General features: G+C 47.8%; 1 protein-coding gene across 6 annotated transcripts; it reads right to left on the minus strand.

The window, feature by feature from the left end:
- Window positions 1-6,704: 6,704 nt before the first annotated feature.
- Window positions 6,705-155,105, minus strand: LRFN5 (leucine rich repeat and fibronectin type III domain containing 5). Of its 6 annotated transcripts, XR_006291732.1 has the most exons (6): window positions 154,550-154,854; window positions 18,385-19,792; window positions 16,876-17,588; window positions 14,033-14,534; window positions 9,736-9,789; window positions 7,049-7,114 (listed from the first exon to the last, which is right to left on the minus strand). XR_006291732.1 is itself a non-coding variant. In XM_037901418.2 (5 exons), the coding sequence occupies exons 2-4, from the start codon at window positions 19,770-19,772 to the stop codon at window positions 9,776-9,778; spliced, it is 2,115 nt and encodes a 704-aa protein (XP_037757346.1). In that variant the 5' UTR covers window positions 19,773-19,792; window positions 154,550-154,848; the 3' UTR covers window positions 6,705-7,114; window positions 9,736-9,775. The 6 variants fall into 6 exon arrangements, 4 of the variants coding, with proteins under 4 accessions (XP_037757346.1, XP_043405340.1, XP_037757344.1 ...); XM_037901418.2 differs by lacking the exon at window positions 14,033-14,534 and having other exon boundaries at window positions 6,705-7,114; window positions 154,550-154,848; XR_006291731.1 differs by lacking the exon at window positions 154,550-154,854 and adding an exon at window positions 154,119-154,432 and having other exon boundaries at window positions 7,034-7,114; window positions 14,033-17,588.
- Window positions 155,106-288,358: the final 133,253 nt, after the last annotated feature.

Consider the following 288,358-nt stretch of genomic DNA (forward strand, 5'->3'; position numbering starts at 1 on the left):
CTTCCTCTTTGTGGCGCCTCTGACCGGGAGGTTGCCGATTGCCCGCGTCCACATTTGCAGTCGGGACAGAGTTGGAACCTTCCCCTCTCCTGTGGACACCAGTCTGTGTGACAATACTTCCGACAGAACTGGCTCTCGCTTCCTCTGGTTTGCCTGCCCACTTGCCTGGCAGGCTGAATGCTGGAACCAAACGGCTCTGCGATCGGCAAGCGATGGCTAGCTCTGGTATAATCCCAGAGGCCAGTTGAATAAGCGGTTGGGGCCAGTCTGGCAGCAGTACAAACCAGGGTCCGGTGGAGCAGAGGGTGGCCCTGCTGCCCTTACAAAATACACAAACGCAGAGACGGTGCATGTCGGGCCACCACAAAATAAACCTGTGGCCCTCTCTAGCCACAGTGGCTTGTGACTGGCCTTCCAGAAGGGACTCTGTGAAGGCGGGTGAACCTCGAGGGGTCCAGGGCCTTGGCACATAGGAGAGAGCTGGAGGCCTTGCAGTGAACCTCTGTCTGCTAGTGCCTCACAGCTGCCAGGATTACTGAGCTGAATGGAGGCCTGGCACTGAAACCCTTTCCTACAGGCACACGGGTCAGTGCTCCCAAGTGACAGACGGCATGGAAATCGCCCAGCCCGTTATGGATTACGGCTGTCCTAGCACTGAGCAAAGGGCCAGGCACCACAGCCCACTGCCCCTCCCCAAAGCTAAACACGCAGGCCTGCTCCTGGGCCTCCCTTTGGGAGCTTGGAGCTCAGGATCATTGGCGGGAAGTGGCCCTGGGTGGGGGGCCCAGCAGGAGATCTGAGCTCCAGCAGCCCTGGGCAGAGGACACTCAATGACGAGATTCTGCCCCCACATTCTTAGAAGGATTTTCACACCCTTTCCCTCAGACACACACACACACAGAGCCACTCTCGCCCTTGGGCACACACAAGGACATGCATGCACCCCCCACACACACATATGGACATGCATGTGCACAGACACACACACAGATCTACACACACACAGAGCCATGCACACACACACAGACCTACACGCGGTCATGCACACACACACAGAGCCATGCACACACACACACACACACACACACACACACACACACAGACCTACACGCGGACATGCGCACACACACACACCTACACACACATGCGGACATGCGCACACACACACACAGACCTACACACACATGCGGACATGCGCACACACACACACACACACAGAGACCTACACACACATGCGGACATGCGCACACATATTTCATTGCAAATCAGAGGTCAACCAGCTGGCACTCAGGAAGAAGGATCGCAGAGCAGCCTTTGGCGTGCGTGGCACCAGTGTGATCCCTCACTCCCAGGGCGTGAGCTTTGACTCTCCCCTTCCCCAGACCATGCTGCCTAGGAGTCTGGACAGCTGAGCCTCCCCTGCCCAAACCTGCTTGTCCCTCAGGCCTGCATTGGTTTAAATTAGTCTCTCCTCCCCTTTCCCTTCATCCCATTTCTGGTCCACCTTATCCAGTTCCCAGCACCCCCGCCCCCTTGTACCCCAGCTCACTGGGCTCTCCCTTGGCTGTACGTGATGTGCGCCCGCCATGCAGAGAGCCTGACGCAGCAAGTTGTGCATGCCACGAGGCTGCATCGGGCGCCCCCGGGGGGAAGCCCTGAGAGGCAGGCCCGTGTGGCTGGGGGCACAGGCTCGTGGGGCCATGGGATCAGTGCTCTTGTGACGGGAGAGTGCCCCCAGGCTGTAGCGTGAACACACACCCGCCCAGGGTGCAGCTGCTCGAGAGTGCTCTGGTGGCTGAGCGTGCCAGTATCACCCTGGGCACCTCCAGCCCACAGAGACACCAGGGAACAGGAGGCGAGAGGCTGGCCCCTCACACAGGTGAGTCATGTCACATCCACCCCCACGCTCTCCCCCACACAGCGAGGCAGCCCGAGCCCTGAACCGCTGCAGGGGGAACCCAAACTGGCACCTGCAGGGACGCTCCACTCTGCGTGGTGCGGCTCTGGGCACGGACATAGCCGCAGGTCGGCCTGTGTTCCTGGGCCCTGGGGAAGCAGCGCAGGGACTGTCTGCAAAGCTTGGAGCTGCAACGGTGCCCCCATAGTCTGAGCCAGAGCCAGCGAAGGCGCTGCCAGGGCGTTCACTGCTCCCGGTGTAAAAAGGGTGGGGCTGTGTGCTCCCCTCCCGCCCCCAAGAGCCGCCCCAAGAGGCCCCCAAGAGGCGAGATCGCTGGAGGCAAAGCCCAGCTGAGAGGCAGCTCCCCATTCCAGCACGCGTGACTCCTTCGTAGGAAGGACACAGCTTCCCTTAAGACACTCGATTTTGCAGGTGCGCCAGAGCCGGACTTGTCTGGTTTGTTGATGGCTGGAAAGCCGCCTGCCCTGCCCGCTGCAGGGCTCCATCATGCGGCTCTGGTTTTCCCAGAGCTCGTTCGCTGCTCAGTGGTCACTGCTGGGGCCATCAGCACCGGGGTGCCAAACGCCCCGGGCTGCAAGGTCCCGGCCGGGGTGCAGCTGGCTCGGCGCAGGCCCACACCGGGCTGAGCGCACGGCCGCTCGGTTTCTGTGGGTGCCGCACGCTGGGTGGTCGTGTCTGCTCCCGGGACTCTGTGCGCCGTGGGAAAGGGGCTGGCTCTTCACTCGCCCCGTGTAGCGCTGAGCTCACCACTGGCATCTGATCCGCACCACCACGGCAACGCCCTGTCCCGTCACCGAGCAGACAACGTTTGGAGCAGTGACTCACCGGGAGCACTTGCGTGCCGTCCTTTCCGTCCATGAACACTAACTCCCCGGCTTGTCCCTTACCCGTCTTACTAATGATCTCCGCTAGTTCTTCTGACCCCTCGCCCGCTGCTGACGAAAGTGCCTTCCCGTTACTTCGCTGGGGGCATCTGAGTGTTGCTGGCGTGGCTTGCACAATAGCCAGGCCCATACAATGGAGCTGGTTTCACTCCGCCACGCATAAAGGAACCCAGCCTAGTGTGCAGATAGCTATAGACACAAATTGGAGCCCTGTCCTGCTCCTCAGTTACTCTGTGGCAAAGCTTCCAAGGGTGTGAGATCAGATGTTTCTCTGAAAGCTGGTGAATGTTTGGGGATTGACTGACTCACATGGGGCAGGTGGGGCGAATCCAGCACGGGTGATTGACTCAGCCCCAGTGAAGGGTGCTGTAGCTCCCGTTGAATCCAGGGAGCTGTGATGACTCTCACAGGCCTGGGTCTTTGCTCCTACCACGTGATGTAATTTGCAAGGTTTGCCAATAAATATGCCACTAAAGGATTACAATCCACAACAGTGGAGTTGTTCTGTGGTGATCTGAGGAGTGGGAAGATGAGGCCCTGAAACATAAACCCTTGTATCAGAGGCCCGGTATGAGGCCTAAAGCAATGGTCAAGACTTTACTGACATAAAGCACAGTTAAACTGTGAGCCAGAGGCAGGCCCTGCTCACAGACGAAGGCAAGGAAAGGGCTGATGTTGCAAAAATACACATACCTGAAAGGTCCTGGACACTCCGATACTTGCACATTCCACACACATAACAAGGGACAGGCCGACCCATCCCAAAGACGGGGCAAAAGGGTACTCTGATGGATAGAGCTGATTTGTTCGAACCAACCTGTACAAGGTGTGAGGCGGCACCTTGCTACGTAGAGGGATTGCACCTTGTTACGTAGAAAGAACAGGAGGACTTGTGGCGCCTTAGAGACTAACCAATTTATCTGAGCATAAGCTTTCGTGAGCTACAGCTCACTTCATCGGATGCATTCAGTGGAAAATACAGTAGGGAGATTTATATACATAGAGAACATGAAACAATGTCCCCACTGTATTTTCCACTGAATGCATCCGATGAAGTGAGCTGTAGCTCACGAAAGCTTATGCTCAAATAAATTGGTTAGTCTCTAAGGCGCCACAAGTCCTCCTGTTCTTTTTGCGAATACAGACTAACACGGCAGCTACTCTGAAACTTGTTACGTAGAGGGGTTGCACCTTCATATGTCAGGAGTGAGGTGTAACCTGTTTGTACCTGTGTATAAGAATCCATCCCTGGAGCGGTGTCTTTGTCTGGCCTAGGGGGCAGTGGAGATTCCCGCCACGGACTGAGCCGGTCCATTGTCAGGGGGCACATATTCGTAGTATGTCCTGTAGAGTCTGCTGGAAACTATTACTGTGCTTCGTTTGGCAATAAACCTGTCCGGGTGCCTTCGTACCTTATCGGAGTCTGTGGTCATTGGGGTTCTCTCGGGGTCTGTTGTGTCAGCGATCTGCGCAGAGCCGGGGCAGCACTCAGAGGGAACACACGCACCCAGGTGACTGTTATCAACATTGAACAGAGCAGAGCACCACACTGGTGACATCTGACAACATGAGGATGCAGCCCTAAACTGAAACAAGTGCCCAATGTGTAGACGTGCTTTGAGCCCATTCTAAACAGCAGCTGTCCAGGGTCACCAATACAGCAGCAAACTTGCTAATTATTATTTGCCATCGGAATGCGGTCCTCAAAAAAGTGCTTCACGTTTCTCCTTGCAAATCCTGATTCATGACTCCAGGAAAGCCTGCCGCTACGGAAGGTGGCTTGCTAAGTAATACCGAGCTGATGGGCGAGACTTACGTTGACAATTAATTAAACGGCTCTAAAGAGGAATCAGCAAGTGAAAAGAAATGCTGCTAGGTGCATGCACGCTTGAAATTGAAGCTGTGGAACAAGGGAGTAACGTGATATTAATGTGAAATGAAGCCCTGAGGGCTGAGGTGGCCCGTGCCTGGAGATCTGGGAGCTAGGGTTTTGCTTGAGTAGAACTTTCAGCAGCTGCATAGTCTTGGGGGCTGACAGAGAATTTCAAAGGGAGGAAATCCAGGTCTGATCCTTTCTCTAGAAATCAGGGCTTTGGAGCAGAGCCCAGAGCTGGAGCACGGAGCAGCTCCGGAGCTGTGGAGCTGCAGGTTTTTGCCTGGAGCTGGAGCGGAGCCGGAGCACAGCTCCAAAGCCCTGCTAGAAATTGTGGGTTTTGGCTCATAGATTCACATCTTATTTAGTGATGCATTTGTCTTGGAGGCTTGAATGGCACTCGTCTCTTTGGCGAAAGGTCCTGTGCCCTGCGGCTCCTGCAGTCGTCTCCAATAAGAGAGGTGGTGATGTGTGGGCACCAGTTTCTACATTATACAAATTAAATACTTTTCTTGGCAAAATTAACATACTCCCTTTTCAGACTGGAGACAAGCACACCCAGGCAGTACGGCATCAAACCCATGGACACTTTCTGGTATTTCCCAAGGAACAGGTAAATACCATTATTACAATCCATGTGAAAACGCAGTGTGGGCCATGACACTGATTGCAAGTGTGAGGGTGGTAGGTTCAATTCCAGACCCAAACTGTAATTACATGTTGCTTCTCTAAATTCCTCTTGAAATGTCAAGCGAATATGGTATTTTTCTGCTCCTCCTCTCCTAAAGGCCAGCCCTTTACACTGCTCACTCTTTGGGACAGGGACTATATTGTCAATATGTTTGTACAGCAGCAAGTACAACGGGCCCTGCCCTAGGCATGGCCCGGAGGCGTTAGTGCGACACAAACAGGAATAGTACTAGTTACTCAGAGCGGTTACACAGATGCTCCCCTGAGCTGTCTGCTTTCCTGTGGCTTGTGCAGACACTGTAATGATGGCGTCAATAAGGTTGTTTGAGATTCTTGACGGGAAAGGCGCATGCATCCCGAAACCCACTATTTGAAAAGTAATCCGCCCCTCGAACCACTCAGTGTCTCAGGGCAGCCGCAGCCTGAGCTCCTGGCCTGGCACGCGTGGAATGCAGGAGGGCCTGCCCCCTAGCCGGCTGGCAGGCTGCGTCTCCGCGCAGGAGGCTGTATAATAGGCTCACAAGACACCGGGGCATTGGGACGGGTTCTTAGCTAAGCATTTGTGTGGAACGTTCAGCAGGTCACGTACACCGCGTGAGCTCGTGGTCTCTGTTGTCAGAGGTGCCACCATTTGGCTGAGATGTAACCCACAGGACGGACCATGCCGAGAGCAGCAGTGTTAGCCCTGGTGCCCAGGCCACAAGGCAACCTTATTTAGTGCACAGTCAGTGGCTTCCTCACTACCTACATTTCCCCTGCAGGATCGATGGGATGCAGTGCTCTGAGCCTTTGCAAAGGGAAGGGAGGAGGACTCGGGGCACACCCTGTGCTGGGAAAACAGATGGAAAATACATGACCCCCCCAGTGCCACCCAGAGCACCAAACAGCACAACAAATGAGCTCTTCTGCAGGCTCTTCATGAGCCAAGGAGAAGAGCTGCTCCTGGCACAGGTGGCTCAGTACTGCCCAGAGAGGGAGGAAGGGATCCGCTTGCTACTGAGCGATTCTACCGGAATGAGCACAGCGTAAATGGTGGACAGATGCTGTAGGGAGATAGGCTGAATTCCAGGGGAGCCAGGCGAAATCCTGCTAGTGCCTCTTTAAATGCAAACACAGGATACGCTTCTTCTCTCTACCTTAAGCCCTGCTGTTGTGTTGCACAAACAGCTGCCACGTGCCAGCCCCAGAGGGGGAAGCATATTATTGGGGGGAGGGGGTGAATTGATTTCTGTTTGTGAAGTGTGTAGGGCTCCTTTGGGAGGAATGGCATCACAGACCTGTGACAGTCAGTTAGCGTTTACCAAGCCCTGCCTTTATAAATCAGTCAGTATGCAAACTCTGCCATAGTAAAATGTTTATTTGTTAAGGTGATATAAGTTACTGAGCGTTTTACAGTCTGTGAATTCACCACTGGCAACATTTAACACGAGTTCATATGGAAGCTGTTGCCACCATATTATTTATTTAAAAAATCTTGAAGGCCAGAAAAGATATTTATAATGAATGTCGAAGTTGGGGGGTGGGGAATCCAGGAACCGGGAAAGCATGTTTATCCAAGGGAGCCAGTCTCCATGTCCTGTTGGCGTAGGCTGTAGATGTCAAATGAGAGTTTCTGCTGGGGTGAGAATTGGTTCAACAGCTTAATCTTCAGTGACTTGGATCATGTTGTTTTTTTCTGAGTGAAAACATCAATGGCAACACTTTCTGGAGGTGGCAGAGGGCAGGCGTTCTTCAGCTCAATTCCTGCGCCTGTGAAAAGAACCAAAACAAAGGCAATAAGGAGATAAGGGGGTATGGCTTAGCCTGTCAGTTAATCACATGTCCTACAAATGCAGGGCCAATGGGAGGGTGCAGAAACACTTTTCTGACTGGTATAGTCCAACTACCATTGCATAACCCGCCCCCCACACTCCATGCCTGCCACTTAGCCAGCCACAGCTGGCCAGCGCTTTTCAGCACAAGGAGAGGTTGAAAAGAATCCCTCCTGCACTACTATAGGGTGGCTGTTTGCAAACACAAATGCCAACACTTGGCAAGCAAAGCCAGGTGAATAATGAAGAAAAAACAATTAATGGAATAAGTTATCCCCCCCCCAGCTGCAACATTAATTGACTACAGTATTTAACTAACCCCTCATATTCAACCAGCAGTAACTGAAAGGCAGAAGCCACAGAGTGGTGGAGCCCACTGCAGTGCCAATTACTAGGACAAAACACATTGCTCTGCAATCCATCTTACGTTTGCAAATTCTAGGGCTGGTCCTTGGCTCATTCAAGCCAAAGACAGAACAGTCACTTGGTTCTGTGGAGGGATTCCCACGTTTCACGTGCTTTGACTGATTTGTACCGAATGCCCCCCTCCCCCCCCGCACACACTGTTCCAACAACAAAACTTCAAATGACCCCTTCCTTTGTGGGTGTCACATGGATTTTAAAAAAATCACTTTACAGTCGTGTACACAGTTTACAGCTTACCCAGGCCAGCACGTGCCGATCCTTGGACCTACCCTGATAAGCTGTTTGAAATGCACGGTGGCACACTTGAAATAGATCCGTATTTTTCTGAAAGCTGCTAGTGAGCTCATCTAGCGCCCCGTTGGGTGGGGAAGAGGAAGGAATTTTTTAGACACTCGTCTAATGACTGACATTTCAAAATGCCATGTTGTACGTGTGGCAGTTTAACAGGGCCTAGCGTGTATTTTAAAACTGCTTCCTAGTTTGCTGAGGTTTTCAGAGGCCTTCAGCCTGCTCCCTAAGATCAATTATTCCAGGTCCAGCTGTCCCGTCCAGCGGGCACAGTCTGCAGAAGGCTGAAGCTGGGCTGTGTTACCCAGTCCAGTGGGAATAGGATGGGATACAGTGACAAAATGCCACCAGCTTTCTACCCACTGCTCCATCTGGGGTGGGATTTGCCCTTGCAGGGCAGGCTGTGAGGTCCATATACAACTCCCCCCCCACCACCAGCACCCAGGATCCTGAGGGGTTGGGGGATTCCAGGGGATTCCCATGGCTCCACCAGAGCTCCAGCTCTCCATTGCTCCCCCAGTCCTGCCCCGCACCCTCACCGATGGTTCACAATGGGTGTGAATCCCAGGGCTTCTAGGTCTGGGGGGAAATGTCATGAAGCTTGCTGGAAATGAGGGCTAGGAGCATGACTGGGCCAAAGGCACCCTATGCAAATGGGGAAGGGGTGAATTTTCAAATGCCCTCCTGGTTCTGACATGGAGTAGGTGACATTTCCATGGAGGGATCATTGTTACAGCCACTGTTTGTTTGTCTTGCTGTAGCACTCAGTGGCCCCAACGAAGGGCAGGGCCCCATTGGGTCAGGCCCTAGATACGCACAGGGAAAGGAAAGATGGTCCTGCCCTAGGGTGACCAGACAGCCAGTCTGACAAATTGGGACAGGGTGCGGGGTAATAGGCACCTCTATAAGACCAGGACTGCCCCTATAAAATGGGGACGTCTGGTCACCCTGTCCTGCTCCAAAGAGCTGAGTCTAAGGCAAGTGACAATGGCACGTGATAAATGCACATCACTGCAAAGATGGGGCAAGAGTGCTTCAGGCAGGGAAAACAATCTCCTCTTCTCAGCAACATGGCGGGTGCACGGCGTCCCTAGCGTCCGAAAACCGGCTGCTGCTCTGCTAGTGGCAGGGGGCTTGTGCGGGGTGCAGTTTGATTCCGCGTTCTTGAAGGCAGGCGAATGGAAACACAGAAATTAAGTGGTATTTTCACAGGAAGCCGGCAGTCCGAAAGAAGCAAATGAGCGTGCAGCCAGCTAGCTGTGTTATCTTGGTCCTAAGTGCTGGCTTTATCGGGAAACAACCTGTCCCTAAAGTGCAACAGTAAGATACAGAGCTCTTAAAAATCTCCTTATGCAACACAGCTTGTCTCAGCGGGTTCCGTGCTTGTGTGGCAGCGCGTTCTCCAGGAGCAGTCAGTCATCGTCGCTGCAGATTAAGCTTTCTCCTTTTTTATGACATCACCCTGGCACCTGACTCTTGGGAGTTGGCCAGTTGCATCCAAAGCCTCCTGTGAGTAAGGTGAGCAGGATTCAAACTCTATCCACTCTGCTAGTGTCGCTCAGATGTATTTACCTAGGCAGGATGACCAGATGTCCTGATTTTATAGGGACAGTCCCAATATTTGGGGGTTTCTCTTATACAGGTGCTTTTACCCCCCACCCCGTCCCGATTTTTCACCCTTGCTGTCTGGTCACCCTATATAGGTCCTCCTGTAACCGAAATGCCCTGCATGCCCCATTTCCCCACTGCGAGCAATGATGGATTTGGGTCCCTCAGGAAAGCAAAATCAGACCCACACCGGACTGTAAAAGGGAGAATATGTAACTGGTACAAATTGTTACTTACAGTATTGATTTACTCTGACCGTCGAAATCTAATGGCTAATTTATCTTCCTAGCCCTGTATAGAAAAAAGAAAGAATAACGGTATCACTCTTCGCAGGTGTCCCAGTTCGACAGGCTGCAGAAAACAAAGTGAGGCTAGAATGTTGTGAGTGCCAGAGCCACATGATCTGAGGTGGCACTTACATCGTGAAAGGCGAGAATAAGAAGGATACGAACTCTACAGGCAGGGCTATAGGCGGAATCAAAGTAGAGCAACATCAGGAGAAACCACTTACCCACGGCATACCCCAGCACTGGTCTGGAACTGCAAGCAAGCGCCATGATGCAGGGAGTGTGCAGAAGCAGAACCCAGACATTTGTAAGTGCAGGCAATGTAATGCATTTTTATGTCTCTTACTTGAATGAACATAAATCTGACATCAGGAATCACAACATTCAAAAACCGGTAGGAGAACACTTCAACCTCTCTGGCCACTCAGTAAAAGACTTAAGGGTGGCAATTCTGCAACAGAAAAGCTTCAAAAACAGACTTCAACGAGAAAATGCTGAGCTTGAATTAATATGCAAACTAGATACCATTAACTTGGGTTTGAATAGAGACTGGGACTGGCTGGGTCATTACACAAATTGAATCTATTGCCCCGTGTTAAGTATCCTCCCACCTTCTTGTCAACTGTCTAAATGGGCCATCTTGATTACCACTACAAAAGTTTTTTTCTCCTGCTGATAATAGCTCATCTTAATTAATTAGCCTCTCACAGTTTGTATGGCAACTTCCACCTTCTCTGTATGTATGTATATATCTTCTTACTGTATGTTCCATTCTATGCATCCGATGAAGTGAGCTGTAGCCCACGAAAGCTTGTGCTCTAATAAATGTGTTAGTCTCTAAGGTGCCACAAGTCCTCCTGTTCCTTCACTCTGCTTATAGAACAGAGTTAAGTTCTATCCGTCAACACCTCTGGCACAAGGGGCGACAATGGTCCCTGGAGACAATTTCCTAAAAAGTTCGATGATACACAGTAAAGCACAGCATAGCTAGGAAAAGACAACACAGTCATGTATGTGACTCCAGGAAAACAGACGATGACCCAACCGGAAACTAATGAACGAGGTGGCACAGGGGGCTGCCTCACTCACTGAGAGCTTCTCTAGCAAACTCTTTAGTGTAAATGATGCTGCACCTGTCACACCCAGCGGTACCCTAAAAGGCCTGTAGGCGCCTGTGTGCAAATGGAAAGCACTGGAGAGAGGGTCATAGTAAATGGGACACTGCCAACTGGCTGGTTTGGTTTTTAACCAAAAGCCTGTTCTGCCTTAAATTTAGCCACAAATAATTAAATCTGTTTGCCTGGGGCAAGTAACTTTTTGTATAGAGGGGTTCAAAGAATGGATTTCACACTTGGCATGGTAACAGAGAAGGAGCAGACTTTGCAACTGAGCCAGTAAGTTTTGATACAAATTTCGTGAGGCTGCAAACTGCAGGAATTCTGCTGAACAGCAACTTCTAGAGTCGACGTTTGCTTTTAATAAGTACAAGGCAATGGGAAATAATAACAGGGACAAACACAAATACTGTATTATGAGAAGGCCCTGTGTATAGACTCCCCTTCTGCTGTTTGTTGCATTAATTAATTAGGAAAAAACAGTTTCTCCCTCCTCTGCATGGTGCACGTTGCTGCTATTGTCCTCAGAGGTGCTGCTGGTGAAACAGACAGGGAATTCCCCAGAAGGATTCCCATTGACTTTGCAACATCAGGGACATAGGAAAATGCAGCACAGTGTTTGCTCCATGCAAAAGCAAGCGTAAGCATAATATTCTGGGTCAGAGCCTCAGCTTGTGTAAATGGGAGTAGCTCCATTGACATGCCGATTTACACCATTTGAGGATCTGATTCGTAACGTGGTTCTCAGCCTTCTGAAAGGTGATTGCCTAAACAATGGACAATCAGAGCATGACAAACAGTTGTCAGTTCTTTTGAATGTTCCTTGGGCAATAAGACCATGTTTTCATTAGCAGCAAAGCTAAGCCTTCTTACAGCTTTGCAAAGAGAGAGCAGGCTCAAAGGCCTCCCTCTTCCCAGCTGGTTTAGCAGATTGTTACAGCTCTTCTACTCTGGAAACACACGTTATGCACCAATCAAAAGGCAAGATCCCAATTTTGATTTCAAACCTCGCACACAAAAGCTTAATGCTGGTGAGAGCAGCGCTCTGTGAATAGAGCCCTTTGGGGCTCCATTTTCTGCTCAGTTTAGAGGGGTCCGTGGCGCCTGCAGTTTTCACTGAGGTATAATACAGCATCGAAGGAGCTGCTTTGAATGAACATGCTAGCAAAGCTTCTATGATTTGGCATCCTATATTTACCAGGCACGCTCTCAGGTCATACGGGGGAGCTATGTTCAGTTTACAGGGGAAAAGGGTTGATCTAGACTTGGCTGATTTTTACGAGTTGGCATAAACGAAAGAGGTTTGCAAAACCAGTCAGCGACCAAGAACGTTCGTCTGGTAGGCACACTGAGAAAGTGGCTTTCTACCTAAAAGTGGGTGACACTCACGATGCACCTGGCCACTGCAAAAGAGGTGGGTCAAAGGGTTTCTGAACTGTCACAGTGACCTCACCTGGGTATTATGGACAGACTAGGCAACAAAACATCAGGGAGCTGAGTTTTCCATGGGATGGACAAGATTGGCTGATTTAGGAACAGTGCTTAATAATGGGGTAACCATATGCATCCTTGAGAGGCTGAACCTTCTCCAGTACCCTTGGCTACTAACACACCCAGCGGCATCTACCGCCTGCTTTCCCAGCTACACAATTCTGCATGCAGACCATGCTTCACTGGTGGGCCCTTGTCTCTATTTTCTGCGTTCCCTGAGGGGCGGGGCAGAGAGCCAGAATTTGGGCTAAAGGACAACATGGAGCTGAATGGAAGCGCGACAGGCTGGCAGCTGGGACTCCATCTTTTCCTGGAGGGGGTGGGGCTGGGACACATTGTTCTAGCTGACGGTTCTATTGTTGCTCTTTTGCATAGGAGCGTGAGGAAAATGGAGCGTTTTCAAGCCAATAAAAATACAATGGCACAAGTCAAGCCACATCTGCCCCAAGAACTGAACTATCCCATATTCAGCCCAGAGCAAGGAACCCCCCAAAGCACAACCAGAAAGGCAGCACAGAGAACCTCTAACACAGCAAACCCGCTCTGCGCCCAGCACTGTTTCTCCTTCCAAACCATGACAGCAACCCCAGGGCCTGTTCTTTCAGCAGAACAGTTAATTTCAGAAGGGGTGGGAGAGGAGGTACATGCCAGCAATTTTTAGAACCAATAACACGCTTGTGAATTTCCCCCCCTCTGGTGATTATAAGGGAAGATCCCATTTCACGCGGAGCTCTTAGCATCGGAATCCGGCTCGCATTGCCCCTTTGGAACAGGGTCTGTATTTTACAAGCCACAGGCACCTGAGGTGATTCGTTGCGGAAAGTCCTCTGCTGGCTAAGTGCTAAGCACAATCCCTAGTGTGGTCTCAGTGGGTGAAAGGCACCCATGCAGGGAGCCCGCACATGAGATAGGTGCCATTAAGTTCCAAGAATTTAGTGGTACCTAGTTCTTATGCTGGCCTCCTTGCACAGGGGGGATTTCACCAGCCCTTGCTAACCATCTCTCTTCTTTTCTGAAAGGTTTCCAGTAGTTCACACTGAGTATGTGTGTGTAAGTTTTGTTCTTCTGAATAATGAATGCCTTTGTCTGAGCACACGCTGCCCCCAAGCAATTGACACAGTTGGCTTTGCAGAATTGGAAGAATACGGATTCTCCTCCATCCTAGGGTGTTCCACACTTTGGAGGAGTCAAGCCCATGGAAAACCTGAATAAAATGAAAGGTCCTGTTGCACATTTATTACAGTGGAATGGCAGACATTTTATGCCCAATGCATATACACTGCATATATTTCAGATGAAGGGAGAGAGAGCCATGTGAATAACCTTCTCTGATATCCAATCTAAATATTCCTGTAATGTTACCATAGAATTAAACCAAATTGTGCCATCTAGTCCCCGAAAGCTTCTGATAGAAATGCACAGTGGATGGATTTTTTAGCTTTAGTGTTTACAAAACTGACTCTTTAGTGTAAAAAAGAAAAACCCAAGAAGCTATTAATATTTTGGCACTTGCACAGCACATTAGACACACGTTAATTCCAATTTCAGACAACATATATAGCATTGTAGTTTGTTACTTTTAAACTGCGCATGATTGAAACAAACAGATCAGCAGAAAACCCTGTAAAGCTACCTTCTCACCTACGCACAGGTTCAATACACTGGCTCCATAGTTTTTTATTCCCTCAGTACAGACCACATGGTATTTTCTCTTAACCATGTCTGACAACACCTTCGCTTTAAGACTACGGGAATTAGAATAAATAGGTGGGGATGCTTTGTGACACAACGTTTTAGCAGTATCAGTGTGTGCCCCTGCCGAAAGGGAACTATAATGCATGGATGGCAGAGAAACCCAGAGGTTTTTAACTTGCTCATTGGGAATTGAATATCATCATTTTGGGCTTAGGTTTTCGTGTGGGTCTCTGCAGTTGCATGGGAAAAAAATGTTTTTTTTTTTAGAAAGAGGGTTTCTCTCCTTCCAGCACAGAGTCAAAACACGGTCTATCTTCTAGTAGACTCTGATGGGGCCCTTTCTGGGCCCAATCCTGCAATGCCTTTGCAGATGCAATCCAGTGATGGCAATAGCAACATTGCAGGATCGGCCTGACGAGGGGCTAAGCTGATGCAAAACAGGGCTGTCCTGTAACAGATCATTGAGAATTATTTGGTTTCAAGCACCAAACTACTGGGTATAAAATACCATTTTGACCAGAGAGCAAAATCTCTCACTTGGTTACTGTAATCCTCAAAACACCAATAGTGCTAAGGAAAAAGGGCCTATTACCTTAACTACTGGATAGGTATGATTTGTTGCCAAAGTGAGGCTAAAACTATTGAATTACATTGAGTAGCATATTACAATTGTCACGCCATTAAAATATCTCTGATTTAGACACAGAGAACAAATGAGCTGAGGTGAAGGGAAGAGTGGAATGTACTGGGAGGGGAACGGACCCAACAGAGCAATAGAAACACTTGTTTTCCTTGCGAAAATGACTGTTTCAATAGTTAGGCATCTATTTCCGCACATTTATGTCTTATGCAACAGACTGGAGTGGCTCTCTGAGCAGTTCTATCCCACCACTCCTTCACAGCATCGCTCTTCTCTCTTTGTTTCGAATCGTATCATTGAAAAACGAGATTTAAATCCCAAGGCACAACAATCGGATAACAGGCGAGTTCATGGCTGGGACTGCCTTCCATGCCCCTTATCATACCCAGACAGCGGAGAAATCTCCAAACAGTATGCGAACGCACAGAAATGACAACCATAAGAAGCACCAGGGCTGGGAAAGGATTGTATTAATTATTAATTATTAGTTAATATTATTAATTTGCCAGAAGATGATACACCTGCCTAGTCCTGCCCTGCAGCCTCAGAGAGATTTATCTTAACATGAAAAGGAGAGTGCCTTCCTTTTAGCCATCACTAATCTTCACGCTATGCACTCATGTCTAATCTAAGGCACTGGGCCTGTACTGGGGACTGTGTTTTGGCAGATCTACTGTTTCCCATGCATGAGAAGCAGTAGGTTGTCACGATGCAGGGTCATGGAAGGGTTCCAGCACCCAGGACCCAGGCCGCTCGTTTCAGATGGCTAAACTAAGCGCTGGTGTTGCCTGGCTCTACAGTGTTTGGCTGGGGTACTGTGTCCAGGCCGCCATCCTGACAGGTCCTTGCTAAAGTGGGGATGAAGACTGGGCAAGTTTCCTGCTAGCGAGGCTGGCTGCAGATTTCTGAGCCCGACACTCCTGCGCTTGCACCCATAACCCCCCACTGCAATCACCACGTGTCTTTACTGATTAGGGACGGCAGCTGTGGGCCCTGCATTATTGTTTTTCTCCATTTATTTTGAAACTAACAAACCTGTCATGCTCAGACCCTTTGCTGCCCCCACCCCCAACACACATCAAAGCCCTGAATGCAGACATACCGGCATTTGGGATTAGGGCTCTGAGCCAGGTCCTCTGTGGGTGTACAGACATTGTCACTGGCTGGGGTGGAGCAACACCCATCTCCACCAGCTGAGGCTCTGGCCCTGGGTCTTCATTCCCGCACACTCAGACAGAGCCGTTACTCGCACCAGACTGCTGAGGGCATCGCCTTTCCCCTCCCCTCCCTGCACCAGCTGGGTAACATCAATACCAGGGAACCCCTAAGGCACCTACACCAAGAATGCTGCTTCAAAGGGGACTTCCTTTAACACTGGCTGGGTATACTTATTGAGTATTTTATTTTACACAACATAACAACACAGAGTTGTTGTTTCTGTACAGCATTTGCCTAAAAACAAAGGCAACACCATGGTCACTGAAAAGAAACATACAGTCTGATCATTTTAAAAAATATCATTTTACTGATTGATCCATAAGTTGTCTTTTGTTAGCTTGGAGGAAAGAGCATTTCCTTTAGAAAAGGCTTTTTCTGTGAAACTCTTTTGTTTTCTGCTACTGCAGAACCAGGAAGCCAGTCCTAGAGTAGGGGAAGGCACTGGTGCTGTTTCATGCTTTTTTCCTTTAATCATTTTATCTTTGAATGTTGCCTTCGGTTGTTATATTAAATAAAATAAAATAAACATAACAAACCCTGTGTGCCCTGGGCAGCTCACACACAACCCTGCATGGACAAGCCAGAACTCAGCGAGACAGGAGTGGGATTCCAAATCCCCATCTCCCAGCAGGGAGGTCTCAGACAATGTTTGCGGTTTTGTTTTTCATGGCAATAAAATAAAATACACTTTAAAAAGCAGGTCACACAGTGCTTTCCAATATCCACTCAGAACTTGAGAAAGTTGCTTTTCCACTATCCACATCAGAATTGTCTGACTGAATTAGCATCCCATTCATAGACATGCTCCTTTTAGACCATAATCCACCTGTGTTCTGGGAGTTACCATAACAATGGTATTCCATTAATTCTCCATTCAGGGAGTACCTGCGCTTTGCTCTGGATGTTTCAGCTGGCAAAGTGAGAAACTTACTTGGCTTTGATTGTGCTCTTTTGTAGGTGGGGGGCCCTTTGGCAGAGGCCGGGGGACGACTAGCTAGCTGCAGCGCAGTGGAGTTATTTCGGTTAGTGTTCTGGGACTCGATATTTGTGAGAGCTTCGCTCGGTGGCTCGTTGCTTGGCTTTGGCCCAGGCTTTCTCTTCTGCTTTTGGGAGGCAGAAGCGCTGGAAGTCCACGTGTGAGGCAGGGCAGAGGTAGTGGTAGTGGGGTCCTGGCTCGAGCAAGTGTCTGAGGACTGAGTCACACTGTCCTTGGAGACTCTGGAGCACTGGACGCTCTCCTCATGCCCGACGGCCTGTTTGGACACCGATGGGGGCATCGCACCACTGCAGCCTTGTATCTGAGCCCCGTTGGTCTGAGAATAAACATTGCTGACCTTGGTCGCCTTGTGCTGCCCACTGTTGTTACACACCTTGTAACGGATCATGAGGATGATGATGAAGACAAGCACGGAGGCCACGATAATCCCACCAATGATGATAATCATGGTGCCGCCCAGGAACTGGGATTGCATGAAATGGCAACGGACATAATCCTGCTCGGTAGTAAACTGTATGCACCCGACAACCCTGGTGGCCGTGAGGGAGGTGATGCCGTCGTCATAGATTGCCAAGACACACAAGTCGTAGACAGTCCCAGCGGCCAGGTTGTTGACCAGGAAGGTTTTGCTCGTGGGAGGTATCATTCTGGGGGACAAGGGAACTGGTGTTATTAAACAAGGCACTCACAGTCATCTCCCATCCCCAGCTCTCAAGTCACCTGTGAAGGCGATCGCCCCGAAGAGGCCAATCCCTTTGGCGCTAACACACGGCACCCGGGCAGCCTAACGTTATACGGAGCCAATTCAAATGGCTCTGAGCCAGCAGTGGATGTGGCCCTGCATTAGCAGCGCTGCCTCTCCCATGGGCAAGCCCCCTAATTGCCTTGCTCGCAGCACAGAGCTCCTTAGAACAGCCACTGCTAAATAACAAAAATCATTTATGACAAATTGGTTTTGAAAGGTGGGACTGTTACAGTAGCTGACTTGGAAACAAATCCACTTAGCACATAAGACACCTCTGCGGGCACTGCACCAGGCTGCGCGGCAGAGAGATTGAGGATAGCATTCGAGGGCCCTAGCGGACACACATTATGGACATCTTTCTCCCAGGTTTTCAAAACCTGAGGGTGTAAGAACCATTTAACTCATCTAACTTTACAATCCTTCTGCTGATCAGATTACCGCAGGGGATAAAGGTCAGATTGGATTATCCAAAAATAACACTATTCCAAGTAATTTTCCTATTTGTTAGTTGAAAATTGCATTAGTCTTTCAAAAGCCCTGCGCCATATGCTTCCAAGGACCGTATTCTGATCAGGCGAAGTGGTATTGTAACCACTCCTCAGTAATGGACTGCAATGGAACAGTGCATTAATAAATCAATAGGAAACAATTTGATGGAAAGCTAAGTGCAGATACAGATGTGGTTGGATCTGTCTTACCTGTAAACAAGTGAATCATCATAAGTACCATTGTACTGGATTTGAAACATACGTATTCCAGGTATATTTCTTTGAAAATTAAATTTGAGTAGCACAGTGGATGACGTTGCTTCTGCTACTACAACTTTCTTATCCTGGCTGACTTTAGTCTCCCCATTATTACTGCTTGCATTGGACCCTGACTTGGTGGAGGTTGAGATGTCCGAGGAGCCAGGGTCAGGCTCGTGAATGTGGTTTGTACTGTTTAGCAAATGAGGAAGTTTGATTATGTGAAGATCCACCATTTGAGTGGCTTCTCCTGCAGGGTTCGATGCTATGCAGGTGAAGGAGCCTGTATCCTTCACAGTTGTTATAAGTATGTCTAGCGTTCCATTGTCGTACACCAGCGACCTTGTTGCATTTGAAATAAGTTTGCCTTCTGGTGAAATCCAGTGAATGGCTGGCTCTGGATCGCCCCGGGCCTTACATCTCAGAGTTGCCCGTTGACCCTCCAGCACTCTGAGCTCATGGGTATGTCTAGTAATGAGAGGGGGTTCACACAGGAACTCTTCCTCTGGGATTGACCAAAAATACCGACCAGATAACAGTGGAGGAGAAGCGCAAGTCTCTAGGTCATCCTCTCTGGAAAGACGCCTCAGCCACAGGAGTTCACAGTTGCAATGCAAAGGGTTTCCACCGAAGCTTAATGCAAAAGTAGAGGGGCTGATGATTCCTGAGGTTGCTAATACCTGAGCTCGTTGAAAGAGAGGATCAGGTGGCAGCTTCTGCAATTTATTTGATGTGACATCTAACCTGGTCATCTTGTGGAGGTGGGAGAAAGTCCCCTTAGGAATGTGATCAATCATATTGTGGTCTAAACTGAGTGTGTGCAAGCTAACCATCTTCTCCACAGCATCCCAAGGGATAGTTTCTAGATTGTTATAGGACAAATCCAGTTCCTCAAGAGCTAAAACATCATCAAACGCTGTGGAAGAAATTAAAGTCAGCTGATTGTTGTTAAGTATCAAATGGTGCAGGTTGGAAAGCCCACTGAACATGTCATTGGTGATCTTTGTCAACCTGTTGCTGTTCAAATGCAAAGCTCGCAAATTGCGCAAATCAGAAAATGCATGAGGTGTAATAAAACTTATTGTATTCCTGGATAGCGTCAGGTCCACGAGGCTGGTCATGTTGGCAAAATCTTTCCTTTTGATATTTGTAACAAAATTGTCTGCCAGTCGCAGTTCCACAGTCCTTCTGTCAATGTTTGGGGGAACAAATAAAAGCCCTTTCTTGGCACAAAGGGTTGCAAGGTTTGGAGACAAAATCTGACAGACACAGCGCTTGGGGCAGATCTGGGCTCTCACTGCTACGCCAATGAACAGCAGATACAAAAGCAGTTTTTCCATTGTAGATCAGGTTTCAGAGCCTGCAAGAGAGTGCAAAGCACATTGTTAATATCTCCCATGTGGAACACAACCCATGTGACAAGGAGGCAAAGGAAGGAAGGATGGGCTAGTGGTTACAGCACTGGGCTGTGGCTCAAGGGATCGGGATGCTGGGGGAGTGGCTGTCTCTCAATACATGTCTGTACGCCGAGAAGCACAATGAGGCCATAGTCTCGGTGCTACCACAGGAAAAATGATGACACCAACAGGAGATGGTCACATTAGGCTGAGAAGAACCCCAATACAATGAATACATGATAACTATGATGGGCAGTCATAAGCTGTGGGTTTACTTTTTAATGGTGACAGGTGTCATCCATTAGCAAACAGCAGACGGGCACAGGATTCTTCGGTGGTTTATATGTGATTTGTTCGGTCTTATGGAAAGAGCAGGTGGATAACAGAGGCGCAGAATTTTACGTACTATCAGCAGCGCATTTTGAAGACCCTGCCAACGCAACTCATTCTCGGACCTGCACCACCCGGTTATGCCTCTCCTTGGCCTCTCCTGAGCAGACATTGTCGACTCCTCCATTTTGGTGTGTCTTTGTGATACTGCTAAGTAGTCATCTGGGTGGGAACGGAGCCTTGCACCTGTTTGTACAGACCTCGCAGCTGTTCAGCCAGTCTCCCTAAAAACGATAAGTGGAACACCCAGGTCTACCCAACCCCTAAGCCCTTAGTGTTATGTGCAGAACAAACTCAAAGGAGTTTGTTGTCTACCATTCATAAATTGTTAACCGTTTTGTTGGTGGAGAGCTAGATAAGTAGGGAACACAACCAAATTGTAGATGATTATCACTTTCTCCAACTCCCTGGGCAACAACACTGTATTCCCCTCACCCCCAGAAAATTCTGCCAGTACAATTACAGTCTTCGTCTTAGAGCTGGGTCCTAGCACGTCTCCGCGCACCAGAATTACACAACCACTTCACCAGCCCCATAAATACACTACCATAAAGACAGTACATTTTAAATGGCCATAAACACACAGAGACCGGGGGGGAGTGAGCTAATAGCTTTTACTGAACCAGTTGTTGTTGGTGAGAGAGACAGAACTTGGTCCAGTAACAAAGAGCACGTCACCCACCTTGTCTCTCTAATAACCAGGGACGGACATGGCTCCCGCGCCCCTGCATATGCAAACAGACAAGACGTTTCACAGCTGTCCCAGGCTCAAAGCTTGTGAGCGTTTTTAGGCAAGCCCTGGGAACTTTGAATGGGGAACAGTTATCCCGTCTGTCCATGCACTGGGAAATTACATGGAATAAGAGTCTGTAAGATGCGAAGACAAGCAGTAAGACAATATCAAGCCCCTAAGTGCTGTTCTCAGAAGCGCTGAGCACCCACAAGTCGTTCTGAAGCTAACGTACGTGGGAGCTGTTCCAAACCTCTGACTCAGACCGCCAAGTCCCTCAGACAAGAGGGCTTCTTCACCTGACAAATTACCGTTTAAAAAATGTGCACAGCCTTGAGGGTGAGGTTGATGATTCTTAGTGCTGATGACCATCTTCAACACGTGATAAACTCCTGTAGACGGTTTATTTCTAACAAACAGTCCTATACTGAGCTATCTGGTTATGATCTTGAATTAAAAAGTTCTTACTCAACATAAACTGTTGCTAAATCATTTGTTACCCAGACAGTATTTGCACTTCTATGCAGGTGCTGAGGTTTTCCCCTCTAGCAAATTCCTTTTAGGCAGGTTGTATTTTTAAACAGAGAAGAGCATATCACCCGGGGACTAGAAAATGGTCCTTCATCACTGAATCAATCTCTCAGCCAATGGCTCTCCCATAATACATGTGCTAGAGAATCAGTATTTATCTGACAACTGGAAAAGGATATAAAAACAAATTTATTTTTTATAGCCAGCTGAGAGTGTAATTCTTTCTCTATAGAATCCAATGTTACACCAATTTATACTGGGCTCCTTCAGACACAACTGGCCATTCTTGGACTATAAATGCACCAATTAAATTAGTTCCCTTTTCTGCTAGCCTTAAACTCATATGAAGCAGTCTGTTCCTGTCAACACCAGTAAAATTTTAGACTAAAACCTTTTGTAGCTCCATGGAGAATCGTTTTTGCATTAATTTTGACAGCAAGCAAACTTCAAGGGTGATGTTTAAATACATTAAATATATTAAATTTCAGGCCTTTTTATGCAAGTAATATATGTTGGAAAGATTGTACTCCTGTAAATGGAATCAACGCGGTGGGAATTCACATACTGAACAGAGAATAAATGAACACCATAACAATAACCTTTTTAGACAACAACTTAGAAGCTTAATTCACGATGAGCCTTGTTTGCACCTGTTTAGTACATTTCATGTTATTTACTATGCAGCATGATTTAGTGTCCATAAATCTTTCCTCTGTTATTGTTGTGTTGAGGCCAATAGCTATTAGAGCATGTCTGCATGTTTTCAACTAACATGCATCCAGGCACTTGGTTTTCATCCTGCATCCTAAATATTCTCATCATTGTTCGTGTGTCTAAGCATGCTATTATTTATATAATAAAGCAATGATAACAATGTGCTAGGCATGTACAGATACCCAGCACACACTGCACAGTGACACCTGGAGCACACGGCACAAACACACCCAGGGGCACACTGCACAGAGACACCCGGGGCGCATTGCACGGACACACCCAGGAGCACACTGCACAGAGACACCCAGGGCACACTGCACAGAAACACCTGGGCACACTGCACAGAGACACCCAGGGCACACTGCACAGAGACACCCGGGGCGCACTGCACGGACACACCCAGGAGCGCACTGCATGGACACGCACAGGGGCACACTGCACAGAGACACCCAGGGCACACTGCACAAAAACACCTGGGCACACTGCACAGAGACACCCAGGGCACACTGCACAGAGACACCCGGGGCGCACTGCACGGACACACCCAGGAGCACACTGCATGGAAACGCACAGGGGCACACTGCACAGAGACAACCAGGACACACTGCACAGAAACACCTGGGTCACACTGCACAGACACACCCAGGGCACACGACACAGACACAGCCTGGGGCACACTGCACAGACACACCCAGGGCACACTGCAAAGACACAGCCTGGGGCACACTGCACAGAGACACCCGGGGCGCACTGCACAGAGACACCCGGGGCGCACTGCACAGAATCACCTGGGGCACACTGCACAGAGACACCCAGCACACACTGCACAGAGACACCCGGGGCACACTGCACAGAGACACCCAGGACACACTGCTCAGAAACACCTGGGTCACACTGCACAGACACACCCAGGGCACACTGCACAGACACAGCCTGGGGCACACTGCACAGAGACACCCAGGGCACACTGCACAGAAACTCCTGGGTGCACTGCACAGACACACCCAGGGCACACGGCACAGACACACCCAGGGCACACTGCACAGACACACCCAGGGCACATTGCACAAACACACCCAGGGCACACGGCACAGAGACACCTGGGGCGCACTGCACGGACACACCCAGGAGCGCACTGCATGGACACGCACAGGGGCACACTGCACAGAGACACCCAGGACACACTGCACAGACACAGCCTGGGGCACACTGCACAGAGACACCCAGGGCACACTGCACAGAAACACCTGGGGCACACTGCACAGGGGCACGCTGCACAGCCACACCCAGGGCACACTGCACAGACACAGCCTGGGGCATGCTGCACAGAGACACCCAGGGCACACTGCACAGAATCACCTGGGGCACACTGCACAGGGGCACGCTGCACAGAGACACCCAGGGCACACTGCACAGGGGCACGCTGCACAGACACACCCAGGGCACACTGCACAGACACAGCCTGGGCACACTGCACAGACACACCCGGGGCGCATGATCCCGGCTCCAAATACCCAGCACTAGAGCGGCTCTCAAGAGGAGCAGGAGTGCGCAGGTGCTGGCGGCTGCCATCCCCAGTCCCAGCATCCCCGCGGGTGAGGAAGGGCTGCCTTGGCAGAAGGCAGTGCAGGTGGCGAGCAGGGGAGAATTGCAGCTGAGCGGAGTTCTGTCCCGATGCAGGCCCTGCAGCCTGTGCATGGGCCGTATGCAAAGCAGTGACCACCCAGCGTCTGCAGCGGCCCCAGTGCCGTCCCAGCCGTTCTCACCAGTGTCTGTGTAATGTGCTGACTGGACAGAATTGAACTCTCCCCTGGCACACGTCAAAGCCGTCAACACGTTCAATGGAAAGTGGGCTGGGCTGTGGGCGCTGCCTGCCCGCCCTGCCTGCCAGCTCCCCTGCCCGGTGGCCAGGCAGCTGGGTGCTGAAACGGATGGTTCCATTTGGCAGGAAATCCCGCAATGTCAACGCAGAACAAAGAAAATGAAACAAACTGTCAACGTCCCAGAATTCCCATGAACCAGAGCTTCCCTTTCCTGGCCAGCTCCCGCTGCCACCACACGGGATATGCCTACGTGGGCGCTGGGGCTGGGATTCAAAGTGGCAAACCCGCACTAGATCTGCTCTCATTAGCACGCTCAAAACAGAGTGTAGCCAAGGCTGCGTATGGGGTAAGCTGCCCCCTGTATGTACCTAGCGTCCCAGACAGGATTGTTCTCGGGGTGGCTCTCCCCTCCCACCACTCACAGTTACATTGCTCGTTCTAATGACTAGCTTGATTAGAGAGAGTGCAGGCAATTCTCCTCCAGCCGGAATGCACACCGCCGCCGGGGGAAGTGCAGACGCAATCGGGGACTGGACTGGAAGGAGACTCTGTATTGCTATAAAAACCAAGGGATGGGGCTGCTGCTCCTCACCCAGAAAACGCGGATATTGCTGAGGCCAGTTTGCAAGTCAGAGGGAAGATTCTGTGTTAAACCTCTCTCATAGGTATGTGTAACGTTTCCCACTGGCAAGCTCGAAGCCAGAAGAACCTCTTGCCCCAAACTCCTCAGATACGCCCCCGCTTGCCCTCGGCCATGCACGAGCACCCCAAGGGCCGGGGCAGTGATGTGAACACAAACCCAGCCAAGGGGGTGACAGCACTGCTGTCTGCACCCACAGGCCGGGGTCTCGGGCCTCCTCCCACACTGCTGTGGCCTGATGGCCAAAAGCAACTGTGACTGGCTCGTTCTCTGCAATGATTTGCTACCAGACTGTTTAATAACATTTTTAAAAATCCCAGTCTCTTGAGTGTTCTGTTATTTCTCTTCCTTTCCTGGCCCTTTCCCGCCATCCATCTCTCGTTCAGTATTCCTAATAATGATCATTTCTTCCCCACTTTCATATGCCCAGGCCCCCTTCCCCATTGCCACTGCTTCCAACTCACCACAACTCCTGGCCCTCGGGAAAACAGCAACCCTTTGCACTGGTAATGTGCCGTACCTATTCTGAGCCCTGTGCAGACATACAGATACATACAGATATGAGTGATGTCACTGCTGGGAGACCTGAGGCAGAGAGTGAAGTGACTTTCCCAAGGCCACATGGCACCTCAGTGGCAGAGGCAGGGTTTGAACTCAGAAGTGCCTGACTCCCAACCCGGTGCTCACTCCCCAGAGCACAGTAACTCTGTTGCTAGCTGGGGGCTGGGGCATGGGAAGGGTGCCTATCAGGAAAGACTGGCAATCATCCCCTCTGACCCCTGTCTTCTCCTCGCATGGTCCCTTCCCCATGCCCATGACTCCCTCCCCATTTCCTACTTCTGGCCCCTCCTTTCTACTCCCCTCCTCGTACTCCTGCTCCAGGCTTTCTCCTCCTATCTAAGTTGCCATTCCCAGCTGGCCTCTGTTTCCTCCCCCTCACTCTGGGAGGCTAAGCAGGAGAATATGGTCACCACATTAAACATCCAATCTTGAGTTAAAAATGGCCAGAGATGGAGAATCCACCATGACTCCTGGTCAATTGATCCAATGGCTAATTCCTCTCACTGGTATAAAATGTATCCTTTACGTCCAGTCTGATTTTGTCTAGCTTTAGTCTCCAGTCATCGGATCGTATTACACCGTTCTCTGCCAGATTGAAGAGCCCACTACCAAATATTTGTTCCCTGTGCAGATACTTGCAGATTTTGATTAAGTCACCACTTCACCTTCTCCTTTGGCATCAGCATCAGCATCACACCCAGAGCTCGTGTTTGGCTGATTATCCACCATGACCCCCAAACTTTTTCAGAGTCGCTGCTTCCCAGGATAGAGTCCCCCGTCCTGTAAGAACAGCCCACATTCTATGTTCCTACATGTATACACTTATATTCAGCCAAATTAAATCACAGTTTGTTTGCTTCTGCCCAGTTTACCAAGTGATCCAGAACACTCTGAACCAGTGAGGTGTCATCTTCATTAGTTCGCACACCCCCCAGTTTTTTGTTATCTGCAAACTTTATCAGTGATGATTTCATGTTTTCTTCCACATTATTGATTAAGATGTTAAATGGCATAGGGCCAAGACCCAGTCCTTAAGAACATAAGAACGGCCACACTGGGTCAGACCAAAGGTCCATCCAGCCCAGTATCCTGTCTGCAGACAGTGGCCAAAGCCAGGTGCCCCAGAGGGAGTGAACCTAACAGGTAAGGATCCAGTGATCTCTCTCCTGCCATCCAGCTCCACCCTCGGACAAACAGAGGCTAGGGACACCCTTCCTTACCCATCCTGGCTAATAGCCATTCATGGACTTAGCCTCCGTGAATTTATCCAGTTCTCTTTTAAACCCTGTTATAGTCCTAGCCGTCACAACCTCCTCAGGCAAGGAGTTCCACAGGTTGACTGCGCTGTGTGAAGAAGAACTTCCTTTTATTTGTTTTAAACCTGCTACCCATTAATTTCATTTGGTGGCCCCTAGTTCTTATTTTATGGGAACACGTAAATAACTTTTCCTTATTCACTTTCTCCACACCACTCATGATTTTATAGACCTGTCTCCAGTGATGAGCTGCCAAAATCTTAACAAGGGGTTCCCTCCTCACTCCACGAGGGGGTCGTTGCCCACCCCCACCCCCCGGGACTCCTGCCCCATCCAACCCCCCTGCGTTCCTTGATGCCCCCCCCCCAGGACCCCTGCCCCATCCACCCCCGTCCCCTCTCCCCTGACTGCCCCCAGAACCGGGCAGGAGAGTCTCGTGGGCCACCGTAGTGGGTACCCACCCTGCCCCTAAGAGCCAGAGGCACCTGCTGGGGGGCGAGGTGGGGAGTCCCGGCGGTGCTTACCTGGGGCGGCTCCCAGGAAGCAGCCGGCAGGTCCCTCTGGCTCCTAGGGGTGGGGGAGCATAGCTGGGGGGGAGCAGGGGGAGCGGCCGCTCCCCCCACTGATCACATCAAAAGTGGCACCTTAGGCGCCGACTCCCTGGTTGCTCCGGGGCTGGAGCCCCCACGGGGAAAATTGGTGGGTGCAGAGCCCCCACCTGCAGCTCCCTGCCCCGCGCCCGGCCCCAGCTCACCTCCGCTCCGCCTCCGCCTCCTCCCCTGAACCCACCGCCCCGCTCTGCTTCTCCATGCCCCCCCCCCACCCCCCGGCTTCCCGTGGGTTGGCTGTTCGGCGGGAAGCCGGGGAGGGCTGAGAAGCAGGCCGTGGCCTCCCGCTCAGGCCGAGGGTGGTGGAGATGAGCTGGGGCGGGGAGCGGTTCCCCTGCACCCCCCCCGGGTTACCTGCTGCGGCGCGGGCGGCCCTCCTCGCCCCTCCCCCCCCCCCGCCCGAGCTCACCTCCACCTCCCTGGGCCTGAGCCCGAAGCCGCCACCTGCTTCTCAGCCCCCCGGCTTCCCGCGCCAATCAGCTGATTCGCGGGGAGCCGGGGGGGGGGGGGGGGGCGGGGAGAAGCGGGGGGGGGGCGGCGCGTTCAGGGGAGGAGGCGAAGGCGGAGCGAAGGTGAATTGGGTCCGGGGGTGGGGCGGGAGCTGCCGGTGGGGGCTCTGCACCCACCAAATTTTCCCCGTGGGTGCTCCAGGGCTGGAGCACCCGTGGAGTCGGCGCCTAAGGCGCCACTTTCGGCCGGTTAAATTTAGAAGCCCTTTTAGAGCCGGCTCTCCCTCGCGGAACAACCGGCTCTAAAAGGGCTTCTAAATTTAACAACCGGTTCTAGCGAACCGGTGCGAACCGGCTCCAGCTCACCACTGCCTCTCTCATCTCCCCCCTTCGTCTCCTCTTCTCCTCGCCTCTTTAATCTCTCCTCAAATGGGACCCGTTCCAAACCCCCAATCATTTTAGTGACCCTTTTCTGAACCTTTTCTAATGCCAGTCTATCGTTTTTGAGATGAGGGAGCCACATCTGTACGCAGTATTCAAGAGGCGGGCGTACCATGGATTTACATAAGGGCAATAAGATATTCTCCATCTTATTCTCTATTCCTTTTTTAATGATTCCTGACATCCCGTTTGCTGTTTTGACTGCCGCTGCACACTGCATGGACGTCTTCAGAGAACTATCCACGATGACTCCAAGATCTTTCTCCTGATTAGTTGTAGCTAAATTTGAAACGCACCGCGCAATGACAATTCCTCATTTACAATTACATATTGAAACCTACCTATTAGCCAGCCTTTAATCCACTTACCATGCGCCACGCTGAATGTACAGAGTTCTAGCTTTTTAATCAAAATGTCATGAGGTGGCAAGTTAAATATCTCACAGCCGGTCTAAATGTCTCTCTCACATCAGCACGCTTGCCTTTCTCAACCAAACTTGTCATCTCATCAAAAAAAAAAAAAAATCAAGTTAGTTTAACAGGATCTATTTTCCAAAGCCCCTTTTGATTTGCATTAATTACATTATTCTTCTTTAGTTCACTATTAATTGAGTCCTGTATCCCTTATTTTGCCCAGGATCAATGCCAGGCTGACAGGCCAATAATTCCCTGAGTCATCGCATTTACCCTTTTTAACTATTGTCGCAGCATTCGCTTCCTTCCAGTCTTCTGGAACTTCCCCAGTGCTCCAAGACATACTGAAAATCAACACTAACAGTCCAGTAAACTCATCAGCCAGCTCTTTTAAAACTCTTGGATAAAAGGTATCTGTGTCTGATGATTTTAAAATGTCTAACTTTAGTTACTTCTGTTTACCATGCTCCTGAGATATTAGTGGAATGGATTGAATGTTATGACCATACCATGAGACTGCATCATCTGTTTTATTCCCAATTACAGAAGAGAAATATTTATTGCACATATCTGCCTTTTCTGCATTATTATTGATAATTCTTCCATGTCCTTCTTGTAACAGTCCAGTACCAGTGTCAGGATTCCTTCACACCCCCCCCCCCCACACGCAATATATTTTTAAAAGTTCCTTCTTATTGTCCTTAACTCTGATGACCATAGATTTCTCCTTGTGTCCCTGTTTCCCTCATCAATTTTCTACATCTAATAACTTTTGATTTACATTCATTACCATCAACTTCCCCTTTCTGCCATTTGTTATATATTATTTTTATTCATTTATTTTTTACAGTTACCTTCACTTCCCTTCTAAACCAGGTCGGTTTTTTAGCCAGCACATCCTCCTTCCTCAATTGTAGAACTATGGCTTTGGGGGCATCTAACAGGGTGTTCTTAAAAGATTCTTAATGATCATTCACATTTTTCTGATTAGATTCTTCCTCCCAGCTGATGTGGTTCATAATTGTTTTTAGTGTTGTGAAATTGGCCCTATTAAAGCATCACATAGACAGCTCATTGGTCTGGACTATATTCTTTTTGCACATTATAAATGTGACGAGATCATGATGGTTTGTACCAAAGTTACCATTAATGTTCAGAGTTGTGACCAGTTCACAGATCAGAGCTCCCAGCATGGCAGGAGGTGAGGGAGGAGCACACTGCCCTCTCTCCTAAATGCCTGCCCACTGTTTGGTTTCACAACGGAGGTGGGATGTCTCCAGCTCTGCGGCAGGCAGACCAACTTGCAGCGACACCGTGCTCTGCCCTGCACACGCGGGAAGAGCAGGCACTCCCTGAGCTCCAGGGCCGTGACTGGGCAGGGCTAGCAGGGCTCGACTCACGACACGGGCAGAGCTGGCTAGGCACAGGCTGGCTGGGTGTGCAGCACCAAAAGCAGCGTAGTAACTTACTCCCCACCCCGCAAAGAGGAACTGACTCTCCGCTCTGCTCCTGGAATGGTCCAGCGAGGCACTGCCCCCTCCTCTGGGCACATCACAGCAGGAGGAGCTAGCCCATTGACTCCCAAGAAGTGACCACTGGGAAACGACACGAAGGGAGTTTCAGTTGGCGACTCCAGTACGAGGACTATACGTATCCAGCATGTGCCTTTTGCCTTTGACTTAACCCCCTCCTGTCTAACACCTGAGACCGAGCCAGAGACCTCCAGCGCTGGAAGCAGGAGTCAGGCTCTGTAGCTGGGCGGTAACAGAATCACATCCTCTGGGAACTGGGCCCAAAGCGAGACGCAGAACATGCTCTGACCTGTTGGCGACACCTTCACTTGTCTACCCAAGCCATAAAGAGTTGGAAGCCAGGATGTCTGCGGTCTACCCCTGGAGTCTCCTCAGACTAGGAAGGCTGCTGAAAAGCAGGTCCCTGTGGACTCCTCACTGAGCTATGGCAGCTGCAGTATTGTTCTGGAGGATTCACAATGATTGCTTAAAAAATATCCTACACTGTAATATGAGTGCAAGCAATGCTTGAAATGAAACCAAGTATTTACACAACTCCATGCCTGTGGTTTACAATCTGTAGATCCGGCAAAGATTTGCTAACATGTATAACAAGAGATCTTTGCTTTCTTCAGCTAAAACACATATCTTTGCCAGACAACCATCACAGTCAGGAGCCTGTGACTAGCTCGATCTGCCCATGGCATCATTTCTTGGCTGTAGGAACCGAAGCAAAAACCTTCAGCTTGCTGAAAGAGAGCAGAGGATTTTCTAATAGGAATTTTCTAGTAATGATGAAGAAAGGAAGAGATTCCAAACTGTGTCTGAAGTAATGGCTCAGATGAGCTATGGGGGAGTAAAACTGCAATAATGATTCAGAGCTGAAACTTCTGTACCAAAAACTGAACAAGCTTGGCCCAGGTCCCCAAGTGAGGCAGCTGTAAACTCTGATACACATTCTCCAGTTTGTTTCTCTCCTCTTCACTTCCAGTCCTCCTCATGCCCCTTGTTGTCACTGATAACTCACAGATGCAGCATCAATGCAAAGCAAAGAACCATTTCAGAAAAGAGCTCATGGGTCAAAGCAAATCATGGCTTTACTGTTGCTATCCGCTTTGTAAACAATACATTTAAAAACCAAGGTTCTCCTAATTTAAGGAGACACACTGCTTTCATTGGCACTCACATTGGCAGCCACACAAAAGGTCTGAGAATCTCAAATTCCTGAACTGATATTTGTAATTCCAACGAAGAGGCCATGCAAATGAAATGGATTTTTAAAAATCAGCTTCGAGATGCCATCTGATACTTGAAGCCATTCACTCTGTGTATTAAACCCTGAACTGCGGCCACATTTACACGGCCTTCTTGAACAGTCCTCCTCAGAAGCAGCATGATCAAATGAACCAAAAGCCACTGGTTTGCCTTTTACTTAGCTGGACGTGAGAGTTTTAAATAGCCAATGTGCTGCCAAATTCTGCCAAATTCGCAGATTAAAAAAAATAGTCGTGATTAATTTCAGTTTTAATCATGCTGTTAAACAATAATAAAATACCAATTTAAATTTATTATAAATACTTTGGTTGTTTTTCTGCATTTTCAAATATATTGATTTCAAATTTCAATTACAACACAGAATAGAAAGTGCACAGTGCTCACGTTATATTATTATTCTTATTACAAATATTTGCACTGCAAAAAAGATTAGTCGAGGCAAGTCAAAGCATGAAGGGGCGCATGAATGTTTAGCACACCTGGCACAGAAATGCCTCGCGACACCAGCTACAACAAAGCCATGCGAACGCCTGTCCTCACTTTCAGGTGACATTGTAAATAAGAAGCCGGCAGCTTTGTCTCCCGTACATGTAAACAAACTGGTTTGGCTGAGCGATTGGCTGAACAAGTAGGACTGAGCGGACTTGTAGGTTCTAAAGTTTTGTTTTTGAGTGCAGTTATGTGAAAAAAAATCTACATTTCTAAGTTCCACTTTCATGACAGAGATTGCTCTACGGTACTTGTATGAGGTGAATGGAAAAATACTACTTCTTTTCTTTATCTTTTTTACAGTGCAAATATTTGTAATCAAAAATAATAATGTAAAGCGAGCGCTGTGCACTTTGTGTTCTGTGTTGTAATGGAAATCAATATATTTGAAAATGTAGAAAAACATCCAAAAATATTTATAATAAATTTAAGTTGGTATTTTATTGTTGTTTAACAGGGCAATTAAAACTGTGATTAATTATGACTTTTTTTTAATCTAGTTAATTTGTTTTGCATTAATCACTTGAGTTAAGTGCGATTGACAGCCCTAATATATATAAACTATAAGATTGCCAAAGTTGCAAAATCAAGCTCTTAGAAGTCAGAAAATGCCAGAATGACAGTGGTCTGCTCAACCTTAATTCAGCCCCATTGTACACTTGCATTATGTCACAGTCTATAACTACATGATCTCATGACTGGAGCACTGTCATGGATGCGTATAAACTGTTCAGGAAGGACAGGTACGGAGGGAAAGGTGGACGAGTTGCGCTGTATTTAAGAGAGCGGTATGATTGCTCAGAGCTCCAATATGAAACTGGACAAAAGCCTGTTGAAAGTCTCTGGGTTAAGTTTAGAGGCGAGACCAACAAGGGTGATGTCGTGGTGGGCGTCTGCTATAGACCACCGGATCAGAAGGATGAGGCAGAAGGGGCTTTCTTCGGACAACTAACTGAAGTTTCCAGATCACAGGCCCTGGTTCTAATAGGGGACTTCAACCACCCTGATCTCTGCTGGGAGAGCAATACAGAAATGCACAGACAATCCAGGAAGTTTTTGGAGAATGTTGGGGACAACTTCCTGGTGCAACTACTGAAGGAACCAACCAGGGGCCGTTCTCTTCTTGACCTGCTGCTCACAAACAGGGAAGAATGGATAAGGGAAGTAGAAGTGGGTGGCAACCTGGGCAGCAGTGACCATGAAATGGTCGAGTTCAGGATCCTGACAAAAGGAAGAAAGGAGAGCAGCAAAATATGGACCCCGGACTTCAGAAAAGCAGATTTTGACTCCCTCAGGAAACTGATGGGCAGGATCCCCTGGGTGGCTAATGTGAGGGGGAAAGGAGTCCAGGAGAACTGGCTGTATTTTAAAGAAGCCTTATTGAGGGCACAGGAACAAACCATCCCAATGTGTAGAAAGAATAGTAAATATGGCAGGTGTCCAGCTCAGCTTAACAGTAAATCTTCGGTGAGCTTAAACTCAAAAAGAAAGCTTACAAGAAGTAGAAATTTGGACAGAAGACTAGGGAGGAGTATAAAAATATTGCTAGAGCATGCAGGGGTGTAATCAGGAAGGCCAAGGCACAATTGGAGTTGCAGCTAGCAAGGGATGTGAAGGGTAACAAGAAGGGCTTCTACAGGTATGTTAGCAACAGGGAAAAGGTCAGGGAAAGTGTGGGACCCTTATTGAATGGGGGAGGGAACACAGTGACAGAGGATGTGGAAAAAGCTGAAGTACTCAATGCTTTTTTTTGCCTTGGTCTTCACAGACAAGGTCAGCTCCCAGACTACTGCACTGGGCAGCACAGCATGGGGAAGAGGTGAACAGCCCTCAGTGGTGAAAGAACAGGTTAAGGACTATTTAGAAAAGCTGGACATGCACAAGTCCATGGGTCCAGATCTAATGCATCTGAAGGGGGTGTGGGAGTTGGCGGATGTGATTGCAGAACCATTGGCTATTAACTTTGAAAACTCATGACCATCGGGGGAGCTCCCGGACGACTGGAAAAAGGCTAATGTAGTGCCCATCTTTAAAAAAGGAAAGAAAGAGAACCCAGGGAACTACAGACCGGTCAGCCTCACTTTAGTCCCTGGAAAAATCATGGAGCAGGTCCTCAAGGAATCCATTGTGAAGCACTTGGAGGAGAGGAAGGTGATCAGGAACAGTAAACATGGATTCACCAAGAGCAAGTCATGCCTGACCAACCTGATTGCCTTCTATGATGAGAAAACTGGCTCTGTGGATACGGGAAAGTGGTGGATGGGATCTATCTTGACATTAGCAAAGCTTCTGATACGGTCTCCCACAGTATTCTTGCCAGCAAGTTAAAAAAGTATGGGCTGGATGAATGGACTATAAGGTGGATAGATTAATAATTTTGCCACTCCCTAGGCCCTGAAATAATTGCCGCCCCCATATAAACTTGTGAACGGCACTAACTGATACAACAAAGGAATCTATTTTGTGCATTTTTGCTATCATTTCATTTTCCCTTTCTTTCTTTCATAGAATCATAGAATATCAGGGTTGGAAGGGACCTCAGGAGGTCATCTAGTCCAACCCCCTGCTCAAAGCTTTCTTTTCTTTTTCTTTCTTTCTTTCTTTCTTTCTTTCTTTCTTTCTTTCTTTCTTTCTTTCTTTCTTTCTTTCTTTCTTGTAGCATTTTTTTTAAACTGAGAACCACTTAATTTCTTCCTTCCAGTCATATTATTAACATTTAGGATTGTCGCACATTAGTTGACTTCATGGTGTCGCACTATCATTGGTGGTTTCATTACGCTCTATGACTGGTAGAACTGCGGCATCACAGATGCTTCAGTTTGCTGAGCAGTTACAATACGAACAAACGACGATACAGGCATCCAACAGACAGTGGGCTTGTGCAAAAATGTCGTGATTACAAAAATGTTGTTATTATAAATTTGCTGCCCTAGGCCTAGGCCTTATCGGCCTAGGCTAATACGCCATCGATTGCACCCTCAGCAAGTTTGCAGATGACACTAAGCTGGGGGGAGAGGTAGATACGCTGGAGGACAGGGATAGGATACAGAGGGACCTCGACAAATGAGAGGCTTGGGCCAAAAGAAATCTGATGAGGTTCAACAAGGACAAGTGCAGAGTCCTGCACTTAGGACGGAAGAATCCCATGCACCGCTACAGACTAGGGACCGAATGGCTCAGCAGCAGTTCTGCAGAAAAGGACCTAGGGGTGACAGTGGACGAGAAGCCGGATGTGAGTCAACAGTGTGCCCTTGTTGCCAAGAAGGCCAATGGCAAATTGGGCTGTATATTAGGAGCATTGCCAGCAGATCGAGGGAAGTGATTATTCCCCCCTATTCGGCACTGGTGAGGCCACATCTGGAGTATTGCATCCAGTTTGGGCCCCCCCCCCCCCCACTACAGAAGGGATGTGGACAAATTGGAGAGCGTCCAGCAGAGGGAAATGAAAATGATTAGGGGACAGGGACATATGACTTATGATTCTATTCTATATTACTTTTTTCCAGAGGACACTGCCTTAGTCAGTGCACAAGATGGAGAGTGCTCACTGACTGGGTAGCTATTCAATATATTTTAATTCTGCACAGTCAATGTGTGGCCCCAGATCCGCTGGCAATGCTACTACTAATGCAGCCCAATATGCCGCTAGCCTTCTTGGCAACAAGGGCACACTGCTGACTCATATCCAGCTCCTCGTCCACTGTCACCCCTAGGTCCTTCTCTGCTGCCGAGCCATTCGGTCCCTAGTCTGTAGCGCTGCATGGGATTCTTCCGTCCTAAGTGCAGGACTCTGCACTTGTCCTTGTTGAACCTCATCAGATTTCTTTTGGCCCAACCCTCCAATTTGTCTAGGTCACTCTGTATCCTATCCCTACCCTCCAGCGTATCTACCTCTCCTCCCAGTTTAGTGTCATCTGCAAACTTGCTGCGGGTGCAATCCACACCATCCTGCAGATCATTAATGAAGATAATGAACAAAACCGGCCCCAGGACTGACCTTTGGGGCACTCCACTTGACACCGGCTGCCAGCTAGACATGGAGCCATTGATCACTACCCGTTGAGCCCGACAATCCAGCCAGCTTTCTATCCACCTTATCGTCCATTCATCCAGCCCATACTTCTTTAAGTTACCAGCAAGAATACTGTGGGAGACCGTGTCAAAAGCTTTGGCTATGGGGTGACGAGAATTGCATGCAGTATTAAAGTGAGTATACCATGGATTTACATAATGGCATTATGATATTTTCTGTCTTATCATTTATCCCTTTCCTAATGGTTCCTAACATTGTTACCTTTTTTTTTTTTTTTAATTCCTGCTGCACATTGAACAGATATTTTTTGAGGGAACTATCGGTGGTAATGGCTAACTTACATCTGCACATGGTGAATGCATAGTAGGAATTCTGTTTTCCAACATGAGTTACTTTGCACTTCTTACTATTGAATTTCATCTGTCATTTTGTTGCCCAGTCACCTAGTTGTGTGAGATCCCTTTGCAACTCTTGGCAGTCGGCTTTGGACTTAGCTGTCTTGAGAAATTTTGCACAGTCTGAAAACTATGTCTTACTGTCTCGCATGGTCTTTTTATACTGCTAAAATGGAAATTGATGCCAAATTCCCCCTAAAACCTAATGATGGCTGAGAACGAGTCCATGGAGCCAGGTGGCTTTGATGCTGATGAGGTTACGCTGTGGCTCCATCGCAGCACAGACCAAAGGGCTCCCTGTAAGCAGCGTGCTATAGGAATGAATGACGAGCTGCTGCCCTAATAACAAACTGAGGTCATATGAAAAGCTAATGAAATTGACATTATGGTCTGGAATCAGTTCAGCGAGCAGGGGAATGAACTATCCCGAACACCACCGAGAAGTGATGCTCTTTGTCTCTGTGCCGCTTACCTCTCCTATTACTTCGTTTCCCCCGCCCCCAGCCTCCCAGCTTTTATCAGAACAAACTGACTTCACTTGATGCAGCAGCAGCTGCCACGTCTCTGTGTTGGGAAGTTTAACCCGTTTTCATTTTGTGCTTCATAACCGAGGGAGTCAAAGGGAAATAGCTTGTTAGAAGCCAACCTAGAAAATTAACAAAACAAGCCCAAGTCCTTTACAGCCAACATTTCAGGTAGCTGATGTGATCCGAGCACAGGGAGGGTCTCCCCACATTGGAGACACGTTGCAGAAGCCGGTGTTCAGTAGGAATGAAACACAACAAACCCTAGTGGCCACTGCTATTGCATCTGATCCAAATATTATCTGTGAGCACAGAGGTCAAGTCAGAAGGCTGTTGAGCACATCTCCTGCCCCTCCAGTCCTTGAGAGAAGTCATGATCATCCAGGTCTTCACAAATGGGTGGAAGAGAACAAAAGAAAGGCCGGGACACTCCCTCCACTAGGAAGGGAGGGCAGGAGAGGGGAGGGGAGGGGAATTTTGTGGGCTTCCCTGGGGGACTTTCCCTCAGATTCTTTGAGCAGAGTTTTTCTCTCCTCACCAGAAGCAGGAGGGCATCACGCCTGCAGAACCAATGATCTACACTCTGCTGTAGGCCGGTGCCATCCATGGGATGGTCGTGCGCCTCTGCACTGTCCCTGGGGGCACTCGCATCCATTCATGGTTCCCTGAAGGCATGATGATAATGAATCTGCACTTCCAGGTGCTCCCAAACCGCACCCCTCCACCCCCTTAGAGAGAAATCCCACAAAGGGGGACTGCGAAGAGATAACTCAGTCTGAGGGCTGGGGGATGGAGGGCGTTTCACTTAGCCCCACCCCAGGACTCAATCCCTGCTCCTGGATGCCTGGCCCCACACAGGTTCCTCTGTGGTGTGAAGGAAAGGGGAAAGAACGGTGCCCCTCCCTTCCGTGCCAGGGCAAGATCAGGGTGTAGGGGGCATCCCTGGGAGCACAGTGCAGCCCCAAAGGCCACACTCACTGGCATGCTCTGGGTACCGCAGGCTGCTCCACTGATGCACAGCAGCTGTACGTGGTGCTCAGGTGGCCAGTGAGGCTGGGGGTACGTGCGGCTATGAAGGGCAGCACAAGGTAGCCAGGGAGCTATGGCAGTGTCACCAGGGAGCTGCTGTCCTGCTAACACACCTCACAGGAATCCGTCTCCCGCGCAAGAGAAGCAGCTGAGCAACGGTTGTCTCCTGCACCCCACCACCAAACAGGGTCTGAACTCTGCTCACCAGGGACGTGTACCTTCAAAGCCTGCTTGGTGCCCTGCGGTGATGAGGGTGAGGATGGGACCCTCATGCTTCTCTAGCACTGATGAGAAGAAGATCGGAAAGTGGTGCTCCTGCGCTCATTGAATCCACTCTTACAGCAGACTCATGAGGGTACTTTAGGTCAACTATTTTTGCCATAAAGAACAGGAGGACTCGTGGCCCCTTAGAGACTAACCAATTTATTTGAGCATAAGCTCTCATGGGCTACAGCTCACTTCATCGGATGCTGTAGCTCACGAAAGCTTATGCTCAAATAAATTGGTTAGTCTGTAAGGGGCCACAAGTCCTCCTGTTCCGTTTGCGGATACAGACTCAAACGGCGGCTCCTCTGACACCTGTCTTTGCCATGTTACAGGATGTGCAATGGAAACAAAGCAATTATGTGACCAGCCTGACATTACCCAGGTTACCAGCGGCGCTGGAAGAGAATTCAGGTCTCTGACCTGCTGGGCCTGTGCTCTAATCTCTAGACCAAATTGACTCCCACGTGTTTTTGCCCATTCTGCACAGACCAGGAAAGATATCCTCAAACCATGTTAAAACAGGTTTGTCATAAATATAAAGGGAAGGGTAAACCCCTTTAAAATCCCTCCTGGCCAGAGGAAAAATCCTCTCACCTGTAAAGGGTTAAGAAGCTAAAGGTAACCTCGCTGGCACCTGACCAAAATGACCAATGAGGAGACAAGATACTTTCAAAAGCTGGGAGGAGGGAGAGAAACAAAGGGTCTGGGTCTGTCTGTATGCTGCTTTTGCCGGGGATAGAACAGGAATGGAGTCTTAGAACTTTTAGTAAGTAATCTAGCTAGGTATGTGTTAGATTATGATTTCTTTAAATGGCTGAGAAAGGAACTGTGCTGAATAGAATGACTATTCCTGTCTGTGTGTCTTTTTTGTAACTTAAGGTTTTGCCTAGAGGGATTCTCTATGTTTTGAATCGAATTACCCTATAAGGTATCTACCATCCTGGTTTTACAGAGGTGATTCCTTTACTTCTATTAAAAGTCTTCTTGTAAGAAAACTGAATGCTTTTTCATTGTTCTAAGATCCAAGGGTTTGGGTCTGTGGTCACCTATGCAAATTGGTGAGGATTTTTACCAAACCTTCCCCAGGAAGTGGGGTAAAAGGGTTGGGAGGATTTTGGGGGGAAAGATGTGTCCAAACTACGTTTCCCAGTAAACCCAGTTCAAGTTTGGTGGTGGTAGTGGAAATTCCAAGGGCAAAGGGTAAAATTAATTTGTACCTTGGGGAAGTTTTAACCTAAGCTGGTAAAAGTAAGCTTAGGAGGTTTTCATGCAGGACCCCACATCTGTACCCTAGAGTTCAGAGTGGGGGAGGAACCTTGACAAGGTTCAGCTAAACAAGCTTATTTTTGCAATGGAAATGGGGCCTTTAATGCTACCATTATTTAACATGGGCAATTGGAGGCCTCAGGTCAGCAAATCACTTGAACACATGATTGAATTTCATCAAAGGCAATGGTACTTAAGCACGTGGTAGGTGTTTTGCAGAATCAGAACCTAAGAAACAAATCACAGCTGAAGCTAAATCACTTTTAAAGTGTTGTTGTTGCTGTTTTTGCATTAGGCCAGGCTGTTTTTTGATAGGTAGGGTGTTTTGGGGGAGGAACCATGGCTTGGACATTTCCAAACAACAACAAGAGCAACTTTCAGCAGTTAAAATTAGAACCAAGTGCCCAGATCACCAGCTGGCGTAAGCTGGCTGAGATCCACTGATGTCTCCTGCACCACACTGATTCACACCTTATCAGTATCTGGCCTAAGATGCACAAAAGGATTTGAGACCCACAACTAGAACTTTCAAATCAATACCAGGTCTTCAACATGGAAACTTTGGAGATATCTCTCAATATTGAGAAGGTCCAAGGGAATGGAGAGGTGTAGGGGGCATGTGTGGATGGCCGCTTGGCCCAACCTGTAGGAAAACCAAGCTTACCCACAAAGTTCTCCAACCATCCACGGAAGACATATGATTCTTGTTGGAGATTCAATACTTAGAAGAAGCGAAAGAACATTCTCCCAGGGACAGGCGGACAAGAGGACAGTGTCCTGACTTCCCAGAGGCACGGCATAAAACATCACTCTAAGATTGCATAGGCTTTTGAAGTCTACGGGCATGCATAAACTGGTGATGGTTCATGTCAGTACTAATGACACTTGTTATGAGATATCTTGCAGATAGCAGATGGCTTCAGGGAACTCAGAAGCACGCCGAAGAAGAATGTCCAAGCAATCTTCTCTAAGATTCTTCCTGTCCCATAAGCAAAGGAAGGCCGAAGGCAGAAGATTCTGGAAGCGAACTGCTGGCTAGAGAAGAGGTGTAGGGTGGAGGATTTGGGTTTTGTGGAACTCTGGTCCACCTGCTATAGGGAGAGCGAGCTGGATAGTTTGGATGGCCTCCACTCACTAGAAGAGGGACCAATCTCCTTGGGGACAGACTGGCTTCAGTAGTTAGGAGTGGCTTAAACTAATAGCAAAAGAAGAAGGTAAAAAGAAGGAAGATATGAGCACTCAGCACAAAATCAAGATGTTGAGAAAAAACTAATCAAGAAACAAAAGAACATGAACAGAAGAAATTCTTGAATTGCCTATATGTCAGTGGTAGGAGCTAATATAGCAACACAGGAGAAACAGGAAATGTTCATTAATTAGCATAAATTCAATCTTGTTAGCATTACTGAAACCTGGTGGAATGATTCACAATATTGGAATGTTGAAGTCAATGGTTATAATCTATTTAGAAAGCACTGAGTGGGCAAAAGGGGAGGAGGAATGCACCCTATGTGAAAAAAAAATGGCATTTTCTGTTTCTGAGTCACTGATAACTCAGAAGAAAATTATCCTGAATGCTTATAGATTTCTTTCCTAACAGATAAAGCACAAGATGGGGTTGTGATGTTGCACTCCATATGTTTTATGGAAATATGCATATGAGTGTGAATATGATGTAACTGGTTTATGCAAAAGGTCTTTTGTAAGATATCATAACAAAGGTTATAACCTACTGAATATATTCCTCCTATTTGTATGCATGTATCATTTTTGTATCTGAAGCTAGGAATATGAAGTGTAACTCTGAGGTTCTATTGTAATTATGCAAAGTGTGGGCCATTAATGGTAGTTTAGAATCTTGATGGCTCCCATTGGCTAAAACAATTGGTTGTAAATGGCTCTGTTTACTTGCAAAACTTCCTGTGTATGTGTGGACCAGTCTTGGAAGAATGGAGGCTGGGGTCTCACAGGACATGTGACCATGTCACATGATACTGGAATCCATCTCACATCTGGTACTTTTCCATTTAGGAAGGGTGGGGACCCAGGGAGACAAAAGATTCCCACCTTATGCCAAAGCTATAAAAGAGCGTGGAACAGGACAAGAGTTTTTTCCAGTCATGAGAAAACCCCTGCTTTCCACCTAAGATGTCTGCTGGAACTAACAAGGACTATACCAGGGGAAAGGATTGGGCCCAGACTAGGAAGGATTCTAGTCTGTGAAAGAAGCTTATTGGAACATCTCTGAGGTTGAGATATTACCTGTAATCAGTTTCTTAATGTATTAGGCTTAGACTTGCATGTTTTTGCTTTATTTTGTTTGGTAACTTACTTTCTTCTGTCTGTTATTACTTGGAACCACTTTTTATACTTAATAAAATCACTTTTGTTTATTAGTAAACCAGAGTAAGTGATTAATACCTGGGGGAGCAAACAGCTGTGCATATCTCTCTATCAGTGATACAGAGGACGGGCAATTTATGAGTTTACCCTGTATAAGATTTATACAGAGTAAAACAGATTTATTTGGGGCTTGGATCCCACTGGAAGTGGGGTATCTGGGTGCTGGAGACAGGTAACCTGCTGAGCTATTTTCACTTAAAGCCTGTAGCTTTGGGGGAGTGGACCAGACTCTGAGTCTGTGTTGCAGCAGGCTAGTGTGTCTGACTCAACAAGGCAGGGTTCTGGAGTCCCAAGCTGGCAGGGAAAATGAGCTCAGAGATCATTTCAGCACGTCAGGTGACAGTCCCAAAGGCGTCTAAAACTAATGTTAACTTTTAGTTCTGTGATCAGTTCTTCTTCATCTGGTAGAACAAAGTCTAATATAGAACTTCCCTGTGTTGTCTGCAACACTTTCTGAGTTAGGAAATTGTCATCTGTAACATTTAGAAATTCCAAACTTGTTTTATTACTGGCAACATGTGAGCATATGTCACTCAAATTGAAGTCCCCAATTATCACATATAGATAGGTGTCATCCTGTTCCCTAGTATGATTTGGGGGTCTCTAGCAGTCACCAAGTAATACCCCTGTGACGGGTTCGGTCACAGAGATCATGCCTTGATTGCATTTATAATGTGCAAGCAGAATAAAGGCCAGACCAGTAGTATATATCCTGGTGCTTTAATAGAGCCAGTTACAGAAAGATGAAAACAAGTATGAGCCAAATCAGCTGGGAGGAAGAATTTAATCAGAGAAATGTGAACAATCATTGGAAATCATTTAAGAAGACCTTACTAGATGCCCCCAAAGCCACAAGTCCAAGGAGGAAGCCTGTGCCGGTTAAAAAAGCAACCTAGTTTAGATGGGAAGTGAAGGCAGCCCTGAATATATATATATGGGAAGTAGATAGTGAATATAAATCAGAACTTAAGAACTGTAGAAAACTGACAAGAGAAACCTATGGACACAAGGAGAAATTGATGGCTGGAAGAGTTAAGGACAATAAGAAGTAATTTTTAAAAAATACATGATGAAAACAATTTTTTTTATTATAATATTGGTCTGTTACAAGACGGAGATGGTAGAATTATCAACAGTAACACAGAAAAGGCAGAGGTGTTCAATACATATTTCTATTCTGTAACTGGGGATAAAACAGATGATGCAGTCTCATCATATGGTGATGATAACACTATTTCCATTCCACTAGTATCTCTGGAGGATGTTACCCAGATGTTACTAAAGTCAGACATTTTAAAATCAGCAGGTCCAGATAATTTGCATCCAAGAGTTTTAACAGAGTTGGCAAAGGAGCTGATTGGAGTGTTCATGTTGTTTTTCAATGTCTTGAAACACTGGGGTAGTTCCAGAAGACCTAATGTTGTGCCAATATTTAAAAAGGTAAACTGGATGATGCAGGTAATTTATGATGCAGCCTGACATTGATCCTGGGTGAGATAATGGAGTGGCTGATACGAGACTCAATTAATAGTGAACTAAAGGAAGATAACATAATTAATGCAAATAAATATGGGTTTATGGAAAATAGATCCTGTCAAACTGACTTGATATCTTTCTTTATGAGATTTCAAGTTTGGTTGATAAAGTTAACATTGTTGATATATTTCAGCGTAGCAGCCGTGTTAGTCTGTATCCGCTAAAAGAAAAGGAGTACTTGTGGCACCTTAGAGACTAACCAATTTATTTGAGCATAAGCTTATGCTCAAATAAATTTGTTAGTCTCTAAGGTGCCACAAGTACTCCTTTTCTTTTTATTGTTGATATAATACACTAGACTTTTGTAAGGCATTTGCCATGGTGCTGCATATTTTGATTAAAAAAATAGAATGATATAAAATTACCATGGCACACACTAAATGGATTAAAAACTGGCTAACTGATAGGTCTCAAAATGTAACTGTAAACAAAGAACCATCATTGAGCAGGTCTGTTTTGGGGGGGGAGGGTTCTACAGAGTTCAATTCTTGGCCCTGTGCTGTCTCACATTTTTATCAATGACCTGGAACAAAACATAAAATCGTCAGTGATAAAATTTACAGACGATAAAAAAAAAAAAAAAAACGGACGGAGTGCTAGATAATGAAAAGGGCCAGTCATTGATACAAAGTGATCTGGATCTCTTGGTAAACTGGATATAAGCAAACAATATGCATTTGAATGCATCTAAATGTAATCTTGGTAGAAAGAATGTAAACCTTGCTTACCAAATGGAAGACTCTATCTACAGATACAATGACTGAAAAAGATTTGGGGTTGTGATGGATAATCAGCTGAACATGAGCTCCCAGTGTGACGCTGTGACCAAAAGAACTAGTGCAAGGGTGGGATGTATAAACGGGATTCTCGAGTAGGAGCAGAGAGGTTATTTTACCTCTGGATTTGGCCCTCGTGCAGCTGCTGCTAAAATCCTGTGTCCTGTTCTGGTGCCCACAATCCAAGAAGGATATTGATACATTGGAAAGGGTTCAGAGAAGAGCCATGAGAATGAGTAAGGATTAGAAAACCTGCTTTATAAGACTGGAGGTGAGCAATCTATTTAACTTAACAAAGAGGAGGCTAAGGGGTGATTTGATTACAGTCTATAATTACCAACATGGGAAACAAGCCAGCAGAGGAAATTGTGACACAATCCAACAGCTGGAAGTTGAAACTAGTCAAATTCAAACTGAAAATAAGGCACATGTTTTTTAATGGTGAAAGTACTTGATCAATGGAACCATTTCCCAAGGGTTGTGGTGGACTCTCCATCACAGTCAGTGTTTTAAATCAAGATTGGATGTTTTTCTGCACGCTCTGCTCCAGGAATTATTTTGGGGAATTTCTCTGGCCTGTGCTATGCAGAAGGTCAGACTAGATCAGGGGTCGGCAACACGAGCCAAAGATGGCACGGGAGCTGATGTTTAATGGCTCGCTGCTGCCTGCCGGGTCCGGCCGCCGGCCCCGCTCAACCCGCTGCCGAACCCAGGCCGGGCCCCCGGCAGGCAGCAGTGGACCCTGCCCGCTCCGGCCCGCTCTTCTCCGCCCCGCCCCCACCTGCCCCCCCTTCCCCGGGGCAGGGTGAAGAAGCTTGGTCCTGCCGGCTGCTGCTGCAGGGCAGGCAAGGTCCCCCCTCCCCCACCTCTTCCCCCAGCCTGCTGGGTCCTGCCCCTCCCCCTCTTCCCCTCCCCCACCTCTTCCCCCAGCCTGCTGGGTCCTGCCCCTCCCCCTCTCCCCCCTGCCCCGCCTCTTCCCCCAGCCTGCTGGGTCCTGCCCCTCCCCCTCTCCCCCCTCCCCCGCCTCTTCCCCCAGCCTGCTGAGTCCTGCCCCTCCCCCCTCCCCCACCTCTTCCCCCAGCCTGCTGGGTCCTGCCCCTCCTCCTCTCCCCCTCCCCCGCCTCTTCCTCCAGCCTGCTGGGTCCTGCCCCTCCCCCTCTCCCCCCTCCCCCGCCTCTTCCCCCAGCGTGCTGGGTCCTGCCCCTCCCCCTCTCCCCCCTCCCCCGCCTCTTCCCCCAGCCTGATGGGTCCTGCCCCTCCCCCTCTCCCCCCTCCCCCGCCTCTTCCCCCAGCCTGCTGGGTCCTGCCCTCCCCCTCTCCCCCCTCCCCCACCTCTTCCCCCAGCCTGCTGGGTCCTGCCCTCCCCCTCTCCCCCCTCCCCCACCTCTTCCCCCAGCCTGCTGGATCCTGCCCCTCCCCCTCTCCCCCCTCCCCCACCTCTTCCCCCAGCCTGCTGGGTCCTGCCCCTCCCCCCTCCCCCACCTCTTCCCCCAGCCTGCTGGGTCCCTGCCCCTCCTCTCTCCCCTCCCTGCCCCCGATCAGCTGATGGCCCTTGCGAGGGAGGGGGAGAAGTGGAGCCGCAGGGCGCTTGCTGCTCCGGGGAGGAGGCAGAGACGAGGTGGGGATGGGGCTTTGGGGACAGGGGGTGGAATCAGGGCATATCCCCTCCAGCCCCCTGCCGTGAGCCGCTCTGGGCAGGGGGCTGGGAGCACCCCGATGGCCCCAGCCCACACCCCCAACCCTCTGCCCTGACCCCCCCCCACACACCCCAGCCCTCTGCCCTGACCTCTGCACACCCCACGACCCCAACCCTGACTCCAGCACCCCCCACACATACCCAGCCCCCCCACACCCCATGCCCTGACTCCTGCACCATCCTCACACACACCCTGCCCTGACTCCTGCACCCCCCCAACATTCCCACCTGCACCCCTCGCACCAAACGGGAGTGGCTCAGGTAAGCACTCCACACCCAAACCTCCTGCCCCAACCCTGAGCCCCCCCACCCTCATTCTAGCTCCTGGCCAGACCCTGCACCCCACCCCCCAGCCCTGTGCTCGGTGCACTCCCACCCTCAGCTCAGAGCAGCGAGAGAGGAAGAGAAGGGGCTAGAACCAGGGAGAAGGTAGGTACCCGCTCTACGTGGGCCGGGATCCCAGACCGGCAGCGGGCTGAGCAGGGTCTGGGGTCCCGGCCGCCGGCCCCGCTCAGCCCGCTGCCAGTCTGGGGTCCCGGCTGCCGGCCCCGATCAGCCCGCTGCCAGTCTAGGTGAACGGAAGCCCAGGCTGGCAGCGGGCTGAGCAGGCCAGCGGTGTAACATCAGCATTTTAATTTAATTTTAAATGAAGCTTCTTAAACATTTTGAAACCCTTGTTTACTTTACATACGACAATAGTTTAGTTACATAATATAGAGACTTACCGAGAGAGACCTTCTAAAAAAACATTAACATGTATCCCGGGCACGCAAAACCTTCAATTAAAGTGAATCAATGAAGTCTCGGCTCACCGCTTCTGACAGGTTGCCGGCCCCTGGACTAGAAGATCACAGTGGTCCCTTCTGGCCTTAGAATCTATGAATCTATGAGCCATAACTGATTCTCATATTTTATTAGTAGTAACACATATTAGCTCACGAAAGCTTGTGCTCAAATACATTCGTTAGTCTCTAAGGTGCCACAAGTCCTCCTGTTCTTTTTACATATTAATAGGCTCTGCTGAGTGGCTACATGAAACTTTAGGGCTGTCATTTGAAAAACTCTAACGTTACTTTTTAATCTCATCTTCACAGACATTTTGTGCTATCAGGATTGTCCATCACATTTGCAGTACACACCTTTTGCACAGGAACAGGTATCTTGATGTTTAATAACTGCTTCTGAACTCACTTCAATCCACATTGGATTATGATCCTGCATACTGGCATTGTACGCACTTCACACTGTGTGTTTCCAAGTCATATGAAAAGGCAGAAGTTTCAATAGTTTCTGACTCAGACTCTTTGTACCCAGTATAGTACAGAGCTTACTAAAATCTTTTTGTTTGAATGAGAAATAATTATGCCCAAGGTAATTTGAGTATGCGTAAGAACTGGTGATCAGTTGCAATGATATAGCTTGGGGTTTTCTTTAATCCATGCAGAATATGCCATGAGCTTTCATCACCACAATGCATATTATTGAGGCCAACCATTTAACAAGATTTTTAACAGAGATATGAATAGAACAACACTCAAGCCAACCTTAACTGAATTAAAAAGTTACAAGAGATAAAATTCTCATGCTTCAGGGCATCCCTGTCTGTGTGTGCCCCATGTCACAGCTGCAGATTGCACAGCTGATCAGGTTCATGGTGGGGGGTTGGATCCTGTGGTAAATAATGAAATATAAGCCATTGCTGGAGGCAGGATAATGAGGCAGTCTGTCTAATGGTCTGTTCCAATGTAGCGATTCTCATGTTACTACAACCTTAGTGCCACAAATGATGCACATTCAAAACAAAACAAAAAAAGTGCATTTGAAAGCAGCCCGTGAGACAGAAATTTCTCCCAGTATCTAGATCTAAGCTAGCAACATTAAGATGAATGATAATAATACATTAAAACTATAGCTAGAAACAGGACAAACATCAATAAGGCCTGCAACGAAGTATACACACGGCCGCAGACTGACAATGTACTATTGCTCACTTCACGTCACCCAATGGTGCGCTGGCCATCGCACAAAGCTATGAGACCAAGCCGCTCTGGTCCCAGGGCGTCCACAGTCCAATGACAACAACATGAGACAGATTAGAGAAGCCATCCAGAGTGGCGACAGTTACTGCAGTGCTTATTATGGCCTATTCCATCTGGTTTGACTATTCCAGAATGGAACATGGTGAATGCTGAAGCCCGTGTTTGCTGATCACTTTTGGAAGTTTAAGCGGGTGCTTAAGTCTCATTGGAGTGAATGAGGTTTCCCCATGTGGTGAAATGTTTTGCTGAGCTGGGTTGCTAGTCCTGCATGGAGCACCAGGTGCAGCCCATCAGACAGCACGCCGGCCGGGGCAGCAGCTTTGCAGAGAGCTGGGTCTAATTGACTTCTATGACGAGATAACTGGCTCTGTGGATGAAGGGAAAGCAGTGGACGTGTTGTTCCTTGACTTTAGCAAAGCTTTTGACACTGTCTCCCACAGTATTCTTGCCAGCAAGTTAAAGGCTGGATGAATGGACGATAAGGTGGATAGAAAGCTGGCTAGATTGTCGGGCTCAGTGGGTAGTGATCAATGGCTCCATGTCTAGTTGGCAGCCGGTATCAAGTGGAGTGTGCCAAGGGTCGGTCCTCGGGCCGGTTTTGTTCAATATCTTCATAAATGATCTGGAGGATGGGGTGGATTGCACTCTCAGCAAATTTGCAGATGACACTAAACTGGGAGGAGAGGTAGATACGCTGGAGGGTAGGGATAGGATACAGAGGGAACTAGACAAATTGGAGGATTGGGCCAAAAGAAATCTGATGAGGTTCAACAAGGACAAGTGCAGAGTCCTGCACTTAGGACGGAAGAATCCCAGGCACCGCTACAGACGAGGGACCAACTGGCTAAGCAGCAAGTCTGCAGAAAAGGACCTGGGGATTGCAGCGGATAAGAAGCTGGATATGAGTCAACAGCGTGCCCTTTTTGCCAAGAAGGCTAATGGCATTTGGGGATGTATAAGTAGGGGCACTTCCAGCAGATCGAGGGACGTGATCGTTCCCCTCTATTCGACACTGGTGAGGCCTCATCTGGAGTACTGTGTCCAGTTTTGGGCCCCACACTACAAGACGGATGTGGAAAAATTGGAAAACCTCCAGTGGAGGGCAACAAAAATGATTAGGGGACTGGAACACATGACTTATGAGGAGAGGCTGAGGGACCTGGGATTGTTTAGTCTGCGGAAGAGAAGAATGAGGGGGGATTTGATAGCTGCTTTCAACTACCTGAAAGGGGGTTCCAAAGAGGATGGATCTAGCCTGTTCTCAGTGGTAGCAGATGACAGAACAAGGAGTAATGGTCTCAAGTTGCAGTGGGGGAGGTTTAGGTTGGATATTAGGAAAAACTTTTTCACTAGGAGGGTGGTGAAACACTGGAATGCGTTACCTAGGGAGGTGGTAGAATCTCCTTCCTTGGAAGTTTTTAAGGTCAGGCTTGACAAAGCCCTGGCTGGGATGATTTAGTTGCGGATTGGTCCTGCTTTGAGCAGGGGTGGGACTAGATGACCTCCTGAGGTCCCTTCCAACCCTGATATTCTATGCTTCTATGAATCACCTTTGCTCAGGAGGGAACCCCTGTGTGCATGAGAAGGCACATACCAAACCACTCAGACCGTGGCCTCTGCAGGGCCGGCCAGCCATGCAGCCCACTAGTCCCACATGGCACAGGGGTCTGTGACATGGAAATGGGCTGACGCCACCAATGGACTCACACAGACAGACGCCAACCCCCCGCTAGCTGGTAATAGCGGGCCTGTGTCCGGCGCAAACCCGTGACCCAAGAGCCATCTGCCTCCCAGGAGCAATGCTCTGACCCGTCCCCTGGAAGCCTGTTTTCCAGGGCTAGTTTGCATCTAGGTTCTACAGAGGTGTGTGGGGCCCTGGAGGGCACAGGGACCTAACCCCACCCCGGCCACGTGGCCCATGGAACAGCAATGCATGACTGCATTTCCCGTGCTCAGGGGGGCAGAGACATGCTAACAAGGTAGCCATGATGCCCAATGATCTTCCTAGGGTGACCACCCATCCCGAAGTGTGCGGGACAGTTCCGAAATGCAGAGTTCAAGTCCCGGTCCTGGACTGAATGACTCCGGGACAGCATTTGTCCCAGATTCCCTGCAGGGCCTCTCGATGCTTGCCCGAGGCTCAGGGACAACACCAGACTCTTCCCAGTGGGGGGGAGGGGGCTGAGATGGGCCTTAGCCCCCCCTCATCACAAGCCTCCCCCGCTGGCCAGGCCAGAAGCCGGAGCCGGGCAGTAGTAAGGATGCTATGGGGAGTCCTGGACCCGCCACCTGTTGTGGGGACGTAGGGGCAAGAGTCCAAGCCGGGGCTGGGGGCTCAGGGGAAGAAAATGGGAAGGGGCGGGGCCACAGAGGGGGCGGGGCTCTTGCAAGTGTCTTGCTTTTGCCTTTTAAAAAGGTGGTCGACCTAGGCCTGCCCTATTGCCCAAGGGTGTGTGTCACGGAGTGTGGGGGAGTCCGGGCCCTGCACCCCTCTTCCTGGGATTCACCGTGACTCTCAGCCAGCCAGTAAAACGGAAGGTTTATTGGACAATAGGAACACAGTCCCAAACAGAGCTTGTGGGTACAACCAGGACCCCTCAGTCAAGTCCTTCTGGGGGGCAGTGAGCTTAGACCCCACCCCTGGGGTTCCCTGCGTTCGACCACCCAGCCCAAAAACTGAAACCAAAAACCCCCTCCCCCAGTCTCACTCCTCCTCCCCCCGGCTCCTCCTGCAGCCTGTGTCCAGGGTCCCGGGCAAAGGTGTCACCTGGGTCCAACTCCTCCCCCCCCAGCTCAGGTGACAGGCTCAGGTCTCCTCGCTCCAGTGGAGTCACCCCCTCTCTCCCACCCCCCCGCAGACAGTCCCAGCAGAACTAGACGCCATCCCCCGGTCAGTCCGCCCCACAGACACACACACTCTGGGGGTGGAGGCAGGGCCTGTTACCCCCCTGCACACACAGAGGGGCGAGTGCTGCACTGGCCCAGGGCAAGGGCAGAGCTGAGCCCCTGGAGGGGCCCGTGAAGCTCATGATCCAGATGCAGCAGGCACAGGATTAAGATCTAAGCGGGACTTTCACACAGCGAGAACCGGGCAAGGGGAGCAGTGAGGTGCGGGCCCATTGTCCCTGATGCTTTCCAGAGCAGCCTGAAGCCAGGAGCCCGGCGTGCTGCGTGGGCCTGAGGGAATCAGGTCTCAGATGGAGGGGAGCAGCCGTGCGATAGGCCCGGCAGGAAAGTGCGGATCCTGGGGAGAAAAACAAGCCCTTCCTGAAGGAGAATGTTGAACCCAAACGTCTTGTGGCTTAGTCCCCCAGAGGCACGGCCCAAGGAAACCAGCCCTCAGGCTGTGTGCAGAGGGTCTTAGGGGCATGGATGGCCGGAGAGGGGCGAGGAGCCGGCACAAACTGAGGACAGAATTTCCTAGGGTAAGGAGGTCACTGAGGCTCTATGCCAGCAGCCCCTGCTGAATATCCCTGGACCACAGAGGAGGGCCCATTAGGGAGGCACCCAGGCCCTCAGTCAGACCCCCTGCCCCCCCACATTGCTCCTCAAACCAGGCCAGATGATTCATTTCCATCCCCTGTGTCCAGGCGCAGAGCGGGAGGAGGTTGGGTGGCTTACGGGAGTCACAGCAGCTCCCTGTGAATAATTTATGAAATGAATAATCTGGATCGAGAGCCCAGAGAATAGGGACCTCGCGGTGCCGTCACGGAGGCTCCATAAAGAGCAGGCTGCTGCAGTGTGCAGGGGCATTCGGCTCCCGGGAACACCGTTACCAACACTTCCTATAAACAACCAGGGAACCTCAGAAAACAAATGCGATTTTTTCAGAGCAGCTTTTCTCCCTCCCACAGCACCCTCCATGGCAGCCAATTAACTGGCATTTGCAGAGAAGGAATAAGGAAAACAATAGCAGAGGGGCATGAAAAGCTAAGCCACAAATCCGGAGCTGTGTACAGTCAATGCAGACATCTACACTGGTAAGGAAACACAAGCACTGAGAGGAAAGCAGCATCGAGAATGAGAAGAGATAAGGCAGAGTAAAGAAGAGGAATACTTGACAGTTAAAGTTAATGGGGCTGCTGGACTCGTAAAGGGTTTATTTCGGCTGCAGCGGTAGCTGCGTGCCTGTCTCCAAGTGCATAATGGAACTGGATTGTGCTGCATGGACAGAAGAGCGGCGTAAGCACCTTCCCAGCCACGCAGTCCAGCTCTGCATCAAGCTGGCCAGTCCTGAGGCCCGGACAGCCCCGTGGAGTGGGGGGACTGAGGAGCTCTCCCCCGTACTCATCTGGAGCAATGGAGCAGCAGGAACAGAAGCCTCATGCAGACGGGCTTTCCACCCACTCTAGCAGCCCTTGCAGGATCCCAGGTCCTTTCTCTCCTGTGCTCGCCCCACTTGGGTACAGCTGCCAGGGGAGAAGAGATAATGGGATTGGACCAGGCCCCTTATACAGCAAAACATTAGAAAGGCCTTGACAGGGGCAGGTAGTGAGAAGGCTGGGTTATTTCCAATGGGCCCTGGCTCCTCTCCTGCCTATCCGCTCTCTTTCAAGTATAATGAATAAGGATGGTCCTGCTGCAGTCCAGAAGGGGAGGAGCGCAGACTGGGAAGGCTTCATCAGCCAGACTACAGAGACTCATCATACAGCTTGCTGCAGTTCTAACGAAATGTAATTTATTTCTGCACACAGGGACACAAGGCGCTAGAAAGATAGAGCCGGAGTTGGGGAGATAATTCATCCATGAGCACCATCCCTGGCAGATTTATTTTGCCCTCTATCTTAGCAATCTTGATTTGGTTTATTCTGTCTGATCAGCTCTTGCTTGGGCAAGTTATTCAGAAGTGTGTCATATGGGATGGCGGGAGCTGAGCTCAAAGACTCCAAAGACTCTGAGAATGCAAAACTCGTAATGTAGGGGCACAGAGCGGGGTGCATGTTCCAGACAGAGACTCTGCTATTTCACCACATGCCATAAATTGGGTTTGAGGAGAATGTTCTAGAGATTAGACACACAAAGCCAGGCATTAACCCAAATCTCCTCCTTTATAGATTAAAACAAAGGCCACTGTGTGTCCTGTAAAAAGAAAAGGAGGACTTGTGGCACCTTAGAGACTAACCAATTTATTTGAGCATGAGCTTTCGTGAGCAACAGCTCACTTCATCGGATGCATTCAGTGGAAAAGTGGATGAAGTGAGCTGTAGCTCACGAAAGCTTATGCTCAAATAAATTGGTTAGTCTCTAAGGTGCCACAAGTCCTCCTGTTCTTTTTGCGGATACAGACTAACACGGCTGCTCCTCTGAAACCCGTGTGTCCTGTCTTATTGCCAAACCCTGAACGCAGCCTTGAGGGGGCTGGGTCCCCGTTCACTGTGCAGCTTCAGCCCCGCAGCTCCTATTAATGCCACTGGGAGCGGGGTCTTGGAGCTCCGTTTCTCAGAATATGGTAACTGACTACTTCAGGCTACTGCAGTAACCTCACTAATTGTGAATGAATAAATCTGAAGACTGAACATCCATGTTTCTAAAGGAGGCTCTCATGAGTCAGTGGCATCTCAGGTAACCAACCCTCATCTCTCTGTGCCTGCCCCTACTCCCACCACTTCTCTTGCAGGCGACCCTGATGTGTCGTGTGTCTCAGATTAGGGTTGCGCTGTGCAGATGGTTACAACGAAACATAGCAGGACAAAGTGCCAAGCTGGTCAGGACATAAACCGGAGATGGCATCGCTGCATTCGTGTGGATTAGGATTGCCAGGTATCCGGTTTTCAATGGGAACACCCGGTCGAAAAGGGACCCTCCCGAGCCCCGTGAAAATGAGCATGTGCGTGAGAGTGCTAGGGAAGATACGGAAAAGCTAATTCACATGGCCTCACACTAGCTTCCCTGGCTGGGGTCTTGGCTAGATGGTGGAGGGGTTTTCCCACCTCTCTCTCTAATCTGTTTCTCCTCTCTTCAGCTCCTGAGGTTTCTGTTTGCACAGTGCAGCTTCTGGAGTTGTCACAGATCAAGCTTCTTTTTTCCTCTTCATTTTGAGACTGTTCCTGCAAGAAACTGCCCCACGAGATCACACACCCAGCAATGGAGCTGGTGGGAACTGGAAATTTGGGAATAGTTCTGTAACTCTTCCCCTTCATTTCTGCCTTTTCCAAACTTCCCCAGCGGCTCCAGAGATCAGATTTAATAGATGCTTTTGGAGTTATTTTTTCTTAGTGTTTCCTCATAATTTCTTGCTGTACATTATTTCTCAGCTCTCTCCCTCTCAGCCATGAACATCTATGCTAATGTCAGCTCCAGGGGATCTCCCACATGACAGAGGCGAAACTGCTCTCCAGCCACAGCAGCTGCGAAAAGCAGAATGGAGCAGATCGCTTTGTGCAGTATCTCATCATATCGCTTCCGTCTGAGCCCTGGCGGCATTTCTGGTCTCAAGTCAGTTTCTTACATTCCTTGTAACAAGAGCACCATTGATATTCTCTCCTCTCCTGCAAACGGGTGACCCGCACGCTGGACCTGCTGTAGTCCCAGACAAAAGCCTTTATTGTGAGGCATGGGTAGCTATTGTCTGCTGCTTTGCTGACCCACAGGGGAACCCACACTGACTCTGTCCTGTGCCTTCAGGCTTGTCTACACAGGGCGGCTGTGTGCACCGGAGGGCTGTAAACTGTAGAGCGGTGTCAAGTATTGCATGCTAGCTGTAGACCCTGCTGACAGCCTCTGAAAGGTGCCTCGCCCCCGCTGATGCTGCCCCAGAACGACAGCAACGCACCCGAGGTACCTTTTGGAGCCTGTTGAGAGCACCACACTTCCATAAGCTCTACGACTGCCGTCCCTCCAGGGTGCACCGCTTGGGAAACCATGTCTTAGCGCCTTCACCTTCATTCCCTATCCCCATCCCACCCATCTGACCACCACACATCTTCTCTGCCTCTAGTTTTTGTCTTTCATAGAATCATAGAATATCAGGGTTGGAAGGGACCTCAGGAGGTCATCTAGTCCAACCCCCCAGATCCTTAAATGGCCCCCTCAAGGATTGAACTCACAACCCTGGGTTTAGCAGGCCAATGCTCAAACCGCTGAGCTATCCCCCCGTCCCCCGCTTTCTTAGCCTGGAAGCTCTTTGGAGTAAGGGCTTTGTTTTGTAAAGGGCCATGCCTATCCATGGTGCTACTTAACTAGTAGTTATTAACAAGAATGAACATAGGAAATGGTCTGAATGTGCCGCATGCACTGTACTTGAAATTGAAAGTATTGTTTTGAAAATAAGATAAATGGTCTTTGCTATGAATTTCTGGACAAACTTTTTTCATAATGGCTGAAAGTATAGAATTATATTCAAATAATGCAAAATCACATGCTCACACGTTTACCTTAACATAAAAATCTGGAACCACAAGGTGAGGTTAAGGCTTCGATTCCCAAATATTGCACATTACAGTCAAATCCTTTTATTCTTATCATCACCGTCAGTGTTTCCCTGCAGGACACTATTGTTATGGGAGGTATTCGGGATTCTCTTCCGTGGGTGCTTACCAACTTCCTAAGATACACTTCGCAATGAAATCTTACTTTTAAAAAGGGGTTGCCTTCACATAATTAAAAAAACGCAGTCCTGACTTGCCAAAGCAGTTGTGCTGGGTTATTCCTATTTGACTTGCTCAATAGCTGGCAACACTGAGAGGAGAATCCGTCTGGACCATTTGTCTGGCAGATCTGAATGACAATTCAGAAAGGAATGGGCCTTTACATGGAAACAGGAACATCCAGACCAGACTAGTAAATCTGAAACAAAACAAATGAGCATTTGTAAGGGCTGCAAACCCTCCTGCTTCAGGACCTGAGCTGCCCTCTAACCGCTGAAGATCAGCTGGGAACTTCCTGCAGGGCAGGTTAACCCACAAGAGCAGCTGTGGGGTTTCTTGCACCTTGCTCTGCGGCATCTGATACCGGCCACTATCAGAGAAATTATCCTGGACCAGACGGACCTCGGGTCTGAGCCAGTCTGGGAACGTGTATGTTTCTACATACAGCAATCGCATTCTAATCGATCCCAGAGATGGTACTATAGTACTCATCTGAACAACAGAAATTCAGCAAGTAAGGCCATAACATTCATATCACAGCTCTTGAATATCAGCCCAGCACATGTAAACCCCCAGCACCGTCCTATGGCACTGGGCCATGGCTTTCCCCTCTTGCCTTTATCTCAGCTGAAATTGATAATCTACTTTATTGATTTATAGGACAAGGAAGCTGGCCTTCAATTGTCCTTCCGACTGGCTGTAGCTCTATGATTGGACTAGATTTCCCTCTCTTGTGTTGTGGCTGGCTATGGTCTCAGAGTGACATGGACCACTTACGCATTAAAGTACATCCCTACCTTGAACTTCAATTCAGAGCTGCTGCAAGGAGAAAGGGAGCAGTCAGTGATATCTTAATTTGTGCTGTAAATAGGTGGTCTACGAACCAATATATTTTATTTTATTCTTTTAAGTCTCCTAATTAAATGAGATACATGGATTCAGATGGTTGCCAGCAAATTTCAGGCCACACAAACACAGCACACATTTTTTATACTGAACTGCTCAAGTGTTGCATGTTTTCATTTACAAATGTGCACACGGCATTACAGTTGTGCACTTGCTCTCCCAAAATGAGCCTTTCAATTTATTTTCTTATTGTTTGTAATGGTACAGTAAGTTTTGCTCACTTTCTAGGCTTTATTGTTTCAACTCATGTAGCCCATCTAAAACTAATTTAGATGTTTCACTTAAACATTAGTTTTCTCCACGTTTCAAGGCAATCACAAGGAAATGACTTATGAGTGTACATGATCATGGAAAAGCCATTTCCCAGCATGGAGACAAAGCTTCACAAGGAAAATTAAGTTATGCGCAGGACTGGGAGGATAAGGTTACAGTTCACATCCTGACTCCTGCATCTAGCCAGGGGGTCACTCCTGTTCCTACTGGACCCTGATCTGCCCACAATGGTCCATACATCTATAGCCCACAGCGTCAAGTCCTGCAATCCCTACCCTGGGGAAGGAAACCCGATGGCCTGAGGAAGGCATCAGCTCCCCAGCTCCCATTCACCACTCCCTGCACTGGCTGGTTACAGAGTCCACTTCAAGGTCACTTCGTTGATTTTCAAAGCCCTGCAAGGTACTGGCCCCAGAGATGCCTCTCCTTCTACAACAGTGATCTTTTATGACAGCTTCCTCCCACAGCAACGACAGGAGAAGATGCATATTGACAAGACGCAGATGCATTCCCACAGCATCCCGCTGTATGGAACCCAGGGCTGGCTGCCATAGGACCAATCACTAACCCAGCTGCACCGAGAGCTGGATGCAAAGTCACAGCTCTCCTGCAATACCCCGCTCTCACACAGATCAGCGGCCACCCACTGTGTGAGGGTGAGCAGATGCCCCCATATTAGAGGCTTTGTCTTATGTAGGCCCCCGGTCCTGATTTGTCACACTTGCTATTTGGTCACCCTAAGCTGTGTGCGCGTACACACACCCACGCCCACCAATGGAATGAATCCCAACAATAATTTTAAGCTTGCTCGTGCCATCGGGATAGTATCACCACCAAATAGGGGGCACGAGTGAGACGTTACCGCATACTGGATGCAGTTCCGGGGTCCACACTTCACAAGGATGTTGACAGGCTGAAAGAGATTCATAAAAGAGCTACAAGAATGACCTGAGGTCTGGAAACCAGGCTTTAGAGTGAGACACTAAAGAAGCGTGATCTATTCAGTTTATCCAAGAGAAGGTTAGAGGTGACATGACTGTGGTCCATAAGAACATACATGGAAGGGATTTCTGATACTGGAGAGTCCTTGATTCTACGAGAAAAAGGCAAAAAAGGGAGCCAGTTGGTGAGAGTTGAAGATGAAACTCAGAACAGAAATAAGACACAAATGTTTATCAGTGAGGCTAATTAAGCATTAGAAAAGCTTCCCAAAGTACATGGTGGATTTGCCATAACTTGAAGTTTCTCAGTCGAGACTGCAGGTCATCGTAAAAGATCTGCTCTGGCTCAAGTACAAGGTCTGGGCCGGACTCAGGAGTCTCCAGGTGGAATTCTCTGGCCTGTGCTACACGGAGGTCAAACCAGATGATCCCAACGGCCCCTTCTGATCTGTGAATCGATGAATAGTTTCAAACCAGGCGCTGATTCTACTCTCACTTACATTGGTGCAAATCAGGATTAACTCCACCAAAGCCAAGTGAGTTACACTCATGTCTAATTGTTATGAGGAAAGGGGATGTGTCCCTGAGACGGGTAAGCCTTTTTATAGGGTTCTTTGGTTTCACTGTGGAACACAATACACATACCTGGCTCTCCCATGCGGTTTCAGCCGTCTCACCACCGCAGCCGCTAGCGCACTCATTCTCTCTCACATCCAAGCACTCTTACCTGCAGCTACCTTGAAAGAGCCTAGCGGTTGTCTACTCCCTCCCAGGTAGCTCCCGCTGGGCAGCTACCTGGCCAGCTCCTTCCTCCTCGGGGGGAGTTGGCTGGTTCACTTCCCACCTCCTGCTTCTTGACGGGGAAGGACTCTGGTACCCTGCCTGCCAAGCACTGCACCAGTGGGACTGAGTTTATGCTCCAGAGCATTTCCTTGTTTTTCATTCACAGTTGTTATAGACCCTACACTGATGCATTTCCATAAATATTCTCCACAAACTCAGCCTGAGAGTTTCTAATGCAGATTTTGGGTGTCTTTTCAGGTCACCTTCTTAGGCAACAGATTAAGAAGAGGGCTCTATATTGGATTGTTCTAATGGCAGCTTATTACGTCTGAGCATCCCTTCCGCACAACTCTCAGCTGTCACTCTATCTGGGAGAAGATGTGCCGGAGCGGGAGGGGGTGTGGCGTTGCAGCAGTTGATTTCTCTTTTCACAGTTCATCTGCTTCATGAGAAACTCAATTTCCCTAATTTATTTGTAACCCGCAGTGTAATTTGCAAGTTTAAACTCCTGCTACTTGTGCATCTTTTGTCTGCTAATTTTGCTGTAACCCAAAACATACACACGCATGCACTCAATGTGGGGTGAGCCTCACTTTGATGATATTATCCAAGGCAGACCCGGTGGGTTTTTATTGACAGGCACACAAATATTTATGGCCTAAGCCATATGGGGAAGAGAGACCACAACTTCCCCACTTCCCTGCGGCAATGAGCTCTAAGAGCAGTGCGAGCGCTTCCCCCGCTGTCACCCACCCCTTCGTCACCCCCTAGCCTGGCTGGCAAAGCGCCTTGTTGGGGAACTTTCCTCCCACACAGGGAAGGAGAGCAGGCTCTGCGTGCTTCGTTCTGAAGAGCAGAACGAGTGTGTGTATTGTTCAGTGATCCTGAGCTGTTTGTACTACTAAGAGGCAAATTGGCTTGGTGAGGCCAGTAACTTCTCTCTCTCTCACTGTAGACCAAGGAAAACGCCCCCCTAATGCAGCTTCATTAATGCAAAGTTAAGGCTGAGGATTTAAACACCGTGAGTAAGCTGAGCTCTGGCCTGGTTTTCATAAGAGTGACAGAAGCTGGTCCAGTTCTCAGCTCAGATCCCCAAGACATTTTCCCTCTAGCCATGATGCCCCTATATTACAACAGCGTCTTGCTGGTCAGAATCGCATGCGCTAGATCATTTACAACAGGGCACATACTGCGGCGGCATGGGGCACCAGCAAGGGGGTAACTTACTGCTCCCTTGGAGCATCGCTGGGCTGCAGTCCTGGGCCATGCTCCCCACACACTCCCACGCCCGGCCATTCCTCTCCTTGGCAATCTTCCCAACCCAGTCGCCACCCCCTTAAGCCACAGGAGCAAGAATGACGACATGAGAGTCAGAATATCGTTCCCAGCTCAGCCCGTGGGCGGAGCGCCCCAAACAGGATGCTATGAGGGTATCGGAGGAGCTGATGGGGCTGACAGTGTTGAGAGGGGTGCTCTGTGGAGGGGGCTCCCCCCACTCTCTGTGACTGCAAAAACCTTCCTCCAGAGAGCCCTTGCCCTTCCCCTACCAGCATAAGTGTGAGCGCCGGGAGATAGGGGCAGGCTGCTGCTGGCCCTGCTGAATGTTACGGGGCCTCCCTGGTGTGAGGCATGGTCCCTGGAAAGCCTTGCAGCTGGCGAGGTTTCCATGCTGTGCTACGTGCCTTGAGATGCTATTGCCATAAAGAGAAGAGCTGAAGCCATGGGCCTGGCTCCATCTGCACAAAGCAGGGTGGGTGGTACCTGAACCAGCCCCTGGGCTCCATGGCTTGGGAGACTGGCAGAGCTCAGAGAAGGTTGATATTTGAAGCAAACTGGTTCAGGGAATCCTACCTGAACGGTGAGCATAGGGCAGGAGCAGACTGGGGTGGGAGCCTACATGCAGAGAGACCTAAATGAATTCAGTGTTTAAAACTCAGTCTTCACTTTCCAACACCAGGTATTTCCTTGAGCAGAGACCACACACCCAGCACAACTTCAGTTCCAGTCATCCCCTCAGGGGCTCCTGCAGGAGCCCCCTTATTCTCGTCTCTCACACACGTGCTCACTTCTGGCCAAGCTGTCCTGCTGGCTCTGGGAGCTTAGACATGGCTCGCCCTGCACGCTGGTAACACGGACTCCCGGTCAGTGAGAAGGGTAATACTGGGACCTGCCTCCCGTCTCAGAGAGGGAGGGTTCTGCAGGGATAGAGGAATTCAGAAAACGAGAGTATGGTGCCCCTGAGTAACTCAGAGTCTGTGACTGGGCTGCTTTAACTGGTCCATATAGATAAGTGCTGACCCAAGCCTCCTTCCCACCCCAAACCTTTATCCTCCCAGCAGCCCCCGGGGACAGAGTATTCTTCATCGATTACCTCTCCCCAAGGAGCCACCCAACACCAGAGCACAGACAATACACGTCTTGGTCACTTGTACTGGCCGCACTAGGCACATAAGCCGGGGAAGAGAGGGGGAAGGTTGATAATCAAAACGCTACAGTCATGGTGAGGTATCTTCCTTGTGATCACCCCAGTCAAACATTTGGCTCTGCTTCGACACTATGCACCCCCGATTTATCAGCTGAAAAGCAGCGCTTACTCTGAAAGAGCAGAACAGATTGTGGAGGGAGGAAATCATCCTGATTTGCATCTGCTTACTCCTCTGATTGCAGTAATGGTGACTGATACTCACTGATACCAGTAACCCGGGAAAATAGGATTTGCTGTACAAGATCAGATCACTGGGCCATCTAATCCAGCATCCCACTTCTAGCAGCGGCCAATATGTGATGACGAAGTGGAAGGAAACCAACACAAATAACATGAACATGCACATAACCATTTCTCCCAACGAGGGAATACACCTTCCAGATCCCTCTAACTCATCGCGTATGCCCTGAAACATGGGCTAGGATTACCCCACTTCAGCTTGAACTGATAGTAATGGTGATAAATTTACCCATCCCTTGCAGAAACCCTGCCTCCGCTTGGCCTCTCAGCCCTCCTGCAGCAGTGAATTCCACAGGGTGACCATACAGCACAAGGAGAAATCTTTGTACTTGTCTTAAAATTTAGCAGCCATTAAATACCTGATAGGTTTTCACGACATCCTTCATAATTCTCAACACCACAGTCAAACCCCTGTGCATGCTGGTATTTCCCACTTCTCTTCTGCTTCAGTCTCGCCCACCACGCTCCCAGCCACCGATGGCATTCATCCGCGTCCACGCTCTCTACCACTTCCGTCTGCACCCCTACAACACACTCACTTCACAGGTCCGTAGAGCTTGGTAATCCCCAGTGCAGCTTCCTACGCAGAATGCTCACTTCCGTCACTGCTCTTCCTCACATGGATGTGGAAATAGTCAAAGTAAGTCGTGTTAAAGAGAGAACCCTTGATTGTCCCACATACCATTCTCTTACGGCACCCCTAGTTATCCTAGGTTTGGACCAGGTGCTGAACCCCCACAATAGCAGATGTCTCAACCCTCATTCCTTGGACGGACCCTACTGAAATCCCCTGGAGTTTGGCCATGGGACTGGGTCTAGTGACTTCAGAGGGTGCTCTCGTCACCCAGCGGGAGCACTAACAGCTCACCATCTCGTCTCCTTCCAGCTGGAGAGGGTAGGGGGGCAAACTGAACATCTCCCTGGCCTGGCCTCAGAGCCTCTGCCCCTACCCCTGTGCACCGGGGGCATGCACGCTACCACAAAGAGCCATGTTTCGGCCAGCAGGTTTCCCAGGCGTGCACACTTCTGGGAATATTTTAAAATGTCTGTGTTAATTTCCGTACCGCTTTGTCCACAGAGTCTTTTCAACAACGCAGCAAATGAACACAAGTGCTCAGGGAGCTGGCCTGCCACCCATCACTCCAGCCTTTCAATAAATCCTGTGAGGACTTCCTAGTCCCATTCAGTGGATCACTGTGATGGGCACTGTACACAATCCACATCCATCTTAATCCCAGCATTGTACCAAAGCTTGTGGGAATTTTTCTAGAATCCAAAAAAATCAAAGGCCTTTTACTTCTGCAGCTCATGTGCAAATCATATGAATTCCTCCTTGTGTAGCACAGGACTTGAAACACTGTTAATGAGGGGTAGCAGTCACTGTAAACAGCACAGCATACCTCTCGACCTGCCAGGCCCCAACAGGAGATGCAAGGCCTGATAAAAGCCCAGGATGGTGGACACAAAAAGAGAGTTCCTAACTGTCACAATTTTATTATACATCTTACAACATTTGGTGTTTTCCTGAGGCTATGTCTACCCTAGAAATTCTATAGCGGGACAGCAGCAACGGAAGGCATAAATCCACCTCTCCAAGAATTGGTACCTAGGTTGATGGAAGAATCATGGTGCTTACACTGGTGCTTAGGTCAGCTTAATCACATCACACAGGGCATGCAATTTTTCACAGCCCTGAGCAATGTAGTCAAGCCAACCTAACTTTGCAGTGTAGACCAGCCCTTAAAGCCCCAGCTTCTTGAGTCATGTGATTACATGAAAAAAAAGTCAGCTTTCATTTAAAATACTATTTTTAGCCCTCATGTTTGCAGAGAAAAGCTTAAAACCGTAACTTGAGTGTCCCCCTGAAGCCACAGAAACCAGAAGGCAAATACAAATGAGCTCCAAACTTAGTTATTTGTTAAATGTCATTATTTTGTAGGTCTAGTTATGATTTTTCAATGCTTGTGGTTAACAATACCACGTAAGCATCACTACTGCAGGGAAGTTAACATGCTGCGGGATACCTTCCCTTAGTGCAAATAACACTCTGTGTAACCTCAGATTCATGGTTCATTATGTCTTGTGTAAATAATTTTCACCAATAAAAGTGAAGAGGTATACACTTTGGGTAGAATGTCATTAATGTGGGAATTAAAATGGATGATGTCCCCCAAAACGAGGGCCAGAGGAGAAGTATGCTGCATGTCAAGTGACTTGGAAGGGCATTGCTCTTTGTTCTGTTCAGCTGTTGGGAGATCTTGAAATGTTTTCTATTTGTCCCAAAATAAATCAATGGGAGGCAACACCATTAGGGAAATGAATCCTGTTGTCAGAATTACACCAGCATGTCTTTATCTGTTTGTCCATTGATGAAAAACCGGTAGCCATGACAAAAAAGAACAAAAAGGACACTTTTAGTCACGGAGAGACTACTTACTTCTTTCAACTTTTGTTTCCAGAAGAAATGTCCTTTTGACATGACAGACAGAGCTCGTGATGAGGCACTTTATTTTGTTCAAAGATTCATAGTTTTCAAGGCTGGAAGGGACCACTGTGATCATCTAATACATCCCCTGTATAACACAGGCCAGAGAACTTCCCCAAAATAATTCCTAGAGCAGATCTTTAAAAAAAGAAGAAGAAACGAAATACAGACAATATAAATATAGACTTTTACAAATTGTGACAAAGTTCCTGCTCTACCTTGGTGGGTCTTGCGCTTATTGGTGGATTTCCTCGCCTTGGAGCTTCACAGCAGCCCTTAGCTTGGCCGTTTTTCTGAATTCACAGTCCAGGTTGACTCCTTCTGTGTCTGACCAGGAGTTGGGAGGTTTGGGGGGAACCCGGGCCCGCCCTCTACTCCGGGTTCCAGCCCAGGGCCCTGTGGAATGCAGCTGTCTAGAGTGCCTCCTGGAACAGCTGTGCGGCAGCTACAACTCCCTGGGCTACTTCCCCATGGCCTCCTCCCAACACCTTCTTTATCCTCACCATAGGACCTTCCTCCTGGTGTCTGATAATGCTTGTACTCCTCAGTCCTCCAACAGTCGGCATTCTCACTCTCAGCTCCTAGCGCCTCTTGCTCCCAGCTCCTCACACGCACACCACAAACTGAAGTGAGCTCCTTTTTCAACCCAGGTGCCCTGATTAGCCTGCCTCAATTGATTCTAACAGCTTCTTGATTGGCTGCAGTCGTTCTAATCAGCCTGTCTGTCTTGTCTCCAGAAGGTTCCTGATTGTTCTGGAACCTTCCCTGTTACCTCCCAGGGAAAAGGGACCTACTTAACCTGGGGCTAATATATCTGCCTTCTATTACTCTCCTGAAGCCATCTGGCCTGACCCTGTCACAATATAAATATAGAATGTCATAGAGAAAGAGAAGGTCCTTGCAATCTAGTTCAGGCACAATGGGTTGGATTATCCAGTGTTCAGACCAACTCTGCTTCCTTCCTTTACTACAGACTTCAATGGAAGTTGAGTCAGGCCAATGCTGAGTGCTCTAGAGAGCCCCTCTTCCCTCCCCGCACTGACATACCTAGCATGGGCCAGATTGGTGATAACATGAACAGTCAGCTGAAGAAGTAGAGATGCGGTGTTTTCAATTATTTCAATTTGGTTTTGGTTCTCCTTCCCTCTCTACACCACTTATGTCCATAAACAAACAGCAGAAACCCCCTACATTTTTCTCACCATTAACCCCCTGCCTGGTCTCCATTAGTGGTGGGCATGTGATAGAGAATATCATGATAATTCATCCTCGCCAGGAAACGAAGCCTTCTGCAATGTCTGGAACATGTCTGACGTGGTCATTGTCAGAACACCCCACTTTGAGACAAAGTTAATATACATCAAAAGAACTGCACACAATACTGTACCACTTCCCTGCTAATAATGAGCTAAAATTAATACAATTGAAATGTAATAACCCAAATATAGAGCAATGCACAGAGGAAGGAATATTCATCTGCACAAATCTAAAATGCAGGCAACTCATTAAGCAGTAGCATCACAGAAAATGAGCTCAGAGATATACATTGAATGAGTCATGGCAATAGTCTAGGAACAAGACAAAAGCTATGTTGGGTTGCAGTTTATTAATAGTGGTATCATAAGCAAACCAACCAAGGTAATCACTCCTCTCTCCCTCTTTACAAGACGTCTGACTGGTAGGGGAACCATTCAGATACTGCAATTAGTTTGCGGAAATGCAATTTTAAAAAGATGCAGACAAATTGGAACTGTTTCAGAGAACAACAAAAGTGACAAATGTCTTGAAAAGAGAGATCTACACAATGATGAAAAATAAAGAGATCTGGCCATGTTCATTCCAGACAAAAAGGCTGACTGAAAGACAGGAGACACAAACAAGTGTCACAAAAAGGGCAGGAACTGGTTAGTTTTGTTGGATGTTCAGGACAGAATAAAGAATAATGGGCTTAAGATGCAACTAGGGAAATTGTGGTTGAATCTAATGAACAGCTGTATCAGTGCAAGAACAGTTGGGAGACAGAGTACGCTGCCAAGAGGGGCTATGGAGCTGCTTTAAATTGAGATAATCAAGGACCCTGGGTGGTTTACGGCCAAAGAAATCACTTGCCATAATGCAATTGGAGGATACATGGCCCACTGGACAGCCATCCAATCTAACCCTAATATGTTAGGGAGGACAGTTATGCAGAAGCTAATATTGGCATAAAGAGCCTCTGTCTTACAGGTGTCCAAAGAAAAAGCATTTAGCCAGCCCTTACCACTTTGGGCCAGGACTATCTTGGCCCCCTTCCTTCTCATGTCTCTGCTCCATAGGGAGTGGCCAAAGACAAAGGAACCAGACTAAAACCTGATGCTGCAGAACAGGGAGTGTCCGCCATATGAGACCAGTCTCTGAGAAAGAGAGATCTGCCCTCCTTCCCTTTCTCTACAAAGGGCAGGTCTGGTTAAGCAAAGCAGGTATCTGTTATTTCACTCTATTTCTCTCATGAAGGTTCTTAATTGAATAATAACTTTACAACCTATGTGATACTACAGATCATTAGGCCCAGAAGGTTTGGCTGTATAGCTGGACCTCTCATGGCTTATCCTAACCAAGCCTTTCTTAGTTTGCCAGTTGCTCGTGCTTATTACATTTCTCAAAACTACCCAGAAAATTTCAAATTGTTATTAACATCTGCATCACTCATTATTTCACAGCAGTGCTACATCAGCTCTTACCATCCACATCCTGCCCCCAGATTTATAAATAAGCAGGTCGATTATCATTTGGAATGCTCCCTTTTGTTATTCTGCTACATTGAAATACACTTTGCTTTGAGAAAGTATTTGGTCTCTCAAGTACATCTGTGCCTCCCCACCCAGGACCTGAGCACCAAGACTCGGTGTTTCTCGCCATGCTGACTCTGGAAGAAACTGCCCGTTTCATCCTTCACATTTTAAAGAGGAAGGGTCAAATTCTAATTGCAAAGCCAACTCCATGGACTTTCGTGGCGTGGATTCAGATGATGGTGAATCTGGTCCCTGGCGCTCATGATGGTTTTCCCCAGCTCCTGAAATAGCACGCCCCAGTGATTCATTGGTGCTGCTAGAGAAGCAGTGGTCTCAGCAACCAAAGGAATTTCCAGAACAAGTCTAAGACGTTTTAGAACAACAATTATCCACCAAGGAATGACCATATCAATAAATTAGACAGTTCCAGTGCACGTGATTGTATATCTAGAAGAAGGCAACCATGGCTCTTTGGACTAGGAACCGTGAAGACACTGCACAGGCAGAATACAAAACGTGGAGTTCAAGGGTTGTAATGGGGAAGGAACTGACCTGGGTTACATAAATCGAAAACAGGGGATTTACAGCTCCTTCTTTTCTGAAACTCTCTCAAAAGCTCAACGATGCCTTTCTAGAGAACACAGAGGACCTAGACTCAGTTGCATCATAGAGTGAAGATGAATCTTGCCCAATTTGTTTTTGCTCAATACTGAGGAAAATTGTTCAAGTGGACACCAAGTGCGAAGAAGACTGGGGCTCTGTGAATTTAAGGAATACCCTTGGCATAGAACTAACTGAGCAAGTGCCAAGCTGCGAGCAGAAAAGATCTGTTGTACCTGTTTCTGTTCATGTTGTCCTTAATCATCGTCTTAGGGAGAAGATTTTTGAAGATTGTGAAGGTTGTGTTATAGATGTGCCAGGCCAGCAGCATCATGACTGTGTGAATTGGTCTTCAGAGGATATAAACTGCAGGCTTCAGATCCTGCGTGCTGATCCATGTTTAGAAAGCTTATTAAATGTGGATATTGCAATAGGCTATGCAATGTATGATCTGTGCTTAACCCAGGAAAATGCTGTGCAAAGCTTTTACAACCCTAACAGTGTTTTAAAACAAAATTACCGAATCAAAGGACACCCACTTCATATATTATATTGATCACCTGATCTGCACAAAAAGTAACAGAACCCTGCTGAGGAAAACCTTATTGACTAATTTATATTTATACGAAATCTAAAATGATTAAGTTAGAGACTGGTGAGGGGACAAACAGGAGATAAAATATAATAAAACTTGATGTCTGTTAGTAAAAATACCTATTGAAAAGCTTTTGTGAATATCTGTTTCTGTAATTTATAAGGTCTGTGTGGTCCTTAAATAAAATGAAGGGTTTGAAGTGACATCTTGCTTTGTTTTCAAGGGCTGTATGTCTTTTAAATAAAATACTTTTGTGACCCCTGCTATTGGGAAAAAATGGGCAATTTACAGCAAAAAGCTGAAATGTAGGTAGGAGAAAATAAAAAAAAGTGTTAAAAATAAATCAAAAGCTTTATAAAACATGGAGATTTGAGACACCTACTTGAGTACAATCAAGATGACTCAACCCCACTGAACTGAACTGGTTTAGCTGCAACCTATTGAAAAAGGGGTGTTGTGTGGAGCTATTGCCTCCACACGCAATCACCCACCTGGGGCCCCCTTACCATCTCGTCAACGTTAAGGATACCGTGCCTCATGCAGGCGGCAACTTTCCCACGACAGAAGTTTGATGAATGCTCAGCTTGAGCACCCCCAAAGGTGGAGGGAGGTGCACGGAGACGTATCAAACATGTCGGGTTTTGTAAAAGGCTGTGACTCATTCTTCTCAGGAACTTGGAAAGACATGAAAAGTTTAAATATAACTTATTTCCAAAAAATAAACCCTGGTCTAAGCTATAACACGCAGAGAGAGCCCAACCTCAAGCACTGTGTAAAGCGGTGGGGAACATATGACAAACATGACAAATGTACAGAGCTCATAGAGGGAAATAAAAAGACGGTGGGTGACTGCGACATATCTCAGAGGTCAGGGCCTTCGAAAAGAAGGATAGCCGGGGACAAGGCTGCAGCTAGGGATGTGACTAGCTGTATTTCTGCTCCAAGGCCTGAGCGGGGCTGTAATTCAAAAGGGGGTCAGATGGATTTTCAAGGAGCTGTATGTCTTTTAAATAAACATAAAGAACGAGGAGGACTTGTGGCACCTTAGAGACTAACAAATTTGTTTGGGCATAAGCTTTGCAGTAGAAAATACAGTATGAAGATATATACTGAGACTAATTGATTAAGGTGAGCTATTATCAGCAGGAGAAAAAAAACTTTTGTAGTGACAATGAGAGTGGCCCATTTCAAACAGTTGACAAGAAGGGGTGAGTAACAATAAGGGGGAAAATTAGCATGGGGAAATAGTTTTTAGTTTGTGTAATCAGTCCGCGAGCTTTAGCCCACACAAGCTTGTACTCAAATAAATTTGTTAGTCTCTAAGGTGCCACAAGTAATCCTGTTCTTTTTGCTGATACAGACTAACACGGCTACCACTCTAAATAAATATAGTTTGTGAGAATCCTGCTGTTGTGTCTGGCAACCTAATTTCAACAAAAAGCTAACATGTTTGCAGCAGAATCTGGAGAAAATAAAAAAGCCATGAGTATAAAATTAAGCAAAGAACCGCTGTACTTCGTAACTTTATAAAACATGGATGTTTGAGATGTGCTTGAGGACAACAGCACTCACTCAACCCCAGTGAAATGAACTGGGGTAGTTTGGGCTTACCCACGTCCTACTGAAATAGCCAGAGTGACTGTATTGCCCTCGGTCACGCTGCAAGCGTTGGCCTTGCTATGATAATCCACCCAAGTTTCCTTAGCACTCCGCCAGGGTTAAAGATATTGTGACTTCTTGGCGGTTGGAAAAATGATCAGTAAATAGGTCTGATGAGTCCACCCGCAGAAACACTCCTCAGTAAGTTTGATGACTGTTCAGCCACAGAAAAGGGGACTGTGCTGATTAATATTACATTAAATTAAACCTCAGGAGTTCGTAGAATGCTATTGGTCAATCTTTCCAGCAACTCAAAAAATGACAAAAAGTTTACAAATAATTTATTTTCAAAAGTAACCCCTGGTCTCACCCAGAACTGAAAAGCTGCAGGGAGCCACAAACCATCACTGGGATTATCAACAAAAGCACCCTGTCAAAAATTTAAAAGCGGAGGGTCTTTGGGTTCAGTTTGCTACTTAATGGCACACAGATGGCACATTCTATGTCCATTTTTTTATTTAAAAACAAACAAAAACTTTAAGCACACATGAAATAGGATTAACATTGGAAAAACAAAACCAAAAACCATGAGACATCCATTAGCAGCTGCAAGGTAAGCAGTCAGGTGTGAGGGTACAGAAACATTCAGGATTGTTGGGTCTGGTGATTTGCTGTTTAATATTGACTGAAGGCTCTGTAGTGCTCTGCTTTTAATTGAAACAGAAAATATATTTTAATTAAAAATTAACCCAAAGCAGTCCTGTTGTGTAGACAAATTAATTGTCACCCAGAGATCATAAAAGGGAATGTTTGGGGTAGGGTACATAAATTCCTTACTTATCTATTAATTAAGAGCTGGGGTCAAATCAATCTGCTAACTGCGGACATTGACATCTGTTTGAAACAAAGAGGTAAGCTAGTACAAAAACCTAAGCTTTTCTGGAAACTCTCTTTTTACAACAGAAACGAGCTAACAGAAGGGCTGCTGCTGGACTGCAAGAGGAGGTAGGTTGCTTGTTTTAGAACTGTGAATACATACATGCTCTTCGTACATGCTGTCCTTACCAATAACCATATGCCTTTACTGCAGTGTGTTCTGTTTAGTATAGAAACAGCAACCTCAAGCTGAAATTCACCAGTGCAAGCTAAACCCCTGTTTTAACTATAGCTAAAATGATTTAGGACAAACATGATGCTTTGTTCAGAAAACCGATGGACAGCGTATCTTCCATGGTTCTAAAGGAATGGGTGGCGGGAAACTGTCAGCAATGCCCAAGCTCTTGTGGCTGACTTTGAGAAATACCTGTTTTCCATAGCGTGGTTCTGGTTCTGAGCAGGTCTGACTAGTCATGGAAAGGGGCACGGGTAACAGGGGTATCCTCCAGGGTACACATCAGCTGTGGGGAGACAAACGGGGGGTCGGCAATTGTACCTTCAGGGTGTGGGGGACAAACAGATGGCTGCCAAAAAGCTATGACCCAAGGTCACTGAAATTTTTTTTTTTAAAAAACTAGAGAGGTTATGAGGAGAGAGGAAAAAAGAGGCTCCCTAGTGGAGACTTTCAAACCGACATGCCAGAGAATGAGGAGCAGCCAACCAGTGAGCTCAAGAAGTCGGTATTCCTCGCCTATACCTATTTTGATTGGTATGCCTTTCCCTTCAGGAAGAGGCTAGGGGGCTAACACCCACTCTGATTGGTTGAAGGCAACGAGAGGTGTTGTTAGAAGGGTCTTAGGGGGGTCACATGCTACCCCTTTCTTCCAGACACACACCAACCTCTGCCCCGAAAGTGATACCCCAGGGGGGGTCATATGGGAACAGGGGGCAGGGCCCAAATGGTCAGGAGGCGGGGTCAGCATTTGATGGTAGACCCTTTAACTACTCAGATGTTCTGAGAGGTTTGCTTACTCTAGTGTGGAAGGTAGCTCAGATCTATGAACACATTCAAGTGTACAACGACAGACTGCTACTCCTGCCCGAAGTCTGTAACCTATGTGTGCTACAAAGCGCTTCTCCCCCATCTATGCCACCAACTGCTCTTCATACGACTTTATGTGAAGAAGAAAATATGGTGTAATTTTCTTAATTATATTATGTTACTATAATGCCAGCTTTCAGAGAACAAGATCATATTCCAGCAATAAGGCGCCTATTTTCCTCTTCATAAATCAGGATTTATATGCATAACTCACCATGTGTTGAGATGAGATTATGACCCAGGGCCTCCTCCAAGACTTCTGTTACCATTCTGACTGTCGCATAATGCTAAATAGTGTTGCACTTGTCAGACGAGCCTATCGCAGAGGTGGCTTCCCTGACCCACACATCCCGTAGCAGCGCATGCGCCCGGCCAGGGCCCTGCTCCCAAAGATGCCCTGTGCTCTCTGCAACGGCTGCCAGCTTTAAGCCCTACAGGACTCTTGCTAGGCAGCTAACACAGGCATGGAAAGCGTTTGAGAGGCGCGTGGGCAGGCTGGGAGGCACCGATAAAGGATGTGCGCCGCCACCCACGTGAAAGCTTTCCCCAGCGAGGGGACAGCATGCCTGTCAGAAGGAGTGGCACAAAGGGAAGCGTAATACTGCACATATGCCTTGGACTGACACTGTAGAAAGCCCGGCCCAGGGAGCGGATGCCTGAGGACAACGCAGGAACTCTACGAACACCCGGAGAACTTAATCCCGTTACAATAAGCCACTAACCACCCAATGTAAATAACATTAATGGAGCCTGCCGAGGGCGGCCTGGGGACGCGTTCCCTCCAGCTGCAGGTCCTGGGAAAGGTGGACGACTTTGGGCCATGACTCTAGAAGGCCGCGCTGACCCCAGGTGCTCAGTGTGGGGCACTGAAGAATCAAAGAACTCAGCTTTCCCTCCGTAAGTGCTTCATTTTTATTTGGCCACAGAAAGAAGATTCCAAGAAGGTGGAGATTGACCCGCCAGCATGACCAGCTTCCAGGCCGCTCGCCAGCTGCTCTAAGGACAGCTCTGCCCAGAGCATCGGGGTAACGCTACAGGATTTGAACACAAACTGCTGAGCTCTTCTAGAAAACAGAACATGGCAACATACAGGGCCCCCTAAGTTATAAAACCTGACACTGGCAAAGCGCAGAGCTAACTGCACTCCCCACCGCAACGCAACCAATACCCCAGCTTCCCCCTCAAGACACAGAGAGGGCAACGCGGATGGATACTTACTTTTAAACAAAATGCAAATCAGATCTGTAGTGTGTGTGTGTGGGGGGTTCCTCTCTCTCCTCTAAGTCGGGAAATAACGTCAGTAACAGCAGTGTGGAGGAAGCACACAAGCAGGGCTCACTCACTGGGACGCTCCATGAAGGACACCAATCGCCCAAACCCGGAAGTGCAACACTGCTCCTTCCCCAGTTTCCCAGACAGCCTTTCCAAGCTACAGACACCAGTAACACAGAGTGTACAGGTCTCCGTCACTTACCATCTGCAAACACAGGACACTGTGTGTCATTGGACCCAGGCCTCTAGTCATTATTCATAGATTCATAGCTTCATAGATATTTAGGTCAGAAGGGACCATTATGATCATCTCGTCTGACCTCCTGCACAACGCAGGCCACAGAATTTCACCCACCACTCTTGCAAAAAACCTCACACCTATGTCTGTGCTACTGAAGTCCTCAAATCGTAGTTTAAAGACTTCAAGGAGCAGAGAATCCTCCAGCAAGTGACCCGTGCCCACGCTGCAGGGGAAGGTGAAAAACCCCCAGGGCCTCTTCCAATCTGCCCTGGAGGAAAATTCCTTCCTGACCCCAAATATGGCGATCAGCTAAACCCTGAGCATGTAGGCAAGATTCACCAGCCAGATACTACAGAAAATTCTTTCCTGGGTAACTCAGATCCCACCCCATCTAATATCCCATCACAGGCCATTGGACCTATTTACCATGAATATTTAATTACCAAAACCAGGTTTCCCATCATACCATCTCCTCCATAAACTTATCAAGTTTAATCTTAAAAGCCAGATAGATCTTTTGCCCCCACTGCTTCCCTTGGAAGGCTGTTCCAAAACTTCACTCCTCTGATGGTTAGAAACCTTCATCTAATTTCTAGTCTAAATTTCCTGGTGGCCAGTTTATATCCATTTGTTCTTGTGTCCACATTGGTACTGAGCTTAAATAATTCCTCTCCCTCTCCAGTATTTATCCCTCTGATATATTTATAGAGAGCAATCATATCTCCCCTCAGCCTTCTCTTAGTTAGGCTAAACAAGCCAAGTTCCTTGAGTCTCCTTTCATAAGACTGGTTTTCCATTCCTCGGATCATCCTAGTAGCCCTTCTCTGTACCTGTTCCAGTTTGAATTCATCCTTCTTAAACATGGGAGACCAGAACTGCACACAATATTCCAGGTGAGGTCTCACCAGTGCCTTGTATAACGGTACTAAAACCTCCTTATCCCTACTGGAAATATCTCGCCTGATGCATCCCAAGACCGCATTAGCTTTTTTCATGGCCATATCGCATTGGCGGCTCACAATCATCCTATGATCAACCAATACTCCAAGGTCCTTCTCCTCCTCCATTACTTCTAATTGATGCATCCCCAGCTTATAACTAAAATTCTTGTTATTAATCCCTAAATGCATGACCTTACACTTCTCACTATTAAATTTCATCCTATTACTATTATTCCAGTTTACAAGATCATCCAGATCCTCCTGTAGGATATCCCTGTCCTTCTCTAAATTGGCAATACCTCCCAGCTTTGTATCATCCGCAAACTTTATTAGCACACTCCCACTTTTTGTGCCAAGGTCAGTAATAAAAAGATTAAATAAGATTGGTCCCAAAACTGATCCTTGAGGAACTCCACTGGTAACCTCCCTCCAGCCTGACAGTTCACCTTTCAGTAGGACTCGTTGTAGTCTCCCCTTTAACCAATTCCTTATCTACCTTTCAATTTTCCTATTGATCCCCATCTTTTCCAATTTAACTAATAATTCCCCATGTGGCACCGTATCAAACGCCTTACTGAAATCTAGGTAAATTAGATCCACTGCGTTTCCTTTGTCTAAAAAATCTGTTACTTTCTCAAAGAAGGAGATCAGGTTGATTTGGCAGGATCTACCTTTTGTAAAACCATGTTGTATTTTGTCCCATTTACCATTGACTTCAATGTCCTTAACTACTTTCTCCTTCAAATTTTTTTCCAAGACCTTGCATACTACAGATGTCAAACTAACAGGCCTGTAGTTACCCGGATCACTTTTTTTCCCTTTCTTAAAAATAGGAACTATGTTAGCAATTCTCCAATCATACAGTACAACCCCTGAGTTTACAGATTCATTAAAAATTCTTGCTAATGGGCTTGCAATTTCATGTGCCAATTCCTTTAATGTTCTTGGATGAAGATTATCTGGGCCCCCCGATTTAGTCCCATTAAGCTGTTTGAGTTTCTCTTCTACCTCAGATATGGTAATATCTACCTCCATATCCTCCTTCCCATTTGTCATGCGACCATTATCCCCAAGATCCTCTTTAGTCTTATTAAAGACTGAGGCAAAATATTTGTTTAGATATTGGGCCATGCCTAGATTATCCTTGACCTCCACTCCATCCTCAGTATTTAGTGGTCCCACTTCTTCTTTCTTTGTTTTCTATTTATTTATATGACTATAGAACCTTTTACTATTGGTTTTAATTCCCTTTGCAAGCTCCAACTCTACTTGACTTTTAGCCTGTCTCACATTATCCCTACATGTTCTCACCTTAATAAGGCAGCTTTCCTTGCTGATCCCTCCCTTCTTCCACTCCCTGTATGCTTTCTGCTTTTTCTTAATCACCTCCCTGAGATGCTTGCTCATCCAGCTTGGTCTAAAACTCCTGCCTATGAATTTTTTCCCCTTTCTTGGGATGCAGGCTTCCAATAGCTTCTGCAGCTTTGATTTAAAATAATCCCAGGCCTCCTCTACCTTTAGATCCATAAATTCTTCAGTCCAATCCACTTCCCTAACTAATTTCCTTAATTTTTGAAAGTCAGCTCTTTTGAAATCAAAAACCCTAGTTGCAGATTTATTGTTGTTAATCCTTCCGTTCAGTTTGAACTGAATTAGCTCATGATCACTTGATTAGACCTTTATTCCATGGTTTCCCCTATCCCCTGATCTCAGACTAACCCCTCTCTAGAAGAAACAAGGAACCAGTCTTCATTCTTTTGCTTCCATATTAATCCATGTAACTCTCATTTTTTTTCTTTTTTCCTTGCAGTTGCTTTGGTCTGCTTTGCTCTAAGCCCTGCCTGCCATTAAAACGTGTTAGCTGCTCAGAAGGGCAAGCAAAGCCAGCCGTGGTATGGCTCTGTGCTCCCACAGTCTCTGCACTTTTTTCTTTTGCTCTTTTAAAACTTTCCACCCTCCCTCCACCCCCCGAGGCAGGTAAGGGCAAGAGACTGGCACGGGGGCAGAGATGGCGCTAGCGGCATAAGCATGACTCATGGAAACAGCTCCTTGCACAGCGGGCTGCCCAGTTGGGGTGTGTAGGTGCACACCCCAAAGCACTTGGGCTCCCAGTTTTCTAGAAACGTAGCCTGGACAATCTGAACCAAATATGTTTGATGAAAGGAGCTGAAAAGTGCCTTTAGAGCCGTGGTGAATGGCTGTCGGTCACAGAGGACAGAGACAGACATGATCGGGGATTTTCGGTCAAGTGGCTGCAACTTTCTTAATAAACTGTGCAAGTTAAGCAGGATAACTCCTCAAGGCAGCCCGGCTGGCTCGCTGCAAGGAGCAGGAGTGAAACAGTCACGCGGAGCTATTGCCGGCTGGATCAGCTCAAGGCACAGGTACCATAGCCCCATGCCGAGGGTCCCTATTCCCGCAGCCATGAGCTCACTGCAGAACCTGAACTCATGGTCATTATTATTTATTTTCTAGCCCCTCCTAGGTGGGAAAAGCTGGAAAATGGGAAACAAGCATAACAGATGGTGTGATGTCTGCCTGAATCTGCAGAGAGCCTGAAACAGCTCTGCATGGCCTGAACTGCCCCACACCTACAGCTATGTCTTGATCAGCCTTGGCTCCAGCCTAGGCTACAACATGCCCAGCTATAGGGAGCTGGAGGGCCACCTGCTCCTGCCATTGCTTTTCTGGGCGTGAGAGCAGAGCCCTGCTACCCCCAGGGAAGGGCCCTGGCTGCCACTCCTGGGGGAGGGAAAAGGGGCCTCCCCAGCTGTCCCTGGCTCGTAAGAATCATAGAATACCAGGGTTGGAAGGGACCTCAGGAGGTCATCTAGTCCAACCCCCTGCTCAAAGCAGGACCAATCCCCAATTTTTGCCCCAGATCCCTAAATGGCCCCCTCACAGATTGAGCTCACAACTCTGGGTTTAGCAGGCCAAGGCTCAAACCACTGAGCTATCCCTCAGGAAGGGACACAGGGCCATGGAACAAGGGTTGGACCCCAGGGCTAAGCCACAAGGGGGGCCATGTTGTCTGTTGCCCAGGTTGCCTTAACCCAGCCCTGGCTACTAGCCTGTCTCACCTTTTGATGCCAAAGCATCCCATTACCCTGGGCGTAGTCCAGCCAATCAGAGCAAGGCTTAAACCCCCAAACAGGCTCCTCCCCTTGGAGAGCCACTGGGCCTCAGCAGAGCTCAGCCATTCCTGCAAACCGAACCACTTTCTCCACGGCAGGTGGGCTGACACCTATTTCCCATACCGCATCCTATGCAGCACGTCTGCAGCCAAGGAAAATCAGCTACCACCAAATAACCAGCACAGGTCAAAGCGGCCGTGTAGACAGATTTCTTTAGCTGTGCCTTGCAGGGGAGACATGCTGAGCACCCCGGCTACAATGGGCTGCTAAATCCATATCCCGGGGACACACGTACTGAACGTCCTGGTGCCCACACACTGCAGGTGATAATTGTGGTCCAGCCAAATACTCTGCTGACTCTGACAATACTAGTAGGTGGGGACCTAAATGGAGGAAGGGCAGCGAGACAGGCTGGGCCACAGTCATTCAGGACTGAGCGCGAGGCAGTGACATTTGAAATCAATATGAGATTTGGAAAGAAGCCAATACAAAGACTTTCAGGCAGAGCAATAAGCTCGGCAGGCAAGTGCCTTGAAGGATGAGAGCAGCTGTATATTGAATCTGCTGCATCTTCTATCGAACGTGAAGGGAAGCTCCTGAAAACAAAGTATTACGGGAATGTAATCTTAAGAACACAAAGGTATTTGTCAGCGGCTCTGTATCTGCTTTGCTGAGCTCTGTGTCTCACAGAAGGTTAAAAACAAATCGTAATGAACCCAAGCGGCATCTCCATCGCCAGGCCTGCGGCCAGTCTAACACCCCGACAGTTTCTGCTTGCAGATGGAGTCAGTAAAACATTATTGAACAGCATCGTGAGGGTGGGAGCAGCCCTTAGTCACTGCTTAGCACTGATAAACAAGGGCTTCAGTTTGGTCTGGATTCCGCTTTACAAAGCCATGGAGCAGACGGCAGTGAAGATCCCTTAAACAAATCGTCAGGGCAGGAACAGCGCGACAGCCCTTGGACAGAAGAGCGGTATATATCTCAGCATCACCAGCACCGCTGTAGGGCAGAACGGAGTGGAAGAATGGAAACCGTAGGGAGAAGTGGCCTTAGTGAAGATTCCCCCAGGGACACTGGAAGAAAAGGAGGCAGATTCTCAGGTCTATACTGACCTTCCCCAAGCCACCTGGGACAAACCATTTAAACCATACGGAGATACACCAAACAGCCTCAAAATCAGCTGCACAGTTGCGAACCGAACTCCCTCACCACCCCCGCTAGCCCTCCGCAGAGAGACTGGGGACACCCATGGTGACAAGGAGCCAGCTTCCACGTCAGTGGTCAATCTAATGGAGCAAGAGGAACAATGTTGTTCACGACGGTCTGGCATTGCTCAGATGTGCCGAGCAAGGACGCTGTCGGATGCGACTTCCTCTGGATGCTTGCGTGCAGCCGCGGCGTTGCTCAGAACAGCAGCAGTTCTGCGCTCTGCCAAGTGACCGCCTCTGGCCACCTAGAATACGTCTCTCCCCCTCGTCCTGTGTGCAGTAAGGAGAGTTCCCCGCCACAGGCTCTGCACCTGTTCCCAAGGGTGCTGTGGCAGGCGCATCACAGGCCCATTAGCTCAAATCACTCTCTGCTTTTACCAGGCGCGTGGGCTGGATTCACCTTCGCTGGTGTAGGTCTCACAATGGTGCCTCCTTGTGCCCCAGCCAGGTGCCCTGGCCGCAGTCACCCCTCACAGCCAGCTCCCGCACCAGGGTCGCCGCACCGGGATGGATTCTGCCAGAAGAGAACCTGGTGAATTGATCCCTATGTCCCTCATGGGAGTGGCTCCTACTGAGGGCTCTCATTGTTCCTGTATGGATTTCAGGCAATTTCGCTAATAACCACAGGGGACGGAGATTTTCCACCAGAATGATTATGTGAGGGAAAATGCAGTTTCCACAAAATGAAAGTTTCCCACAGGAAAAAGCTCAATGTTTCAAACTTTACTTCATTTTCCATCAGAGGAAACAAAATTCAATATTTTATTTTTGGTCAGTTTGACCCAAATAGAGACATTGTTTTAAACTAGAGTGAACTGTTTTGTTTTGAATCAGTTCAATAAGCTATTAAGCTACAGTTCCTTGCCAGGTTTCAGAGTAACAGCCGTGTTAGTCTGTATTCGCAAAAAGAAAAGGAGGACTTGTGGCACCTTAGACACTAACCAATTTATTTGAGCATAAGCTTTCGTGAGCTACAGCTCACTTCATCGGCTGCATACTGTGGAAAATACAGAAGATGTTTTTATACACACAAACCATGAAAAAATGGGTGTTTATCACTACAAAAGGTTTCCTTGCCAGTTCCTTGCAGTTCGGAGCTGTAGTTCGGCCCCCCGTTCTTCCCTCAGGGGCACACTCCCAGGAGGACTACGCCTACCATGACGTAATGCAGATTTCCCTCTGACCAAGCTCTGAGCAGTTCATTGTGGGAGTGACGACACTCTTGGAAGATCATGGGAGACGCAGGCTGGCCAGGGAGCTGAGCCCACCGGGGAGAATAAGCTCATCCGGCTGCAGAACTATAGGCTCCATGAGTCCATGTGCCTGCAACAAGGACACCCATTGCTGGCTCACTACGCTGTGTCAGCAACTCTTGCCAGACTGACCTACTCACTGCACCAAACAGAGTGTTGCCATAAGCTGTATCCCACACAAACCAGTAACGTGCTGGTCCCAGAAATCACTGCCTGGCATCCAGTGTGCACACAGAGATTCACGGATATGCGGGAATTATGTTCTCAAAGTGCCTGGCTAGCAGGGCACAAGCCCAACCTGGCCTAGACAAAGGAATGTGCGCTGGCTTGTCTCACCAGTCTGCTCGATAGGCAGAGACAATGAAGGTCCATTTACATGCAAGGTAAACAAAGCCCTCAAACTAACAAGCAGGCGAGGAGCCAGCATGAGGTCCTCACCAGATTGCAAAGCATCTCTTCCCAGCCGGAGAAAAGAGTTGCATTTATGAATCCATTGCAAAGGTCTACTGTGCTAGGGAAACAGGGGGTTCTGCGTCTCAAGTGATAAGCGATTGAATCAAGGATTGCATGCAATAGTACTGTATGAGAAAGGTGCATTGAGTAAGGTGTTTTGTGAAGGCCTGTGACACACTGGTGATAAAGGGCACTGCGAAACGCACGCGGTAACACTCTGCGAGGAATTACGGATGCTTAGAAAGGCAACCATGCTGTGATTGACGTTATTTCCCAGCTTAGAGGGTTACAAATAAGAGAGAGAGGACACCCCCATGGCATGATTTGTATTTTTAAAATTCTTAAATTTCAGCTTTTTGTCCTGATTTGAGACAAACACAAATGTTGGAGTTTCCCATGGGACGGAGATTCCAATTTTCACTCTGCTGTACTAACAATCTCACTGTGCAAGGGCTTTGGGCTCATCCTGGGGCGGGGGGGCGGGGGGGGAAGGATAGCTCAGTGCCTCGGCGCCAGCCTGGAACTTAGGAGACCTGGGTTTAATGTCCTGTTCTGCCACAGGCTTCCTGTGTAGCCTCTTGCAGGCCTCAGTTCCCCTGGTGACATGGGGATGACGGCACTGCCCTGCTTTGCAGGGACCCTGTGGGGATCAATACAGTTCCGGATGGCCAGGTGCTCCAACGCTATCAGAATGGAGACACAGGCGTGCCCAAGACAGAGATGGAAACTGCACCGCATACCATACTGGGAATTCACCTTTGAGGACGGTGTGTGGCTTCGGTAGCTTGTCACACCAAATGTATGTGCTACCCCCTAATGTGGGTATTTTTAAAGAAAGGGTATTTCCGGCTCCTCAGCAATTTATTCAACCAAAAAGAGTTTCTGAAAATGGAACAGGTTGTGGTGCAATTTTCAACTCAAATATCACTTGGGATAGTGCATCAGGATCTCCATCTCCATCTCCATCAGAGGGCTGGTATCTGCTCTCACAGATCAGCTTTTCAAATACACCACAAAGCTGAGTTCACCCAACACTAGTCCCCTAGCTCTCCCAGCATCAGCCGGGCAGCTCTTCCCAGCCCCATGCCACAACAGATCCCTGAATATCACCCCTTCCTCAACTCCCACCCCACAGAAACGGAGGGCAGTGAACAGATCCATGGATTTCCAATCACTCGGGTCCCTATTTCAGGTGGAGACTTTGTCTGTAACTTATGGGATGGTTCTAAAAACGGATCAGCTTGGCAAAGGCACAGTGGCATGCATTAGAGATAGGGAACAAAGGGTAGGAATAAATGGTAAATTTTCAGAATGGAGAGGGGTAACTAGTGGTGTTCCCCAAAGGTCAGTCCTAGGACCAATCCTATTCAACCTATTCGTAAATGATTTGGAGAAAGGGGTAACAGTGAGGTGGCAAAGTTTGCAGATGATACTAAACTGCTCAAGATAGTTCAGACCAAAGCAGATTGTGAAGAACTTCAAAAAGATCTCACAAAACTAAGTGACTGGGCAACAAAATGGCAAATGAAATTTAATGTCGATAAATGTAATGTAATGCACATTGGAAAAAATAACCCCAACTATCCATACAATATGATGGGGGGCTAATTTAGCTACAACTAATCAGGAGAAAGATCTTGGAGTCATCGTGGATAGTTCTCTGAAGACGCCCACGCAGTGTGCAGCGGTAGTCAAAAAAGCAAACGGGATGTTAGGAATCATTAAAAAAGGGGTAGAGAATAAGACGGAGAATATCTTATTGCCCTTATATAAATCCATGGTATGCCCACATCTTGAATACTGCGTACAGATGTGGTCCCCTCATCTCAAAAAAGATATACTGGCATTAGAACAGGTTCAGAAAAGGGCAACTAAAGTGATTGGGGGGTTGGAATGGGTCCCATATGAGGAGAGATTTAAGAGGCTAGGACTTTTCAGCTTGGAAAAGAGGAGACTAAGGAGCGATATGATTGAGGTATATAAAATCATGAATGGTGTGGAGAAAGTGAATAAGGGAAAGTTATTTACTTGTTCCCATAATATTTGGATAGACTGACAGGGGAGCATAAGAAAATAGGATTGCATTGGCCAGCCTGAGAAGGCAGTGGTCTCAACACTCCAGCAGCCTAACTGCTGTCATGTTTTTGTGGGCCTCACAGCAAAGGAGAGTTTTAAAGAGGGTTTTGAAGGAGGATAAGGAGTTAATTTTGTGGATGTTTATGGGGAGCGCCCCCCAGGCTGGCAGGGCAGCCTGGGAGGAAGCACAAACATGCTTGTTTGAAAATTTAAGAAGTGGACTTTCCTGTGGTAACTACTATTCATTTAAGACCCAGTGAGGTGTAAAAGCAGTTTATTTTTCCCCTACAATGTGCATTACTTCGTATTTATTGACAATGAATTTCATTTGCATCGCTTTGCCCATTCACCCAGCTTATTTAGGTCTCTCCGTAGTTCCTCACAGTCTGTTCTTGTCCTAACTAACCTAAATAAGAACATAAAAATGGCCATACTGGGTCAGACCAAAGGTCCATCTAGCCCAGTATCCTGTCTTCCAACAAAAACAACGAGGAGTCCTTGTGACACCTTAGAGACTAAGAAATGTATTTGGGCATAAGCTTTCGTGGGCTAAAACCCACCTCATCAGATGCGTGGTGTGAAAATAGAGTAAGCAGTATATATATCACAGCACATGAAAAAATGGGAGTTGCTTTACCAAGTGGGGGGTCAGTGCTAATGAGGCCAATTCCACTAAGGTGGAAGTGGCCTATTCTCAACAGTTGACAATTAGGTGTGAGTATCAGCAAAAGGAAAATTACTTTTTGTAGTGACCCATCCATGCCCAGTCTTTATTCAGGCCTAATTTGATGGTGTCCAGTTTGCAAATTAATTACAAGTTCTGCAGCTTCTCGTTCAAGTCTGTTTTTGAAGTTTTTTTTGTTGAAGAATTGCCACTTTGAAGTCTGTAATTGAGTGTCCAGGGAGACTGAAGTGCTCTTCTACTGGTTTTTGAATGTTACAACTCTTGATGTCTGATTTGTGTCCATTTATTTACTGTCTTCCAACAGTGGCCAATGCCAGGTGCCCCAGAGGGAATGAACAGAACAGGGAATCATCATGTGATCCATCCCCTGTCGCCCATTCCCAGCTTCTGGCAAACAGAGGCTAGGGACACCACCCTGCCCATCCTGGCTAATGAACTTATCTAGTTTTTTTTTTTTTGAACCCTGTTATAGGCTTGGCCTTCACAACATCACCAATACAACACAAATAACTTTGTGTCATCTGCAAATTGGTCCAGGGCAACACTGTGTCTCTCAAGCCCTGACTTAGCCTCTTTGTCCCGCAACCTTGTCAAAAGCCTTTAGAAAGTCTAAATACATTTATGTCAACCGCCCCTCCCATTTGCACTTGCTGGGAATAAGAAAATAGCTAGTTTTTTCAGAGGGTAGCTTATAGCTCTGCAATGCAAATGCCCAAACTTACTCCTCAGATTTTCATCCATGTCTCAGCTGCTGGGAAGGAGACACAAAGTTTTAGTTCCACTTTGGTTCTACTTCAAGGGACTGTGAGTCAGGATAGCTGAGCTGAGCCACTGACATGCTGCAAGACTTTGGTGAGATATTTAACCTCTGCTTGAGTATAATCATGTCCAGAAGGAGCAGAGTAACACCGCTTGACCTCTCCCAGCTGTTGGGAGGCTTAAACGATTTGAGATCCTGCCTCGTTATGTTAGTGCAGACTTGATCCTGTTATTCCGGGGGGAAGGTGGGGCCAGTTTCTAGGATCTGGAGGTGGTCAGAAAATGGAATAGGATAGGAAGAATACGAGCTGTTTAACGATGTGAAAATCAAAATGGAATGCTACAAAAAGTGGAAACACGAACAAACCGCTGAGTACAAAAAAGTAGCACAAGCATGTAGGGACAACATAAAACCAGCTAAAGCATCAAATGAGTTACTCCAGCAAGGGCGTTAAAAGAAGGGGTTCTTTAAATACATTAAGAGCAAGAGAAAGATGCAAAAAATGTAGGGGGAACAAAGAGGAACCGTCAGCCTAACTTTGAAACCTGCCCAAATACTGGAACAAATTACTAAACAATCTGTTCGTAAATACCTAGAGGAGATTAGGGTTATGAGAAATAGCCAGCATGGATTTGTCAAGAACAAATCATGCCGAACCAGCCTAATTCCTTTCTTTGACAGTGTTCGTGGCCTAGTGCATGGGGGTGGCGGGGGGAAGCATTAGCTGTGATAGATCTTGATTTTAGGAGGGCTTCTGACACAGTCCCACATGCCTGTCTCATAAGTAAACTAGGGAAATATGTTCTAGATTAAATTACTATAAAGTGGGTGCACAACTGGTTGAAAGGCTGCACTCAGAGAGTACTTATCAATAGTTCACAGTCAAATGGGGAAGATATATCTAATGGGGTTCAGTAGGGATTATTCCTGCTTGCCATACTTGTCAATATCTTCATTAATGACTTGGATAATAGAGTGGAAAGTATGCTTATAAAATCTGTGGATGACACTAAACTGGGAGGGGTTGCAAGCACTTTGTTTTAAATTCTAATCCTGTCCTCCAATCTTGACAAATTGTAGAATTGGTCCGAATTCAACAAGATGAAATTCAATACAAACGAAATGCAAAGTACTAGGCTTCGGAAGAGAAAATCAAATGCAAAACTAAAAGATGGGGAAGAACTGGCTAAGTGGCACTACTGCTGAAGAGGATTGAAGGGTTACAGCAGGTCACAAATTGAATATGAGTCAACACACGACGCAGTTATGAGAAAAGGCTCATATCATTCTGGGCTGTATTAATAGGCGTGCTACATGTAAGACACAGAGATAACTGTCCCGCTCTGCTTGGCACTGGTGAGGCCCCAGCTGTGCCCAGTTCTGGGGGCCGCACCTTAGGAAAGATGGGGACAAATTGGAGAGAGTCCAGAGGAGAGCAAGACAAATGATCAGAGGTTTAGAGAACCTGAGCTGTGAGGAGAGGTTAACAAAAACTGAGCATGTTTAGTGGAGAAAAAGAAATCTGAGGAGGGACCTGATAAAGGTCTTCAAATATGGTAAAGGCTGCTGTCGAGAGGCCTGTGATCAGTTGTTCTCCATGTTCACTGGAAGCAGGACAAGAGGTGAAGGGGTTAATGTGCAACAAGGGAGATTTACGTTAGATAGTAGGAAAAACTTTCTACCCATAAGCACAGTTAAGCACTGGGATAGGCTTCCGTTGGATGTGCTAGAATGGCTGTTCTTGGAGCTTTTTAAGAACAGGTTGGACAATCACCTGTCAGGGATGGTTTAGTTTTATTTGGTCCTGTCGCAGTGAGGGGGCTTGACTTGATGATCTCTTGAGTTCCCCCCCCCCAGCCTAACATTTCTATGATCAGCTCTCTCCCTTTTGAGATTTAATGTCCCGCTTCCAGTTTTAAAGTTTGGGTTTCCATTCTCACATTCTTCCAGCGAGGTCTCTTCTCCTAGATGCGTTAACACAGCGGGCTACAACACTGTGCAACACCACCTGAACGCAGGAACAAATCAATATGCACCGGGCATGGATTATTCGTCTTCCAAATAGCCCTTGTGATTTATAGAAGCAATTTTTATTCATAGGCCAATGTTGCCCTAGGCAGGCGTAACATAATGCAGAACGCAACAATGTGTCCCATAAACAGGGACTGCAAAAAGCCCACTCCTCATTCCATGCAATGCAGAAAGGAAGGCCTAGCAAAGAAGTAATTCACAATTGTATTCTGCGTAGGAGTGGCATCTCACTAATTTCCAGCAAACAGCTGGCATCTCTGCACGGCCTCACCTGAAACCCAGCCTGTCCTATCTCAGTAAGTCAGAGAAAGTAAACAGATGAAGGAGCCAGTGGGAACTGCAAAGCCCAGACAAGAGCTGAGGGTACGCTCCAGTACAGGAGTGGGGACATAATGCACAAAGGGAATGCCCGATTTCAGGGTGAGAAAACCAACAGGCCACAAGCATGCTCTTCAGACCCTGGAGAATAGCCCTCCTTGGAAAACAGACACTTTGGGTCTCCTCTGCGTCCAACTCACGCCTGTGCAGAGCGGCCTGGGCACCACTTAAGGCCTATTTTGAAGGGTTAAGCGCGTAGAGCTTGTGGCAGTCTCTGCACAGGGGTGAATTTCACCCTCTCAGAACTTCAGTTTCCTCTCCAGGGCCCCAACCTGGGAATGCTGAGTGCTCGTAGAGCAGGTGAAATTCTCAAGACTGGGCTCTTCATAAGAAATCAAACATTGCTACTTCTGCATGGAATTATTCCAGCACCGGGACAACCAAGGGGGCTGTAATGTAGTGTCACATCTGAATGAAGACAATCCTCACCTTTGCCCGGCACTGAATCTAGAATCTGGCATGGTCTAGATCAGTGGTGGGCAACCGCTGTGCTGGCCGCTGCTTCCCACACTCCCGTTGGCCGGGAATGGTGAACCGCGGCCACTGGGCGTGGCAGGTGGCCGTGCCTGGGAACGGTCAATGTTAACTGTCTCGTGGCCCACCAGTGGATTACCCTGACGGGCTGCAGGTTGCCCACCACTGGTCTAGATAATACTTAGTCCTGCCATGACAGCAGGGGACTGGACTAGATGACCGCCTGAGGTCCCTTCCAGTCCCATGCTTCTACAATTCTTTCTCCCTCTCTGATCACTGATCCGGGACTCACGCTTGGGAACTGACCAAGCATCAGCGCTTGCTCTGCCAATTTAGCCCCTTTGCAGAAGTCTTTTGCACAGGATTTCAGCAGCCACCATCTCTTGAACGTCTGTGCTCAGAGCTAAGTGTCTGACGCGGTGTGAAAGCTGAGACTCCAAGCGTATGAAGAAGCTGATGGAGCTGAACCTTGGAGTCTGAGGTGGGTCACAAACACATTTCCTGAGGCTCATGTCTTCTGAGTTTCCCCTGCCTCAGTTTCCCCCTCAATGAGGTCTCTTTAGCCACCCAGGCAAGGCGAAGCCAAATACTCAACTTCAGTGTAGCTCTATTTCCTAACGCATTTGGGAAGGAGCACTTCTGTCATGGTTACCTCCGAGCGCAGGCAAATGTCAATGTCCCCAAACCACACTGCCAGAGTCGGCTCAGACAACTTGTCAGAGAGCGAGGCCAGGACCAGTGCCCTGGCCAGGTGTCTCACTGCCCGAGCAGTGGCCTCAGCTTCCACTATCAGCAGCAGCGACTTTGGTCGCATGGTCCCAGGCGTCGGTGCAGCCAGAATAGCTTTAGAGTCTGTCCCTGCTTGGTCAGGGGCTCGCTCCTGGCTCCCTGCCTGTAATCCCGTCTCTCTCTTTTACCCTGATCCCTGTGTGTGTGTGGTGGGGGAGGTTAATCACTCAGATCCTAGGGAAGGGCAGAGCCTTGTTGATTGTCCCCAGGCTCCAGCCTGTTCCTGAAAGGGACAGTACCCTTTCTCCAGCTGCACACTGTCCTCAGATCCCTGTGCACCTACACACAGGCTGATGTTGCCCATGTTTTACTGTGCCTTGTCGAGTTCATGCTGCATGCATTTCTCTTCTCACCGAATCCTACTTGCAAATCGGCAGGAGAGCAGGAATATGAAAGTGACCTGGAGGCTGATCACAGAAGCAAAGTGGATATGAATTTGCAATGCTCTTGCTCAGTGAAAGAGGCTGAAGTAATCTTCAGCTACATCAGGGAGAGGATTTACATCACCGAGCGGAGATGTAATCATTCTTCTCCAGGCAATACTGGCCAAATGGTCTGGAATATTGTGTTCTGAAGGATTCACAGATTTTAAGGCCAGAAGGTGAGTGTATTACAATGGAGTCTGATCTCATTCATTGCACAAGATGGAGAATTTCACACAGTGAGTCCTGCCTGAGCTGGAGCAGGTCTTTTAGAAAGAGGCATCAAGTCATGATTTAAAGCCTTCATGCGATGGAGATGCCAAACATCCCAAGAAAAGTTGTGCCAGTGGTTAATGACCCTCCATGTTAACAATTCACAAGTCATTTCTAGTCTGAATCCGTCTAGCCACTGAACCCTGCTTCCAGCCACTAAACCCTGATGTGCCTTTTGGTGCAAGATTAAAGAGCCGCCTACTATCAAAAATCTTCACCTCACTTTGATACTTTCGAGACAGACACCTCTTCGCCTTCTGCTGGATAAATGTAACGGGACTCAGCTTCTTTCGTCTCTCGCTTTCGGACAGGGTCTCAAGTCGCTCTTCCTGCTGTTTTCTGAAACCTTCCCAGTTTGTCCACAGCCTCTTTGACCTGCAGACCCCAGAGCTGGCCACAGTCTGCAGTCCTGGGCTCGCTGCTGCCATATACAGAGGTAATGCCGCCTCCGCCTCCGCCTTCCCGGCCCCAGGCTCACACATCCCAGGGTCACATTTGCTGTCTCAGAAAACTTGGCAGAAGCCGAGGCCCTTCCAGGGTCAGTGATTTCCTGGCTACTGCCCTCCAGTGACCTTGCAATTGCTTGTATTTCAATGCAGTTAACTCATTTCAGTCACGTTCAGTTAAACTTTAGGTATCTCAGCACCAGAAACACACAGACAGGTTGGAGGGAGATCACTGAAGATCAGATTGGTGGATGGAAGAGGCCAACAAAGAAGGAAATATGAAGAGTTCAGCACATGCACCTTGGGTAACTGACAGTGTGTGTCGGGCTGTGGGAGGAGGGCGTGTGTCGGGCTGTGGGAGGACATGTGTCGGGCTGTGGGAGGAGGGCGTGTGTCGGGCTGCGGGAGGACGTGTGTCGGGCTGCAGGAGGACGTGTGTCGGGCTGCAGGAGGACGTGTGTCGGGCTGTGGGAGGAGGGCGCGTGTCGGGCTGCAGGAGGACGTGTGTCGGGCTGTGGGAGGAGCGGGTGTGAAGGGCTGTGGGAGGAGTCCGTGTGTCAGCCTGCGGGAGGAGGGCGTATGAAGGGCTGCTGGAGGAGGGCATGTGTCAGGCTGCGGGAAGAGGGCATGTATTGGGCTGCAGGCGGAGCGGGCGTGTCAGGCTGTGGGAGGAGGGGGTGTATCGGGCTGCGGGTGGAGCGGGTGTGTCGGCCTGTAGGAGGAGGGCGTGTATCGGGCTGTGGGCAGAGCGCGTGTGAAGGGCTGCGGGCGGAGCTGGCGTGTCAGGCTCTGGGAGGAGGGCGTGTATCGGGCTGCGGGTGGAGCGGGTGTGTTGGGCTGTGGGAGGAGGGCGTGTGAAGGACTGCGGGCGGAGCAGGCGTGTCAGGCTCTGGGAGGAGGGCGTATGAAGGGCTGTGGGCAGAGCGGGTGTGTCGGGCTGCAGGAGGAGGGGATTGTGTCAGGCTCTGGGAGGAGGGCATATGCCGGGCTGCGGGAGGAGCGGGTGTGAAGGGCTGCAGGAGGAGGGGATTGTGTCAGGCTGCGGGAGGAGGGCGTGTGTCGGGCTGCGGGTGGAGTGGGTGTGAATGGCTGTGGGAGGAGGGTCTGTGTCGGGCTGTGGGAGGAGGGCACGTGACAGGCTGCTCGATAAATGCAGGCTGGGAACAAGGCATCCGTTTTTAACAGGAGCCAGTGGAATAATTTACCCAGGGTTGTCGTGGGTTCTCCAACACCGACCATTTTAAAATCAGGATTGTATCTGTTCTGGGAATTACAGTGGGGCAGGTCTCTGGCCTGCCATGTACAGGACCTCGGACTGGGCGATCACAATGGTCCCTTCTGGCCTTGAAATCGATGAATCCTCCCTCGATATCACTGTACCAGGAAAATCATTTTCGCAGAAAACTGGGAGCCACTTGGCTTTGACAAGACTTGGGGACGCTCTGACGCACAAACCGATTGACAACAATAGGCTGCGTTACAGCGACACGCAGGGCACTGGGCACACGAGCAGCAAGGCGGAGGTTCTGCTGTTGGGCGGGGGAGAAACAGGAGATACATTTTGAGTTAATAAATGAAACACTAGCTTGCTGGGCACAGCAGTCCCAGCCGACTGTCCCAAGCACGTCACACATCAGTGCTTCCAGGCACCGAGGCCAGACTCTTACTGCAATTCTCTGGCACGTGTTTACAACCTGGAAATGTTCTCCTCATTTTAAGCCTGAGTCCTTAATGAGCTTGTGCAAAGCCTGCGGGTCTGGGCTTGCACAGCCTCCGCAAACCCCAACTGCTGGTTCTGGTCAGCAGAATATGAAGATTTGCCTTTCCTGCTTCGCACATGCAAGGGGCCGGGAACTCCAGGACACAGGAAAAAAGCCTTTAAACCACTGACCATGCGTCTTGGCAGCCACAGCCTGGGTTTGCTTCTGCAAATGGAAAGGTGGAGGAGAGGCAGAGAAGGTGAGCAGAAAACCATCCCCCTGAAGATTTGAACAATAAGTCAGCCAGCCACCAACTGATGATCCTGAGAGTGGGAGATTGCCAGCTGGCTGCCCCATACAACTCCAGGCCACTGGCCCACCAACGAGACAGCTGATGGTAAGGCAAGGTTCCAAGGCCTGCTGGCAGTGTTGAGATACTGGGGGGAAGGGGTCTGTGATGGGACAGAGGGTCTGCTGCAGTCAGAGGCTACCCCAGCTCACATCCTCTCTTCCCCAGCTTACATGCATCTCAAGGAACATAAGGCTATATGTGACCTGCTCTTCACAAACTGGGAAGAATTTGTAGGGGAAGCTAAAGTGGATGGGAACCTGGGAGGCAGTGACCATGAGATGGCCGAGTTCAGGATCCTAACACATGGAAGAAAGGAGAGCAGCAGAATACGGACCCTGGACTTCGGAAAAGCAGACTTGACTCCCTCAGGGAACTGATGGGCAGGATCCCCTGGGAGAATAACATGAGGGGGAAAGGAGTCCAGGAGAGCTGGCTGTATCTTAAACAATCCTTATTGAGGTTACAGGGACAAACCATCCCGATGTGTAGGAAGAATAGTAAATATGGCAGGCGACCAGCTTGGCTTAACAGTGAAATCCTTGCTGATCTTGAACACAAAAAAGAAGCTTACAAGAAGTGGAAGATTGGACAAATGACCAGGGAGGAGTATAAATATACTGCTCAGGCATGCAGGAGTGAAATCAGGAAGGCCACATCACACCTGGAATTGCAGCTAGCAAGAGAAGTTAAGAGTAACAAGAAGGGTTTCTTCAGGTATGTTAGCAACAAGAAGAAAGTCAAGGAAAGTGTGGGACCCTTACTGAATGAGGGAGGCAACCAAGTGACAGAGGATGTGGAAAAAGCTAATGTACTCAATGCTTTTTTTGCCTCTGTCTTCACGAACAAGGTCAGCTCCCAGACTGCTGCACTGGGCAGCACAACATGGGGAGGAGGTGACGAGCCCTCTGTGAAGAAAGAAGTGGTTCGGGACTATTTAGAAAAGCTGGACAAGCACACGTCCAGGGGGCCGGATGCACTGCATCCGAGAGTGCTAAAGGAGTTGGTGGATGTGATTGCAGAGCCATTGGCCATTATCTTTGAAAACTCATGGTGATCGGGGGAGGTCCCGGATGACTGGAAAAAGGCTAATGTAGTGCCCATCTTTTTTTTAAAAAAAGGGAAGAAGGAGGATCCTGGGAACTACAGGCCAGTCAGCCTCACCTCAGTCCCTGGAAAAATCATGGAGCAGGTCCTCAACGAATCAATTCTGAAGCACTTAGAGGAGAGGAAAGTGATCAGGAACAGCATGGATTCACCAAGGGCAAGTCATGCCTGACTAATCTATTTGCCTTCTATGATGAGATAACTGGCTCTGTGGATGAGGGGAGAGTGGTGGACGTGTTGTTCCTTGACTTTAGCAAAGCTTCTGATATGGTCCCCCACAGTATTCTTGCCAGCAAGTTAAAGAAGTATGGGCTGGATGAATGGACTATAAGGTGGATAGAAAGCTGGCTAGATCATCGGGCTCAATGGGTAATGATTAATGGCTCCATGTCTAGTTGGCAGCCGGTATCAAGCGGAGTGCCACAAGTGTTGGTCCTGGGGCTGGTTTTGTTCAATATCTTCATTCATGATCTGGAGGATGGATATGAGTCAGCAGTGTGCCCTTGTTGCCAAGAAGACTAACGGCATTTTGGGCTATATAAGTAGGAGCATTGCCAGCAGATCGAGAGACATGATTTTTCCCCTCTATTTGACATTGGTGAGCCCTCATCTGGAGTACGTGTCCAGTTTTGGGCCCTACACCACAAGAAGGATGTGGAAAAATTGGAAAGAGTCCAGTGGAGGGAAACAAAAATGATTAGGGGGCTGGAGCACATGACTTCTGAGGACAGGCTGAGGGAACTGGGATTGTTTTGTCTGCGGAAGAGAAGAATGAGGGGGGATTTGGTAGCTGCTTTCAACTACCTGAAAGGGGGTTCCAAAGAGGATGGATCTAGACTGTTCTCAGTGGTGGCAGAACGAGGAGTAATGGTCTCAAGTTGCAGTGGGGGAGGTTTAGGTTGGATATATGAAACCTTTTTCACTAGGAGGGTGGTGAAGCACTGGAATGCGTTATCTAGGGAGGTGGTTGAATCTTCTTTCTTTGAGGTTTTTAAGTTCAGGCTTGACAAACCTTGGCTGGGATGATTTAGTTGGGGTTGGTCCTGCTTTGAGCAGGGGGTTGGACTAGATGACCTCCTGAGGTTCCTTCCAACCCTGATATTCTATGATTCTATGATTCTATAAGCAAAACCAGACTGGGTCAGACCAATGGTCCATCTAGCGCCGTATCCCGTCTTCTGATAGTAACCAATGACAGGTTCTTCAGAGGGAATGAACTGAAGAGGGCAATTATCGAGTGATAAATCCACTCTCGTTCACACACAGCTTCTGTCAGTCAGAGGCTGGGGACATTCATAGCATGGGGTTGAATCCCAAATCAACTTGGCTAATAACCATTGATGGACCTATCCTCCATGAACTTTTCTAATTCTTTTTTTGAACGCTCTTATACTTTTGGCCTTCACAGCATTCTCTGGCACGGAGTTCCACAGGCTGACTGTGCACTGTGTGAAGACATACTTCCTTTTGTTTCTTTTAAACTTGCTGCCTATTAATTTCATTGGGTGACCCCTGTGTCTTGTGTTCTGTCAAGGAGTAAATCACACTTCCTTATTGATTTTCTCCACATCATTCATGATTTTATAGACTTCTTATCATCTCCCATCTTAGTCGTCTCTTTTCCAAGCTGAAAAATCCCAGTCTTATTAATCTCTCCTCATATGATAGCTGTTCCATACACTTCATCATTTTTGTTGCCGTTTTCTGTGCCTTTTCCCATTCTAATATATATATTTTTAAGATCGGCTCACCAGAACTGCACACAGTATTCAATGTGTGGGCACACCATGGATATATATAGAAGCAATATGATATGGTCTGTCTTATCTATCCCCTTCCTAATGATTCCCAACATTCTGTTCACTTTTTTGACGGCTGCTGCACATGGAGTGGATGTTTTCAGAGATCTATCCACAATGACTCCAAGATCTTTCTTGAGTGCTAACAGCTAATTTGGACCCCATCATTTTATATGTACAGTTGGGCTTATGTGTTCCCATATGCATTACTTTGCATTTATCAACACTGAATTTCATCTGCCATTTTGTTGCCCAGTCACCCAGTTTTCAGAGATCCTTTTGTAGCTCTTTGCAGTCTGCCTGGCACTTCACTATCTTGAGTAGTTTTGTATCATCTGAAAATTTTGCCACCTCACTGTTTACCCCTTTTCCCAGATCATTTATGAATAGGTTGACTACGACTGGGCACAGTACAGATCCCAGGGGGACACAGCTATTTACCTCTCTTCATTCTGAAAACTGACCATTTATTCCTGCCCTTTGTTTCCTATCTTTGAACTAGTTACAGATCCACAAGAGGACTTTCCCTCTTATCCCTTGACAGCTTACTTTGCTTAAGAGCTTTCGGTGAAGGAATTTGTCAAAGACTTTCTGAAAATCCAAGAACAATATGTCCATGGGACCACCCTTGCATAACATACTTGTTGACACCCTCAGAGAATTCTAGCAGATTGGTGAGGCATGATTTCCCTTTATTAAAACCATGTTGACTCTTCCCAAACAAAATCTATGTGTTTGACAATTTTGTTCTTTACTAGAGTTTCAACCAGAGGCTGATTTAAGCGATAGGTTACAGACCATTGTTAGTAGTTCTGCAATTTCACATTTCAGTTCCTTCAGAACTCTTGGGTGATACCATCTGGTCGTCATGACTTATTCATGTTTACTTTATCAATTTGTTTCACGGATGTACACAAGAATTTAAATTTGACCCCTTTTTGGAGAGGGGGGAACAGAAGCTTGCTAACCCCCTCCCTCCCAGCCCTGGAAGGAGCTTGGTGCCCCCCTCCCACTCCAAACCCGGGAGGAGCTCGCTGCCCCCCCTCCACATCCTCCGGGAAGAGCTCACAGCCCCCCCTCCATCCTGCCCCAGCCCCAGCAGAAGCTCCATCTTTCCTGTCTCTGCAGCCCTGAGGCCAGAAAAGTTCTGTGCCCCCGATGATTATTGTAGGGGCCCATTCTTCTGCTTCCCCCCACCATTGTGCATGCCCCTGATGTCTTCTGAAATCTCCTCTACTGACAACTGAATCTGGGACAGTTCCTCAGATCTCTCACCTAAAAAGAATGTCTCAAGTCTGGGAATCCCCCTCACATCCTCTGCAGTGAACACCCACAAAAAGAATTTGTTTACCTTCTCCACAATGACCTTGTCTTCCTTGAGTGCTCCATTAGTACCTTGATCATCCAGTGGCCCCACTGATTGTTTAGCAGGCTTCCTGCTTCTGATGTACTAAAACCAAATGTTGGCTGTTAGTTTTTGTGTGTTTGGCAAGCTGTTCTTCAAATTCTTTTTGACCTGCCTAATCATACTTTTGTACTTGACTGGCAAGAGTTTATGCCCCTTTCTATTTTCTCAGTAGGATTCAACTTCCAGTTTTTAAAGGATGCCTTTTTGCCTGCAACCTCTTCTTTTACTTTGCTGTTTAGCCATGGTAGCACCTTTTTGGTACTTTTAGTATGCTTTTAATTTGGGTTTGCATTTAATTTGAGCCTCTATTATGATGTTTTTAAAAACTTTCCATGCAGCTTCTTGGGATTTCACTTTTGTAACTGAGCCTTTTAATTTCCATTTAAGTAGCTTCTTCTCTGTTTGTTTCAGAATAACAGCCGTGTTGGTCTGTATTTGCAAAAAGAAAAGGAGGACTTGTGGCACCTTAGAGACTAATAAATAAATAAATTGGTTAGTCTCTAAGGTGCCACAAGTACTCCTTTTCTTTGTTTGTGTAGTTCCCATTTCTGAAGTTAAACAGTCAACATGGATTCACGAAGGGCAAGTCATGCCTGACCAAACGGATCACCTTCTGTGATGAGATAATTGGTTCTGCGGATATGGGGAAAGTGGTGGATGTGACATATCTTGACTTTAGCAAAGCTTTCGATATGGTCTCCCACAGTATTCTTGCCAGCAAGTTAAAAAAGTATGGATAGGATGAATGGACTATAAGGTGGATAGAAAGCTGGCTAGATTGTCGGGCTCAATGGGTAGTGATCAACGGCTTGATGTGAGGTTGGCAGCCAGTATCAAGTGGAGTGCCCCAGGACTGTCCTGGGGCTGGTTTTGTTCAACATTTTCATTAATGATCTGGAGGATGGTGTGGATTGCACCCTCAGCAAGTTCACGGATGACACTAAGCTGGGGGGAGAGGTAGATATGCTGGAGGGTAGGGATAGGGTCAAGAGGGACCTAGACAAATTGGAGGGTTGGGCCAAAAGAAATCTGATGAGGTTCAACAAGGACAAGTGCAGAGTCCTGCACTTAGGAAGGAAGAATCCCATGCACCGCTGCAGGCTGGGGACCGACTGGCTAAGTGGCAGTTCTGCAGAAAAGGACCTGGGGATTGCAGTGGACGAGAAGCTGGATATGAATCAGCAGTGTGCCCTTGTTGCCAAGAAGGCTAACGGCATATTGGGCTCCATTAGTAGGAGCATGGCCAGTAGATCGAGGGAAGTGATTATTCTCCTCTATTCGGCATTGGTGAGGCCACATCTGGAGTATTGCATCCAGTTCGCCCCCTTCCCTCTTCCCCCCCCCCCACTACAGAAGGGATGTGGACAAACTGGAAAGAGTCCAGTGGAGGGCAACAAAAATAATTAGGGGTCTGGGGCACATGACTTATGAGGAGAGGCTGGGGGAACTGGGTTATTTAATCTGCAGAAGAGAAGAATGAGGGGGGATTTGATAGCAGCCTTCATCTACCTGAAGGGGGTTTCCAAAGAGGATGGAGCTCGGCTGTTCTCAGTGGTGGCAGATGACAGAACAAGAAGCAATGGTCTCAAGGTGAGGTGGGGGAGGTCTAGTTTGGATATTAGGTGTCATAAATATACAGCTAAGTGTAGCATAAAATCCCCCCTTTACCTGTAAGGGGTTAAGAAGCTCAAATAACCTGGTTGGCACCTGACCAGAAGGACCAATGGGGAAAGAAGATACTTTCAAATCTTGGGGGCAGGGGAGTTTTTGTTTGTGTTCTCTTGTTCTCTCAGGACAGAGAGGGACCAGGGCAGGAAAAACATCTCCTAAAACCCTATTTGAAATAAGCATCCAAGATTACAAAAATTGTAAGTAACAGCAAGGCAATGCGTTAGCTTATCTTTTGTTTTAGCTTATGAATTTTCCCTATGCCAAGAGGGAGGTTTATTCCTCCTTCTTCCTGCCGACACTCACAGTTTCCCTTTGCTCTGAGGGTATCTGGGAGGCATCTGGGCCTGGGGACCTTTGGTGTGAGTCCGGTGTAATGAACTGAAGTCTGTTGGGGTTTTGGGGCAGTTGGCCTTCACATGCCCCAGCTCATTACATTTAAAACATCCCACCAAGTGGCAGTGATACTGTCCAAGGACAAGGAAGAGCTTGTGCCTTGGGAAAGTTTTTAACCTAAGCTGGTAGAAATAAGCTTAGGGGGGTCTTTCATGTGGGTCCCCACATCAGTACCCCAGAGTTCAGAGTGAGGACGGAACCCTGACATTAGGAAACACTATTTCACTAGGAGGGTGGTGAAACACTGGAATGGGTTCCCTAGGGAGGAGGTGGAATCTCCATCTTTAGAGGTTTTTAATGCCCGGCTTGACAAACCCCTGGCTGGGATGATTTAGTTGGGGTTGGTCCTGCTTTGAGCAGGGAGTTGAACTAGATGACCTCCTGAGTTCTCTTCCAACCCTAAACTTCTATGATTCTATGATTCTAAATGCCACTGTGGTGGGTGGGTCTGGTGTCCCCCCAAAAAGATATTAAATTTAATTATGTTATGGTTACTATTACCAAGCACTTTAACTATATTCACCCCTTAGATCAGATGCTATGCTTCACTTAGGACGAAATCAAGAATTGTCTGTTCCCTTGTGGGTGCCAGGGCCACCTGCTCCAAGAAGCCGTCATTTATAGTATCGAGAAACTTTACCTCTGCATCCCGTCCTGAGATGAGAGGTACCCAGCGAATATCGGGATAGTTGAATTCTCCCTGTATTAAGTTTTCTATTTTTTCTACCTCTATAATCCCCTGGAGTGTTTCACAATCAGCATCACCATCCTAATCAGGTGGTTGGTAGTGTATCCCCACTACTATAGTCTTATTATTCAAGAGTGGAATTTCTATCCATAGAGATTCTGTGGTACAGTTTGATTCATTTATGATTTTTACTATATTTGACTCTATGCTTTCTTTCACATACAATGTCACTCCCCCACCAGCACGACCTACTCTGTCATTCCAATATATTTTGTACCCTGGTATTACCATGTCTCATTGATTATCATCCTTCCACCAAGTTTCTGTGATGACTATTATATCTATATCCTCCTTTAATGCCAGGCACTCAAGTTCTCCCATCTCAGTATTTAGATTTCTAACTTCTGTATATAAGCACTTATAAAATTTGTCTCTTTTTAGCTGTCTGCCATTATGTGATGTAATTGAATGGGACTCATTTTCATTTGACTGTTTCTCTTCAGTTCCCAATTGTACTTTATCGTATTCCATCCTTTACTCCTTACTAGGACATAGAGAATCTCCATTAATAGATGCTCCCCATGGATATCTCTGTCCGAACCATGTGCTCCTCTGCACTTGTCCACTTTCCCTCAGCCCTTAGTTTAAAAACTCCTCTATGACCTTTTTTAATTTTACATGCCAGCAATCTGGTTCTGTTTTGGTTTACATGGAGCCCATCCTTCCTGTATAGGCTCCTCCTTTCCCCCAAAGTTTCCCCAGTTCCTAATAAATCTAAACCCCTCGTCCCCACACCATCCTCTCATCCACACAGTGAGACTCTGCCATTCTGCCTGTCTAACCGGCCCTGCGTGTAGAACTGGAAGCATTTCAGAGAACACTACCATGGTGTTCCTGGACTTCAATCTCTTTCCTAGCAGCCTAAATTTTGCCACCATGACATCGCTCATATCCTATGTTATTGGTACCTACATGTACCATGATCACCGGCTCCTCCCCAGCACTGCACATAAGTCTGTGCAGATGTCCTGAGAAATCCGCAATCTTCGAAGCCAGCAGGCAATTCACCATGAGGTTCTCCTGGTCATCGGAAACCCAGCTATTTATGTTTCTAATGATCAAATCCCCCATAACTATTGCCTATCTCTTCCTAATAACTGGGGTTCCCCGCCACCGAAGGGGTATCCTCACTGTGGGCGGATATCATGGCATCATCTGGAAGCATGGTCCCAACTATGGGATTGTTTCCCTCTGCTCCAGCTGGATGTTCTCCTTCCCCACAACTGTCATTCTCCTCAGCAGCAGAGAGGCTGTCAGACCGGGGGTGCCCCAGAAAGGCTCGTCTGTCTCCCTTAGCTCCTCCAGTTCAGCCACTCTAGTCTCCAGAGCCCATAATTGGTCTCTGAGCATCGCGAGCTGCAAGGACGGAATACACACATACACCACCTGTCCAAGGGCAGGTCATCAGACGTGCTGCATTGAGCGCAATAAACGGGATAGTCCCCACTCTGCTGCTGGACTCCTGCCTGCATCCTCTTTACCCCGGAAGCTTTTTTTGTCGGTTGTCATTGTTGTGTTTTGATTTGGTCTTTCTGGCAGAGGGGGTGTTATTTGTTCTACCTTTAGAAAATGCTAATCAGATGTATCTAGCTCTCACATTCCCTCTCTAAACTCCTTCCCCACACTGGTTAGCTGCTCCTGTTTGCTAGCCTCAGGTTTGCACTGAGCCTGTTTAGATGTGAAGGGCTCATCAGAGATCCCGATGCAAAACCCACAAAGTCAGCGGAAAGATGGACCAGCTCCCACTGACTTCATTAAGTTTTAGATCAGCCCTGGACGGCACCTCTCATTGAGAGAGAATCTATCGGCCAGGATCTCCAAACTGAACTAGAAAACGATCTTTTCTATCCAAACAGCCTGGCTCATGGTAACTATTAAACACACACACACAACTTAGGCCAACATTTTGCACATCTGGAACTTTGCAACCAGAATAATGATATTTTAACATTGTGTGTTTCTGTGTGTAATATACACAGGGAAGAAGCCTCAGAATTTCCTGCTCTGCCACAAACTCCCTGTGTGACGTGGGGCACGTCACATAGGGTCAGATTTTCAAAGACCTTTAGGCACCTACCGATGCAGATTAGAGACCGAGTGGGATTTTCAGAAGTGCCTGTCTGCATCTTCTGGTGCCTAAATACCTTTTAAAAATCTGGTCCTTAGCTTCTCTGTGCCTCGGTTCCCCAGCTTCAGAATGGGGATTGTTGCTCATCCCCACGTCCCAAGGAGCTGTGAGGATAAATACACGAAAGATGGTGCCCAAATACCCCGGGAATGGGGGCCAGATCAGTATCCAAACCCGACAGAGCATTTACCAGGAAGAGCGTGTTACATGTAATCTCCTTTTAAAGAAAAATAAACAGAAAAAAAGAAAGCAAGTTATCCATTGCCTACTGCATCTTACACACTAGTCCTGATCAGGACTTATAACCTTCATAATTTCTAACCTTAATGCCATGACAAAAATATAATTGAATTATCCTGGATGTTTGCTTTCCTAAGTACAGCATCTATTTGTGACACTGCAGCAATCTTTACGTGCATCATTTTACTCTGCCGGCAAACCCCCGTTATTAGTCTCTCAGGAGTGTGGGATGAACCTGACTCAGGAATAACACACCGCAGGGAAGCCTGTTCATCATCATAGAAGCAAAGCTGATCTGGAGGCACAACACTGCCGTATGTCGATTTTAAACAATGCTCCTGTCTTGTCATGAGGCATCAACCTGACACTTGTGAGTAATATTCACAGTTGCTGCCACTCGAGGTTCTTCGTGAAAATGCAGAACAATGCGAGAAAGTGAAATCTAAGTAGGTGGTATTTTTATAACAAGGCAGCAACTCTTAGGCTGGGGACAACAGGAGCATCAGGGTGAGGTGGACAGTGACGGGCACAGATGCACCGCATAGAAACACATGATAATTGCTACAAGGTGATGAGTCTTGTTGACATTTGAACCCTGGATGCAGGGAGAAGACTGCAGCCTGAAGAGAGAGACATTTTCCACCATTAAAGGCTACAAACAGTTCCCCCACCCCCACACACTCATGCTGCCTCCAGAACAGCCGGTTCTTCCAAATGAGCGACCTAGATGACGGTGGAAACAGTCGGATGACATGAGCTACAAACAGGCGGGCAGGGAAGGAGATGGAAGGAGTAGGGCATCCCATGGGAAAGGTGTGAGTACACGCAGGGAATGGTGACCGATGAGCACGCTTTCTGGTGGAACCTTCTCAGACAGCAGCTTTAGAGGAACTAAAACACCTCAGGGGCTTCCAGTCTGGAGGAGGCTTTGGACTCTCACATTCACAATATTTTGGAACCCTGCAGCACGTATTCTTATTCACACCAGGATGCACCTGCTAATATGCCAGGAGTACGGGAAATAAACAGGAGGAACTGGAAGTATTAGTACATAAGCTAAATTATGGTTTAATTGGCATCACAGGGACTTGATAGGATAAACTGCATGACTGGAACACTGGTACAGAGGGGCCTAGCTTGCTCAGAAAGGACAGACAGGGAAAAGGAAGGAGGTGTTGCATTATACGTCCCGGATATACACACGTGTTCCGAGGCCTGGAAGGAGGTGAGGGGCAAACCAGTTGATAGTCTCTTGGTAAAGATAAAAGGGGGGAACTATAGGGGTGACGTCATAGTAAGGGTCTATGACAGACTGCCCAATCAGGACGAGGTGGTGGATGAGGCATTTCTAGAACAAATAACAGATCGATTCAAAACACAAGACCTGGTAGTACAGTAAGGGGGGAGTTTAACTACCCAGACATCTGTTGGGAAAGTAACACAGGAAAACACAACATTTCATATGGGTCCGTTAGGGACAACTTTTTGTTTCAGAAAGTGAAGGAAGTACCGGGGGAGGAGAGTGGCAGCCATTTTAGACGTGGTTCTGACCAACGGGGAGGAACTGGATATGACTCTGAAGGTGGACGGCAGTTTGGGTGAAAGTGTCCATGAAATGATGATTTCATGATTCTACAGGAAGGAATGAGTGAAAGGAGCAGAATAAGGGCAATGGACTTCAAAAGAGCCGACATTAACGAGCTCAGGGCACTGGTAGAAAATCTAAGGGATCAAGGATTTTAGCCGAGCTGGCAGGCTCCCAAGGAGACAATAATAAAGGCACAAGTGCAGCCTATCCCAATGCAAAGGAAAGAGAGGAAGAACAGGGAGAGGCCAACATGGCTCATCAGGAGTTCTTTAATCACCTAAAATCAAAAACTGGAAACATGGGTGAGTTGCAAAGAAGAATCAGAAAAGAACAGCACACGCATGTAGGGACAAAATCAGAAAGGCGAAGGCACAGCATGAGTTATAGCTAGCCAGGGACATAAAAGGCAATAAGACGCCATTTATATGAGCCAAAGGAGGAAAATGAAAGGGACCAAAGAGGCCAGGCATACAGCAGGTGTAGAACCAGACAGTGCAGATAGATGTGGTGGAAACTAGACCTTGTGTTTGCCCAAGAGAGCTAGGCAGCACGGACAGGACATAGCATAAGCCTTGGCAGCTGGAAATAGTGAAATTATTCTTGTCCAATAAGAAGTACTTTGTGCCTTGTTAGTTCTTGGCATCTGTCCCTCTTAAAGGATGGAAGGGGGAGTGTTATCGAATGCTCAAGGCTATGGAAGGCACTCTCATACTATAGCAATAGGGTCATGTACGAATTTAGTGTGCTAGATAGATATGTACATTGTTCATGTCCAGACTAATTGATTGTTTTGTGATGCGCCATGCCGGTAGCCTGGGACTCCATTTCTTTCCCCACAATAACTCACTGTAAACATGATTTAAGTAGGGAAACATTTAGAGTCCAGTTCTGCCATCCTCCCTCACGTTGGAATTCTCTGAGAGTAGGGTCCCGAGGAAGGGTGCTAAGACCAGGCCCTTACTGATTGATCCAGACCTGATCTGAATTCCACTATATGGCCGCAGAGACGGGGTTTGCAAACACTTATGCATGTACTTAGCTTCAGACATCTGAATAGTTCCATTTAAATATGTGCATAATTTATTTCCAAGATTGGGGCCATACTTCATATGCATGTTAGCTACGAAGAGAGCGCAGCCAATGCTCTTCCAGAACAGTACTGGTCCACGACAAGAAAGAGATGAGTGAACGAAAGAACCGAAAATGCCAGGCGTATCCTACGTGTACAAATATGACTTGCACCAACAATCTCTTATGCTATGTATTAAATTTAAATCAAATCTCTATTTACTACTTTTAAAACATAAGTATGATCTGAATGCGATATTCTGAAAATAGAAGAAAGTTCACAAAACTAACCATGAGATTCTGAATATTATATACAAGAAAATTAAACCTTGTTTTTAACACAATTAAACTTCCAAATCTAAATATTTAGTGGGTTTTGTCTAAATGCTGTAAAACTAGTTTGCAGTCCCACTGCCTCATGTATGCACACTTTGCAAAATTCAACCCAAGAACTAACGCTGATTTAGTCGAGTGTTATTTATTAGCTTAATAAAATGTCTTGCAGTAAATATAGGATTAACTGAGGTCTATTCTTCTCCTAGTGGCTCTATTCATTCATACACATAAATTAAATGATACAGGAACAGATGAACATTTATTATGACTCTCCACATACCTGCCTGTGGCATCATTTGTGGATTTGTATCATAAAACAAGCTGGGGTTTTATTTTTCACCTTCTTTCTCAAGTTTCATTTAACATCAGCTAACCCTGGTATCTATGCGTAGCCTTCTCTTCAGGAGGAGTATTTGTTTGCTATCTGGGCCAAACCATTTCATTGATAGATCAGGTGACTCACTGCAATCTCATACTACCATAGACAATACCTGGAATGGTCTCAGGGTACAAAAGCCTCATAAATACTGAAGACAATGAGTCAAGGAATCCCAAGGAGATAAAGTATTTTTATCACAATAAAAAAATTCAGCATAGGTAAAATACATGTAACAAAACAAGGACAAGAGCTGAAATGGAAATTTATTTGGCAGAAGCCAAGAATGGTAAATGATTTATAAGCACTTATTTTAATTTATTTTTGGGCTCAGTGCAATTTATCTTAAGTCATCAAAAATTAATAAGCCACAGAGAAAGGAGTTTTAATAAACTTAAACTTAGGGGCACATAATGAGCTCAGCTCCCCTGAACAGATATTAGCATTTTACTGTCTAATTAATCTGTTGCATTGTCTCAACTGTCCTGACGATACCCTCTTTCTCCCAGAAACCCATCAATGACAGAGAGTTGCCCACTGGTCAGAGTGATGATACAAAAAAGAATTCTGCATGTCCAATACCATTAAGAAACTATCCAAGGCTAGGCTGGGTCCTTCACTCAACACAAGTGAGTGGCAAGTGGCATTCGGACTCTGAATGAATCTCTCCTGATAAACTCTTCTGGTCCCTCCTAGCTAACGAGCTTCACCCATTCAACAGATCCAACACTGCTCCAGATGCTGGCCTGGGCCCCCCTCCCTACAGCATTTGGCTCTGTTTGCTTTCCGGACAAGGACAAATCTGCACACAAACTGCCCCACCCCTCTATATGATGGAGCACATGGGAGGAGGCAGGCGAGTGAAGGGGCGTGTTTGTGGAACCCCCTCGTGAGGGTATGTGACGGGCCCTGCCGTGCTGATCCACAGAGGATAGGGGTTGTTACCGCCCCCCCATCCAGGGGCTTGCCTCTTCAGCTCAAGCTCCGGCAGCTCATGCTTTTAACTCTGGAGGCCCCTGGTTCAGGCCCTAGGGTGTCGGCCATCCTGGCGGCCCTGCAGCAAGTAGAAGGGCAGCGATGTGTGAGGCTCCAGGCTGCTGATATACAATTTGTTTGACAAGACCAATTTTCAACAGAACCATGTGGACGGGCACTAATTACGTTCCCACCTTCAAATCTTTACTGATCCTGTAGCTCCATTATCAGCCTCTCCGTGATTTTGCCTGACAGCGGTGCTAGTCCTCTAGTTACCTGGGAGACTCTATTTACCCTTATTTAAATATTAGCACAACATTAGGCTGGTTTTTTCCAGTCCTCTGGAACTTCCTCAATGTGCCAAGATTTGTTAAAAATCAGTTTTAGTGGTTCAGAGAGTGTGAGAGACATTGCAATTTCCTCAGTACCCTGGACAAAATGTACTGAATGAGCTAAACCTTATGGAATTACATTTAAGTCACTTAGCGGCTCATTGTACTAAAAATGCACACGTTTATACGTCATTGTGAGATTGTGTGCAACTCGTCCAGGAGATGTGACTAATAGAAAGCCTGGGAAGTGCTACGAGCTTCAAAGGACTCTTGTAAACCATGGGCTAAGACAAGAATGCAATGTTAGTTGAGTGGGTTTCCTAGGAAATACTGGGAAGGAGAAGAATGCCAAATACCCACCAATGGATCCATCCTTTAGCAGCTTCACCCTAGGGAGGGGACCTCTGTCTATGCATTACCCGCTCCCAGGATCAAAAGGCCCAAACAGCAAAAAGAAATAACTCACAGACTAACCGGGGACGGGGAGTGTTCTGAGCAAAAGAAGTGATGATCTTGTAACCACAGGAAAAACCCTGGTTGGGATTTGAAGGATTGTTCACCTGCCAGCCCTTGTTGGAGCTGGGGCAATCTCTGGTAAGCTGTGTAGCATGCATGTAGGGCCTTTTATTATTTTTAATATGTTTCCCACGTAATTCTTTTACCTTAAGAATAAATGTGCTTGCTTAGAAAGAGCTGTGTGGTAACTTAACTGTGACAATTATACTGTTTACGGTCCCTAAGGAGAAACACGGAGTAGGCCGGCTTAGGCAGTCTGACTTTGCTGAGAGATTCACAGCATGGGCTGGGAGCTGTGCAGCCTGGAAATATCCCAGTCAGCAGGGAGAAAGGCGTGTGACTGCCCAAGAGAGGTGATGGCTGGGGAGCCAGAAGCCTAGGAGCACGTGTCCTTGCTGGACAATTGAAGGGGAATACAGGTTCAGTTGCCCTGAACTCTGACAGAGAGCACCTCAGCCAATTCCTTTAATACTCCTGGGTGCAAGTTAAGCAGTCCTGCCAATTTAAAAATGTTTTACTTTAATAGACGCTATTTAATATCCTCCTTACAACAGAAACAATCTCATTATCTTTGTAAGATTTCATCATCCTCTTTCTTTCAACATACAGAAGAGCTACAGTTATAGAATCCTTCTCCTTTTCTGTGGAATGATTGACAACTTTACCAACATTATCTAATATTTGACCTAGATCATGGTAAGGATTTTATTTGTTCCTGAAACTGGGTTATTTTTACGTACATAAAGCCTGAAATTTAACTAAAAGACTTACACTGACTTAGGATCAGGCCCACAGAATGTAAAAATCACTGTGAAACTTAAATATGTTCTCCTCAGGGCTTAGACAAAGCGTGACCAAATGTAAGCCAGAAAGAAATTCGCTTCAGTGCAACTGCAGGAAAAAAGGAGGTTAAATAAGGAGGCTGTTGGAATTCTCCCTGAATTACAACACATGCTGCCACACCCGTTCTGCTCAGAGTGGGCAAAGAGGAGACCCGCGTTTCCCAGGAGACTGGCACTGCATCTGTGCCTCACTGTCGGACTGAACCAGGAAAAGCTGCTTTATTCTGACAGTTTTAAATAGGTATTTGACTAAGTGACTGCATCATGACTTCATTTGTTAATTAGCTATTTTTCCACCCTATATTACATCACATAAATAACCTTGTTGTTTAGTCTAGGCACGATAAGAATCTACATAAGTGTTTACTGGTCATTAAGCACTGGGGTTATTAATTAATAAAGTATCCAGCTGAAATTAAGGTCAGTTCCTTCAACAGAAGGGCAACCCAGTCCTTCAGAAAGGGGTGACTGGTTAATAACTTAACTGAACTTCAGGAAATAACTTCAGGAAAGCAGACTTCGACTCCCTCAGGGAACAAATGGCCAGGATCCCCTGGGGGACTAACATGAAGGGGAAGGGAGTCCAGGAGAGCTGGCTGTATTTCAAGGAATCCCTGTTGAGGTTACAGGGACAAACCATCCCGATGAGTCGAAAGAATAGTAAATATGGCAGGCGACCAGCTTGGCTTAATGGTGAAATCCTAGCGGATCTTAAACATAAAAAAGAAGCTTACAAGAAGTGGAAGGTTGGACATATGACCAGGGAAGAGTATAAAAATATTGCTCGGGCATGTAGGAAAGATATCAGGAGGGCCAAATCGCACCTGGAGCTGCAGCTAGCAAGAGATGTCAAGAGTAACAAGAAGGGTTTCTTCAGGTATGTTGGCAACAAGAAGAAAGCCAAGGAAAGTGTGGGCCCCTTACTGAATGAGGGAGGCAACCTAGTGACAGAGGATGTGGAAAAAGCTAATGTACTCAATGCTTTTTTTGCCTCTGTTTTCACTAACAAGGTCAGCTCCCAGACTGCTGCGCTGGGCATCACAAAATGGGGAAGAGATGGCCAGCCCTCTATGGAGATAGAGGTGGTTAGGGACTATTTAGAAAAGCTGGACGTGCACAAGTCCATGGGGCCGGACGAGTTGCATCCGAGAGTGCTGAAGGAATTGGCGGCTGTGATTGCAGAGCCCTTGGCCATTATCTTTGAAAACTCGTGGCGAACGGGGGAAGTCCCGGATGACTGGAAAAAGGCTAATGTAGTGCCAATCTTTAAAAAAGGGAAGAAGGAGGATCCTGGGAACTACAGGCCAGTCAGCCTCACCTCAGTCCCTGGAAAAATCATGGAGCAGGTCCTCAAAGAATCAATCCTGAAGCACTTACATGAGAGGAAAGTGATCAGGAACAGTCAGCATGGATTCACCAAGGGAAGGTCATGCCTGACTAATCTAATCGCCTTTTATGATGAGATTACTGGTTCTGTGGATGAAGGGAAAGCAGTGGATGTATTGTTTCTCGACTTTAGCAAAGCTTTTGACACGGTCTCCCACAGTATTCTTGTCAGCAAGTTAAGGAAGTATGGGCTGGATGAATGCACTATAAGGTGGGTAGAAAGCTGGCTAGATTGTCGGGCTCAACGGGTAGTGATCAATGGCTCCATGTCTAGCTGGCAGCCGGTGTCAAGTGGAGTGCCCCAGGGGTCGGTCCTGGGGCCGGTTTTGTTCAATATCTTCACAAATGATCTGGAGGATGGCGTGGATTGCACCCTCAGCAAGTTTGCGGATGATACTAAACTGGGAGGAGTGGTAGATACGCTGGAGGGGAGGGATAGGATACAGAAGGACCTAGACAAATTGGAGGATTGGGCCAAAAGAAATCTGATGAGGTTCAATAAGGATAAGTGCAGGGTCCTGCACTTAGGATGGAAGAATCCAATGCACCGCTACAGACTAGGGACCGAATGGCTAGGCAGCAGTTCTGCGGAAAAGGACCTAGGGGTGACAGTGGACGAGAAGCTGGATATGAGTCAGCAGTGTGCCCTTGTTGCCAAGAAGGCCAATGGCATTCTGGGATGTATAAGTAGGGGCATAGCGAGCAGATCGAGGGACGTGATCGTTCCCCTCTATTCGACACTGGTGAGGCCTCATCTGGAGTACTGTGTCCAGTTTTGGGCCCCACACTACAAGAAGGATGTGGATAAATTGGAAAGAGTCCAGCGAAGGGCAACAAAAATGATTAGGGGTCTAGAGCACATGACTTATGAGGAGAGGCTGAGGGAGCTGGGATTGTTTAGTCTGCAGAAGAGAAGAATGAGGGGGGATTTGATAGCTGCTTTCAACTACCTGAAAGGGGGTTCCAAAGAGGATGGCTCTAGACTGTTCTCAATGGTAGCAGATGACAGGACAAGGAGTAATGGTCTCAAGTTGCAATGGGGGAGGTTTAGATTGGATATTAGGAAAAACTTTTTCACTAAGAGGATGGTGAAACACTGGAATGCGTTACCTAGGGAGGTGGTAGAATCTCCTTCCTTAGAGGTTTTTAAGGTCAGGCTTGACAAAGCCCTGGCTGGGATGATTTAACTGGGAATTGGTCCTGCTTCGAGCAGGGGGTTGGACTAGATGACCTTCTGGGGTCCCTTCCAACCCTGATATTCTATGATTCTATGAACCATGCACAGGATCTAGAGTAATTATTATTAGAGACCCTAACCTAATCTCTGTGTTACAGTTTCTGAAATTAATTATTGCAAATCATTTTAATTAATCCAGGAAGGGCTCACAGAAAAGTACTCTATCTTTCTCTGTCTTTCAAGAAGACACATCAAACATCTAACCAGGAGAACTGGGGAAAAAAACCAAAACCAAAAAAACCCAAAGCAGGCTTCTTTTTAACTAGACAGGGTCAAAATCTGTGAGAAACTTTTTTGGAATGAGAAAACACCCCAAATCCTTAGTTCATTTTCAAGGCACCTTTCTTAGCAAGTATATAATTATCCCAGAAAGACTCTTTCCCCCCCTTTACTCTGGCGTGTATAAAAACTCTATCAGCTCCGCATTGTGAGACTGAGCAGATTTACAGGTCTTATAGCTATCTTTTCTACGCCAGAGAATTTTATTGGTCTCTTGGTGCCTATGTTCTTAACTCAGCAACACTTCTGAGCATCATAGATAAGAGACATACTTAAAGCTTTAGCAAGGAAGAAAATTTTAGATTTTAATTGCACCATCAAAAATTGATCAAGGGTGTTTCTGTTGCAAGGTCTTAGTACGTGAACTCAGTAAACAACAACTTTAACTGGGACACTTATAAAGCCCCAGCCTTTCTCCTGTTGTACTCCATGTAAGTACAAAGATGAGCAAAACTAAAAGTATTTATTTCATTTTATAAGTTTGATACGTCAGAATAATCTAGTCTGGGTGCCATACCTGTGATCGTTGTTATTATTTCATAATTCTACTCTCGGCAGGATCAGTGCCCGGTTTTCCTAGGTGCTATACAACAGACACGGACGAAGACATTCCCTGTCTCAAAATACTTACAATGTAAGGACCAGCCCCACAAGCACCTACACATGTGACTCGAATGAGCAGTCCCATAGACCTCAATTTTACTCAGGAGTTTGCAGAATCAGGCCGTAAAAATTAAACCTAAATCCTGTGGCTTTGGGATGTATTCCTATAGCTTACAATCATTCTCCGTATTGACTACAGGTGAGAGGACAGGACCGCTCTGAGCAGAACGGTGGCCTCAGGGGGTGACTCACTGAGGACAGCCGCCCTGATCTCTGGGCTCTGTTGGGTTCTGTGGGAGGCTGTCCCACTTCCCACCTTATCTCAGTGCATGACAAACTCTAATCGCTTGTTCTTACATCTCACGTGCTAAATTCAGGCTCTCGGTGCTCTTAGACGCACGCACAGGAACATCAGCATTCATGCAGGCATAGACCCAGACCAACCACCCCCGGCAAACTGCCAGGAGCCATCCTTGCAGGCCCAGCTCACTGGAGGCAGGGGGCTTTTGGCGCTCAGACACGGAGACCTCAGCCCTGCTCCCGAATGCCTCTTGTAGGGCACAGGTCATGGGGGACCGGTACAGTTTGTGGCCTCCACACGTCAGAGAAGGTGAGAGTGAGGCACAAACATTGTGCCCTGTAATTTTCCTTTATGGCCACAGCCTGGAATATTCAGATTTCTCTCCGATCTTCCCCAAAAAAGGTTTCACAAACTTTATACAGGGAGAATCTCATGCACAATGAACCCCAGTGCTAACCTAAAGGCAGCTGATGGCAAAAAGTTCCCAGATTTCTGGGAATCAAAGCACTCAATAAGAATATTCATTTTCCCTTGCAAAGGTGATCCAGCATCAGGACAGTTCCTAACTGTGAATGGTTTCCGCCCACCAAAGTATTTTTCCTGATGTATCAGACGGGCGGGTTTTCATAAAAGGCCTTTGTAACCATCATCATCTTGTCCAGGCACTTTAGAGCCTTTACAGCTCATCGAGTGAACCTGGTTGCATGGTGGTTTTAGGCAGTTTTGGTTATAAAGCAAAAGGGCCCAGCGATGTCATAGGACTGTCTGCTATTGAGCTCAGCAGAAGCAGACCGGGGCCCTGCCCCAAGCAGAGTGCCCAGCACCCGAGACAGGAGGAGAGCCAGAGACGCAGTGGAGTCCGCTAGGGACCTGGACTTGTTGCCAGTCTATTTAACACAGTGCAATAGCAGGCAGCCGCAAAACCCTCAGGGGAGACAGACACCGACAAAGATGATCCTGACTGAAATCATTTGGCTTCTTTTCCCCCAAGTGTTTCCTCTTCCTCGGGGCACCCACCGGCCACGGAACCCACAGAGCAGCCGGAAGAGACATTCCTGCAGGGTCACAGGTCACAGATGTACCAGAAACGACTGGAGATTAAAACGAACAAACCCTCACACTTGGGTGTTTCCATCGTCCCAGCAACGACCAGCTCAGAACATGGCTCCTCTGACGCCACAGGCCCAGCGCCCCACGGTGCCTCCGGCAGGCGAGGGGCAGCGGGACCCAGCAAGTGGCACAGGCTGCTCCGTCCCTGCTGCAAGTGCCACTAACCCGACAACTCCCCGTCTGACGATGCAGGAATCTCGTGGCCACTCCCTGGACATTGTTACTGAGATGTTAAACCTACACTCCTTACACAGGCCACCTTCCCGCTGGCCTCACATGGCTTTCCGCCTTTGCAGGAACGTAGGTTTGAACCCAGAGTCAGTAATGCTACGTTTTATTTCCTATGGGTGGGAATCTACTCGAGTCTAATTCATTTATTTTAAACAGTCTGTTATAAATAACAGACTGGTCAACTCCACTTTAGTCTACGATCTACGGACAATTTCCCGGTGCGCAATCAGCTATAGAGACATTGTAAAAACCACTAGCCACGCCAGGTCCAACTGTGATTGAAACTGTAGATGGTTAAACAAAGTGAGTGCATGCATATACCTGGAGCTTTAAGTCTTTCTCAGTGGATTTGGTTATTGTGTAAAAGCAAATGGATATCTACTGTATACTTCTGTGTAAGCTAATATACTAGCTACTTATCAAGAACATGCACATAGGAGACCACAAAGCAAGTGTGAAAAATCGTGACACTTTTTTGGGGGTGGTGGGAGGGTGGCATAGTAGCATGTATAAGATAAAGCCTATAATATCAAGATAGTCCCAATAATATCAGGACATCTGGTCACCCTACATGCACATGACTCAATGGCTGGGCAAAAGACTATTATGTGGTCTGGTATCTTTCAAAATAGGAGACTCCAAAATCTTATTGGAATTATTGGTTACATTTCAAAATTATCTGAATCTGGAATATCTATTTAGAACAGGGGTAATATTAAAACATATATTTAGATATATAACTTCACATTAACTATTCCGGCCGTGAAAAAGCCTAATGCAGTCCTAGGATGCATCAGACGCGGTATTTTCAGTAGAGACAGGGAAATGTTAATACCGTATACAAGGCACTGGTGAGACCTCATCTGGAATACTGTGTGCAGTTCTAGTCTCCCATGTTTAAGAAGGATGAATTCAAACTGGAACAGGTGCAGAGAAGGGCAATTAGGATGATCAAAGGAATGGAAAACCTACCTTGTGAGAGGAGACTCAAGGAGCTTGGCTTGCTTAGCCTAACCAAAAGAAGGCTGAGGGGAGCTATGATTTCTCTCTATAAATACATCAGAGGGATAAATACCAGGGAGGGAGAGGAGTTATTTAAGTTAAGTGCCAATGTGAACACAAGAACAATGGATATAAACTCGCCATCAACAAGTTTAGGCTTGAAATTAGGTGAAGGTTTCTAACCATCAGAGGAGTGAAGTTTTGGAACTGCCTTTCAAGGGGAGCAGTGGGGGCAAAAAACCTAACCGGCTTCAAGGCTGAGTTTGATAAGTTTTTGGAGGGGATGTTATGATGGGACTGCCTACAACAGCATGCAGCCGATCTGCGACTGCTAGCAGCCAATATCTCCATCAGCAAGAGAGGAGACACGAGATGGGGAGGGCTCTGAGTTGCTACAGAGAATTCTTTCTCAGGTATCTGCCTGGAGGGTCTCGCCCACATGCTCAGGGTCTAACTGATAGCCATATTTGGGGCTGGGAAGCAATTTCCCCTCAAGTCAGATTGGCAGAGACCCTGGGGGGGGGTTGCCTTCCTCTGCAGCCTAGGGCCCAGGTCACTTGCAGGTTTGAACTAGTGTAAATGGTGGATTCTCTGCAACTTGAAGTCTTTAAACCATGATTTGTGGACGTCACTAACTCAGCCAGAGGTTCGGGGTCTGTTACAGGAGCAGGTGGGGTCTGGGGCCTGCAACATGCAGGAGGTTGGATTAGATGATCAAGATGGTCCTCATAAAGTCAGTGAGTCTACGAGACTCCAGGCAATGGACACCGTCGCTAATCCTATAATTCATGGTATTGAGGGCCTGGCTACTGAGAAACAGAACACCATTTACAATGTGCAGGACTTTGCTACACTGTCGAATCAAACACAAGTTAAAATTAACAAACTAGTTGCAGTAAACAATGTGAAGGCAAACAAAAACCGGTTTCATAAAGAAATTATTTATACTGCTTATGGGAGTTACATGGTAATTACCATAAAATACATGTTAACTGCCATAACCAATTCATTAGGGAACACAGAAAAAGGAAAATGGCTTGACCTTATTAGTGATGAACAGTCAGGGCAATACAAGTTAGCTGAGCGTGTAACAAAAATATGGGTAACTGGCAACACGTTGAATCTTGCAGACAAATTCCCTTTAGAACCAGTCATAATTTGGGGCTAGTGACATGCTAATCAAGGAATATGTTGTACACAACCATGTTGCTCAGTATCTGGTTCCACACACATTTCTTTTGTGGTATCACTACCAATACCGGGCCGTGACACAGCAATAACGGATAAATTGGTCACTGTCCATTCAGTAGGTTATCTGGACAGCAGCACTTAGAAGAAACAACTGGATCTATGTCAACTACTGGTCTACCACTCAGCAATGCAAACATGAAGAGCACCGCACCCAGCTTGTTATGCCAGGGATGTTTTTGAAATTGCAACTCCAGTGTGTGGCTCAGCCTAGCACAATGAGACAGAGAAGCCAGCTGCTCCTGTCTCCTGCCCGGGAAAGCTTTCCAAATGGTGACAACCATAAGGATGGAGAGTACTGGGTAGTAACTAATTACAAGAAGTTTATGCATGGAGGCCTCACTTGTATTGCCATGACTCCAAATTTCGCTTTTACTCATTGTGTATGGCACTCAGTGGGGCGCACGATAATAAAGCCAATCCCAGGTTTTTCAAAATGGATCTATTACCCAAAGTGAGCCCCAGTACCAGGATGAAGTCGAAACTTATCTACCAGTTTTAACCTGCATAATAATCACTTTACATTTTAAAATATTACTACACAAAGGAGCAAGACACATTATTTAGATTAGCAGTGACATGCACAAGGCACAAAGACCCTTGAATGACTTTCACTATGATGGGGAACTTGAAATACTAATTTCCCACCCCTGAATAAAAAATTCATTGAAGGTTTCACTTGCCTTACAAGGTGTGTTAGTTTAGCTGTGTTAATTATGAATTGCCACTTACGCAGTTTGTTACAACACTTTAAATCACATACAAAGACCTTCGTCACTAACGCATGCATTAATTTGGCAAAGGTGTCGCCTTGACTGTAACAATCATCACGGTGACAAGTGGGCGGGGGAGGACTGTTGACTAATATATGCTGGCTAGTATATAAATAGATATACTAATAAGATGTATTAGCCACACCCTATAATATTGGTATGTATTAAGCACCAATAACCTTAAGCACAAATATTCTACCAGTGAGATAGCCTAATCCGGCCTATACCATCGTCCTGTTCACTTATGCTAATATCCCATAACTCCTTGCATTTGCTGAAGTGACCATCTGGCACAAGCCGAAAGGAAACTTGTTAAAATCAAGATACGTTTGTTCTAAGTCTAAGCTAGGGAAATACCTTCACTGACCAGTACCTGGAATTCTAGTATCCAAACCAAAGATAAGGAGGAACACAACAGCAAGTTAGGGAACAGGGGCAAACTCAAGGGGTAACTTGTAAAATCATCCTATAAGTAATACCAGCTGAAATGTGTACCTTGGGGAGTGCACCTTATGCATAAGGTGAAAGGAATATCGCTGTACAGGATGGCTCCACAGAGACCGGTGTCATATAGAACCCTTTTCCTGTACCAAATCAATAAACCTGATTGACACTGGCTATTTGGTCTCTTGAGCATATTTCATAATGAACCAAAGTGTAGTCAAGACACTGACTGTAAAATTTATCAACACTAGCTTCTCAGACATGTGTGCTCTTCCAGTTTTGGTGCTACACTCACACACATTTGAAATCGCATTTGAGCCCTATGTACCCTGAAAAGAAACTGTTACAGACAAAAGGAGAAAAGACTGTATGATACATGTAACGATGTATATTTGCACTATAATATTCAGCCACTAGATGTCTTTATATGCCATACAGAATTGCAAAAAGGTTATGGGCCCTGGTGATAAACAGAGACAATGCTAGAGCTCAAGCTATGTGGAAGCATGTTTCTATAGTTGTAGTTGTTTTCTAGAATAAACACCAGCTGTTTAATGGTTGTGACACCAGATGTCATGAATCACAGAATCATAGAAGATTAGGGTTGGAAGGGACCTCAGGAGGTCATCTAGTCCAACCCCCTGCTCAAAGCAGGACCGATCCCCAATCAAATCATCCCAGCCAGGGCTTTGTCAAGCCGGGCCTTAAAAACCTCCAAGGATCGAGATTTCATCACCTCCCTAGGGAACCCATTCCAGTGCTTCACCGCCCTCCTAGTGAAAAAGTTTTTCCTAATATCCAACCTAACCCTCCCCCACTGCAACTTGAGACCATTACTCCTTGTTCTGACATCTGCTACCACTGAGAACAGCCTAGCTCCATCCTCTTTGGAACCCCCCTTCAGGTAGTTGAAGGCTGCTATCAAATCCCTCCTCACTCTTCTCTTCTGCAGACTAAACAAGCCCAGTTCCCTCAGCCTCTCCTTGTAAGTCATGTGCCCCGGACCCCTGATCATTTCTGTTGCCCTCTGCTGGACTCTCTCCCATTTGTCCACATCCTTTCTGTGGTGGGGGGCCCCAAACTGGATGCAGTACTCCAGATGTGGCCTCACCGGTGCCGAACAGAGGGGAATAATCAGTTCCCTCAATCTGCAGACAATGCTCCTACTAATGCAGCCCAATATGCCGTTGGCCTTCTTGGGCACACCGTTGACTCATATCCAGCTTGTCGTCCACTGTAACCCCCAGGTCCTTTTCTCCAGAACTGCTGCTTAGCCAGTCAATCCCCAGCCTGTAGCGGTGCATGGGATTCTTCCGTCCTAAGTGCAAGACTCTGCACTTGTCCTTGTTAAACATCATCAAATTTCTTTTGGCCCAATCCTCCAATTTGTGTACGTCACTCTGGACCCAATCCCTACCCTCCAGTATACCTACCTCTCTCCCCAGCTTATTGTCATCTGCAAACTTGCGGAGGGTGCAATCCATCCCATCATCCAGATCATTAATGAAGATGTTGAACAAAACCGGCCCCAGGACTGATCCCTGGGGCACTCTGCTTGATACCTGCTGCCAACTAGACATAGAGCCATTGATCACCACCCATTGGGCCTGAGAATCTAGCCAGCTTTCTATCCACCTTGTAGTCCATTCATCCAATATATGCTTTTTAACTTGCTGGCAAGAATACTGCCACACAAGGACACATGTTTGTCTGTATACTTCAAATAGCTGACAAACCAAGTGTTCTTGGTTTGTCGTGGAGTTGCAATACAAGGGTAATTTTAACAATGTCTGAGCCATTGTTTTAACACACAACAGATCTTCAGCATTCAAAATAGTAACAAAGAGAAAACATACAATTTTTAATGTGATATAATTTGAAGCTCATCAGTCTTAATATGGTCACTCTTTGTTAACCCATACATAAACTTTTTCCAACTCCAAAATTCTTAAAAAATCATGCATATAAAGCAGATAGTTATAAAATATTTTGCAGTCTGTGTCCCTTAGCATCTGGTGACATCAGCTGATCAGTGCAATATCAGTTACTTAGGATTCCTGCCATTAAAATTATCTGCACCTTTGGGGATATTTTTAACTGTTTTTTCCACTGAATATATTTTTGTATCATTTGCACTTATATTAATTCATATCAGCGCAATAAAATAGTCCATTTTTCATAAAGGCGAAGGAATAATGTAACATGTGACAGTGCTTGTAGAAACAACAGACCAGACCCTCAGCTGATAGAAATCAACAGAGCTCCACTGAAGCCATGCAGCTACACCGAATTACACTGACCGTAGGCTTCAGAAACCAACTGAGCGACTTCAGGGCCCCCCAAAGGTCGTATTTAAATATTTATGGTCCTTTTTTCATAACAAGGCTACTGCACATAGGAACGCACATGTGTGGGGATGGATGTGTACTTCACACCCTATCTACTTAATGCGGCAGCCTGGAGAAAAGATTTTGGGGTAAGGAAGAGGCGGGTGTGTCCCTCTCTTTGCGCCGTCAGGAAATTTACTGGGCATGCCCATAAACATGGAGAGCTGCATGTGCCAAGGGTTTAGATTTATGCAGCGATTCCTCATTCTTTCCTCTTGCGGCTCAGATGTTACTCAGATTTGCATGAGAGAGAAAAGAAAAGAAACCGAGCAAAACTGGGCTGTTTCTCCTTGTGAAATGTGCATCGCTTCCTGCTCATGAATTAAATAGCAACAATTAACTGAACTTCAAAGGTCTGCGCATGGGGGCAGGGAGGGCTGGCACAGAAAGAGGTGCTGCAGTTCAGCTGGCTTCGGGCTTTGCAGAGGTTAGCTGGGAATACGGGTGACAAGAGGCTCCCCTTCTATTTTGGGGGGAGGGGCAGGGACATGGAGAGAGGCCAACATTCATTCTTATCTGGTTTTCTTTTCAAATAAGGTCTGTAGCCCATTGTGCTCGTCACCTAACAACACAGAACTGTTCATCAACCTACCAACATACATGGTCGACAGAGGTAAAAGTCCACAGGCCTCATTCATATGGAAACCTACATGGTTAAACTCACATCTACACCAATTCCATGTTACCCAACCCTGCATTATCTTCATCTGCCACCACGCTGGCCCCAAAAAGGGCAACAGGAAATAGGTCCTCTTCAGAGGAAAGACTGCTCAGTGGTAGGGTGACCAGACAGCAAGTGTGAAAAATCGGGACGGGGTGGGGAGTAATAGGAGCCTATATAAGAAAAAGACCCAAGAATCAGGACTGTCCCTATAAAATCGGGACATCTGGTCACCCTACTCACTGGCAAGGGCCCACAGCGTAGGACTTTGGAGTCCTGGGGTCAGCTCCCTCCCCTGCTGGAGATTTCCAGTGTGACCTTAGGCAAGTCACTTAGCCCCTCAGTTCCCCTCTGTAAATAATAGCCCTGCCCCACGGCAGCGTGCGAAGATAAACTCCTCATTATGAGGTGATCAGATACTATGGGGATGGCGGTTGTGTAAGTATCTAAGAGCGAACAATAAACATGCTGCCCAGCTCATCCAAAGAGCCTAGTCCTGCCTTTTGCGTTGCTAAATCTCTGTTTAGGTAGAAGGGGAGATGACAGGCTCACCTGAAACCAGCCAGGCAGCTCAGTAACCCTAGAGTGCCCAGCCAACATGACTGTGGACTCGTCTCTGAGATCAGCATTTTGACTGAGGTCTGAAGCCGGCCAGCCACAAGCTGATATCTAGCATGCCCAGGGATTTTGTCTGTGTCTTTGTTGCATGGTTCCAGGCTGAATGATGTCCTCGTTGCACCTACTTGCCTGGTTCTTGAAAAGTCAACTTCGAGGAACAGTGTCCAAGGACACAGGAAAATGTATCTGGTTTTCACACATCAGCTGTTGTCTGCAGAGCGAGCAGAACACTCCAAGGAAAACCTCGCCAGCACCCAAGGCCAGGCTCTGCTGCAAGATCTCTCTCTGTGCCTGCCTTGTCTACTAGGCACATACCCCCAGTGTGTGTGTGAGGTGGAGGAAGCTCCGTTTAGAGTAAAAGATCCAGCGCACACATTGTTCTGGGGAAATACAGCTCTCACTTGCCATCTGGGAACACTGTAAGGGCTAGAACATTCCAGGGCTGCAGCAATTTAATTATGTCAGAGCTGTGAAGAGCAGGGCCCCTGCAATTATGCAAATGGCTGGAGAGACGAGCAAATCTTTGTCAAAAAGCAGATGCCCGCCCCAGGCACTCTCGCTACCAGTGACGTGCATGCAGTGTGCGGAAAGCTGCCACAGGACCAGCCACAAAACTGACCCTGAAAAGCCACAGAATTCAAAGCACCTTCACGAAAAAGTCCCTTCCAGAAAGACAGCAACAGAGCGGGTGTCCCTTGTTCACAGTGCTACGGCACTATACTGCAAAGGTGCAGATTTGCTGTCTTACGACTGCAGTGCTTTGGGTGATTACTACACAAATACAGCGATTTTCTGAAATATTACAGTGGTTGGATCTTTTCTTTTACTGTACAAAAGATAACAGAAAAAGCAGAATCAAGATTTCCCCCCATCCTTAACGTCCTCCAACATCCCACAACTGCTTTCTTACAGGCTTTACTTTGGGTGTCTGCGGGCTTGAGCTGATCACATTTTTGTTTTTTGGAAACATTTTTTCCAATAAAATAATCGCCTTTTTTCAGAAACAAAAATGTTCAATTTCCTCCAAAAACCAATTAAGGGTGTTTTATTTTCTTTATTTTTCAATTGTCAGTTTGGGGTTTGTCCCCTTACCTTTCTCTTTTCTCCTTTTTATCCCCATCACCTCCCCACTTTATAAGTAGGAAGGAAAAATACATTTTCTATTTCCAGTATTTTCCACCAAACAATTTGAAAACAAAAGATTATTTTTTTTAAAATATCTATTTTTAAATATAGAATCATAGAATCATAGAATATCAGGGTTGGAAGAGACCTCAGGAGGTCATCTAGTCCAACCCCCTGCTCAAAGCAAAATCATCCCAGCCAGGGCTTTGTCAAGCCGGGCCTTAAAAACCTCTAAGGAAGGAGATTCCACCACCTCCCTAGGGAACCCAGTCCAGTGCTTCACCACGCTCCTAGTGAAATAGTGTTTCCTAATATCCAACCTAAACCTCCCCCACCTTTACTTGAGATCATTACTCCTCATTCTGTCATCTTCCACCACGGAGAACAGCTGAACTCCATCCTCTGTGGAACCCCCCTTCAGGGAGTTGAAGGCTGCTATCAAATCCCCCCTCATGCTTCTCTTCTGCAGACTAAACAAGCCCAGTTCCCTCAGCCTCTCCTCGTAAGTCATGTACCCCAGCCCCCTGATCATTTTCGTAGCCCTGCGCTGGACTCTCTCCAATTTGTCCACATCCCTTCTGTAGTAGGGGGCCCAAAACTGGACACAGTACTCCAGATGAGGCCTCACCAGTGTCGAATAGAGGGGAACAATCACGTCCCTCAATCTGCTGGCAATGCCCCTACTTATACAGCCCAAAATGCCATTGGCCTTCTTGGCGACAAGGGCACACTGCTGACTCATATCCAGCTCCTCGTCCACTGTAACCCCTAGGTCCTTTTCTGCAGAACTGCTGCTTAGCCATTCGGTCCCTAGTCTGTAGCGGTGCATGGGATTCTTCCGTCCTAAGTGCAGGACTCTGCACTTGTCCTTGTTGAACCTCATCAGATTTCTTTTGGCCCAATCCTCTAATTTGTCTAGGGCCCTCTGTATCTTATCCCTAACCTCCAGCGTATCTACCTCTCCCCCCAGCTTAGTGTCATCCATGAAGTTGCTGACGGTGCAATCCATCCCATCATCCAGATCATCAATAAAGAGGTTGAACAAAACTGGCCCCAGGCCCAACTCATGCGGTACTCCGCTTGATGCCGGCTGCCAACTAGACATTGAGCCGTTGATCACTACCCATTGAGTCCGACAATCTAGCCAGCTTTCTATCCATCTTATAGTCCATTCATCCAATCCATACTTTTTAACTTGATGGCAAGAATACTGTGGGAGCTTTACTATCAAGCTTTAGTATCAAAAGCTTTACTAACATCAAGATATATCACGTCGACTGCTTTCCCCATATCCACAGAGCCAGTTATTTCATCATAGAAGGGAATCAGGTTGGTCAGACATGACTTGCCCTTGGTGAATACATGTTGTCTGTTCTTGATCACCTTCCTCTCCTCCAAGTGCTTCAAAATGGTTTCCTTGAGGACCTGCTCCTTGATTTTTCCAGGGACTGAGGTGAGGCTGACTGGCCTGTAGTTCCCTGGATTTTCTTTCTTCCCTTTTTTAAAGATGGGCGCTATATTTGCCTTTCTCCAATCATCCAGGGCCTCCCCCAATCGCCATGAGTTTTCAAAGATAATGGCCAATGGCTCTGCAATCACATCAGCCAACTCCTTCAGCACCCTCGGATGCCTTGGATCTGGAGCCATGGATTTGTGCATCTCCAGCTTTTCTAAATAGTCTTTAACCTGTTCTGTCACCACTGAGGGCTGATCACCTCCTCCCCATACTGTGTGGGAGCTGACCTTGCAGTCTAGACAAACTCTAAGTCCCACTGACTTTTGATGACTCGTAGGCTCCTAAGTTCCATTTTATAAATGAAACTGAGGCTCCTTTGACAATTTTACTCCTTTTATTACATCAGAGACAAGCTTTATGGTAACTATATTGCTATTTAATAAATTTATATTTTATTTCTATAGGAGACCTCTCTATATGAGAGTCAATGAGCTCCAAATTATTTCATGTGCATCAGTCATTTGTTATAATAAAAATTACAAGAGCAAAGATGGCCTTGTGGGCCAGGCATAGACTGTGGATCCAGGAGATCTAGGTTTAGTTCTAGGCTTAGTCACAAACTCCCCGGGCAGGTCAGTTAATTGCTCCATGCCTCAGTTTCCCATCTGTTAAATGGGGATGAAAATCGGTTTTATCTGTTCAGGGCAGGGTGCATCTCTCAATATGTGTTTGTGGGGCCTCTGTCTCAGTGAGTTCTCCTGGTGTTTCTATAATAACTAATAATAAAAAGGGAACAATTGATAGATCCTTATAGCTCTGTGTCGCCCATTCTGAAAATAAGCATCCTGGAGAGGTTTATCCTCTGACAGCTCCTTTTCCAGTGACATTATTCCTGACTCAGTAACACTCCTTTATTATACAATTTTTTTCCACTGCAGAAGATGGATTCTCCTTAGAGGAAAATCCCTCACAGGAGGCTTTTTTCTGTGTTGGCAGCGTTTTGTGAAATAGAAGAGCTGAATATTTTCCCTGCACCAGACCAGAATCCCTCTCGATGTATCTAACGCACGTCTCCTGACCTGTGAGATGGGAGAAAGCCACAGCACATCCATCACATTGCTGTACTGCAGCATCTCCAGATCAGCTCGGCCTTTCGGAGCCCCATTACACTAACACAGTAACACACTAATGTGCTCACCTGAGTAACCTGCCAATTAATATCAGAATTGTTTAGAAGCAGCCATTGACAGTGGCCTTGCTACTGTAGGAATGAGATCACTTTCCACATTAGGACTCATGAGAAACAGGCTTAAAACTAACCTGTTAGAGGGGAGAGACCAGAAGGTCAATTGCTACTGAAGGATCTGGTCCTTGTTACTGCTCAGACACTCAGAGACTTGATGCCCTGCACAGCACTAAAGCAGAATAACTTCTCCAGTGCCCCAGCCCCCCCGGGCCCTGCCATGCATCCCACCCATCTTGCCAGGGAGGAGAAGACAGCGTACGAGTTAGTGTCTGAGAGGAACCCACATGTCCTTGCACTCCTTTATGCTGCTGCTCTGAAATGATGAATCATCGGTCTTGTCTTACTTTAGTGCTCACCACACAAAGGAACGAGCTGCAGGAGTGAAAAGAAAATACAGGCAGAAGTCCGGCAACAGAGTGGGGGCTACCCAGTTTATTGTACTCAATGGATCATGTCTGAATACCTGCCCTATGGGCAGGTGGCCTATGTGTGCATTTGGTGCAAGGAGCTCCTGGCTCTCAGAGACCGTTACGGGCTTTGGAGACCAGGCTGGCTGAGCTGGAGGAACTGAGGGAGACAGAGAGGTACATAGATGAGACTTTCCAGGACAGAGCAGAATGGTCCCACGCCCAGTCTGGCAGCCTCTGTGATGTTGAGGACGATGAAAGTCTCAGGCAAGGAGAACATCCAACTGGAGCAGAGGGAAATGATCCCATAGTTGGGATCCTCCTTCCAGATGATGTGGTGGTATCCTCTTGAACTGAGGATACCTCTCCAGGGGAGGGAACTCCAGTTATTGGGAAGAGACAGGTATTAGTAATGGGAGATTCGATTATTAGAAACAGAGAGCTGGGTTTGCAGTGACCAGGAGAACTGCATGGTGACTTGCCTGCCTGGTGCGAAGACTGTGGATCTCTCGAGACATCTAGATTGACTTGTGTGTAGTGCTAGGGAGGAGCTGGTGGTTGTGGTACATGTAGGTACCAATGACATAGGGACGGAGAAGAGAGAGGTTCTGGAGGCAAAATTTAGGCTGCTAGGGAAGAGACTGAAGTCCAGGACCTCCATGGTAGCATTCTCTGACATGCTTCCAGTTCCATGTGCAGGGCCGGTTAGACAGGCAGAACTGCAGTGTCTCAATGCGTGATGAGACGGTGGTGTAGGGAGGAGGGGTTTAGATTTATTAGGAACTGGGGAAAGCTTTGGGAAAGGGAGACTCTATACGGGAAGGATGGGCTCCACCTAAATCAAAATGGAACCAGATTGCTGGCACTTAACATTAAAAAGGTCGTAGAGCAGTTTTTAAACTAAGGGCTGGGGGAAAGCCGACAGGTGCGGAGGAGCACGTGTTTCAGACAGAGACATCCCTTAGGGTAGGATCTATTAATGGAGATTCTCTATGTCCTAGTAAGGAGGAGAGGATGGAAGATGATAAAATACAGGTAGAATCTGATGAGAAACAGTCAAATGAACAAGAGTCGCATTCAATTACATCATGTAATGGCAGACAGCTAAAAAGTGACGAGTTTTTAAAGTGCTTATAAACCAATGCTAGAAGTCTAAATAATACGACGGGTGAACTAGAGTATCTTGTATTAAATGAGGATATTGATATAATAGGCATCTGTCATAAATATGAAAGGGAAGGGTAATCACCTTTCTATATACTGAACTATAAAATCCGCCCTGGCCAGAGGTAAACCCTTTCACCTCTAAAGGGTTAAGAAGCTAAGGTAACCCCGCTGGCACCTGACCACAATGACTAATGAGGAGACAAGATACTTTCAAATCTGGAGGGTGGGGGAACAAAGGGTCTGTGTCGGTCTGTGTGATGCTTTTGCTGGGAACAGAACAGGAATGGAGTAACAGAACTTCTGTTAAGTTAGTAAGTAACCTAGCTAGAAATGTGTTAGATTTTCTTTTGTTAAATGGCTGGTAAAATAGGTTGTGCTGAATGGAATGTAGATTCCTGTTTTTGTATCTTTTTGTACTTAAGGTTTTGCCTAGAAGGATTCTCTATGTTTTGAATCTGATTACCCTGTAAGGTATTTACCATCCTGATTTTACAGAGGTGATTCTTTTACTTTTTCTTTAATTAAAATTCTTCTTTTAAGATCCTGATTGCTTTTTCATTGTTCTTAAGATCCAAGGGTTTGGGTCTGTGTTCACCTATGCAAATTGGTGAGGATTTTTATCAAGCCTTCCCCAGGAAAGGGGGTGTAGGGCTTGGAGGGATATTTTGGGGGGAAGACGTCTCCAAGTGGGCTCTTTCCCAGTTCTTTGTGTAACACGTTTGGTGGTGGCAGCATAGGGTTCAAGGACAAGGCAAAGTTTGTACTTTGAGGAAGTTTTTAACCAAAGCTGGTAAGAATAAGCTTAGGGGGTCTTTCATGCAGGTCCCCACATCTGTACCCTAGAGTTCAGAGTGGGGAAGGAACCTTGACAGCATCACATAAACTTAGTGGAATGAGGATAATCAACTGGACACAGTAATACCAGGGTACAAAATATATCGGAATGAGGGAACAGGTCATAATGGTGGGGGATTGGCACTATATGTGAAAGAAAGCGTAGAATAAAATGAAGTAAAAATCTTAAATGAACCAAACTGTACCACAGAATCTCTATGGATAGTAATCCCATGCTCGAGTAATAAGAATATAGCAGTAGGGATATATTACCAACCACCTGACCAGGATAGTGGTTGTGATTGTGAAATGCTCAGGGAGATTAGAGAGACTATTAAAATTAAAAAACTCAATAAAAATGGGGGATTTCAATTATCCCCATATTGACTGGGTATCTCAGGATGGGATGCAGAGATAAAGTTTTTTGACACCTTAAATAACTGATTCATGTACAACCTAGTCCTGGAACCCACCAGGGGAGAGGCAATTCTTGTTTTAGTCCTAAGTGGAGCACAGGATCAGGTCCAAGAGGTGAATAGAGCTGGACTGCTAGGTAATAGTGACCATAGTATAATTAAATTTAACATCCCTGTGGCGGGGAAAACACCAGAGCAGCCCAGCACTGTAGCATTTAATTTCAGAAAGGGGAACGACACAAAAATGAGGAGGGTAGTTAAACAGAAATTAAAAGGTCCAGCGCTAAAAGTGAAATCCCTGCAAACTGCATGGAAACTTCTTAAAGACACCATAATAGAGGCTCAACTTAAAGTATACCCCAAATTATAAACACAGTAAGAGAACCAAAAAAGTGCCACCTTGGCTAAACAACAAAATAAGAGAAGCAGTGAGAGACAAAAAGGCATCCTTTAAAAAGTGGAAGTTAAATCCTAGCGAGAAAAATAGAAAGAAGCATAAACTCTGCCAAATGAAGTGTAAAAATATAATTAGGAAGGCCAAAAAAGAATTTGAAGAACAGTTAGCCAAAGACTCAAAAAATAATAGCAAAAAAACGTTTAAGTACATCAGAAGCAGGAAGCCTGCTAAACAACCAGTGGGGCCACTGGAAAATCGAGATGCTAAGGAGCATTAAAGGATGATAAGGCCATTGCGGAGAAACTAAATAAATTCTTTGCATCGATCTTCACGGCTGAGGATGTGGGGCAGATTCCCAAACCTGACCCATTCTTTCTAGATGACAGATCTGAGGAACTGTCCCAGATTGAGGTGTCATTAGAGGAGGTTCTCGAACAAACTGATAAACTAAACAGTAATAAGTCATGAGGACCAGATGGGATTCACCCAAGAGTTCTGAAGGAACTCAAACGTGAAATTGCAGGACTGCTCACTGTAGTCTGTAACCCATCATTTAAATCAGCTTCTGGACCAAATGACTGCACAATAGCTAATGTGACACCAATTTTTAAAAAGGGCCCCAGAGGTGATCCTGGCAATTACAGACCCGTAAATCTGACTTCAGTACTGGGCAAACTGGTTGAATCTATAGTAAAAAATAAAATTGTCAGACACATAGAGGAACATAATTTGTTGGGGAAGAGTCAACATGGTTTTTGTAAAGGGAAACCATGACTCACCGATCTGCTAGAATTCTTTGTGAGGGTCAATAAGCATGTGGACAAGGGGGATCCAATGGATCTAGTGAATTTAGATTTTCAGAAAGCCTTTGACAAGGTCTCTCACCAAAGGCTAATAAGCAAAGTAAACTGTCATAGGATAAGAGGGAAGGTTCTCTCATGGATCGGTAACTGGTTAAAAGATAGGAAACAACGGGTAGGAATAAATGGTCTGTTCTCAGAATGGAGAGAGGTAAATAGTGGTGTCCCCCAGGGGTCTGTACTTGGCCCAGTCCTATTCAACATATTCATAAGTGATCTGGAAAAAGGGATAAACTGTGAAGTGGCAAAATTTGCAGATGACACAAAACTACTCAAGATAGTTAAGACCCAGGCAGACTGCGAAGAGCTACAAAAGGATCTCTCAAGACTGGGTGATGGGGCAACAAAATGGCAGATGAAATTCAATGTGGATAAATAGAAAGTAATGCAGATTGGAAAACATCATCCCAACTATACATATAAAATGACGGGGTCTAAATTAGCTGTTACCACTCAAGAAAGATCTTGGAGTCACTGTGGATAGTTCTCTGAAAACATCCACTCCATGTGCAGCAGCCGTCAAAAAAGTGAACAGAATGTTAGGAATCATTAAGAAAGGGATAGAGAATAAGACAGAAAATATCATACTGCCTCTATATCAATCCATGGTACGCCCACATCTGGAATACTGTGTGCAGATGTGGTTGCCCCGTAGCAAAAACAGATATATTGGAATTGGACAAGGTTCAGAAAAGGACAACAAAAATGATGAGGGGTCTGGAATGGCTTCCGTATGAGGAGAGATGAATAGGACTGGGACTTTTGAGCTTGGAAAAGAGGAGACTAAGAGGGGATATGATTGAGGTCTATAAAACCATGACGGGTGTGGAGAAAGTAAATAAGGAAGTGTTATTTACTCCTTCTCATAACACAAGAACTAGGGGTCACCCAATGAAATTAATAGGCAGCAGGTTTAAAACAAACAGAAGGAAGAATTTTTTTCACACAACGCACCGTCAACCTGTGGAACTCATTGCCAGAGGATGTTGTGAAGGCCAGGACTATACAAGGGTTCAAAAAAGAGCTAGATAAGTTCCTGGAGAATAGGTCCAGCAATACAGGGGCGGTGAGTTATATGGGCCCGTGGTGCCCGGGCTCCAGCATATTCAGGGCACAGGGGCCAGTTCCACCAATGTTTGGGGACGGGTCTCTCCCCTGGCCCCGCGCACCTCCCCTGAAAGACCCTTTCCCATTGGACATTTGGCTCTTGCCACTTTAATCCTGGTTAGTTATTCTACATAAACTGACCACGTTTCTCTGGTGTGATCCAGACCTTTACCCTGCCCAAAAGCATGAAGGAGCGGCACATCGGGGGGAAACTGCTGTGAATGACTATCCCCAGGGCAAGATCAGATAACGGGAAGAGGCCATCCAGGTACCTAGACACACATGTAGATGGGTTCCTAGGACAGCACACTGCTGGCCTCTGCTTCAATCACACGTCTTTGAGAAATAGCAGCTTGCCATTCCCTACCCCCAGCTATACACACTCTCTGGCAATTAATAAACTGAACCATCAGAGAAGCACTCCGGCACGCCACACCCAGCCCCACATCGCTGACTGGGGTAGACACACATTACTTCTTGACCACTGGCTGGCCTTTCACAGCTTTGGACCTGCTGAAGAATAACAACTGGTGGGCTATGAGCTAAAACAGAGGGCAAAATCTTATAATCTGTGCTCAGCACAGCTCTTTGAATGGACAAAAATAATGTTTGGCTGTGATCCCGGCTGGCCCATGGAGGTTTCCTTCCATGGTGATGAGATGTAACGTGAATGTCCACCTCTCCTCCCTAAGATCTTTCTGTTCCTCTGTCCCAGCTGGCAAACCCTCTATTCACAGCTGACTCGTCATAGAGTGAGGGCAGGGTACCCTATACCATTCCCCAACTATTCACACCATACCGCCCAGGTCCCCGCACTGCCGCCTGGTACCATTGCCTAGACCCATCACAGAACCCACTGCAGGATCCTCTCTTTGCATCCTGCTCATTTATCAGGAGAGGATGGACATTTCCAACTTCTGCTGTAATCTATGTATGTAACCGATCATTTCAATCAGCTTCAGCACCAAATGATGGGAGGGGAGCTAATGTGATGCCAATTTTTAAAAAAAGGTTCCAGAGGTGATCCCAGGCCGGTGAGCCCGACGTCAGTACCAGGCTAACTCACTGAAACTGCAGGAAAGAAGTGAAATGTAAGACACATAGAAGAACATGATTTGATGGGAAAGAGTCAACACATCTTTTGTAAAGGGAAAATCATGCCTCACCAATATACTAGAATTCTTTGAGGGGGTCAACAAGCAATTGAACAAGGGGGATCCAGTGGATATAGTGTACTTAGATTTTCAGAAAGCCTTTGACAAGGTCCCTCACCAAAGCCCATCCAGGTACCTAGACTAGATTAATAAGACTGGGACTTTTCAGCCTGGAAAAGAGACGACTAAGGGGGATATTATAGAGGTCTATAAAATCATGACGGGTGTGGAGAAAGTAAATAAGGAAGTGGTATTTACTCCTCATAACACATGAACTAGGGGTCACCCAATGAAATTAATGGGCAGCAGGTTTAAAACAAACAAAAGGAAGTATTTCGTCACACGACACACAGTCAACCTGTGGAACTCCTTGCCAGAGGATGTTGTGAAGGCCAAGACTATAACAGGGTTCAAAAAAGAGCTAGATAAGTTCATGGAGGATCGGTCCATCAATGGCTATTAGCCAGGATGGGCAGGGATGGTGTCCCTGGCCTCTGTTTGCCAGAAGCTGGGAATGAGCAACAGAGGATGGATCACGTGATGATTCCCTGTTCTGTTCATTCCCTCTGGGGCACCTGGCACTGGCCACTGTCAGAGGACAGGATACTGGCCTAAATGGACCTTTGGTCTGACCCAGTCTGGCCGTTCTTATGTTCTTATGCTGACTCCAACTTTCTCCGTTAGCACTGAACAACTCCTCCCTCAACTCCTCTGCACTGTTCCTTCAGGCTGTGCTCAGCTGTGAAGAGCTCTGAACCCACCTGCCATGGCAAGCAATGCTGGTCTTCTCTGCCAGATAGTTGCTCTGAAAACACCGATGGCTTCTGCCTGCTCCGTTCCCATCTCTCCATTTACCATCAGCCACAGGAACCACGACAGGAAACAACCTGAACCCTTCCGACCCCCCATCTTCACTGACATCCCCAGGGCCACCGCGGCAAAGAAAACAGAGCATCTCTGTCCTTAGCTGAGTCACCTTCCCATCAATCTGACTTGGATCCTTAGCACCCCTGTGAAGAGAGTCCCTACAAGAGAAGACCTTTGGCTACCAATACAAGGGGAAGCGACCCTGACCCTCAACTCTCCCAACAACCCTGACACTGGCAGAACCCCGCAGCATTCCTGCCTCTCCTAGCCCACCTGAGAACCCTGTTAACTCGTCTCTCCAAGCAATTCAGCTGCAGAACCCACCCCAATTTCTCAGGTGGCAGTTCCCGGCAGCAGAGAGGGTTGAAATTAGCCCTTTGGCCATTCGGCAACTTGCATTCCTATTGCTGGTCCCCGCGCCTCAAACCCTGTCTCCCCACACCACCATTCCCAGGCCACCTTCCCTGTGCCAGGTACCTTCTGGTGGAGCCCCAGAGCCCTGCGGCAGAAGAACGAGGCTCATAACATCTGTTTCCAAGGCAGCAGGCAGTGTTGCTAGTGGCACCGATTTCTCCAGAATAATTTCCCGACTAGATTTCCACAGAAATACGGCTTCTTGGGCCCAGCATCCCAAGGCTACAGCCCTCTTGGAAGGAAGAGCTCTGTGTCTCTTTCCTCTCTCTCTCTCTCCCAAACTGCAAGGGAGGAGGGGCAGGATGGGAAGAGGAGGAGTGGGAGAGAAGGGGAGGACAAGTGAAAGGCAAGGAGTGAGTGGGGACAGAGAATGTGGAGCCTGCAATGAAGGAGGAAGGATTGTGACTGATGTGGCAGGCAGCAGAGAGGAGGAGTGAATAGAAGGGTACAAAACACAGGGACCACGAGGGGTGGGGGAGGGTCAGACTAACTTGAGCTTTGGGAATCATTTGTTCTGCTTACAGTAGAAAAAGAAAGAAAGAAAGAAAGAAAGAAAGAAAGAAAGAAAGAAAGAAAGAAAGAAAGAAAGAAAGAAAGAAAATATTGGCTGCCATCAAGTATCGAGAGCTTTCTGAGTGCGACACGACAAGAAAAGCAATATCCGACTTAAAGGCCAGGCTGGTGAAATGTTACTGCTAAGAGAAATGATATCTAGAGCCCAACACTGAGACAACCGAGGCAGTGACAGCATACGGAAATCACAAGCTCTTGGTCACGTGGACTGAGGAAAGGGCATTCCCCACCAGGTAAGGGTTTTACAGTGGGACAAGCTTGTTTATACCGTTTTCCAAATGTTCTGTCATCATCGAAATTGCTTTTCTAACCTGAGAAAATGTGCAAATGTTATATTTTATTTCTAAACAATTGGCCTGAGGTTCTTATAAAAGGCTGGACTGCCCAGAATTAGTGGCATTAGAACCGATTGAGAACCTCTTCAGGGTAGTGTCTGTGTCTGTCTGAACCAAGGCAACACACAATGCACAGTGCTGCGGCCACATAAATCCCTCACAACAGCAACAGCAGAAATATCCCCTGGCAGGAGCACCTTCCACATGCAATTAGTTTAGAACGTCACCTATGTGCCTTGGAAGCCTAGTAATGATGCCACCATCTCCAAGCCAGTTCCTCGGTATGAACACACGACACACTCATGCAGATGACACACATGCACACAGATCTCACACACATGCATGCAGATGACACACATGCACACAGATCTCACACACACACGCACACATGCATGCAGATGACACACATGCACACAGATCTCACACACACACACGCACGCAGATGACACACACGCACGCCCACACACAGCAGAAAACGGGAAGTGCCATATTGCCATAGTTGCTCATTTTGGACGCACATTAACTTTTGAGGCGGCCCGTGGGAAATGTATTCCGCATACGACGGGGAAGTTAGACCGACGCACTACAATGGGTAGCTGAGCATTTGTCTGCTTACACATCTGAGAGAGGGGAAGGAGCTACTTTGCTATTTGGAATCAATATATTCTGCACCTCTTTGGTTTCCAAAGCTGTCTTTCCTCTCGACGCGGAGCTGCTCTCCGCACATGCCCTCCACCACCCCACAGTGGGAAATATACTGGAAACGGCTGTTTTTAACATAAAGGGATTTCCCTGCTAGGTCTGGTGCCTCTCAGTAACCAAACCCAAGGAAATAACGAAGAGGGCCACAGAGACAGTAGGAAGCCTCAGCTGTCAGGTCTGACCTGCACAACGACACACTGTAACAGATCAATGCAACGAGCACAATCTGCATTACTAGGGAAATAAACATAATCACTCAAGCAAAAGCAATAAAAAGTCATTTACTGACGCATTACAAGGCGGCCTGGGAGAATGTGCTGACCTGAGCTGTCAGACGCAGACATTCTGGCTGGAACTTGGGCACTTGGCAATTGCACCGACGGTGGATTGCTGACAGACACAACCCGGACACTAATGCTGGGCTCATTACCCTCCTCACTCCCAGTCCAAATACGCACCCTGGCCTGATTTACGCCACTTCCCAAAACATCAGTCTAATCAACGCTTGAGAGAAAACAACCCAGATTTAAAGTATTAAGAAGAAGAATATCATGGGAAGAGAATGTATTTGATGGTGTGGCCCAAGGGTTTTGCTGGCCCTCATTTGGGACATTACATTATTCAGCCATGAGGGAGGGAGCTCCGCAGGCCGGCCCAGAGCAGCACCGGCCAGCCCTGCCTGCTGCACCAGCCTGGGTGTGGATCAGTGACACACATCACAGGCCGGCCTCAGTGTCGGAACATCTGCCGTTCCTCTCTGCACTGACAGGCAGACGGACCCCCGCAGAGCCGGCCGGAAGGTTTGTGAGGTGATATTACGTGGCTGGAGGCCCTGTCTGGTTGGGCGCAGTGGGGATTTTCTAAAGGCTTTATGACAACGCTTCATTCTCCAAGATTAGTGCCCTAAGGGGAGGAGTCAGGCAGTGTGGAGCAGTGGGCAGGCCCCTAGGCCAGGAGACCAGAGTTCTGATCCTGCCTTTGCAATTCACCGGCTGTGGGCAAGTCACATCCTCTCTCTGCATCTGTTTCCCCTCTCACCCTGTGTCTGCCTTGTCACGTAGCCCATGAGCTCTTCAGGGCAGGCCCCATCTCTCACTGTGCGTCTGCACAGCACCCGGCGTCGGATCTCAGCTGGGACGCCGCCGAACGAGATGGGCGCGCCTGCCTTCCTCTCCCTCAGGGAGCAGACCTGCACCTCAGACTCCCTGCAGAGCCAGAGAACTGACGAGGTCGGACTGCCGCCAGCAGACACTTCCGACATTTTGTCCTGAAATTCGGTGGATTTCTCTCCATGCCACTAATCTGCATTTCAGCAGGGGCCACTGATCCCTGTGGAAAGACACCGTGTTATTACCCTGTGCTTTGTGTGTGAAGCATATTGCAGGTGGGACGGGACAGCCTGGGTACAGAGAGCAGCCCCACGGCAACACGCAGCAGCTAACGGAGCTGACAGACCCCCAGGGCAGCTGCCCCTGTCCTCAGTCCAGCCCGGCCCCTCGGAGCCGCCCTTTAGCATGGCCAGTGGGCTTGCTGCTCAGCTGACCCAGGACCTCCTCAAGAGGATGAGAAGCGCTGAAATTCTGAACAGCTGGAGAGGGGAGGAGACTGCCCCAGATGTGTCCAGGGCACCCCCTGGCTGCTGGAAAACGTATGTCAACACCACCCCGTGTGACAGGAGGAGAGTCAGGGCAGCTGCAGCCTTCCTGAGCGAGCCCCCAGCTCTGCGACTCCCTGCAGCTGAGCCCTCTCCACCTTCTGCTCCCCCTTTTCTCTCCCGCTCCCCGTTCTCCGGGCAGCGACCAGCTGAGCCGGCAGCACAGGGCAGGGACAGGCAGCTGTGGGCTGGGGAAAGCAGGCAGGAAGGTGCCTATTCAGGCTCCAATGGACTAGAACTGGGGTTTCGGGCTTTTTCCCTGGGCTGCAGTGTGTGAATCGAGACGAGGGGCCAGACAGGGATAATCTCTGGGGCAAGAGACCCTCCGTGCCCTGTCGCACACTCAGCTGCACTCCCACACACACACACACACATGCGCGTTATTGCTCTAGCCTGCGTGCGAGGAGTCTCGAGGACACTAGGTCTGTTCTCCCATTGTGTGCGCCTCTCCCTTCGGCCAGAGGAGACACCGGATATCAGGGCGGCTCCTGTGGGCAGGGTCAGGCTGCAGCGCTGAGCGGGCCGATAGGACACCGTATTAACCTCTGGAGAGCCTGGCGCTTTCCCCAGGAGTTGAAACGAGAGGGGATGTTTGAACTGACGTGGTTGTAATGGGCTGTCGGGAATGCTGGGATATGGAACAACCCTGCTGTGGGTGTCTACACTGCAACCAAACACCCACGGCTGGCCCATGCCAGCTGCCTCGGGCTCGCAGGCCTCAGGCAACGGAGCAGTAAAAGTTCTGTGTGGATGTTCAGGCTCGGGCTGGACCCTGAGCTGGGGGCCACCATGAGTGAGGAGGGTCCCAGAACCCAGGCTCCAGCCCGAGCCCAAATGTCTACACAGCAATTGTCCAGCCCTGCAGCTGGAGCCCCGCAATCCCGAGTCAGCTGAGCTGGGCCAGCTGCGGGTGTTTGACTGCAGTGCAGCCTGACCCGTCTAACCAGATAGAGATGAGTAGCATTGTAGTGCGCGGGGAGTGCCCACGGCACGGGGCACGGCAGGAACAGCCCATAGCCTGAGGAGGCAGCTCTGTTCGTGCCGACACGGGCTTAGTGCCTGGCACACAGAGACCACGGATTAGCTGCAAGAAGCCAGGAGCGGTAGGAGCCTTTTAGCGCTAGCATGTTGGAAACCCTGCTTTAGAGCACAAGGCCTTTCTCAACACCTCTGTGGCATATCCTCATCCCATCCCCTGGGACCCAGCCACCCAGTCTTTTGCCATTTTCTGTTTCTGGGTGTTTAAACAGCACACACCAAGGTAATACTGCAACGTCTATTGCTACACTCCTTAACGCTTCCTCGATGCACATCTCTCATGGAGAACAGCCGAACACAAATAATAAATTACCTACCTGCATCAATGGTGCTGCCTTTTAAAACCTCTCTCTCTCTCTGTATTTTTTCTGAAGTCTAATCACCCTTCTCTGAATCCTTATATGACAGACTAGCCCTCCCCAGCTCAGACAGGGCCTCCCCGGTGAGATACCAGGCCTGCCTAACGACGGGGGAAATCCTGCCTGACCCCAGACTGGGGGCCAGCTCCTTCTGAGCTAGTGCAGAAGGGCACGGTGCAGGCCGGCATGGTGCGGTGAGCTGGCAGCCCCCGCCCAGAGAGCGCCCAGCCTTGGTTCAGGAGGATGACAAAAGATGGGGGGGTGCAGGTTGCAGAGTGAGCAGCATTCTCAGCTCAGCACCAGCCTGGCCATTGTCAGCAGTCGAGTTCTGTGGCCACCCTGGCCAAGGCGAGCCTTGAGGAGGGCTTTGGGGGAGACACGGTGATGGACACGGCCGTATGGCTGGGGGGGAGGGGGTGGGCGGGGGAAGGTGCGAAGGTGCCAGCAGCAGAGGCAGGCTAGCAGGAGAATAAGCCAGCTGCAACGAAGCCAGAGGTCGGCCTCCTACCTAGACAGCAGGGTAGAAAGGGAAAGTACCACTCCACCATAAGAGACCCTGGCAGCAAAGCCAAGAGCTAGTTAGATGTGGTGGAGCAAGGGGAGCCTGGAAAGCAACGCAAACAGGGCACCAAGGCGCCAGGGCAATGAACCAGCCTTGTGCAGCTGGGGGAAAGGTGCAGCAGTCAAAGCCGGAGAGGAGAAAACTGCAGCAGGCAAGGAGTGAAATGGGCCTGAACCGAGGACAGAAAGGAAAAGCTTTGAATCCCAGAGACATTTATGCACAAAGAAGCAGAAAGATTTAGACATGTCCCAGAGAGGCAGGCCTGCAGGGAGGGCTGATGTAGAGATGACGCCCAGGGAGGAGATAAAGATCCATTTTAAAGTGAATCAGTAACAGCCATTGTAGAACTACTGTTAATTCCACTTCCCCCGGCCCTTAAAAGAACGGCCATAGTGGGTCAGAGCAAAGGTCCACCTAGCCCGGGGGCCTGCCTGCTGAGAGTGGCCCGTGCGAGGTGCCCCAGAGGGAACGAACAGAACAGGTTCACTCACTCACTAATGGGCTGACTTTCCCGCCAGCATTTATTTTTTTCCCCCTTGACATACTTGCCAAGGGTCCTCTTGTTCCCCTCCACCCCTTTGGCTGTCATGAACTCATTTGTGCAGCCCTTATCTTTTCCGGGCAAGCGTTAACTGGTAACCGAATGCATTCCTGAGACTATTGTTCCAGGATGCCCAGAGGAGCTACACTTGCAATGAACTTCATCCTGGAACGGCTTCCCAGCACGAACATGGATTGACGTCTTCTGCGTTTTTAGATACCAGCTTACTGAAACATGATTTTATCTTATTCCCGTCCAACCCACTTTACTAGAGTTACTGGGATCCCAAAGTGATGTACAGCATTAACTACCTGTGCATACTAAGAGCAATGACAGGGCATGGGCCGGCAGAAAGATCAGAGATGACTTTACGCCACCCGAAGTGAGAAGGGAAAGGCACAGAGAAGGTCAGCTGCAGTTTGCTGCAGGTGTGTGATACTCCACATCCAGCCTTTGAGCTGAGCTGGGTTGCTTAGCTGTGACTGGTCACACAAGCCCCACGCTATTGTTTCTGTTCCCTGACTGGATGAACCTATTCTTATGCTGATAAGAAGGGCTGGAAGCAGCTGCTGGGGTGCGACGCGTCTCCAGCAGAGCGAGCAGAGAGGGACGCTGGCAGGGGGTTGAGAATATTTTAAACCTTCCGGGCCGCACGAGCCTAGTCCCCAACTGGACGGCCAAGGGACTGGGGCTGCTGTAATGCGTGCTGGCTGGGGACAGAGGTTCAGCTGACTCTCAGCTGGTGTAAATCGGAACAGCTGCATCATAGCCAATGCCAATTTACACCTGCTCATGGGCTGCCTCCAGCCTGTCTGCTCCCAATTCCACTCCCACTAGAGTCAGCAGGAGCTTTGCCATTGCCTTAAACAGGAGCCGGACTGAGACCGTTCTTGTCGCTCATCACCATCACGCAAAGCAATGCACATTGGTGTCCGCCTCGTCTGTTTCATTTCATTGTCTTGGGGCCAGGGCTCTGACCAGGGGCTTGGAGACGCTTGTCCCCTCATTGTATCAGGGCTGCCATGTGCTACCCCCCAGCAAGTGAACAAGTCTGCTTTCTACAAGCATCCCCACGCACCTTCTCGGCAAGATTCCCCCAGCTGCCCGCCGGAGTGTCCCCACCTTTCCTGCCACTGGCTGCCCCACGTCCGCAAGGGCGGGGTCTCTGCAGAGATTGCACCGGCACAGGAGAGGCAGGGAGCTCTCGGTGCCCCACAGCATCTGGCTGCACCAAGAGCTTGTTTTCACTGAATGCAGCTGAAAATCGTCCCCTGCATTTTGTGACCAGGTGCCTTTGCCATACAACCTTCTGACACCAGGCTGTGCTGGCAGGAGCCTGCAATGGTGAGACTCCTCGGAAGGGAAGCCTGCCCGGCCTCCCAAACAGGTGCTACTAAAAGCCTCTTAGCGCACCTGTCACGTTTTGCTCCTGTCTCAGATTTCAGAAGAAAAAGCCATTTTAGAAACTTTTAGACTTCGGAAGAATGTTACTGACACTATGTTTTGTAACACTTTGCCTTGCACACTTGGTTGCCTTAGTTACAACATAAAGGCCTCAGAGTAACTGAAAAATTACAGCTAATAAATTTTCAAAAAATTTAAACATTTTCTGTCAGAGGCGTTTCTGGAAATCAATCTGCTGATTTTTAGATCCAGCATCTCATGCCTGCTGGGGCTCGAAGGAAATGGTTTCTACCATTAACTGGAATCCCAATTCTCAGACAAGAGTCAGCTTTCACTTCCAGCTATGGCAGCTTGTACCCTGTCACGGGTCCAGGAACGAATGCAGCAATGCTTGCCTGGGACACCCAACAAAATATAAATAGGAACTAAGAATGCAGGCCAGACCTAGAGGAAGCGGGGCTCTCCCCTAGGAAGCAGCGACTTTGAAAAAGAATTGGGAGGATAATTATCCTGGTGGATAATCAGCTGAACACGCGCTCCCAGTACGATGCTGTGGCCAAAGGAGTTAACACGATCCTGGGATGCATAAACGGGGGAATCTCGAGGAGAAGCAGAGGTGATTTTATCTCTGTATATGTCACCGGTATGACCACTGCTGGAATCCTGTGTGCAGTTCTGGTGCTCCAATATAGAAGGATGTTGATAAATTGGAGAAGGTTCAGAGAGGAGCCATGAGAATGATGAACGGACTAGAAAACATGAATAACAGTGATAGACTCAAGGAACTCAATCTATTTACTTTAACAAAGAGACAGCTAAGGGATGACTTGATTATAGTCTATGGGTATCTACATGGGGGGGAAATATTGAATAATGGACTCAGTCTAGCAGAGAAAGGTGTAGCACAATTCAATGGCTAGACGCTGAAGCGAGACAAATTCAGACTGGAAATGAGGTGTGGGTTTTGGACAGTGAGGGTAATTAGATATTGGAACAATTTACCAAGGGTCGTGGTGGATTCTCCGTCACTGATCGTTTGTAAATCAAGATTGGATGGGTTTTTTTTTCCCCAAAGATCTTCTCTTAGAATTATTTGGGGGCAGTTCTTTGGCCTCTGTTATACAGGAGGTCGGATTTGATGATCACAGTGGTCCCTTCCGGCATTGGGATCTATTAATAAGTGTGCTTTACCATCTCTTCTTTCACCTGCTCCCCAAACGGAGTCTGGCGGGGTTAGGAACTTCTTTTATCTTTAGTTCCTTTTTTTGTTTCCCCTCCTTAAATAAAAGACAGCAGCAGCAGAAGTACTGGCAAGTCTGAATGGCTAATCTTGGCAGAGCTTAGTGGGCAGAATGACGGTAAGAAAGTAAATGGTGCAAATTAAATGTAATTTATTCCATGGATTACAAATTATTCCTTGGTTCTGGGAGTTTATTTCCTTGTTCTATCTTGGTGATTATATGGCCGCATAACAGCAGTATCTAAATGCCTCAGATTGTTGTAGAAATAAAGTGATTTGTTGCAGGTTAGTATGCTCAGATATATGAGATTTATATATATCCCTTTACATTTGCAATCACAAATTATATATAACCCAACACTACTATTCTGTGGTACCTGACCAATACATATTACCAGGTGTTGAAGTTAGGCTGGCAGCATTTCATGGTAGGCACCTCTGCTTGACAATGAAACCTTGGAGCAATTCAGCAATCTCAGGGATTCAAGATCACTTTAATTTCATAGAATCAGAGAATAAAAGGGTTGGAAGGGACCTCAGGAGGTCATCTATTCTAACCCCCTGCTCAAAGCAGGACCAATCCCCAACTAAATCATCCCAGCCAGGGCTTTGTCAAGCCTGACCTTAAAAACCTCCACCTCCCTAGGCAACCCATTCCAGTGCTTCACCACCCTCCTAGTGAAAAAGTTTTTCCTAATATCCAACCTAAACCTCCCCCACTGCAACTTGAGACCATTACTCCTCGTTCTGTCATCTGCCACCACTGAGAACAGTCTAGATCCATCCTCTTTGGAACCCCCTTTCAGGTAGTTGAAAGCAGCTATCAAATCCCCCCTCATTCTTCTCTTCTGCAGACTAAACAAGCCCAGTTCCCTCAGCCTCTCCTCGTAAATCCTTGTAATTTAATCTCCCAATGCTGCATGCTCTAAGGCCACGTCTACACTACCCGCCGGATCGGCGGGTAGTGATCGATCTATAGGGGATCGATTTATCGCGTCTAGTGTAGAAGCGATAAATCGATCCCCGATCGCTCTGCTGTCGACTCCGGAACTCCACCACGACGAAAGGTGGAAGCGGAGTCGACGGGGAGCAGCGGCCGTCGATCCCGCGCCGTGAGGACGCGAAGTAAGTGATTCTAAGCTGATCTAAGACACGTCGACTTCAGCTATGCTATTCTCGTAGCTGAAGTTGCATATCTTAGATCGATTCCCCCCCCCAGTGTAGACCAGGGCTAAGTCACACACATGCAGCCTCATTGAATTGAATGGGTTTGCACATCTGCATGTATCTGTCCAAATCTCTGCACTGGCATTTGTGTTTCTAACATGCCCATCCCTGTAACACCTAGTCTCCATGTGTCACTTGACCAAAATTTGTTCCAGTATCTCTAGGCATATGTCAGTAGGGGCACACGCACTCTGTATGGGAATGGGAACTCCCTGACAAAACATTTTGAATTAGAAAATGCCAATTCATCAAAAAGAATTCTCAGTTCCGGATGGAATTTCTGGTTAAAATCAGAAAGAGAGACCCCAGAAACTGCTCTGACCACCAGGCTAGTCACCTGGGAGGTGGGAGACCTAAATTCAACTGGCTGGTGAAGTTGGGTCTCCCACATCGCAGGTAAATGCCCTGACCATATGGCTATTATGGGATGGGCGGGCGTCCCCTTTTTTGTGAACAATTCCAAAAGGTCCAGGTTTCATTCCGCATTGGAATGGAAACTAATTCCAAAACCCTGACTTTCTTTGCGAAACAGAAATCTTGTTTTCCAGTGAGCTCCAGTCTGTATTGAAAACCTGGGACTGACCACGTAACTTCGGACTTGAAGACTTCTTGTGATACCACAGCCCTAACATTTGGGATCTAAGCATGGGGGACAGACATTTACCCCACGTTGGCATTTCAGCTGTCACCCCCTAAAGAGACCCGCACGAGCTTGGAGGCCTGTGGTCCCTCCTTTCAGACAGAAGATGGTAGCCCCTGAGCTGGGGTGCTGGAGGGCAGAAGGGGAGGCCAGAATTATGGTCCTCTCTCAGGATGAGCTGTTCTCTTGAGATTTTTGCCATTTTGCTTCAGATGCCAGAAGCAAATCTGGATCTGTCCACCTGGCTGGGACTGGGTCGAAAGCAGAGCTCAGGACTCTGATCTGGCCAGGTTCTGCATCCTGACACCACGAGGTCATGTCAGCCTGTCGCTAATCGAATTACAGTGGGATTACTTAATGAACAGAGAATACTCTCCAGGCTCTATTGGGGTAATCCATTAGTGGGTTTAGCAGCACAAAGTCCCCCAGGGAGTGTCCACCAGGATGCCCCTGAGCACTGGATTTGTGAGCTGGAAAGAGAAAAGTCACATGAAAATATAATCCGTGCCCCATAGGTTATGCATCTGGGCAGACTCATGTGCACTAATTATCTCATCAAACACAATGGAATATGTTTTTTTTCTTGTGAGGTATGCCAGTGATAAGCTAGCCTCAGACTGGAGTATGCAAATAACTAATACTGAGTCATTAAAAAAAATAGCAATTTTGGTCAAATCTTATTCAGTTTGGAGGACTCTTCTAGCAGAAGCATGTTAGATCAGAGTAACTGACTTAAGAGTAACACATTTTATGAAGGGCAAAAGTGTCTAAACAGTTTTGGACAGAGACTGCAGATAGCAGAGACACGTAGATTACTCCACTTTTTGATGCTCTGAGTGTTCGGCTTTGAGATCACAATCAAGCCATTGATACTAAATATGCTTCTGCACCTGGGTATTCAAGTGTAACCTCTAGTCTTTGCACTCCAGGTAAATCAAGAGTGAAAGAGAGCACAGTGTGTGACAGCAGGGAAATGCATGTTATACAGCACGGGTTCATGCACCTTTCAGCACACAACGTTTGCTGTTCTTGTGGGTCAGCACATGGACGCAATCTGATCACTGGCTGTGACACGGGTTCCTCCCGCAAGCTGTTTTTGTTTAGTTTCACTGATGTCCAACAACACAGGAGGATGTCCTGAACTTCCAAGGTATGACTTATGTGATAACTCTCATGCTTTGGCCCTTCACTCCCATCCTTCATCCTTCACCTTTCTGAACATTTTCGACATAAATCAAGGAAGCATTCATGAATATCAGGGGACCATTTGAATATCTGATTTCATGTATACCCAGCTTGGCAATGAGTCTAGTTTCTGCATTGCATTTTGGGAGTCTTGACAGCATTTAAATAGCCAGGATTTCACTTCTGAATTTTTTCTGCTGGTTATCTTAATGGACCAGATTCATTTCAAATACAGTAGAACTGTACGTACATGGGGTTTTTCACTGCTACCTACAAGGAATTATGTTTACTTAGTCCAGTTGTTTGTATTCATCAACAAGAACTTAGCTGACAGTAAAAAATACAAAGTAGTACATTAAATAACGTGCAGGTTGTGACACAAAGGAACAGAGCTAATGCTGACAATGCAGCCTGACCGACGGCTCTATAAACAAACACTAATGTGTCGTGTACTCGAGCTGTCTATTTTTGGTCAGTGCAGGGTACTATTTTAATAGAAAAGCTATTTCAAAATATTTGTTTTATGAATTTTCTTGGAAATTGTTAACATTTTATGGATATTTACAAAATATCTGTCATTTTAAAGAGTGACCTGAACTTCAGCCTGGCAAACAGAATATTTTAACAGAAGATACAGCTAAAAACAAATAGCATGCCAGGCTATAAATCAGCAGCCCTTTCTGAGCAGGAAATTCATTTAAAGAAAAATAAATAAATGGATAAAGCTTGTATTATGAAGCTGCTTCAGCAAACCTGTTTTGTAATTCAAAATCCCTGCACACCACATTTCTAGCCATGGTGATTTCATATTACTAGTCACTAAATCCTTGAAAGCCAACGCTTCGTGGGATGTCTTCTTCCTTGTTATTTTTAAACAATTCTCAAAAGAGCTGCTTTGGAAAATAAGCTTTCGTGTCTCAGTTCCTCTCTAGATCAACCCTTTCAGCACACCTCAGTGTTCTAATACCCTGCACTCACACTGGTCCGTTGTGTTCATTATAACCAAAAATCTTTCACCCAAGTCCTGGCCCGGCAAACTCTTAGGAACATGTATTATATTGAAGCCTATGGCACTACTCATGTGGGTAAAGTCAGGCATGCGCATACGTGTTTGCAGGAACAAGGCCTAACGATGCAGACACAATAGGGCTTTGATCCAAAGAACACTTAAGCAGGTGATACTTTTCAGCTTGTGCATAGTCCCATGGACTGCAAGGGGTTTATTGATGTGTTTATTGTTAAGTACGTGCTTAAGTGCTTTGCTGGATCAGGGCCTAACCCATCAGCGAAGCCAGGAATTCAATGAGGATTCAGTCCCAGAATGCAATGAGACAAAGGGCCATATTTGGCTCCCAGCTACATAAATGTAATTTTGAAATAGCTCCAGCAGAATTACTGAAGATTTACACAGCGGGAATTGAGAAAAGCACCCAGAGGTGCTAAGCTCTCCCAGGGAGATAAAAAGATATAGCTAAAAAAAGAACTGCCTTTGTATTCTGCGTACACTTGCCCTTACATTTTAAATCATATAAACAATCACAGATATGTCTGGCTCTACCTGCAGCTAAAAGCTCCAGAGCTGTTCACAGAAGAAAGCGGAAATATCACAAGTTTTGCCTACTACTAGCTGTTTTCCATACCAAAAAACAAATGTAAATAGCCTTCCCCTGTTCCAAATACGAACAATTCTCACTGGCCCTGTAAAATCATTATCAGTGCACAAGCCACTGGATTCATTCCGCGGCTTATTTGTAAACAAAACCAGACCCCCAGTGAGGGATTCCTCATGCTTGGAGGCCCACATGTGTGAGGGCGTAGGTGGGTGGGGAGCGCTCAGATCCCACACAGATCCTGAGGCGGATTCATTCACAGGTGGAATTCATACCACCGGCCTAGAGCATGAATATTGGGGCACTCTGCAAGTGGAGCACAGAGCAGCTGGGGAAGTGAATCAGCCCTGGGAGTGGAAGCTAGACCCATACAGACTGGCAAGAAAAAGTACATTGGTAATGGTGTGAGGAATTAGTCACTGGAACAATTTACCCAGGGTCACGGTGGAGTCTCCATCGGTGACGATTTTAAAATCAAGGCTGGATGTTTTTCTAAGGGATCTGCTGCAGCAATTGTTTAGGGGTCGTTCTCTGGCCTGTGCTGGATGATCGCAATGGTCCCTCCTGGCCCCGGAGCCTATGAAGCTATGGGAAAAAAACCCAAACCCCAAAACCCAGAACCAGCTTGCCAGGCTGCAGCTGTAGCTGCACAGCATGCTGGGTACCGGAGCTCCTGCACTCCTGCCCGCAAGGCCAGGCCTAGCCCCAGCCTCCCTCCGCTGGACTACGCACAACCAGTACGGAGATCCCTGCGCAGCCACATGCCAGCGCTGCCCCTGAGTGGTGGGAAGGACCACGGGCTGTTCCTCACACCACAGATGACCAAAAGCATCCAAGGCCCCAATCCTGCCTCAGGATGTGCCAGTAGAGACCCCTGCGCTGGCCCAGAGTCCCAGACTCGGGGGTCTGTGCTAATGTATAGGAAGGCAGGCCTGGGGACCAGATCGGGATCCATGTTTTCAGATGCTGCTCTCCTGACCTGCAGCGAGAAACTTCTGCTTTGGGAGAGCTGGCTTTGGAGCGCTCCTTTGGGTCAGGGCATTCAGAGTTCAGCCAGCTCCTCTGACCTTCAGAACACCACTTGCCTTCTCTGTGTCTGCAAATCAGCAGAGTTGTTTCGGAAAGTAGCCAGAGCAGCACTGGTCTGCTGCTTGGAGAGTACGAAAATCACCCGCTTTGCTGCTCCACAGCCATAATGCGGCAGCCGTAGCCCAGTGGACCAGCGTCCATAGCGCAAACCCTCAGATACACACTGGTACCACTGACGGGAGCTACTCGGAGAGGCCCTGCGCTATGCAGAAGGGAAGATGAAATTAAAACATTGTATTGAAGATTAACAGGCACTTCCCTAACCCCAGGCACCAAACGCACAAAGTGTGTCTTTCTGCGATACATCAATAACCCACTTTGTGTGACGCTGGCAACATCTGAAAACATGTCCCTCAATCACTTCAGTAGGGGACTTGCTTGTGATACTTGCCAACCAAACCCTGCAGACCTCACCTCGTCAAAACCGACCACCAGCTGAATGTGCCTCTTGCATCCCTGGGAAAATTCACCCGAAACTGGCCAAGTAAAGACCCTCTGGGAAATCTCAGTTTGCACATGCTCAGTAGACACGTGTTAGAGTTTGGCAATTAAATTCTCTAAAGCTTCCATCTGCACTGAGCATGCTCCAGCCCTTCCCCACTGACTGCATCACACAGGCCATATGCCCACAGAGCGACTGAGCATGCTCCGGCCTGGGGCTAGCCAGGATGGCAGCTCGGAGCCCCTAGGGCCATTGTGGTGCCATGCCCCAGAACTGAGAATAGGGAGCCTGTCTCACCTGGGCTCCTAGAGCTCCCTCTGCTGGGCCCAGGCAGCAGTGAAGAAGAGAAGGAGGAGGAAGATGTCTGATTGGGATGCAGATCGGGGGCCTGGGGTGAAAGGATGGGGGGAGGGAGTGGATTGGGACAAAGAGCCTGTGCGGGGGTGGGGGGCTGGGATTGGGCTATGTGGGGGGGGCAGACATACTGGATGAGGAGAGAGCCAGGGGGCAGGGAAACTGAGAGTGGCTGGCAAGACACTAGGACAAGGAACCGGGTCAGGGTAGGGGAGACCGGGCTGAGGCGGCTGAGGGTAGGGACTAGCAGCTGGTGTGGGGGCATGGCTGGGACTTGGATGGAGAGCTCGGAGGGTGAGAGTGGAATGGGCTGTGCAAGGAGATTGGATGAGAAGCCTGAGGAGGACTAGGGAGGGGCAGGACCGGGATGAGGAGCCAGGAGGGGAAGAGACAAGCCTGGGGGGTGGGGAAGAAGAGGTCGCACTTGTGGACAACAGGGACAGAAGGGTCTGTGCCCACTAAAGCATGCTCCCTTTACAATCTGGAGTGAAACCAGGATTCCTGAGTCTCACCATTCCTCTGCTGCCAGCAAATATCAGTGAGATCCACTGGCAAAGGGTGTCCCAGCCCCCTCTAGTGCTGGTCCAAACAGAGGGTGACAACCTACTACTGCTATCAGTTATTCCAGGAGCTCCAGTGGCTGATGTCTGTGCCATGAATCTAAAGGGTACGACCTGCTGATGAACCATGTGGGTGTCAACATGGTGCCAAGCGATGAAATTGCTGTCTTTGCACTTTGTGTTGTTAAAAAACTCCAAACTTGCACACACGCTATGTGTGCGTTCACATTACCACAGCAGCAAACACAAGCACTCACAAGGTAGGGAATGCCAGAGTTAAGTTAGGAGTACAGAAAATAGGAGCGGAAGGGCCCTCCTGGGTCCTGAAGACCCAACCCTGCTATCGCAGACAGCGCCGTCAGAGCATCCCCTTCATAGACTTTTCATACTCTGTTTTCAGACTAGATAGGTCGTCTGTCCCCACGGTTCTAGAACCGCATCGCTCTGAGGGATAGAAACCATCTAATGTCCAGTCAACATTGATTCCTGGTCAGTTTATTCCCACGTGTTCTCGTGCCAACACCCTCGTTTAGCTTCACCAGCTCTTCTCGCTCCCGGGTGTTTACTCCTCCACCGCCCCATGCATGGACAGACAGCCAGCAGCTCCCCTCTCAGCCTTCATTGGGCAAGACTACACAAGCCAAGTTCCTTGCGTCTCCTCTCCTGAGATCGGCTCTCCATCCCCATGAGCAGCCCAGGAGCACTGCTTGACTCCAGGTCGACCCCCTTGTGCATTATGACACAGTCTTTAACTACATGATCACAACTATTTTTCCACAGGGAATCTGCCTCAATCAGTGCCCAGGACTGATGGTTGTGTAGAGTTGTGTAGTGAAGGAGCCCATTGTTTGTAGGACCCCCGCCCCCTGTGTTTCAGGGCCTGAGGAAGGGGACTGCAGGAAGAGAAAGGACAGTCTCAGACTTCCTATGTGATGCTGGGCAAGTCACTTACATTTAAGTCTTTCATGGGTGGCCACGAATTGTGCTTTCCTAGCTTCCTCGCTGCCCTGGAGTCCGATTGGCAGAAGTGCTGAGTACTCACAGCTGCAGTCGAAGCCAATGTGAGCTGCTCTTTGAACATACAGAATGCAAAGGACTATGAAAAGGCAGGTCCCCGCCACCTCAAACTGGGCACCCAAAAATGGGCAGAGACTTCTGACTTTCCTCTTGCTGTTCCTCAGGTCCCTGTCTGTAAAATGGAGATAACACCACCCTCATCTTCACAGGCATCGTGAGATCAATGCATTCGTGTCTGTGAAGCACTTAGAGATTAAGTAATGAGTGGTACAGAAAAACACATGAGGAAATTAATAATTGTGTCTTCAGCCGAGGGTTTGAATAGTGCGCTTTCAGTGCGGAGTGGGGCTACATATGAACTATGAGCACAAAACAAAGTATTGAAGAGCTGCTCATTAAATGAGTTCTGCTGATCCAGTGCAATGAATGAGGCAAGGTCTTGTGGGGAAAACATTGCATGTGATCAAGTAATTAAGGACTGTAGCATAAGGCATCTCCACAAGGGGGCTGAACTGTGGTTGTACGGCCCACCTGAATTCTGGCATTTCCTACCTTTGGAGGGCTTCCCTTTGCAACCTCAACAACATTCGTTAACTAGTTCTTGGTGTGTGTGATATCTACCTTGACTGAGTGGGAGGTTTCAGAGGGCAGCTTGCATTAGTGACAACTGGGAACAGCTAAGGGGCTTTCCCCAAGGTTTCTGCACTTGCTGAAAGACCCACAGGCCGTGGAGAGGGAGGGGCTTGGCCCACACTTTTAAGCAGTGGTCCTGCAGTAAGTCAGTGCCGCTGCTGGCAGGGCAGTCTGGGGCATCGCTCTGGCTGCGTGGCCCCAGCACCACTGAAAACTGACCCGGGCCACGTCCATCCACGTGGCGGGGCAGCCGGGCCAAAGCTGCTGTGACCAGGGGCACGGGGAGTCTCTTCCTGGACGGCACAAGGGTGCGGGCGTGGGGGGAGGAGGTCTGCCAGGGATCTGCCTCCTGGTGACGCTGGCTTATGCGCGGTGTGGGTAAGAGAGATGGGGACGTTCCCTGGCTAAGGGGGACCTGGGGTCCCTGTGCGGGGATAAGGGATGAGAACAGGATCGCTGCCGGGGTTGCGGGGGAGGGACAGAAATCCCCCCACCCCAGGAAATATCTGAATTGACTCAACTGACAAATTAACACCCAGTTGTAACTAAAAGCCACTGTGAGCAGAGCAGCCATCTCCACCTGCCTTGGAAACCAGCCCTGTGACTTCACAACAAACAGTATTTCAAACACAGGCCGGCCTCCAGCTCCACTGGGAATGCTGCCCGAGCCTTCAGGACAGCTGCCATTACAGAGCATGGCTGGTAAATCTACCACAGGTCTTTTCACCCTCTACTACTTATTGCCTTGCTTGGCTTGCAGTTACAGTATTCCACTGATTCTCCTGGTAAGCCAGGTGTACAGACATCAGACCACATTCCAGTATGTCATTGTGACAGAGTCCCTCTGACGTCTTCTACCTGCCGACTTATCTCAGCATTTATATTACGACCATAATGAGCACCTTAACTGCATGGAGGTTTCTGTCTGGCTTGCAAGTAGAAAGAAATATCCAAAAATCATCAGATAAGTGGCCACAAAACAGAGCTGAGGCAAAGTAAAAATGAAGAGAGTTTTATCTGTCACTAGTCCAAAAATATATATCATTTTCACAGAGAAGATTGAACAGATCTTTCAGAAACAAAAGCACACAAGTTTAAAGTTAACGAATTATCTACTTATAAGAAAATGATTTAATGATAAGTAGTGCCATCTGAGCAACATTGTAACTCACTAAAGAGCTTTACAAAACAAGGAATTGGGCATTGATTTCCTAGTGGCAGGCATCGATTTCTAAGGCTTGGGGTTACAGCTGGTCACAGATGAGTCAATACATAATATATTCACTCAATTTTGCCAAATTTGATGAATAAGTTATCTAGCAAATCATCTTTTGCATTATTCAGCCTGTTGTTTAATTGATCAAATACTGCTTTAGAATAAAAGAATATCAGGGTTGGAAGGGACCTCAGGAGGTCATCTAGTCCAACCCCTGCTCAAAGCAGGACCAATCCCCAACTAAATCATCCCAGCCAGGGCTTTGTCAAGCCTGATCTTAAAAACCTCTAAGGAAGGAGATTCCACCACCTCCCTAGGGAACGCATTCCAGTGTTTCACCACCCTCCTAGTGAAAAAGTTTTTCCTAATATCCAACCTAAACCTCCCCCACTGCAACTTGAGACCATTGCTCCTTGTTCTGTCATCTGGTACCACTGAGAACAGCCTAGCTCCATCCTCTATGGAACCCCCTTTCAGGTAGTTGTAGGCTGCTATCAAATCCCCCCTCACTCTTCTCTTCTGCAGACAAAATAACCCCAGTTCCCTCAGCTGCTCCTCATAAGTCATGTGTTCCAGTCCCCTAATCATTTTTGTTGCCCTCCGCTGGACACTTTCCAATTTTTCCACATCCTTTTTGTAGTGTGGGGCCCAAAACGGGACACTGTACTCCAGATGAGGTCTCACCAATGTCGAATAGAGGGGAATGATCATGTCCCTCGATCTGCTGGAAATGCCCCTACTTATACAGCCCAAAATGCTGTTAGCCTTCTTGGCAACAAGGGTACAAGGTGTTGACTCATATCCAGCTTCTCGTCCACTGTAACCGGTAACCCCTATGTCCTTCTCTGCAGAACTGCTGCCGAGCCATTCGGTCCTGAGTCTGTAGCGGTGCATGGGATTCTTCCGTCCTAATTGCAGGACTCTGCACTTGTCCTTGTTGAACCTCATCAGATTTCTTTTGGCCCAATCCTCTAATATGTCTAGGTCCCTCTGTATCCTATCCCTACCCTCCAGTGTATCTACCTCTCCTCCCAGTTTAGTGTCATCTGCTATTAAACATAGAACAGGAATAGTTGGCAAATAAATTACTCTTTTTATTAATTAGTATTATTATTATTCAGGTAGGGTTGGTAGAGCACAGAACTGGGAGCTGGACTCCCAGATCGTCTACCAGCTGACTCTGCAACCTTGGGAGATCACTGGGCCAACTGATTCGTGGAGGCCCAAACTGGGCCTAATTATCAGAGATGCTGAGCACCCCAAAGTTCCATTGACTTCAACAACAGTTGTGAGCACTCAGGACACCAGCCCCAAATAACTCAAATCAGACCCTGCAAAACTGAGTGATCTTAGACCGGTGGCCACTTTTGAAAACAATGGCCATAACCTCTCCATACCCTCTTTCCTCTATCTGTGAATATTCATCCTGACATACCTCCCACAGTGCTGTGAGGCTTGTTTAGTGCTCTATGATCCTCCAGTAAAAGATGCCGGAGCAGAAGTGACAATTATTATCAGTATTATTCTGGTATGGACCGTAGACCAATGAGACAGATTTTGATATTATACATGCACCTCAGCTGGAGACAGCCGAGCCCGTTTTGGGGTTGGTGAACATACGAGGGACCCTCTGCTCTTTTGGAAAGTCCCATGAGATCTGTATCTGCTACCAGACAAATGTACCTTCCCACAGCTGTAACCATTACCAACTCCTTTTGCAGAATAGATGTACTGAGCCTGTGAATGCATCGGTATCATGACGCTATCTTTCACACCTGGGACAGGAAAGGCCAGCTTTCCAAGGAAAATACCTGAAAGAAATCATTGCTACTTTTATCCTGATAAGTGATCAGATTGCTTCTCAGAATTACATTCTTCAGGAGAAATTCGCTGCAGTCGTTCCTTTAACCATCCCATGCAGCATTCACGCAGGACTGTAGGGCGGTACAGGCCATAGATTGGAGCCTGAGCTCTAAGGTGGGCGTTTAACCCGTCACTTTCTAGCTATGAAGCAAAAGTGCTACTAACTTCCTCTGTTTATTCATCCAGGAAACAAGCCCTGGTTTCTTTTAGTGTATGTCCTAGACACAGAGCCATTCTTTCCTTACTTCAGTGCTCTGATGTCATCAGCCTTCAGAGAATTTCAGGTGAGCATCAACAGGAACCCAGAGACTCTACGTTTGTTAAAGGTAAAGGATGGGTCCCACTGCAACTGCATAAATGCGGGGCAGATGAGTGGTTAGCTCAAGGTTTGCCATTTTGTTTGCAAACAGGCCTTTAAGACTTAAGGGCATTAGAGACAAGATAGCAAATGAATGAGAAGCACAGATTTCTAAGTGTAAAGTACACATTTAATTATTGAAAGTGAAGCTTCAGGGGAGTTTGTTGTTCATGTTGTTTTAAAGATTTTTGTTTTGTTTTGTTTATTACACAGAAAGTAAGGAACATAATCCCTAGATTCAATGGAGAAGTTCAAATGTTCAGATCTGGATTTTTAGGCTTGCACCGACTCTAGTTTTGTTTCTGATCAACTAATTTTCTCCTCTGCAATAGATTTGGACGAAAATAGTGAAAACATGTGTTCATTTTCTAAGCATTTTGGAGAATTAAATTAAGATTAATTCGATGTAAAGCCAGACTCATGTCCCTTAGTTCAAAAAAATCATCAAATGGGCTCAACAGTGCATTCTACATAGTAACGGGAGAGTGCTAACCGTAGTTTTAACCCCAGCTAGTAACTGGTCTCTGAGGACCCCGTGGAATACATTTAGACACATCTACAAAGACAGATTCAGTGATGTCTGCTCAAAGTAGCACCAATTTTATCTAATGCATGGAAGATGGTTTCCCTAAAATGCTACAGTAGCATTTAGACAAATATTTCCTGCTTGGCTCAGGTTCTGCTTGGCCTGTTAATGGCAAAGCTCTTATAATGATTTTCTGGTCTGGATGTTTGTTCAGAGAGTAGTCGAAAGGTTGTTCTATAAAACTGAACCTGTTGTCAAGCCTTAAAGCAGAGGAAGTACTGATCACCTACAGAGGGCCATGAGCTCTTCATTGTTCTGCAGACCTTTCTAAACCACACTTGGGTGTGGGTTAAACTCTGCTAGCTTGGGAACATCTTCACCAGCTGGTCTGCTAACTCCATGTCAGCAGAGGACCCATTCAGCTTCCTTTGAACTCAGTGGTTGAAAATTCTCACTCTGACCTGTCTTTTCACCTACAGGGGCCCTAGACCCCAGGAAAGCTGCTTTGAGGAATCCCCCCCATCCCCCCATCCACCCCCCCCCACCACCACCACCTTCATTTGCCATTTGCTGTTCCTTCAGATGCTGTCTGGGAAACATGTTTAGCCAAGTTCTCAGGCTACAATTCATGGGACGCCCAGTCTCTCCTCTTCTCTCCAAAGGCCTAATGACCTCAGCTCGTCAGTGGCCGTGCACGTACTGTGAATTGTACTGACGCTCACTAAGACCATCACAGAAGTTAACAGCCTCGGGGGAAATGAGCCTCTGCAAATCTATAAGAAGATAAATACTCCAGTTCAGCTTGTACCAAAGCGTCCAGCCCATGGGTTCATCACAAATGGAACATCAGGTAAGTCTCTTGCTACATTGCCACTCACAAGCCTTTGAGCTCCGTCTGATTCGATGGTGACTGAACTAAGTAGCAGTAATTTTGAATCCACTCCAGTAACAGCTGACCTTTTCAGGAAACTATGCGATACGTGGAATGTTCTAACAAAACAGTTATTCCAACTTGGAACTAGTTTACGTGGCACGTGAATGATCCAAGATCTACTTAACATTGTATTTGTTGCCATAAAATAATTGACAGCTGTTATCGATGTATGAACAAAAGGACTATGGTCGTAGTGAGGCTACTCTCTAAATAAGGGAATGTAGGATCTGGTCCTGCGTGGAGAGATCTGACACCACAGATTGTAGATATAGCTACTGATTTGGCATTTAGAGCAAAGGTGTTATTCCTGAGTGCAATATTTTAAAATGTGTGAATTGGATTCCAGTATTACAACTACTAAAGGGTCAGCTGCCCACACCTTTACTCTTGGTGACTAGAGCCTGACTCCACAGATCCTTCTCCTGCAGGCAATGACAGGCCTTGTGCCGTAAGGTGCCACCACCCTGAGTACATCAGGAGATGAGAATCCCACCCAAAGTGATTAATAATCTTAATATGACCTATCTATGCCCTTCTATGGCCGTACCCAGGTAGTATCTGTGCACTGTCGTACAACCAAAGAAGTGTCCGCACACAAATTCCAGACAACCACTGCTCCTCCCATGGGGGTTGGACCCTAAGTCCGCAGTCCTTACTCATGGCGAGTAACACTTACTCACAAGAGCAGTTCCAATTGAGTCAAGGGAGTGTGTAAGTGCTACTCGAGGAGCATAACAGTTGCAGAACGGGGCCTTTGACTGGTGTTCCTCACCCATGCAGCTGGCCACCCTCAGCCTTCATTTCCCCTCAGGGGGACTCACTGGGTCTTCTTCTCCCTGTTGCGCTGAGGAACCAGGGAGTGTTCTGTGCTCCTCAAGTCAGCGTGGCTGCAACGTTCCCAGGGGCTATTCCCCAGCTGTGATGTCCTTGTTACCAAGGCCTTACTCTCTCCTGAGCCTGTTTTCCACAGAAATACTCAGGAAAAGCAAGAGGCCTGCCTGGGGGGCGCCACCCCAGGAGAGACTCCCCGCCCAACCCTTCCAAGCGCGGGCGGAGGATGGCTTCTTTCTTTATCAACAAAACACAAAATGGCTCCTCCCTTCTCCGCCTGCCTCACTGCGGGGAGGAGAGTGCCTCAGGGAAACTTTGCAAAGAGGAAAGGGGCCATAGGGAAGGGACAGGCAGGAGAAGAGCTTTCCCCACCCTGCAATTTGATCTCGGTAAGGGCTCCGGCTAGTGCCCTTTGACACCCACGCCCACCTCAGCCGGAGGCAGGGGGCAAATGCCGCCCCGGGCTGCAACGGAGGCTGTGGGCTTTGCTCGAGCCCTGTAACCTCAGCTCCCCCCGGCTGCGATCTGCGCCTCCCTCCCACCCCAGCCTTCCGCAAGGACCCACTCGCAGCCGCACCGAGCCAAGCCCTTCCCCGGGGGAGCTCCGCCCGCGGGGCAGCGCTCCCTCCAGTCCAGCCTGAAGCGCCTCTCATCGGCACCGGCCAAGCCACCTGCCTGCAGCCCGGCCGCCGGCTCGCTGCCCTGCCACCCGACAGAGCTGCCGAGCTCGCCAGGCTCGGGGCGGCCCCGGCAGGACGGCGCCCATGGGCGGGGAGTTACACGCATCCCCCTGTGGGACAGGTGGGGCTGAACTTTGCTCTGACTCGATCCCAGGGGCGCAGGCCGGTCATACCCCTCCCCGGCCCCAGGGAGCTGCCCCTCCCTGTGGGCCCCCTTCCCCGCCAGGGCCAGCGGCGGCCAGAGCCTCTCCCCGCCTCCATCGCCAGCCTGGCGCACGGGAAAACTCTGCGCAGCTACAAAGCCGGAGCCGGGGCGCACCGGGGCGCCTCGCCGCGGCTACTGGCGAGCGGGCAAGGGGCGGATGAGCGCCCGGGCGCCCCCGCCCTCCAGCTGGGCCATCCCAGGGGAGCCGACAGTTTGGGCCAAGCTGCGGGCTCCGGCCGGCTCGCTCCTCGGGGTTCACACCCTCAGCGTCTCTGCCAAGCCCCGGCCACGGGCCCCGAGGGGAGCCGCAGGCAGGAGGCGCCGGACTCGGGGACCCAGAGCCCCGGCCACACGCAGTCCCCAAAGCCCCCTCCTGCCGCAGGGCTCACAGCCGCGGTAACCTGGCCACAGCTTGGGGCAGGCGCGGAGCGCACGGGCCTGTCCCCCGTCCCCCGTCCCCCCCGCGGGGCTCGGCCGGTCCCCTTCCTGCGCCCCGGGCGCTGCGCACCGCCGGCTCTGTGGCACCCCCGGCTGCGAGCGCCGGAGCGCGGGCTGCACCTGCCATCGCCTGGAGAGCGGCAGAAGCGCAGCGGCCGGGGCGCGAGGAAAGCCCCGGTGCAGCCGGGGACATGGCAGGCTGGGGGCCGGGCAGCAGCTCCCCCCTCCCCCCGCCGGGGACAGGGAGCCGCAGGCGCGGCTCCCAGCTGAATTAATCCCGGCTTCACTATGGCATGAAACAGGGATGGACTCGTCGGGCAGCGCTGCTCCCCCGGCAGGAGCCAGGGCGCTGTCCGAGGCCGGGGGATCCGCCCCGCGCCAGCCCCAGCCCGCGGGTCCCGTCCCTGCCCGACAGCACCGTCCGGATCCAGCTCCCGGCTGGCAGGACAGCGGCTGTGCGCGTCTGCTCCGCTACCGGGGACCTCAGTCCGCCCGCGCCCCCTTCCGCCCTGGCACCCCGGGGTGCGCGCCCCTGCCCCGCCGAATCCAAGCCCAGGCTCTGTCGCCAGCCGGCGCGGAGAGGAACCCAGCCCCGGCCCGAGGGGGAGCGAGCCCCGGGCAGACACAAGCCTGGCACCAGCGCAGAGCGGTGCCCCTGGGCAGCGCGGGGAGCCCTGACCGTGTCCGGAGAAGCTGCAGCCCCAGCGGGGCCCCACACGGAGGAAAGGCTCCTGCTCAGACCCCCGGCCGGGCTGCCCCTGCCTGCCCTGGACTGGGGGCAGGGTCGCCCCCCGCCCCGCAGCAGAGACGGTGGCGCCTCCCGGAGCGGCGCCCGCGGCTCCCCCCAGCCCGCAATGCAGCGCAGCGCCCGGCGCGGGAGGGTCGCGTTACCTGGCGCCGCTAGCCGGGAAAGACGGGGCCGGAGCACTTCCCCCGGCAGGTGCAGCTGCGGCGGCTCCGGGCTGGCTTCACAGGCTGGCGGCGGGCTGGCCGGTCCCTGCTCCGCCCGGTGCCATCGCTCCGCATACGCATCCTCCGGCAGGCAGGCGGCGGCCGGCGCCCGCGGGTCCGGCTGGGGGTCGCCCGCGCGGCTCGCCCGGTGCAAAGCGGCGGCTCGGCTCCCGGGGAGCGGGCGCAGGCAGGGCGGCTGCACAGGCGCGCACGGCGCCGGGCGGGGGGAGGAGGGAGGGAGGGAGCGAGCCGCGCGGCCCCCCCAGCGCACACCAGGCAGGGGCGCAGCCCGGTCAGCCCGCCGCCAGCGCCCCTCCACCGCCCCCACCGCGGACCCCGCAGCCGCGCCCCGCTGACCTTGCAGCGTGTACCTGCGCCAGGGCAATCCGAGCTCCGCCGGGCTTCGCCGAGCCTCCTCGCTGCGCTCACCTAACGCCGCCCGTGCGCTGGGCGCCGGATAATCCAGCGCTGAGCCCCGCGCTCCGCCTCTGGCCAGCCCGGCTCAGGCGCCGGCTGGAGCGCCGCGGGCCGGGGACGCGCTGCCCATGGCCCCGGGAGGCGGGCGCTCTTCCTGCGCTCGGGGAGCTACCGCCGAGCTGCGCGGCCGGGCTCCGTCCTCGGGCTTCTCCCGCCGGCTGTCCGCGGCGCAGCCATGCACACCCCCGTCAAGGGAGACCGACCCACCGGGCGCGGCGCTCCGAGAGCCGGGTAGCCTCAGGCGGAGCAGCCGGAGCCCCGGGCGCTGCAGGGGGGCGCAGCTGGCTGCACTGGGTCCTTGCGCGTTTCCTCCCCGGCTGCTGCTGGCTCCATCCTCCCCGCGGCGAGCTCCGGCGGCTGCCGCCCGGCCCCCGGGAGCCGCGGCGCTCGCTGCAGCATGAAGCCGGCTTTGCAGCCTGGTGCCAGCCCGAGCCACCGCCTGCTCCGCAGCGAGAAGAGCGATGGCGCGGCGCAGCCGGGAAAGGCAGCTCCAGCCGCAGCGGGCGGGCGCAGAGCGGCGCCGGGCGCCCCCAGCTCCGCTAATCCAGAGACGTGCCTGCGAGCCACGGGCAGGGGCGCGCTGGGCAGCTCGCCAGCGCCGGCGGGGACAGGGCTAGCGCTGCCCAGCCGGTGCGCGGCGAGCCGGGGCCGCCGGGACAGGGAGAAGCCGGGGGAGCGTGTGAGCAGCGGCTGCGCCCTGGCGCGGGGAGGCGCTGCCGGCGCTGGAGTGGGCAGGGAGGGGGCGTGTCGCTGCGCCCTTTCCTGCCGGGCCGGAGGAGCTGGCAGCCTCGGGCAGGGCTAGCCCGGCATCCCTGGGCCGGGCAGAGCGGGGGCGCAGCCCGCTCCGCAGGGGTGACAGCGCTGCCTCCGCCAGGCCACTCCCCCGGGCTGGAGAACTGCGCCTCCGGCTCCGGGGCCGGCGCGGGGGATTCCCACCCCGGGGGCCGGGCCGCGGCTGCAGCTGGAAGGCTGCGCTTGGAGCGGTGTCAGCGGGCAGCGGCCTCTGGTTGCCGGCTCTGCCCGGGCGCTGGAGGCGCTCGCTGGGGAAGAGGCCGGCAGGGCGCGTCCGGGGTAAAGCTGCTCCCCGCGCAGCCCGGGCCCACCCTCACGTCGGAGCCCCCGTGGGTCTCCCCGGGGCACCTGGAGGGACTCGCTCTCCTCGGCCTGCCCTGGGGCCCAGGGGCTGCCGCGGGCTCCGCGGTTCGGGGCCAGCCCCCGTCCCGGGTGCGCTCAGGGGAGGGGAGCGGAGAGGGCGCGGAGGTACCTGCGCCAGCGGCGGGTCCCCCTCCCAGCCCTGCTCGGGGGTGGCTCGGGGTGGGGGCTGGGGCGCCGCCGAGACGAGGGAGCCAATCAGTTAAGCAGCCTTTGCTCAAAACCGGGGAGGGGGCGAGGCGGAGCCGGAGTGAGCGCGGCGGCGGCGGAGCCGGTGGCTGCGAGGGGCCGTGCGCGCTGGCGCGGGGTCCCGGCGGAGCGCTCCTGGCGCAGCGGGCTGGGGCCCTGCGCTCTTCACAGCTCTGGGGGCTGGCGGGCGGCAGGCTCGTCTGCCTCCCCGGGGCTCTCCGCTCCTCTCGGGGCAGCGGGGTGCGGGGCAGCCAGCCCGGAGCGCCCGCGGGGGACTGCCGGAGCGGGGAGAAGAAAGGGGCCTGCGGTCCGGCGAGGAGGGCGCCGCTGACCCGACCGCGCTGTCCCGGGAGCAGAGAGGCGCCGCTCGCCGTCCTGGGAAGCTGCCCCCTTGTCTCGGACCCTCCTGGGGACATGACGTGGATGCGGCTGGAAACCGGCGCTTGGGACCTGAGGCAGCTTTGGGGGACCGTGGCGGGCGCTGCGTGGATCCGGGCGGACACAGCCGGGGCTCAGGGCGCGGACTTGGAGCCTGGCTTTGGGGATCGTGTCTCACCTTCCGGCAGGGCGCTCTCGGGGTGTGAGTGTGGTGGGCTGGGTGCGTCTCGGTGCTTGGCTTTCGCGCTGCCCCCTGCCCGGCTCTTGCGCCGAGCCCCTGGCCAGGGGCTGCTTTGCATGGCGGAGACAGACCGCTCGTGCAGCTGAGCCGCACCAGTGACGCCCATGGCCTAGGCCCCCTGAGCCGGGGGCTCCTGTGTTTGTCCCTTCGGCTCCTTTAGCGAAGCGCTGAGCAGAGGCTGGGGGAGGCAGGGGGCATCGGAGAGAGTGGGCCAGGCAGGCAGGGTCCCTGGGCTGGGCAAGGCAAGGGGACTTCACCAACCACACAGGCCCCTCAGCAAACCGTGCCCCTCTTCCCGAGCCCCTGCCCTCTGACAGAGGGAGTGGCTGGCTGGGCTGAGTGCAGGGCTGCCCAGCAGGGAGACACCGGCTGCTGGGTGTGATTGTCTGACTCCTGCCAGAAGTGAGGGGAGCGTTCCTGGGAGGTGCTGCGCCCTTCTGTGCTGTGAGCTGCGCTGCCAGGTTTCTCCGGAGCGCACCCCGTGTCCAGACACGCCCAGGCCTGTGGTTTCGGTTGTGGAAGCACAGAGACAAAGCGTGGGCTCTGGCATCGTTCAGGGGGCTAGAATCTATCACTCTCTGTCAGGGCTGCGGTAAAGGCAGGAGGCTTTGTGCTCATCTAGCCATCCTCCGGTGTGTGGCACAACAGCTCCGAGGGCAAATTCCCACCCACAGGGCCTGGGAGGCTGATGGGGTGATGGGGTTTCCGTGGGAGGATGTTTCTTGTACTCTGTATCCTGAGGTGAAAATGTGTGCTGGAGCCTACAGAAAGTCCAGCTGCAGATGGCTGCAAATACAGATGCCATGTGGGGAAGATAATGCAATAACTGGTGTGATGAGATTGCTACTCTGCTTTGCACCAGCTTCAGACCCATAGGTGTTCGCTGGGCCAGGTCTACTGAAGTCAACAGAAGAAGAAATCGCAAACTTCACCTAAAATAACTCATGAGGGATCATTTCTTTCAGAATTTAACAGCCTGATTCTGCTGTTCTTAAGCAGGTAACATGTCCATGGGTATCGCAGGCAGACATGCCTGATGTCACAAAGGGGTCTGGGTCCTGCTTTCCAAAAGTGGCTGGTGGTTTGCTTGTCTCTTATTTGGATCCACAACTAGAGATGCCTTAAAGTGGCCTTTTTGTTTCCAGACAGTGCAGAGCTCCACCCTCTGAAAATCAGGCCTTTCAAGGGGTCTAGTTGCGGACCCAAAATTACAAATCATGCTCGACAATGTAGGCCTCAGTTGTGAGCTGATAACCTAATACAGCAGCAAAGGGGAGTACCTCCGACCGCCTCTGGAAGCGTTTATGCCAAAGGGCTAGACTTTGTATTGTTAACATTCTAGCCTTAGTGCCATTCTGGGGGGAGGAAAAAGTAAACACAGTTTCAAACTTAAGTGTAGTGCTTTTGTTGGGGGGTGGGCAGGGGTGCACGCTCCCACAGCAGCATCAGGAACACTTAGGACCCTATCCTGCATCCTCTTCTGACCCAGTCTGCCAGGGCTGGGCCAGGCCCATCGCTAGTGGATGAGTAAATAAGTAAAGGATTGACAGCAGTAGCTTATGTCTGTTTATGTTGACCTCATTATTTATCTGACAAACGTACCTGCAGAATTAGCTTACAAAGTCACAGGCGTGAGAGGAATGACAAGGACAGAGAAAGTGACAACAGTGTAAATACTTCTAGAAAACCACTGCTGGCTTTCATGACTGATTAACGTCTGTGCATGTAGTCTGCATAAACAGGGCATCTTCCTGGGTCACTTTTCCCCATGATTGACAAGTCTGCTCCTCCTAAGGTCTGTCGAATGACCCTAGTAAAGAGCTGAATTGGAGATTCAGAAAGAAGACAATCATCTTAAATTCCTCTCTCTATCAAGACTAATAGGAAAAGTGATGGTTTGGGGTAGGCTCTGAGTTCCATGGCAACCATTTGATACTTCAGTGACAATTTCTGGAGCTCTAACCGTTTTGAGAGTGTGTGTGGAGATTGTATTTAGATTTAATCTCAGCAAATTTTGGAGTAACATTAGTTCGAGCTGCCTGGCTGTACACCCTATAGCCTAGCAGGTAGTTGTCCTTTATAGTGGGCAGAATTTATCACTGTTGTTAGACTTCCATTGCACGACTCTAAGCAAAGTAAGCATTTTTGTAGGGTTGTTTCTTACCAAGTGACTTCAATTGTAGAAAAATGTCAAAGATTTCTTTCATGACACTAAGTGGTTTTAACATATCTGTGCTGACTCTTAAATGATGCATGCTTCAGCATTATGAGAACTTAACAGAAAACACTAACACACACACACACACACCGGTAATTGTCTTCTGAAACCACCAACACGTGTTCCTTCCCGTACTGCCTTGCTAGACGTGCTCCTCCACAGAGCTGGTCAGGAAAACGGGCAGTTCTTTCTCCAGACATTTTAAATGAAAACCTAAAACTTGTGGCTGAAAACAACCAAATAACTTTGTTTGATAGTGGTTTTTTGTTAGTGGAAATAGACACCCTGTGCAAAAGTACCAGTTCCTCAAAAGTACCATTTCCCCTCTGGAGTGTGTGAGATCTTTCACCAGCCTCGCACTCACACCACCTGCTCCCCTCTTGGTGCCACTTGAGGGCCAAGGACACCCTGGGCCTGCCAGGGGCAGGGCAGGACCTTCACCTGCTCCCCAGATCTGAGAAGGGGGATGGGAGAGGGGCAATTGCTGCCGTAAGGGCAGGGGGAGCAGCTCCCCAGCCATGGCAGAGTGCTCCAGGGGTGGGGGGAGTGGAGGGCAGAAGCAGGTCCTGGTATATGCAGCTGCTCTGACTGGCTTCCTTTCCCCAGCTCAAGGGATTTCTTGTGGGGAGTGGGACGCCCCGGTCCTGAGGAGGAGGAGGGAGGGAAAGCCAGATGGGCTGAGCCATACATTGGCACAAATGGGGGAAGATTGTGGCCCCTGGTGTCACACTTCTACACATCCACAAGAGAGATTTTGCTCTGTGCTGGAAAAGGCCCCAGTGGCAGCCCTATGGACCAGGGCAACCACTTGTGACCCAGCCCACACTGGGACCCAGCTCTTCAGCAGCAAAAGGCGAGAGCTTCAGGTGGCCTGATGCTGGCAGACAGCTGCCAGCTCCGCTCTGCCTCTCCCTCAGAAGGACTTGGCAGGGCTCTGCTACTGTTCCCGCAAGCCTCACCCATCTTGGAGTTTACCTTAAAGCTCCTGTTGCTAGAGACAGGGCTGGTTGGTTAGTTTTTCAATAAATGCAGTTTCTTGACCCCGGGGGAGCAGGAGAAGCTTGAAGCTGTGAACCCCAAAGGACCTAAAGCCAGAAGGAAAATTTAAAAAACAAAAAGGGGGTGTGCTTTTCATCTCATGATTTATAAGCCAATCCCCTGGCTCTTCTGGTAGCAAGTGTGTGGGAGGGGAGAGTTTGACTTGATCTGTAAGGGTTGGGGTTGTCACGACTGAACTTGTGAGTTGTGTGGAAACCTTCTGCCGGCCCCAGCTCAGCGTCCTGCCCGATGGCTGCAGGCCAGGGGCAGGACATGCTGCCTCAGGTGCCCGCACTCGAGTCTTCCTGGGAACTAACCTGTCCCCTGTCGTCTCTACCCCCGTCTCTTCACCTCAGCTTCGGTCCACCCTCCTTCCCTCTCCTCCCTGCCCTGTGCCTCCCACCCCTTCCCTTCCCATTTAGCTGATCCCCTCCTAGCCCCCCCCCCCACCGCCCCAATGTATTCTCATGACATTTCCTGCCCGCCCCCACTGTTCACTCTGTTGGCGTGCCCGCCCCCCCCCCCCCCCGCGTCCGTCCAGTCGAGTTATGCTGTAAGCGCCTCAGGGTGGGGACCTCTGCGGTTCTACGGCGCCGAGTGCAAAGGGGCTTTGGCACTACCCTGGTACACACGGCTAATACCAATGTAATGCTGAGAGCCGCTTTCCAGCCCGGAAACCACTGAACCCTTCTCCCTGTGCATCCCTGAGCAATGGCCCCTGCTTTCGCTCTGTTCCCTTCACCGAGGTTTGTGGTGTTAGGGGTTTTTCAAATACAATGTTCCCCATCAAAATGTGACCATCACCTCTGCAGTGGGACAGTGCCGGGGGCAGCTGTGTGCGCTCAGTGGGCACTTGGCCACTCAGACGGTGGCCCCTGCTGCTCCCCTGCTCCCACTCCTGGTGCCTGCATGGGGAGGAGGGGGGGATGTGGTTAGCTGCGGATGGGGCAGGCCCACAGGTAGGGGTGTGTATCTGTGGGGCTGGAAGGGAGGGAGTGGGGAACTGAAGCGCTGGAGATGGTAGAGAGGGAAACAGAAAAGCCCTTCAGCACATCAGTGACCATGTCCAAGATTCACTCCCTCAGAATCCTACCGCCTGTTACTTAGCATCAGAGAAAGTGCTTACCTTGCTCTTCGACTTCCTGGTGACAAACGGCTGGGTCAGGCCGCTGGCCTGAGTTAGTGCTGTCGAGTTTGCCCAAAGCAGTTGTCAGACCTCCCGCTCAGTCTCTTCTAAAAACAAACCCCGTGGCCTCCCTGAATTATTAGAAAACAACACTGAATTTGTGCCCAGAGAACAAGCTGGGGGGCGAGTAGAACTAACCTGAAACCCTTCTCAGGCCCAGCACTGGAACTGCGACTGACTCTAAGGACCCCCAGATGAGATGCACCCCACCCCTGCCCTGCGCACACCCTGACAAACGTGGCAGGCAGGGAGCCGGGCTGTGTGTGTTGGAGATGGAATCGACCCCCAGCATGGAGGCAGGTCGGCTGTCGTTGGCTGTTCTTCCAGCCCCGTGCCTAGAATAAAGGCCTTGACCCCTGTGCGCTCACTACCCCGCCTCCCCCAGCCAATGGCCAATATCATCCCCTGTGGCTGGAGTGCACAGACCCCATTGTGACTGTCCATGGGGCACTGGCTCCCCCATGTGCATCCATCCAGCCTGTGTAGCAGAACTGGTGCGATTCCATTGCATTGGGTCCTCTGGGGTTCCTAACTGGCTGTGTGGGTCTCACAAAAAGGCCAGGGCTCCAGCAAAGACAATATGCCCTGGAAAGATGGGATCATTCACCCCACTGCTGCTACCTCACCGTTCCCGGACCCACCCTTCACAGCATGTTGGGGGTGCCTGGCACCCCACTGCCCACAGCCTGACCCTTCCCTCCACAGCCCCTCTCTGTTCGCTGGCTGGGGAGGCCAGTGGAAAAGGTGCATGGGGACACTCATGGCAGGGGGCCCTGCACCCCCTGGGAGGTCGCTCTGAGCCTCTGCCCCAAACATTCAGGGTCCATCAAGGTCCTTCTTGGGTGGCGGGGTTTGGCCATTTGCATGCATCAAATGGGGTGCATGACCAACCGCTCAGTTACACGGGCTGGCAGCTCCCCGGTGAATCCAGCTTCCCCAGACATGGCCATGGTCCTCGTCCGGCCTGGGGGCTGAGGCCAGGCTGGCTATCCAGGCACAAAGAGTAACCATAACAGGTCGAGGGGCAGGACACTCTAGTTCTACTGAGGACCCTTGCTTTGAATTAAAGGATTATAGAATCATAGAATATCAGGGTTGGAAGGGACCTCAGGAGGTCATCTAGTCCAACCCCCTGCTCAAAGCAGGACCAATCCCCAACTAAATCATCCCAGCCAGGGCTTTGTCAAGCTTGACCTTAAAAACTTCTAAGCAAGGAGATTCCACCACCTCCCTAGGTAACCCATTCCAGTGCTTCACCACCCTCTGATTTGTAAAGGGCTGTAGCATGTTACTCCTTTACTGTGCCAGGTACCCCCTGCTAACGTGCTCTAAAAGAAACCGAGTTCTCATTCACTAGGGACCCGGCAGAGCACCTCACAGGCAGTACTCGGGGTAGTTCGAGCACAGCACACAAGTGTGCTTTACAAATCAGACCCATCTGGTGCGCTTTGCCGCACCATGTAGACAAGCCTTTCCCCTGGATGTGTTCAGTGCCTGGCACAACGGGGCCTGTGTCTGAGTCGGTACCTCTGGGTGCTAGGGTAATATCCATAGTTAATCACAGTGATAGTGCATGCTGACAGTGGGAGAATCACACACTAATATTCCTGCAAGAGAGAGAATCCATTCCAAATCCCGAACACGAGAAGTGCGTAAATGTAATTTTCTGCACAATACACTGCTGAACCTCATCAAAAACTAGTGGGAAACCAGAGCATTTACTCATTCTTGCAAGAAGCACATTCATCCCCTAATCATCAAAATGTCAACTGCACTGGTCTGCAGAAGAGGTGGGATTTTGGTTTCTGGTTGGTTGTTTTTTAGCTTTTCTCCCAAAATGGCATGTTGGGAATTCTAAAACATTTCTGGCACAGACAGCCTAGTGATTTTCTCTTTCTCTAAAATAAAAGCCATTCAACATGTTGAGTTCCTCCAGTATTTTCCCCTGGAAGTTTTTTCCCCACTTTAAATTCTTCCTTCTGTAAGATGGGGGAGCTGTTGCATTGTACAAAAGCGAAACCTGTGACTGGATCACACTCGCTGCTCAGTACTACATTCTCATTAAGCTGTTTGCGGTATGAATTAGGTGTAAACCCTTTCAGAGAGTATCACATGACACTAACTAGTGTATGCGTCTCTCTGAAATGACGTTTATCCACATTAGAGCCTCCATGTACTACAGTTATCAGCCAAGGAGGACTTGGTAGAAGTATAGACCTAAATTCCAGCTCTGACAGGCAGTTTTCGAGATGAGAAACCCCTTCTGCAGAGTTACTCCTCTTAATTTTATTTTAAGCAACTTTATATCAAATTACTCATCTGGGCTACATTTGTTCAATGTTAATACATCATTATCACAGCTTGATTTCACTCTCCTATCCAGGGTGTTGCCTAACGGCACCATTTATGACTGACCAATCATGTTAACGTGTCAGTGTATTGTACTGGGGACACAAAATGTTGATGAGGTTGCACCAGGGATGAATTTGGCCTTACACACTTTAGCTTTTAAGTGCAACTGAAACTGCAATCTGGTAATGTTTGAAAGCAGATGCTTTACATCTGAAGTGCACCCCTGTACTTGTCAGAGTTAGTCCTTATTTTAAAATAAAATTTAATCGGTGTATCCAATCTTCTTTTGAACTACATGTGTTACAAATTCATGACTGGAAGAATTTGTACAGTTTCTGCTTGAAAATGAGGATATTCCGGATGTATTTGTTTGTGAGAAACAGTCCTTTGAATGACATAAAATACCTGTGTATCCATGTTTCTACACACCAGAATTGTCCTGACATACTCATACAATGAATATTTACAAATTTCTATTAATGTTTTCTTAGGCTTCTACAAAATACATTTTCTTAGCTCTCTTTCAGGTTTTGTTAATTTTTAGATATAAGCTTAGAAACTAATCAAATTAATGCTAGGTTTCTATGAATAATAAATATCACATTCATTATGATTTCATTTTATATGGAAGATAGTGAAATTGTACTGATTATATGGCTGTAAACATTTGTTTTTTTCTAGTTACTAAATGGCTACCTTTCTTAATGTTAATGTTGTTTTAAACTCTTTTTTTTTTAAATCCCTTCATTAGATTAACACTTTTTTTGGACAATCAGTCATTCATTTAGGAAACGGAGACACTTCTCAGTAATAAATAATTAAAGCTTTTGCTTAAAATAACTTTCATCTAAATGACTCACCCAAAAGGATTTTGAAAAGTGAATATTATTGGCTTGGCAGCGGGCGTAAAAGGAGCTTACACTCAGCTGTGCCATAGACCCACTTCCTGTCCTAAGGGAAACCTGGGCGCACTCGTTCTGAACGGCAGCATGTACCATCGTTGGCTTAGGCACTCTCGTGCCGTGAGGACTTTATTCTCACTTTGAACAAAAGTATCAAAGTCTCCTCCTCCTTGCCATTATTCCCATGTCAGCTCCGTCTGGGTTGCTTGTGATACATTTGCAGCCTTAGGGAGGGAGGGTCCAGTTTAGAAAAGTTTGATCTGAGGTTAGTCTAAGGCCCACGATGACCCTTTCTCCCTCCTCAGCACCACAATGGGCATGTACAAGGTGGCCCGGATGAAATCCCGTCTCCCACAGAGAACAGCAGCTCTGAGGTGGGCCTAGCATAGCGATGATCGGGGATTGCGATTCCCCTCGCCGTTACCCCCACACATATTTGGCTGAGGGATGCTATTTACCAGGGCTGGTTTTGTGGTCCCTGCATCCATGCAGTTTGGCTCCCAGCTCTATGTTAATGAGACCATTCATATCCAAGACTCAAGCAGGTTGTGTTCGAGGTAAGAGGATTAGAAGAAGGAAGGAGTTGGCAGAAGGAAACCGTGCAGCCAAGCAAGGGAGAAAGTGACTCATTGGCATAGCAGTGAGCACTTCAGTAGGACGGATTTATTTATGTAGCGTTTGCGCATTCGCCGAGCCAATCAATAGTGTCTTTAGCAGCCGAGTCGAGCTCTCGGAGCCCACCGCTGAATTGGGTTAGCGGGCACCCCTCGACAATGTGTGTCATTGTCTGAGTCATGCCGCAGCTGCAGCGTGGATTGTCTTGAAGACCCCAACGGTGCTGGTTGGCTGCACAGAGGCCTGGCCCAGTCCGGAATCGGTTCAGAAGGCCCCACTGACGATGTGGCGGGTTGAAGCCGGGGGCGGGTGGTCGGGGAGGTGAGCAGCAGGCTCTGTGATGAGGAACTAATTGGCGCTTGGCTTTAAGCACCAGTCTTCCCGCCACCGGGGCTCTGCTGTCATGCACTGGGGCGGCAGCTTCAACCACAGTGGGTGTCGTGATGAAAGACGTGTGGCTGGTGGGATAAAAAGGTCACTGAACAAGGGCAAGTGTGGGCTGGCACGTACCTTCCCAAGCAGCTTGCCAGCTGTGATCTCCCTCCCGATGTAAGGGGGAGCCATGTGGCTCAGACCCGGAAGCCATGGAAGATGAGTCGGTTGGAGAGTTTCCATGATGATGCGCATTGTTGAATTGAGTTGTACGTCAACAGGTTTGGTGTGTGACGACCGACTCCACATTGGTGCGCAGTACTCTGCTACTGAGTACGAGATGGCGAGGGCTGGGGTCCTTAGGGTTGGAGCAGCTGCTCCCCACAAAAGTGGAGAGACCAAAACCTTTCTTGAATTCCAAAACAAAACAACACACACCAATATTACCAAGGAAACCCACCAACCAATCTGATAACTGTTTTCACAGTTTGATAGTAACTTTTCCTAGCCACACCTCAACCAAACCAGTACATGCAGCCACAGGAAGGAGAGTTTTCAAAAAGTACAAGTGACCCTCAAACCAGGGATCTGGTGCATGAATGCAATAATGTTTTCGAAAAAAAAACTACCCTTCACCTCCTAATATACAGAGTGTGGCTAATACTGAGATCAAAATGCTAAGGAGAGGGACCGTCAGTGGTCCAGCTTTCATGCTGGTACCCTTGTTAGACCTCACAATCTCATGGGATAAGCCAGTGATTGGTAAATCTTTGGGCAAGCGGATGATGGTTCTGGGCTCTCATTGCCTCAGGCCTGCCAGCATGTCAGGCTGCTCATTCTGGGTTGTCCACCAGTGCTGTGTGGTGTGCCTTTTACCTAGGTCCCCAGCATTAATACACATTGACTGCAACTCGACCTCCTGCTATAGACAAAAAGGGGCTTGTGCCAAGTCAGGACACACAGAGCCTCTTTCCTGCCTTCCTCCTCTCATTGACCAGCCCAGCCCTGCCCCCGGGACCCTGGGCCCATGGCTCTTTTCCTTTCTAAAGCCAGGACACAACTTCTTTTTGAGGCTCCTTCCACTTGGCTGCTAGCGACCGAGCGGTTGTGTGACGGAGCGGTTGTGTGACGGAGCGGTTGTGTGGCCGAGCGGTTGTGTGTGCTTGTGGCCAGCGGGCTCCCACCACCAGTGCTGGGACATGGCCAATAATATCATGAAAGACTGTTCAGCCTGCAACGTTTCTACCTGTACATGTCAAGAACCCAAACACACGGCTCACCTTCCTCCCCCCGCGCCCCGTGCCTCTGCACCGGTAGATCCACACCAGCCTAGCCCAGCAGGAAGAAGCAGGTTGTGTCCCTCAGGCCTGGCACTCGCAGGGGTGTGTGGAAGAAATGCCCGTTGTCATTCAGGCCACCGGTAACAAGCTGGGGTCTGGGCCCTCTGGCAGCCTGCACATCATCCCACCAGTGGAGTCTTCTCAGCACTTCACTCGGTGGCAGCCTGTCATCTTGGTGGGCAGGGACAATGGAACACGCTCGGTGCTTAATTTGTGCTGGGGCTTGCCAGGGCTGAGCCCTGGCACCTCTGGGACCGGCAGTGCAGAGCCCCGGCACCTCTGGGACCGGCAGGGCTGAGCCCCGGCACCTCTGGGACCGGCAGGGCTGAGCCCCGGCACCTCTGGGACCGGCAGGGCTGAGCCCCGGCACCTCTGGGACCGGCAGGGCTGAGCCCCGGCACCTCTGGGACCGGCAGTGCAGAGCCCCGGCACCTCTGGGACCGGCAGGGCTGAGCCCCGGCACCTCTGGGACCGGCAGTGCAGAGCCCTGGCACCTCTGAGACCGGCAGTGCTGAGCCCCGGCACCTCTGGGACCGGCAGTGCAGAGCCCCGGCACCTCTGGGCCTGGCTGTTAAGAAAGTAGAAATATTGCTTGAGCCCCAGCACCTCTCTCATTCCAAATTAAGCACTGGGAACATGCCCCTTTGTCCTGCTTAATCACTCACGGGGCAAGATTTGGGCCTATTTTTATTAAATGATTAAATGAAAATATTTAGTTGCGGAGGTCAGGGCTTTCTGGGCCGCAGTTGTCAGTTCTGTCCCAGCACCCCTCTTGTTAATCGAGTGGGAGTTTGAGGTAACGATGGCTTTTGTCCAGTTTAGTTCTTTACTATCTGCACTTTTTTCCGGCCCCTAGGTTCTTATTTCCTTCAGCCCTATGCCGTCTTTGTATCCTCTATTCCTCCTGTAGCTGTGTAATAAAAGAGCTGAATCAACGCTGCCAGCCAGCTCCATGTCCCTTGAAAACGCTGCATGTAGGGCACCATCCCTTTATGCTCTGGAAGGCCGCTGAACGTTCTGAGAGTCACCAAATGAACCAGTCACTGTGGGGCAGTTTTGGTCCCTCCTGCTGGATTCCCCATACCTGCACACTGAAGATTCTTCCTTTGCAGGGTCCTTCTCCTCTCTGCAAGAGTAAATGGCCTGAAGTGCACATTTCACAGTTCAGTTTTGACCTCCTGCACAGCCTAGGCCAGAGGGTTTCACCAGCGGGTACGGCTACACATCAAGGGGGTGTGATTTGGTCTCTGATGGGCACGTACCCTAGGCATCTAGCTCATGATGCCACTCCCACCACAGGTACATTCTGGTTTTTAGCAAGGTAGCTCAAGAGAGCTAGCATGAGCCTGTCTGGAGCTGGGTGTCACGCCTCCAGTGCCCAGTGTAGACGTACCCAACAGTTCCTGCATCGAGCCCAAAGCTTATACTTGAGACACAGTGTATCTTTAGAAAATGAGACCCTGACTTGGGTTAGAGACTGGGAGTTGTAGAGAATCCAGCGCACTTCTTGTGAGTCGTTCCAATGCTTAATTCCTCTCACTGTTAAACGTTTGCCTTATTTCTAGTCTGGATTTGTTCAGATTCACCTTTCAGCACTAGGTTTTGTTCTGTCTTTGTTTGGTAGATTAAAGAGTCACCTTTAATGGCTTTAACACAGGGGACCGTGTGCTCACCATGTGGGTGCTGAGCCTAGCGGCCTTCTAGGCAAGTTTGAGAGCTGGGAGCTTCTTAACGAGGCTTTGATCCCTTTAACCCCCATCAACCCTTAACGAGGGGGCAGGGCTACGCAGGAAGACCAAGCCTTTAAAAAGCCCGCTCCTAAGAGACCAGAGGAGCTAGCAAACAGGAGAGTTTTGTGAGGGAGTTTACGGGAGGGCTGTGAAGGGGGCTTGACACACATACCATTCCTTAAACTGCTTTAAACTTAAGCCAAAAAACACCCTGATAAAAACAAAACAACAACAAAGGAACGAACTACAGGAGTGAAAACAGGATGCAGGCAGAAGCCCAGCAGCAGAGCGGGGGCTATCCTGTTTATTGCACTCAGTGTAGCATGTATGATTACCTGCCCTATGGGCAGGTGGCATATCTGTGCATTCGGTGCAAGGAGCTCGTGGCCCGCAGAAACCGTGTACGGGCTTTGGAGACCAGGCTGGCTGAGCTGGAGGAGCTAAGGGAGACAGAGAGGTACATAGATGAGACTTTCCGGGACACAGTAGAATGGTCCCACCTCTGGTCTGACAGCCTCTGTGCTGTTGAGGAGGATGCCAATCTACTAGAATTTTTTCAGGGGGTCAACAAGCATGTGGACAAGGGGAATCCAGTGGATATAGTGTACTTAGATTTTCAGAAAGCCTTTGACAAGGTCCTTCATCAAAGACTCTTAAGTAAAGTAAGCTGCCATGGTATAACACGGAAGGTCCCCTCATGGATTGGTAACTGGTTAAAAGATAGAAAACAAAGGGTAGGAATAAATGGTCAGTTTTCAGAATGGAGAGAGAGGAAAATAGTGGTAATTCCCAGGGGTCTGTACTGGGTCCAGTCCTATTCCACGTATTCATAAATGATCTGGAAAAAGGGGTAAACAGTGAGGTGGCAAAATTTGCAGATGATACAAAACTACTCAAGATAGTTAAGTCCCAGGCAGACTGTGAAGAGCTACAAAAAGATCTCTCAAAACTGGGTAACTGGGCAACAAAATGGCAGCTGAAATTCAATGTTGATAAATGCAAAGTAATTCACATTGGAAAACATAATCCCAACTATACGTATAAAATGATGGGGTCTAAATTAGCTGTTACCACTCAAGAAAGAGATCTTGGAGTCACTGTGGATAGTTCTCTGAAAACATCCACTCAATGTGCAGCGGCCGTCAAGAAAGTGAACAGAATGTTGGGTATCATTAAGAAAGGGATCGATAAGACAGAAAATATCCTGTTGCCTCTTTATAAATCCATGGTACACCCACATCTTGAATAGTGCATGAAGATGTGGTCACCCCATCTCAAATCAGATATATTGGAATTGGAAAAGGTTCAGAAAAGAGCCACAAAAATGATTAGGGGTATAGAACAGCTGCCGTATGAGGAGAGATTAATAAGACTGGGACTTTTCAGCTTGGAAAAGAGACAACTAAAGGGGAATATGATAGAGATCTATAAAATCATGATTGGTGTGGAGAAAGTAAATAAGGAAGTGTTATTTACTCCTCAGAACACAAGAACTATGGGTCACCCAATAAAATTAATAGGCATCAGGTTTAAAACAAATAAAAGGAAGTATTTTTTTCAAACAATGCACCGTCAAACTGTGGAAATCCTTGCTAGAGGATGTTGTGAAGGCCAAGACTATAACAGGGTTCAAAGGAGAACTAGATAAATTCATGGAGGATAGGTCCATCAATAGCTATTAGCCAGGACAGGAAGGCATGGTGTCCCTAGCCTCTGTTTGCCAGAAGCTGGGAATGGGTGACGGGATGGATCACTTGATGATTCCCTCTTCTGTTCATTCTCTCTGGGGTGCCTGCCATTGGCCACTGTTGGAAGACAGGATACTGGGCTAGATGGACCTTTGGGCTAACCCAGTGTGGCCCTTCTTATGTTCTCCTATTAGAAATTTTTTCCTTGTGTAGGTACTTGTAGACTGCAATCAAATTGCCTCTTAAACTTCTTTTGGATCAAACAAATAGATTGAGTGTCTTTAGTCTCTCACTAGGAGTTGGATTTGCTAGCCCTTGAATTATTCTTGTACACTTTTCTGAACACTTTCCCATTTTCTGAACACTTTCCCATTTTTCAAAATCCTTTTCAAAGTATGGACACCGGAACTGGACACAGTATCCAGTAGTGATCTCACTAATGCTGTTTACAGTAGTAACAACAGGTTTCAGAGTAGCAGCCATGTTAGTCTGTATTCGCAAAAAGAAAAGGAGGACTTGTGGCACCTTAGAGACTAACAAATTTATTTGAGCATAAGCTTTCGTGAGCTACAGCTCACTTCATCGGATGCCTACTGTGGAAAATACAGTGGGGAGATTTATATACACACAGAACATGAAACAATGGGTGTTACCATACACACTGTAAGGAGAGTGATCAGGTAAGGTGAGCTATTACCAGCAGGAGAGCGGGGGGGGGGGGGGGAGGGGGAGGGAGAAGCTTTTTGTAGTGATAATCAAGGCGGGCCATTTCCAGCAGTTGACAAGAATGTCTGAGGAACAGTGAGGGGTGGGGGTGGGGATAAACATGGGGAAATAGTTATACCTTGTGTAATCACTACAAAAAGCTCCTCCCCCTCCCTTCCCCCCTCCCCCCTCCCCCCGCTCTCCTGCTGGTAATAGCTCCCCTTAAGTGATCATTCTCGTTACAGTGTGAATGGTAACACCCATTGTTTCATGTTCTGTGTGTATATAAATCTCCCCACTGTATTTTCCACTGCATGCATCCGATGAAGTGAGCTGTAGCTCACGAAAGCTTATGCTCAAATAAATTTGTTAGTCTCTAGGGTGCCACAAGTCCTCCTGTTCTTTTAGTAGTAACAACATCTCCCTTCCACTTGCTAGTCCCCTTCTTATACAGTCAAGGATTATATTCGCACTATTAGCTACAGTGTCACATTAGGAGCTCGTGCTCAGTGCGTAATGGCATTATGATGATGATAGCTCCCCACTGTGCTTGTACACATTTACAATAAAAGACAGCCACTACCCCAAAAGACCTTGCAGTCTATCCAATCTCCGATAGGAGAGAGATCAGATGGGTGGAAACACAAAGTTTGGGATCTCATGGAAAACTTACTGTTAATGCCCTTTGAGCAATGATTTGATACAGTGGCTCAAATGTACCCCGGAGTAACTCCATTAAAACCAATGGGTTACACCAGGAATTAATTTGGCCTAATACTCCCAGAGCAAAATTGTACTTTTATCTGCATTCAAGAGCTGATTTTTGGCAGGTATCTTGTTCAGCAAAAATGGAATGGAGCATTCCATTGGATGAGGGGAATGAAAAGGGAAGAGGCTTAGCAGCCACTGAGCATACAACAGCTCATGGATGTGGGAAGTTTCTAGTTTGGAAAAAAAAATGGAAAAGGAGGCCAGTAATAACAACCCTGCAGAAGAGAGATTCGGACACAATCTGGTTAGGGCTCCCTCTCTTTCTCAACAGCTACAATTGAAGCCAACAAACTCTCAGGTCTTTTACAGACAGTGGAACAGTTTATAGACAATGGAACAGTGTTAGCAGGAGAGGTTGAAGGACTCCCGCACAGGCTAGCAAGAGCCTGGTGGTCAGGCTACTTATATAAGAGGTGAGAGACCTGGGTTCAAGTCCCTGCTCCAAAATCAGGCAGACAAGGGACTTAAATTTGGGGCTCCCACCTCCCCGTTGAGTGCCCAAACCACCAGGCTATTGAGTATAACAGGGCCCCACATCTGCTCTCCTACGTTTGGTGAACCTAGCCTGACAGTTTGGATTGATTGATTTCTTTTGACTGAACCGAATTGCCAAAATCAGCACAAATCCATGACATGCTTACATTGACTCAAGTGTGCATTTTTGAAGGGAAAAATGTTTGGGCTGAAAAGCAGTGCTTAAATCGTGATGGGACTTGACAGGGCTGATCCCCGGCACCTCTAGGCATGGCAGTTCATAGCCCCAAGACCTCTGCATTTGCTGTGTCACTTATGAACGTAAAAAAATTGCTTGAGCACTGGCACCTCTTTCATTCCAAATTCATAGACTCAGAAAATCGTAAGACTGGAAGGGACCTTGAGAGGTCACCTAGTCCAGTCCCCTGTATGCAAGCAGGACCAAGTATTGTCTAGAGTAGACCATCCCTGACAGGTGTTTGTCTAACCTGCTCTTAAAAACCGCCAATGATGGAGATTCCACAACCTCCCAAAGCAATTCATTCCAGTGCTTAAACACCCTGACAGTTAGGATTTTTTTTTCCTAATGTCCAACCTAAACCTCCCTTGCTGCAATTTGAGCTGATTGCTTCTTGTCCTATCCTCAGAGGTTAAGAAGAACAATTTTCTTCTCCCTTCCTTGTAACAACCTTTTATGTACTTGAAAACTGTGATCACATCCCCTCTCAGTCTTCTCTTTTCCAGACTAAACAAACCCAGTTTTTTCAATCTTCCCCCATAGGCCATGTTTTCTAGACCTTTAATCATTTTTGTTTCTCTTCTCTGGACTTTCTCCAATTTGTCCACATCTTTCCTGAAATGTGGCGCCCAGACCTGGACACAGTACTACAGCTGGGGCCTAATCAGTGCAGAGTAGAGCGGAAGAATTACTTCTGGTGTCTTACTGACAACACTCCTGCTAATACGTCCCAGAATGATGTTTGCTTTTTTTGCAACAGTGTTACACTGTTTAGCTTGTGATCCACTATGACCCCCAGATCCCTTTCCGCAGTACTCTTTCCTTGGCAGTCATTTCCCGTTTTGTATGTGTGCAACTGATTGTTCCTTCCTATGTGGAGTACTTTGCATTTGTCCTTATTGAATGTCATCCTATTGACTATTGACTATATTGACTATCATACCATTTCTCCATTTGCCCAGATCATTTTTAATTTTAATCCTATCCTCCAAAGCTTTTGCAACCCCTCCCAGCTTGGTATCATCTGCAAACTTTATAAGTGTACTCTCTATGCCTTTATCTAAATCGCTGATGAGGATATTGAACAGAACTGGACCCAGAACTGATCCCTGCAGGACCCCGCTCGATATGCCCTTCCAGCTTGACTGTGAACTACTGATAACTTCTCTCTCCAACCAGTTTAATGCACCCACCTTAAAGTAGCTCCATCTAGGTTTTATTTCCCTAGTTTGTTTATGAGAAGGCAAGACAATACCAAAAGCCTTATGAAAGTCAAGATATACCACATCTACTGCTTCTCCCCATCCACAAGGCTTGTTACCTTGTCAAAGAAAGCTACTAGGTTAGTTTGATGTCATTTGTTCTTGACCAATCCATGCTGACTGTTACTTATCGCCTTATTATCTACTAGGTGTTTGCAAATTTATTGCTTAATTATTTGCTCCATTATCTTTCCGGGTACTGAAGTTAAGCCTACTGGTCTGCTGAAAATTGTATACTGCTGAAAAGTTTTGCCCAGCTCTACTTCTAACGTACCTATTTAGTTGATTTCAGTTTGTCCAGCTAAATTTGCCATGTTAGCTCCCAGCCAGTTCTATTCTTCTAGAAATTATAACGCGATGGCAATGCACGTGTGAATTATTTTGTGAGAAATGATTGCTTCTAAAAATAGAAAATCCATTTTTCCATAGGCTCAGAACACAGGGGATTATGAAAATACAAAACATTAATAAAGTCAGAGGGTACGTGGTAAATACTCATTCAGTACATTGGAAAAAATAAACATGAAGCAGCAAAGGGAAATTATAGCTCTGGGAAAGGTGAGACACTGTTTTAAGATGAAAAGCAGCCACAGTTTAGTAGAAGAATCATCGTTCATGTACAGTCAATGAAAGAAAATGGTAACTGTCTCCCTTAGATGAGCGTCTTTCCAGAAGGGGGTTTTAATGATGACATCATCAGTTAAATATACCTTTCCCGCTGCAGATGGGGGGTGCTCTGCCACAGCTGCAGAATCGCAGTCTCAGCCTTGCCACTTGCAGCTGTCCGTGTTTCTTTCTGAGGTTCGGTATGGATTTTGCCTTGCCAAAGGCAGGCGGTTTAATGAAAATCATCTCCCAGGCAGCAGCATCTTCCATTGCAGGGTTTGTCACAGCAGTTTTCCTGATAAGCCCCTACAGGAGTTGTCACTCGGTGCTGAACTGAAAATCCGCTCTCCTGATGTCTGGAGAGGAATAACACAGGGCTACAGGTTACTGAAATTTGCACACTCAACATGAGAACCTCTTGGGGTTGGTTTAATCACCTGTTGCACTTCGAGTGGCCACAGAGGACACCCGATTTGCACCGTCGCTGTACATTCACCGTTAGGTTCGTGGTTTATTTTGCGTTTCCGCCCACTAATGCTATGTAGAGCACAAGTCAGAGAATGAGGAGACGGGCCGCAGCAGCAGCAACTGCCTGCAGGGTTCCACGCTGATCTTTGGTACTTAATCACAAGCAGCTTTTAATTTTCCAGGAGATTGTTTTTATGCAGCCCGACAGGTGCTCGCTCTGCATTTCCCATACAGAAAACGCACAGCAGCACCTGGGGCAGGCTTTGCTTAGCCTGGATTATAACACATTTTCACATACTGCCACGAGGAAACAACACCCAGCCACACGCTCTGGGAGGCCGAAGCAGTAAAATCTGGGTGTGCCATCGACCCTGGTGTTGACTCGGGATCAATGAGTTAATATTTATTATTTGTGTGCGGGTTGATCCTCATTTAGACCGGGGTTCCTTTGTACTAGGTCCTGTACAAAGATATAGAATAAGAGACAGTCTCTGCCCCAAAGAAATTACAGTTGAAATGGACACGTCAAAGAGTGAGGAAAAGGCAGGATTATTACCCCCTGTTACAGGTGATGGGCTGATCCCCAGAGATCAGAGACTTCCCAGAGGTCGCAGAGGTGTCTGCAGTGCAGCCAGCAGTTGAACAGTCTAGTGCCTTAAACACGAGAATAGCCTTCCTCTTGAAGGCCTGATCCATAACCCATTGCAATCAGCAGGAGTTTCCCCACTTCCTGGCCTTTGGAGCAGGTCCTGAATCAATCAGCCGATCAGTCTTATCCACGTGTACCAAGAGAGGTGTTGGTCATGGCTCCATAGCGGAGGATCTGTTCTGAAATGGTGCACACATTTCTGTTTCTCTCCACAAAATGGAGGCCTTTGGGGGTGAATTTTCACATCTTGTTTTTGTGCCCTTTGAATTTTCTTTGGTAGTTCTGTTAATTTATTTTCATCCAGTTTAATACAATGTGTTTGCCATTGGTCTCTTGGTGAAATTCATGTCCCTGGCGATCAGATTGTTTTTTTTACACTGACATTTTATTCTTTCAACAACAAAAGCAATGGGCACATTCTGAGGCATGGCAAGGCCCCTTCACACCACATGGGCAGTGTAAAGGGGCCTTCAAGTGGGTAACAATGACATTTACACCCTCTGCAATACCCGTTACACTGTCTGAATAGTGAGAAGGGGATTTCCTGTCAAAGAGAATCAGCCCTTGGCCTAGCTACACAAAAATGGATTACAAACTGGCTAACTGATAGGTCTCAGAATGTAACGGTAAATGGTGAATCATCATAACCTCCTTTGCATGTAGATTAGTAGATACATTCAATATGACTTACTTGGCATCAGAGAGACTTAGTGGGATACGTCTCACGACTGGAATATTGGTAGAGAGGGGCATTGTTTGTTCAGGCAGGCAGGGAAAAAAGGGAGGAAATGTCACATTATACCCAAATAAAACATACACTTGTTCTGACATCCAAAAAGAAGTTGGAGGCAGACTGGTTGAGAGGCATTGGGTAAAGATAAAAGGTTAAAAAATAAGGGGGTGACATTATGGAAAGGGTCTACTAGAGACAACCAGAAAAGAAGGTGGGTCAGGCATCTCTAGAACAACAGAAAATCCAAACCACAAGCATCGGTAGTAATAGGGGACTTGAACTATCCAGACATGTCTTGGAAAAGTAATATGGAAAAACACAGAGTTATCAATAAGTTCTTGGAATGTGTTGGGGACAATTTTTTGTCCCCCAAACTGGAGGAAGGAACCAGGGGGACAGCCATTTTAGACTTGATTCTGACCAATAGGGAGGAATTGGTAGCGAATTGGAAGGTGGATGGTAATTTGGATGAAAGTGACCATGAAATGACGATTTCATGATTCTACGGGAAGGAAGGAGTAAGAGCAGCAGAATAAGGACAATGGGTTTCAAAAGAGCCGACTGTAACAAACTCAGAGAACCGGTACGTAAGGTCTAACAGGAAGAAAATCGAAAGGGAAAGGGTGTTCAAGAGAGCTGGCAGTTTCTCAAGGAGACAATATTAAAGACACAACTGCACACTATCCTGAGGTGAAGGAAAGACGGGAAGAATAGTCAGAGGGCAATATGGCTCCAGCAGGAGCTCTTTAATGAATCCAGAATCAAAAAGGAATCCTACAGAAAGTGGAAACATGGACAAATTACTAAGGAGGAGTACAAAAGAGTAGCACACTCGAAGGAAGAAAATCAGAGGTGCTGAGGCAAAAAATGAGTCACCCCTAACAAGGGATGTTAGGGGGCTTATTCTTTTACCCACTTACTTCCCTGGTCCTTCTCGCATGCACAGAGAGCAACAATATCTGAAGTCCAAAGGTGCAAACAATTCAATGTTTATTGGGGTGAACTTCCAGCAAGCATGATTCCAGTTTCCTTCCTTAGTGTCCCCCTTCCCAGCTCTGACACCACAGAGCCTTACACCTGTGGCCCTGTTCCCATTCCCCCCCCTTAGCAAAACATGATTCCAATTTTCCGCCCCATTCCCTGTTCCCATTTCCCCCCACCCACTTCCTGATTGACTGCAGACTATATAGTAAAACTTGAGTTCTGCTTTGCTATACCTTAACCAATCATTTTCCTGAAATTTAACTAACCAATCCTATCATATTGTAACATGATTATTTAACCAATTATATCCCACCACCTTAATTAGTTTACACCCAGATAAATTAATTATACAGCAGACAGAAACAATCACAGAACCAGACAGAGACCATGCAAATAAACAACAGCAAAGTGGGAACTATAATGACAAAACAATACAGAAGTGAGGATTTCACATCCCAGCTATTGATAAGTGAGTTCTTGCCAGACAGGATGCTATCAAACTAAGTTTCCTTTTACATTTTCTAGGCACTTCCCTTTCTCTGGAGGCGATAGGAATACAATCCTGGCCTAACAGCCCAATAGCACCTTATTTCAATGTGACTAGTGAGGAGGTGACCGGTCGCTTCCCAGCTTATGGCTGCCTCTGCTGCTTAGCCAAAGGCCTTAGCCTAAGCACAGGGCCTCAGACTGTCACAGTAAGAAAAGGCCCTTACACCGGCAGACAGTGATTTTGATTCTTTCTTTTATACCTCTAGATCTAGCCAAGTGATAAGAATACACCTACATTCTTAGAGTATAGGCCTTTACACACAGGCCTGAATATCTATATCCTAACAAGCGACATAAAAGGCAATGTTGTTAAAATACATTAGGAGCAAGATAAAGATGAGAGAACATGTAGGCCCTCTACTTAGCAGGCAAGGAGAGAGACTAACTGATGACATGAAGTGAGTTGATATGTTTAATGCCTATTTTGCCTCAGTTTTCACTGCAAAGGTTAATGGTGACCAGATACTCAACACAATTAATTCTAACAACAAAAGGGAAGGAATGCAAGCCAGAACAGGTAAAGAACAGATGACAGAATATTTAGATAAGTTAGATGTATTCAAGTCAGCAGGGTCTGATGAAATTCATCTTAGGGTACTTAAGGAACTAGCTGAAGGAACCTCAGAACCATTCACAGTTATCTTGGAGAGCGTCTGGAGGATGGGTGAGGTCCCAGAAGACTGGAGAGGGCTAAGCATCATCGGCGACGACTCCGTGGGTGCTCCAGCCCTGGAGCACCGACAGGGAAAAGCACCAGTGGGTGTAACAGTGGAGCTGCAGCCCCAGCCGCGGATCAGCAGTTCCTGAGCAGCCCCGCCTCCACCGGCCAGCGGGTAGGCTGCTGTGCTAATCCAGGTTTGGGGAGCTCCCCTGAATGCAGCCCCACCCTGCCTGTCAGCTGTTCTGCGGCCCCTGGGCTGGCTGCAGCAGAGGCTGACCCAGCCCTACTTCATCCCTCAGTGGGGGATGGGGCCCCTCCTCCAGCAGCCTCAGGGAGCTGCTCCAGCCAGGGCGAGGGGGGAGCCCAGGGCTCCCTCTGCTCTGCTGAAGTCCAGCCTGATCAGCAGTGGGGAGACCTTGCTCACCTGGGGCGGGTGGCCACGTGCCCTGCATAGATCTCCTGGGCAAGTTCCAACTGCAGACAGCGCTAGGTGAGGCCAGGCAGAGGGAGCCTGGCTGCGGGTGGGTGGTGCCCGCTGCAGTGTCGGGAGAGGGGAGGGGAGTCCACCATGGGCGCAGTTTGGGAGTGTGGGGACATGCAGAGTCACTGCCACTGCCTTCCCCCATTTCTGCCAGTGCCGAGCTGCTCTGCTCTGCCTAGGTAGGGCAGTGTCTCTCCTCAGGGGTGCCATTTAGGGGAGGAAGGGGGGGACTTTCCTGGGCCTCCAGGATAGTAAAAATCTGGGGGCAAATTTGTCTCTCCCATCCCTCCCTTGCCCCCATGCATCCTTTATCCAAAATACTCATTTGGCACCGATGTTAAATAGGTGTTAACAAAATCAGACAAAACAGAGTTTATCAAAGTGATTTAAAACTCCTTCCCCTTTCCATTGCTCAGTTTTCTGTCTCTTGACTCTTTTGATGTCATTTCACTAGTTCCCTTAAAAGAAAAGGAGGACTTGTGGCACCTTAGAGACTAACAAATTTATTAGAGCATAAGCTTTCGTGAGCTACAGCTCACTTCATTGGATGCATTCAGTGGAAAATACAGTGGGGAGATTTTATATACACAGAGAACATGAAACAATGGGTGTTATCATACACACTGTAACGAGAGTGATCAGGAAAGGTGAGCTATCACCAGCAGGAGAGCAGGGGGCGGGGGACCTTTTGTAGTGATAATCAAGGTGGGCTACCTATGCTACCAGCACTCCCAGCTATCTTCGAGACACCACTGACTTCCTGAGGAAACTACAAGCCAACGGTGATCTTCCTGAAAACACCATCCTGGCCACTATGGATGTAGAAGCCCTCTACACCAACATTCCAGACAAAGATGGACTACAAGCCGTCAGGAACAGTATCCCCGATAATGTCACGGCAAACCTGGTGGCTGAACTTTGTGACTTTGTCCTCACCATAACTATTTCACATTTGGGGACAATGTATACCTTCAAATCAGCGGCACTGCTATGGGTACCCGCATGGCCCCACAGTATGCCAACATTTTTATGGCTGACTTAGAACAACGCTTCCTCAGCTCTCATCCCCTAATGCCCCTACTCTACTTGCGCTATATTGATGACATCTTCATCATCTGGACCCATGGAAAAGAAGCCCTTGAGGAATTCCACCATGATTTCAACAATTTCCATCCCACCATCAACCTCAGCCTGGATCAGTCCATACAAGAGATCCACTTCCTGGACACTACGGTGCTAATAAGCGATGGTCACATAAACACCACCCTCTACCGGAAACCTACTGACTGCTATGCCTGCCTACATGCCTCTAGCTTTCATCCAGACCACACCACACAATCCATTGTCTACAACCAAGCTCTACGATACAACTACATTTGCTCCAACCCCTCAGACAGAGACAAACACCTACAAGATCTCTATCAAGTGTTCTTACAACTACAATACCCACCTGCTGAAGTGAAGAAACAGATTGATAAAGCCAGAAGCTTACCCAGAAGTCACCTACTACAGGACAGGCCCAACAAAGAAAATAACAGTTCGCCACTAGCCATCACTTTCAGCACCCAACTAAAACCTCTCCAACGCATCACCAAGGATCTACAACCTATCCTGAAGGATGAACCATCACTCTCACAGATCTTGGGAGATGGGCCGGTCCTTGATTACATATAGCCCCCCAAGCTGAAGCAAATATTCACGAGCAACCACACACCACACAACAGAACCACTAACCCAGGAACCTATCCTTGCAACAAAGCCCGTTGCCAACTGCGTCCACATATCTATTCAGGGGACACCATCATAGGGCCTAGTGACATCAGAGGCTCGTTCACCTGCACATCCACCAATGTGATATATGCCATCATGTGCCAGCAATGCCCCTCTGCCATGTACATTGGCCAAACTGGACAGTCTCTATGTAAAAGAATAAATGGACACAAATCAGACATCAAAAATTATAACATTCAAAAACCAGTCGGAGAACACTTCAATCTCTTTGGTCACTCGATTACAGACCTAAAAGTGGCAATTCTTCAACATAAAAACTTTGAAAACAGACTCCAATGAGAGACTGCTGAATTGGAATTAATTTGCAAACTCGACACCGTTACCTTAGGCTTGAATAAAGACTGGGAGTGGATGTGTCATTACAGAAAGTAAAACTATTTCCTCTTGTTTATTTCCCCTCCTACTGTTCTTGTAAAGTGCTGAAAATGGCCCACCTTGATTATCACTGCAAAAAGTTCCCCCCCCCCCCCACCCTGCTCTCCTGCTGGTAATAGCTCTCCTTACCTGATCACTCTTGTTACAGTCTGTACGGTAACACCCATTGTTTCATGTTCTCTGTGTATATAAAATCTCCCCACTGTATCTTCCACTGTATGCATCCGATGAAGCGAGCTATAGCTCACGAAAGCTTGTGCTCAAATAAATTTGTTAGTCTCTAAGGTGTCACAAGTCCTCCTTTTCTTTTTACGGATACAGACTAACATGGCTGCTACTCTGAAACTAGTTCCCCGTTATCCTAGGTTTTATCTGGACTAGCAGGTGTCCTCCTGCTGTAATTGATTGCCAGTTGCTTGGCAAGTGACTGTAAATGCTAATCTAGACTCAAACATTTGCAGAGTATCAGGACATGGGGATTCAGCCTGGGGCAAACCACAAAACAGAACAAACATTTATGGAGAGCCTCCGTTATCAACACAATTAGCATTTATGATCAGTTAGCTCAAATTGTAACAGGAGCATCAACTCTAGTCTAGACAAAGCCAAAGCATGAATCCCCCAGGCTAGGCAGGACCTGGACTTTTAATATAAAAGGAGGCAACATAAATGTATCTTCCCTCCCCAAAACAAACATATAAACAAGAAACAAAACAAAACATCTAGGCCCCCCAAATCTTCATGCCTTCTTTACACATCCAAAGAAAATCAAAGAAAGGCCCAGCCTCAGTTATTGCCCTTTTACAGATCACCTTTAAAAATGAAATGATCCTTTACATTCCTAATTCCCCCAAATCAGGGTAACTGCTGACTTTGGGGGCCTGAAAGACTGGATCTGGGTATGAAAATTTATCCCTGTCTACTGTTGCATGTACATATAGAACAGATGCTGGGAGCCCAACAGCATAGGTTAGGGTAAGAGAAAGCTGATTAGGGGAAAGAGGCCCTCAAAAAAACCCTGTATTGTAAATAGCCACAGGGTTGATTTATTTGTCAAGATTTTTGAGGTCATATAAGTGAGATACGGTCCCACTGAAAAAATTTATGTAACATCCAAATTTCACTTCTTATAACTTTTTTCTACACATACTTGGGGCTCAAACTATGGCTCTGATGCTGATATTATTCCCTCGGGATCAATCATGGATAATTTTCATCCACTTCCCTTTTGGGGGAGCAATAATTAAAAAGCTATTCAGGGGCTGGGGTAGAACTTATGGTGCAAATGTAGGTCATTTGATCAAGAGGTTCCCAATATTTGTCCTCCCTCTGCATTATGAGCTTCTTTTAATTTTCAAAGTACTCTAAAATCCACATGCATCATGAGATTATCTAGGATATCCGTATGCCACAACAGGGGCAATGGTGCAAGTTTGGAATAATTTGGTTCAGGCATTCCTCAGATACTGTCCTCCACAATAAGAAGAAAATTTTAATATTCTAGTTGCTCTAAAACTGACATGCATAGTGAGATTACCTTGAACAATGCTATTTGTCATAAATACAAAGGGAAGGGTAACCACCTTTCTGTATTCAGTGCTATAAAATCCCTCCTGGCCAGAGGCAAAACCTTTCACCTGTAAAGGGTTAAGAAGCTAAGATAACCTCGCTGGCACCTGACCAAAATGACCAATGAGGGGACAAGATACTTTCAAAGCTGGGGGGGGGGGGGGACAAAGGGTCTGTCTGTCTGTGTGATGCTTTTGGCGGGAACAGATCAGGAATGCAGTCTCAGAAACTCTGTTAAGTTAGTAAGTAATCTAGCTAGAAAATGCGTTAGGTTTTCTTTGTTTTAGGCTTGTGAAATTTGCTGTGCTGTAGGAAATGTGTATTCCTGTTTTTGTGTCTTTTTGTAACTTAAGCTTTTGCCTAGAGGGATTCTCCATGTTTTGAATCTGACTGCCTGTAAGATTATCTTCCATTCTCATCTTACAGAGTTGTTCTCTTATCTTTTTTTGTTCTTCTAACAAAGTTCTGTTTAAGAATCTGATTGGGTTTTGGGGGTCTTAAAAATCCAAGGCTGGTTTGTGCTCATCTTGTTTATTCTCAAGCCTCCCCGGGAAAGGGGGTGTAAGGGCTTGGGGGGGGATATTTTGGGGAAATAGGAACTCCAAGTGGTCCTTTCCCTGATTGTTTGTTAAATCACTCGGCGGCGGCAGCGTTTTACCTAATCCAAGGGCAAAGATTTTGTGCCTTGGGGAAGTTTTACCCTAAATTGGTAAGAATAAGCTTAGGGGGCCTTTCATGCGGGTCCCCACATCTGCACCCTAGAGTTCAGAGTGGGGAGGGAACCCTGACAGTATTGCACAACTGAAACTGAGGTAGAAGAGAACTCCCATTGAGATGAATGGGTCATTTCGCACCACGCAGAACTATTGTGTTAGACTATTCATCTCTTTGGAGCACTCTAATTCATCTGAGCACACCCCACTGAGGTGAATGGGCCATTCCACACATCAACAGCACTCGTGTACTGCGGAGGGCTGTGCAGAGCCCCTTCCTTTGCACTAGTTCCCTGAACTAGATACAAAGTCCGGGGCTCCCTCCTATTCCTCTTACTGCCTCATAAAACTAGGTGACAGGTTTCAGAGTGGCAGCCGCGTTAGTCTGTATAAGCAAAAAGAATGAGGAGTCCTTGTGGCACCTTGGAGACTAACACATTTATTTAAGCATAAGCTTTCATGGGCTAAAACCCACTTCATCAGATGCATGGAGTGAAAAATACAGTAGGAAGATATATATATATATATATATATATATATATATATATATATATATATATATATATATATACAGAGAGAGAACATGAAACAATGGGTGTTGCCATACACACTATAAGGAGAGTGCTCAATTAAGGTGAGATATTATCAGCAGGAGAAAAAAACCTTTTGTAGTTTGCCTGGGCCCAGAGCAGGGGGCTTCCTCGACTCTCGTGGTCTTCCACCCTTCCGAGTTACCTGGTGGCCCTGAGCAAGGGGGCTTCATCGACTCTCGTGGTCTTCCACCCCCTCGAGTTACCTGGCGCCACGCCCGAGTGTCACCAACAATTCCCTCCTCTGAAAGCACCCAACAAGAGAGGCAGGCTGTGGGGTGGACAATCTGGGGGGTGAGCACATGCACCCAGGTGTGAAAGGACCCATCTAGGGTGGTGGTGTCCACAGCAGCAATGGCTGGGGCTGGGGTCCCTTATTCTCTCCCCCAGTCAAACAAGTAAATGAGTTACATTTTAGTAACTAAAAAGCAGCTTTCACCTTGCTCACCTGATTTAGAATCACAGAATCTCAGAACCATAGAGTTAAAAAGGACCACAAGGGTCATCTAGTCTAAACCCTGCCAAAATGCAGGATGTGTTGTGTCTAAACCATCCAAGACATATGGCTATCCAGCCTCCTCTGGAAAACCTCCAATGAAGGAGATCCCATGACTTCTCTAGGCTGTCTGTTCCAGTGTCCCACTGTTCTTATAGTTAGGAAGTTTTTCCTGAGATTTAATCTAAATCTGCTCTGCTCTAGTTTGAACCCATTGCCTCTTGTTCTGCCACTGTGGCAAGAAAGAACAACTTTTCTCCAGCTTTTTTATGGCAAACTTACAAGTATAAGACGACCTCTATCTTACCCCCACTTAAGCTCCTCTTTTCCAAACTAAATATACCCAGTTCCTTCAGCCTTTGCTCATATTCCATCCCTTTGATTATCTTTGTCGGATCTGTTCCAGGTTCTCTACATCCTTTCAAAACATTGGTGACCAAAATTGGACACGGCCCAGCTGAGGCTTAACCAGCGCCGAGTAGAGCACTACTGTCGTCTCCTGTGACTTCCATGCTCTGCCTCTGTTAATGCAACTTAAAATTGCATTTCCTTTTTTTGCAACAGCATCACATTGCTGACTCATGCGGAGGTCATGATCCACCTCAACTCCCCGATCCTTCCCAGCAGTGCTGCAGCCACACCAGCTATCCCCCATTCTGTATTTGTGCATTTGATTTTTCTTCCCTAAGTGTAGCACCTCACATTTGTCTTTGTTGAATTTCATTTTGTTGTCTATAGCCCAGTTCTCCAGTTTATCAAGATCCCTTTGACTTTTAGTTCTGTATTCCAAAGTGTTTGCAACCCCCCAGCTTTGTGTCATCTGCAAATTTGATCTGTAAGCTCTCTATTCTGACATTCAGGTAATTCATAAAGATGTTAAATGACATTTGACCCAAAACACATCCCTGTGAAACCCATGTGGACATAAGGCAAATGTCTCCATTTTATAAAGCTGCTTCTTATGTATACATTTTTGGTAAATGTCCCCCATCTAAAGGAAATGTGTGTATTTGCTTGCTTTGGATTTATGTAACAGGATACCCAGAAAGAAAGTCTTTTACATTGTTACAGCATTGAGCTGTTGATAATGCAGTTAAGTCTTAAATGTATTAAGGATTATTATGGCTAAGTGCTTCAAGCACTTTTTAATTGCAAACCAGGATAAAAAGTTGAGATGGTATAAATAAGAAATTACTTAAAGACATTATTAATAGTAACTGAAATCACTTCTTTTGTAAGGAAACACAATATAATTGATATAAAAGAGGTTTGTTACATAATGATCCACTAAATTCCTGGGTAGCATGCTCATGAAAAGGAAAACAGTTTGTGTAGGGCAGTGGCACTCAACCTTTCCAGACTACTGTACCCCTTTCAGGAGTCTGATTTGTCTTCTGTACCCCCAAGTTTTACCTCACTTAAAAACTACTTGCTTACAAAATCAGACATAAAACCACTGATCTGTCTTCTGCAGTTTCGATGAAGTGAGCTGTAGCTCACGAAAGCTTATGCTCAAATAAATTTGTGAGTCTCTAAGGTGCCACAAGTACTCCTTTTCTTTTTGCGAATACAGACTAACACGGCTGTTACTCTGAAACCTCTCTTACCATGAGGGTTATTGGATTACCCTGCTAAGAACTTTGCAGCCACCTGACACGTAAAGAATTGAATGATGTACAAGCCTTGAAAGTATGTGTCTCATCCAGAAAGCGCTGCCATTTTTCAAAGTACAAATGTTATTTTATGCCTACAGTTGCTAATGTCATTAATTTAATGCAATCCCTCAAAGGCACCCTTTTTGTCATACGATACATTAGGTAAGATTTGCATATTGCTTATAATAGACTTCTCCTCCATAATGCCATTCAGTACCTCAGTAGTCAAGGAAAAGACTTCATTATCCTGCAGTGTTGTACAGCTCTATTTAGTCAAGTTTCTCCTTTATGTCTTAGAAAGTTTCCCGCCTACATTTTCACTTAAACTATCCCCCTTTTCAGGCACTCGGAGCTGACCACATGGCAACAGGTGTCATAGTGCTGCTGCCCGGCCAGCTGGAGGCACCCTACCTTGTAACCCACTTCACTTGCCTTGCGCCTGCTGTGAACACATCACTGAGGGCTAATATGCCGCATACTGTATGTAAAGAACATCTGAACACAGTGGAAGGTATTCATTTCTTTTAAATACTTCACAGAATTTTTCAGTGATACAAAAATGGAACTTATTTTTTGGGAGGTGGGGGTCAGTTTTCAAAACCTCTTTGTTCCCCTGAGTATTTGGGGTGCCACTCTTTTTGCTCCATTTTTTTATGACTGGAAAAGGGGGAACATAAGAACAGCCACACTGGGTCAGACCAGTGGTCCATCTTGCACAGTATCCTGTCTTCCGAAAGTGACCAATGTCAAATGTTTCAGAGGGAATAAACAGAACAGACAATCATCAAGTAATCCATCCCCTCTTGTCCACACCCAGGTTCTGGCAATCAGAGGCTGGGAACATCCCTGACCATCTTGGCTAATAGCCATGATGGACCTAACCTTGCTGAACTTATCTAATTCTTTTTTCAAATCACTTATACTTTTGGCCTTCACACCATCCCCTGGCAATGAGTTCCACAAGTTGATGGGTGTTGTGTAAAGAAATTTGTTATGTTTGTTTTAAACATGCTGCCTATTAGTTTCATTGGGTGACCCCTGGGTCTTGTCTTATGCGAACGGGTAAATAACATTTGCCTATTCACTTTTTCCACGCCATTGATGATTTTATATATTTCTATATATATATATTTATATATTTCTATCATATCCCCCTTTAGCTGTCTCTTTTCCATACTGAAAAGTCCCAGTCTTATTAATCTCTCCTCATATGGAAGCTGTTCCATGTTCTCTGTATGTATAAATGTCTACTTACTATATGTTCCATTCTATGCATCCGATGAAGCGGGCTATAGCTCACGAAAGCTTATGCTCAAATAAATTTGTAAGTCTCTAAGGTGTGTGACAGGGTCGGGCAGGATGGCTACAGGAAAGTAATTTTTTTTTTGAAGCAAAAGATGTTTTTTTTATTTGCATAACACACTTACAAAGCAAAAATAGCAGCATATGCAATGTGTAACACAGCAACCAATCACAATTGTTTCCTCATTAGCTGCAGGGGAGGGAAGTGTTCAAGCTTGCCTGGGCCCAGAGCGGGGGGCTTCCTCGACTCTCGTGGTCTTCCACCCTTCCGAGTTACCTGGTGGCCCTGAGCAAGGGGGCTTCATCGACTCTCGTTGTCTTCCACCTCCTTGAGTTACCTGGCGCCACGCCCGAGTGTCACCAACAATTCCCTCCTCTGAAAGCACCCAACAAGAGGGGCAGGCTGTGGGGTGGACAATCTGGGGGCGGGGGGGAGCACATGCACCCCGTGTGAAAGGACCCCTCTAGGGTGGTGGTGTCTGCAGCAGCAATGGCTGGGGCTGGGGTCCCTTACTCTCTCCCCCAATCAAAGGGTCAGACAAAGGGATCTGGCCGGGGACACCGAGCAGAGAACCTTGGACAGCGCCCACCGCTCCTCAAAAGCATCAAGGGAGTCGGTGGACGTCACCCAGAGGAATTCCACCCGGATACGTGAACGGACCGAGGATCCGAAAATGGCCCCACAGTCACAGGAAACTCCATCGGCCAACCTCCTCTCTCTGGTTTTATAGATGGCCCTTTTAGCCAGGGCCAGGAGGAGGTTAACTAGGAGATCCCGTGACTTTGTGAGGCCACGGATGGGGAGTGAACAAATAAAAAGGTGAGGGGAAAAATGCAACCAAAAACGTAATAGGAGATTTGTGAGGAGCCGGAACAGGGGCTGCAGCCCGGTGCACTCCAGATATATGTGCGCCAGGGTTTCCCTCACACCGCAAAAGGGACAAGTATCTGGGATGGGGGTAAACCGCTCCAAGTACATGCCCATGCTCACAGCTCCGTGAAGGAGCCGCCAACTGATGTCCCCGAGGGGCCTCGGACCAAGGTGGACTATAGGCTGGCCCACCGGGGCTGCTCACCCTCCAAAGGTGGCAGAAGGTCTCGCCACTTTGTGTCGGGGCGGGACACTAGGGTGAGGGCGTGAAAGGTGTGGAGCACGAGCATGTATAGATGTTTCCTTGGTGCGGTTTGGAAGCGTACCGGCTGCAGTTCATGCAGCTGGCTCGCAGTGAAGGGGTGTGGGGGTCGATTGGGTCTGCGGGGCAGGGGTCCAATTAAAAGGTCCGGTGGGCCTGGGGTAGAGGGTGGGCGGGGCGTGCCCTCAAGCAGGACCCGGTCGAGGTAAGCTTGAGCAGCGGGCGGCAAAGCAAGACCTTCTGCCACCTTTGGAGGGTGAGCGCCGGGGGTACGAGGTCTGGAGAACCCCATGCACCGGTCGAGCATCAGGGGATCCAGCCAGTCTCCCCGGTCATAGTCCAGGAGGTCTCCGACTCTCGTGACTTCTGCCAGGATCAAGCTCTGGCGCACCGAGCGGGACTCCGCCACCTGCACATGGAGCTGGGGGTTGTGTAGCAGGGGCTCCACGAGGAGATCTGCCCCCTCAGTGGCCGCCACGGACCTGGTCATTAGAAACAGTTTCCAAGTCCGGAGGAGGTCCTGGTAGAAGACCGGCAGCCCCGAGAGGTCTCGCGGAAGACCTCCTGGACGGAGATAAAAGAGCTGCCGGTCGTATCGGAGCCCTCGGATGCGGCGCAGGATGGCGAGCGCCAGTGTGCTCCACGCCGAACTGCCTGCACCATAGAGGAGCCTCTGCAGGGCCTGGAGGCGGAAGACGCGGACCTGAGTGTGCAGACACTTCAGGCCCTGCCCTCCTTCCTTCAGGGATAGATGAAGGACCCCTACAGGGGCCCAGTGCGTTCCTGACCAAAAGAACCCCAGAATCGATGTCCGGAGGTTGGTCAGGAAACCCGGGGCCAGGACCAGGGTGTTGAGCCGGTACCAGAGCATTGACAGGACGAGTTGATTAAGCACCAGCGCTCTCCCTCAGAGGGAGAGGCATTGGAGTAGTTCCGTCCATTTCCGGAGCCGCTCTATCACCCCGCCCTCTAAATTTTCCCAGTTTTCGGGCAGAGGGATGTGCGGCAGAAAGGTAAATGCCGAGGTAGAGCAGCGGACCCGCACTCCACCGGATGGTCTGAAGCGCGGGTGGGAGGGAGCTCGCCTGCCGCCAGTCTCCTACCGCCAAGCCAGAGCTCTTGACCCAGTTGACTCGGGCGGAGGAGGCTGCCGAATAGATGGCCTGGCAAGCCTCCACCCGCGCCAAGTCGCCAGGGTCCTGGATCACGAGGAGCACATCATCAGCATACGCCAACAGGACCAGACGCAGCTCCAGCTCCCGCAGCACCAACCCTGTCAACCTCCTGCGGAGGAGACAGAGGAAGGTCTTGATCGCCAGAGCGTACAGCTGGCCCAAGAGAACTCTCATGGATTGGTGAGGCATGATTTCCCTTTACAGAAGCAATGCTGATTCTTTCCTACAATATTGAGTTCATCTGTACGTCTGATCATTCTGTTCTTTACTATTGTTTCAACAAATGTGCCTGGTACCAAAGTTAGGCTTACCCTCCTGTAATTGCCAGGATTGTTTCTGGAGCATTTTTAAAAGAATAGGTGTCACATTAGCTATCCTCCAGTCATCCGGCACGTAGGTTACAACAGCTTACATACCACAATTAGTGGGTGAATACCATCTGGTCCTGGTGACTTATTATTGTTTAATTTATCGGTTTGTTCTCAAACCTCCGTCTAGAACAGTTCCTCAGGTTTGTCCCCTAAAAAGAATGGCTCAGGTTTGGGAATCTCCCTCACATCCTCTGCCATGAAGACAGATGCAAAGAATTCATTGAGCTTCTGCACCGTGGCCTTGTCTTTCTTGAGTGCTCCTTTATTACTTGATTGTCCTACGGAGCCACTGATTGTTTGGTGGACTTCCTGCTTCTGATGTACTTCAAAAAAAATTGCTGTTAATTTTTGTGTCTTTAATACTTGCACTTCCAATGCTTTCTTGGCCTGCCTCATTACACTTTCACACCTGACTTGCCAGAGTTTATGCTCCTTTCTATTTTCCTCGGTAGAATTTGACTTCCAATTTTTAAAGGATGCCTTTTTTGCCTCTAACCACTTCTTTCCCTCTGTTGTTTAGCCATGGTGGCATTTTTTTTTGTTGGTCCTCTTACTTTGTGTTGTTGTTTTTGTTTTTTATTTGGGTATATGTTTTGTTTGAGCCTCTATGGTATTTTTATAGAGTTTACATGAAGCTTGCAGGCCTTTCAGTCTTGGGACTGTTCATTTTAATTTCCACTTAACTAGGAAGTAGCATGTAAAAAGCAGTTGGGAGAACACAACCCTGAACCCATAAATCATTTAGTTTTTGGATTTACCATCCAAAAAAGGGAAGAAATATTGATAAAATTGAAAAAAATTTCCATGAAAGTTATTGTTTCCATAACAAATGTTTCTTTGTATTTTTTTAATCAGAGCTCAAGCTATCACCTCTCTGAATTCACCATGCATGACCTCTCTTGCCTGTTGTCTTTTATAACATTATTTACTAGCTATTTGTCACACCTGTTGCTATGATTAATTACTTGCACCACTAAAACTTACACTTTATTTCTAGTCTGAATTTGTCTAGCTTCAACTTCCAGCCATTGGATCGTGTTAGACATTTCTCGGCTAGATTGAAGAGCCCATTTTAAATATTTGTTCCCTACGTAGGTAATGATAAATTGTGATCAAGCCACCCCTTGACCTTTTCTTTGTTAAGCTAAACGCTATGTCAACACAAACTAGGTAGTCACCTCGGTCTACATGGGGCAATTAAAGTGCAACTCATTAGAACACTTTACAAATCACCTCCCTCCCCTGGCCCACTTTGCCACGCTGTGTAGACAATCCCTTAGTGGTTCTAGGAAGAAAAATAAGATGTGAGAACGCTGCTGTGTAGAATTCAAAGACATCTGAGTTCGCCAACGTTCCATTAGAGAGGGTATCTCGTTAACTGTTTCCCCAGGTAGACACTGACCAATCTTGCTTGTTCTCTAATTAGTAAGAAATCACTTTAGGTTAAAAGCAGGTTGTTGCAAAGCTGCTCAATGCCTGGATTAAGAATCGTTCCTGTATCTGTGTAAAAATAACAGAAAGATACAGGCCTTGTCCGCACTACCCAGGTGTGCTTTGCCGACAGAGCAGCGGAGGTGTACACGCCGCAAAGCTACTGTTGGTGGCTAAACTCTGCTGACTTGCCGGCAAAATAAAACCCCCTCGACGAGAGGCAGGGAGCTTTCTGTGGCAAAGTTAAAGGGACAAAGCATCAGTGCAGACGCTGCCGTTTGTTATGTTGCCATAGCTGACCTCCCACAGTGTCCCACGGTGCCCGCCGTGACGGCTCTGCTGCTCTGAAGGAGCTCACCGAGCTGTGGAGGCGGCTGTGGGAGGACTCGGAGGGAATCAGAGCCGTAGGGAGGCAGGCAGAGCGGGCTGCTGCTGGGGGGCGGGGGGGGGGGAGGGACTGCTGTGCTGTGCAGGGCGGGGGCTGATGTTGCGGGGTGTCCCCCTCCCCCAGGATTGGTTGCTCAGGCTGCTGTCTGAACTTAAAGAGACAGTATGACAACACACTCCTCCAACACACCCTCTGTGTCTCTCACATATACACTCCCCCAACACACACACACACTCTCACACACTCCCCCCACACTCCCCCTCCTCCTCTCCATATGCACTTCCATTGAAAAGCAGCTGGCAATCTAGTAGCATATCCATGGAACCATGGGATTCAGAAACCTGCATCATGTGACACTGTACCTGTCCCAGGAGGCATTGCAAACCCTCCCCAAAGCGCCCTGTGGCCGGCTGCACAATGGGATACTCCTGCTCGGTGTGTGGATGGCAGAGCCGCTCGTGTGGAGTCACCCTGCAGACACAAGAAGCATAGTGTGGACACGCAACAGCAGGTTAATTAAAGCCACGTAACTTCTGTCTACAAAACTCTGTAGTGTAGACACTGCCACAGACACGGTATTATTTTGTAGAGGGGCATAAGCTCGATAAATAGAGCCTGTCATAAATATAAAGGGAAGGGTAAACCCCTTTAAAAGCCCTCCTGGCCAGAGGAAAAATCTTGTCACCGTAAAGGGTTAAGAAGCTAAAGGTAACCTCGCTGGCACCTGACCAAAATGACCAATGAGGAGACAAGATACTTTCAAAAGCTGAGAGGAGGGAGAAAAACAAAGGGTCTGTGTCTGTCTGTATGCTGCTTTTGCCAGGGACAGAACAGGAATGGAGTCTTAGAACTTTTAGTAAGTAATCTAGCTAGGTACGTGTTAGATTATGATTTCTTTAAATGGCTGAGAAAAGAACTGTGCTGAATAGAATGACTATTTCTGTCTGTGTGTCTTTTTTGTAACTTAAGGTTTTGCCTAGAGAGATTCTCTATGTTTTGAATCTAATTACCCTGTAAGGTATCTACCATCCTGATTTTACAGAGGTGATTCCTTTACTTCTATTTACTTCTATTTCTATTAAAAGTCTTCTTGTAAGAAAACTGAATGCTTTTTCATTGTTCTCAGATCCAAGGGTTTGGGTCTGTGGTCACCTATGCAAATTGGTGAGGATTTTTACCAAACCTTTCCCAGGAAGTGGGGTGCAAGGGTTGGGAGGATTTTGGGGGGAAAGACGTGTCCAAACTACGTTTCCCAGTAAACCCAGTTAGAGTTTGGTGGTGGCAGTGGATATTCCAAGGACAAAGGATAAAATTAATTTGTACCTTGGGGAAGTTTTAACCTAAGCTGGTAAAAGTAAGCTTAGGAGGTTTTCATGCAGGTCCCCACATCTGTACCCTAGAGTTCAGAGTCAGGGAGGAACCTTGACAGAGCCCAACATAGATGGCATGTTGAGAGCAACATTAGGTGGAACACCAGGTGGGAAGCTATAAAGAAATTATTTTAAGAGTTATACTTAGTTAAAATAAAGGTGAGAGTGACTTGTGTTTTGGCAGACTCTTAGCCCACTGATCAGATGAAAAGAAAAGTGCTCTTCCTTAACTCATTGTGGTAATTCTAGGGTTAACCTTGTTAATTGATGTAACTACTCATTGGTTAGCCAGGTAAATCGAACCATTGATCTACTGATTGAATTTCAATTGCACCTTAATTTGCTTATTGCATTGTGTTATATTTGACTATTTTATGGAAATTAGAAGCTAATTAGTTAGTGATGTATTTAGCATCATATTAGCATCATATTTCTTTTAATAAATCCATAAACCCACATTAGACTTGTTCCTCTCTTAAAACTTTAAAGCAGGAAAACACCCTATTTAGAGATAATTAAAATCCTGTAACCACTACACCGTACTGCCAGAGTGGGCATTATGGATGGACAATCATGAACCTGCTACAGTTGACAAATTAATGCTAACATATACTCGTATTATTTTAGCATTAGGCATATTAAAGTATTTCTTTGTCTTTTTAAAATCAACAGTCAATTGGTTTAAATGTGACTTTTGAGTAAGAAAGCTCAACACTCCCCAAAACAAAAGGTCAGATTCACCCATGATGTGTTGGTGCATTATAGACAGGTATTCGGTCGTACTGGGCCAGCAAATTTAACAAAGGACAGTTTATCATTTTAGCGATGTAAGGCGCACCTGTGCTCACAGTATGTAGGTATCAGCTTCAGCATTGGGAACTGCTTTGCCATCCTACAGTTCTGCTGATTCACTGCGTAGAGAACATATTGCTTCCACTCCTTCCTTCTCCTCTCCACCACATGCACTGTTCTTCAGCTTCTGCTACTAGCGATCGGTGTTGGCACAACACTGGGGCTTGCCCAGGCTCTGCAATGAAGCTGGGGCTAAAGGAAACGAAGCACTCTTACCTAGCAGTAGAGATGATGCCTGTGATCAGGTAAGACCCCAGTTTTGCTGTTTATACCCATGTACTGTACAGAAAAACTTAGAGAAAAATAATGTACACAATTCAGGATGGCCAGTTTAGGGCTAGATTCTGATCTCAGATATACCAGTGTGAATGCAGAATCTGTGCATCGTGGCCCATAGAAAACAAGACAAACATTTGCAAATGCTTGAATGTTGTTTCAAAAGTGAGAGTCATATTAGATGGTGCAGCACAAGTTAATTTTGCCATCGCTATGCATTGTCTGAAAGTGAACAGCGAGGCTGGGTGTTCCACCAGCTTGGCACTTGGGAGACCGGAGTGCAATTCCGTGCTCCACTTCAGACTCCCTGTGTGACCTTTGGCATGTCACTTAGCCTGGCTATGTCTCTGTCCCATCAGTAAAACTTCTCTGAGAAGTCATGGAAGATGGGAGAGATTCCAGAAGACTGGAAAAGGGCAAATATATAGTGCTAATCTATAAAAAGGGAATAAGGACAATCCAGGGAATTACAGACCAGTCAGCTTAACTTCTGTACCTGGAAAGATAATGGAGAAAATAATTAAGCAATCAATCTGCAAACATCTAGAAGATAATAAGGTGATAAGTAACAGCATGGATTTGTCAAAAACAAATTGTGTCAAGCCAACCTGATAGCTTTCTTTGACAGGGTAACAAGCCTTGTGGATAGGGGGGAAGCGGTACGCATGGTATATCTTGACTTGAGTAAAGCTTTTGATACTGTCTCGCATGACCTTCTCAAAAACAAACTGGGGAAATGCAACACAGATAGGGCTACTATAAGGTGGGTGCAAAACTGGTTGGAAAAACGTTCCCAGAGAGTAGTTATCAGTGGTTCACAGTCATGCTGGAAGGGCATAATGAGTGGGGTCCCGCAGGGTTCAGTTTTCGGTCTGGGTCTGTTCAATATCTTCATCAAGGATTTAGATAATGGCATACAGAGTACACTTATAAAGTTTGCTGATGATACCAAGCTGGGAGGGGTTGCAAGTGCTTTGAAGGATAGGATTAAAATTCAAAATGATCTGGACAAACTGGAGAAATGGTCTGAAGTACATAGAATGAAATTCAATAAGGACAAATGCAAAGTACTCCAGTTGGGAAGGAACAATCAGTTGCACACATACAAAATGGGAAAATGACTGCCTAGGAAGGAGTACTGTGGAAAGGGATCTGGGGGTCATAGTGGATCACAAACTAAATGAGAGTCAGCAGTGCAAAAAAAAAAGCGAACATCATTTTGGGATGTATTAATAGGAGTGCTGTAAGCAAGACATGAGAAGTAGTTATGCTGTATTGAGCACTGATTAGGCCCCCAGCTGGAGTATTGTGTCCAGTTCTGGGCACCACATTTCAGGAAGGATGTGGACAAATTGGAGAGAGTCCAGAGAAGAGCGACAAAAATGCTTAAAGGTCTAGAAAACATGGCATATGAGAGAAGATTGAAACAATTAGATTTGTTTAGTCTGGAGAAGAGAAGACTGAGAGGGGACACAATAACAGTTTTCAAGTACATGAAAGGTTGTTACAAGAAGGAGGGAGAAAAATTGTTCTCCTTAACCTCTGAGGCTTGGACAAGAAGCAATGGGCTTAAATTGCAGCAAGGGCGGTTCAGGTTGGACATTAGGAAAATCTTCCTAACTATCAGGGTGGTTAAGCACTGGGATAAATGGCCTAGGGAGGTGGTGGAATCTCCATCATTGGGGATTTTTAAGAGCAAGTTGGACAAACACCTGTCAGGGATGGTCTAGGTCAGTGGTTCTCAAACTAGGGCTGCCCTTGTTCAGGGAAAGCCCCTGGCGGGCTGGGCCGGTTTATCGGCTCCCACTGGCCGCGGTTCACCGCTCCAGGCCAATGGGGGCTGCGGGAAGGGCGGCCAGCACGTCCTTTGGCCCGTGCCGCTTCCTGCCGCCCCCACTGGCCTGGAGCGGCACTGCCGCCTCTGCTCCGAGCAGTCCAGACCGCTGCAGACACTGACGCGCATCACAAATGTACATTATTGGGATAAGCTCACCAATTGCACCAGCTTCACATTAGCATCAGAGCACCTCAAGACAGGCCTTGATAACTAGACTGAAACGTGCTTCATTTCCAGCATGCCAAGGATAATGGAAACGGAGCTCGGCTACTGTCAGAAGCAGCTCACCTGGAGAAATGATGCAGGAGTTTATCTCAATGGCTGGAGGCTGAAATAATCAGCTGCCTTGTCAATGGTTATTTGAAAATGAGTGCTTTTTATGCAGTGCTTTTGTTTTCTTAGTTTGGTGCCTCTAACCCTAGCCCTGTGCCGTACCGGAAAGACCGTCTTAGCACGGCTTTGGCAACCAGCAACATTGAGCTGGGGTCAGAGTACTCACCACTTGCAACCTTTGTTAGCTGAGCCACAGGCTCCCATCCTTCCCCAGTCACATGGTTTTGCAGCCCAGATAAGAGTGTTACTGAAATCTTCCTTTGTCCTCCAGCTGGGCATAAAGCACAGGGGGAGAGCTCTGCTGATGAGACCTGTGGAACTGGACCCAGTGCTGGTATGTGCGCTGGGGAGCCTCCGCCACACAGGCACAGAAGGGGTTAATCATGTCCTGCCCTGGAAGCAGCAATAGAGGTGAGTCCTCCGAACGGCCCAGAGAGGCTGCATGAAGCACAGCCAATCAGGGAGGAGCTGCAAGGAGCAACCAATCCGGGCTTGGCAGGCTCAGATAAAAGAGAGCTGCAGGGCAGAGCAGGTCAGTTGCTTCTGGGAGCCCAGGAGTAAGGACTGCGTCCCTGGAGCGCTGAGAGAGCTGTAAGCCCCTTGGGCAGAGCAGTGACTGGCTGCGGGACTGAGCTGCTGAGGCCCTGAGCTGAGGGGGAAGAAGGTGCTGGGGGCTTGGGGAAGTGTCCCAGGGAAATAGAGCAGCATTGACAGAGGTTACAGAGGAGTGGCAGGAGGCTGCTATTTACAGGGTCCCTGGCTGTCCCAAGGACCCCCACCCTCTCTCCGTTGTGGAAGTGGCTGGACTGTTGGACAGAGACACCCCCACCCGTCTGGAAAGGGGACACTCAGATGACAACCCAGTCAGAGGGCTAGGTCGCAAAGAGGGTGCTGTAGTTCTGGGAGCTGAGAGAGGATCCGTAGGTGGGAGCAGACACAGACCACGGATGAGGGTGTCAGGCCTCTAGCTAATCCCCAGCATGACCAGGAGGAGACGCCACTCCGGCGGTGAGGGCTGTCACCCTCTGACCAGTATGTTTTAGTGATCACATGAGAGTTTCAAGCAAGACTTTAGAAAAGATTTAATATAAGAAGAAAATCTCAGCTGTAACTTTACAGGGCTGCTGCAATATTAGCCAATTAGTTCTACTTTCCTCGTTTTCTTAGCTGCTTTCACAATCGTGTCTTAGTGCACTCCTGGAGGGTGCTTGAATGACTGAGGTCAAAAACCCTGCACAGCATCAAATAGAACAGAACAATTGTTTTGTAAACACTGCTTTAGCAAAGGGGGAAAATGAAAATGTACCTTTTGCCTCCCAGAAATGGCGTAACTGGAAGATGGGACCCACTCAGCAATTTCACAGATTACAGGGTGTTTTTTTTTTTCAGGAATAATGTTTCACTGATTTGATTTTGAGAATTTTCTGTCTCATTTTTGGCCAACGCTCCACTCTGCTGGGCTGGTAGGTAAGCAATTTACAAGCTCAGGCAGAAGGGAGTACAACTGGAGATCTAGGTCACCTGCCAGTACATACCGTTAGCTAGTCAGAGATTCCTAACGCGGCTTTACTGATTTAGAAGCAGAGAGCACCAAAAACTTGGAATGAAATTTTAAGGACTTATCTTAAATACATAGTTTTATGTAGCAAACTCTTGATTAAAGACAGGTTTAATATAGTATTCAAGTCTATGGACGACACTCAGTATTGAACAAGTGAAGTAGAATAGGATGGATTTTGCTAGTGGAAGTAGAGAGATGTCAGCTACATAAAACAGAAGCATGATGTACAGCATCTCGGTCCAACCTGGTGCGCCTCTCTCTGCCTTAATATTCAGAGGAGATGAACATTTGATGGGAGAAGTACAGTAGAAAGGACCAGCGACCAGATCTGAAGGGATTTATCCTTTTGTGCTAATAAGGCAGGTTGGATAATATAGTTTTTCATAGATTCCAAGGAGAGAAGGGACCACTGTGACCATCTAGTTTGACATCCTGCATAGCACAGACCAATAGAACCACTCCAAAATTATTCCTTGAACAGATGTGTTAGAAAAACATCCAATCTTGATATCAAAATTGCCAATAATGGAGAATCCACCATGACCCTTCGTAGGTTCTTTCAGTAATTAATTACTTGTACCATTAAAAATTTACACCTTATTTCCAGTCTGAATTTGTCTAGCTTCAGCTTCCAGCCATTGCATCATGTTATATCTTTGTCTGCTAGATAGAATAGCCCCATATTAATATTTATTTCTCCTATAGATACTTATACACTGTCATCAACTCACCCTTTAATCTTTCTCTTTGTTAAGCTAAATAGATAGAACTCCTTTACTCACTCACTGTAAAGCAGGTTTTCTAATACTTTAACCTTTCTCATGGCTCTTCTCTGAGCCCTTCCAATTTATCAACCTGCTTCTGGAATTGTGGACACTGGAGACAGTATTCCAGCAGCGGTCACACCAGTGCCAAATACAGAGATAAAATAAGACTCCTGCTTGAGATTTCCCAGTTCATGCATCCCAGAATCACTCTGTGACGAGCTGGATCACAGAAACCCCCTTGGGAGCTGCCACCTGATGTGCCAAGACTACTTCTGCTCCTGTTTTCCTGCTCTTTCAGCTTAGGACTTCAGTGCCCTGCCTGGTTTGAGCCAGACCCGCTAGGCTGCTGCAAACCCAGACCAGGTCTGAACCATGTCCCCTAACAGCTGTAGGCTTAACTGAAAGCAGCTTACAGAAGTGTTCCTGTCTTTGACACTCGGATGCCCAGCTCCCAGAGGGGTCCAAACCCTAATCAAATCTGTTTTACCCTGTATAAAGCTTATACAGGGTAAACTCATGAATTGTTTGCCCTCTATAACACTGATAGAGAGATATGCACAGCTCTTTGCCCTCCCCCCCAGTATTAATACATACTCTGGATTAATTAATAAGTAAAAAAGTGATTTTATTAAATACAGAAAGTAGGTTTCAAGTGGTTCCAAGTGGTAACAGACAGAACAAAGTGAATTACCAAGCAAAATAAAATAAAACACGCAAGTCTATGTCTAATCAAACTGAATGCAGACAAAACCTCACCAGCTCCAGTAAGCTTCCATTTACAAACTAATCTCCTTGTAGTCTGGGTCCAGCAATCACTCACACCCCCTGTAGTTACTGTCCTTTGTTCCAGTTTCTTTCAGCTATCCTTGGGGGTGGAGAGGCTATCTCCCTTAGCCAGCTGAAAACAAAATGGAGGGGCCTCCCATGGGCTTAAATAGACTTTCTCTTGTGGGTGGAGACCCCTCCTCTCTACTATGCAAAGTCCAGCTCCAAGATGGAGTTCTGGAGTCACCTGGGCAAGTCACATGTCCATGCATGACTCTCGGGTTTTACAGGCAGAAGCCATTGCCCACCTGGCATCTTGAATGTCTCCAGGAAGACTTCTTATGTGGATTGGAGCCTTCCAAGATGCATTGTTCCTTAAGTGCTTCTTGATTGGTCATTTAACTTTGAGAATTCCTTTCTCCAGGAACTGACTAAATGCTCTACGAAGGTTATTTAGAAATCAAGCCAGTACACGGCCAATATTCATAACTTTGAATACAAAAATGATACCTGCATACAAATAGGATTAATAGATTCAGTAGGTCATAACCTTTACATAGATATGTTACATGGCATATGTAGCTGTCAGGGTTCCTTCCCCACTCTGAACTCTAGGGTACAGATGTGGGGACCTGCATGAAAGACCCCCTAAGCTTATTCTTACCAGATTAGGTTAAAAACTTCCCCAAGGTACAAACTTTGCCTTCTCCTTGAACCGTATGCTGCCACCACCAAGCGTGTTAAACAAAGAACAGGGAAAGAGCCCACTTGGAGACGACTTCCCCCAAAATATCCCCCCCAAGCCCTACACCGCCTTTCCTGGGGAAGGCTTGATAAAAATCCTCACCAATTTGTAAAGGTGAACACAGACCCAAACCCTTGGATCTTAAGAACAATGAACAAGCAATCAGGTTCTTAAAAGAAGCATTTTAATTAAAGAAAAGATAAAAGAATCACCTCTGTAAAATCAGGATGGTAAATACCTTACAGGGTAATCAGATTCAAAACATACAGAATCCCTCTAGGCAAAACCTTAAGTTACAAAAAGACACAAAAACAGGAATATACATTCCATTCAGCACAGCATATTTTACCAGCCATTAAACAAAAGAAAATCTAACACATTTCTAGCTAGATTACTTACTAACTTAACAGAGTTTCTGAGACTGCATTCCTGATCTGCTCCCGCCAAAAGCATCACACAGACAGACAGACCCTTTGTCCCCCCCCCTCCAGCTTTGGAAGTATCTTGTCCCCTCATTGGTCATTTTGGTCAGGAGCCAGCGAGGTTATCTTAGCTTCTTAACCCTTTACAGGTGAAAGGGTTTTGCCTCTGGCCAGGAGGGATTTTATAGCACTGAATACAGAAAGGTGATTACCCTTCCCTTTATTTTTATGACAGTAGCATAGAACATATTCCAGTTATGTCATATATATTCATAAGCATATTTCCATAAAGCCTTATAGGGGGCACTGTCACACACTCCTTGTCATCTGATGATAACACTCTCTCTTGGAGTGTTTCCACTACTCTTGGTGTCCTGCATCCTATTGCTAAATGTCGCATTTTGTGATATCTCCGACATTCTAGCTCTTTAGCTATGGCCTCGTGTCTTCCCCCATCTTCCACAGCTTTTCTAAGCTTCCTTCCTATTAAGGTTCTTTGGTCTCCCTCCTGTCTAGCTCTCCACTGCTCTTGGATTTGAATTTGGTCAATTTGGTCCAATTCCTCCTTTGCATGTGTCTTTCCTTTTTACTGCATTGCATTACTGATGCAGTCTCTCCTATACTGCTAGCATGTAAGTCACATTGCTATTCCAGTGTGGTCTCTTGCATTCTCGCTTTTGTTACTGTGAGAGCTGTATCTAACTGAAGTTGTGTGGATAAACTGGTGTCTGTTATACCAACAAGTGCCCATCTCTTATTAGTTCTTTTATCATTCCACATTTGCAATGCTCAGCAAGACTATGAACTGCAGTAATAACAGGCTCAGCTGTTTCCCCTGGCTCCTGGCACCTCGTGTTAAATTTAGTTCTTCTGTATATAATATTCTGTCTGCCTATGACAAGGGCATCAAAAGCCTCATTTTCTTTGGTGTATTTTTTCTTTTCCTCATCAGTGAGGGGTACTGCACACAGGATGTCTCCATCAGCATCACCCATGGCAAATATTAGGGCATTTAACTGGTAAAACATAAGAACAGCCACACTGGATCAGACCAATGGTCCATCTAGCTCAGGATCCTGTCTTCTGACAGTAGCCATTGCCAGATGATTCAAAGGAAATGAACAGAATAGGGCTGTCATCAAGTGATCCATCCCCTGGCATCCAGTCTCAGCATCTGACAGTCAGATGTTTAGGGACACCCGGAGCATGGGGTTGTGTCTCTGATCATCTTGGCTAATAGCCATTGATGGACCTGTCCTCCAGGAACTTATCTAGTTCTTTTTTGAATCCAGGTTATAGTTTTGGCCTTCCCAACATCCTCTGACAATGAGTTCCACAGATTGACTGTACATTGAATGTGGTACTTTTGTGTTTTCTCTGTTAAACCAGAAGCCATCTGGAATTGCTCAAATCTTCAGATCCAGTGAGGCCAGCCACATGAGGTGCCAAAAACTCAAACTAGAGCAATTCGTGCTGCTGCCACACTGAGATGGCTCTGGTTCCTACCTTCCTGCTGCTGCTTTCACAGGTCTCCTTCTTGATTTTCCATTTTGCCACTCACTCACCATGCTGGCTGTTGGGGGGTCATTTCCTTTACTCCTTTAGAGAGAGGCAGTCACTCACTTCTGACACCATGTAGTATGGGGCTATAAACACAAAGAGCTTTGCATTAAACAGCTGCTAGAGAATTCTTTAACCAAAAAGGTTCTACATGTATTAAGCTCCCCCCTGTAACATATCATGGTCCTCTCTGGTAACTGGAGGAGCAGGAACTCCATAACCACTCTGCACAATGCACAAAATATTGCAGAGTCCCTGGCCAGAGAACTTGGTCTTCACACACAGAGATTCCAGCAGCAGTGATGGGGGGATTCACTGTACATATTACCAAATGCTGTGCAGGGGGCAGACTGGGGAATATACAGTAGTGGGCGGTTTGTGAGCATCAGAGGTCTTGAGATATTCCCAGCTCAGTGGCCTAGGTATCCTGCCAGTTACACATATACCGAAAGAGAGTTGGGCATATGCACAGTATGGGCTGGATGAATGCACAATAAGGTGGGTAGAAAGTTGGCTAGATTGTCGGGCTTAATGGGTAGTGATCAATGGCTCCATGTCTAGTTGGCAGCCGGTATCAAGTGGAGTGCCCCAAGGGTCGATCCTCAGGCCGGTTTTGTTCAATATCTTCATAAATGATCTGGAGGATGGTGTGGATTGCACCCTCAGCAAGTTTGCAGATGACACTAAACTGGGAAGAGTGGTAGATACGCTGGAGGGTAGGGATAGGATACAGAGGGACATAGACAAATTAGAGGATTGGGCCAAAAGAAATCTGATGAGGTTCAACAAGGACAAGTGCAGAGTCCTGCACTTAGGACGGAAGAATCCAATGCTTCGCTACAGACTAGGGCCCGAGTGGCTCGGCAGCAGTCCTGCAGAAAAGGACCTAGGGGTTACAGTGGATGAGAAGCTGGATATGAGTCAACAGTGTGCCCTTGTTGCCAAGAAGGCCAATGGCATTTGGGGATGTATTAGTAGGGGCATTGCCAGCAGATCGAGGGACGTGATCATTCCCCTCTATTCAACATTGGTGAGGCTCATCTGGAGTACTGTGTCCAGGTTTGGGCCCCACACTACAAGAAGGATGTGGAAAAATTGGAAAATGTCCAGCGGAGGGCAACAAAAATGATTAGGGGACTGGAACACATGACTTATGAGGACAGGCTGAGGGAACTGGGATTGTTTAGTCTGTGAAAGAGAAGAATGAGGGGGGATTTGATAGCTGCTTTCAACTACCTGAAAGGGGGTTCCAAAGAGGATGGATCTAGACTGTTCTCAGTGGTGGCAGATGACAGAACGAGGAGTAATGGTCTCAAGTTGCAGTGGAGGAGGTTTAGGTTGGATATTAGGAAAAACTTTTTCACTAGGAGGGTGGTGAAACACTGGAATGTGTTACCTAGGGAGGTGGTGGAATCTCCTTCCTTAGAGGTTTTTAAGGTCAGGCTTGACAAAGCCCTGGCTGGGATGATTTATTTGGGGATTGGTCCTGCTTTGAGCAGGGGGTTGGACTAGATGACCTCCTGAGGTCCCTTCCAACCCTGATATTCTATGATTCTATGATTCTATGTGACTGGATGAGGAGGCTTCTGACAGTCCCTACAAGTCCTCAGCTAAGCTCTGATTTTAAAGGCTGTAAACATCTCTCAGCTAACATATTCTGGATCAGGGAGAAGGCCACAGGCATCATCCTAAATATACAGTATAACTCACATTCAGCTTTACATTCTCCTGAACCATTTCCCTTAAGACTTCAACCCCCCCCCCCCCACCTCCCCACCCCCTGACAATACACAGGAAGTTTCAAAACTAGCATTGTCCTGGCTTTATGCCAGCACCACCTGTTCTTTCTCAGCTGGGCCCCATCTTCAATCAGGCTTTCCATCCCTGGCTGTTCCCTAGGTACAACCTATCAGGTCAATTGACCTCACTTAGCCTGTGTGGGGTGAACACCCCATCACACGGACCAAAAAAGAACTGGAAGAGCAATTAGCAAAAGACACAAAAACTAACAGCAAAAAAAAATGTTTAAGTACATCAGAGGCAGGAAGTGTGCCAAACAATCAGTGGGGCTACTGGTTGATCTTGGTCCTAAAGGAGCACTCAAGGAAGACAAGGCAGTTGCGGAGAAGCTAAAGCACCTGCAGAGGATGTGAGGGTGATTCCCACACCTGAGCCATTCCTTTTAGGTCAGAAATCTGAAGAACTGTCCCAGGCTGGGGTGTCAATACAAGAGGTTTTGGAAGAAATTAATAAATTAAACAGTAATAAGTTACCAGGACCAGATGGTATTCACCCAAGAGTTCTGAAGGCACTCAAATGTGAAATTGCAGATCTACTAACAATGGTATGTAACTGATCACTTAAATCAGCATCTGTAGCAGATGACAGGTGGACAGATAATGTAACACCTGTTTTTTAGAAAGGCTCCAGAGGCGATCCCGGCAATTACAGACCATTAAACCTAATTTCGGTATCAGGCAAATTGGTTGAAACTATAGTAAAGAACAGAATGAGCATCAGAGGAGAAGGAGAAAGTAGTTAAGGATATTGAGGTCAATGGTAATTGGAACAAAATACAACATGGCTTTACAAAAGGTAGATCATGTCAAATCAACCTGATCTCCTTCTCTGAGAAGGTAACAGATTTTTAGACAAAGCGAACACAGTGGATCTAATTTACCTCGATTTCAGTAAGTCATTAGATATGGTTCCACATGGAGAATTATTAGCTAAATTGGAAAAGATCGGGATCAATATGAAAATTGAAAGGTGGATAAGGAAGTGGTTAAAGGGGAGACTACAGCGGGTCACACTGAAAGGTGAACTGGCAGGCTGGAGGGAGGTTACCAGTGGAGTTCCTCAGGGATCAGTTTTGGGACCAATCTTATTTAATCTTTTTATTACTGACCGTGGCACAAAAAGTGGGAGTGTGCTAATAAAGTTTGCGGATGACACAAAGCTGGGAGGTATTGCCAATACAGAGAAGGACCGGGATGTTCTACAGAAAGAACTGGATGACCTTGTAAACTGGAGTAATAGTAATAGTATGAAATTTAATAGTGAAAAGTGCAAGGTCATGCATTTAGGGATTAATAACAAGAATTTCTGTTGTAAACTGGGGACGCATCACTTGGAAGTAACAGAGGAGGAGAAGGACCTTGGAGTATTGGTTAATCACAGGATGACTATGAGCTGCCAATATGATATGGCCATGAAAAAAGCTAATGCGGTCTTGGGATGCATCAGGTGAGGTATTGCCAGTAGGGCTAAGGATGTGTTAGTACCGTTATACAAGGCACTGGTGAGACCTCACCTGGAATACTGTGTGCAGTTCTGGTCTCCCATGTTTAAGAAGGATGAATTCAAACTGGAACAGGTACAGAGAAGGGCTACTAGGATGATCTGAGGAATGGAAAACCTGTCTTATGAAAGGAGACTCAAAGAGCTTGGCTTGTTTAGCCTAACCAAAAGAAGGCTGAGGGGAGATATGATTGCTCTCTATAAATATATCAGAGGGATAAATACCACGGAGGGAGAAGAATTATTTAAGCTCAGTACCAATGTGGACACAAGAACAAATGGATATAAACTGGCCATCAGGAAGTTTAGACTTGAAATTAGACAAAGGTTTCTAACCATCAGAGGAGTGAAGTTCTGGAACAGCCTTCCAAGGGGAGCAGTGGGGCCAAAGACACATCTGGCTTCAAGACTAAGATTGATACATTTATGGAGATGATATGATGGGATTGCCTAATTTTGGCAATTAATTGATCTTTGACTATTAGCGGTAGATATGCCCCATGGCCTGTGATGGGATGATAGATGGGGTGGGATCTGAGTTACTACAGAGAATTCTTTCCTGAGCGTCTGGCTGGTGAGTCTTGCCCACATGCTCAGGGTTCAGCTGATCACCATATTTGGGGTCGGGAAGGAATTTTCCTCCAGGGCAGATTGGCAGAGGCCATGGGGGGTTTTTGCCTTCCTCTGCAGCATGGGACATGGGTCACTTGCTGGAGGATTCTCTGCACCTTGAAGTCTTTAAACCATGATTTGAGGACTACAATAGCTCAGACATAAGTTAGGAGTTTGTTATGGGAGTGGGTGGGTGAGATTCTATGGCCTGCGTTGTGCAGGAGGTCGGAGACTAGATGATCATAATGGTCCCTTCTGACCTTAACATCTATGATTCTATGAATGTTAGAGACATAGAGGCATATGATTTATTGAGGAAAAGTCAACAGCTTTTGTGAAGGGAAATCATGCCTCACCAATCTATCAGCATTCTTTGAGGGAATCAACAAGCATGGAGAAGGGTGATCTAGTGGATATATAGTGTGCTTGGACTTTCAGAAAGCCTTTGACAAGGTCCCTCACCAACGACTCTTATGCAAAGTAAGTTGTCATGGAATAAGAGGGAAGGTGCTTTTATGGAGCAGTAAGTGATTAAAAGATAGGAAACAAAGGGTAGGAATAAATGGTCCATTTTCAGAATGGAGAGAGGTAAACAGTGGCGTCCCCCAGTGGTCTGTAATGGGGCCAGTCCTATTCAACATATTCATAGACGTTCTGAAAAAAAGGGGTAAACAGTGAAGTGGCAAAGAGCGCAGATCATACAAAGTTACTCAGCATAGTTAAGTACAATGCTGACTGCAAGGAGTTAGAAAGCAAACTTGCAAAACTGGGTGACTGGGCAACAAAATGGCAGGTGAAATTCATTGTTGATAAATGCAAAGTAATGCACATTGGAAAGCATAATCCCAACTATACGTTTGAAATGATGGGGTCTAAATTTGCTGATACCTCTCAAGACAGAGATCTTGGAATCGTTGTGGATAGTTCTCTGAAAACATCTGATCAATGTGCAGCGGCAGTCAAAAAAGCAAACAGAAAGTTAGGAATCATTAAGAAAGGGATAGCTAATAAAACAGAAAATATCATATTGCCTCTATATAAATCCATCACAAGCCCACTAGTGTGTGAAGTTCAGCTCACCCCATCTCAAATATCTATCTCTATATATTAGAATTGAAAAAGTACAGAGAAGGACAACAAAGATGATTAGGGGTATGGAGCTTCCATATACCAGGAGAGATTAAAAAGTGTAGCCTTTTATTTTATTTTTGTCAAAACTTTATCAATGTTTTGAAATTGAAAATCTTTTTATCACCCAGTTTCAGGAGGCAAATTGTCCCCATTTCCCCTTTTCTAAATTCAAATTGTCAACCCTAATTTTCACCAAAAATGTGAAAATCCAAATAATAAATTCCCTTGGTGGAGAGCAAAGTAGATCTGGGAGTGAGGATCTGTTTACATGTGATGGCAAGCATGACCTCTTTCAAATGTTTTACCTCTCAATCCAAAGAAAAAGGGACTGTTAGGGTAAAAAAAGAATATTTAACAGACAGGTTTCAGAATGGCAGCCGTGTTAGTCTGTATTCGCAAAAAGAACAGGAGGACTTGTGGCGCCTTAGAGACTAACAAATTTATTTGAGCATAAGCTTTTGTGAGCTACAGCTCACTTCATCCGATGCATGCAGTGGAAAAATACAGTGAGGAGATTTATATACACAGAGAACATGAAACAGTGGGTGTTACCATACACACTGTAAGGAGAGTGATCAGGTAAGGTGAGCTATTACCAACAGGAGAGAAAAAAAAGAACCCTTTTGTAGTGATAATCAAGGTGGGCCATTTCCAGCAGTTGACAAGAATGTGTGGGTGTGTGGGGGGGGGGGGGGTAGAATAAACATGGGGAAATAAAAGTAAATACAAATAAAAATAAAAATAAAAAGTAAAACTATTTCCCCATGTTTATTTCGCCCCCTTGCTGTTCCTCACACATTCTTGTCAACTGCTGGAAATGGCCCACCTTGATTATCACTACAAAAGGGTTCTTTTTTTTCTCTCCTGTTGGTAATAGCTCACCTTACCTGATCACTCTCCTTACAGTGTGTATGGTAACACCCACTGTTTCATGTTCTCTGTATATATAAAATCGCCCTACTGTATTTTTCCACTGAATGCATCCGATGAAGTGAGCTGTACCTCACGAAAGCTTATGCTCAAATAAAATTGTTAGTCTCTAAGTTGCCACAAGTCCTCCTGTTCTTTTTTTACCCCGTTTCATGAAGAGTTGGTAATCAAGCATGACACAGATCTCATCTCTCTCTTCAGGATTGTTTCTTTGCTGCATTATTCATGGCTTGTCAGAAAGAATAATTATTGTGCAATTGGTTTATCTGTGCTGCTGGCTAATGAAGAAAACAACAACATGTGCATTGAGTAATGCAGATTAACTGTTTCCTTAGCAGTTCACGCCTATTTCACAGGAAAGAACAATTTGTTGATTGCATTTAAAATACAAGGGACATTACCATCCTCTTTGCTCAAACACGCTTTTCCATTTGTTCCATTGTTCAATATCAGCACAATACAATTTTATAAAACCCCTTTCATGCATAACTACACCCCACAGAGTTGCACAACTTCAGAAAATTCCACATGCAGATTTCCGGCCTGATGTAGAAGGCAGGTGTTTAGGGATCATATACCTGGCAGCATATTAAGAGTTAAATCAAGACATCATTATTATTAGTCATTATTTGTATTACTATAGGAACCCTAGACATGGAGCAGGACTCAAAAATACAGTCCTTGCCTCAGACGTGACTTTCTCATTCTAATGTTTCCTGTTATTAGTAATTATAACCCCCTTATGGCAAATTTTCAACCAGCTTCTGTTTTGTTTGCAAAAACTGCCACGTCTGGGGAGGGGATAAAATATTCAGTTCTTCCATCAGCCATTTATGCCGATAATGAGAACATCCATATTCCATTAGAGAGGAAAAAAGAAAAAGAAGGGATGCAAACTCCCATCTTTCAGGGGTTAAGCCAACCAGCAACTGTCAAGAGTCAGGAAAAAATCCCCTTATAGGTGGGTTATTCCATAATTGTGGTTCTTGCACTTTTCTTAGAAGCAGCTAGTGCCAGCCTCGGTCTGAGACAGGCGACGGGGCTAGAGGGACGGCTGATGAGTTCTAAGTGCTATGCAGATTCTCATGTGCCAGATTCAGAGCACCCTACCAGTGTTCAATCTATGGAAGGTGTCCCAGTTACATACCACAGCGTTTCAGAAAGTGCCTGCTTTCAGTGAAAACCAAACCCCAGATTTTCAAGACATTGGCAGGCCTTTTCTATGGAGAAATGACTCTTGCCCTAATCCTCAACAGGCGACTAAGGAGTGTTCGGTTCCACACTCATTCTAGAGGGTTTGAAGGGGGAAAAGAACTTTTGTTTTAGGTGAAGGGTTAGGAAAAGAAATTGTACATAGTACTTGGTGGCATTTCATATCCTCTAAGCTCTCCCCCAATGGAGGGCCCATCGGCATAGAGGGCTGGCAGGCGTGGGCCCTGTCATTTGGATGAATATTAAATCATTTCTATGACTCATTCACTGCTGTTAAACATCAGTGGCCATAGTCAGGCCTAGTATCATTCGGTTGCACAATCCAAGGAGTAGCTTGCATGACAGAGACTGTGCCCATGAATGGGGTTTCTCCCAGCAGAGCAGGGTAAGGCTGGCTCCCAGAGTCAAGGATTGGAGAGGCCTAGCAGATCACCGGCCCAGATAACACCAGAGGGGAACGTCACAGGGATATTTTACTGGCAGAAGGTCTGTTGGCTATGGGCTTGAAAAGAGCCAAGAGTGAGTCCGGCCTGCCGCAGGCATGGGTTAAATAAATGGATTAAAAACTGGCTAACTGATTTATTTGGGGATTGGTCCTGCTTTGAGCAGGGAGTTGGACTAGATGACCTCCTGAGGTCCCTTCCAACCCTGATATTCTATGATTCTATGAAGGGGACTGGTCATTGATAGAGCAATCTGGGTCACTTGGCAATCTGGGCTCAAGAAAATAAATATGAATTTTAATAGGGCCAAATATAAATGTATACATCTAGGCACAGAGAATGCAGGCCATGCTTACAGGACAGAAGACTCTGTCCTGAGAAGCAGTGACTCTGAGAAGTATTTCGGGGTCATGGTGGATAATCAGCTGAACATGAGCGCCCAGTGTGATGCTCAGCCTAAAAGACTAATGTGAATGAACAGGAGTCAGGAAGGTTCTCTTACCTCTGTATTTGGCACTGGTGCTTCCGCTGCTGGAATCCTGTGTCCAGTTCTGGTGCCCACGACTCAAGAACGATGTTCATAAATTGGAGAGGGTTCAGAAAAGAGCCACAAGAATGATGAAAGGATTAGACAACCTGCCTGATACTGATAGTTTGAGCCTCATCAGTCTATTTAATTTAACAAAGAGAAGGTTAAGGGGTGACTTGATGACAGTCTATAAGTATCTACATGGGGAACAAATATCTGATAATGCGCTCTTCAACCTAGCAGAGAAACGTACAACACAATCCAATGGCTGGAAGCTGAACCTGGACACATTCAAAATGGAAATAAAACACATTTTTTTATGAGTGAGGGTAATTAACCGCTGGAACAATTTATTAATGGTCATGGTGGATTCTACATCACTGACAATTTTTAAATTACGATTGGAAGATTTTCTAAAAACTCTTCTCTACGAATTACCGTGGGGCAGGTCTCTGGCTTGTGTTCTCCAGGAGGTCAGTCTAGATGATCACAATGATGCATTCTGGCCTTAGAATCTGTGATCTAGGATATGGCAAGGTCTCATCAGCAGGAGAATTGTGCCCCACGAACCCAAGAATTCATTGATTCATTCAGGAAAGGCGGAGATAGAACTAGTTGACATATTTTATTTAGACTTTCAAAAGGCCTTTGATGCTATCCCACAGAAGAGGCTATTAATTGTTATTATTTGTGTTGTTCTAGTGCCTAAAGGTTGCAGTCACATTGTTCTAGGCACTGTATAAAATCTATAACGGACAGTCAATCTTTTCCCTGTAGTTTTCTCCCATCCTCCATTCTCCTCTTCTTCCCCCTCTTTACCCCAGCCCCAGCCAGCCTTTTCCCTCCCTATCTTTGTCTCTGTTTAGTGAATCCCGTCAAAACAAAACCCCATCCTCAAAATAAACAAAAAAACAACCAAACATAAGAACATAAGAATGACCAGACTGGGTCAGATCAATGGTCCAGATCTAGTCCAGTATCCTGTCCTCTGACAGTGGCCAGTGCCAGGTGCCCCAGAGGGAATGAACAGAACAGGGAATCATCACGTGATCCAGCCCCTGTCATCCATTCCCAGCTTCTGGAAAACAGAGGCTAGGGACACCATCCCTGCCCATCCTGGCTAATAGCCATTGATGGACCTATCCTCCCTGAACTTATCTCGTTATTTTTTTAACCCTGTTATGGACTTGGCCTTCACAACATCCTCTGGCAAAGAGTTCCACAGGTTGACTGTGTGTTGTGCTCTATGAAGAAATACTTCCTTTTATTTGTTTTAAACCTGCTGCCTATTAATTTCATTTGGTGACTCCTAATTCTTGTGTTATGAGGAGTAAAGAACACTTCCTTATTTACTTTCTCCACACCAGTCAAGATTTTATAGATCTCTATCATATTCTCTTTTATGACGTGAAAAATAACAGTATTATTAATCTCTCCTCATATGTAAGCTGTTCATAGAATCATAGAATATCAGGGTTGGAAGGGACCTCAGGAGGTCATCTAGTCCAACCCCCTGCTCAAAGCAGGACCAATCCCCAACTAAATCATCCCAGCCAGGGCTTTGTCAAGCCTGACCTTAAAACCCTCAAAGGAAGGAGATTCCACCACCTCCCTAGGTAATGCATTCCAGTGTTTCACCACGCTTCTAGTGAAATAGTGTTTCCTAATATCCAACGTAAACCTCCCACACTGCAACTTGAGACCATTACTCCTTGTTCTGTCATCTGGTACCACTGAGAACAGTCTAGATCCATCCTCTTTGGAACCCCCTTTCAGGTAGTTGAAAGCAGCTATCAAATCTCCCCTCATTCTTCTCTTCCTCAGACTAAATAACCCCAGTTTCCTCAGCCTCTCCTCGTAAGTCATGTGCTCCAGCCCCCTAATCATTTTTGTTGCCCTCCGCTGGACTCTTTCCAATTTTTCCACATCCTTCTTGTAGTGTAGGGCCCAAAACTGGACATAGTACTCCAGATGAGGCCTCACCAATGCTGAATAGAGGGGAATGATACACTTATATCCTTTACTAATATGTGTGAACAAAGACACTGTTTATGTTACTTCTGCCCGGCCAGAAGGGTTTGTTAGTATAGAGGGAACAGATAAGAGCAGTTAAAGTGTTACTGGGCACGGTGGGAGCATCATATACGAACACACACGTGAAGACTGTTTCCACTCCTATCTCAAGACAAGGTCAAGCAATGAATCGGGAGGAGCAAGGGCAACTTGGGGAAAGGTATAAGAAACACGAAGCCCAAAGAAGTGCCTGCCCCTGACCATAGCACAACCTCACTCCTTATCCCTCCCATGAGATACAAAAGAGGTGGAACGAAGACCCCAGACTCACAATCCTCCAGAACAGAACATGACCATAAGTTGTAAGAGGTGGGACCAAGGGTGTGTACTACAGGGATAATTATGCCTGCTGAGGAGGAGAGCAGACAGGACACTGGGAAACAAGGCTCTGCGGCATCATAATTAGTTATAGTTATGCTATAGCTATAGTTATGCTTGCTTGAAATTAAACCCAATAAACATTGCATTGCCCGCACTTCAGACTTCTGGTCTTCTGCCTTCTGTCTGGTAAAGAGAACCACGGGAGGGAGGGAAGGGAAAGCCCCCTAACATTGCCCTTTTCTGAAACTTTTCCAAATCCAATATATCTTTTTGAGATGGGGCGACCACATCTGCACGCAGTATTCAAGATGTGGGCGTACCAAGGACTTATACAGAGGCAACATGATATTTTCTGTCTTATTATCTATCCCTTTCTTAATGATTCCCAACATTGTCAGATTTTTTGACTGCAGCTGCACATTAAGTGGGTGTTTTCAGAGAACTATTCACAGTGACTCCAAGATCTTTCCTGAGTGGTAACAGCTAATTTAGACCCCATCATTTTATATGATTGGTTGAGATTATGTTTTCCAAAGTACATTACTTTGCATTTATCAACACTGAATTTCATCTGCCATTTTGTTGCCCAGTCATGCAGTTTTGTGAGGTCCCTTTGAAACTCTTCACAGTCTGCTTTGGACTTCACTATCTGGAGTAGTTTTGTATCATCTGCAAATTTTGCCACCTCACTGTTTAGCCTTTTTCCAGATCGTTTATGAATATGTTGAATAGGACTGGACCCAGTACAGACCCCTGGGGGACACCACTATTTACCTCTCTCCATTCTGAAAACTGACCATTTATTTCCACCCTTTGTTTCCTATTCTTTAACCAGTTACCAGTCCATGAAAGGACCTTCCCTCTTATCCCATGACAACTTACTTTGCTTAAAAGCCTTTGGAGAGGGACCTTGTCAAAGGCTTTCTGAAAATCTAAGTACACTATATCCACTGGACCCCCTTGTCCACATGCTCATTGACCCCCTCAAAGAATTCTAGTAGATTGGTGAGGCATGAAATAAAACAATAAAATCCATGGCAGTGTCATGCCATTTGCAAACTGTCACTTTGCTAACTTGTTATATTTTCTCACCCTAACCCCTGGGTGCAGGCCCATTGAAATAAATTTGGGGGTGTGGTATGTCATGGCTGCTGGTGCCCCACCCCTCTCATTTCACCACAGTTGCAGGCAGTTTGCAGTGCTGTTTTACGGATGCAGAAGCTGTGTTCGCTATCATGACACATACTGGAGTATGGTTAGCTATAGAGGGGACCCAGGGCACAGAGGGTTACAGCAGATGGATAAGAAGCTGAAGGCTTGCATGTCTTCCTGATGAGTTGTTTCAGAAGTGATGCCAGGACAGGCTTGCCGAAGGAAACAGATGAAGCCTCCAAATTCACAGAAGTTTGCCTAACAGAGAAGTGGAAAAGGTGGATGAAGCCATTCTTCAGCTATGCTGCAGAGAGAGGTGGTAGCTACAATGTGCCACGCTCCAGCAGCATGGAGGGCACAGGCCTGGCAGGCCCATGAACCACTAGCCCCAAACTGTGCCATGCACCGCACTCCGCGAAGCATCCTTGCCAGTGAGTGGGGGCCGATCTTCCATTCCAGGCTGCAGCAGCCAGGAGTGATGTTAGAGCAGCTCCTCAGAGCTGAAGCTGCTCTCAGGAAAGGCAAGGCCAGGCACTCAGCAGAGGGTCATTAGAAGCAGACCGTGGAAGGAATATTAAGGGAGGACATCAAGCAGGAGCTGCTACGTGAGCAGAATCTCTCTGCAGGAACCTATTGATCTCCGCAGAGCACCAGAACAAGTGGCTGAGGCAGCTCGGACAGCTGCACCACAGACACCATCAAAATACAGACGAGAAGCATCCACTGCAAGCAGGGTGGAGAGCAATAAAGCTCTACCCTAGCAGGACAGCGAAGGAGCCGGAGCTGTGTGCGGAGTGGGCAGGCCTTACGTACCTGGCTGGTCGGTGAGTGTTGCACACACTGCTCTGTGCCAGACCCACAGTGGAGGGGAGCCTGTTACAGACCCACCTATAGAGCCTGCTTCTTAGTTCAAACTGCAGCAACTCCCGCTTTTGGCTCTGGGAGCCCCTGGCTCAATGCCTGAACATCAGACAAGACAGCAGCTGCCAACGTAGCCCTCAGATGTTGAGAGGTAAAGTGGCCATGCTGTCTGTCTTTGCAGAAAGAAATGCCCATGGCCTAGCATTGTCAGGACAGATTCCCAACTAGGCATGTGGAGAAAGGAAGAGACACTGCCCACTGGGTTCGGTTGCCATTGATTTCACCAGTTCCTGTGACCCCCTTGGACCCGTCCTCTGAACAGAAGGAAAGGTCATTTCTTTTAGACATTTCACAGAATTTTTCAATGATACCAAAAACTGGGCTAATTTTTTGGGGGCAGGGGTTATATTTCAAAACCTGATCCCCCCGCGCCCCAGGTTTTTGGTGTTCCCCTCCTTTCTCTCCATTTGTAACTAGTGGAAACAGGGGAACATCAGAATGGCCACACTGGGTCAGACCAATGCTCCATCTAGCCATTGTGGAACATCAGTGGACAAAAGACTTTGCTGGTTGCTCCCCCCACGCCCAGGAAGAGGGGACGTGCACAGACTGTCCCACACCATTTTGAATCTCTGGGGGAAGGGAATAAAAATCCCCGACAAGAAGGATCTGTAGCACTTTGCTGCTTGGAATTTGGAGAGGACAAGATTTCTAAGCAAGGGATCTTGGGTTAGCCCTAAACGACATAAGGAGCTTGCACATTACAGCAACTTCTATTATGTTTTGACACCCAAGATTACTCCGAGTCCCAAAGGACCAGTCACTTACCCCAGGTCAGTTTTACCTTAGATCTCTCACCAAAGACAATGCTTGTTGCCAATCCTGTATTAAACTAATTAAAGGTTTACTAACTAAGAAAAACAAAGAGCATTATTTACAAGGTTAAGAACAGCCACACTGGGTCAGACCAATGGTCCATCTAGCCTGGTATCGTGTCTTCCGACAGTGGCTGGTGCCAGATGCTTCAGAGGGAATGAAAAGAGCAGGCAATCACAGAGTGATCTGTCCCCTGATGCAGCTGCCCATTGAGCAGAGGATCTATTGAGCTGTCTACAGTGACACCCAGGGTCCTCTCCTGAGTTGATACAGTTAATTTAGAGCCCCGGAAGGTGTCTGAGCAGTTTACATTTTTCTCTTCAAGGTACATTATTTCGCATTTTTTGACATCGAATCTCATTTGCCATCATGTTGCTCACTCACCCAGCTTGTTTAGGTCTCTCTCTGTATCCTCCCAGGCCCCTCTCACTCACTCACCTAAATAACACTGTGTTATCTGCACAGTTCTGTTGCCTCACTGTTCATCCCCTTTTCCAGATCATTAATAAATGTATTAAACATGGGACTTAGTACAGAAGCTCGAGGCTCCTGCTATTAACCTTTTGCCATGATGAAAATTACCCTTTAAACCTGCTCTTTGCTTTCTGCTGCCACGTGTTTTGATCCAAGACAACACTTTTTCCCTGTGACTCCTTCAGCCCAGATTCTCGAAGGTACTTAGGTGCCTAACTCACATACAACCTTTTAAAATATAGATACAACATTTGCTTCACTGCAACCTCTGGAGCAATGGCTGGCTGGAAGGAGGCAGAATATGTGCTTGTGTTAGCTGCTCTGTAATGTCATTTTCTTCTTTCACTGCTCCCTTTAACCCCTGATGATCCAGCAGACCAACATGGTATTTCACAAAGGCTTACTTACTGCATCTCTTGTTATTTGTACACCTGTAGTTATTTGTTCTTCTATCTCTATGTGGCTCTTCTAATTTCATTCTTAATCTGCAGGAATTTGTTCCTATTTATTGGCTTTGCTAGGGTCATATTTCCAAATTTTGTGGGATTTCTGTTTGGCTCCAATAGCTTCTTGCATCTGCCATTTTGCCAGGAAGGATTATTCTTTGCCTTCTTTTCCTTTTTGTCCTGCATTATGGATGGCTTCTGAGACTCTGCGATTGGGTATTTCATTAGTGACTATTTAAGTAGTATTCATTTTGTTAAATCTTGCCCTCTCTCAGCATTGTGCATTCAATTGATTTTCTTGATGCAGAGGCTGGTATTTGCATTTTGACCTCTGCGATTTGTAGCCCTAGATGCAACTGTATGGTCCTGTCCACTCAGAATTTGTATCTCACTAGATTCTGTGGACACCGTTAGATATAATGCCCCTCCCCCAAGTCTTCATCCTGGTCTGTCTTTCCTGCAAGAAATGGAGGATTTGATTTTACTTTCCATGATTTTAAGACAACACTGTGATTTGTTTGACATGGGAAAAGAGCGTGACCCAAGAGGAATTAGAGCGTAACTGAAGGTGGGGGGGATGGCAAATGGAGGGTGTTTCAATAAGCAGCCCAGACAGGAGTGAGCCCCACCCTGGCACAAGCCCAATCACCTGTTGTGCACCATGGCACCTACCAAGGCCCACAAAACTCTTATTTTGTGGATCCAGCTGTAACTTCCCAAACAGTCAGACCCAGGAGCAGCTAAACTCCAGGCAAGTGAGTGCAGGAGAGGAAAGGACTGGAAGGTCGCGTGGGATCATTTCTTTATCTCCCACAGACTCTGTGTATCACCCAGTGGGTTCCCCTGGCTCTCTGGGAGTACAGCTCCAGGAATGGGATTTCCATTACCAAACAATCATTTCATTTTCTATAAATTATCTTTGGGTGAAGTTCAGCTCACCACAAATGTGTCTGCTTCTGATTGCTCTGCATTATGTATTCTGCTAATAAATTAAAGAAAACTACTTTGTGCATTCAACTTCTACATCCAGTTAACACCTTCTTAAAACTGCAACCATTATGGCCGGCAGTCTAAGGCCTGTACCTTTAAGATGGGCTGCCTTCTAGTCCACATCCGTTGAGGTTTAGCACTAGATTATCTTGCCTGTATTTCAAAGGTTATTAGCTCATTTAAAGTCACAAGGTCACTTACTCTAAGTGTAATTGGTTTTTATGAATACTGATCATTATGCAAATTCATTATTTACGGATCCCATTAGGCTAACACGGCTGTGAGGGACAGAGTAATAGGGACTGTGTTTTTGACATGAGGAAAAATATATGACAAAAGATTAATTAGAGCTTAGGCAAATGAGTGAGAAGTAACTTGGCACATGGAAAATGTGGGGTATTTTCTGGCTCAGAAGCAACTTACAGAGCACCAGGAAAAAGCCAGGCCTGAAAATGAGAATGGAACATGAAGCCCTGAGCTTGGCAGACCCATCCTGTAGCCATTTCAGCCAAGTGTAAAACTACCAGCCCCTTGAAAATAGAGGCCCCCATTCAGGAGAAAACTCACAATGGCATTTCAACACGTGCACAATTGTTGACCCTGAATCAGGATGCTGGCGGTCCTGCCCTGGGGCCAGAGCTGGTTGAACTATTGGCTGTGACTATTGTTCCATTGGAATTTCGCTCTCCCTTTTGGTGAATCATCCACAAGCTGATATGACATCTACAGCTATAGCCGTGATCCACAACTGCGCGCTGGGGCATTTGGGCCGTCAGCCGAGGGGATCATAGAATATCAGAAGTTGGAAGGGACCTCTGGAGATCATCTAGTCCAACCTCCTGCCCAGAGCAGGACCAATCCCCAACTAAATCATCCCAGCCAGGGCTTTCTCAAGCCTGACCTTAAAAACTTCTAAGGATGGAGATTCCACCACCTCCCTAGGTAACGCATTCCAGTGCTTCACCACCCTCTTAGTGAAAAAGTTTTTCTTAATATCCAACCTAAACCTCCCCCACTGCAACTGGAGACCATTACTCCTTGTCCTGTCATCTGCTATCACTGAGAACAGTCTAGATCCATCCTCTTTGGATCCACCTTTCAGGTAGTTGAAAGCAGCTATCAAATCCCCCCTCATTCTTCTCTTCCGTAGACTAAACAATCCCAGTTCCCTCAGCCTCTCCTCATAAGTCATGTGTTCCAGACCCCCTAATCATTTTTGTTGCCCTCCGCTGGACTCTCTCCAATTTCTCCACATCCTTCTTGTAGTGTGGAGCCCAAAACTGGACACAGTACTCCAGATGAGGTCTCACCAATGTCGAATAGAGGGGAACGATCACGTCCCTCGATCTGCTGGCAATGCCCCTACTTATACACCCCAAAATGCCAAAGAGATGTTTGCAAACTGTTTGTGTTGACCATTCACTACTCCCAGAGCATGAGTGGGGTTCAAAAGGGAGCTAGATAGATTCATGGAAGATAGGTCCATGAATGGCTATTAGCCAGGATGGGCAGGAATGGTGCCCCTAGCCTCTGTTTGCCAGAAGCTGGGATTGGGTGACAGGGGATGGATCACTTGATGATAACCTGTCTGTTCATTCCTTCTGTGGCACCCGGCATTGGCCACCGTCGGAAGACAGGATACTGGGCTGGATGGACCTTTGGTCTGACCCACTATTGCCATTCTTATGTGTGCTCACAGGAATCCCAGGATGTTATTTCTGCTCCCAGACTGGATGGCTGAGACTTTTCACACTGGAGAAAAGCAATTACTGATGGGCAGGTGCGGAATGCAGCTGGCATGGGAATACGGGGTGTCATGTGCAGCACAACTGGTTCCCAAACATCTGGGCAAACAAGAACTCTTCAGACAAATGTCCACAACTAGCTGGCAGCAGGAATGGCCCCAGCGCGGGTCAGAGGGAGCCATGAGCAGCCTGATGCAGACCTTTAGAGATGGGGATGAAAGAGGAGAAAAGGAGTTGAGAGAGGAGCCCCAGGTAGCGCTAGACAAGACAGATGTTAGAGAACACTGTGCCAGCCCTTCCTGCACTGAGCTGGAGATGCACGTTTCAGCACTCATCTCTACCGAGGCAATATGTAAACCATTACATTGAATTGATTTACGGGAGCCTTTAGTTTCGTGGTCTGGAAGCTTAATGCAAGTTTCCAGTCCTTAAAGAAAGAATGTGTTGCTGTTCTACCCAACACTTATCTCGTTCTTGGCTTGTGATTGGTTTTCTCTGGGGACCCTGAATAACCCCCTTGCTCATTCACTGGGCATCAAAGTAGCACCTTGAGACTCGCGAACAAACTGGCAAATTTTCAGGCTGTTTTCTTCCCCCTTGCATTGTGCTTGCCATTGTGAAATCCACCCCCAAGCAGAGAGATTAGCTGAGCCTCAGTGTCTCATTCACCCCATGTTAAGACAGTGCATTGGGAGGATCCTCCGCACAGGGGTAATTTTCACCATCAACCATTAGTGGGAGCTTGCACATTTGTGTCTTACACAGTGTCCCTTAGGCTGACAAAAGTCAGCTCTGGAGATTTCTAACGTTGCTTTGCATTCTGCTATCGGTGCCAGCCCCAGCTCCTTAGCCTGCATGCACCGGGATGAAGGACCAGCTTCTGGACTGCCCGTGTGATTAGATATTCATGGAAAGCCATAAATTGGCCCAGTGCCTTACACAGCCTTGGCTGTCTCTTCTGTGCCTCATGAGACACGTTCTCGGGTGTGAGACAGGCCATTTGCTCAGTCATATATATCTCATAGTTTGTTTCTTATTGCTACTTGATTTATGTACTTGTTATCATGCAAGCAATATCGTAGCTACTGATTTATTGGTCCCAGTAGCGTAGCTGCATGGACGACTTGTCAGGCCCAAGATACCAGCTTGTTTTGTTAATTCAATAGATAGGGTACGTAAGATTATTTACTGCTGGTGTTCCTGGCTTTGAGTGTATGTTGGTCCATGTTTTGGTTGATTCACAGAGCATGTGGGTCAGTAATTCACATTCATTCTGAAGGCCACTCGGTCTTTTGTTATGGGCCATCGCCGCCACCTCAGACGTCTAATGAATGAATTCATAAACTCGTACAAAGACAGTGGAGTTGTTGGTCATTGCCTGTTACCAGACCCATACCTAACTGCGGAATGCGTCTGCCTCTGTGGATGTCAACCTGCTAGAAGCAGCAGCTGCCTTTTCTCTGTGCCAGGAACGCCCACATCGTCACCCAGGGCGGGATCCGGGTCCCCTCATGCGGACAGGCTAATAAAAAGCACCTGACTCCAGCTTCAGTTTTATTTCTGGGACCACCTAGGGGGAAACCCCCACCCAACCCACCGGATCACAACACAGAAATGCTGGAAAGTTTGTTTCCTTTCCTTCTTTTCTGATGCCTGGAAAGAAATGTCAGCATGCAAATGCTGGGTGTCAGCGTGCAAAGCAATTGCTTGGATGGTATAAGCCCAGAATGCTATAAACCTGTCACCAATGCTGGATCTTGAAAATGTAAATTCTCCTCCTGGAAGGATGTGTGCACCCAGCTGATGTACTGTGCTCCTTGCACATGCTCACACGTGTTCTGGAGGCTGAACACTTTACCGGGGGGAGAGGCTGAAGGAAAGACTTGGCTTTATTTTCTGAAGCTGAGGAGAATGGTCAGGCTGCTCCGATGGGGGACAAGCACCTGTGCCCAGTCTAGCCTGGGAGATGCTGGAGAGCCAAAGCCTGGAGCTGTGATGCTAGCCCAGGGGGGAGCTGGGAGACTCCGGGGCTGGCCCACAACTCTGGGACACAGGAGGGAAGCCCAGCAGGGAGGAACTGGCTAGAGAGGGGAGCCGAAGTCTGGGAGGAGCTGGTGCAACGCACAAGGCAGGCAGAGGGCTGTGCGAGACTCCAGGAGGAAGTCCTAGGCGTGGCAGCTCAGGAAAGAGCAGGGAGCAACTCAAAGGAGCCCAGGTGGGCTGAGGGGAGAGATGGAAAAGAGCCCAGGCAGGGCGAAATCTGAGCCCAGAGGGTGGGCGGAAGAGAACGTGGATCAGAGGAAACAGAGCCCACGGGAAGGAGGGTCTTGGCCCAGTTGGAGACTCCGTGTATTGTTTATTTTGGAATTAGAGATCCCAGAATGACTTAAGCAGAGGGCCTAGTACCTGCAGCAAGTCACTTACACTGCAGAAGTAGGGCAAAGATTTTTGTGGGGAAACTGAGGCACCAGTGCTACAACACTGAGGGTGAATCTACAGAGCACAACCCCCGGCCCCCAAGACACCAAGCAAGGCAATGAGTCCCAGAGTCCAGGTCATCTGACTCAGGCTCACACGACAGGGCTAAAAACAGCAGCGCAGCGGTTCCCGATCGCTCGGGAGCCTGGCGAAGGGGCGTGTCTCAGAGCTGGACTTCAGCCCAAGCGGGAACATTGAGACGGCCGAGTTTAGTCCCTTGCTCCCAGCTCACATCAGTTGACCTGGGCTCTGAGGCTTGCTGCCGCAGGGTTTGGGTTTTTTTTTGCTGTGTAGATGGACCCACAGTCTCTCTGTGATGGCTGCTCCAGTCCTTGGTGCTCCCATTCCACTGTTTGTCCATTAGGATTCAGAGACCCTCAGCTAGCCGGGCCCAGGTCTGTGTGTGCACCAAAGCCCAGACACTGTCCCTAGGAGCAGGCGAAGGACTAACCCTAGCCCCGCTACATGGCTGTGCAAGGGGTGTCTCTTGGTCTCCATCCCCACAGCCGTGGACTGCAGAACAGCTCCCTCTTGGCCAAGAATGGGTCTGGCAGGTTTGTATGACTGGCTCTACTGGCCTCGCTCTCGTGCCCTGTACCGGTGCCAGCACCCAGGCAGCAGGGATCCCTGCAGAGGCCGCTAAACGCTGAACTCCTTGTATCGGGGAGCACGGCCCGTTCCTTTGCATTTAGAGCTTGGGGGCAGCAGAATTCGACAAGGGCCCTGGAGATGGACAAGGTGTTCGACAGAATTCGGTGTTCGACAAGGGCCCTGGAGCTCGCGGGCAGTGGGTCAGCAAGTAGAATCGATTTTTTCTTTAAAATATAGAAAATTAACATTTCCACAGGAAGTGAAACACCTTCCGTCCTCACAGCTCAGCGTTGGGCAAAAGCTGGCGGTGCCAACAAGAGAGAACACACGGCCTTCCAGGAGGCTTTTCAAATCAAGGCCATGGACAAATTCACACACAAACTAGGACGGGAAATAAGGTTTAAGTTATTTTAATAGGGTAATTAGGCATTGGATCAACTTACCCAGGGACACATGGATTCTCAATCACATGATGTCTTGATATCAAGATTGGATATCGTTGTAAAAGATATTCTCTAGCTCTACCAGGAGTTATGGGGTAGATGCAGGAATCACTAGGCAACATCCCCTTGCCACTGCCACACAGGTCAGAGTAGATGATCATAATCGTAGAACAGGCATGTGACGATGTGACACAGCAAGGAGGGGGGAGTGTTGACCTGGGAATGTGCCCTGGGGACGGGAGACCTGAGAGCCTGTCACCTGAGCCAGGAGGGGGAGGGGGAGGTGACACCTCTGCCCAGGAATGTGGACGGAGGCTGCAGGAGGGAACCTGCTGGGGGGGTTTAGTTTCAGTTTGGGGCTGGGTGGAGGAACACAGGGAACCCCAGGGCTGGGGTCTAAGCTCCCTGCTCCCCCAGAAGGACTTGACTGAGGGGTCCTGGGTGTACCCACAAGCTCTGTTTTGGACTGTGTTCCTGTTGTCCAATAAACCTTCTGTTTTACTGGCTGGCTGAGAGTCTCAGTGAATCCCAGGAAGAGGGGTGCAGGGCCTGGACTCCCCCACACTCCGTGACAAGGCAGCAGGTTTAAAACAAACAAAAGGAAGTATTTCTTCACACAGTGCAGTCAACCAATGGAACTCCTTGCCAGGGGATATTGTGAAGACCAAAAGTATAATTGGATTCAAAAAAGAATTAGAGAAGTTCATGGAGGATAGGTCCAACAATGGCTATTAGCCAAGATGGTCAGTGACGCAACCCCATGCTCTGGGTGTCACTAAACCACTGACTGCCGGATGCTAGGACTGGAGGACAGGGGATGGATAGCTCAGTAATTGCCCTGTTCTGTTCACACCCTCTGAAGCACCTGGCATTGGCCACTGTTGGAAGGCAGGATACTGGGCTAGACGGATCACTGGTCTGACCCAGTCTGGCCGCTCTCATGTTCTCAATGGTCCCTTCTGGCTTTATAATGATCCTGCAAAGAGCAGCAGTAATCTTTCACACTACATACCACCAAGTTCTTTCGGGAAAAGCTCATTTGGCATGAATGGGATTGCTGACAAAGGTTAGGGCTAGAGCACACACCCTGCCCTGGGCACATTTTAGCTCAGAGCGGCAAAATTGTGCCTTCTTTGTGAGCTGGTGCATTTCTGCGTCGGGGTGCGAGCCAGCAGGAGGGGATGGGGAACAGCAGAGCCTCCAGGCATGTGAACCGGTGCCAAGAAGCACCTCTTGGGCCACCCGCCTCTCCTGAAATCTCTATGGTTCTGTCTCCAGTGAGGGCCAGTGACTTTCCTGTCAAATCCAGTCCTGGGCTGGGGTGGACAGAGCTGTGCCAAAGGCACCTCACAAGCATCAATGTCCCTAAACCTTTGGAACAACGTTGAGTCTTGCTCGTGCCGGTGTGTTAGGTAACTTCAGATGCACGCTGGAGTTCTGCAGGGTTGGGATGCGATGCTTGGTGACAGCTCAGCAGTTCCGTTGACTTTCATGGGGACATCTTAGGTTCAAAGCAAAACATGGCAGGGAATGTTACCCAGGGGTTTCAGGATCCAAAGCAGCGGGAACTTTACTGTTTTTCTCCAGGTGGTGTCAGGAATAAATCAGTGGGGATACAGTTCCTCCGTCTGAAATACGACTGATACAAAGCAGACGGCTTTTACCTAAAACTGCTTTTTATTAGATCTTAAGCATGTGTGTGTGTGCGTGCACACACACACACACACACACACACACACACACACACACACACACACACACACACACACACACACACACACACACACACACACTATAACAGTAGGTTCAGAGCATCTTAAACTTATATTTACCGAAGTTAAGATGGTTTTGATGAATCAGCAGCCAGGCTTCTGGGGTGGGGTGGGGTGGGCACCTTCTGTCTAGCTGCTAGGGAACTTAGGTTCAAATCCTTGCCCCAGGAAAACTCCCTCGGACTGCTCCAAAGCACACTTTCTAATGAAACTTTTTTATAAATTTTCTCCAAACAAAGCACAGAACTCATAATAGCCTCTAATAGGGTATCAATTTCCCTAGCAACAGCCAACAACAATTCATTATTCTCCTTATCAGCAAAACATTTCTAGTCATAAAAACAATAAAATGTACATGTCAGAGGTACCTAAAACCAAGGCTGTCCAAAGATTCCTTCTATTTTCATGGACCCGTCCCTCCCTGCCCCAGCCTCCCATTCCGATAGCAGAGCTGCAGGCTCGCCGTTGCCCGGCCTTGCCGCTCTATTTCTAGCTCTGTGAGGTTTGGGTTTTAGCTGGCAGTGACGGAGCACCTGGGATGCCTGACTGCAATACTGTCAGATTCTGGGGTCACACAAAGGAATGCCATATTCAGGGGCTACAGGAAGGGTGTGTATGAATCTAGGTGGATACAGAAATAAAGCAAATGTTCAGTGAAACTGGGTGAGGTGAGAGAACTGAAAATCACACACCTGTTATGCTGTGTAGCCAGCAATACGGCTAAGAACAATCACGTATTATACGTCTGTGATACAAGGATGTAGAGGCCTCAGGCCAGCATGACAGTTAGCGTGGCATCATCATGGCCTAGCTTGACATGAGAAGCTTGGAACGAGGCACTAACTGGTTAGAAGAGCTTCAGTCACAGGGTGAGTATGGTAGTAAACAACAGTGTTATGTGCTGGGAACAGGTGAAGTACGGAACTGCAAGAATACACTTTGGGAATTGGAGGGAAAGATTAAAGGCTGTTGAGCGTAACTGAAATGGACATGTAGTAATAACAGAACCACTATGGCAACTAATTGTTGTAAATGCTAATGAATATAACATCAATGGCTAAGTGACCTACTGAAGATAGAGACCCCAGTGTTACTGAGGTGTGGAAGCACGTATAAGGAAAGGAAGCCGAAACCCTCAATATATGTGTCTCAGGTTTGGTGAGTGTTAGCTTAGCCCAGGGGTTCTCAAACTTCATGCACCACGACCCCGTTCTGACAATGAAAATTACTACACGACCCCAGAAAAGGGGACCGAAGCCTAAGCCCCATCACTTTGAGAACCTCTGCTTATAAAAGATGATCCAGAGCCTGTGGACAGTGGAATAATTGGGATGTGCTGACCTGATGACCGCACGCAGATCACCTCACCTTCTGTGGGGTTCCCTGCAAGGGATGATGTGAGTAATGCAAGTGCTGGACATTCTGTCCTGGCTCTATCTTCTCTGAGATATTACCGTGCTTGGGATTTTGTTTGTTTTGCTAATAGTGTTTATGACATTACTCATCAGAGAACACAGCTGATTATTTCTCAATGGCATGAGGACCTCGAGGAGCACATGACAAACTCATCACGGTAGCTGATTTGAAGACAGATCCCTTTCAGTCCACTGCACAGTAAATAGATTAAATATCCCATTCTAAACAAGGCTACTTGTGCTGAAAGACAGAGTTCATACAAGGAACACTAACAACCTTACTGCCGTAGTGCTACTGGACGGGGCAATATTGCTGAATGAAAGTAAATATCTCCAGCTCATTGCACTGCCAGGGATTCTCTCTTGAAGAGGTGAGGCAGCATCAAAAAATTCTTCACACAGGCCCAAGAATCAGAAAAAAAGAACCCTGGCACACCTTTCACATGAAGAGCCACGGGCACAGAACACTCTGCAGCTGCTACTTCTTATTGCCTGCTACCAAACATCCAACCGGGGAGACTGGCTGGATCCCCTGGTGCTCGCTCAGCGCATGGGGCTCTCCAGACCTTTGTACTCCCTGGCACGTACTTCAGGAGGTGAGGGACTGCTTTGGAGGTGGTCCTGCTTTGAGCAGGGACTGGACTAGATGACCTCCTGAGGTCCCTTCCAACCCTGATATTCTATGATTCTATGACACTTTACCGCCCATTGCTCGGGTCTTCCTCGACCAGGTCCTGCGAGAGGGCACGCCATGCCCACCCTCCACCCCAGGCCCTCTGGACCTTTCCATTTGGCCCCTGCCCCGTGGACCTGCCAGGCCATCTCACTCCTTTACCGCAAGCCGGCTGCACGACTTGCAGCCAGTTCAGTTCTGGACCGCGCCAAGAAAACCCCTGTACACACTTGTGCTCCACACCCTTCACGTCCTCACCCTCACGTCCCACCCTGACATGAAGTGGCAGGATCTCTTGCCACCTCTGGAGGGTGAGGAGCCCCGGTGGGCCAGCCTATATTCTACCCTGGTCCCAAGGCCCACCAGGGATGTCAGCTGGCGGATCCTTCATGGAGCTGTGAGCATGGGCGTGTACTTGGCGTGGTTCACTCCCCTCCCAGACACCTGCCCCTTTTGCGGTGTGAAGGAGACCCTGGCACACGTGTACCTGGGGTGCGCCAGGTTGCAGCCTCTATTCCAGCTCCTCTTGGATATACTATTACGTTTATGGTTGCACTTTTCCCCTCACCTGTTCATCTACACACTCCCCATCTGTGGCCTCACAAAGTCACAGGACCTCCTTGTCAACCTCCTCCTAGCCCTGGCCAAAATGGCCATCTATAAAACCAGGGAGAGGAGGCTGGCCAACGGGGTTTCCTGCGACTGTGGGGCCTATTTCTGTTCCTCGGTTCGTTCACGCATTTGGGCAGAGTTTCTCTGGGCGACATCCGCTGGCTCCCTTGACACCTTTGAGGAGCAGTGGGCACTGTCCAGGGTTCTCTGCTCGGTGTCCCCATCCGGTTCCCTTTGCTTAGCCCTGTGACCTCACTCCCATCCCTGTCATCTCATTAGTTGCCCCCCACAAATATTTGGAATCCTAGACCTGTGGATCCTCCCCTTAGGCTAGGGGAGGTCCTTTAGTAGTGGGCCCGCCCATTTCCTGAATACCAAAAGGACCAAACATCCAGGCTCACCTGGAAAGTTGCACAGATCCTCAGCAAAAAATGCACAACCCCTAGACACTAATATTTGTTATTACTAGTGATTTTGTACAAAACTTTGAATTGCAATGTATAACACATCAGCAAACCAGCTCCTGCCTACTGGAGCAGCCAGCCAGCTAGTCAACTTGGCCACTATGTCAGGTCAAAGTCTACAGGGTCCAGCCCAAAATAATTAGGTTAAGGGACAAGATGCTTTATGCATAGAAACCACATTGCTAAGCTGGAGCCCTGCATGCTATTGTCACTCTCCTGGTAGCCTACATATTAAAGGTATATTGTTAAATATTTTTCAGAACCAAGTGAATGGTCAGTTTGTGGCTGTTGCACTCAGTAGGGAGAGGTGCAGAGACTCCCCCATTTCCTTCCCCTATTGATTCCTTCCCCCTGTTGATTCTTGTCCCAATGTACTTTCAACTCCCCACCTTCAAACACCCTGCAATTTTTATCCCCTCTGTAGTTGAGTCAGGTGGCTTCCTCTTCCACTCTATATGGGTGCCAGTGGGCAGGGGAGGAGGGGTGAGGGAGGGCATTGAGAACACATGAGACAGGCTCCTGGCAATCACGTCCCAGGCCTGGTGTCACAGCAGCACCTGTCTGACAAGAGCAGTAATTATAGGGAAATTCCTGCTCTCGCCCTGCATCCCCAGATTGGAGCATGCTCTACTGAGCATGTGCAAACTTCAACATTCCAAAGGCTCATAACTTAGTCAAATTTGAGATGATTTTCACAGGCTTGGCAAAAGGCATATCCCTGATATCATGACCACTCCCAGCCAAATTCCCAGTCCATGCTCTAAATCACGAAGGTACGATAGTGTCTCAATGAAATGTTGTAAGTTGTAGTAATGGTTAGTTACCCTCAAACTATTAAAACGTGTCTTATCTCTAGTCTGTTTGGAACATTTCTGGCTAAATGAAATGTCATCAAAATATGCTGTTTCATCAGAGCCAAAATATTTTGCATAGATGTATTGGTTTTGACAAAGATTTTGTCAGGAAGAGTTTTGAGATCCAGGGTCACTGATGAGAGAGAGACAAAAATTGAAAAGCTGAGGTTTCCGATCCAAAAGCCACTGTCTGACAAAGGTCCATTGCTCAAAAACATTGGAAAGTTGTTGTTTTTTCATTACAGTGTGGAATGAAATCAAATTTCAAGACCACAAAAGTTGCTGTAAAATGAAACTGTCAAAACAGACCTTATCAAGGGAAAAGAGCTGATAACTGATGACATCAAGATGGTTGAGGTGTTTAATGACTATTTTGCTTCAGTCTTCACTAAAAATGTTCATGGTGACCAGATACTCAACACAATTAATATTAACAACAAAGGGGAAGGAACACAAGCCAAAATAGAGAAAGAACAGGTTAAAGAATATTTAGGTAAGTGAGATGTTTTCAAGTCGGCAAGGCCTGATGAAAGGGTACTTAAGATATTAGATGAAGCAATCTCGGAACTGTTAGCAATTATTTTCAAGACCTCACGGAGTACCAGTGAAGACCGGAGAAGGGCAAACTAAGACCTATCTTTAAAAAGGGGAACAAAGAGGACCCAAGGAATTACAGATCAGTCAGCTTAACTTTGATATCTGGAAAGATACTATAGCTAGTTATTAAACCATCCATGTATAAGCACCTAGAGGATAATAGGGTTATAATGAATAGCCAGCTTGGATTTGTCAAAAACAAATCATGCCAAACAAGCCTCATTTCCTTCTTTGACAGGGTTACTGGCCCAGTAGATAGGGGGAAGCAGTAGACAGAATATCTCGACTTTAGTAATGCTTTTGACACCGTCCTACATAACATTTTCATAAGCAAAGTAGCTAAATGCAGTCTAGATGAAATTAGTATAAGGTGGGTGCATAACTGGTTGAAAGACTGTACTCAAAGAGTAGTTGTCAACGGTTCATTATCAAACTGGGAGGACATGTCTAGTGGGGTCCCGCAGAGGTCATTCTACTGGGTCTGCTACTATTTAATATCTTCATTAATGACGTGGATAATGGAGTGCAGAATATGCTTATAAAGTTTTTGGGGGTTGCAAGCACTTGTAGGACAAGATTAGAATTCAAAATGGCCTTGATAAATTAGAGAATTGGTTTAAAATCAACAATATGGAATTCAGTGAAAACACATGCAAAGTACAGCACTTAAGACAAATCAAATGCACAACTACAAAATGGGGAACAAGTTGGCAGTGCCGCTGAAATGGGTCTGGGGGTTACAATGAATCACAAATGGAATCTGAGTCAACAGTGTGATGCAGTTGCGGAAAAGGCTAATATCATTCTGGGGTATATTAACAGGCGTGCTGTTTGTTAGACACAGGAGGTCATTGTCCTGCTCAGCACGGCACTGGTGAGGCCTCAGTAGGAGTACTGTGTCCAGTTGTGAGCACCACGCTTTAGGAAAGATGTGGACAAACTGAGGGGATGCAGAGGAGAGCAACGAAAACAAGATAAGGTTTAGAAAACCTAAACTATGAGGAAAGGCTGAAGACACTGCATGTTCAGTCTTGAGAAAAGAAGGCTAAGGGGGCACGTGATAACAGTCTTCAAATATATTAAGGGTTGTTCTAAAGGGGACTGTGGTGAATTCTTCTCCATGTCCTCTGAAGGTAGCACAAGAAGTAATGAGTGTAATCTGCAGCAAGGGAAATTTAGGTTAAATATTAGGGGAAAATGTTCTAACTCTAAGGATAGTTAAGCTCTGAAAGAGGCTTCCGAGAGAGGTTGTGGAATCCCCATCACTGGAAGTTTTTTTAAGAACAGGTTGAACAAACGCCCGTCAGGGATGGTCTAGGTTTACTTGGTGCTGACACAGCGCAGGGGGCTGGGCTTGATGACTTCTCAAGGTCTCTTCCAGCCCTGCATTGCTATGATGCTGTGATCTCCGAGTCAGCTCTAGTTACAGGGCTTTGTTTTGTATTGTTGTATAAGTTATGCAAGGAAACAGCTTAGAACATTTCTTGTATCACATGCCCAAATTCTGACACTTCAGGAAAAAAATATCACACACAGACTGGAACATGAGGGAGACTGAGGTATGGCCAATAGGAGAACCACGCTAGTCCTGTACAACAGCTGCTGTAATCTCTGCCCGACGGGTTAAACCCTGCTGACAAACCTTCACTGTTAAAAGCCTGAGCCACGACCCCTTGAACTAAATTACCTGGTAGCGGCTCTGTTAGCGAGTAGCAGTAGTAGGTTGGTATCTTCTTATGTGAGCCAGACACTAGAAGGAGACAAAGACACACACTCTTTGTCTGGGTGACAGAAGCACTTAACAAGAAGTTCTAGTCAGCTATTTAGGAGACACACTATTAGATTTCCAATAAAAATCACATGTATCCAACTGAGATGGGATGGACACAAAAAGAATGGCTCAGTCATATTAGTTTATGTCCAAAAGGAAGCTGTATTTTTTTTTTGTTTTAGATCTAACATGCATGCACTTAAACTGTATAAATAAATAATATACTCATTTACATACCTATAAATAATTGCAATTGGACCCTGGTCCTAGGACCCTGCACAGAGATGATTCACCATGTGAGACCAAGTGGATCTCATTAGCATTCATCTAAAAGCACAAAAGAGTTTGAGTTTCTCCCTCAGAGAAAGGAAATTAGGGGCAAGGACAGAGGAGATCTTGGAGGGAAGAAAAGTAAGAACAACCAAGCTCAGAGGGAGGGACAGTTATGTGAAGGTTCACGCTTTGCTGTTATTTAAGTTAGCTATAAACTTCAGGGAGTGGGGGAGTTTGGGGCAGATCCAGTGCGTGTGTGCAGTGATAGGAGGAGAGTCAGAGCACCACAGCCGACCCTGTTACACCCATTTACTTTCCTCATAAAGGAGCCCCACGTCCTGCACCCTTCAGGCCAGTGTGGAAGCTGGCAGCATGGCAGCACACAGCTTCTCTAGGGCTGGGTGGGAAAACCTGGGGGAAAACCTCTCACACCACGTGCTCTGAAACCCCTGCTATCCACACAGAACAGACATTGCTTCTGTTCATAGGGCCTGAGGCACACAGTCCGGTGCCTGAACTCAGTGTGTCTGTGCTGGAACAATGGAGGGCGAGTGACGCCTGAGAGGGTTTGCCCGGGTGGCTGAGCATTTCCTACTGGACAGCAGATTTCCTGGAGCTCCTTCCCTAACCAAGAAAAAGAAAGAAGGAAAAGAGAGCGAAGTAATGTCAAGGGAGGCAGATTCTCGCCTCCACTTCCCAAGCAATTGCAAGCTGAAGCCAGCACGTCTCACCCTTGGGACCAGTAATCGAAGAGGAGCCCCGAGCGAGACATGAGCGGTTTCATACACCAGCCCCACCCCCAACAGAAGAATTCCGGTTTTCGCTCCTCTTCCTTCACCTGGCCCAAAGGTCCTTTGCATCTCTACCACCCCTGCCATGCTCGCCCGTGTCATCGTGTTCCCGTGCTACGGTCTGATACCCAGGACTCTGCAGCTCTGTAGCTCCAGCGATTGCTGAGTCTTTTCCTTCTGCATTGTGCAATAAGCGTTGCATAAGCCTCCTGCTCCTTAATAGTCATGAACACGAGGTGTGCAGAAGGCAGCAGCAGGGACGTTTGGTGCCATGCGCACGGGCTCACACACAGCGCTCCCACTGCCTACCTTCCTGACATGCTGTCAAAGCAGTTCAACTTGCATGATTTGTTAACAGAAAGCCTGACAAGGCCCTTCCTATGTGGTGTTCATTAAAGCTGATAGGAACCCTGACAGTTGACTCTGTCTTGAATGATCCTGTCATTGAAGCTGCTCATTAGGGGACGTCCTTTACTTCTCAGAGGTCACCATCAATGTCAGCAGCCTAGGCCATCTCATTGTATTTCCTGTCTTGGAAAATTAGCTGAAGAGAAAATGGCTACCAGTAAATCACCATAATTGCGAAGTCTGTGCTGTGCACTGTCCTTAAAATCCCCAGAGCCTCCCAGGAGCACTGCTGATATTTGCAGATACATGAAAAGCTACTTTACATGTTAATGCAATTTTGCCCCTTTAATTATGATCTTGGGCATGAAAAATAAATCTTTTTTTATCACTATCTTCATAGTGCAGCAGATTTGGCCACTGTAAATTTTAATATACTGTAATTGAATGCAGTGCAAGTGTAATTACAAAATGTAATTTGAATTAGAAAGTTCAAAGTTTTTAGTGCCACTGTTGGATTTAATTTTGCAGTATTTGGGTTTGTAACTTTAGCGCTCTCAAGGCCAAGATGGAGTCTGCTCTGCAGGCAGCTCTGGCCAAGAGACGGTGCGCACAGGAATGCAGCAGAAAAATCCCTTCCACCCCGGGGCACCTGTTCCAAACCCCCCAGAGTGAACACACCCACCTACCAGAAAAGTACAGTGGATATAACAAAGGGAGATATTTATTTACAGAGGGATGAGAGGAGAAAAAAGACAAGGGGGAAGTATAGGGGGAGCAGTAGAACAGGGTTGCATCCAAACCAAGGCCCCACAGGCCCAGTGGGAGCACAGTCTGACAGGGCAGACGCTGAGCGATGTGTCTGCACACAGAGTTCGGGAGTCCCGAGCAAAGATCCAGTCCAATGGTGAGTCTTGGGCGCTCCTGGTCGTCTTCGGCGCCAGTGAACTTTCCCCAACAAACCCCTCCAGTGCCCTCTTCTGCGGCTCTCTGCAAAGCCACCCAGAGCGACCGCCTCCCCGCTTAACTAGCTACAGCCTCCCTCCTTATTCCCAGTGCAGAGTCACCAGCCCCAGCACTCACGGCCCCATGCAGCTCCGGGCAGCCGTGATACTGGGTCCAGCTCCAGCCTGTCCTTCTGGGGTGACTCCCCCCGGCACAGTGCTCCTCCTGCCTCCTGTCCTGGGGTGTTCCCGATCGGCTGCCCTGTCCCTCCCCGGCTTCAGGCAGGTTCTCTCTCCTTCACTTTTTGCCCAGGGCCTCCCCCTGCAGCCCTTCTCCCGCGGGGCTCCACAGCCACACCCCCACGTTTCCCTCCTTTCTCTCACTGCTCCCCCGCCCGAAAAGATTTAAAGGGGCCATGCTCCCTAAACCCAAGGGGTTACAGGTTATAATGCTCTTGTGGGTGAGTATCTTCTCCTCCTGAGACACGTACTATGTTGATTACTTGTACACTACTTTTATCTGCTCTTAAGCTTCATTTTAGGGATTCCAGAAATAGTGACCAGCCTTATAGCGACACACTGGGGATCTGAAGACAAGAGTGGGAGAGTTCCCTATTTAGACACTGCCAGGCCATTTTTAATGATGGGGAGAAGGAGGAAAGGCAGACAGGTGAGCAAAGAGCCCACAGCTGTCAGAACCCACTGCAAGGATGGGGAGTGTTGCTCTATAACAACTCAAATGTCCTAGTTGTGATTTTGCTGTTAGCTAGAAAAAATTGTTTTCAACAGAACTATCAGTGCTGGAGGTGATGTCAGAAATAAAGCTGTGTTGTGCCTGCCTGTTTCATCTCCTAATTAACCTCATTTGTGAGCTCTCTGGGGCAGGGACTGTGATTTTACTGCATGTCCATAGAGCAATTAGCACAATGGGGACCCAGCTCCTAATGTATAGTGCTGTATACAGTGGACATTGTTAAATACCTAGGGCTCCTGTAATATAGGCCACGGTACCCTTTACCACAGCATTTGCAATATTTAATATTTAGAATGAGAAATACCACTACTAACAAGGGGAAATTAGTGAGGGATGGTGTAAATACCCAGTTTTTAATGGTGGCCACTGTGAGTGATTTTTAAAGTGAAAAGAGAAAATAACGTTAATAAAGAGCAGAAGGGAACCATGAAGACAGTCTCCTTCATTAAGAGCCATAGATCACATGGGCCTCTCTGATAATTCTGCTGAAATATTTGACTTAATTCAAAATCAGCTCACACATTAATTTCCAAGTGTATGAATGAGAGAGCAAGAGATACCAAGCCCTGACTGCGCTCAGCTGATTATGAGTTCCCAGGGCAATACTGTAGTTAAGAGGACAAACAGGATCCTTGGATACACCAGCAGATGAAGATCAAGTAGGAGTCAAGAGGTGGTATTTCCTCTGGATACAGGATTGGGGAGACCATGACTGGATACTGTATCCAATTCTGGTGTCCACACCATAAAAAGGACGTTGACAAACCGGAACGGGTTCAGAAAAGATCAAGGAGAATAATTTGAGGTTTGGAAAACCTGCCTTATAGTGAGAGCCTAAAGGATATCAGTCTGTGTTTCAGTTTGCTGCATTGCAATTACTCATTGATTCATTTGTTAAACTTCTCTTAATACAATAAAATTTACTAGGAACCCACAAAATCCAGCAGGCATATGGGCATGACAAAAGGCCACTTGCTGCTGGCTTTTGTGAAGACTGAGGTCCTTTAGGCTCATACTATAGAGCTGGGTTGGCTTCTAAGGGTATATAATCGCATGCTAAGATGTATTGTAGTGTTCAGCCACTAGGCAGCCCTGTGTTTAATATACTTTATTTAAACTACCCTTAGCAATATCTCACAGAAAATTTAAGGATTTTATGATGAACTCATTGGGTGTGTATCTCATTCAGAAATAAGCTATGTAGCCAGTTAATATTTGGTACAGGATCATGGCATGGTGTCAGAAGTAAACTAGTCCCAGAGGAGAACAGAAACAAAAGGAAAATAGCAACAAAGGTTGGAAACAGAAAGAACGAAGCAACAAAGGTTGCAGGACCTTATCAACATGACACACTTCAATGCCCTAGAGAACTTCAGCTTTGACAATGCTTCACAGTGGACAGACTGGATGCAGTATTTTGCAATATTTCAAACTGCAAACAAGCTCCACAAGGAAACTAGAGATATACAGGCATCTTCTTTAATCTATGCTATGGGGAAATAGAAAGAGAATGTTTAAATCCTTTGACTTTACTGAAGACTGTCACAAAGATGACTATGAAAGGGTTCTGGCTATGTTTGATACATACTTTATACCTCAGAGAAATGTGTTTTTTGAAAGAGCATGTTTTCACCAGATAATTCAAAGACTAGGGGAAAGTCTTAAATGTTTTACAAGAGCTTGGCATACATCAGCTGAAAACTGTGATTTTGGAAATGCAAAACATAAAAATATCAGATACAGGCTGATTATTGGGTTAACAGATAACAATATTTCACAGCAGTTACAGTTGAAGACAGAGTACAAAGGGATCCCACAAAACTGGGTGACTGGGAAAGAAAATGGCAGATGAAATTCAATGTTGATAAATGCAAAGTAATACACATTGGAAAACATAATCCCAACTGTACATATAAAATGATTGGAATCTAAATTAGCTGTTACTACTCTAGAAAGATTTGGAATCATCGTGGATAACAAAGAAAACATCAGCTCAATGTGCAGTGGCAGTCAAAAAAGCTAACAGAATGTTAGAAACAATTAGGAAAGGGATAGATATGAAGACAGAAAATATTATAATGCCACTATATAAATCCATGGTATGCCCAGACCTTGATGTGCAGAGACAATGTGCAGTTCTTGTCTCCCTATCTCAAAAAGCATATATTAGAATTGGAAAAAGTATGGAGAAGGGCAACAAAAATTATTAGGGATATGGAACAGCTTCCATATAAGAGGAGAGATTAAAAAGAATGGGACTGTTCACCTTAGAAAAAAGAGCCAACTGAGTGGAGATATGATATAAATCTATAAAATCATGAATAATGTGGAAAAAGCAAATAAGGAAGTGTTATTTACTCCTTCACATAAGACAAGACCCAGGGGTCACCCAACGAAGCGAACAGGCATCAGGTTTAAAACAAACATAAGGAAGTACTTCTTTACACAACGCACAGTCAACCTGTGAAACTTGGTGCCAGGGGATGTTGTGAAGGCCAAAAATATAAGTGGGTTAAAAAAAGAATTAGATAAGTTCATGGAGGATAGGTCCATCAATGGCTATTAGTCAAGATGGTCAGGAAAGCAACCCCATGCTCTGGGTATTCCCAAATCTATGACGTCCAGAAGCTGGGGCTGGATGACAAGGGATTGATCACTCGATAAATTGCCCTGTTCTGTTCATTCCCCTTGAAGCATCTGGCACTGACCACTGTCAGAAGACAGGATACTGGGTTAGATGGACCATTGGTCTGACCCAACATGGCCATTCTTATGTTCCTATGACTTATCCCTAGCCACAGCTATTCAGAAAGCAAAGCAGTCTGTACTAGTTAAACCACAGAACACAAGGCAGGAGCAACCTGAAAAATCTGAAACTACCTGAAAAGCTATAAACTGATACTTCAGTGTTAAAAGTCATTATCATAAAATCCCTGAGGTAAGGAGAAAGAACTCCCAGGCCAAGAGGGACAAATTCCAGCCAAAGTGCAAGAGGTGTGGAAAAAAGTCATATCCCAAAAGATGATTCATATTCAGCCAGAGGTACACAGTGTAATAAATGCAAGAAATATGGACATTTTGCAGCTGTTTGCAGCACCAAAGCCATTAGAAAGTTGAGTCATATTACAGACAATGAAGAGCCTTTGCTTCTTGGATCCATGACACAGAGCCTGCCTGGAGAGTGAAACTGTGAATATTCATGGTAAGAGTATTTACTTTAAAATGGACTCAGGAGCAGATTTCACAGTCATCTCAGAAGCAACTTACAATCACCTTCAACTCCTGCTAGAGCTGAAGGCACCTGACACAGCTCTGACTGGCCCTGGAGGGATTCTGAACTACATGGGCCAGTTCACCACAGAGACAACTTACAAAGACAAAAGCTATACATTCAGAGGGCATGTGATAAAAGGATCACAGACCAACAGCCGTCTCAGCTGCAATGTGGCAGTCAAGATGGGCTTAGTGAGAAAGGTGGAAGAACCTCATGGAGTATGTGGTGATATTAGACTTTTGAAAGGCGATCCAGTACAAATCACCTTAAGAGATAATGCTGAACCATATAGCGTACATACACCTCACTGGTTTCCTATCCCGTTACTTCATAAATGGAAACTGAGTTAAAGAGAATATAAGGGACTGGCATAATTGAGAAAATCTGGCCCAACAGCCTGGTCTGACATATTACCAGTTACAAAAAAAATTGGGGGAAATACAAATCTGTGAGGAACTTAAAAGACATAATGAAGCAGTTGTGAGAGAAAAATATATCCTCCCAACACTGGGTGACTTCCTCCCCAAAGTGAAAGGAGCGATAACATTTCCAAGCTGGATGCCTTGAATAAATTCTGGCAAATTGCTTTAGCCAAAGAAAGTGCTAAACTGAGTACATTTATCACAATCCTTGGGAAATTTTGCTTTTGAAGATTAACTTTTGGGATTACCAGTACACACTATTCCCTCTAAGCTATGCACGTGAGAGTGTGCACACAGATCCTAAACCCCACGCACTCGACAAAACACTGCACACACAAAAATTTGCACAGAAGCACAACAATTTGCACAGCAGAAATTTTTTGTGCACATGGCCTGTCAAAAATTTGCACAGAAGAAATTTTTTGCACCCACGGCCTGTCAAAAATTAGAGGGAACATTGCCAGTACACCTGAAATTTTCCAAAGAAAGATGGCAGAATTGTTAATGAACCCAAATGGAGTTGTAGTTTTCATGGACAATATTCTTATATATGGATCTTCATTGGAAGGCTACAAAACCCTCAATGAAGCATTAAGCCTAATCAGTCACTCTGGACTGAAGCGAAACAAGGAAAAATGTGTTTTCTGCCTATCCCAAAATGAGTTTTGGGACAAACAATAAACAAAAGTGAAATCCGTCCTAGCCCGGAAAAAGTAAAAGCAATCTGAGAATTGAATGCACCAAGTAATGTACCAGAACTGAGATGTATAGAGTGGTTGGTATGTACAAGATACGTACAAGATACGTACAAGCATTTATACGTACAAGAACTTTATGTAGTGACAAAACCACTGAATGAATTGCTAAAGTCCAACGCATCTTCATTAATGATCTGGATGATGGGATGGATTGTACCCTCAGCAAGTTTGCAGATGACACTAAGCTGTGGGGGAGAGGTAGATACACTGGAGGGTAGGGATAGGGTCCAGAGTGACCTAGACAAATTGGAGGATTGGGCCAAAAGAAATTCGATGAGGTTCAACAAGGACAAGTGCAGAGTCCTGCATGTAGAATGGAAGAATCCCATGCACCGCTACAGACTAGGGACTGAATGGCTTGGCAGCAGTTCTGCAGAAAAGGACTTGGGGATTAGAGTGGACAAGAAGCTGGATATGAGTCAACAGTGTGCCCTCATTGCCAAGAACGCTAATGCCATATTGGGCTGTATTAGTAGGAACATTGCCAGCAGATCGAGGGATGTGATCATTCTCCTCTATTCGGCACTGGTGAGGCCACATCTGGAGTACTGTGTCCAGTTTTGGTCCCCTTACTACAGAATGGATGTCGACAAATTGGAGAGAGGCCAGCAGATGGCAACCAAAATGATTAGGGGTCTGGGGCACATGACTTATGAGGAGAGGCTGAGGGAACTGGGGTTATTTAGTCTGCAGAAGAGAAGACTGAGGGGGGACTTGATAGCAGCCTTCAAGTACCTGAAGGGGGGGTTCCAAAGAGGATGAAGCTCAGCTGTTCTCAGTGGAGGAGGAGGCTGTTCTCAGTGGTGGCAGATGACAGAACAAGGAACAATGGTCTCAAGTTGCAGTGGGGGAGGCCTCGATTGGCTATTAGGAAACACTATTTCACTAGGAGGGTGGTGAAGCACTGGAATGGGTTACCGAGGGAGGTGGTGGAATCTTCTTCCTTAGAGGTTTTTAAGGCCCGGCTTGTCAAAGCCCTGGCTGGGATGATTTAGTTGGGGTTGGTCCTGCTTTGAGCAGGGGGTTGGAGTAGATGACCTCCTGAGGTCTCTTACAACTCTAATCTTCTATGATTCTGTGATCTTGACTATTGGGCCAAATCAAGAAATTGCCTTCAGAAAGGTAAAAGAAATTATCTTAGCATCTCCAGTTCTCAAGTACTATGATGTGAACAAACCCACAATGGGGGTCAGTGAGGACGCAAGCAGGAATGGCCTAGGTGGTGTATTGTTGCAACAACATGACTCAGAGTAGAAGTCAGTTGCAGTTTGCTCTCACATTTCAGAAGCACAAAAACAAAATGCACTGATTGAAGAGGAGTGCTCGGCAAGCGTATGGACACATGGGAACTTTTACAGGTATCTGTATTGACTGGATGTGTTTACACTGATAACAGACCATAAAACACTTGTAACCCTGAACAGTGGAAAAGATCTGGATCAAATAGCGCTGAGATGCCAATGACTATTGATAAGATTATTGTAATTTAACCTGATTGTTAAATATGTTCCTCGGAAAAATTTGGTAGTAGCAAACTCTCTGTCATGGAGCCCAGCATTGTACTCAACTACTTGTGAGCTCAAATATGATGCACTGGCATATGTAGATGCTGTGGCCACATACTGACCAGTTTCAGAAAAGAGATTTCTCCAGCTACAAACAGACATGCGACTTCAGGAAGTTTTAAGTTACATTAGTGCCGGCTGGCCCAAATATCTAAAGGACACTCACTAAGTGACAAGAAATACTTTGTGACGCATGGACAATTAAGTGAGTCAAATGGACTCATTATTAAAGGCAATTGCATCTTAATTCCAAACAAAATGAAAAGAGAAATCCTAAACCTCAGCCATGAAGGACATAAAGGATTCACGAAATGAGGCAAATGGGCCAACCAGTCAGTGTGTTGGCTGGGCATCAGCCAGGACATAAAGAAAAAAAGCATCTGCATCTGGACATTGCAGAACTAACAGACAAATACAACATGAAGAACCTCTAATAACAACACCCCAACCAGAGAGAACGTGGGAAAGACTCGATGCAGACGGACGCAAATTCAGAGGACATCATTACCTGGTCTTTGTGGACCATTTTTTCCAGGTGTGTAGAAACAATGTACTTGAAAGACAGAACATGTCACAGTGTTACCGAGAAACTGAAGTGCACTTCTGCTCCTTGCAGTATTCCAGGGCAGTCAGTGACAGACAACTGACCATAATTCCCTGGAGCGGAATTTAAGCCATTCCAAAAGAAATATGATTTTGATCATATTACTAGCAGCCCATGTTACGCACAAATTAATGGAGAGGCTGAGAGAGCTGCACAGACAGCCAGTGAAATCCTGCAGCAGGGACATCTATTCCTCGCTCTTCTGAGCTACAGATCAGCACCAGTAGCATCTACTGGATACAGTCCAGTGTAACTCCTGATGGGAACACAACTCAGAACAGCATTCCAAATTTGGAAAAGACTATCTCCAAAATGGCTAGACATGAAGCGAGTAGCCAAATCAAATAAAAAACCAATAAAAAGAGCTTAAAAACACTTTTACAATGGACACCACTCAGTTAGAGACCTGCTGAGTCTAGAACCTGGGGACTGTGTTTGTGGCAAATTGGATGGAGAAAAAGGATGGAGAACTCCCAGCTGCTGAAAGGAAAAGAATTCAGAGCCCAGATCACATATTCGTGTGGAGAGCGCGGCGGAAACCATCAACCGTTGCAGTTTGTTTCTCAGAAAGAGCAAACGGAAAATTCAAAACATTTTTAAAGCACTTTTGGCGCCGGGGCTGGAGGGGGTCACTCTTCCTGTAACTGTTAGGCACCCACATGAGCCACAGTCTTTGTTAAAGTAACAAAAGCAATTTGGTTCTTAACTAAATGAACTGCCAATTAATACAAAAAGGAGTACAACGCAAATCAAGCACTGCCAAGAAAGCACAAAAACTGCATTTGACAGGCAGCAAAAATCAAGATGTAAATACAAGTAATTTCTTAAACATACAGCGTAGGGAGAGTGTTTCTCAAGGTTTTCTCTAAACCAGTGAAAGACTGACATACATTATGAAACCAAAACACAGGGACAAAGATTGAGCTACTACTCACCACTAGCTTCTTATCTGTATTCAAAGTAGAGTTGGTGACTTTGTGTTGCATCACTGTGGGCTCAGCTCCGGCGGCTACAGTCTCCAGTTCAACAGAATTGCCTCCCTCTGCCTGTTGTTCCAGATCTAGAGCTCAGGGGAATACAGGAAGACCCAGAGAGGTAACACCTACAGCCACCAGAACACGGGCCACTCTCTTATCTTAATGTTATTAAAGTTACCAGCAAAGTTATGGATGTCACAGCATATACAACTCCTAGATATATCCACATGCCAATTATAGCTACAGAGATATTCACATCGCTCTAGATTCTGACTATATCTCATTAGCATTTACACACATGGTGCACCCTGAAGGCCAATGGCATTTTGGGATGTATAAGTAGGGGCATAGCGAGCAGATCGAGGGACGTGATCGTTCCCCTCTATTCGACATTGGTGAGGCCTCATCTGGAGTACTGTGTCCAGTTTTGGGCCCCACACTACAAGAAGGACGTGGATAAATTGGAGAGAGTCCAGCGAAGGGCAACAAAAATGATTAGGGGACTGGAACACATGACTTATGAGGAGAGGCTGAGGGAACTGGGATTGTTTAATCTGCAGAAGAGAAGAATGAGGGGGGATTTGATAGCTGCTTTCAACTACCTGAGAGGTGGTTCCAGAGAGGATGGCTCTAGACTATTCTCAGTGGTAGAAGAGGACAGGACAAGGAGTAATGGTCTCAAGTTGCAGTGGGGGAGGTTTAGGTTGGATATTAGGAAAAACTTTTTCACTAGGAGGGTGGTGAAACACTGGAATGCATTACCTAGGGAGGTGGTAGAATCTCCTTCCTTGGAAGTTTTTAAGGTCAGGCTTGACAAAGCCCTGGCTGGGATGATTTGATTGGGGATTGGTCCTGCTTTGAGCAGGGGGTTGCACTAGATGACCTTCTGGGGTCCCTTCCAACCCTGATATTCTATGATTCTATGATTCTATGAAGTTAGGACATATGTCTGAAAAATGTGACTACCGGGGACCTTGTCAGCAAAACACTACTCTTGCCGTTCATTTTTCATAATTCCACCCACTGACACATTTTTTCCTGTAATTTGGTGGCATCAGGTCAATCTTTGATCACTTACTTTTGTCACGCACAAGCTGACCTCTTACAGGCCTCAGCCTGTAGGCCTGGCATGTCAGCCATACTTAGATACCTAATGCATACGTATCCCTTCTGACTACTGATCAGTCTTCTACTTCTATAATCCTATCTATTTAGCACACAATGACGATATATGACATATCACACAATGCACTGTAAACAAATGATGAAATGAAGTAATTGGCTACACAGCACAGAGAAGAAGTTTCACTTAAAGACAACCCATCTGAGATGTGATTTGCAGCAAAAGAATTGATGACATTGTCAGGGCCAGCCTTAGGGGTGGGCGATGTGGGCAACCACCCAGGGCACCATAGTCAAATCTCCCCCCATCCCCAGACAAAGCCAGCCCAAGGCCCCTTTAACCCCCAAGCACTGGGCCTGGAGCTGAGGAAGGGCAAGGCTGGAAGTGCCCTGGCTGTGGGCTCCTACCTTGAGCCAGGCTCCAGCTGCTGGTCCCGACTGGGCTGGGGAAGGATGGGACTTCCTCTTCCATTTCATTGGCCACTTTTGGGGCTGGGTCAAACCCACTTCTGGGAACCACCCCAGGCTGCAGGAAACTCCATCCTGCTCCCTGCCCCATCGCTCCCCAGCCATGGGGGTTGTGTCACTGGAAGGGGGGCTCCCCCACTGCCATTCACTCAGGATGCCATTTTCCCGAAGGCCAGCCCGGGCATCGTCAACGCTCAGAGCTGGGCAGGCGGAGCGCGGCGGCTGCTGGCTGGACTCCCAGCAGCAGTAAGGGCGGCCCTGTGTGGCATTGCCACCCTGACTTATGCACGGCTGGTGGCGGCTTGATACCTGCCCTGCGATATCCACACTGCCGTCCTTAGTGCGCTGGCTCCCGTGAAGCTAACCCATGCCCGGGCTGCGAGACAGGCTTCCTGATGCAGAGCAGACATACCCTAGAGGGTGCAGGCCCTCGTGCCACCCCAGGTGCCCACCTTAGGGCTGCCAGGACAGGAGGTCTGCGTTCTTCAGTGTTACTGCTCCTCCACCCAGAAGGGAGTGGGAGAGAAGGTGTGGGAGTGGCCACAGCCAGGGCTTGGACTCCCTGAGGGCACTGGCCAGGGAAGCCGATTGGGCACTAGTGGGCACCCAGGGAGGAATGGCTCTGGGGCTTCTCCTGGCCCATGCCCTGTGCACCACCCCATGCTCAGGGCCAGGCCCTTTGTCAATACTCAGCAGAGCTGTCCTGCTGACCTCACTCGGGTTTGTGCCACCGGTGAGTAAGGCTCTCCCTGCAAACGCACACTGAGCACATCTGCGTGCCACACAGCCCCTAATCCTGGGGTGTGCGCTGCAGCCGTGCCGGGTTAGGGCAAGTCCCGAGGAGCTACATCCAGCAATGTGGAAATGGCCAAATCTACCATTGGGAGGGGAAGGGGGCACCCTAATAAACGGGAGAAAACATGTAGGGAAAGGCAGCCCAGGCCCCGCTGGATAAATTACCACCTCAAAAAGGTCATTAGGAGTAAGCAGAGAGCCTGCAGAGAATGGGGAACGGGGCTGGTCAGCAAAGAAAGCGACATTATGGAGGCTAGAAAATATGAGAATAAAGTGAGAATTGCTAACAGCCAAGATGAATTAGCTCTTGCCAGGGAAACGGGAAGCAATCAGACGTCATTTGTTAGTGATATAAATAAAAATAGAAAATGGAAGGATGAGGTTGGGCTGCTGTGCAGGGTGGATGGGATGGAGAATAAAGATAATCTGGGGATGGCCCAAAAACTAAATCAGTACTTTGTCTCAGTTTTCAACAATGATGGTCCTATGGAACATGTGGCTGAAGGAAGAATGGTGATGGACAGTGAATGTCTGGAAATGGAAATGATTACATCTGAGATGGAAGCAAAACTTAAAGAGCTTAATGAGCTCAAATCAGGGGGCAGGTGGGAACCAGATAACTTCCATCCCAGAATACTGAAAGAATTGAGCTTGCCAGTCCAATAGGAGGGATTTTTAAAAATAAATCTACCTATTTGGGGGTAGTGCCCTATGCCTGGAGACTAGCTAATGTGGTACCGATATTTAAGAAAGAGAAAAAGGTGATCCAGGCCATTACAGACCTGTTAGTCTGACCTCAGCAGTGTGCAAGGTTTTCAGCACAAATTGTGACGGAAACAATAATGAAATCCAAAGAGGCAAAGGGGATGTAATGCACCAGGGGGTTACCAAAGGCAGATCATGCCAGACTAACCTGATTTCCTTCTTTGAGAAAATGGCTGATTTTTTAAGATAAGGCAAGTGCAGTAGATCTAATGCACATGGACTTCAGTAAAGCATTTGATACGGTATCATATGGGAGATTATTAGTTAAATTAGGGAAGATGGGGATCAGTACCAGCATTGAAAGATGGATAGGGAATTGGCTAAAGAGGAGAAGACAGCAGGCTGTGCTGAAAGGTGAATTATGGAGTGGAGGGAGGTTACTAGAGGAGTTGCTCAAGGATCAGTCCTGGGACAGTCTTATTCAATATTATTTTATTAATGACATTGGAACTAAAGGTAGGAGTGCGCTAATGGCATTTGCTGAAGACACCAAGCTGGGAGGCACCATCGATACAGAGGAGGGTTGGAACTTTATATGGGAAGTTCTGCATGACCTTGAAGACTGGAGGGACAGAAATGGGATGAAATTCAATAGAACAAAATGCAAGGTCATGCATTTAGGGTCTGTAAGGGAGCTCACCACTCTGGCACCTCCTTGTGGCTGATACGGGAGTTATCTCCGGTGGCCAGTGCACCCTGCTCTGGCGATGCTCTATCCGTCACCTCTTCTGCACCTGTACCCACGTCCCTCCAACGACCACTGTGTCCTCTTTAGTGACACATGCCACACTGTGCTCTCCCCTTCCAGGGGGCGTCTCTGCAATCCCTGTCCAGCCACTCCTCTCAGTGGCCACTGCAGTCTGTCTAGCCACTTCCCCAGTGGCGAGTTGGGAGTGGGGGGAACGACCTGGGCCCTAACACCCTCTTTGCCCTTGCCTCAGGGCCTTAATCTGCAGATCCCTGCAGCCTGCCAGGAGCTGTCTTTAGCTCCCTGGACTTTCTCTGTCCAGGGTGATTGCTGCCTTCAGCCTGCCAGGCAAGCTGTCCCCCTCCCTCTTCGAGCTCCAGGGTGTGACTGAAGGTGCTCTGTCCTGCAGCTCTTCTTATAGGGGCCTGCTGGTCCCTGATTGGCTGCTCCCCTCAGCCCTTCTCTGATTGGCTGCCTCCTGCGCAGCATCCCAAGGGCTCTATTAACTCCTTAGAGCCCAGTGTGGGGCAGGCGCCCCATCACAGATGTTAGGCTATAGATATTCAGGCCTGTCTGCAAAGGCCTATACTCTAAGAATGTAGGTGTATTCTTATCACTTGGCTAGTTCTAGAGGTATAAAAGAAAGAATCAAAATCACTGTCTGCCGGTGTAAGGGCCTTTTCTTACTGTGACAGTCTGAGGCCCTGTGCTTAGGCTAAGGCCTTTGGCTAAGCAACAGAGGCAGCCATAAGCTGGGAAGCAACCGGTCACCTCCTCACTAATCACATTGAAATAAGGTGCTATTGGGCTGTTAGGTCAGGCTTGTATCCTATCGCCTCCAGAGAAAGGGAAGTGCCTAGAAAATGTAAAAGGAAACTTAGTTTGATAGCATCCTGTCTGGCAAGAACTCACTTATCAATAGCTGGGATGTGAAATCCTCACTTCTGTATTGTTTTGTCATTATAGTTCCCACTTTGCTATTGTTTATTTGCATGGTCTCTGTCTGGTTCTGTGATTGTTTCTGTCTGCTGTATAATTAATTTTGCTGGGTGTAAACTAATTAAGGTGGTGGGATATGATTGGTTACATAATCATGTTACAATATGTTAGGATTGGTTAGTTAATTTTCAGGAAAATGATTGGTTAAGGTATAGCTAAGCGGAACTGAAGTTTTACTATATAGTCTGCAGTCAATCAGGAAGTGAGTGGGTGGGTGTGTGGTGGGGAAATGGGAACAGGGAATGGGGATGGGGAAATTGGAATCATGTTTAGCTAATGGCAGGAATGAGAACAGGGACACAGGTGTAAGGCTCTGTGGTGTCAGAGCTGGGAAGGGGGACACTAAGGAAGGAAACTGGAATCATGCTTGCTGGAAGTTCACCCCAATAAACATTGAATTGTTTGCACCTTTGGACTTCAGATATTGTTGCTCTCTGTTCATGCGATAAGGACCAGGGAAGTAAGTGGGTGAAGGAATAAGCCCCCTAACAACAGGGTCAAATGGTAAGAATTTCTGCTAAAAGCTGAGGGCTCACCAGTTGGAAGTGACAGGAGGAGAGAGACCTGGGTGGGAAGGTTGAACGCAGGATGACTGTGAGCCACCCATGTGATATGGCTGTGAAAAAGGCAAATGCGAGCCTAAGCGAGGCATTTGCAGTAGAGATAGAGAAGTGTTAATGCCATTGTACAGGGTATTGGTTACATTAGAACAGGTGCAGAGAAGACCTGTTGTTCTCAGCTTCCCTTCCTCTACGTACCTTTACGGAACAACATCGATCTGTTAGCCCTCACCTGAGGACATGACAATGCTGACCAGGATGGCATTGAATTTACTAACTTTCAGGGCACTCAGTGCTGCTGGAAAAGAACACCTAACTGCAGCTTATCCAGAGCATACTTCATTACCCCGGGATATCGTATATACAAAATCCTATTATACTAAAACAGTAAGTACAAACTATCCTAGCAGCAAAATTCTCTGAATAGTAATTCAGTAATGACATTACTTCCCACAAATCTTACAACACAATAATCAACATAGTAAGTAAAATTATTCACACTAACTTGATTTCTGGAAAAGTATACTAATAAAATATCCTGCAGCATCTCTGCTAATGCAAGCGCGGCGTTTGAAGATGACGTTATATCCATGTATCCGACCCTGTTCACTTGTTTATCCCTGTTAGAGCTCTACAAAAAATCAGTTGTGCAAAAGCTGAAAACTTCTCTCCATATGAGCTCAGTTTTGCTTATTTTTTTAGGTAGCCAAGATAAACTTTGTGTATAAGTGGACAGGGAAAATGAAAGTGACATGCTGAAATGTAGTTAAAGTGACATCATCACAACAGGGAGAGCTTTCCTAAGAAGGTTGCTCCTATGTACTTTGAGGGAAAATAGAAATTCAGGTGGTTGTTCAGAAATTTTAAGATGCCTAAAGTTGATTTAGGACCAAATATTAAAAAGTTGCCTCACAAATTCCATCTTTTTTCCATCCTTCCCACTTAAGTTTACCTATGCAAAACCTGAGATTTGGTGGAAATTGGGGCTTCAGAGATCTAAGTATTGCATATGTGAAATGCCAGCAGGCAGAATTGAACCTGGAACCTCTGAAGCTTAGTGTATGAGCCTCTTGAATGCTGCATGCAGATGTGGTTGCCTCATCTCTAAAAAGATACTGGAATTGGAAAAGGTTCAGAAAAGGGCAACAAAAATGATTAGGGGTGTGGAATGGCTGCTGTAGGACGAGAGATTAATAAGACTGGGACCTTTCAGCTTGGGAAAGAGGCAACTAAGGGGGGATATGATAGAGGTCTATAAAATTGTGACTGGTGTGGAGAAAGTAAATAAGGAAGTGTTATTTACTCCTTCTCATAACACAAAAGAACTAGGGGACACCTAATGAAATTAATAGGCAGCAGGTTTAAAGGAAACAAAAGGAAGTATTTTTTCACACAACGCACAGTCAACCTGTGGAACTCCTTGCCAGAGGATGTTGTGAAGTCCAAGACTATAACAGGATTCAGTAAAGAACTAGATAAGTTCCTGGAGGATAGGTACATCAATGGCTATTAGCCAGGATGGGCAGGGATGGTGTCCCTAGCCTTTGTTTGCCAGAAGCTGGGAATGAACGACAGGGGATGGATCACTTAATAATTATCTGTTCTGTTCATTCCCTCTGAAGCACCTGGCACTGGCCACTGTCAGAAGACAGGATACTGGGCTAAATGGACCTTTGGTCTGACCCAGTCTGGCCGTTCTTATGTTCTCTACTCTACTGCATGAGCTAAAAGTCACCTGGCTCTTAGCTAAGGCTGTATCAGACTGGTCTAGGTGCCACTAGAAGGGGGCTGGGTGCCACACCAAGCAGGCCTGGCTTAGATACGCACAGGTTGTTTGTGTGCACAAAGACAGATTTTTGTACACACAAAATGTTCAGGGACAAAAATGCAAGGGCAGTTTAGAGGTTTCATTGTGGCCTCGTTGGACACAGGGCTGGGAGCATGCTCCTTTGTTGTTATGCCAGGTATAATTTCCCCCCATATGTACAGATGCAAAACACATAATGACAGGGGAAGGTGCAGGGAGACACTTTTCCTATTAAGACAACAGCCCAGGACAAAGCCCAGGCATAAGCTCAAAGTCACAGAGGGCTGAAGGACAGCACAATAGATAGGACACTAGCCTGTGACTTTCCAGCATCAGTTCCCTGCTCTGCCATACACTCCCTGGGTGACCTTGGGTAAGTCACTTAGTCTGTCTGAAGCCCCAGCTGTGCAATAGGATAACAGCCCTGCTGTACAGCGTGCAAAGAATAACCCCCATTAAAGAGCGTGAGGTGCTCAGGTACGACTGGGGCCATGCAGTACAGAGAGAGACACAGAACACTCCACTCCTCAGCACCCCGAATATTAACAACTGCTGGTTAATTGAAGCATTTGGCTGGGAACCCATCCTGTCCCGGTGACGTTAACGGGGTTCAGCTATTGGCAATGACATTCTGCTTAGTACGAAAACCTTTTTGGCAGAAAGGCCCCAGCTGCAGGCAGGGTTGTGAGGCCACAGCCAGGGAAGAAAGCGCTGGGATGTGCCTTCCCCGCCTTGGAAGACTTTGGGCAGAGCAGGGGAGGGTTCGGGGTGGGAAGGCAGGCCCAGATGCTGGCGCTGCATGGTACCTCTCCCTTCACTCTCCAGGCTGCGCCCTACAGAGGGGCTGCATCCAGGGCAGAACAGCCCTCCCAAGTACTGCCCCACCACCACTTCCCCCCACATAGAGTCTGTCCCTCATGCACTGGCTGCATCCCCTCCCCACAGCCAAAGCTCCCTGCACCCCCCGATGGTCCTAGGCCCCTGCCAACCCTCCCCATGCCTGCTGGTTTCCCCTACCTTGGTTGCACATCGCTCAGCCATGCAGCCCACCCTTCCCACCTGCAGCCTGGAGAGACGAGACGGGGTCACTGGACCCGCCGTCCTGTGGGGGGGCAGCGGGGCACTGAACACCCTGGCCTTCTCCCAATGCTTTTGGGCCTGATCCTGCCCAGGAGAGAGGGGCTGATACTAGGTCTGATCCTGCGCCACCCTAGAGACTGCCCTAGAACCACTGCCCTAGAGACTGCCAGAGAGGATCAGAGCTGAGGGCCAGCTGGTCCAGTATGCTGCCTTGGACAGCAGCCATTTCAGAAGGTATAATGTCAATTATGCAATCACATGCTCAAAGCAGAAATTCCTTCCTAACTCCTCCCAGGCAGCGTTTGACGTATGTCCTGAAGCAGGAGGGTTTATATTCCTTATAAGCTGTTCTCCTATTTATTGCAACGGCAGATATTCCTACTGTCTGTATAAATGTTTAAACTGTTTTTTGAATTCTAATAATAGCCTCATGAATAGGTCTTGATGGTGAAACAAAAGCGTCATGCAATTACAATATCTGGTGCTCACAAAGGAAATAGACACACACGTGTTCCTCAAGCTATACTGTAAAGACAAGTCTCACTGTGTCAGTTTTTCCTTAGTTTCATTATAATTGCTTACATGCTAGAGACCTCGCTGAATTGCCAGAATTCGCCCATACAATCAGTGACGCTGGCAGGATGTTTCAAACAACAAATGACAGCCACAAGCCAGGAAGAGTGTGAATCTCTGGTCACTGCACAGCCACACATGTAGCAACATCGAGGGAAGAATCATCCAGGCGTGCAAGCAGCAGGAAGCACATTCATATTGTACACAACAGTACCACAGTAACATCTAATTACGGTAGGAGAAACTTTCCTCGTAGAGACAAGTGGATAGTTGTCAGCACTGTTGAAACCAAAAGGCTGTTAAGTCTTTGCAGTTGAAGTAAGTTGCTTTATTTTCCTCTGTCTATCCGGCTGTTGAAAGGAGTTGGACCTACAATCATGCTTGTCTAATCGGCACGCATCATCCCCATGCACGGAGACACTAAGGTGACAGCAGGTTTCGTTTCTAATTTTCCCCAGATAAACACACCACAGCTGAGCATTTTCAAGGTATTTTCTTGTCCTTCACTTTTCTGAGTGAATTGAGCAACCTAGCTGAGTGTCTCGAAAGCATGCGATGCCTTTGTTCTTTACAGCCCTCAACCTGTCGGCCTGTTTGGTTGTTGTGTGTGTCAAATCGATGGTTACAGCTAGATGTGAGTACAGTACAGTACTCCTCCACAGACACGTACACTGTTCTTTTCTCTGATCAGCCACCAACATTGGAAAGAAGAAGATTAAAAAGTGATATAAGAAAAGAGGATTTAATTTCATTACCATGACAACAGGTCACACAAGAATTCCCAGATCCTTGTCCATGTGCCTTTGATTATACTCCTAGATTTTAAAAGTAGAAGTGATCACCTAGTCTGGCATCCTGCATAACTCAGGCCAAAGAATGTCACCCAGTCATTCCTTTAATGGAGGCAATTATTCTTCACTAATATATATGAAAACTACATGAAGTTCAGTAACTTATTGAATAAGAACATATCTTTTTAAAAGACATCCAGTCTTTAAATAAAGACTTCTAGTGATCATGAATGTACAACCTCCTTTAGCGAGTTGTACCTTCACCATTAAGAATTTGCATCTCATTTATAATTTGATTTTTAGCCTCTATTTCCAACCTTTATCTCTTGTGATTTTGCTAAATTGAAGGGTCCTCCTCAAATGTCAGACATCGTCTTCCTAGCCAGGTATCTACACACTGCACCCAAGCTGCTTTGGAACTTTCTCTTTGATAAACTAAATCAAATAATCAAGAAAATAAGACCGGCTATACTGGGTCAGACCAAAGGTCCATCTAGCCCAGTATCCTGTCCTCTGACAGTGGCCAGTGCCAGGTGCCCCAGAAGGAATGAACAGAACAGGTAACCATCTAGTGATCCATCCCCTGTCACCCATTCCCAGCCTCTGACAAACAGAGGCCCAGGGGGGCTGGAACAATTTGTACATTGGGGGTGCTGCGAACCATTAAACCAAACGGTAAACCCTGTATCTGATGGACACTTCAAACCAGGGGTGCTGCAGCACCCTCCGCACCCCTAGTTCCAGCACCTGTGGGCTAGGGACACCATCCCTGCTCATCCTGCCTAATAGCCATTGATGGAACTAAGGTCTGGGGGAAAACTGACAGGTGCAGAGGAGCATGTGGTTTGGACAGAGATATTCCTTCGGGAGGATCTATTAATGGAGATTCTCTATGTCCTAGTAAGGAGGAGAGACTTGAAGATGATAAAACACAGGTAGGATCTGATAAGAAACAGTCTAATGAAAAAAAGTCCCATTCAATTGCATCACGTAATGGCAGACAGCTAAAAAGTGACAAGTTTTTAAAGTTCTTATATACAAATGCTAGAAGTCTAAATAATAAGATGGGTGAACAGGAGTGTCTCATTAAATGAGGATATTGATATAATAGGCATCACAGAAACATGGTGGAATGAGAATAATCACTGGGACACTGTAATACCAAGGTACAAAATACATTGCAAGGACAGAACAGGTCGTGCTGGTGGGGGAGTGGCGCTATATGTGAAAGGAAGTGTAGAATCAAATGAAGTAAAAATATTAAATGAACCAAACTGTGCCATAGAATCTCTAGGGACAGTAATTCCATGCTTGAGTAATAAGAATATAGCAGAAGGGATATGTTACCAACCACCTGACCAGGATGGTGATAGTGACTGTGAAATGCTCAGGGAGATTAGAGAGGCTATTAAAATAAAAAACTCAGTAATAATGGGGGATTTCAACTATCCCCATATTGACTGGGGACAGGTCACCTCAGGACACGATGCAGAGATAAAGTTTCTTGACACCTTAAATGACTGCTTCTTGGAGCAGCTAGTCCTGGAACCCAATATTGATTAGCATACTTGTGGCTAACAGCAGCCAAACTAGTAGGTCTTTTTGCAGGCCTGTGCAAAAGCCTTAGCCTTCGCATGACTGAGCAAGGAGGGGAAGGGGTTTGGGCGACCACAGGAAGGGAGCTCTTGCCAAACCGTTGCCTGACCCTGCACCCTTCCTGAAGAAGTCTTTGTTGGACATGCTGGGGCCTATGTTTTGGGAGAAAAACAAGATGCTTTTCTATATTTGCCCTCTGGGATGTCTGTCAGGGCCTCAAGGCATGCAGACTCTGCAAAAACACCCTGGCTAATTGGTAATTTGAGGAAACCTCTTGCTTAGCCTTTGAAATTGCTTGCTTATTGGCTACTGACAAGGATAAATATGGGGGGAGAAGTTTGGGCTTGTTGGATCTCTTCATGGATGCATCTTAGGGTCCCCACAGGGAGATGGAAGATTGGCCATCAGAAGGCTGCCACCATACCACTTGAGAGCCATACCAAACTTCGGTAATTATTGGGATTGGGGTGTTTTACTAACCTGTTGCGGACATGTGTAAGTGTGAGAGTCTAGAATAAAGTGCAGCTTTAAATGAGAACACTCTTGTATTTTACGGCTTGTGCCAGCCACCTACCGGTCAGACAGACGCGTCTCCATTGACTGATTTTCTACCACCGCCTTGCCAAGATTAATAGTGACAAAGAGTTTGGGTTTTTTAGAAACACAGTTACACCTGCAGGATCTGATTAGAAACATCCTTATTCAATGATGACTCCTAGTGATTCATTGATTAGCCAGTTTTTAAATCCACTTAATGTGTGTTATAATGGCTTACTATTTGCCTCACTTTGACTGAGTAATGATTGCAAGACCAGGCCTTAAATTACACAGGGGATGTACCCCATTCAACTCCAGTTGAGGCTACATCAACTCGACGAGTGAGGGGTGTGATTTTGCTGCTTGTAGATAGGCTGGAGGGTAGGGATAGGGTTCAGAGGGACCTAGACAAATTGGAGGATTGGGCCAAAAGAAATTCGATGAGGTTCAACAAGGACAAGTGCAGAGTCCTACACTTAGGACAGAAGAATCCCGTGCAGCGCTACAGGCTGGGGACCGAGTGGCTAAGCTGCAGTTCTGCAGCAAAGGACCTGAGGTTTACAGTGGACCAGCAGCTGGATAGGAGTCAGCAGTGTGCCCTCATTGCCAAGAAGGCTAATGGCATATTGGGCTGCATTAGTAGGAACATTGCCAGCAGATCGAGGGATGTGATCATTCTCCTCTATTCGGCACTGGTGAGGCCACATCTGGAGTATTGTGTCCAGTTTTGGTCCCCTTACTACAGAAAGGATGTGGACAAATTGGAGAGAGGCCAGTGGAGGGCAACAAAAGTGATTAGGGGTCTGGGGCACATGACTTATGAGGAGAGGCTGAGGGTACTTGGTTTATTAAGTTTGCAGAAGAGAAGAGTGAGGGAGGATTTGATAGCAGCCCTCAATACCTGAAGGGGGGTCCCAAAGAGGATGGAGCTCGGCTGTTCTCAGTGGTAGCAGATGACAGAACGAGGAGTAATGGTCTCAAGTTGCAGTGGGGGAGGTTTAGGTTGGATATTAGGAAACACTATTTCATTAGGAGGGTGGTGAAGCACTGGAATGGGTTCCCTCAGGAGGTGGTGGAATCTCCATCCTTAGAGGTTTTTAAGGCTCAGCTTGACAAAGCCCTGGCTGGGATGATTTAGTTGGTGTTTGGTCCTGCTTTGAGTAGGGCGTTGGACTAGGTGACCTCCTGAGGTCTCTTCCAATCCTAATCATCTAGGATTCTAGGAGTGTGTTATTGTGTACACATCCTTGCGGTAGCTCTCAAGGAGCCAGCATGAGCATAACAATCAGTGTAGCCATGGTCACCTGGGTAGCAGCAGTGCTGGGGCAGCCAAGCCAGGCTGACTGTATAACCAGCGGGTGTAGTCGGCACGATTCAGCCGTGCCGCCACTCCCCATGGTTCCACAGCTACACTGATATTTATACTCATGAGAGCTTGGTGAGCCAGCAGGGGACTCATAGCCCTAGTCTGTAGTGTAGACAGAGCCTTAAGCTTTACTTGGAGGGATTCCCTTCTCCCTTTAGCACACTTAAAACATTTACATACAGAACATACATAACTACAGACAGGTTTTAAAAATAGTGCCAGTATGATTCATTGCAAATGACGAGGTGAGCTGAGTAAAGCATCTGCTACTTTTGTAGCTCTAGGAGGGTCTGTATAAAATGCCTAAGGGATTAAAAGTCTTTCCTACAGACGATCTGAAAGTGCTTTGCAGTCTGCATTGCAAATTAGGATGATCAAAATACATAATTAAATGAGAAATCTGATATAATGTGTCACTCTTCTCATTGTTTTTGTCATGCTGTCCTTTTAAGTTTAAATGCCAATATAAACAGTTAACTTGTTACTTATCCAAGGCTTTGACATCAGGAGCTAGGATCCAGATAATTGCAGCCATCCAGTTTTAAAACATGCAGCTTGTTACATCTTTTAGTCCAGCTTTGCTGCATTAACTTTCCAAATGAATAGTGCCGAGAGCTGCCACATCTACAATATGGATTTTGTACACATGAAATGAAGAGAAAATACTGTTGTTTGATGCTTTGATTTTTCATGCATCAATTACTAGATAGCAAAAATCCTTACAGCTGCTATTAAACAGTGTATTTACAAAAATGCCTAATATCCTCATGGAGATAATGTAAATGTTTTATGCACACTGAGAATACTGTAGGTTTCAGAAAGTCCAAGGAGCAACTTGGGTTTTCTTCAAAACCAATCTCTTCTAGGTTAAAGTGATCAATAGCCTTTGCTATAAGCCTTAGAAGTCTAGAAAGAATTTGATACATCTTTTTGAATGATTTTTTTCTGTTAGTGGCAGTGTGTCTCTTTAAAGAACAAATAAGCTATTGCCGAGGGCAAAAATGGCCGGGGAGAAGAAAGCTGTCTTGGCGAGTGTAGTCGTCAGTACTCTCCACTGCTATTAATTTTACCCAGGCTGGTACATTATGAAGGGAGAGACCTGTGTAGGAGGCTAATCGCACTGAGCGAAAAGTCAATCATTTGCATTGGTATTTGATGGAAGTTACCTTGATACAATAAAAATGCAGGCCATTTACCTCTATTTCTTCCCCACTATGCTCAGCAACATTCCTAAAGAGGAAAAAGATCTTCAGCCTTCACAGAACCAATTGAATTTGTGTAGGCAAGGGCTTTGCAGTGTCCGAGGTAAGTCTGGTTGATGGCAGCAAGATAGCTAAAGTACTTTGACAGGTACCATACATGACAGCAACCAGTCCTTCCAGGGTTACGGTGCTTAGAGAACATCAGTAGTACAGCTACTTCGCTCTTTTAAGTTATAACCCCGACTACCGACTGGCCTTCTCACTGCAAGTGTTGTATTTACATTCTGGAGGGACAAACTATAACACAATTCACGACTTATGGGCTCTCTTAGCCTATTCAGGACCTAGAACCTGGTCTCAAGGAGCTTCTGGTGGCCAAGTGCACAAGGTTACCTCAAGGATTATAGAGAGTTCTTCGACTTTTGCGCCTGTACCAAGAAACCACAATCAAAGGCCTAGGTCTCCTCCAGCTCTACTCACACCTCGGCAGCCTTGGTCTATTATAGCAATGGACTTCAGTGCAGAACTGCCATGCTTCCAGGAACACTTAATAATCAACGACCTCCTAACAAAGATGGCACACTTCATCCCAGGCTGTACTCTTCCTCCTGCATGGGAGATGGCTCGGCTCCGCCTGGAAAATGTCTCCCTTACAATGGGTTACTGACAGCCATTGTATCAAACCATCGACCTCAGTTCATTTCCTGATTCTACTGGGAATTTCTCAGACCCTTGGCGTTGAGTTCCTCACCTTGTCTGCTTACCACCCGCAGACTGATGGGAAAACACAGAGAACCCATCACGTCTGGGAGCAGTATCTTTGCTGCTTTCTGAGCTACCAACAGGACCACTGGCCCCTGCTGCTGTGCTACGCTGAGTTTGCATACAACAATGCAATCCAGGCCTCGACCCAGCATAGCCCATTCTTTGCCAACTATGGTTTTCAGCCGCGCTTCCACCCAGACTTTCCTGGGAGCTCTCTAGCACCAGCCGCTGTGGAATTATCCTCCCACCGACACCACGTGCACCAGGAGCTCATGGAACACTTGCAGTCTGCCAGAGAAGCCTAGAGTACCATGCAGATCCAGACTTCCAGGCTGCCCTCAATCCAGCCCTCTGTGACAAGGTGCGGCTCTTTGCTCAGAACGTTATATCGAGCTGTCCATCTGCCAAGCCAGCCTACCAATACCTGGGCCCCTTCAAGGTTACAGAATGGGTGAACCCAGTGGCCTTCAGGTTACAGCTGCCCGAGTCCTTGTAGATCCACCCCATCTTTCACATCTCACTTTTAAAGCCCAACACTGAGAACCCATACCCATGCCACTCCCACCCACCACCCATCACAGTCCGTGGACAAGGGGAGTAATTGGTCCATGGAATACTTGACTCTCAGTGAGTTAGGGGAAGCCTCCAATACCTGGTGGGCTGGGAAGGCCACGGTCTGGATGAGCAGTCTTGGGAACTGGTAGAGAAGCCCCAGACTCGTTGTGAGAGTTCCATCAGAAGTACCCCAAGAAGCCAGGCTCCAAGGCCCCTGCCAGGTGCCCTGGGGGATGGAGGTGGTGTGTGTTAATGTCAGGAATCAGGGGCTGCAGCTGATCCAGTCTCTGAGCAACCTAACAAGCAGAGCTGGCCAGGTAGGCTGCCTGGTTGGCTGCACTGCCTGATTCCCTGGAAGAGTCAGCAAACCAGCTGCTTAGTCCAGCCGCAGCCGTTCCGTGACTGCTCAAAGCAGCTTCCCGCAGCTGCAATAGCTCCTGTGCCTGCTCGTTCCCAGCCTTGGACCCAGCCCTGCCCATGCCTTGCCTCACTCCGCGTAACCCAGTCCTGACCCTGGGCTCCGGATCCCTGACTCCATTTCTGCCCCATGGCTCCTATTCTCGAACACTGATTCCTGCTCTAACCACTAGGCGTGACCGCCCACACCCCAGTCACTGACCTTGCCTAAGTGCAGTGCTTTACACTTGTCTTTACTGAAATTTGCCTTGTTGATGTCCGACCAATTCTCCAATTGGCCAGGTCATTTTGAATGATAATCCTGTCCTCCAAAGACCTAGCAGCCCCTTCCAGCTTGGTGTCATCCACAGACATTGTAAGCATACTCTCCACTCCATTATCCAAGTCATTAATGAAAATATTGACTAGTACTGGACCCAAGCAAGGCATTATACAACTAACCAATAGATAAAACAGCTCCAGCCCGGACATAAAATCAATGGGCAGCAAAAGCTAAATCACAAAGATAAGTTTTCAGTCTCAATTTAAAACCAAAACACACTCAGCTCACCCTTCTGGGCACGAGTGAAGGCCAGAGATGGAAGGAACATCGGTGTAGAGACACCAGCAAGATACTCTGGACTAAACTCATGCAATGCCTCATAACTAAAGAGAGCAAGTTTAAAAATCAGTGAAGTCTTTGACCAGCACCCGATGCTTGAGCATGTCACCTTTCTTTGTGTGAAACCTATCAGGGGCATTCTGCACTCAAGAGTATTTATGTTAAGTCCTATCAGGCAAAACAGCTGACAAGGCTAAAATTCTGTCTTAAGATTAAAAGGAAAATACCCAATATTCTTAAAGCAGAATCGATAGCAACCTAGTACGAATCTTTCAGTGGGGGTTGGTTGTTTTAAGGGTGCCAGTGGAAGGATTCTGAAAAGGTCACAAGATTTTAAAGTAATCCCTCCTGTTTCTTTACTGCTGAAGGGCAGAAGAGTGACGTCATCGAGGGAGGAAGAAACCAACCGCAATGTTTAGCAGCGTGAGCCTGACCCATGAAGGCCCTTAGAAGCCTGAACATGAGATTTGCCTAAGTCCCAGTTTTGGCTCCACTGCAATCTGCAAAACTCCCCCCAAGCCCTGTAAGCACGAACTCACTCGGAGCCTAAGTTTTCTGGGAAAAGATTCCCATGGCACCTGCTTTCTTGACTCTGGGTATGCACGTTGCTGCCTCCTGACGTCCATCTCGGGCCTACGCCCCAGAGCAATCCACGAACTGGGAAGAGGTTGGCGTTCCTCCACCCGCGGCACTTGCAGGGCCTGATCTGGTAAGTGTGCGCAGAGACGGCCCACCTGATCGGTTCCCATGCAAAATCCAGCTGCGGGAGGTGGTATGTCTAGCCCAGTGGGTACAGCAGTCGTCTGGATGTGGAATACCCAGGTTCACTTCCCCCCTTTGCTGGGGATGGCGGGAGAACTTGAACAGGGGGTCTCCCATCTCTCAGGAGAGTGCTCTAAGCACAGGGCTGCGGGACATTCTGGTGTGGGGATCCTTCTCTCTCTCCCACTGAAGCAGTTATACTGTGGATAACACTGCACCTGGGGTCTCCCGCCTCCCAGCAGGGGGCCATAACCACTGGACTACAGAGTCAATCCCGCTCTCTCTGGCCCCATGGCTGTTCCACTGTTCCACTTAAACAGTCATTGGGCCAGAGAGAGCGTCTGGTGAGACACTCCCCCTGGCAGAGCATCTCCTCTGCAATGGATAACATCTTGTGCTTTCTTCTTCTGCTGTTACAGACCCTTGTCTCTCAGCCCCTGGGTCCCCTATTCAGAGTCTTTGTAAATGCTCCAGCCTCACCTGAGCCAGACAGCAAACCCACAGCTGGCTCCATAGACAGCAGTTGTTCTCAGCGTTGGTTGAGTTACCTCTCCGACTCCCTGGCCTTAGGTGACAAGTTTCACTCCCAGCAGTTTCATAACACAGTATCGGACATGTTGCATGAATCTAGAGTTGTTTCCCATACAAACATCCTGCAAAAACAATGACCTCAGCATTAGCTTTTAGCTTTCAGCAGAGACCCCACATGACCCCCTTCAGTGAAATATATTGAATATGGTCAGACACCAGGTAATAGAGCTGCCTGGGCCTGCCTGGCCCTGCGTGTGTCTCACCTGGTTTGTAGTACTTAATCATATTTGCCAGACAGAAGTCACAGAGATGCTAAAATGCATGAGGTTAAAGTGGAGCACGTCGATAAACTACTCAAAATTAAACAGAAGAGCAGCATCTGAAATCAAATACAAAATGGATTAGAAATAAAATGGTATTTGGGGACTATAATGACAGGGCCCAATGCAGATCTCTGCAGACTGATCCCTGTGTCTGAGCGGTGTCCATCAAAGGGCTCTGTGCAGCTACCAGGATCCATCCACGCAGACCCAATTGCAGGATCGGTGCCCATGTGCTCAGTTGAGTGCCCCCAACTCACATTAAAGAATACAGTTTGCTCCTATTGAAGTCCTTGTGAAGAAGAGGAAACTCAACGCCAATTAGAGCGGAGAGCATTTGGCCTCTCATGGGAACAAGTTCCAGGTTAGGTCAGCATGAAAAGTTCAAAAGATGCTGAAGGTAAATGAACAGCCTTTCACGGGAGGAAGAAAACAAAAGAACACAAGTTCTACTGATAAATTGAGCTGGTTAAAAGCTGCATGAGCAGCAGGACAGAAAGCAACAAGAATAAGTAAATCATTAGAAACCCCACAAGCAGCAATTTCAGGCAGCTATGACCAGGCATAAAGTAAGGGCATATTGAAATTTTCCAAAGACTAATTATTAATGAGAGGAGAGAGCAGCTGTGTAGTAACGAGTAACCAAAAGGAAAGGCAGGAGACTGGAAAACAATGGAAATGTTGTGTACAAAAATTATAACAAGTGCCTTACATAGAGATGGGATTATCCTGTGGTCCAAAGAGAAATAGACAGACATTTTACTTGGTGGCATATAACCGCCAGAGAACAGCAGGAGAAGCAAGAGTGGACAAAAGTAGAAAGAAAAGTTTGATGCAATTAAAGAGCCATTCATAGGAGCATAGGGCATAGGACTGGAAGGGAAACCTGGGTCAATGAGTCCAGTGGGATGGACTAGAGAGATCTAAAACAGCAGCCCCAGGATGCTGGCGCACAAACGGTGTTCCTACAAAACAGTGGCTGTTTGATCCTGCCAGGTTTTGAGCACCGTGGCTGAATCCCTCCAGTCCCACCGGAGTCTGGTCTCAATGAGAGCTGAACGTACCGCGCACGTGGCAAGGTTGTGACCTTTGAGCCAAAGAGGCATTGCCACCCTGATCCTGCAGATGCTGAGCACCTCTCAGCCCTCTCCAGCATCGGTCCGGAGAGGAGAGAGGTCAGGCCCTGGAGGCAGCAGGGCTTGAAGGGCCCCGCCCCAGCCGCACAGAGCAGCAAGCCAGGCAGAAGGTCTGTGGTCTGCACAGCACCTAGCACAAGGAGCCCTGGATGGAGCACCCATGGAGATAATGTAGTGGGCGCTCAGCACCCGCTGGCAGCTCCGTGGGTCAGTGACCCAGCCCCCCCAGTGCCTCCTGCCCGCCACCGGCCACTCCCGCTCCCCCCAGTGCCTCCCCCCAGTGCCTCCTGCCCGCCACCGGCCACTCCCGCTCCCCCAGTGCCTCCCCCCAGTGCCTTCTGCCCGCCGATCGGCTCCTCCCGCTCCCCCCAGTGCCTCCCGCCCGCCGATCGGCTCCCCCCGCTCCCCCCAGTGCCTCCCCCCAGTGCCTCCTGCCCGCCGATCGGCTCCTCCCGCTCCCCCCAGTGCTTCCCACCCGCCACCAGCCACTCCTGCCCCCCCTCAGTGTCTCCCCCCAGTGCCTCCCGCCCGCCACCAGCCACTCCCGCCCCCCCCCTCAGTGTCTCCCCCCATTGCCCCTCACCCACCGCCGGTGATGCTGATCGGCTCCCCCCACTCCCCCCAGTGCCTCCCGCCCACCGATCGGCTCCTCCCGCTCCCCCCAGTGCCTCCCGCCCGCCGATCGGCTCCTCCCGCTCCCCCCAGTGCCTCCCACCTGCCGCCGGTGATGCTGATCGGCTCCCCCCACTCCCCCCAGTGCCTCCCGCCCACCGATTGGCTCCCCCCGCTCCCCCCAGTGCCTCCCCCCGCTGCGGAAGCAGGAGGTGCGAGGGGTGGGGGGAGGAGCAGGTCAGGAAAAGGCTGGGGCAGGGGCGGAAAGAGGCAGTGGGGTGGGAAGAGGTGGAGCAGGGGTGGGAGCTTGGGGGATGGGGTGGAGTGGGGGCGGGGCCTGCAGTGGGGGCTGGGCCTGGGGCAGAGCTGGGGTCCAGTATCCCCCGGCAACTCGGTAAGTCAGCACCTATGTTAGGTTTCATCTGTGGCTGGGAGCCGGGGGATGTCACCAGGGCTCTCCCTGGCCCGGCCTGCTCAGGACACCTCCAGGGTCAGGATGATGAAGGCCCAGGGTCCCAGCAGCAGTGGGCGTGGCAGCCATGACGAGGAAGCTCGCTCCAGGAGCCTCCCTTCTTTGCCTCTGTTCGTTTTGTTCCCACCCCGTCTCTGGCTTCCAAGGACCCAAAAGGGAATGATGGAAGGAATAGCTCAGCCCCTACTGATTTCGCCCACAATTAGGCCTAATATCCAGCCTACCAATTTTGACCCATTAATTTCCAGCTCCACAAATCCTGTTTTAACCAGCATATTTCAACACGGTCCTTGAATCATTTCCTTGGCTTTTGTTGAGACTAATTCAGTTATTCCGTCTCCTTCCCATCAGCCTTTGTTATTAGATCGTCTTATCAAACGTGTACTTTTTTTTTTTTTTTTTTACACAGTTGAGCTCTCTGTTTGAGTGACCGGGCAGGCCCGATTGTCCCAGCAGTCCCCGGGGGGATGGATAATCCTGCTGAGTTACGCCAGAGTTTCCATTTCACAGAGTCAAGATAAATAAAAACCGGAATGTCACCAGTTTACCTCTGAACCTAAAACTGGTTAATAATATTCAATTCTCATCTGATAGTCACAACGGTACATAAATTATAGAGGGGCTGTCAAAGGTTATTAATATCAAGCTCGTTATAATTTAATACTCCGTTCACCGGCATGGAACAAGAGCTGCACGGCTCTCCATGGCAACGCCTTCGGCTCCGCAGGCTCCACCAGCGATGGAAGAGGCACCCACTCCCCTGTTGCCTGTGCCTCCCCCTCACTCCCAGCGGGACGTAGCCGCAGTGCCACGCTGCTCAGTGACCGGGGGACCCAGTGGCTGGCTGGCAAGCCCAGCCTAGAAGCAGCAGACCAAAGAGGGCACTCAGGGAGCAAGGGGCATGTGCTGGTTAGCCCAGGGCTTCGGAGTCCCGAGCTCTCAGGAAGTGGACTCGCGTGGGCAAATCTGAATGAGCAGGAAACAACCCAAGGAACAGCACTGAAATCCCAATGACTAGGGAGGATTTGGCCCCAGATAGGTAAGAGCAGCATAAGCCAGAGAGCAGTGAACAGACAAATTGAACTCAGCCTCCCCTCCCCAAATACAAAGAAAATAAAGCTGAACACCAATCACCAAAGCCCCCTTAGACCCACACACACGGCCATGTTCCCGGAGAGCACTGCTCTGAGTACCGTAACCCCTGGCTTCCTTGCGACATACAAAAGTTCATATGCTGAGTGTTCCTCGAGAGCAGATGACCACTGTTAACATGATGCGCACACATATCTCCTTTTGTCTGCATGCAAAGAGCTCCAGTGAGGTACGCAAAGAACTTCCTTGTTGGTATTAAGGACTCGATTGGGCCTGGCCCTTGTGTGGGTGTGCGTGCATACAGGGCAGGTGCTACACTCTCCCTGGCCTCACAGGAACCTGGCCCACTCGTGGGCCTCCTGCTAGCACACGTGCAATGACTGCTACAGGGTCTAGCAGAGCTATGAGTTAAGCCCCCGGCTGGTCTTTTGAAAGTGTTGTGCAGGTTTCCCCTGAGGATGAGGACTGATAAGTCCGACTGATAGGTCAGATAGGACACACCACCAAAGAAGTAGATCGCATCATGGAACAGGCCACCCAAATACTCCAAGAGAACCTGCTTCAATACAGAAATAAAACCCCCTCTGACCGCACACCCTTAGTCGTCACCTACCACCCTACTCTGGAACCCATACAGGCTATCATTAAACAACTAGAACCCATACTCGATGAGGACCCTATCCTGGAAGAAATATTCCCCGAACCCCCTCTTCTGGCCTTCAAGCAACCCCCAGCCTCTCCAAGCTCATCATCAGAAGCAAACTCCCCACAGACCAGGACACACCAACCGTACCACTTTAGCACTTAAGAGAAGACGGTCCTACGCTGATGGGAGAGAGCTCTCCCATCGGCATAGTTAATCCACCTCCATGAGAGGCGGTTGCTATCTCAACGGGAGATGCTCTCCTGCTCACACAGCATCATCTACACCAGGGATTAGGTCAGTATAACTACGTCACTCAGGGGTGTGGATTTTTCACATCCTTGAGTGACACAGTTACACTGATCATAGAATCATAGGACTGGAAGGGACCACGAGAGGTCATTTAGTCCAGTCCCCTGCACTCAAGGAAGGACTAAGCATTATCTAGACCATCCCTGACAGGTGTTTGTCTAACCTGCTCTTAAAAATCCCCAGTGATGGAGATTCCACCACCTGCCTAGGCAATTTATTCCAGTGCTTAACCACCCTGACAGTTAGGAATGTTTTCCAAATGTCCAACCTAAGCCACCTTTGCTGCAATTTAAGCTCATTCCTTCTTGTCCTATCTTCAGAGGTTAAGAAGAACAATTTTTCTCCCTCCTCCTTGTAACAAACTTTTATGTACTTGAAAACTGTTATCATGTCCCCCCTCAGTCTTCTCTTCTCCAGACTAAACAAACCCAATTTTCTCAATCTTCCCTCACAGGTCATGTTTTCTAGAACTTTAATCATTTTTGTTGCTCTTCTCTGGACTTTCTACAATTTGTCCACATCTTTCCTGAAATGTGGCTCTCAGAACTGGACACAATACTCCAGTTGAGGCTTAATCAGCTTGGAGGACAGCGGAAGAATTACTTCTCATGTCTTGCTTACAACACTCCTGCTAATATCCCAGAATGATATTTGCTTTTTGTGCAACAGCGTTACACTGTTGACTCATATTTAGCTTGTGATCCACTATGACACCCAGATCCCTTTTCGCAGTACTCCTTCCTAGGCAGTCATTTCCCGTTTTGTATGTGTGCAACTGATTGTTCCTTCCTAAGTGGAGTACTTTGCATTTGTCCTTATTGAATTTCATCCTATTTACTTCAGATCATTTCTCCAGTTTGTCCAGATCATTTTGAATTTTAATCCTATCCTCCAAAGCACTTGCAAACCCTCCCAGCTTGGTATCGTCCTCAAACTTTATAAGTGTACTCTCCATGCCATTATCTAAATCAGGGGTAAGCAAACTTTTTGGACTGAGGGCACATCCGGAATAGAAATTGTAGGGCGGGCAAATGGGGGTTGGGCTGCCGGGGGGGGGGGTGAGGGCTCTGGTTGGGGGTGTGGGCTCTGGGGCGGGCTGGGGATGAGGAGTTTGGTGTGTAGGAAGGTGATCCATGCTGGAATCGAGGGGTTTGGAGAGTGGGAGGAGGATCAGGTCTGGGGCAGGGGTGCAGGAAGGAGTGCAGGTTCCGGCTGTGGGTGCGGGCTCTGGGGTGGGGCTGGGAATGAGAGGTTTGGGGTGCAGGAGGGTGCTCCATGCTGGATTGAGGGGTTTGGAGAGTGGGAGGGGGATGAGGGCTGGGGCAGGGGGTTGGGGCGTGGGGAGAGGCTCAAGGGTGCAGGCTCCGAGCGGCGCTTACCTCAAGCGGTTCCCGGAAGAAGTGGCATGTTCCTTCTCCAGCTCCTATGTGTGGATTTGCCCCTGACCCTCGGAGTGGGGCCATGCTGCGGCTTCCGGGAGCTGCGTGGTGTGGCCCACAACCCAGAGCCCTGGCTGAAACTCATGGGCTGGCTTAAAATGGCTCATGGGTTGGATCTGGCACGTGGGCCGTAGTTTGCCCACCCCTGATATAAATTATTTATGAAGATATTGAACGGAACAGGACCCAGAACCGATCCCTGCAGGACCCCACTCGTTATGCCCTTCCAGCATGACTGTGAACCACTGATAACTACTCTCTGGGAATGATTTTCCAACCAGTTATGCACCCACCTTATAGTTGCTCCATCTAGGTTGTATTTCCCTAGTTTGTTTATGAGAAGGTCATGTGAGACAGTATCAAAAGCCTTACTAAAGTCAAGATATACCCCTCAGAAGAGATTCTCAAACCACCACTACCCTACGTTTCCTCCTGGGAATGGTGGCTGTGATTCTCCCAGCCTTGGGGGTACATGGCTTCTCCTCCTCCTGTGGGGGTGATTCCTCTTCGCTCATTGCCAGGGCAGCATAACAGTTCTCCATCACCATGGTGGGTGGGTTGGGAGTAGGGGTGGCGCACGGCCTGCTGCCAGAAGTAACCAGCTGCCAGTGTCCTCCCTGTGACAGAGCCATATCCTCCTCCCCCGGTGGTGTGACAGCAGTCCTCTGCAGCTGGGTAGCCTCCTCAGCCTTGGATGTCTCCATGTGAATGCTGTCGAGGAATTCCTCCTGGGCATGGATGCTCCTCAGCCGAGCCACCTCCTCCTGTAGCTCTCCACCTGCTTCCTGAGAGATTCCACCAGCAGGCACCTCGCACACTGGATGGTCCCCCAGCCTGGCTTTCCGAGAGTGGGAAATGCAGGCCAAGGTCTCTGCAGATGCACACCAGGATCTGGGTAGAGGCCTCCATGGTTCGGTTCTCTGTCTGGATAGCGGCGCAGGGGGAGGAGACAGGAGCAGTGTTGGCAATGGCGATGAGGCCCTTCCTAACCATAGCGACTCTGTTACATCTCCCTCCAACAACATCCCTCTTTTAAACTCCTCTGGGCACTAGCTCCCCTTAGTTGCTTAGCCTCTGGCTTTTAAGGCCTTTTCTCCTAGGCCAGCCCTACTCCCTCGTTAATCACACGGGGAAGGGTGATCACAAGGCTGATTGAGGCTGATCAAGGATGATCAATGGAACAAAGGCTCAAACAGTCCCCAAACACACAATCCCAATTGAACCTGTAACTTAAATAACCTGAAAGAAAAAGAAAAACACAAACGGCCAAAGTCTGTAGTGTAGATCTGGCCTACAAATCATGGACTGAACAGAGACAATGGACTTATGGCTTATTACCAGGATCTGGTAACCCACTAACCCCCCTTTTTGTCCTATCCCTGCAGAGGTGTCAATGAGCCACTCCACCTTGAATGGCCCCTTACAATATGTCCTAACTACTTACGCTAAACACCCTGTTCCACCTGGCATGTAGCTGTGATGCTGTGAGGACCTTTCCCAGACCTGAAGAAGAGCTCAGTGCAGCTGGAAAGCTCATCTCTCTTGCCAAGGGAAGATCTTGCCTCACCCACCTTGTCTCGCTCATATTCTGTGACCAACTCGGCTATAGCAACACTGCAAACAACAATTTTCTGGTGGGAAATTTCAAATTAAAAAATGCGTTTTGTTTGAGGTAAAATGTGACTTTGATTTTCAGTGATCCTGTCAGGCCTCATGTCATGTGCAATCACAGCCCGGATGAGATGCTCTAGGATACTCCTGTCTATTTCGGCTCCTTTTCCGTCAGTGCACTTAGGGTGTCTGTCTCCTTCACAGCCAGCCCTCTCTGTGCTCTTCCTCTCTGCTTCCCCCCCCTTGGAGGGGTGCCAGGCCATTAGCTCAGTCTGGGCTACCCCGAGCTAGACAGAGTCTCTCCCCTGCAGGGTGTTACACCTCAATAGACATGGACCGATTGTTACCTGACCCCAGACCATAGATTCACAGATGCCAAGGCCGGAAGCAGGGCGGGCTCCAGGCACCAGCTTTCCAAGCAGGTGCTTGGGGCGGCATTCAGAGTGGGGCAGCCGTCCGTGTCCCATGGCGGCATTTCGGCGGCAGCTCCGCCGCTCTTCCCACCACGGCGGCTTTTGGGCACCAGCTCCGCCGCTCTTCCCACCACGGCGGCTTTTGGGCACCAGCTCCGCCGCTCTTCCCACCACGGCGGCTTTTGGGCACCAGCTCCGCCGCTCTTCCCACCACGGCGGCTTTTGGGCACCAGCTCCGCCACTCTTCCCACCACGGCGGCTTTTGGGCACCAGCTCCGCCGCTCTTCCGGGCACGGCGGCTTTTGGGCACCAGCTCCGCCGCTCTTCCCACCACGGCGGCTTTTGGGCACCAGCTCCGCCGCTCTTCCCACCACGGCAGCTTTTGGGCACCAGCTCCGCCGCTCTTCCGGGCACGGCGGCTTTTGGGCACCAGCTCCGCCGCTCTTCCCACCACGGCGGCTTTTGGGCACCAGCTCCGCCGCTCTTCCCACCACGGCGGCTTTTGGGCACCAGCTCCGCCGCTCTTCCCACCACGGCGGCTTTTGGGCACCAGCTCCGCCGCTCTTCCGGGCACGGCGGCTTTTGGGCACCAGCTCCGCCGCTCTTCCCACCACGGCGGCTTTTGGGCACCAGCTCCGCCGCTCTTCCCACCACGGCGGCTTTTGGGCACCAGCTCCGCCGCTCTTCCGGGCACGGCGGCTTTTGGGCACCAGCTCCGCCGCTCTTCCCACCACGGCGGCTTTTGGGCACCAGCTCCGCCGCTCTTCCCACCACGGCGGCTTTTGGGCACCAGCTCCGCCGCTCTTCCCACCACGGCGGCTTTTGGGCACCAGCTCCGCCGCTCTTCCGGGCACGGCGGCAATTCGGCGGTGACTGCTTGGGGCAGCAAAATTGGTAGAGCCGCCCCTGCCCAGAAGGGACCTTTGTGACTGTCTAGTCCTACCTCCTGCGTAGCACAGGGAGGGGACCTGCCCCCAGTAGCCCCTAGAGCAGAGCTTATAGGAAACCGTCCGGTCCAGCTCTGTGCCAGTCCCCTGCTGACATCCTCCTTGCTCGAATAGCTGAGAGCTCTCTGCCTTTGTGCACAGGCTCTGGCTGCAGCACAGCAAAGAAATCCCAGTTGTGCAAGAGCTCGTTGCTTCTCCCTGCCCTGAAATCCACGCTGGGGTGGGGCGGGGGAGAGATTGCCGGGGGAAAGGCAAACACTGAAATCAGCAGCACTCCAGGGCTTTGTCCTCACCCGCAGAGAAGGGTGTGTGTACCGTGGGATAACGCCCATGGTCTAGCTAACCCCTGGACACTGCTCATGGAGCCAGGGCCCGGTAGCATTACCATGAGCTCAGCCATGGGCAGGATATAGTGCTGAGTTGCCTCACTCCCCCAGTGGCATTCTGGGTTCCTTCTCTGCACTGGGATTTGCCAGAGGGAGAGCTACCACCTGCTCATTGTGCTGTGTTTAGAAAGCCCCTTTGGGCAGTGAAAGCCCATAGCATGGCTGGAGTAGCTGACCAGAGGCGCTAGCATCAGCCGAGTGTTCCTCTTAGGAACGCACTCCGCTGCACTAAGGAAGTTCCCAGAACTGCTCTCTTGAACAATGGCCTCAATGCGTGCGCTCCTCAGGGGGACTGATTTACTCTCACTGTTCTTCACACATTACCATACTTCAGCAATACCAGCCTCAGCGCACGGCTTTTCCTGGTAATGAATAGCCAGCTGCGAGGAATTAATGGGCCCAAACGCCAACAAAGGGCTTTTAACCTCAGCCAGTAACTCCCAGCCAATGCCCTACACTGAAGTCATTATTGTTTTAAAACCCTCAAGATGGAGATTATCTCAGGCAGATGCATTTCTTCATGCACAACACTGATCCCAGGGGCGGGTGCGGAGTATTTCTGGAGAAGGGATTCCCTCTAATACTGGTGAGTCAGACAGCACTAGCCATTTCTCCATGATGCATTCCATCTGCAATGGTATCTAGACAGCCTGATGCCCAGCTCAGGGCCAGATCACACCTTGCCTTGTGTGGGGCAGCAAAACCTAAGACACCTCACTGTGAGGGGTTCCCCTCCTTGGGGTGCCACCTGAAACTGGGGTACCACTCAGCCCACCTCACCCGCCAGCCTGGACTCCCTCTCACACTGTGCTGCTGTGACAAGTTGCTAAGCTCTCCAAGCTTCCTCTTTCACCAGCATTCCCACAGGTCGGGACCCACCCAGCTGTGCCTTGGAAGGCTCAGCTAAGGAACTGTCCAGTTACTCAAGTACACACACCCCTTTGAAGGGTAAACCCAAAATTATACCATCTTGCACTGCACAGAGACCTGTACAGTGTAAGCTCATGAAATTCGCCCCCTCCCTCAATGTGGAGGAAAATATGCAACAGCTTTGTGCCACAAGTATGATTTCCACACACTGGTTTTAGATAAAACTAAAACAAGTTTATGAACTGCAAAAGGATAGATATTAAGAGATTATAAGTGATAGCAACCAGATCAAAGCAGATTACCTGGTAAATAAACAAAACCACAAACTGAGCGTAACACACTAGATAGGTAGGAGATGATTTAGCAAATTCTTACCCTGAGAGATAAACAGGCTGGCAGATTCCTAAGGCACAAGCTGCCTTGACTCTGCAGCTTGGGTTTCCCAGGTTTTCATACACAGGCTAGAAATCCTTTAGCCTGGGACCATCACTTCCCCCTGTTCAGTCCTCGTTCCTCAGACTTTTAGAATGATACCTCACGAGGCACACTTTGTACAGACATATCCTAATTACATGACAGCGTTGAATATTGTTATACCAGGGTGTCATATCCCCTCCCCACTTCGTCCCCCTGCACACTGCCATGGGAACACACCCACTGCATGGCGCGGAGGGGTGATCATTACTGAGGCACAACGCCTCCTAGAGACCCCCCATGCCTCCCACTCCACCTCCAAAGCAGCCTCTACCTCACTGGTGCAGTCTCACTGCAGACCACTAAGCCCAGGTTTGTTGAGCCCCATGCAATGGGCGAGATGTACAAAGTGTATGTACGCTCATCGTGCGGGCAAAATGTTCCATGTGCACAACCAAAGCCGTAGATTTGCATGTGGATGGTGCATTTGCCTGATGCATGTGGATGGTGCATTTGGCCAGTGCATCCATGCAACTGCAGGGGATTGCTCACACAGCAAGTGTGTGTGTGCAGGTTTTACCCAGCAACTCATCTAGTTCACAACAATTCAACACAAGATAATAGGAGAAACAGCTCCTCCTCCCATGCCTTCCTCTATCAGGAAATAGCCCCAGTTACTTCAGGGAGGGCTGGGTTTGAAAAGCAACAAGGATTACCTCCGTGGGGGGCTGAATTCTACAGGATTTTTTTCCCATTGATTTCAATGGGCTTTGGGTCAGGCCCTGAGTCACGTTGCGCTGTCCCAGGACTGTTGAGGGAACTCGGCTGACTGGCCCGACGATCCCTATACGGGAGTGTCCTAGGGCAGTGTTGGAACCTACTGCCCGTTACCTTAGCCTGTTATTGCAGAATGGTCCGGGTGGAGCTAGCAGTAAACTGGCTTTAACCGGCCAGGCTGGCTTGCAGCCACTTTGACTGAATAAACAAGTAAAAAAATAAGCAGGGCCCCAAAGTGTTAAGTGTAAAAATAAAAAGCAATAGTGTTTCCTGCTAGAGTCTGCTTATAAATGTATGTACCCCCTTAAAAAGATGAAGAATAAAAACGGCTATAAAAATTGCTTTAAACAAACAGTCTCACCTGCGGACCTTGGCCTTGTGTGTGCCCAAAAACTCCCCACGCGGAAGCAGCGCTTGCTACAAGCCCTCAAAAATTAGGCTAAAGGGTCCAGAACTGTCTGTAGCAAAAGGGGCATAAGCATTAATTCTTGGTTGCTTGCTCGGGTGCTAAAAGGCACATATTTAGTAACGTGTAAAGGCGAAAAAGCTTATTATGCTTTCGCAATAAACTGGTTATACTTATACACCTGGTGTGGCTTCATTAAGTGTATCCAAGTCCCCCTTTGGCGCAACACGTGGCGTAGTCGGCAGGATACATGGCAAGATACCCCTGGCAGGTGTAGCCAGATGTGGGGTAAGCAAAAATGTGGGGTTGTGGCCACCAACAAAATACCTGGCTGAAGCAGTACTTCCCGCTGGGCACCGGTGGCCAAATTGTTACGCCGGGTGGCTCCCCTGATTGAATGGAACAGGAACAAAGTTCCCCTCACCCAGCCAAATTGGCCAAGCAAATAAAAAAAGGCAATAAAGATATACGGGCATAATAAACTCTATAAAAATTGGGGGTGGGAATGGTTGTTCCTAACAATGGTAAAAAAGCTGTCGGCAAATAACAAGCAGCTAAAAAAGAAAATGTAAGTGTCCTGGCGGATGATAAGCGGGCTCCCATAAATTAAAATAACATGCTAACTAAGGCTTTAAAAGCAGCTTAGCAAAGAGCCCGCAAGCAGCAAAAACCAGCTAAGACGATGGCGATCCGCTAGGCCTGGGATCGCCATCGCTGCCTCCTGCAGGACCCCCGCCCACCATGTCCCAGTCCAAGGTTAGGGCCCTTATGGCATTGGATTGGAACCCCAAAACGTGGGAAGGAAACATATGGAACAATAATGGGTAAATAACAACCATGGGTAAAACAATACCCATAATAACAATAATGGGTAAAAAGGAGAAATTAAAATTGAGGCAAAGGGAGGCAGTGCAAAAAAGGTCTGGTCCCTGGTTACTAACAAAACTAAGGGGCCTCCCAGAGCAGCCTCCCTTTGGCGCAACCGCCTGGGCCCAGCCACCTGCTGCGCTTTTCTTCAGGGCGCGTGGCAAGGCCTGAGCCCCTCCTCTGGCTCACGCCAAGGAGCTGGGGCATTAGGAGAGGCTGCGTCTCTCATTCCTGGTGGGCAGGGGAGTTCTAGTCCATGGTGCTTTTCCTGATCCTGTTTAGCATGGAAGGGTTGTATGTGTGTGCTGAGTCTGGGGACAGTGCTGAGGGGGCTGAGCTACACGCATACAATGAATAAACAACTCATCGAACACTTCCCAGTGGCAGGCAGCATCATGTCCATGTCCGTATAAATCCATGGTATGCCCACATCTTGAATACTGTGTGCAGATGTGGTCGCCCCATCTCAGAAAAGATATATTGGAATTGGAAAAGGTTCAGAAAAGGGCAACAAAAATTATTAGGGGTATGGAATGGTGCTGTGTGAGGAGAGATTAACAAGACTGGGACTTTTCAGCTTGGAAAAGAGATGACTAGGGGGGTATATGATAGAGGTCTATAAAATCATGACTGGTGTGGAGAAAGTAAATAAGGAAGTGTTATTTACTCCTTCTCATAACACAAGAACTAGGGGTCACCAAATGAAATTAATAGGCAGCAGGTTTAAAACAAACAAAAGGAAGTATTTTTTTCACACAACACACAGTTAACCTGTGGAACTCCTTGCTAGAGGATGTTGTGAAGACCAAGACTATAACAGGGTTCAAAAAAGAACTAAATAAGTTCCTGGAGGATAGGTCCATCAATGGCTATTAGCTGGGATGGGCAGGGATGGTGTCCCTAGCCTCTGTTTGCTGGAAGCTGGGAATGGGTGACAGAGGATGGATCTCTTGATTATTTCCTGTTCTGTTCATTCTCTCTGGGGCACCTGGCACTGGCCACTGTCAGAAGACAGGATACTGGGCTAGATGGACCTTTGCTCTGACCCAGTCTGGCAGTTCTTATGTTCATGTTGCTAGAACCAGATTTTGCACCAAAACGTTTCTTGTCAGAAAATGCTGGTTTGTCAAACTAGAGACTTTTCAGGGGAACATATCCATTTCAACTCCACGTTCATGGAGTGAGAGTTTCTCAGGCCCAGGGTGAAGTTTCTGGTCAGAAGAGGCAATAGCCTGATGATTAGGGCTACTGGAATGTGGGAATCTAGGAGCTGTTCCACTTGGCATAAATATTTATTTCTTAATTAGAGAAGCAACTTGAACCTAAGTCTCCCTCACAACTGGGCTAGACAGGCAGTCTCTCAGGCCCAGTGAGTAGTTAATTATTTATAAACAGTGAAACAGCTTTAGTAGGGTATTTTGTGAAAGCCCCATCCCAGAATAGCCCAAAGTCTGGTGCTTGGGGCACTCACCTGGGATGTGGAAGATCTTGCTGCTCTCATGTTCCCTGAGCAAGGACTCAAACTTACCACCCCATATGACAGGTGATTGCCCAGGCCACTGGGCTACTGGTCATTCCAGAGTAGGACACACTCTTAGAAAAAGCTCAAAAGGTCTTGGTTTCATCCCAGTGCAGAATGGGAACATTTGGAAACCTCAGCAATGTTCATGGGATGGGCAAACCATGTCCTGCCTGGCTCTAAATAAAACACCTGACCTTACTAGCTGCTTTGGAAGGAACAGTAAGTTGCCTAACCCGGCTCTGAGTTTCTCATTTTACTGTACTCTTTGCCTGCTGCCCCAGACTCTCATTATGACCCACATTCTTGAAAAGCCTTGAAAAGCTGTGTTTAAACGTCACTTGTTCAAAGAGGAAAAAATAGTTTAATGAGGAGACATTTAATGCAGTGGCTAGCAGGGCTAGCTGTGTCTCTGTTAGAGAGGACAGGAACTCTCATACCCTTCACTCTTACATTTGGGGAGATCAAACCCGCAGTCCTGACATGAAACGGATTTGCTTTTTCCCAGGCAGTTAATCCAAATGCAATTAGAGAGCCTGTTACCCCTTGCAACCCTACACATCCCTCTGAATCAGCTGCCTAGCAGGTCTCTGACCCACCACGCCCCCTTGGGCAAAGCTTCCCACTCAGTCACTGACACCTTCTTCTCTGTAAGACAGCCCAGCCGGCCTTGCTGCTCCGAGACCCCTTTGTTCCAAGTCCTCTGAAGTCCTCAGTTCTGATCCCAGCCCCTGTATTTCATTCCCAGATCAGGGTCTTCCCCCCACCTCATACACACTTGGTGTCGGTTCCATCTCCCTCTCCTTCTCCCCCGCCTTAGGCCAGGCCAGCTCTGGCCAAGCTGTATCCCCACAAACAGGGCCAGAGTAAGCCATCGCGGAGCCCTAGGCAAACACACGCCACTGGGCCCCTCCACAGGCCCACTAAACAAGATGCTCCCATGCTTCCCTGTCTAGGTCATGCTGCATGGATGCTGCCCTACTGACCCTCGCACGTCCAGCCCCAGGGCTAGCTGGCTTTCCCAGGTGGGCGTTCATGGCAGCTCCCCAGACTTGTAGCTGGTTTTGCGAGTCCCAAGGGCAGAGCAGAGGAGTCCCAGGCATCTGGACGCAGGGTGAGGCCGGGCAGGCCCCCAGGATGGTGCCATGGCTGCGGTGAAGAGTAGCAGCGCTGGCTGACCCACTGCTCACTCAGGTTTGGTCCAGCCGCTCCTCCATCATGAGAGAGGGGCAGGTGGGCCACACCTGAGTACGTGGCGCTGTGCCCTGGTGCAGGGGGTTTTGGTACCACTCAGAGTGGACTCCCCCATGGATCTGAGCCCTAGGCACGTGCCCCGTTTTCCTGTGCTTAATTCGGCCTTGCCCAGCAACCCCTTTGTTCGTCCCACACCAGCTGCAAGCCCTACAGAGCAGTCAATGGCGCGTCACTGATTCAGCTGAGAGCCCTGCCCTCCGTGCGCAGCCCTGCCCTGCGGTCCCAGCCCGCCTGCTGCCGGGTCCCTCACACTGCAGCCACCGGCCGGGGAGGACTCAATGCCACTGGCCAGGAGGACAGTGGATGGAGGGCTCCTGCTAGCCAGGAGCACGGGATCTGCCAAGTGCTGTGTCAGGCCTGCACTAGACAGGGAGGTAGCCAGACTGCCAGCAGGGTCCAGCTCATCCCCTGCCCTGCACAGGCTAGGCACATGGGCCGCAGGGGCGTGGGAACTGGCCCTGGGGCTCACACCGCTCCCTCAGGCCCTATGGCTCCCATGCGATGGGGTGGCCTGCAGTAACAGGGGACTGGCCTCACTGACCCAGGAGACCCCTTTCCAGCCCCCGGTTCCCATGATGCTGTTCGCGAGGATAATTTCTGCAGCCTCTGGCAGTTCCTGTGTTACTGGGTGAGCTGCACTATGGCCCAGAGGTCCCCACCAGCCCAGATGCAAGGTGCTGTGCAAGCGAAGAGTAAAGGATAGTGACCACCCCAAAGAACTCGCATCTAAAAGGCCAGACAGAGCCGGTGAATGAGACGCAGGTGGGAGCTGGGGGAGAGAGGACGAGGTAACAAGGATAAGAGGTTACTGAGCCATAGAGGAGCTGTGTGTGCCATTTGTAGCCAGTTCACAGCTCACCACCTGCCTCAGCATTGTGAGACGATGATTTTCGGGGCGGATTTGTGGCAGAGGTGAGTTCTAAGGAGAGATCTGAAGGAGGAGCTACAGATTTTGGTGTAGCCTGGGGGAAAGCAGGAAGGTGCTTGTGAGAGACGCATACATTCTTCGCAAGATTTGCTTGTGCTGACAAGTGTCCCAGTGCATCTGAATCTTCCTGAAACACCCTGAATATGCAAAGGGACTAGTTTATGAGTCAATTGCAAGCCCAAGAGATCTGCATGGGTTTGGTGTTTACTCCAGTGTGTTCTTCCATCCCTACTCAGGCATCTTTGGGAAATCATAATACCCCTCTTCTCTGAAAGAAGGTTATTCCCTGCCAAGTAATAAGAACCATTGTTACATACATCACACCTCATTAATCAGAATAGATGTGGCCAAGCTTTTCCCTTTTCAGATAAATGCCACCAGGAGTGGTGGTCCTCAGGCACAATAGCTGCCGATCGTATAATAGCTTCATTAGCTATCCGCAGAGCAGCGTGGCCTGCTACACGTTTTGCAGTACTGTGATAGATGTTGACAGGAAAATGATCCTGATTAGGCATTGCTCCCATGGGTTTATCACGGTGCCTTTTGTCACTTGACAAGAGGAGGGAGGCATGCTTTACAGAACAGAAGACAACAGCTAGGAACGGGCAACATTACTTTGGAAGCTAACACAAGTATTGCTCCTCATTCCTGTAAGAATGCAAACCAGACTCATTTCCAGACATATCACCTGTCTTCTGATGTTCTATTGCACCCTAACCTAAGTCCTCCAAGCAACGGTATATTCCAGTTATGATTTGGATTGCCAGCCCGATGACAAAATTGCATAACATACAATTGTCTGCAGGAGATGAGAAACCAGAATGATTTTACCTCCAAAAAAGTGCTTTTTGTAACTGTCCCACTGGGTTCTGTTCTGCTCTTTCCTCTTACACATGCATTAAACCTTTCCTAGGTTACCCCGTAGGGGACAGCTTATGAGATTTCTGTTATGAATCTCACTGAAAGCAAATATAAAATTCACTTTTTGCAAGGAGACCAGCGTCCAGACTTAGCATTTCTGCAAGTATTCATGCTGGCAAAACTCAGTCTTGTGTTAACTCACAAGGGGTCCGATCTTCACAGTGGGAGTCTTGGCCTTTGACCTCACTAAACTCTGGACTGGGCCCAGGGTGAATACAGAACCTAGTGCACAGGTGGAGTGAATTCCTTCATGAATATTTGAAGAATAAGTTTTGCAACATTCACCCAGTTCTAACTCACAGCCCAAACCCTTCTGCTAGATGGAGTCGGCCGCAACCAGGTCTGGGTTCAATACCCGGGGTTCATCTTAACCATATAATACAGAACCGGCTCAAGCTCCCAGCAGTAATCTGGGAAAATTACACCCTACCCCTGGGCGTGTCTAGGAGGCCATACTTCCCCTCTGGCAAGCACAGAGTCTGAGTGTAGAAATTAAACTTTTAATACAAGGAGGGAAGTCACAAGCAGGATTCAGAATGATAAAACTGTCATAAATATAAAGGGAAGGGTAAACCCCTTTAAAATCCCTCCTGGCCAGAGGAAAAATCCTCTCACCTGTAAAGGGTTAAGAAGCTAAAGGTAACCTCGCTGGCACCTGACCAAAATGACCAATCAGGAGACAAGATACTTTCAAAAGCTGGGAGGAGGGAGAGAAACAAAGGGTCTGGGTCTGTCGGTATGCTGCTTTTGCCGGGAATAGAACAGGAATGGAGTCTTAGAACTTTTAGTAAGTAATCTAGCTAGGTATGTGTTAGATTATGATTTCTTTAAATGGCTGAGAAAAGAACTGTGCTGAATAGAATGACGATTTCTGTCTGTGTGTCTTTTTTGTAACTTAAGGTTTTGCCTAGAGGGATTCTCTATGTTTTGAATCTAATTACCCTGTAAGGTATCTACCATCCTGATTTTGCAGAGGTGATTCCTTTACTTCTATTTACTTCTATTTCTATTAAAAGTCTTCTTGTAAGAAAACTGAATGCTTTTTCATTGTTCTAAGATCCAAGGGTTTGGGTCTGTGGTCACCTATGCAAATTGGTGGGGATTTTTACCAAACCTTTCCCAGGAAGTGGGGTGCAAAGGTTGGGAGGATTTTGGGGGGAAAGACGTGTCCAAACTACGTTTCCCAGTAAACCCAGTTAGAGTTTGGTGGTGGCAGTGGATATTCCAAGGACAAAGGATACAATTAATTTGTACCTTGGGGAAGTTTTAACCTAAGCTGGTAAAAGTAAGCTTAGGAGGTTTTCATGCAGGTCCCCACATCTGTACCCTAGAGTTCAGAGTGGGGGAGGAACCTTGACAAAAACCACGAGCAAAACACCCCAGAGTACGTTGGTGTGAGCTTATTGACATGAACTGTGATTGTATAGATCTTTGATGCAACCAAGGTCCTAGAGTTGCACCAAATCTTGTACAAAGGAGGTCAGGTAAGGTGTCTATGAAAAGGTTAGGATTTGCTGGTTAGGATTATGCTATCTGTGTGCATGTATCATTATTGTATTTAAAGTGGTAAGTATTGGCTCTATACCTGGATTTCAAATGTTGGCTCCTGGGGTAACGCCTATGAAATAAACAGCCAGATATGCCATGTAAGATATCTGCAAAAATGTTATAATTTGCCAGATATGATAATATTGTTCATAAGTTTGTATTGCTTTGTGTTATGAGTTATAGCTATGTATGTATGTCTGTATTTCAAACTTGTGCTATGCTTCTTGGTCACACCCCAGACAGTTTGGCATCAGCACTGCGTAGCCTGCTTGATGGCCCATTAAGGACGATCAGCTACACAACTCATGTAAGTGCTTCAGGATCCTCAAAGAATCAATCCTGAAGCACTTACATGAGAGGAAAGTGATCAGGAACAGTCAGCATGGATTCACCAAGGGAAGGTCATGCCTGACTAATCTAATCGCCTTTTATGATGAGATTACTGGTTCTGTGGATGAAGGGAAAGCAGTGGATGTATTGTTTCTTGACTTTAGGAAAGCTTTTGACACGGTCTCCCACAGTATTCTTGTCAGCAAGTTAAGGAAGTATGGGCTGGATGAATGCACTATAAGGTGGGTAGAAAGCTGGCTAGATTGTCGGGCTCAACGGGTAGTGATCAATGGCTCCATGTCTAGTTGGCAGCCGGTGTCAAGTAGAGTGCCCCAGGGGTCGGTCCTGGGGCCGGTTTTGTTCAATATCTTCATAAATGATCTGGAGGATGGTGTGGATTGCACTCTCAGCAAATTTGCGGATGATACTAAACTGGGAGGAGTGGTAGATACGCTGGAGGGGAGGGATAGGATACAGAAGGACCTAGACAAATTGGCGGATTGGGTCAAAAGAAATCTGATGAGGTTCAATAAGGATAAGTGCAGGGTCCTACACTTAGGATGGAAGAATCCAATGCACCGCTACAGACTAGGGACCGAATGGCTCGGCAGCAGTTCTGCGGAAAAGGACCTAGGGGTTACAGTGGATGAGAAGCTGGATATGAGTCAACAGTGTGCCCTTGTTGCCAAGAAGGCCAATGGCATTTTGGGATGTATAAGTAGGGGCATAGTGAGCAGATCGAGGGACGTGATCGTTCCCCTCTATTCGACACTGGTGAGGCCTCATCTGGAGTACTGTGTCCAGTTTTGGGCCCCACACTACAAGAAGGATGTGGATAAATTGGAGAGAGTCCAGCGAAGGGCAACAAAAATGATTAGGGGTCTAGAGCACATGACTTATGAGGACAGGCTGAGGGAACTGGGATTGTTTAGTCTGTGGAAGAGAAGAATGAGGGGGGATTTGATAGCTGCTTTCAACGACCTGAAAGGGGGTTCCAAAGAGGATGGCTCTAGACTGTTCTCAATGGTAGCAGATGACAGAACGAGGAATAATGGTCTCAAGTTGCAATGGGGGAGGTTTAGATTGGATATTAGGAAAAACTTTTTCACTAAGAGGGTGGTGAAACACTGGAATGCGTTACCTAGGGAGGTGGTAGAATCTCCTTCCTTAGAGGTTTTTAAGGTCAGGCTTGACAAAGCCCTGGCTGGGATGATTTAACTGGGACTTGGTCCTGCTTCGAGCAGGGGGTTGGACTAGATGACCTTCTGGGGTCCCTTCCAACCCTGATATTCTATGATTCTATGATTCTATGAACTGACCCACTGAGAGAAGGCAGACACGCCTTGTGACTCAGCAAGGTGTGTAGGGACCTGCCTATGGACAGAGCTCTGAGGTTTTCCAAGCCATGTGCTGGGCAGCTTGTGTTTGAAACAAAGGAAGCACAGGCCACATGGCAAGAGACTATAAAAGGCCCTGGAAACCCCTCCATTTTGTCTTCAATCCTGCTTCTTACCTCTGGAGGAACTTTGCTACAAACTGAAGCTCTGAACAAAGGACTGAATGACCCGTCCCAGCTGAGGAGGTACTCCAGAGACTTAACTTAAGCCAGCAGTTTATTCCATCACTGCTACAAGCCTGAACCAAGAACTTTGTCGTTACTGTATGTAATTAATTTCATTTAACCAATTTTAACTCTCATCTATATTTCTTTCTTTTTTATGAATAAACCTTTAGATTTTAGATTCTAAAGGATTGGCAACAGCGTGATTTGTGGGTAAGATCTAACTGGGTCTGTGGCTTGGTCCTTTGGGATCGAGAGAACCTTTTTTCTTTTACTGGGGCATTGGTTTTCATAACCATTCATCCCCATAAGGAGCGGTGCTGCTGGTGATACTGGGAAACAGGAGTGTCAGGGTTCCCTCCCCACTCTGAACTCTGGGGTACAGATGTGAGGACCCGCATGAAAGACCCCCTTAGCTTTTTTCTACCAGCTTAGGTTCCCCGAGGCACAAATCCCTTCTTGTCCTTGGACGGTATTCACTGCCACCACCAAGTGAGTTAGACAAAGATTCAAGGAAAAGAACCACTTGGAGTTCCTGTTTCCCCAAAATATTCCCCCCAGCCCCTTCACCCCCTTTCCTGGGGAGGCATGAGAATAATCTACCAACCAAATAGGTAGACCAGGTGAGCACAGACCAGACCTTTGGGTTTTTAGGACACTAAAAACCAATCAGGTTCCTAAAAACAGAACTTTATTATAAAAACAAAATAAAAGAAGCACCTCTGTAAAATCAGGATGGAAGGTAATTTTACAGGGTAATCAGATTCAAAACACAGAGGATTCCCCTCTAGGCAAAACTTCAAAGTTACAAAAAAAAAAACAAAACACCAGAGAGAAACCTCCCTCTTAGCACATTGAAAATTCACAAGCTAAACAAAAGATAATCTAACGCATTTCCTTGCTATTACTATTTCTGTAATTTTAGATGGATCATTCAGTAGGAGCTGGATTACTTGCTTGGTCTCTCTTTGTCTTTGGAGAGAACACACACAGAGCACAAAAACAAAGCCTTCCTGCCCACACCCTCAGATTTGAAAGTATCTTCTTTCCCCATTGCTCCTTCTGGTCAGGTGCCAACTAGGTTAATGGAACTGATTAACCCCTTACAGGTAAGGGGATTCTGTACCTCTTCCCATGAGGGATTTTATATTACTGCATACATAAAGGTTGTTACCCTTCCCTTTATATTTATGACAGGGAGTGACTAAAGGAATTGCTTTTACGACTTATGGTTAGCCAGTGGGCTGAAACCGAAGTTCTCTCTGTTTGGCTGGTTTGGTGTGCAAAGGACCCCCAGCCTTGGGCTGTGACTGCCCTGCTTTAAGCAATTTGTCCTGAATTGATACTCTCAGTAGTGTCCCGCCAAAGGCCACATCGTTGCAGTGGGGCAGTGTCTTTTGCCTCAGGTTCTTGAGTCCCAAAACCCAAAGTTCCTTGGACGTGCCCCTCCCTTATCCCTCCACCCCGCCCCACTGACAGTTGCCCTTGGTCAGTGAAGACTCAGAGTTCAGAGGTGCATCTGCGTGAGGTCACCTCCGACTGGGGGAGGGGGCAAGACACCTGGCTCAACTCTGCTGTCTGGGTGCTTGCTCTGGCATCAGCCGCTCCGCCAGCCGCCCTCCCACTGTGCCACTCTGCCAGCCACCCACTACGGATACACACGCTCACCTTCTGCAGCTCCCCGCCTCTCTGTGTGACCCCTGCATGGCGGCCCCTTGCGTTCCAGCCAGCTCTCAGGGACTGTCAGCTCTCAGTGGGGGAACCTGCTGATGCCAGCTGGGCAGAAACCCTGTCCCGCAACAAGTGATTTCAGCTCTAACGATCCCTTAACAAAACAAGACTCCTAATGGAGCCTTAATTAGCTCTGTCTTTGAGCAGTGGGGAGGGGCAGGTTAAACCATGCCTAGGACTCTTAGGCAGAGCCCACACCTCCCCGCAGGGACACCTGTCCCCACCCCATCTCTCTTTCACAGGGGTCTGGCATCCAAGCCCCCTGCTTAGTGAGTTCTGTTCAGTTGGGGGGATCCCCTCAGTCAGGACCAGCTAAGCACAGATCTGCTGCCCTTTACTCATACAATAAGGATAACAACATTTCATTACCCTGCATTCAGTACTAAAGTGTTTTGTAATCCAGCACCAGTCAAAGATCACTTTGGTGATCACTTTGGCAACGCAGGGATACCTAGGCGGAGTGGGTGTGTTCATGTAAATACAGTCTGGTCCTGAAGCCTTTTCCCCTCCCCAGCTCATCACTAGCTGTCAGAGGAGAGCTCGTTCATCTATTCTGTCTCTGTCAGTTGGGATTATGCCTGAATAAGGAATGCAGAATTGGGCCCTTTGCCATTTTATAGCTACTTTTTACAGGCTTTTCATATAAAATCAGTTCTTTCTCCTGACTTAACACCATTCTCTTCCCTCTCCAGGCGCAGCAGCTCTCCTCAGTTTCCTGTGTGATGTTAGAGATTTGTCTTTTGCGTAATGTTCTGAAGAAAGATTTTTTTTTTAAATCTAGGCACCCTTCCATCCTTTTTATTATTGCCTCCGATATTCTGTAGGATGTGTCAGACAGATAGCTCCATGTCACCAACCCCAAGACTTCAACTACCATGAGACTGATTTAAAAGCCATGAGATTTTTTTTAAATAATGCATTGTGAGTTTCTGTGATTGGTTCTGGTTTTTGACCCATTAGACTTCACACTTTCAAGCTTTTCTCTGCAACCACAAAGGCTAGAAATTACTGGTGCAAATATCAGGATACATTTTAAGGGTGGCGGAGGGGACTTGCAAACACCAAAGAGATAGCCACAACGACACAGCCCGATCTCCCTGAGCTATAGCTGGCAACAGTCAGGGAGCATGCCTGGCCAGGCCCAGAGTCCCACCTCCGAATGCAGCAGCTCCTCTGCAGAGGCTGGCATTGCAGGGGTACATGGCACATCTTCAAAGCACCAATTTGCCTACACACCAGTGACAAACGAAAATTGGAATTGCTCATTTATGAGCATAAATTCAATCTAGTAAGTATCACTGATACCTGGTGGAATGATTCACACAATTGGAATGTTACAATCAATGGTTATAACCTATTTAGGAAGGATTGAGTGGTCAAAAGGGGAGGGGCACTCTATGTCCAAATGCCATTATCTGTTTCCAAATCACTGCTAACTTGGAAGAAAATGATCTTGAATACTCACAGATCAATGTCCTTACAAATAAAGCACAAGGTGGGGAAGTAGTTGATGTCCCTGACAGACCAGAAAATTAGATGTGGGGAAGAGGATGTCCAGCTCCTTACACACCTATCTACAATGTGTAGGAACAAAAACTGTGTGATCATGGGGACTTCAGCCTGAGTGATACATGCTAGAGGTCTCATGCTGCCGGTACTAAAACATCCTTAGCATTTCTAAACATTATTGATGACAATTTCTTAACTCAAAAAGTGTTGCAGCCCACATGGGGAATTCTTTATTAGATCTTGTCCCTAACAGGTAAAGAGGAACTGATCATAGAACTAAAAATTAATGGCAGCTTAAGTACAAGTGAACATGACTTGATCACATTTATAATACACAAGCAGAATAAAGTGCAGACCAGTGATATATATACTTGGTGCTTTAACAGGGCTATTTCTGCAAAGCTGAAAATAATTATGAGCCAAATCAGCTGGGAGGAAGAATTTAATCAGAAAAATGTGAATACTAATTGGAAACCATTTACGAACACCTTACCAGATGCCCCCAATCCCATAATTGCTGAAGAAAGTTGTGTTGGTTAAAAAACAGCCTGGTTTAGGAGGGAAGTGAAGGTAGCTATAAAAATATATATAAAAAATAATCAGTGGAAGAAGGGGAAGTTAATAGTAATGAATATAAATCAGAAGTTAGGAATTGTGGAAAATTAATAAGGGAACAAAGAGAAACGAGGAGAAATCTGTGGCCAGCAGAGTTAAGGACAATGCAAAGGAATTTTTAAAAATATGTTAAGAACAAAATGAATCCTGACAATGTTATTGATCCATTGCAAGATGGAAATGGTAGAATCATCAATAAAAATGCAGAAAAGGCAGAGCGTTCAATAAACATTTCTGTTCTGTATCTGGGGGAAAACACAGATGATACAGTCTCATCATATTATGCCGATAACCCTTTCCATTCCATTCGTATCTCAGGAGGATGTTAAACAGAAGCTACTAAAGTCAGACATTTTTAAATCAGCAGATCCGAATAATTTGCATCCAAGATATTTCAAAGAGCTGGCTGAGGAGCTCGCTGGACTGTTAATGTTGATTTTCTAAGAGTCTTCGAGCACTGGAGAAGTTCCAGATGTCTGGAAGAAAGTGAATGTTGGGCCCATTGGTATAAAGGGTGAATGGGATGACCTGGGGAATTACAGGCCTGTCAGCCTAACACTGATTCCAGAAAGATAATAGAGCGGCTGATATGGGACTCCATTAATAAAGAACTGAAAGAGGTTAATGGAATTAATGCCATTCAACACGGGTTTATGGACCCTGTCAAACAGAGGGTAGGTTTAAAGATCGCAAGTTCGGCTGCAAAAGGTGGTCGAGCTGATTGAATACGTGGACTTCTCCAAGGCATGTGACTTGGCACCGCTGAACATTTTCATTAAGCAACTAGATCAATATAAAATTAACGCGGCCGACATAAAAGGGATAAAATCCTGGTTCTATGATTGGTCTAAAATTAAACTAGGGGCAATCATCTACCAGCAGGTGTGCAGGTCCCCAGGGACTGATTCTTGGCCCTACACTATATAACGTTCTTATCAATGACCTGGAAGAAACCATGAAATCATTACGGATAAAGTTTGCTTTTGACACAAAGATTGGGGAGTAGTAACTGATGAAGAGGATTGGTCAGTCACTGGTTCACAGTGATCTGGATCGCTTGGTAAACTGGGTGCAAGGAAACTGTGTGTGTTTTAATATGGCTAAATGTAAATATATGCATCTAGGAACACAGAATGTAGGCCATACGTTTGGAATGAGGGACTCGATCCAGCAAAGCGGTGACTGGAAAAGTTTTGGGGGTTGTAGCAGATAATCAGCTGAACATGTGCTCCCAATGAGATGCTGTGACCAAAAGAGCTAATGTGATCCTGGGCTGGATGAACAGGGGAATATTGAGGAGGAGCAGAGAGGTGATTTTACCTCTCTACTTGGCACTGGTGCATCTGCTGCTGCAATCCTGCATCCAGTTCTGATGCTCACAATTCAAGAAGGATGCTGGGATGGTTCAGAGAAGAGTCATGAGACCAATTAAAGGATTAGAAAACATGTTTTGTAGTGACAGACTCAAAGAGCTCAATCTATTTAGCTTAACAAAGAGAAGATTAAGGGGTGTCTTGATTATAGGCTATGGGTAGCTGCATTGGGAACACATATTTAGCAATGGGCTCAATCTAGCAGAGAGAGGCCTCACACGATCCTATGGCTGAATGTTCGGCCCTTGCTCGGCCAGCCCCCTTCTCCCGCTACTTCAGTGCTAATGCTGAACGTGCCTTTCTGTCTCCTCCTGCCTTCGCCATCTGAGCACAAAGGCAGAGTGCCCTTGGAGCGGGGAGGCATTGCTTGTGAGCAGCATGGCAAGCCTACCCCTACAAGGGCCCTTGATCCCTAAGGCATTTGGAAAATACAATTTTGTCTTTATTTCAATTTTCTTTTCAATCTCTGCTTTTCATTTTGATCCTTCTCCGAACTTCCCATCTGCTGGAGTACCTGATGCTTCGTCCCTCGCACATACCTATTGCTTATCTGCAATTACTGTTTGCACTTCCCTGTTCATCCCTTTAAGCCTCTCAACAGGGGTATTTATTGCTGGAGGGAACACAGTTATTTGCCTCTGAAAACTCTTCATTCCCCCTGAGTCCCTTCACCCCATTGCCTTAGCGAACACTTCTTCCATGCTCCAACATTTCGCTCTGCTGAAAACCAAAGGCCTCAGTTGTTCCCGCTGAGGCCCCAACTGCAGATTCCTGTTCGCTGTATTCCACTCATTAAAGGTCTCATTATTTATTAATGAGTAATTGAAACCCTGCATTATTAATATTTTAATTAACCTTTTCACAAGACTTTTTTGATATCTGCTTTCATCTCCCCACCTTCAGTTCCCTTTCTTAGGTGTTTACAACTTTGTTTTTTTTATTTATTTTTCTACCAGCTTACTGTCTTTATTGCCTTCAGTTTGAGGTCTTTAACTCTACAGCCCAGGGCAAAGTTCAGCTCCAGGGTAACTCTACTGTCTTCAGGGGTGACTGTGGGCCAGGGTAAAAATCCTTCAAAGCTGCCATTTCTGGCACTTCTGGACCCCGCCTTTAATAGATGGCTGCATCTTCACCTCTGTTTCTCCTGTCTCTGCTCAACCGGCGGCCTCCCTCTGGGGGGCAGAGCTCGGCCGCTGCCCCTAATCTGTAATTCAGAACAGTGGAAAATGACTGAGTGGAAGCGAGGGTGATAGGGCTCAGGGAAAAGTCAATCTGACTATTAGGGCTTGTCTACATGGGGAGTTACAAGATGAGCTATTCCTGGTTACCCCATCTGGGGATGCTCTTATTCCAGAGTAAGAGTTCTTTATTCCAAATTAGCTCAATCCACATTCCAAATTAGTTTAATTCATAATAGCTCTACGTCCTGGGCCAGGTCCTGGGCCCTTACGCAGGGAAATTGTCCTCAGCACCTCCTGGAGTGGTGTAGCGTGGCCATGGCTACAGTGCTCCTGGGGGTGCAATGGCCCTACCCCATTGGGATGGTTCGTGGTGCTAGCACTCCACCCTCCTTATGCTCAGGGGAACCCAGCACAGCTATTTGCATCCAGGCTCTTTGGGAGAAGTGCAGGGGGCCGCTTCCCTGGCCGCAGATCAGCCTGGGGGAAGGGCACTGGTTCTGTGTGAACACCTGTCAGCAGCTCTTCTGCTGGCATCCAGCTCAGGTACCTAGAGATAACCCCCCACCCTCCCAAGGCGGGCGATGCACTGGCAAGGAGTCTATGGGGTGGCCAAAGAGACAGGCAAGGGAAAGATCCCACTCTGCCCTGTGATCACTACTTACTGACCTGTCACAGTCTTCCTTAAAAAGCAGGAAGTGGACACTTGCTCCCACTTTCCCAGACACCCCACACTCAGGGAAAACCCTCTTTGCAGTTTCACACAAAACACCCTCCTTTTTAGTTGTCTTTTCAATGCACATGGCAACACTTATCTCCTCAGTCCATTACGAAAGTCCAGTGAAAAAAGCAGGGATGAAACCTGAGAGCTTACAGGTTATTTTTCTCTTTATGAAGAAGAAACATAAAAACCACAATTTCCTTAGGACCTCTCTGCAGGAATTATTACTGGTCCCTTCCCCAGCACCGGCCTCACGACAGTGAGGAAATCTCCTCCCAGCTGTAGCTTCACCAGTGGTTGGACTCAGAGTAAGAATTTTTGTGCAACAGCTGAATTTTCTGCTCTGCTGCAGGTTGCCTCTCTGAGCATGGTGGAATCTGTTAGGGCTGCATTTCCCAGAACGCCCACAACTACCGTGACTCTCTTTGGGGTTCCCAGCTTGAGCTATCCTAGGGCTGGCTCAGAACTGCTGATCTCAATTAGCTCCCACGGACTTCAGCGGGAACTGTGGGTGCTCGGCCCTTTTGAAAATCAGGTCCTGGGATTTTCTACGTGGCCACCCGCAAAGCAAGCCCATTGCGGAGGGGCTGGACACCTTGGAAAGATGTACTCCATAAGCTCTGCGAGCTGCAGCACCCTGCGTAGCCAGGGATACAAGTAACTATGCCCTTGCGTGGGGGTGAAGGCGCCATTGATTCACAAAACACACTGCTATCCCTGTCGAGATGGATGAAACGCTCTTTTCCTACCAGCCTCTCTTAAAGTCAGATGTTGACTGCGTTGGGGAATCCAGTCCTTAGCCTTTAGGCTGATTGAAGGAATCAAATGCCGTACCCATGGACAGAGAGCATGTGGGTCTATGAAATAAAAGCAAAGGTGGGGGGGCA

This window comes from Chelonia mydas, chromosome 6, assembly GCF_015237465.2.
Source record: "Chelonia mydas isolate rCheMyd1 chromosome 6, rCheMyd1.pri.v2, whole genome shotgun sequence".
NCBI lineage: Eukaryota > Metazoa > Chordata > Testudines > Cheloniidae > Chelonia > Chelonia mydas.

Coding starts and splice junctions, on each gene's coding strand:
- LRFN5 (XM_037901416.2), bottom strand. CDS start 19,772: ATGGAAAAACTGCTTTTGTATCTGCTGTTCATTGGCGTAGCAGTGAGA. Junction 17,589..18,384: donor GATGATTCACTTGTTTACAG/GTAAGACAGATC, acceptor CTTGTCCCCCAG/AATGATACCTCCCACGAGCA.